Below are 288,358 nucleotides of genomic sequence, written 5' to 3'. Positions count from 1 at the left end.
TTTCGTACTTTTACTCAGGTAATTTTTACACTGTGGTATTACTACTTTTACTAGAAACATTCTGAATACTTCTTCCACCGCTGCATACACTACAAATGATCCTACCATCTTTCCCTAAGATGTGGCAGCAGAAACCACATGGATTTCAGGTGTCACCATTCCTTTCTACCACAACGCTTTTGACCCACTGGGTGGCACAATTTTCCTGACTCTCATGTAAAGATTTCCACTTGTGTCTGCATTGCTCAGGATCTGTTAAGAAAAGAAAAAATATAAACGTAGGTCTCTCTTTCGCAGATTCGTGGCATCAGGGGATTCCATGCATTCAAGGGCCTATGATTACCGAATGGGGGTCATATTTCTGTTATTGTTAAAGTTGTTATTGCTATGATTAGTCATATTTCAGTTATCATTATCATTGTTACTACGATTATTTGTCATATTTCTATTATTATTATAGTTGTTATTGCTATTACTGTTGCTGCTATGCATCTCTCTGTCTATCTGTCTGTCTGTGTCTGTGTCTCTATGTGTCTCTGTCTCTGTCTTTCCAACCCAACTGGTCAAGGCAAATGACTGCCTACCTAGAGTCTGGTTCTGCTCAAGGTTTTTCCTTGCTGCTGTCACCTAGTGCTTGCTCATGTTGGGTGTCTGTAAATAATATTATAAAGAGGGCAGTCTAGACCTGCTCTATATGTAAAGTGTAATGAGGTGACTTTTGTTGTGAAATTGAATTGAAAATTGAAATTGAATTGCCCTGTGAAGGGGGCTGGAGAAAAACACCCTCCACGCACCACTACCCCCAATACCCCTGCTAGACGCTGAGTTCCTAGGGATGTGTCCCGTGTCATAGTGGTTGACAAGGCATTTCCCCTAAAGCTATTTCTTCTGAAACCCTTTGGAGGACAAAACCTCTCTCTGGATAGAGCCACATGTAACTACAGGCTGTCAAGGGCTTGCATGACAGTGAAGAAGGCCTTTGGTATGCTGGCAGCAAGATGGAGAATCATCCTCCGTACAACACACGTCGGTGGAGGGTTAGGGTTAGCCTGCATTCAACACAATTTTCTCATGAGGCCTGGTAATGCAGAATGCAGGCTGCCGGGGGGGGGGGAACGTGCAGGCAGTGAACGACCATCTGAACCGCAGTGGTTATTAAAAAAAAAATTCCACAGCCCAGACTTGACACAGGGGATCAACGCTTGCACTGTTTTAGCTCCAACAGAGCAGCTGAGTCAGTGCCACACTTCAAAAAGCTTTTAAATACTCACTTGTATAGACCTTTTTATAATTTCTACTCTATGGTTTTATGTTAGTCCTTTTATATTTTGTTTTACTTCTCTTTGTTTGGCCAGTCCCTGAATTATTTTTGTATTTTCTGTGCACCTGTGAAGCACCTTGAAATATGCCATAGCTGGTGGAGCAGGGCAGCAAGGAACACAGGGAATTGGACCCAAATGTAGATACAGGCAGAACAGATGCAAATAAAAGGTTTTATTGCAAAAACTAGGGTAACAAAGACTGACAAGGTGGTGAGGCAGGAAGCGGTCAAAACTGGTAAAGCAGTCCAAACGGGCAAACAGATCAGGCAAGGAACAGGCAAGAATCAGAATCCATAAGCAGTGCAAAAGTCCAAAGCCCAATAATCCAAAGACACTGGGAAAACAGGGAATGCAGGGGAAACAAGGAGCCAAAACAGGTAACACACAGCAATGACATACAACGAACTGGCACTGGGGAGAGGGGAACACACAGACTAAATACAGAAGCCAGGTGGAGATAACAAGGGGCAGGTGAAGACAATCACACGGGTGAAAACACACAAAGACAGGAAGTGAAGTAGACCAAAACGAGAGGAGAGTAAATTAACAAAATAAAACAGGAAACACGAAAACCTCAATGACTGAACAAAACACACAGGAAGCACTGTGACAAAATATAGAAATAAAGTTAACTTACTTTGCTGTCAGTTTTTCTTTTCGCCCCAACTTCTGCTCAGGACGTAATCCCCAATTTTGTACATCAGTACCTCCAAACAATCATCAGCAATGGTCTGGTTGGCCTAGAACATTCTTGGCGAACATGAGCATCATTAGCGCTTTGGGTACATTGCGATTGTCGCCTAACTCCTGAGAATTGAAGTAACTGGAAACAAAACTTTTTTTTCTACTCCATGTAGATCATAAACCTTCGAATATGAAAACGTGTCTTTGTTGAGAAATGTAAACGTTGTAGTGCTTTTTATCCAGAAAAACCGCAGCTCCCTCGTTTACTTGTACTTATTTAAAGGCCAGTCTTGCCCGGTCTAATATGGCAGACGTGTTGACGTGTCCCAGCAATATGCTCTACTTATATCTATGTTGTGAATGGCTTGAATTGTAGCAAACATTCATATATATGTAAAAGTGCCACACTTGAGCTTTAAAGGACTACTTAAAGAATAATTGAATAGAACATGACTTTGAACATGGTATCTGCCGTAATAAATAAAATATTATACAACAAATGGATTGTATAAACTATTGTTTCCGTTCATTAGTGTAGATTGTTCCCTGTACTGCTAAAAATAAAGAAAATATTCACCCCACTCATATAGGCATATGGCCCATTTATATTGCCCTAGAAACACAATAATATGACTAGTTTGATAAGTAATTTTTGTAATAATACAATAAAATAATTGCTTCACACAAGGAGATGTTACTGCACATAAGACACCACCAGAAGTTGGAGTTGATACATGTTATAATAAATATATTTCAAGCACAAGAACTGCAGCAGTGTAATAATACACAGATTACACTCAAGATTACCCATTGACAACAACATACATCATTTGGTATTTTATAAGAGACATTTTGTAGTTATTTAAGGTTATCTGGCCATTCAAAGAGTGTGTCCAGCCAGCAGTGTGTGTCATCTGTTATTCAATGCCTTTATCCTTCAGTAGCTTTCTCACAATCTTCAGGTAGTCAGGGTCTGGGTAGCCATCACTGAAAGAACACAAATTACACAGAGACAACAGCTTTGTTACATGGAGCACAATGGTTTTCAGACTTTTTCTGTCATGCCGCCCTTTGGAAGAAGAAAAAGATAGTCATGCCCCCATCCCACTCAATTCTATGAAACATTATTGGGAAAATCAGCAGCAAAATGAAACATTATTTCATTGAAATATAGATAACTGTTACAAGATAGTTTAACTTTGCCCAATGTGCCAGAGTTAGAATGGTGAAGGGCTCTTTGCCTGAGGAACATCAGTTTTTATTTTCTCCCCTGTCAGAAATCTGTCGATACACATCATTTGGCTGTATGAATAAATCTTGCAAACCTGAATCTGGCCACAGCTTGTATGACATCCTCAGTAACACGAGAAGAGGGCGATGGTGGACCTGCAACTGAACCACTCTGTGCTTGTCTTTGAAACTGCTTCACTTATTAGCAAGCTAAGTAGTATAATATTAGCTAGCTACATACCAATATCATGTAAACCATACTGAAACACCACAGTCAACATCTGCTTTCCCTCTGATGTTTTTTCTTTTTTGCCCCTTTTCTCTGTTCTTAGGGTTAGTGGGGTTACAGTTGGGGGGGCTGAGAGGCTCTAATGTTATTTTAGATGCAAAAACATGCTCTTCAGATTGTCAGATATTAATACAATATTTGGCAGCTCCCATTGGCCAACAGAGGAACTGTAATATTTACTCACACTCTGTTCCCCCCGTCTGCTTGTGTTTTTAGGGGGATGGAAGCTGTGGTGACCATGTCCTCTCCATCTTTATTGGTGGCAACACAAAACAGGAGATGCTGGTCGAAGGCCTTGTCCAGCAGCTTCAGAACCTTCCTGCCCTCGCGGTTGTCAGGCAGGTAAGCACAGAGCCGCAGGCCTGCGTAAGGCTGGCCAGGGTGAGGGTGTTTCTCCTGCAGGAAAAGAAGTTAAGTTTCAACGGCACAATAAACAACACCGTCTCCTACCCGTTCTATTTACGTACAGTGATTAGGATTTGGCTAATACATTTGAAGGAAACAATAACATGTTTTGCTCCACTACAGGGTTTATGTCCAGTCTAATGCTTCGTTTCACACAATCCTTTAACTAACCCTAAGTGTTTTAGTTGCTTGAGCTTAACTACACTGTGCTTATTAAAACCATGCTTCTGTGACTGTAATTAAGTCCTTCGAGTTGCCCAAAAAGAACCATAAAATCCTCAGTCAAGTTTTCAGGAGCAAGTATTGTAGGGATCACCTCATGTTGATAAAATGTAATGCCTGGCAGCGATACAAATGCAAAGGCAAATCCCTGTACGTGGACATAATCCTAGTACGGTTTTGGTTTTGGTTGCAATAAACTTAAGAGACCTGTGAGGGTGGTTGTTAAAAGCACATCATTTTTTACTCAAGCCTCCGGGAAGCCCCTTGTTTGAGATTATGTGAGTGCACTTTGAACATCAACATGCAGAGATGAGGAGATTTGTTGTGATGGATGCTTCTTCTGTATTTTTTTTTGTTAACGTTATGTTTTTGTCACTTAGTAATGCAGTCATAAGCAGGTCTTTTTAATTGAATTTTATTGAACTTTCAACTTCCCTGTAACATTTTTATATCATATAACATTTAACATCGGTGCTTCCTCGCCTGTTATTTACTGCGGTAATGTAAATTTGACATCTAGATTGAGGCAATGTGCAAAAACCTCACACATGAAATCTGTGCTGCTTCAGTGTTTAGCAGTTTTGAGTTCCCATCCTCCTGCAGCTCTGCTAACCAGACTAACCAGATAATCAGCTTCTTTTGCAGAAAGAATGCTGCCAGGAACCCCACAGAAACCCGTGCTCTACTCTGAGCTTTTTCAGTTTCTTTCATTTGAATGAGATGATACTGTACTGTTTCTCTTCCTGTTGAAGTGATTTTCACCTCTTTCAAGACTGCATGTTAGGGTTGTGTGTGATTTTGTTCTGCTCTGGTCTCGGTGCAGTGTCCTCTGCTTAAGGCAGAATGGCGTGATGCACCAGAAGTGATTATACCATAAATCAAGCTGGTTACGGATCCTATATGTTGACTGTAAGGAAATAAAATATATTCATTCAAAAATTATGCTTTTGAATACATGTGATGTTCATGTCATGTTATGTTTGTTAAATTTTAACAAAATACACCAAACAAATAAACATACACTGTTTCTGGACATACACACGTACAAAGAAGGGTTCGATCCTAGCTGTAATAAACCAGTAAATAAATAATAAACTATAAATAATAATATTAAATAAATAGTAAACTAGTTTTCACACCAATCCATTGTTTTCTGTCATCCAAAAAAGTTTCACGTGCTACATTTTTTTCTATGAAATAATTATCATCTGGTCAGTTATTTACACAGATTTCCAGGGAATCTGCATATGCACACAAACCGCAAGCCAAACAAACATTACATAGATAGTTTAGAGTAGTTCCACTATAACTCAGCCTTTACATATATGTACAATGTGGTTTCATCCAATCTTACTGTCTGTATTCCATCTGGGAATATGTAGTTCATCTGAAGGGTGTTGTCATCAGGGAATCCTGGCAGGTCTCTGTGGAGGACCACCCAGGTCACCTGGCCCTCTGGCTGGCAGCCATTTAGTGCTCTGCGCATCCCATTCACCTCTCCAGTAGCTGCACAGACAGCAGGCCAGTTTTAGTTAAATTATCCAGAAGTGAGTAGAAGATAATTATGGAAAGCTTGACAGACACAGAGAATTAGGCGTGTATGTATGAAGGACCTTGTTGTACCAGTGATGGAGGACCCTGTCCGTTCAGATAGCGGTTACAGTGGAACTTGTCGCTGCTCTGGCTAGAGCCCATACTGGGATGCAGCAGACACAGAGAGGGATCACTGAGGATATCCACAAAAATTAACATTGTCAATGAGCACATCATCTTAAGTGGACAGCAGTGGGGCGGTTAATAATAATAATAATAATTATAGTAATAAGTAACATTATTCATGTAGCACTTATCTTAACAAGGTAGCGCTTTAAAGAAAAAAAAGAAAGAAAAAACTACATACAAATACAGAAAAACAAAGACAACATACAAATAATTAAAATACATTTTAAAATGTGAAATGGAAAGAGTGAAATTTTTAAATAAATATAATATATTCATAAATGCTTTTTTATAAAAGAAAGTTTTAAGGGATTTGTGGGTATTTAGACCATTGTCTATAAAAATGCTCTTATTTTAAAAGTGGAATTGCCTATATTTTGATATACTGTATAGCAGTAATTAGTTAAAGTCATGGTCTTGCTGAATAGTCTCAGAAAACTCAGATGGGAGGTCTGACTGCTTTGATATTGAGGTTTCGGTGATTCACACCCTGACCCTAAAGGTCACAGGAGAGTTGTCATGAAGTGTCATGAGAGTCTCGTGAATAAAGGTGTTAATTGTTGTGAAACTGCTTGTTGGATGTAAGTAGCTTTCAATCATTCTATAATTTATTTTTTCCTAATTCCTTCATGTTTAGTATACATTTCTACATTCCACCCATGGTCCATTCTTCCATCATGGATGGATGGTGACAAACCAAGACCAGATTGTTTCAGTTGCAATGTGCCACCCAATCACATCGGCACACAGAATACAGCTAAAGATTTATGTTCCTTCACTGGTGTGTTCAAGAGGTCAAACTGTAGACCTTTTGGGCACATGTGACTGAGATATCATTAAACAGTGACATACAACCCCAGACCAGAAGTGCATGGGGTCCACTTGTGTTAGATCAAATAGTGTATCTTGGTTACGAATGAAAATGATGGTTCCTTTATTTTGTTGCTTACTTGCCCCACCCCTTTTAATATGAGTTAAATAGTCTAACATAAAGAATTCTGACCTACCCTCGGCCTGCTGAAACACCTGAAGTGGATGTTTTCACTCTGTTGCTTGGACGCCTTCCAGTAATAGTGGAACAGAAATCAAGTTTGTCAACATGCTAGCACAGGGAGCCAGGGAGTCGGTATGTGGTTAGCTGCCATGCATTAGAAACATGGCTGATAAAATAAATCAAATCTGATGGTCTGACTTCCGAGGCCTTACTGGTATTCCAGTAAGGCCTCGGAACTCATCACTTTCTGATTTTTCTGCCAAACATTCTGCTGCTCCCGTTCTAAGAGAACAGGTCTGTTGTCATTTGGAATGAAAGTGCTGTAACTACATACATACTACATACAGGTGTGGCTGACATGACACAGGCAAAGAACTTGGTTAGAAATGAACAATCATTACAGTAAAGCTGATCAACTGTGTGCTGTTGTTACTGTCAGCAGTACCTGTCGAAATGCTGTTCTTTCTCTCCGCACCTTGGTGAAGTTTGCTCCTTGTCTTCTGTCTCTCTTCTGTGCTGTCCTCGAGTTTGTTCAGCTCGTGATGACATGAGAAAGAGGCAGAGACAGAGAGGGGGAGAGAGAGAGAGAGAGAGAGAGAGAGAGGTGGGCGTGTCGACTTGCTGGGTTGTGGTGTGCTGCTGAGTGATCTGTTCGACTGGTGTAGCAGCTTTGACAGGAACTGTAGTGTGTGCGAGTGTGTGTGTGTGTGTGACAGAAAGAGAGAGAGACAAAGATAGACAGAAACAGAAAGACACAGTAGTATCTAAGTATGTATGCAGGAGTTGCGAGTGAGCAAGAAAATAAAAACAAGAAAATTATGTTCACATTTATATTTATTACATTTAAATACAGAACAGATTGTGTGATAGCTGCTACATGTTAACTGTTGTCTTGATACATTTCAGTGACTGAAACAATTCAAACATTAAAATGTAAATTAAATGCATTCAGGAACATAAAGACAACAACCCACCTAACGATATGACGCAGGTAGATGGCTGCCAGCATTCATTTGGTCAGTTTTGGTTTCAGCAGAAAGTTTCAGGCTCTTTGACAGCGGACCTGGTGCGCCTTCAGGTGCTTGTCATCACCCGTCTGGACTGCAAATCCCTTCTTGCTGGAGCCCCTGCGTCTGCCACCAGGTCTCTGAAGCTGGTCCAGAATGCCGCTGGTGTCTTCAATCACATGTTCAACCTGCGAAGGAGTTCCCTCACCATTTCTGTCAGGAGTCTATCATCAGCCCAGGCCATTCTGGTCTGCGCCCAACCTCCATTTTTTCCTAGAAATTAGGAACCTGCTTCCTAGAAATTACATTGTTATATTACTAAATTGACACATAATTACGTTGTGATGACAAGCGTAATCGCAGCCTGGATTATGTTCAGGGACACCGTTTCTTTGAGGCAATGAAACACAACATTTATGCGTTTATTTCATTTATCTTAAAAAGACAGGAGCTAAAACAGCTTGTTTTAGACAGAGGACAGACTGAGGGGCAGCATGTAGGGCCACTTTAAGATGAATAAAGATATAGAGCTGGAAATTAGCATAACAGGTCCCCTTTTCCCCCTAGAGAATGTCTCAAGTCACTGTGAACCAGACCATAATCTTTCCCTGACCATAACCAAGTGCTGCCAGGGCCTAAACATAACCATAAACAAGTTGAATAATGCTGTGCCAAACACCTTTCCATCCTGAAACTAACGATTCTAATGACACGAATGAAACTGGATTAAACGTTCAAACGTTTACGTCTTACAGCTTCCAGAAGCAAAATATTCATTACACCCCACAACAAAATAGTGTTGGGGGTTTGCTGTTGTGTTGTGGGGCAGAAAAATTGTCCTGATTGTGGCACTTGAGGAAAGCCACAGAGTCATTAAAGAGCAACTTAACAAGCAGCTGAAAATCTTGTTCCTATTGTCCTCCAGTGGTTTAACTGCTCACCTTGCTGCAGTGATTCCATCACTCATTGGGCATATTAGTCGGGATGTGAAAATGCAGCTGCTGGTATTCTGATTATTAGTTTTTGTGCACTAACAAAGCCTCTGTTGTACAAATTGCATTTCCTCTAGATTTTTTTTTCTCTATCAGATCACCGTGCTAAGGACACATCCTGTGGACAAAGGAGCGATAAGCAAAAAGTCACATTCTTACGAAATGATTTCTGACTTAAAGATGAAATGTGTTCAGCACTCACTATCTTGATCCATCTGTGTTTGAAAAAGTTTGTTGGTTGCTGCAGAAGTGCTGAAAAGACTAAAAGCTGCAGAGTTACAGTATACTGGTAAAGTCAAGTTAGCTTGGCTGGATAAAGACAGGCGTTCTCTTGGGGTTTGTTCAGCTCAACATGGGGATCAATCAGACTCAGAGGAGACGCCCAGTGTATTTTCTAGATGTCTTATCTGTACTTTCCTGTATATTTCATTTTCCCTCTCAATCATGTTGTCTTTACAGTGTCTGTGTGATATCTAACAAGATGCTGTCAGGAGGTTCTCAACAGCACTCCATTTTGTCCCCATCAGTTTCAATTACGTTTAGTTTTCTATGACGCTCTAGGAAGGTAGACTAGAATGGAATATATTTTTATTGTCCAACAGGGTGGAAATTTGTCTTTGGCTCACCAACAACAACCTAACGTAGCCACTTTGATGTCACGCATTGGTTTGTGAACAACCGTTTTGAAGCCTCGAGCATTTTGGCCGTCACCATCTTGGTTTTTTGGAGCCAGAAGTGACTGAGTGGAGCTGGGGATCTGAGAACCCAAAAACAAAATGCACGCCTACCTATACTGGCAACCTGAATGCACCTGGCTCCTGGCTAACAAATGTATTTATGGGAAAATTTAACAGATGACTCCTTGAGTGTATTTTAGTACGGCATGGTGGTGCAATGGTTAGAACCGGCTCCCCCCGTCATGTCAAAGTGTTATCTAAGTTGCTCCTGATGCCATCACCTCGCATGGCAGCTCGGTCGCCATCGCTGCGTGAATGGGTAAATGAGACCTTAATTGTAAAGTGCTTTGGGAACCGTGAAGGTTGAAAAGCACTATATGAGTGAGACCATTTACCATTTACAACTGAACACCTCTATCCTGACTGACAGGTCACCTTGGTAGTGACTTGTCAATCACAAGTTAGCCCCGCACTAAAGCATCCCCTGCTTTATCATACATTTTGTAAATTATGGTCCCATTTAGGGTAAAATAAACATCATGCTGTATTGAAGAAGACTTGAAACTAGTGATTGAGACCATAAACTCATTAGGAAAATGTTTACTGAGGACATAAATCAAGTGAGAAGTAGGGTCATTGTTTCATAAACGTCTATACAATTTTTTTTGCAACCAGTGGATTTGCCCCCTGCTGTCCATTAGAAATAATGCAGGTTTGAGGCAAGAGTCAAGAATATTGATGGCACTTGGGATGAAGGAGTTCTTAAATAAATTTTTAGTGTACACACACATATAGATGGAGACTTGCTGGCATATGGAGTACAGTGATAATAGGGAGTACTAGTATAAAGTGGAAACACAAATAAAATCTGTGTTTCAGTTTGAAACATTCTGTTCAGCATCAACATCTTTAAGAGATACCATGTGATCACACTTGCAGGAGCTCTATTGTTCGTCTTATTGACATCATTTGAAACGAATGCTTTGCGTATTGGTAATCACCACGCAGTTTCATTGCTACAAGACTTTTGGAATAGTGCATTTCGTTCTTTTTTTACAGGTGACAATAGCATTTTCAGAGTTTTGGTACCCAACCAACAATACTTTAATTGGCTGAGTATAGCCTCAATAACCCAATAAGTCGGAAGATTATGATTTAAATCAGGACAGTTTGATCAGAGTTTTATCGTATTAGCTGCTGTTAATGACAATTAATTTAGATTTTTTTTATTCTTGTGCTGCTGATTTTGTCCTCACCTTCTCTTTCCTGCTTTTGTTCTTGTAGGTCGTTATTGCATGCCGTGTGAGCCTCTTGGACCGCATGCAGAATACGTTTATTTTGGGGCTGTATCGTCTTACCTTTCCTCTGCATCCATGTTGGATCCTTACCCATAATGCTACGGTTATGCCCCTCAAAATAAAACACATTTTACTCACTTTGCTGATTTAAAGAGCGCTACATTTTTAACATTTACATTACAAAGCATTATTTCAAAGTGGTGTATTTTAGACACATTTTCTTTATGTTACCCTTTTTAACATCTTATTTACATTACATTTTTAATCATTTTTAACGACAGTATGAACTCTATCATGTATTTATGTCAGAAACATATATTACAATAAACAACTCAATAAAACACGTCACAGTTACAAAGTATTACGGTCAGTGTACACGAGTCAAAAACTTCATAGCAACCTTTAGACTGCGACTTTAATCTGGGACACCACTAGCGTAGCTTTGCATGATTCACAGTTCAAAAAAGTCCTTATTCAGGCCCTTCATGCAGCCCCTCAGTTCACCCTCTGTCTGACAAGCCCAAGGCCCGCCTCCCTAAAAGCCCACTTTCTTCTGATTGGCCAACTCCCTGCAGCAGCATCGCTTCATACTCGAGCCGCTGTGGTCGACTGCATGACAGCAACAGTAGCTTGGAAAATAGCGATATGGGGCACTGAATTTGATGAACTTCCTATTTATCAAACCACAAATGAGACAAGAAGTAGGTTGGAGAAACGATAGGTGCTGCTGGAGCTGAGTAATTCTGGGCACTGGGCCTCACTGATTACTGTACAAAAACGCACAACTTTATTCACTGATTTTGGTGAAACTCGATCATTTTATGGAGAAAATGTTTTCTGGTTTTCCCTCTGATGTCCTCCGGCTGTTCTGCCTCAACTCTTGGTGATTTATGGAGTTTCCTGATGGACAGAAAGCTTTAGAAAGTAACTGCTAGCTGTAGCTGCTGTTAGCTCACTTCGCTCTGAGCACCAGGGGGAGTGTTGGTATTTACACCACCAGCACAGGAGCTTTGGACCACCGGGAGGAGGAGGTGTTCAGTCCCGGGCTCCGAGAGTCAGCTAACTAAGAGCATAGATATAGATATATATCTAAGGCTAAGAGGACTGCTAGATGCACAGCTAACTAGTTAATGGCAGCTACAGTTAGCAGTAGTTCACAACAGGAAAACTTTCTGTGAGACATACTGAACAACCTGAGTAATAGTAATCCTGAGCAGAGCCGCCGAATAACTCAGACAGACTGAGCCGTGGGCGTGCTGTCACTGTTGCGCCCTGAGCAGATGATCATCTGAGGAAATCGGGGATGTATTACGCAATACGTCTCCCGGAAGTAAGACACGAAAAGCGAAGGGAGCGTTCTAAGCAGTCTGAAGCCTGAGCTTTTGGCTCACAGGGATTACTTTTACATACGTTTTCCTCATTATTTGGCAACTTTGGTGACGTTTAATAGGAATATCCAACATTGTAACACTATGCATATGACAGAAAATAAGGAAAAGCTTAATAGGTCCTCTTTAAATAATTTTCCCGTATTCAAGGGTGGTGCACCAAGGTGAATTTAATGTGAGTTCAATGCTGTTATTTGAATATAAATACTCATTATTTCTGATAGCTGAAGTTGAGTGTCATGTTGTACCAATTTGTATTTAAGCCTATGCTACAGTAATTGGTAAAAAAAACGGTGTCCGTTTTCACGGGAGAACAAACTCTGAGCTCTAACACTTTCTTTTACAATTATCCCCCACATCTGTAAAGGTGACTTCATTGCAAAGTGAAAGAAGAAAACCTTTTTAATCACATCCTCTCAGGCTTGAAGATTGAGTTTACTTGCACCTAATAAGATTAGTGTTGTGGGTGCTTCTTTCAGAGAGAGCATAAGCTTAATACTCAATCATGGTGAATGGCACAATTAGCTTCAGCGTTGCTGTCAGGTATTACTGGCATCTGCAGTGAGAAATTAGGCTAAACTACAAAATAAATGGACAGGATCCATGTGCTCCCATACAGAACTCATTCCCACCCCCTCACCTTCCCTTGCCCTCCCTTCCTTCCTCATTGCTTCCATTTTCCCTCTCTCACCTCATCTTCTCCTCTCCCATACTTCCCTTCACCTCTCGCTTGCCTCCCCTTTACCCCCCTGCTGCCTCCCTATTATCTCCCATTTATTCTCCCTTTGCCTCCCCCCATTGCCCTCCCTCGCTTTGGCCTAACCAACCAGTGTCTGCTCCTCAGTTATTGGATAATTTGGCTTTCTCCCACGTGTCTCTGTGCTAATTAAATGTGGTGTACACTGTCTGGAGAATGTCACAATTGATTTTTCTTTCTACAAGGAAGTGGGGAGCAATTTAATTTTGAGAAATCCACCAGCCGCCCCCCCCCCCCCCCCCCCAAACACACACACACACACACACACACACTTACAGACGCACAGAAATTCTTATACAGGGTGTTCATGACAACTAACACTTCTACCGGACCAAACTAAATACCCCTGACTCATCTTCCCAAACCTGATACATTCATCCATTTAAAGAAATAAAATAAACATGTTTTTTAAAATAAAAAAAATACCAGGTCCATGTGTATATATGTGTTCCTGGGTCAAATTATCAGCCACCACTGCAGAGACCTAGGGTTTGATTAACCCTAGTGGTACCTCTTGGTCTTGTATTCCAACAAACATTTGACCGTGTATATTGGGAGGGAAGCCCACTGGTTGGTTGGGCCACTTGCACAGCGAAAAACTGAAAACAGTAATCTGTCTTTTACAATAAGATTTCTTTGGTAGAAAGTAGTTCCAAAGAAACCTGTTGACAGTGTTGTGGATTATCCTGAATAACTGGGGAGTTCTTCAAATGGGATCCTTTTTCTCCCTTCTTTACATTGTTTTGTGGTGGAGACAGAAGCTTCCGATATTCAGATATCAATATTTTGTTTCTCACGTATACCATGCTAAGGTTTTGAAGTATTTCCTTTCTAAAGTATTTATACTGACGGTGTCAGGGATTGTAAAGTCCTTTTCCAGGAGCTCCGGTGTTTTCAGTGGCAGATAGAAACACAGGCAGTGCATTGATTTCACTGTCACTAAAGAAACATCCATCAGCTCAGAGGCATCAGCTGAAAGGACACTTAGCCCCAACTAAGGCATGATGAACAACTCTCTGAGCCCTCACCTCAGATTTGTTTTATTCGGCTCAGCGCTACATTGACCTTGCTAATACCATAGACAATGTGTCATGCACCTTAACACACAGCTCCTTTGTTATTTTGATTTGATTTAATTTATTTTATTATTATGTGTTCATTGGAGATTTCACATTGTGGTATGATGGACTTCCTAATGATCTATTAAAACAAATGCATGTGAAAAACTGATTTACAACTTTAAAGATAGAGTGTGTTGTCACTGACACTGTTTTCTACTCTTTATTGACTATCTTCCAGCTATAAAAATATTCCACTCATATCTCATATGACTGTAATGGGGTCAAAGTGAATACTCAAAATTTTGTCAGTCAAATCGGATTTGGTTCAATACAAATTTTTGACTGTTCATTCCTTTTTTTTTTCATATAGACTATCAAGCAATGCTTTTTTGAACTGCATGATTTTTTTTTCAGCGGGACGTTCAGGGTGTCAGCGACTTTCAGTAATATAGTAAACAAGCCAAGTTAGGCCTCCAAGCTAACGACAGATCAGAAATATGCAACAACATTTTTTGACGAGACTAGATATCAAACAACAGCCAGAGGCTATATCGTATTAAGTTGCTGTGAGCTGTAAATGATCTCACTTATATACTTCAACCTTCACGGTTCCCAAAGCGCTTTACAGCTAAGTCTCATTCACCCATTCACACACCAATGGCGACCGAGCTGCCATGCAAGGTGCTGGTCTCCATCGGGAGCAGCTTAGTGTCTTGCTCAAGGACACTTCAACATGACGGGGGCAGCCGGGGATCGAACCCCCAACCCGCTCTAACCAGCTTTACCTCGCGTGCGACAGTGCTAACCACTGCGCCACCATGCAGCTATAAATTCACCACTTCTAAGGAGAACCGCCAGGCAGCTGCCCCCATCTCACTCAGACTCACCCTGGGTCCTGGTCCACAGCTGCCTGTACCCGTCATCTTCACCGAGCGGACGGGATGACCTGATGGAATGAATGATTTTACCCTCGAAAGCAGCTTGAAAGTAAGGAGCACTCACTCTGCAGCTACTTCTGAGGACCGAAATGTCCCCAGAAACACACTGTGTTCAGACACCCCTGTCGTTAGGGTTAGGGTTAGGGTTACATTGTTTTACAGTCAGCTTGCAAAGACCCTGTAAATGAGTGGTAATGAACAATGGAGAGTTAGTCTCAGCAGTAAGTCTCACCTGTGTCACCGCACATCTTGGCATCATATTGTTTTGCTCAGACCAAGTCTTACACACACAAATATAACGCAAATAGAAATCATAGATCCATCCATTATCACTCAAACACAGGTGGAGCCCGTGGAGCCCGTGGTGCTCCACCTCTTTACATCCTGGTTATGAGCTGGTCAACTTCTACCACATAATAAATTTTGACACGGAAGATTTCCTGTCATGCACTACATGCACTGAACTTCCTGGTACATGTTATAACACACCCTTTCCCACCTACGACGTATGTGCTGTACTAAAATATCACACTTCCTAGACTGGGAAGAACTGAGGTGAACAGTGAACATAATCCATGCAGAAAAATGTTTCCGTCAAAACAGATGTGGCAAAGCAAATTAATAGGACATAAAACTGTTAAAGCATTATTAAATAGCCATCTCTCATTTATGAAAATGAGGGTGAACAAAATCCCAAAGGCCTTTGATAGAATGCAATACCAATACTTTTTGATTTGTATGATTCAGAACACTGAACATTATACACTTCACGAACGGTACAATGAGCTGGAAAAGAGTGTGTGTGTGTGAGAGAGAGAGAGAGAGAGAGAGACTGTTACAAATGTGCTTTTGCTATCAGGATGAGTCTTTTTACACCCTGACAACAAATGGAGATATCAGTGATATTAAAACAGACAAGGGCCCCTTTAACCTACTTGGCACAATTTGTTTGGAGTTAATAGTCTGTTGTTGGAGATTTGATCAGCAGTGAGCCAAGTGGATCACATCCAGTCCAAACAGTCCACATTAGCTGTCACTTCTCATTAGATCAGCACCGCTGCTGTACCAGGCTAATTCAGAGAGAGGAAAAACTGCTGCTAAAGGAGGGGAGTGCAAGGGTGTGTGTCTGCATGTGTGTGTTTTTTTTCCTTCAGGTAAAACAACAAACATTTGGATCTTATGTTGGAGGGTGAAGAGTGTGTGTTTGTGCAAAGATATGCAAAGACATATAAAATACAATTCCAAAATCATATCTGTATTTATATGGTTATTTTGTAATCACCTATATTCTTATTCTCTGTTTAGGTGTCTCTGTAGGGTTTGACTGACGCTACAGTCCCTGATTAAATATTTCTAACTAACTCTAACATCTTCATTTATGAAAGGTACAATAGGTTTGGAAACAACAAAGGTAAATGAATATAGTACCACATTCTATGCTGCTTTTCTATCTTGGAACGTCCCCATCTGCCTGCTCCATCAAGCTACAAGTCCTGACTGCTTCTGCTACACCACACACCCTCCAAACTGCCTGTCCTCCAACCTTCCCCTTATACAGGTAACACCACGCGACAAATATAGTTGACACCTGAGATGGAACAGAATTTCACCTGCACACACAAACACAGAAAAAGCCTGATTGGCCATATTGGCTTATGTCATTTGTCCAATACGTACCTTCATTAGAGTCCTTCCACTGTTTTTCACTGACAGTAGGGACTCCGAAACAAACTATTTTCAGATCCCTACAAAATAGATAGCCCTGGGCATAAATAATAAATTGAATAATTAGATTTTAGAGTAAATTCCAGGGGACATTATTTATAACCAATAAACTTTCAAATGATGAGAAAATTCCTACCATCCATTGTGGTAAAGTGCTACATCTAAATTGGGTTAACAGAATTCCAACCATAAGATATAACCTTGTTTCATCAATATTAGCGACATTAAGTTCCATAAAATAAAACATTCCTAATGTGAGCTTTGTTTAGGGGTCGAATGTGTCACATAGTGTGTGACACATGTGTGTGAGTGTGTTATTTTGGATATGTGCACTCTATTTATTGTGTTTCATCTTATTTATCTCATGTAAACAACTTGATAACAGGGATTTAGCAGATTGGCATCAAACGTGTGTTTTCAAGGTGATGCACTGTGACAGCTCTATCACCTTCCTGCAGGGCCTGAACACATCTCAACCTGACCTTATCTCCTACAGTCATGTGCAGCTATTTTGAATTAGCAAAATATCTGTTGGGGGTAACATAATGATGTACCTGCAAACCATTTTTTGCCAAATGTTTTCAATTAGATATTCCTTCAGTACCAGTGTTGCTGCTAAAATGGTTATGGCATTGTATATTTGGTAAATTATTTATTGATTTCCAACAAAAATTAACTAGAATTTTTCATGAACACAGATTAACTGATGTGAGAATAAAGAGATTGTCCTCCCAAGAAGAACAACAGCATGAGCTGTTTCAACCAGTTCCTGAAAGCCCTCTAGTGGCCCCAGTAATTCTGATGGGAGCAGAGGGAGTCAGGTGATGTTGTTATACAGTGACAAAGTCTGCGTCGAGAGGAGGTCATGAATGAATAGATCACCAAAACATCAGACTGCTGTTTGTTTCCCGTTTCCAACCAACAGTTGTTTTTTTTAATAAATGATCGTTCTATAACCAACCATGTGTTTATCATTGTAACCATGACAACAAAGGTCCCCTTACCCCAACAAAGTAGACATTACTGTGATTTACAATCATATTTAAGATAAATTTTGGACCATTGGCTCAAATACTTTGGTGACACTAACTAGCTTGCAGTTTGCAAATTACTGTATCAGCTAACGCAACCAAAGCAACCAACGCCAGAACCTTGCCGCGTAGCTAAGTTACAGCTAGCTGGTTAACCTTACCCTAGTTTAGGTTACAATAAACTAATTGTCTACCCTTGCTTTTCAACGGTCTTGGCTAGTAAAAAGCAATCACTACTTATACACCTTTGCTTTGTACTGTTACGTCATTTATTGTTGGCTAAAATCAATATTTTTCAATTAGTATCATGGATCACAATAGCTGGTGAAGTAATTTGGCAAAACAGCCAAATATCAGATCCACTCAGATAGTATTTTGTTAGTGATACCGTTGGCGAGGAAGAAAGCTAAGGTTAGCCAGATAGCTGTAACTTAGCTACGTTGCATGGATCTGGCGTTGGTTACTTTGTAACATTAGCTGAATTAGCTGACGTTATCCACTCAAGACAGTATTTTGCTACGTTAGCTAACTAGCTAGTCTATTATCAAGCAAGCTACATGGACTTGTTGGATTCTGTGTTTTGGTGGGTGCCAGTCATCAACATTAGCTAGTGTTGTTTGCGCTATAGGGGAGCTGAACATGGAGCTGAAGAGAGGCTCAGACAAAGCACTCAGGAACGCACATAAACACCACATGCTTTGGATGAGTCACGAGTTACGAGTCCTTAGGGACAGAAACAATCCATTGGACATATACAACGACGAGGAGCTGATTGAGAGGTTTCGATTACGTCAGAGAGATCTATTTAAATTTACTGAAGAGCTGTCACCGGACTTGCACTTGGTGTCGGACCACAACACAGCATTGTGACCTGCATTGCAGCTGCTAATCGCACTTTGTTTTTACGCAAACCTTGCATTTCGTTGGAGACATCAACTCGGCATTCCTGGCATCTTGGGCTGCATCGACTCATGTCCCGATCCAGGTGCCATCTGAACATGAGTATCTTTAAGTCAACCGCAAGGGATACCATTCAATCAATGTTCAGATTGCTTGCAACGCCAATTACAAAATCTTTGATTTGGTGGCAAGATGGCCTGGATCTCTGCCCACAATGCATGCATCCTCAGGGAGAGTTTGTTATACCGGGACTTTGCAGCTGGAAGAATGAACGGGCTACTTCTGAGTGACAGTAGCTACCCACTGAAACGCTGGCTGATGACACCGATAATTGCTCCGAGGACTGAGCAAGGACGGTGGTATAACACCATCCACGCCACCACTAGGTCAGTTGTTAAGCGATACATCAGCATCTTGTGTCCCTGCACAGAAACTATAATTAGCCCATTTCTTCCATTACCCCCACCTAAATTTCAATAATTGGCTTTATGCTGTCTTTATTCTGAATCATTCATTTCATGCCTAAAATGTAAAAATGTATGCTGAGTACATACATAACTTGGAAAATGCAACACAGTACTCTGATCATTAACTTCTAGGTTTCACTGGCTTCATGGGGCGATGCGGAATGCACCCTGAAAGAGTCTGCACTCTAATAGTAGCCATGACCACCTAACGTTATTACACTCTTTATTGGTAGATTATATTATTATTTTATTTACCAATTATTAAACTAAATTAATAAATAAATTGGTAGTTTATGTGAAATACACACCTTCGCAATTCTCAGCAATGTTACTGCTCTCATCGCTCGTATGGTTGACGTGAACCACATCATTTTCTTCCAGCGGTTGGTGGATACCACCGCTTTCCACACTGACCAAACCGGCAAAAGCAGGGGATTCCTCTCCAAAAACATCAGCAATGATGTCACTGTATATTGACGTTGTCGGGGAAGGACCCATGCCGGTTGGATTTGTTTTTTTCTCACAGACACGTCTTTCTATGCCTTGCTCAGGAGGTCTTTCCCCTTCTTCCGCACATTGTTTTCTGAACAAAGGCTGCCCGAATCTGAACAATCATTTATGACATCCGTTATTCCTTATATATAAGTCGCCTGCTTCTTCTTATTTGTGATAATGTTGGACATCTTGGCAGTCAGTATGTTCTTGTTGAACAGCAAACATTGGGAGTGATATGACCCAGTTGGCTCTGTTGTTCAGTGATGTTAGATTCACAAATTAATGGTTACTTTTAAATGACTCGAGTTAACTCGATTCGCCAGCGGGAGTGAATCCAAAATCCTGTTATGCCGCATGCACAGTTGTGCATAACAGCATAATAAAGAACCAAAGGAGTCATTCATGAGTCAGTTCGCTGGTGGTGGGTGAATGAAACGAAACGGGTTACTTAAAAGAAGCGGTCCCGGTCCAGTCCCTGAGGCTGATGCAGCCAAATGTTTAGAAGTAACAAATTTGGTGCCGTTACCAGTCAGTCATCACTGGCAGCAGAGAGGAGAGAGAGCAGCCCTGTGAGTCAAAAAGTCCAGGGCTGTTTTTCATTCCCAGTCCATACCTGGGTAGAAAATGAACAGGTTTGGGAAAAGGGAATTTGGCTGGAGAGAGAGACAGAGGCATGTTTATCATATGTTGTACCTTTTCATATAAAATTCACCCGTAGACACCTGTGTTTTTCAGATCACCCTTTCACATGTGATATTTCTCAATCAGGCATGTGGTTTGTGGACATGTGAAATATCATATTTTACCTTGAGGTTTTTGTTAGGAGTCCTCAATTCGGTAGTACTACCTTTTAGTTAAATTTTAGTTAAATGCACTGGACAACTGTCTGTAGATTTTACACAATGACCCACTGAGGTATTCAGTGACCTCATTGCACAGACTCTTGAAGTCAACAATAAGGAGCTTCTGTTTGTTTCTCCTCCATGGATTCCCAGGTACACACACCTTTCGTTAACAATACACACAGAGGCAGGCCTATTGTTAGCAGCATGTCATCCATCACAGAAAAAAATCACTATGTGGACCACCACCACAAGCCCTTAGACCAGATTTATGTGCATTTTAGAAGTGTGTCTCAGGGGGTCAGAAAGGCCCTTCTTTTGTGGGGGCGAGGAAGTTCAGAAATACATATATTGCTCTTCATACTGAATCATCTCCACTTTCACAATACAATATGGCTTTTGTCTCATTATCAACCATTAACACACGTGCTGAGGAATTATGTGGCGTACACACCATTGTAAAAACCATTGGCCTTGCTGTTTCACATATTTTACCTGCCACAGGATATGCAGTTACCATAAAAGACTCAAAGCTTGCGCCCCTTTAGGTGAGGTGGACCTACAATATAGTGAGTTATCTGTGAGAAACACACACTACTCCTTTTGTGAGGTCTTGGCCATCTTCATCCGGGAAGGCCTACATTGCAACTGGCCTGTTTTCTCTGACTTATCTGATCTGCTTGAGTTTTATCCCACAGAAATAGCATATGTGCTTATTATTATATTTACTTAAATGCTGTTTAAACATGTATCTGACACATTGAAATGACAGCTGTAGCCTTTTAGATTCTAAATACTGAAGGTCATGATTCAAAACTATAGTGTTGTTAGGCTGGAATTATGGATATGATATGAATGACAGTTTAATGGGAAGAATGTGACTAGCAGTCAGCTAGAGAGACGACATCTCACTCTGTCGGAGTTGTCGGAAACTACAAAAACACTCACCACAGTTGTGTGGTGTTACAGAGCAATGCTTCTTGTACTTCATTAACAATCTTTGGTTGAGTACAGACACCTGCTCCAGAAAGCCCACATACCTGTCGACTGCCAAGTTTCATTTTTGGCCTGTTATCAAATTACTCAGTGAATTAACATTAATTAGCGACAGCTGATGCGACCCGCAGTCTGTGACAGCCACTGTTGAAGCTTAGCAAATCTATGTATTTCGCCAATGTTAGTGTCGCTCACCTCTAATTTTCACTTGCATGTGCAGCGAAATGCTCAGACTGTAGGCTGTCATTAAGGAGAGCAGCGCTACAACACTTGCAGGCTGACGTGGTCAAAACACAGTTGAATACAGTAAAGAAATGATCGGATTTTGACCGGCTTTATTATAGCTTGGGACATCTCTACCAAGTACACGTGGAGTCATATCAACTATATTTTTCAGCTAGTGGGGTTTCCATTGTCTAACTTCAGTAATGGCCGAGTGGTGAGCAGTGCCATCAATCACATTAAAATCAGACAGGCAGCACAACAGCCAATGGCAGAATTCAGCATGCAGATGAGGGGGCACTATGACAAAATACAGCAAATCACAATTCAAATTATTCTTTTCAGTTCAGTTCAGTTCAAAGACTCATAAACACTGACTATGTAGTTGATAACCTTTTTTCCTAAGCTAACCGGTCACATCACCATTTAAACAAACATCAGTGTGTGTACAACAGTAAGTGGTTGCATCTCGGTCCATACAGCCGCAACGTTCAGCACTGATTCTGATTCTCACTGACGAAACCTGGAATGGAGGTGGAATGGTGAGAGGTATAAGGAGAGAGAGGTGGCTGGAGAGAGAAGGAAAGGTTAAAAAGAAAAGGAAGTTCAGAACATAATTGGACTTTTCTCTGTGTTGTCTCTCCCTGTCTGGATTAGAGGAGGGAGTCAGGCAGGATTTGGGACACATGGTAATTATCCCATCTGAGATCCCATCTGCGACCCCCCCCCCCCGTCCCCAGCCTGTTTTCTAAACCCTCCCCAGCCCTCTCAGCTTAAGCAGGATTGTCTTTCTCTGCTCCACAGTCTCCGAGGTCACTAAAAACAAGCCGGGCTTGTGTGTCACAACAACAAAGGATTTCAAATGAAGAAGCAGATACCTTTTAACTCCCTATGAGAGGAGCCAGCACTTGTTTTGCAGCCTTCACAGTTTCAGGAATGCTTGACTTTTGTGTGGGTTGTGTCTCTGAGTGTATAATTTGATTTATCAGTTTTTGATTTCATCAGGGTTTGTTTTTTTTTTGGATATGAACACCATCATGCATTAACGCTTACTTACTACTGCTATGTAATATACACGCAGTATACAGTAAATACCCTTTTTATGCTCTCGAAAAATATCTATTATTAGTCAACTTAAATATTTAAATAAAACCAGAATTGACTTAAGTTGGTACCTCTTTTAATAAGACAGTTATAAGGACAGTTGTTCAGATCTTTTTCCCAGCTTTTTTTTTTAAACAGTGAATAGGGGGAATCTTCCTGATGGATTAACAAGATAGAAATTAAGACAACCCAAAACCTGTCCTAATTAATCTCACTGATCTATAAATTACTGACCATTCATAGTTGCAATGGTTAAATCATTCATTCATGTCCTCCCCTTAGGTGGCCCCATGGGATGAACTCCACCACCGACCCAATCAACCACAGAGAAACACCTTTAAAACAACCAAAACCATGGGATTTATTAACATAAAGACATACAAACAACCAACAAGACACTAAATCAAGACAACCGAAAGGCACACAAAATCCTAGGCTGAGAGGCAGCAAGAGCAACAGTCCCCTCCCTTCTGATGCTGGCATTGGATCTTTTAAGTACATCATACTCAGGCCAGGCGCACCTCATTGGGCAATCACAATGTAGAGCACCTGGGCAGAGCAAGAGAGGGCAGAAAAGGAAAAAGGGACAAATAGGGAATGCACAGGGAAATGCATACAGCCATAACACTGTAATGAGAGAAGCATTTTCACCATTTACATGTTTCTAACCATATAAAGGTAAATGCATTTCTTATACTATCTGAAGGGTTTGTTGTAATAATGAAACTTCTCTTTTATTTTTATCTTCAGAAAATATACGCCTGCTTTCTTGTTGTGTTTAGACAATATTCCAGATGGAGACAAACCTTGAACAGCATCAGAAAACATTTACTGTAGAAGATACCATATCTACATGGCTAGATAAAATTAGGTGAATATATTTGGTTTCTTTTCTTTAAAAGAGCAGGTTTACAGACTTTTTCCTTGGCCCCATTGGACTCAACTGTAAGCAACTATAACCTATAGGTAATGTATATTAGTCAAAACTACATCAATAATAACCATAATAAGGTTATAAAGTACCAATTATCAGTTTTCTGCTCTCCTAGCCTTTTGTGGTCCCTGGCCCACCCTTTACTGCATCACAAAGTGCATCACTTTCTTGTGTAACTGGACTGGGAGCATGAGTTGCCGTTGGACTCCTAGTCGCTTCTTGGCCGCGTGAACTAAACATAACAAAGTGTCAACATAATGGATGCCCCTCAGATAATAATAGCACTTACAGAAAAGCAAGGGATTGATTTTAGATCTCCTCTCCCCCAAATGTGGAGGCCCAACATCCCCCTGCCCCTGAGTAATGACACATAGGGGTCTCTTATCCTGACAGCTATGTCATATCTTTATCATCAATATATCAATTTAATAAAATTCTAAACTGAAGGGCAGATAGAGGCATCCAAACCCTCAAACTTATTAAGTATCTTCAACTGAATGTGTAATACGGGTTTAGCTAATACATAGGTCACTAACTGGCGGACCGCAGTCCGAGTCCAGACCCAGACACCGTCCTATACGGACGTGGACCTATAATCAATGAATTATTAAGGGATTTTAAATTTTGATGGGGCGCTTCTATCTTAACCGGCGCAGCTTTTCTAGTCTCTACGGCACTGGTTTAGCGGCTCAGGAAACTCACAGACCAATTGCATACGAGTTACACCAGCCCACGTGATACTACTCAGCCAATTAAATCTGTGCATTCCAGGTGATAAACATTGCGACTCTGAATACAGACAGACAAGAGAGGTGAGAGGTGAGTGACCGATGATAAGATGAGTTAACGATACAGGGAGAGAAGACAGAGATGAAATTGGTTGAGACTGATAAGTCAAGATGTGAAGCAGTTAACAAAGAAAAAGGGAAACTCAAGCTGCTGCTATACTTTATTTTATTTTTCTAAAATTAAGCACTTTATTTTAAGATGCACAATTTTTCAAAGCAATTTTATTTATTTTCTCTATTTTATTTTTAAATGCAGCCCTTCTTTTACTTAATGAAAGAAGGACATTATACATTTCTACAGTATTATATATCTGTATAGTTCAATGTTAAGTGACAATAAATATTGTCAAATTGAATTGTATTTTCTTTATTTGATTTGACAGTCAGTTGTTGATTACATGCAGACGTTGATACAACTACTAGGCTACTTCAATATATATCACACTAAATCACTACACAAGTTAGACATGATGTTCCGGACCTTTGCTTGAGGAAACTGGACCTCTTCGAATTTTGGTTGAATACCCCTGGGCTAATAAAACACTGCTGTTAACTCACTTACTGTAACTCTAACATTATAATTATTTTGCATGTGTCATTGAGTGCTTTTCCCTCCTCGTGCAATAGGGCAGTTACTTTCCCTGAATTGAATTACTGTCACTCTGGATGTCAACCTTCCAGTTAGGAAAAGTAAAATATTATTTTACATGTGGGAATCTGACCACATTCTTACCAACAACTTTGTATTAGTGTCGCTGTGTTCCCAGATCTTGGCATTTACTTTGATGAGTCCATTGTTATAGAAAAGATGGCCTAAAATGGGAACAAAGACCCAAGTTGTAAGAAACCAGAACTCTGTTTCTGCTCTCTCATGCTCACTCATTCGTGCTTGCCCACTCATGTCTTCCATTTGTGTACTCTGTTAAATGTTGTTTAAACACAAAATAATAATGTGGGGGAGGAAGATGTTATAGGTAGATGAAGTTGGGGCAAATTCAGAGCTCTGCAGCAAGCAAAAAAAAGGCAGCAAGAACATGGATTTTAGAGTTAGGTCAACTACAGGGGATGAGTAACCTGAACACAGAGAATGGTTGCAGAAGCTGAGAAGGTTGGAAATGAGTGGCATGCGTTTTGCTGTGAGAATGGGTTCCTGTTTTCACAAGCCTTTAATTAGCAAGGAACGTAGGAATGGGAGGTAGAAGGACACCGGTAGTTGATTTGAAGAAAAAGTCAATCCTTAATAAGTAGGTCAGGATGGTGGAGGAACAGATTTTCTGAATGGAATGGGCATGGTTGATGAAATTGCAGATAGACATGACATCTAGGCAGGGAAAAGGCAGCTGGAATGCAGTGACTTAAAACAATTCCAGCCACTTAGATTGGTTGAGAGAGTGCTTGCGGTGAGGCTGATGTTGTGGTTGAAAATGATGGGACCAGTATAGGATGGATGTCAGATTCTGGGGCCTTGAGTCCGAATTTCTGAAATGAGAAGTGGGACAGTGAATCAACTATGCTGTTTAGGAACATGAGCTGCACGGAGAATGAACTGGTGTTGTGCAGATATTAACTTGAGTCTGTGCAAGAACTGCATGATGGCTGGAGAACAAGACTGACCTGTCAGAGTGGATGAGTATGGACTCCCGAGACCTTTCGTGGCCCCAACGATTGGCGGCTATGATGAGAGTTCATGGAGCGCAGACGAAGGAGCGAAGGAATCCTACTCAAGAATTGAACTCTGAACACTGCGGGACAAGCGGAAGCGAACCATCTCCCTCCATAGTAGCCACCGAAACATAGTTGCTGAAGAAGAAGGAAATGCCGTTCCAAGACGAAAGGAAGTGTTGCCAAAGATGAATATCCATTTTGCATGAGTCATCCAGGACAGCTCTATCATGGAGTGATGGGATGGCTGCTGCTTTGGTTAAGAGGTTGGACAGGAAGGGGATTATGCATATGGTGTGATTGAGATGGCCGAGAGGGGCTAGAAGCTGGCGCTTGGTGCATCGTCTAGCAGACAGAAGCAGAGTGATGTGTTGTATTTTCTCTGTAAAGATGCCCGGAAAGAAGTGGAGTCTAGGGTGATGCCTAAAAACTCTATAGAGGTGCAAGTTTTCTTTTCGGAAAGGGGGACACCAAGTTCTGAGAAAACTTTGAGAAGTCGAAGAGTTGAGAAGATGGAGAAGGTAAGGGTGTTTGTAGTTGTTTGTAAGTCTGCCGGTGTGGTTGGGTTGTGAGATCACCTGTTCCTGGTTTGAGTGCCTCCTCAGAAGGAGCAGGTGTGCATGAAGTGGCAATTGGAAAGGTAGCAGCTGAGGTGGTAAAAATTGTTGCACACCATCTTGCCTCCCTGGTATAGAATAGGCCTTCCTAATTTGTTGACACCTTTTGGGATGAGAATGTTAACTGTAGGGCGTATGTTGATTGGGGGTGGGTGGATGTGTTTGCATGGGGATATTGTGAAGCCTGTCAACACAGGGATGAAAACAATGGGAGCAGGCATAGGGGGAGATACAACCTGGCACCCACTATGGGGGGCTGGTGATACTGGCTGTGGCCCTGGAGGGGGTGGCCGCACTGTGATGTTGCGTGTGACGAACCTGGAGGTGGATGGCTCTGGCAATGATGCCGGAAACGCAGGAGACATGCGCCGACGTGCATGCAGCCGGTTACAGTTGTACAATTTCCCCCCGGGGATCAATAAAGTATTTCTGATTCTGATTCTGATTCTGACTCTGTGTTTATAACGGCTCAAGCATTGATGGAGGCTGAGTAGTTCAAACAATCTTCTACCTGCGGTTGAAGTGAATGCCTTTTCACTTTTAGAGCGCCACCGTCCAGTCTCTTATGTTGGGTGCGTCTTGTGGGGGCATTGGGGAGGCAGTGGATGAGGAGAGGATTGGAGTTTGACACATACTATGGGCTAAAAGTCAGGATCTCAATCCCAATTTTATGGAGGTGAATCACAAAACTGCTAAATTAAATCAAATTAACCTGAACAGCATCAAATCCACATTCAACCCAGGTCAGGAGGAGGGTTTCACCAGTCATATTGATCGGGATATACTGGATGTTTTTAGAAGACTGTCGACAGAATGAAATGCCTCTGTTGAATGATTACTGCACCTTCCTTTAGTTATGCCCTCACCACATTCCATGATTTTTACATGTAACAATTTGTGTAAAATTATCTGCTTAAAAGGTGCATCCCTATAGCTCCGTCGTCAAGGTGGACAATCACCCTCTGGGCAGATTGTTCAGTGTCTCAGTATGCACCAACTGGAAAGAAGAAGCATTGATAACGTCTTTTTCCATGTTGCCGTTATTTATCCAGCTGACAAACCAGAGCCAGCAGGCTGTTTTCTGGGACATCGAAGCTGGAATCCAGGCTAGCGGAGTCTGCTGCAAGTATTCAGCTCATCTGGAGAAGTCATGCATCATACAGAGACACTAAAATAGAACCACTGTCAATACTGAGCTCCTCTTTTTCCACTTCACACACTGTAAAAAAACCCATCTGTCTACAAGTCATTTAGCCTCCAACACTTCAAACACAAAACTTCCCATGTTGACCACATGAGCACAGTATTCTGCTCAGGGTGTATTCATGAAACATGTTAGTGTGATTTAGTATAGCTCCTGACTGGTCCTGATGAATTTAAGATAAACTCCAAATAACAGTATCAGTTCTAATTTTAAAGACACTTAACTTTGATTAAGTTAACATTGATTCATGAAGTATATTAGCACTGAGACTGTGTGTTAAAGATTCACTGTGAAAAACGTCCCACAGTCTTTATTCCTGAGCACCATTGTAAAACTACTGACAGTCAATTGTAAACATCAGACTAGCATTTCCCTGCTGATTAACTGTCCAGAGGAAGTTGCAAGCTTCACCTGTGCTAGATGGCTCCTTTCATCACTTATACAGCCTTGTCCCGGGCTACCATAGAGGCACACATCCTGCGTGAGCGGCATGTGTGCGTCGTGGAACCTCTTGCTTTTTATTTCAGCGTCCATGTTAACAGCAGCCACACAGAGCAGCGTGTCTCAGGTGCGTCTGTGGCGCGTGTCATCTAGAGATAGATGCGTCTTTGCTAACACACATTATCCAAAGCTACAAGGTAAAGGTCTCATTGCTCAGTAAAAGTTGCTCTCAGTGTAACGACTGGTTTCACAGAGGAGAGGACCTAAAAGTCTTTACTGAAAACAGGCAGGGTTTGGTGCACGGTAGAGCAGTCAGACAATGCAGATAATCCAGGAGGGAATAGACGTAGTCAAAAAAGCCAAACAGGAGTTCAAAAAACCAGGTAGTCAAAACACTAGCAAAATCGCTGGAATGCTTAGCAAAAAAGGACAAAGACAAACTGGCGTAGAAGGAGGGGAGAACACAGGTAAAATACACACTGGTGAGTAACTAATGAGGGACAGGTGAAACTAATCAGGGCGGGGCAGGTAATCACGAAGGCGGGAAACACACAAGGGCAGGAAGTGAGGTGTCTGAAATGAGAGGAGAGGTAAACACTACAAAATAAAACGGGAAATGTGCAACACAAAATATAAAGCATGAACAAAATAAGACAAAACAGACTAACAAAAAGAACGAGACGTTACACTCAGTACCTTCTTGAATGGGTCTTCAGAGTTAAGTCTTAGCAAGGAACATTTGGATAAATACAGCACCAGCAGAGTAATTGGGAGTTTGGGAGGCACATTGGATAGTGTTGATCATTCTTACACCTGTTTTCTTTTAAAATTAAATTCTTTAGAACTGTTTCAGCCGTTAGAACTGTTTCAGCATCTGTCTGGGAGTCTGGGTGAGACCAGTTTAACTGACTGGTCCAACAATTATGAGAAACTTCCAGGAAGACAGTTCAGCTTTGGGGCCTTCAGATCAGGACGTGGCTGTAACCGTCTCCCACAGGTTACAGACGTAGACTAAATTACTTCCTAAAATCGAGTTGCCAGATAGTGTGCTGAGGTCAGTCTAGTGCACATTTGACTCGTCCTTTAATACCAAGCAATTTCCTTAACTATATTATCTTTTTCCGCGATGCTTTATATATGCCTTTGTGGGGGACACAAGTGTGAGTAGTCATATCGAACCTGTTTTCCAAACTAAGTAATAGAATTGTTAATTTTAAATTGTTCCTGTGTTAATTGTCTAGTCTGTCGGTATGATCCGGAGGGAGGAGCTAGACATACACGTCTTTGTGAAATCCTGGTGCTGAGCAGACTGTTGGTAAAAGTAGGTCCAGTGTTTCTTATGTGTTGTAAGTAATGCTGCAATGTGTTGTTTTTCCTCTTTTTTTTTACCACAAAAAATGAACCTTTACACTACTATACATTCTCTCATTGTCTGGTTTGCCATTCCTTAAGGCATTTCTTTAGCTTTCAAAGTGGCTTAAGAAGTCATTTTTACCTTACCTTAAAGCTGCATCTCACAATTTTCATTAGCTGACGGTTTGCTCAGCTGTCATAGAGATGGCTCTGTCTTTGTCCCATACTTAGGTCATGTGATGAAAACCGAGCCATCTCCATGACAACTGAGCAAACTCCAACCACAGAGGAAGACCAAAAGATGTGGTTTAAAGCATTGGAAAGAGCTAGTGGTGTAATGTAAGTCTTTTTAAATTGTATCTAAATGTATGTTATGAAATGTATGAAGACTTTGCCACCAAGTCTTTTAGAACTGTATGATCACAGTCAATTTAATTGGTTCCATACAGTCTTTCTCTGCTCTATCAGATACTAACAGTCCACCCAGGTGAAACATTTATTCACACATGCATACATGCGTGCATGCGTTGTTAGGTTTAAAGAATCATAAGCATGTAGGTTTGTGCACTGCGGTAATGTCATCGCTCAAATCTCAAGCACATATACATGTTTATACGTGTATATGCACTTGTACTGCTCTGAGAAAAGAGGCACATGTATGTGCACATGTCCGTAATCACTGCTTACAGGGTGTGTGTGAAGGACATAGAGCTGGAACAGGTGGCTCCAACACAGGACGGTGATGAATGACAGCAGGCAGGAGTCACAACTGCAACTCATTATTATTATTATTTTCACCAAAACCTCCTTCATCAGAGAGAGAGAGGTGTCTACCTTGTGTGTGTATGTGTGTGTGCAGAATGTGGTAGGTGTGAGTGATCTGATTGGTTCGGCCCCTGAATACACAACTTACTTACACATTTAAAGGTCTAATCAGTCATTTTTGACGACATACATTACGTTAATATTCACTTGACTTACACTTGACTTGCAAGTGGTTAGTGCAACATGGGGAGAGCTTAAAGGTAAGTGGCAGAGAGAGAGAGAAAGAGTGAGAGAACTGTCTTATGTGATAGTGACAGAGACAGACAGAGGGGTCGAAAGAGGGAGAGTGAGGTGAGCCTGTGAGTGAGAGAGATGGAGTGTTAGGTGATCTGTGTCTCTCAGGAAAGACAGTCTCAATAATATTGTATAGCACAGGGTGCTCTACTGTTCTCTATTCTTGTCACCTGAGTTTGGTCACAATTTGAGAGCAATAGTCAAAGTTCTCGTTATGAGTGTGATGAAACCCAATTTCAAAGTTGGTAAAAATCTTAGAAGTCCTGTGATCTGAGCCACTGGGCACTTAGAAAATAGTTTCATGCTATCAGCTATTGATGTTTAGTTAGGCTACATGTTGCCTAGCTATGCAGGGGGGCAGCAGTGGCATAAAGGTTAGGCTACTTAGAGAAGCAAGCTTGTGACCAGAGGGACACCAGTTTGATCCTGGAGCTGGAAAGAAAATAGTATAAAGGAAAACAACAGCGCGTTCTCCTACCCTTATGCCATCTTCATGCGTTACGCACTTATACTATAGAACTGGTACATAATAATACACTCATCTAAAGGCTTCATACTGTTCTCAGACTGGGCCTCGTTCCCGAATGTCTTCTTATTTTTTCCTCAAAAATCTGTTCAGAAAAACGTTTAAATTAAGAAAACGTCTCATTCATGAAACATGCGCATACCTCTGATTTGTTCTTACCCACATGAGAATGTTGGTGAATCAGAATTGAACGTAATTTGATGCATAGCATAAGTTAGCATAAGTAAGCCCCCAAACAATCCCATGTAAGGGCAGGAGTCTTCAGTGCCGTATGCAAATCAGCTATCTGCCTCAGCAAATACAACACAGAAAAATGCAACCCAAAGGCAAGTAGAAAGGAAAGAAATATTTTCTTCATCAGCAATAGAAACACTTCTGACTGAAATAGAAAATAAAAAGACACTCAAGACCAAATTGTGCGCCACAGGAAATCATTCCTGTCTGTGGCCATCAAACTGTTCAACTCCTCCCTCTGAGTGTCAGACACTCAGAAGAAACAGACTGGAAATCTTCTACATATACTACCTCAATATTACTTATTCTTGAATGACAGTGCAATACATACATATATATAAATATAGACATACATATACATTTCTGTTGTATATATTTTTTACTTAAATATTGTAAATGTGTATATTTTTATTCTCTAGGGATCAAACCCCCAACCCACTCTACCCTGCTGTACCTCCCGTGTGACAGTGCCAACCACTGCACCACCATTCAGCCCCACGGGTCAGAACGTCAACATGTTGACGGGCGTCTGGGCTGGTGTGATCCCACCGCAAAATGGTCTCTAGTTACATGAGTACTCAGTACTAAAATTATATTTACAAGCTGCATGTTGTTGCGGCTGGTAAATATTATTTTCCAAGATGAGCAGTGAATTGACAGCACCTGCAAAAAACAATGGTTTGACCTGAAACTATAGAAGCTGAGAAACGCTAGTATTTAGAGGTGTTCAGTACATGAATGAATGAATCTTTAACAATGAATCTTGTCAAGTAAGTACACTGGATCACAATTGTCACTGTACGAACGACAGCACAGACTACTGAACTGACAAGTAGGAATCACTGCTGAACGTGACGGCCGTATGAGCGAGCATGGAACTGGGAAAAGTATGACGAACAACAGAAAAGCCAGTGCAGGGAGCATGCATGTCCACAAGTGTCAAAGTATGCCTAACATGAAACAAGCACATAATTTTGTCTACATTTTCGCGATGGTATTTGTATTCACTTTTAATAAAATGACCATCACAGATCACCAGGTTTCCAAAAAAGAAACATGCATATATGTGTGTGTCCAATTTATATGTGTTGGTGTGTGAACAGTAAATGACAAGGCCAAGAGAACACAACCCACCACATGTTTTTTGGGTTTAGCACAGACTTGCCTTGCGTTGTTTCTCATCTGTGTTCTGGGGATGATGGGTGTTGGAGGGGTTGATGGGCTGCATTTCCAGCACAATGAGTTGTTCGACTTTTTGCAGGCCCCTGTGCTGCTGTGCTGTCAGCTGGGCCCCAGCCTCCATCTGGTGCAATACTAGAGGTGTGAACATTGTCTTCAGCAGTCTCCTTCACTGCCCTTCACCACTGGTTGCACCACTGTTACATTTGCTGGTCCATTTACAAATGCTATGTAGCTGTTATGGCAAGTTTTCATAAAGAGTTAGAAAGTTATCATGTGACTTTTAATGTGGGGATGCTTATATATTGTGTTATATTCTGTCCGACATAGCTCCAAATTAAACAACATGTTTCAGACCTGTCTAATTTATTCTTTTGTTAAACGCTTAAAGAAGAATGCAATGGTCATTAAACCTGTTTAAATTGTTGGACAAGACAAACAGTCTATTAGGACCATGTGACATGGTCAAAAGCTGTCAATACAGCATATTAGCGCATTACCTAGTACTCCAGTAACAATAAAAGGCTGAAGCAGAAGGCGTTTTCTGCCTCACCCACTACCATCTCAGTAGAGATACAACCACAAATGTATGATGTAAAACCACAAAAGTTAAATGAGGAGAGACTTAATTGAAATGGAGGCTTAAAGAGTAATTCAATTTGTTTATTTGACATAGTGTGCACAATAGGAAAAGTTGAAGAGATATGTGAGGTCTTTGGCGATGAGACATCATGATGTCATCATTTTACCAGGGTAGTTATGCCATGAGCTGTACAGGAATATTCCCTCAAAAGAAAAATATTGTTCCTCACCTCACCGAATAGGAGCAGATTTCTAGATAATATGAAAATATTATAGAGGAAATGCCAAGGTCAGTAGTGACCACAAATCAAACCAAAGGGGTAGTAATCAGCAACAAAGAGAATCCTTGACACGTCCTAGTGTTGTCACAGTGTGATGGAGCCAACTATCAGCCAGGACGGCCACAGGAAACCCCCACAGAAGAAGTTCTCAATATGAAATAGGCCTGCAGAATATGTAGATTACTGTAAAGTAGCAAGCTTGTGTGTTTGTGTAGTCGGTCCTCTTTCAGGTTCCATGCTGGAAAGGTGGTCGTATGCCCCAAGGTATCTGTTTGGTGACATCTGAAGTTGGTCAGCGGTATCCATTCTTCAACTTGACTAGTTTCTTGTCTTATTCTTACTCAAACCACCATAACCTGTAAAAGGTGGCTCCCATGTTGCTGTACTGGCATGTAGTGACACACAATTATTTCTTACAGTTAATCATTCATTATCCACCTGTTTTCATGTTTTCACACAGTTCTATTAAATAGCTCATCGCTTGGAGCCTTCTTGTTATTATCAGTAACTAGAGCCATCTCTTTCAGCTGTCTCACTTGCTCACTCTCAAAATTTGAACAATAAGCTATATTTTATGTTAGCTAATGCATAAACCGTTTCAGCTTCTATCATCACTGCTCCTCTTGGTGGATAGATAAAACACTGCAACTGGTTTCCAAATATGGTGTTTAGAGGCATTACGATGTGGTATGTGGTGGCGCTACATTCACTATGTCATCAAGGGAATCACATACCAACCCAGCTGAGATCAGCCACGCCCAGCCAGAATTTTAGATCGCTACTACTGTATGCACGTCTTACCAGAGAATCTGAGGTTTCAGAGATCTTTGATTTGCAAGGACGGTGTCAACATCAGGGCGAATATTATTTCACAAATTGTTGTTTTACATAATGTATTCATAGTATTATTTATTTAATAATGTCTTTTTCATTTGGATATTTTGGGGTTCCAGATTCAAAGGAGGCTTTCTTAGAAATAAGGAGACTCACCGTCAAAAACATGTTTGAACAAGAAGCAAATCAACCCAATACAAAGACACAAAGTTTCTTATGTCCATTTAATGGAGACATTGTTGAGGTAACTGTACACAGGTGTCGTAAGACAAAAGAAGAGTGCAAAGTTTTTATAGAATTGCACACACCTGACACTGTATCTACCATACATATGCCTTTCACACCAATACACTGGTGAGGCTATAACTTCAAGACAATCAGTGATTACTGAATTAATGAGTTGAAATTAAGAAAGTATTTCCTGTGCTCTTCCATCATTCTGTACATGGGATAGGCAGAAAAAATAAGAACAGTTTGGGACGCTACACTATTTACACATGATTCCAGTAACAGCATTTTCTATCTTTAAGATACATGACACCGTACATTGATACATTGTTATTCTCTACTTCTGCATAGTGCTTTCAGTTCACATTGTAATACTTAACACTGTTATTACAACTCCATATATATATATGTTATTATATATATATATATACATATATATATATATATATATATATATATATATATATATATATATATATATATATATATATATATATATGTATATATATAACATAATACATTTCCTTGGAAAACACCAAAATTGGTTTGTAAGCCCAATGTATAGCTTAATACTATAGATGCCAGGTTGCCAGGTTTGCGAGAAAAGCAATGCTTTTCATATGAAGAAACTCCCAAAATGTGGAAACGCAGCTTCTGGTTCGGGTTCCGCCAGTTTTTAATAACATTCACTATCATAGCACTGGTACCAGCTACTTTGTAGAATGTTATCTTCTGTTCCACCATGTTTTTGAACCAGACTTACTACTTATTGTGATACAAAATCATGTATGGTGATTTCATGTAACATCTTACTCATTGACATTTGTCCAGTCACTACACAATTCATGGGCTAAAAGAGAATGTGTGCTGCTCTGGCAGCCTCTGTGATTATGATGCTTTCCCGAAGGTCCAACGGGAACCATCCAAAGGGATGTGAGCTGTATGCCTTTTACGGCACAAATATTTGGGTTTTAATAACTCACCATTGAATTTCAGGAAGCACTGAGTTAAAGCAGCTAATATACTAACACCTTTCAGTGTACGGGAGTTCACAAATATTGAATGTGGTACGTGGTTAAAAAAGAACAATCTGACATTTTGGGAAATACACGTTTTACCCACGGTGGCATGTAAAGGTATCAATTCCATGATGTGTTTAGCACAAAGACTTCAAGCTCTAGAATCAGTCTAGCTGCATTAAAAAGGAAGAAATATCCTTGTAACAACTCCATAGATGTCTTATTAATTCACGTCGTATCTTCATCACCAGTTGTGGCTTTGTTCACAGTTAAAACAGTTCAAAAACTGGGAAACCTTTCCGATTCTGTGCACTGTCACTGTGGCCTAGCAGTTGTTGGTTCAGGAATAGCACCACTATGTGCCAAGATCAACCAACTATGGCTGCCGAAGATGTAAGTGCTGGAGGCAGAGAAACCAAACTGATTGACTTTGTGGAGACAGCAAATAAGCATGCTGTATTCAGGGTCATAGCCAAGATTTTAGAAATACCAACGTTATGAGTCAAAAGTCCTCCGGTGAAACCCACTCCTAATCCTCAAAATTTTATCTACCAACATAATGATCTAACTAACTGAGGAAAAATACTAAATTCCTCTGTTTTGATCAAAATGCTTTTATTATATTTGTTTATTTTATTGTATTTAAAAATATATATTGAGTCCAAAGAAATATAAATAACAACAAGGAAATAAGCTCCATGTCCTCAATGGAAGCTACTATGGCTGTAACGTAAAAATACTATTTGTGTCTGTACCCTGTATCTATTTATGTCATAAAAATATCTGTATTTGGTTTATACCAGGAGTGGGCCTTGCCAATATGAGTTGTCTAGACTGCTTCATTTCCTGCATTAAATTGTTTTCTACTCCCATTTATACTCGTCATACATATATCTATAAATCTTTAAGTGTAGCTGCCAACAAAACTCAACATAGTATTTTACCCATACACCTGAATAAATCAAATAATAAACCACAATTTGTATATGAATCCAGAAAAAGAAAAAAAATCAATAGTAGATCAAGAGGTTAGAGAAACTGCATTGAGCCATATTGCATGATTTTCTTAAAAAACTGGAGGTTGTGTATATAATGAGTATTTATGATATAAAAAAAAAACTAAAAAAACTGAGGAAGCTATGAACAAAAAATGGGCCATGATATGTTTGGACAACACAACCACACAGATTATTGGTGAGATACATTTGAATACTGCTTTGAGGTTGCTTTAGGAGACCTGCGCATCAAGTATGGGTTAGGTGGACTATGTGTTGGCATTTTTCCAACATGTGACATAGTTGTCTATTAACTGCGGTTGTGTGAACACTCATTTAAATGGGCCCTGTGGAGTTTTCTTGTAAACAATGTGTTTATATTAAATGTTACTACATTGAGTGTATCTTTGAGGTCTAACAGAAGTGCCAGGTGCATTTCCTTCCCTATAAAGCATTTGCAAAGGCAATGTTTTTTTTAAATCCACCTCTCCAAGAATCACCATCTGTCATGGTTGGAGGGGTTTGTAGGTCCCTTTGACCCTGGGAGCTGTGTTGTCTGGTGCAATAGCTCCTGGTAGGGTCTCCCAAAGCCAATTGGTCTCAGGGGAAGGGGCTTGACTAAGAGCGATTCACAGGCCCCATATAAATCGACCCATATGCACACCTCGCCGGAAAAAGGTGAGCCCCTCCTGCAGCCAGACCTGGGAGGGAAGCTTACCAGCTAGAGTCTGGTGGCCAGGACCCATTTGGGCACAGCCCGAAAGAACTACATGGAGGGGTACTGCGGGAGTGTGGGGTACTGGTGCCATTGCTGTGAGCCATGCAGCCCTCAAAAGACCAGATAAGAGAGCTGTGTCTGTGTTTTCGACAGGAAGTCAAACATGTTTTCAGTGGGTGTTGGGCTCCACCAAGGTTGTCTCTTGTCACCAATTCAGTTTGCGATGTGGGGGAGGAGAGAGTCCAGTTTGGGGAACTCAGAATTGCTTGCAAATGATGTGGTTCTGTTGGCTTCATCAGACCGTGACCTTCAGCACTCGGTGGTGCAGTTTGCAGACAAGTGTGAAGGGATCAGAGGTTCTCTGCTGGAAGAGTGGATTGCTCCCTTTAGGTTGGGAGTGAGCTGATGTCCCAAGTGAAGGAGTTCAAGTATCTCAAGGTCCCTACGAGTGAGGGTAAAATGGAGCGTGATGGAGCACGACAGGTGGATTGGTGCGGTGTCAGCAGCAGTGGGTGTTGTACCAAACTGTTGTGGTGTAGAAGGAACTGAAGAAGAAGAAGCTTTTGATTTACCAGTCGGTCTACAGTCCAACTCTCACCTGTGATCATTAGCTTTGATGATTGACCGAAAGAATGAGTTTGAGGATACAAGCGGTCAAAATGAGTCCTCCGTAGGATGGCTGGGCTCAGCCTTAGAGATAGGCCACTGCTCCAATGCGTTGAAAGGAGCCAATTGAGGTGGTCGGGAATCAGAACAGGATGCCTTGCTTTGTAGGTTTTCCACATACATCCAAACAGTAGGAGACCCTGCGATAGAAACAGAACATGCTGGAGAGATTATCTACGTTTCTCATCTGGCTGGGGAACACCTCAGGATCCCCCAGGAGGAGCTGGAAAATGGTGCTGAGGGGATTCTGGACTGCCTTGCTCTGCCTGCTGTCATGGCGAGAGATAAGCAGCAGAAAATGTCTCAATCGTTCAGTTGTTTACATCCATACTCACTCTTCTCCTTCCTTGACTTTGCTGGCGCATTGCATTATATCTTGACACCGTCACCCGTAGATCAATGGAGTAGTGTGTCATGGGCAGGCATGTGTTCTGCATCACTAGCATGTGTGTGTGCGTGAGATAAACAAAACAGGGACCCTCTCATAGAAAAACAGCTCCATAGCACTACTGGAGGTTTAAAACTCCACAGGGAACCTTAAAGTGCTCAAGAGTGCAAGTGTGGGTATTGGGACAGACTCACTTTCAACCCAATTCTTGCAACAGCAGTTGTGTGAAGTTCAACATCACCCTCACCCTCACCTCCTTCTTCGACTCTCTGTTTCCCTGAAAACCACCCAGCAGACATCAGAAAACGTTACAATCATGCTTTCAGATTTTCTTTCACCAAATATTCCCAGTCTGTAAAGTTTTTTGTTCATGCAAGTGAGGTATAAGCAACAGTGTTTGTGGACAGGCTTGAAACTTGTCAAATGCGTAAAATCCTTATATCTGCAGAAACTTTTATGAAAGCAATAACACTTAGTGGAAGTGTTGCTACAAACCGATGAGGAGGAATCGCTGTATTATTCGATAATAATAAATATTAAAAGAGAAAACACAGGGATTGCATTACAAGTGTACAGGCTCAAATAATAAAGGTAAGTGTTAATTGATTACATATAATTACAAATAATTATGATATTAATGATTCTGTTCTATGAAAAAAGGTAATTATGTTTATAATTGGAATTATAATCTGCTGTCAGTATATCATGATGCACTTCAAGTGTTACCATCTTTTCCATGTTATCATCACAGCACCTTATCAAAAAAGAAAAGAAAAACATTTACACAAACTGATTGACTTTCTGATTGATTATCACCAAGAATATAGTTTATTATACTAGGTATTGCACAAAATCATCCAGCATTTAATTACTTGACAGTAACTGACTTGACAGTTTTTTTTGGAACTACCTACTAGCTGCTGCACTTCCATTTGATTTCCTCTTTTCCACTTTCTCTTAGGTTTTCCTTTCTTGATTTAAATGTTGTTTGTTTTAAAGACAGCTTGATTTGTTTACAGGCAGCTCGTGGACCAATCAGATTTAAGAATGAAGGGGCCCTCACCCCGCAATGCAGGCAAACTCCTCCCTCTCCCCTCGCCACCAACACTCTGTGACACATTAGCATAAACACATCAGCTGTAAGTTCAAGTGAAGTAATGGTATACAGAATATGGTTTGATCCCACACTTTGACAATTCAATCATTTCATTGGTGTTGTTGTCCAAAGTCACTTGCACTTGAGGACAGTGATGATGGCAGAATATAGAAAATAAAATAATATGCAGGTTATGAATGAATGATTTATATTGGTTTTCCACAAGTTTAAAGGAGCAAGTCTGAGCATCTTATTTGTCGAGAGCAGATTTGTAGAAGTACTGGGCCACGAGGCCTGTGATAGCTGAGGGCACGAATGTGTTGTCTAGTCAGCGTAGATGATGAATCCAGAGAAGGTGCTGTACTTATTGTTGTTGCCTCCATGAGCTTTGCCTCCGTCCAGTTTAATGTAGACCTCGTCTCCTGGCTCCAAATGCAGCACAGCGCTATTACTGGCGTAGTCATAGTTCTGGTCCGCATCCTGGGCTATGGCACTGGCACGCACCTGCAGGAATGCACACACACACACACACACACACAGACACACCCATGCACAAATTATACACATTAAGTAAACATCACAAAAGCACAAGTCTGAAGCCCTGCTAATGGCCATTAGTTGTTGCAATATTCATGACATTCCACATTTAGGAAAGTGTTGCACCCTGTATACACCGTACCCTTTCATCCCCATTTTTCAGTCATCTGTCAGACGTATGCACGTAACTGAGAGATGAGCTAAGCATAAAGCTTCATTGACAGCAATATGTGGCTGAACAGATCCACGAGACACTGACAAGTACTCAACTTTTGACAAGGTATTCCAAAAATGGAAAAGGTTTATCCCCTGAGCAGCTTAAATTGGTTCAGTACCAATAGAGATATTAGAATTCCTTCTTAGGAGCTTCCAGGCGATGTGTTTTAGACACAGGAAACATGGGGAGAAAGAGGGACTCATATTGTAAAGGTCCCCAGACAGAAACTGGAGATGTTGCAGTTATATGTGTGTATCTCTACCGTCACCATCAATAAAGGCACCAAAAATATAAAATAAAAAAAATAGATTAACCTTTGGCAATCTTGTCAGTAGCTGTCAAAACATCTTGGTTGCGACCAAAGTGCTGGACAGGCCAACTGTCAGACTTTTCTGTGGACATATCATTTCGTGTGGAAGGTAGTGAATTCATAAAATTTTAAGACTTTTTCAAATATAGACACATTAACAGTTTCTCTACCTAAGTATTAAATCTTTGTCTAAGGTTAGGGTTAAGTTTCAGCAGCTAGAATGGGTGAAAACTATTTGGTTAGCCTTATGTTAAGGTAAACTTACACACACCCAAAAAAAAAAAAAACATTGGAACATTAGAGTTAGATCAAAATCAACAATACCAAAGCTTCAACATACGGGAAGGACGTTGAAGTGGTTGGGGTAGCTGCAGCAGTAGATGGTGTTAAGATAACTGTCATGGTATAAAAGGTGAATAAAATTTGGATGTCACTAGGCAGCTGATTTCCGGGGTCTACCTGAATGCAGTGCTATATGTGGCATCAGGTCGTGAACTACCCACAGATCGTAAAGCGGCCGTTTCCACCCTTTAGCAGAACAGAACCACTGCTGCGTTGGAACATTGTGACAGCTCAGAGCTCCTGTGGCTGCTGGTCTAACAAGAGTGAAATCAGATCAATGAAGAAGGTTCATACCACAGACAACGCTGAGGAAATTAGGTAAAAAACTAGTCAAAACAGGAAACAACAGTGAGGATGTAGCTTAGCAGTAGTGCACATGCTTTGCATGTACTGTATGAGGTCCTGGGTTCAATCCCTAAGCATCGCAATGTGTGTTTTGGGCTGGCCTGTCACTTCAAGGACCCTGTGGTTGCTCATGTCAATCAAGGTTCTTCTCTGCTCTGGAATGAACTCTCCACTGAAGTCAGCACAGCACTCACTGCACAGCTTCCACCACAGGATGAAAGCCACCTTTCAGTCTACACCTCCACACCCCATGCACGACCTAAAGAAAATCCTAAGCACTTGTGCTATAGCTCCCTGAACACACTTAGCTGTATATTTGGGAGGGTTGTGTCTTATGTTTGATGACATCTAGCTCTTGTTCAATCAAGTTTGAATGCATGTATCTTATTTAAGTAGCTTTTGACGAAGGTATTTGCCAAGTGAACCTAATGAAATGGATATGCAAGAGGTGGGAAATTGACTTTATCACATGTGACATGAAGTTGCTGTTGCAGACTGTGAACACACCACTGGTGTAATGATGTTACTGCCCACGTATCACATCACAGGATATGGCATCAAATCACTTAGAGTCAGGTCCCAAAATGAGTATTATAGGGATATAGGTATGCTATACAGGGTTTGAAGTCTGTCAAGAAAACACAAAATGATAGCACTGACTTAGATGAAATATATCCTATTATACATTTTGAAATTCTAAAAAATGATAATATCTGATTAATCTTCATTTTAACCCTTTTAAGATCTCCTACAGGCTGTACAGTTAATTTATCAGTGGAACTCATTCTTCATTATAGAATTGGACAATTAATTCAAGCTTAAAAGCAGTAGGCTATATGTACACCACATGGAATTTCACGTACATCTCAGGCTCCTTTGTTCAACTGTAATATGATTCACTGAAATTCATGACTTACAATTTCTTATGCACAAGAAAATGAAATTTGTTAAATAATAAGAAAAAAACAGGGTAAATGAGCCAGCAGGTAATCAGTCCGCTGTATTTATATGTATTTACTTATTTAAGACTTGTTACTTGTTATTCTACAAGAAATTACATTTATACACAAATACATTTTGAAAGTCCAGTTTATGTTGCCTATCAACATAATGAGAAAAACAATATTTATTGACTTATCTGCCAAGCTGCAAAAACGTGTGAGTGCATCAGTAAAATGTTCAGTGACGAAGTATTTCATTTTCCTACAATACAGCAACACAAGCATTATTAGTGACATGAAGTATTTGCTTTATTAAAATTTCACCAAAACCACAATTTTTTTCAAATGGTAACCAATGCTTTTGTTGCCGTTGTTGCGGTCAGGATGTGACCCCCATGGTGCGGTACATATACCTAGCACATCCTACACCAAAAATTTGCCCGGAGCATAATTCAGGCAGCGATTATGTTTCCCCTAAAACACAATTAGCAGTGTTTTTAGGAGACACGGTTGGTTATTTAGCGCTGATCACTTACCTATATCATGGTCACTTGAAATACCAGTCAGATACAGCTAAATACTTTTTTGTCAGCCTTGGGCTATTTACTATTAGCATAGTACAGCACTATATTCTGCCGCTGTATCTTTAACTTGTGAAATCACTGACTGCGTGGCTGCTGATGAAATAGAAAAGAATGGTATGATATTCAAACTTGAAGTTGACTACCTTCAACCTATCTACTGTCAAGCCTAAAAAACCACATCACTCAATGCCAGCTCTTGGGGTGTACTTTCAGTTTAACTTAAAGATTGTTTAAATTGCCTTTATTTGAAAGGCACAGTGTAGAGAGATGCAGGAGACATGGGGAGAGAGAGAGGGATATGACATGCAACAAAGGTCCCTGGCCAGAATCGTGGATGTTGCGGATATGTGGGCCACCACCCAAATCCCGAATTTTGACATGCACTCATTCAGCTCGGTCCCGGCTGCTGTTATTTCAGATTTGACAGCTTTCAGTTCTTTCTAGAACCTGAGCCCCTTGTGTAGACGTAATGCCACCTTCGCGGCGAGGACCTTGAGCTGAGCCTTCCCAGCTCACTGAAATTCACTCTTGTCGGCCATTGTGACTCCCCAGTAGTTCAACAGTACTTTATTTTACAATTTGAAGTGACAGAAGTGACTTACTTGGTTGTTGGAGAGGTGTGTTGGTCACATTTGGGTTTGCTTTCAGCACATAATAAAGCCACTGCGGGACACGAAAACTGAAAACTCCCCTTTCACGATAGAGAAAAAATGTGATCATCCATTTAAAATAAAAATGTCCTGACAGCTTTGATGGAGCTCCAGACCAAAAAGCACACATGCATTAGATTCACAAAAATCACTGCACACAGTGCCTGAAGTTGGAGACTGCAGAGGGAGCACATACAGGTATTTCACTGACTGAAAGGACAGGATCTGACATTCTACATTAGTCCTGACGGTCCTGCAGAACCCCAGATTATTCTCAGTGTCATTTGCTACACATTATTGGCAAGGATCATCCATTCATCTAAGCTGCTACAGTTGCATTTTGATGGAAACTTAAATCTGTAGAAGAAAAAGGCAAAACTCAACATACATGAAATTGATAGATAGATTTTATTGTCCCCCAAAGGGGAAATGTGTTTCCACAGAGCCCTGTGCATTATGTGAGACACATACAGCATACACATACAACATGACAAATAAACATAAAAACATTCGTACAGAAAAACATTCACATTCTTGTGATTAGCAAGCTGTAGAATTTAGCACCAATTTGGCAGCAGATTGTTGTTAAACGCCTTTTTTCGTGGGTTGACTACAAATAAGAGCAAGCCAATGCTTGGTAGTGTTGCCACTTTGCAGTTATATGATGTATAATGTACTTCTTAGGTTGTATTTCTACTATGTCGTATCTCCTCTGAACATGAAGCACCCGTAGCATGTCTGTCTATCCTGGAGGAGGAATCTCTCCTCGTTGCTCTTCCTGAAGTTTTCCCATTTTTTCCCGTTTAAAATCTTTTTTTATCTGGATTTTTTCCCCCTCATTAAGGGTGTTGTATATATTTTTGGCCGCCTGCTCCGCATCAACACAACACCAAACCCACCTCGGTGTAAACGGATTTGTTTGGGGGCAGGAAATGACCAAACAGATGCAAGAAGGGGAACTACTGCCTGATGAAACTGGCAGAGACTGTGTGCGACTGTGAGCACCCGAGCTCCACTTTACTCTTTCGTCAGACCTCTGCGTCCACTCCTTGCTCTTTCATTCATGTGCATTTTCACTCGTTCCCTTGCTATTACAGTTGTTGTGCACTGAGCTGCAAACTACAGCTTGCAATGTAATCATTTAGACACACTTCCAAAGTCAAGGCCCATACAGATGTAGGGCACCACCAGCTGGAGAGGCTTCAGAGAAGAGGAGGGTGTGACGTCCAATGTGTACATTACATTTATAAATAAACTCACTGTTTGTGCTGCTTCCTACACTGATGCAAGATTTATACAGAGAGATGACTAACCAGGTTATGTTAGTCAATGTGAAACCCAGAATTAGACCAAGGATAACTGGTATACTGGGTGCATGTAAATATTCATTGCGTGCCATGTGCAGAGATCGGTCCTCTACTTGAGTCACAATACGCAGTGAGTACATCAAAATGGAATAAAACTTAAAGAAAGTGAAAGTAGGGATGTCCTTGGAAGAACGATTCAGCTTTGATCACTCAATCGTTCAATCAACATTTGTTCAATCAATCTTCTTTAGGTTTTCCTGACAATGAATTATGACTGGTGGAAGTAGTGTGATGTTGCTATAGCACCACAAACCTACTAGGGATGTAAAAAATACATCCATTAGTTGCACATGAACAAATAATGATACAATAACATAGGTTTTGCAGTAAAATGTGCCCCTTTTTCAATATTTACACCCCTTTTTTTATGCACATTATGCAATTTGTCAATATCGTTCTTCATCATGGACACTTCAGACCAACTTTACATTCACCTGGGCCTCCTCCCTTTATACAAATCTGCAGTATTTCCCACTGTCCCCTTGTGTTCTCTGATTGTCTGAAAGTGGTTCAAATACAAATCATGCTTTATTACTTGATCAACTTAGGTTTATGGTTAAAATAATGTGTTACGTTTTATACTTTGTGCGCGGCTAAACTTATTTTGGACAGAATATAAATGGAGTGTGGAAAATGAAGCAGGCTAGAACAATTTCCAGTGTCAGGCCCACCCACTTCCACTGCTATAAAGCTGGATATAAATAAGAATACAAATAGTTTTGTAACATATAACAGGTACAGCTACATATAGTAGCTTTGTGTTTACACTCCCAATAGGAAGGAGGTCAGGGAGGGTAGTTGGTTTAACAAAAGGACTCAGACTGACAGCAGTTGTCTTCTGTGTCAGCGTTGGTTTCTTATAACCATGACCACGATTGTTCCCTAACCTGAACCAAGTAGGTTGAGATGCCCAAACAATTATTTGTAAAAGTTTTTGGACAAATGATGTCATCCTGCTTTTGGGTGTGTGCGCACAGTAATCTGTATTCTGTCGTAAAAAATGAAATTTCAATAGAATGAGCAATAGAATGAGCAACCCTGTCTCGTTACGTTTTATATGCAACTAATTTGCAACAGCAAATATGTTTCGAGAGAGGCGCAATGAGGATGAATTACGTTTTCTATTAACATGATGAGGAAATGTTGTTAATTAACGTAGAAGGCAAGTCGCAAAAACAAAACGCTGATAATGAACGCATCAGTAAAATGTTCACTGACAACATGTTTCATTTGTTTTCTTCCAAAACAGGCAATCTTGCAATACACTATCCACTCGTAGTGACAACAGCATCACTCAACTGGTTTATGGTTATGTTTAGGCCCTGGCAGCACTTGGTAAAGATCATGGTCTGGTTCAATACAAAGTCCACAGTGACATTTTCTTTATTAACATTTAACCGAAATCACAATCTGTCCCAAACCTTAACCAAAGTGCTTTTGTTGCCTAAACCTAACCACAGACAGGAGTCTGGACTTGAACCCTGGATTCTGGTGTCACAGTTCTGAACTTTGTATGTCCGTCCACCCCACGGTATATAAATGTAGTGTTTCGTTCACTGTCTCTGAACATAATCCAGGCAGTGATCATGTTGTCATCACAACATATGCATGTAAACCTAAGTAATATACAAGCGTAATTTCTAGGGTTGACAGGCTGATCAGTAATGGGAGTGTTTAAAGCTGAATGAATCAATAATATAGTGAAATGATTAGTCCTCAGGGACTCCTGTTCATAAACTAGGTGTCATGTTCACGCTGACAGAATATGCAGCTTCCTGAAAGGTTCGGCCACATTTTAACAGTGTGAGTGAAAATGTTTACCAGGAAGATAAGATGTTTTACAATGACTTGTTTTGTATTAGACATTTTGGTGCCCCAGGTGAGACTCCCGCTGGAGCCCCTGAGGGGACTGATCCTTTCATCACAATATTTTATTGTTTTAAATTCAACGTCCTGTTCTGAGTCATGTCATCGACGTCATCTGTCAATAAGCTACTTCACATGAACACCGGCCCCCTTCACGTCTTGCCCTGGTTTGGATCAGGATATGATCTGGAGCATAACCTGCTTTTTCATGTCTCTATGATTCTAACACTATCAGGTCACTGATCACATTTGATGCCAGACAGTGTCTGTCCTTTCTGTCTTGAGCAGCAGGTGTTACCAGAGAGACTTTCACTTACGGATGTCCTGACTACGTTACATGATCCAACATTTATTTCAGTTCTATGTTTGACCCTCATTAAACAGCTCAGTTCACATTTTAGGCCTGCATTGCTATTGATGAAGCAGGTTAGATGTGTCCTTTAGTTAAAGATTGTTTCCGATAATATTATTTATAATATCCGCAGAGAGAGTACAAAACGGCAGCTCTGCAGAGATGTGTTCACTTGCAGTGTTTTATGATGGAGCACAGTGTGGCGTTTGTGACAGCTGTCATTCCAAGAGCAAACATCTGGATTTATAGGCAGTACCTTTTAATCAAAAGGCTTGGATTGGTCCCAACCCTTTACTTTACTTTAAATTCAGGTTGTAGATAGTTCTCTATCATTACAGGCCATCATTTGTTTAACCTACTGACTTTCCGACAACTAGGTGACTGGAGTTGAGGAAGCACCTGTACAAATTATCTGTATCCCGGCTATCCCGGTATCCTGGTGTGGATCATATTATGATGTCTGCGCGGAACACGAATAGCCTGGTTATTCATACATGACTCTTACTCCCAGTCGAAAGTCCCTCTGCGGAATTCTCTCAGCATCAGGTGTTTAGTGCAATGTGAGCGGTGGGTTTATTTAATATGTAGGTAATGGACGCACTGGATGTTAGAGTGACAGACTTTTAAAAGGAAGCTGGGTGGCACCCAAGAACGCCTATGCCTAAAAAAAGGTCCCTCTCTTTTTTAAGGTTGCAAACGTTTGGATTGTTTGGAACACACTTCTATTCCTCCATTTTTTCAGTCTTGTACTTCGGTCTGATAGTAGGCCATTTTAGTCCTCTGGTTGTATAAAGCTGAAAAAGTATGTCATTATTAGATTCTACTTAATTTTGTAGAATCTATGTTATGTAGGTTTTACAGTTTTTTGCCTCTTTCCGTGGGGGAGGGGGATGGATTTTCCGTAACCAATCACTAGAAACCAACGCATCTGCCTGAATCTAACGTCATTATAAGTCGACACTGACCACTGACTGCTGGGGTTTTAGGTGTGGAGCAGAGAGGAGGAAACATGCCGTCTCTGTAAAATGCAGCTGTTAATCGAGGGGGTCATATCAAATTCACGAATATCATTCAGCAGCCCGAACGTAAAAGAGAGGCCATTAAGTGAACGTTTCCGAGATGTCGGGGCAATTCTACCGGAGCACAACTTGGCTGTATTCAAAACCGCCTACTATACTAGCAGTACATACTGATTTGGCCAAAATGTAGCATGTAGTATGAAGTATGCAAACAAAAGCAAAATATGCAGTATGTCCAAAAACACCCAGATGTCGTACTGATTCGAAAAAAATCTCTAGTATGCATCGGACCAGTCTACCTCGTGTACTGCGTCCCACGTAAACTTCCACTTATTTCACCTCAGCAGTCCACCAAAATCTGTTTCTGAACACATTTGAGGCGAGAAATAAGCGACCCAATTACTGAATCTTCACTCATATTAGATCTACAAGGCCTCATTTAAAAGTTTGTACCGATTTTCGTAAGGGAACGGAATAATACCTTCATGATTACTACTTCCGCTTTCCAAAACCAGAAACCGGCTAAGCCTGGTCGGGCATACTGCAAAATATATCGATTTGACATTTTCATACTGCATACTACTATGAAAAGCAGCGTCGGTAGTATGTAGTAGGTGGTTCCGAATACAGCCCTTGACAACGGCGTGGCGCTCATTGGATTGATCGCTTTTCAACTGAGAAGCCGCTGTCTCATGTCGCGATGCCAGACCAGAAGCAGCCAACTTGGTGGAGAGGTCTGGACCCAACATAACAAGTTAAGTGCTGCATAAAAAAAAAAAAAAATCTTACTTATCAGCAATATGTACAATTATCAAAAGTAAAGGTGGTCATTATGCAGCAGAATTTCCAGAGCTATGTTATTGCTATTATGTTACTGGAATATTATCATTAATGCATAAACATGTAATTTTAATATTGCAGCTGAGGTGATTATATGTTGTAAGGTTTCATCTACATAATAAGTAATACAGCAGTCAAATAAACTCCAAGTGAAGTGCAGGTACCTCAGTTCAGTACTTGAGAAGTAGAATTAGAATTCCACCACTACTGTGTCGTCACACTGTGAAAGCTTTTTTTTTTAATTATTATTTAGCTTTTTTCCTTTAAAGTTCCATCTGTCCATTTTCCATAACCACTTATCCCTTGTAGGGTCGCGGGAAGTGTGTGTGTGTGTGTGTGGGGGGGGGGGGGGGGGGGGGCACCATGCCCTCAGGATCTTCCTTTTCAACCTCAATCTGATGGTAGTTTTTATATTATTATTATTATCATTATTATTGGAGACTAATACACAATGAATGGATCTGAAGATGTCTCCAGATGTTATTAAGAACGGAGAATTTCCAATGCTTGCAAACATCTCCACCTGAATGCATCATTTTGGGTTTCCATGATTTACTTAACTTAAAACAAGTGAAAGAATATTCCAACGGGTGATTTACTTTTTCCTTTCTGATTAAAAACTGATCAGTATCTTGAAACAATACAGAATGTGGTCCATCGCTGCACTAGAAAGTGGTAAAATGATTGAAACGATTTCATTTGATAATAACAGACCAAATGATTTGGTAAGATGGAGACGAATTATTTCAATTCAGTCATTTTCCAAATGTTTTTAATAAATCAGTCCTATAAGGACCATAAATACGGGCAATGGGCAGTCTCAGCCTGCGTCAGTAGCAGTAGTCCTAATTGAAACATGTCTTTCAGCATCTGATTTGTCACGGTGTGCAAGCTCTGCTGCTTTAATCCCGGAGATGTTTGCTGTGTTGGGTCTGCAGCGGCAGGCTGACAGGCAGCAGGGATGTGCTCGGTGGAGCGACACTGCAACACTGGTTTGACCTGCGGATTAGATCTGCTGCTGACAGCCTGATCACTGCAGAGACACTGTGCTAGGACAGACACATTGCAGAGGCCCCTGGAGGTCCTCAGGCTTTATGATTATTATTGTTACTATTACCATTATTATTATCATTAATAGAAGTAAAAGTCGTCTTCAGTACTGTACTTTAAAGGTGCTGCCCATTTGTGCGTGTTTTTTTTACTTTTTGCATTATAATCCAGTATTCTACTTTCTATTTGCTGACTTTCCTGTAACTCACAGCAGGAACACTTTCCTCACATTGTGTCCATATTGCATTTACATAGCAATAATAGAATTTTATTTTTCAGACATTCAGGTGATATTACAAAAACTAATGACCTAAACTGGGATGGAGCTGAATGACACTGGAAACTGACCAGACAGGAACCTTCGGGGCATGCTACAGTAACATGAGGCATTACAGTGTGACGGCAAAATGTATATTTACATATTCATTTATTTTGATAATATGATGCATTTCTGCTGACAGTATATGAGGTAGTTGCACATCTTACGGCCGGAGCAGCTAAAATGGTATTATGCATCAATGCAACGCATTACCTGCACGGATAATGTACTGCTCTTTAAAATTAGAACTCTTTTATTTACTGAAGTACAATTATATATAAAGACCACTTCACTCTGGCTTACACTTTTGAATATTTCTATACGGTGATATTGCTAATTCACCTTCACCGTGATTTTTTTTTTTTGTATTTGGCATATAATTTTTACATTTATAATTTTTTTATATTCTTATAATTAACATGAATTTTAACACTTGAAATCTGATGCCTTAATACAAAGATATTTTTTTATCCCCCGTCCCCCGGGTGAGGAGAAAGAGATGGAAACATAAATTTAAACCTTTTGAGATCATGGAGGAATTCCCACTCTTGTTCTGATTTAATGGAATTTGAAAATAGCTACAGAGAAACCAGATTAAATGAAGACCATATATCAAATGTGAAAGCCCAGGGGGCTGCTGTGGAATCAGTTTAAAGGTTTACAGAGAGTTCAGGGGAATTCCATACTGTGCTCTATCCACACATCTTCACACTGTCTCCAAGGAAGACAGTAACGACCCAAATTCTGACCTCTGACCCTTTAAGTCCATCAGCTTTAACCTAGTCCATGACCAGGCTCTGCATCCTGTTGGACCCTCTTCTCAATCCCCCTTCTAGACTCCCTGCTGACTAACATGCTGATACTGATAGTATGCTATTACTGTATTAATAATAGGAGCTGCCGCCCCATGGCTCCACTGTAACAGTACTCCGGATCTAAAGGCTATGGGTGAGTTAAATGTGTGCTGACTCCGTGAACTTATAAGCTTGTCGTTGCGTTTGCTCCAACATGCACACTTTGTGTTACCTGGTTGTTTTTGCACAGATCGGCCCACATGCTCGTGCCGTCCCCTCCGCGCATCAGGACGTGGTAAGTGAAGAAGTAAATCCCGGGGATGGAGCACGTGAACTTCCCACTGGTCGGATCGTAGTGGTTTCCCAGGTTAGTCACCACGTCGTCGAACTTGAGCACCTCGTAACCCTCGTGTTGCTTTTTCAGCCCAGCGTAAAAGGCAATCTTGGGCACGGTGCTGTAAGTGGCCGCGCTTATTGCACCGGCTGCTGCGCTGGGTCCCGGAGGTCCTGGTAAACCAGGTCTGCCCGGTTCACCTCTATCTCCAGGTGGCCCCGCCGGACCGGGTGGCCCCGGCTCACCGGGAGGTCCCCTCGGACCTGCCTTACCTGGACGACCTGGCTCCCCTTTCGGACCTTGGATAAAAGTGGGTAAAGACTGCACGAGGCTGTTGTCTCGGACCGTGTCCGCCGAGACGGTGCTGGTCGGAGATTTGGTGCCGTACGGGTCGCACACCATCCTACAGGTACCGAGCATCTCGTAGTGCGCCGCCGTCCCCGCTGAGTTGACCAGAACCGGGATGAGGATGACCAAAACCAGAACCATAACGACCCCCAGGACCCCTGCCGCCACCAGCCGCTTCCTGCCGACCAGCCGCGTCAGCGCAGGACGATCCTGTGTTCTGCTTTTGGGCGGAATTTTGCTGGCTGGAGAGGTAACCCTTTAAAGAAAAAAAGGTAGCGGAGCTACACTTTGTTGGTAATGTTAATGAACTTTTTAAAGCAGAGCCCCCCTCCCCTCGGCGTCCCCGTTCCTCTCCTCTCCACACTTTTTCTGCTGATGCGCTGCTTATCCAAGTCCCTCTCAAAGTCCAGCCCTTCACTGCTCCGTGATGTCCAAAAGCACTGGATTCAGCATCTCTGAGAGGCTCTCAAATCCAGACATGGGGTCTGGCCCCTCTTTCATCCACACGTCCTGAGTCAAAGTATTTGTACAGCGGCTGAACACTTAAGGTGGATCAAGATCAGTTAGAACCGTCTGCCTCCAGAGCGCTCAAAGAGTCAAAAGAGGGGGGGGGGGAGAGAGAGAGAGAGAGAGAGAGAGAGAGAGATACGAGAGCGGGTCCTGATGTTCTGTCGTCCAATAGCAACAGGGCAGGTTTCCGAAACCCGGTACCGGGAGGGTTGACATGGCGTTTTATTTGATCAAATTCCTTATGCTATCTTTTAAGGCAGTTTCTTTTTTGGTAGTTGTTTGGTGCACACACACACACACACACACACAAACCCTCTACTTCATTCAATATGTATTTGCTTATATCACTACAACAGGACTGGTTTCATATGAATTTCATAAACATGGACGTATATGCATTTATTTATATAATAATATCAAAGAATAATAATATATATTAATTTAAATGTTAACAGTCTAATAATGGCATATGTGATAATCAGTCACTATGGCCCAACTAGTTTCACTTTGATCCTTGATAACTTCTGTACATTTTGCTAATGACAGCTACTTTTCTACTTTTACTTGAGGACACTTTTACTTGTAATGGCACATTTTTACATTGTTGTTGTGGTACATTTACTTCAGTAAAGGTTTTGAGAACTTCCTCCACCACTGATCACAGCTCAGCTGTGGGTTATTTACACTGTAAATGTAAAATAAAATAATGGCCTAGACAATTATAAGTCGACTCCTGATCCACCGGTGAAAAAGGAGAGGGGTTTGTATGCGTTAGTTCAATAAACATTAATCGCACTGGTCCTCCCTGTTCAGGCTCTACTACTTCTGACTGTGCTGCAGCTAGCCAACAATGCACAGTACAGTGGGCTACCAGATCATCAGATCAGGTATCCCCCCCATCTCTCACTCTTTCTCTCTTCATTAAAATAGCACACTTGTTTTTTGCAGAAAGCACACAAACTTGGCAACTCTGCATAGGCCTTGGACCAAGGACCAGACTGTTTGAGATCTGCAAAAATATCGGTAGGGACAATTCAGCAGTGCCTTGACATTACCGTCCATACCGAATCTACGCCTAAGAAGAAAGTCATTTGTCTTGTGGATCGGGAGAACACAGAGGCAGGGACGGTGTATTGATGCTGCTAAAATCAAACTAACCCCGTCTTCTCTGGCTTCATTAGGCCTCCAAACGTCCACTTATCGAGAGTCCCTGAAAATGAGCTGTGAAGGTAGCAGAGGATCATTGGATTGGCACTTCTCTCAATATCAGCACAGTGAATGATGAATTACTATGGAGGGCTTATAGGAAGGGAAAGGACTGAATAATAACAATAATCATAATAATTATAAACTTTATGTCTAGGGCACTTTTGAAGGCAAGGCAATAAAGGCAATAAAAGAGTAAAATAAAAGATAAAAGTAAAACACAATCAAATGAACTGTTGAACCAGAGCAGTGCCAAACAAACACAAGGCCAAAACATGAAAGTGGTAAAGGTGATAAAAACAAATATGGATATACATGCACACGCACATTTATATCTCCTTACACATGCTGCATCACACATATGCACATATACAGATACCCATAACATTGGGGCATGATAAAAATGGCGTCCTAAAAAAAAAAAAAAGGGTTAGTTGGCACAGAAGCAATTAATAAAAAAACGGATGTTCACTCTTCATATGCAGTCATGCATATAGCCTATAAAAATATTCCTATTTCCCTTCTACATGTACAAAAGTAGGTGACTGAAGCTTTACAATGAGCTACAACTGAGTGGTGCTGACATATATATACATATTTAATGTTGTATATATATTTTTTATATATATATATATATATATATATAATGTTATAATATCTGTACGAAATACTCATCTAGGTTGAGGATAGACAGATGTAGATTGAGCCAAAGCCAGGACAGTGACCTGGTTATAGATAAGAGACCTGCTGCAGAAATTGCTAATTTAATGAGGAAAAGAATATGAGTGTTTTTATTTTATTCTATGACTTGCCTACTCTCCTTTATTTTAGCAAGTCAACCTTTTTTTAATGTCCCGCCCCATGCTTGAATAGCTAGCCAGTCTTAAACCGTGCTCATCTTATCCCTGTTGTCTTCTGTCTTCCTGCTACTGTTGCAGAGCCTTGACCAGCTGTTGAACTGGTGTCACTGGGCTCACTGGGCTGCTCTCTATCCTCTCTGTGATGTGATGTGATGACTGACAAATGAATCATAGGGTTAGGGTTGTTATTTTAAAACATCTGCACCGCCTCTACTTTTTATCTCTTTTTGTTTGTCCATCTTGCTCCACTCCACTACTTATCCACAGATGGGAAGGGGCAAGCCCAGGTAAAGTTAGCATGGACTGGACCGGGGGGTGTAGGCCACTGGTATGGATGTAGTGCTGCCACGACACTTGGCCGCTTTTTCAAGTGAAAAAACAGAATAATACAGTTCACATAATCCGCTTGAGATTCATATACATTTTGTGAGTGCTTATAGATCCAATCATCACTAAAGCGTCATAGACGACGGTTGGGGGTTAATGTAATTAGCTCTATGCTATAACTTGAACGGGGATAAAATAATTCAATCGTGCGACTCTTCTGGACTTTCCAAATGATATCGGACTGAATTGATCAAATTCTTATGGTGAAACGAGTCCTTCAAAACTATTTATCCACCGTTTTACAGCCACAACAGTAGCGACGGAGTGATCTGCGGCGGAGCCTAGGACGTAAGCAAGGAGTTTAACTAGCTTGGTTGTGATTGGCCAGTGAGTGTGGCACTTGGTTATTTTTTTTTTGGGGGGGGGGGGGTTTATTTAAGCGGGCCGGGGATATTTAAAAATATGTATATTTTGCGTTGCATCAGCTCCAATTGTCAAGCAATGATCCTAATGGGTTGTTACGGTATATCTATTGTATATGGCCTGTTGGTGGTCTGTGTTAATCTGCGTGTGAAGACTTCCTGCACGACTTCATCAGAGTCAACATACAACACAATACAAAGAACATTTAAGTAAGACGGGTATGAAACAAAAAAAAGATATGAAAAGTTACAAATATATAATATACAACTAGTCATAAATATACACCTACTGTACGTATGAGCCAATGGGAAAGCCACACATAGATGTATATGGTCACGTGGCTTTAGGCCAATCACATTCCCAAACGGGAGAGAGAGGTAAGGGGTGTGCCCATGGGAGACACCATATTTGGTCATGTATATGGAACGTATATATGTTACATGCAGAAATAGAATGTTGAGATTTGAGAATATTCTAATAATTATAAAGACAGGCCCAGAAACAGGAGCTTGTGTAGAGCAGGTCTTTACCCAAAGGGTGCCTATTTAGTGTGGCATACCTCTTAAATCTGTCTAACATGGTGGTTAACATGTTTGTTGGCGAGGCATTGTTTCAGTATATATCAATGGTGCTGCTCTACAACAGTGCAAACCACTGCGCCACCATGCCGTGTTTTATTTGCTTTGTCATTTACTAATGTAACTGAATGATTGGTTTATCATAATGGCTTACTCACAGTACAGGACGTCACATCTGCAGGTGGAGGCTTTCTTCCACCTGAATGTGACCTGAACTCCATCACACTGCAGTGATCTGAGATGGACCATCTGGAGCGCAAGCACTCTGGGAAATGAAGCCAGCTCTCATCTGTCTGCAGTCAGACCTCAGATGTCAAAGCATCTGACCTCCGACCTCTGACACTCTGCAGAGAAAGGTGGGTGGTGTCGAAGGACGCATTAGTATCAAATCTATTATGTCCGTGTTTTCTCAGAGGGGGGTGTGTGTGACATGGAGCCTGGACACGCGCTGCAACTCACGTGTCTCTTTGTCTGAAAATAAGCAAAATAACTGTGACTGTGATTTCTTTTCTACTCGGCCATTTTCATTTGAGTCAGACGTCATTCTTGATTGACACATGACACATGAGTCTCTCTTTCACTCAGTATGGACCCTTGTTACATGCTGCTGGATGAACACGCCACGCTCTCTGCTGTCATTGGTCCTCTGTTAGTGCGGTTAGGGCTCTCCTGACTGTTCGCCAAAGAGCACACCGCTTTAGCAGCTGTTCATGAGGTTCAGGGGTTGTTGCATCAGTGCGACTCCTATCTGTTGGCCTCAATCGATTCGACTGGTAGAATTAAAGGACAGTTCTGTTTTGTCACAGAGCGGGTCTTTGTTGTTTCTTTGTTACTTCCTGTTTGAGCTTTGACTTACAGTACTTACAACCTGTCTGATCATCTGCTGCTTTGAGGTTTCTTGTGTTGGAGTGATATCACTGTGTTTTCATAGCTCAGCAGTTAAGTACACAATGATCATAACTGGTAGAAATGATGTGTGAAGTATCAATGCATCAAGCATTTTTACCAGTGCAGTAACCAGCCTCATACAATCTTCAAATATTGATTGTCAAAATTGAAAATATAACTTTTTAGCACATTTTTAAAGACAGATGTGTTTTTTTTGCAGTGCACGCTTTGTATTAATGCTTTGGTCATTAAGTATAGCAGCAGCTGTATATTAGCGGCTCATCCTGTGGTGGGCGGGGTGCTTGCTTCTCTGCCCTGTGTCACCACCCTCATTAAAGTGGCACAGTGCAGCCCCCCTTAGACAATCAAACCTGCCCTAGCACACACGCCACCTATAAATCACCTGGTGAAAATCAATGGGCTTTAGTTAGCCTGGGACTCATTGTGTCCTTGGAAAGGTGTGAGATGAATTGAGATGAAGTGAGAACAAAACGGTGACAACATCCACCAAAAGGGACGGAGGAGGAAAAACACCAGAGAGTGGAGCAGGACTGAGCCTGAGGGTGTAGGTGATAGTTGGTGGTGGGTCACTGACTCATCTTTAGTTTCTCAAAGCTGACCAATATTTTGCGTAACGAAGCCTTCGATGTCGCTGCTCATGTTTCAGCCTGAGCTTTCCCTTTCTAACAGAAGGCAGCAGAGGATGAGTCAGGCTGCCATTACTTTAGATTCACTCTGAGATGGATGGAGGTCTTAAACTAATGCTACCACATTGAATCTTCTTTGCTTTCAGAAACTTTCTACCCTCTGCTTCTCCACAACTTCCCTGAATATTCTTCCCACTCATGCCCCATCTCCAAATAGCATTTAAAAAAAAACCCATCTTACCCACCAGTGTGGTGCTAACTTCTTTAAAGATGCACCTGGAAATGATCACAGACAAACGTGAACCTCCTCATAGTAGGTGAAAGAAAATGAGTTGCAACAGGAACTACAATCTCTCTTACTGGTAAAATCAGTGTACACATGCATCACAATAATAATGATAGTGATGTTTAAATTCTCATAATCTGATATAAACTTAAACAAATAAAAATAGTCCCAACATTGAAGCATAGTCTCCACAGGCAGCCGTTCAAATCACAGTAAGGGATCAAGGGCTCCAGTGTGACTATGAGTCTTCACTGTGGCGTTTAGAGCCACATTGGATGGCGGACTGCAGTCTTCTCCCTATATACTCAACCAAGAGCCTACAGTGCCTGTATGGTGTTTTGTCTACTGAATTTCCAACACGAGTCAGCCTGGTGTCGTTTGTGTGGCTGCTCTGTGTTCCTGGCGGGACAGCTGGTCCTGAGGACTCTGGCAGCCATAAAGGAGGTCAGAGTCAGCGTGGCTTCAACGGATGGACACTTCCGTAGCACTTATGTGCCGCGGACGTCTCACATCCGGCGTTAATTTGGACAAATTTGTATTTTAACACAGAAGAATTAGTTTGCTCTTGGTTTGTTTTCCTTAACAGCTGGCCGTTTGATGTTGACGTTAGATGTTTTAAAATGTGGTTCTTAGTCTTTATGAACCATTCTGTACTAGTCTTACAGGGGATTAAAAAGCCATATTCCCAGGCGTCATATTGTTGTCCTTTGGTGTCTCTGGGTTGATGGAACTGTACTCAGTGTGACACTGTAACAAAGTGAAAATAAGAACAGCACTCTACAGTTCTAAATGATACTTAACAGCAAGTTCGATTCAAACCCCAAACATGACTGCAGCACAGGCTCGGCTTACACTTTGAATGCATATTTATCTGAAGTGGCCGATACAAGAGAGAGAAGACCATGTGATTGTTTTATTTGAAATGTTCAATACAGAGAGCCTGTAATAAAAGCATGAGGATTAAAAAAAAATGGATTACATTCATTCGTTGTTTTTTTTTGTTGCTTTTTTTGCGCAACAGGCTGAAATGTGATGGACACTTAGTAAAGCTTTGAAAAATAACTTAACAAAAAAAAAAAAATGTGGAAGTGAAGGTACAGCGAGGTTCACACGCTGGAGGGAGTCTGCTTACTCCCTCTTGGACTTAGTAGTAACAACTGAATTCGAAGCAGTCGCTCAGCGGCGCCTGCTTGAGACAATACGCTGCCATTCTAGCTAGCATGCCGATGACCAGAATATCTCACCTGCAGCTCATTTCTCAATAATTGTTTTCTTTTTGTAAGTAGAAACAGAGAGAGAGAGACAAAGTGAGACAGAGGGGGAGAGTAATATTCGCTATTCAGGAAATACAGATATGCCAGTTATTATACTGAGTGAAGTACAGCCACAAAGTATCTGTTGCCACATCTAGATGAGCTGCAAATGTGTTTTAAATATGCTTGTAAAACATGAAAAATAACTCTATGTTACTCTAAGTTATATACTAGAAATGTGACGAAGTGATGAAGATGTGTCGGAGCTGAGGGGCCACCGGAATGTGACAGAGCTGCATCGAGTGGACATCCAGGGGTTACTCATTAGGGGCTTATCAAAGTGGGGCAGCGACAGAGCAGTGAGACGCCGTCCATCTGAACTCTTTCAAAGGTGCCTCCTAAACATCCATGAGCGAGCGAGTTCTTTTCAAGACAAAGCTGGACTCACCCGTGTTCAGTGTTGGCCTTTGGTATCATAGCAGTTTAACAGAGTCGCCTTGCAGGACTCCCCGGGGGCCACCAGTCTTTTTATTTTCTAAAAGGACAACGTTATAATAAATACTGAACTTTCTCTGATCTGGTGGTTATGCAAGTGTAACCAATAGTCACCTCTATCTCACTGTAAGTAAGTAGCACCAACACCAAGACTCAAACAGACTCAAACAGAAACAAACATCCATCTGGACTCAGGCACAGTGGAATACAGTCCAGACAATGTTTAAAGCCACATATTTAAAAACATAATTGATACATTTCCACGTAATATAATTTTTTTTATGAACACAAAAGAAAAAAAAAAAACTGGAGAAAAAAGGCACATGCAGTGAGTTTGGCTGGCTGAGCGGATGCTGGTCTCCATCCTCGGTCTTCTCCTCACTTGTTCTTGGCGGCCAGCGGTTTGCGGCTGATCTTCTTGCTCTTATCGTTGCTCTTCTTCGGAGGTTCTGGGTTGGCCTGCATGTGTCTGCCATAGAGACTGAGGAGGAGAGGGGAGGAGAGGAGAGGGAGTGGAAGAGAAGAGAGAAGGGGGGGAGGAGAAACTTCTTTCAGTATGTGCAGACAACAACATGCACAGGAACATAGACTCCTCAAAGTCTCCCTGGCAGTCCCTGACACCTTACATGAAAATCCAGACCATCGGTATCGGGTCAGTAGGTGATTGTCTAGACCATGGGTCACTAACTGGCGGACCGCGGTCCGAGTCCGGACCCAGACGCCGTCCTATACGGACCCGGACCTATAACCAATAAATTATTAAGGGATTTTAAATTTTGACGGGGCGCTTCCATTGTAGCCGGCGCAGCTTTTCTTTTTCTTTGCGGCGCTGGTTTAGCGGCTCAAGATACTCACAGACCAATTGCAGTACGTGTTACGCCAGCCCACGTGACACTACTCAGCCAATCAAATCTGTGCATTCCAGGCGATAAACATTGCGACTCTGAATACAGACAGACAAGAGAGGTGAGAGGCGAGTGACAGATGACAAGACGAGTGAACGACACAGGGAGAGAGAAGATGGAGAGACGAGTGAGCGGGAGGGAGAGAAGGCACATTATTTATTGTGAAATTGGTTGAGACTGTTAAGTCAAGATGTGAAACAGTTAACAAAGAAAAAGGGAAACTCAAGCTGCTGCTACACTTTATTTTGTTTTTCTAAAATTAAGCACTTTATTTTAAGATGCACAATTTTTCAAAAGCTATTTTATTTATTTTCTCTATTTTATTTTTAAATGCAGCCCTTCTTTTAGTTAATGAGAGAAGGACATTATACATATCTACAGTATTATATATCTGTATAATTCAATGTTAAGTGGCAATAAATATGGTCAAAATGTTTTTGAACTGTACTTTCTTTATTTGATTTAACAGTCAGTTGTTGATTACTTGCAGACGTTGATACAACTACTAGACTACTTCAATTTATGTCACACTATATCACAACGCAAGTTAAGACATTATGATCCATTATGTTCCAGACCTTTGCTTGAGGAAATTTTCTCTAACTGGACCTCTTCGAACTTTAGTTGAATACCCCTGGTCTAGACGATCTAGTTCCGAAAAGGTTTTTTTAAGTGTGGACAGACCAAAGAACAGATCGTGTACAGTCATTAGACCTGCTGCTGTGATTGGATCGGTGACTTCCAGAGATCTGGTCTACTAAAAAAAATAAATAAATAAATAAAACCATCCATAGAAAATTCTCACACCACTCATAGAGCACAGTCCTCTTCTCTGCTGTTCATCCTTATGCTCAGTATGTTCCAAACACTCTGAACAGCTGAAGATGCTGCTTCTGTTTGAATTTTCATGGACAACTCTCTCAAGGCCGTCAGAGCAGGTCTGACCAATGGCAGGGCAGGAAGCCATGGCTCTTAAGTGCACAAACCAACCAACCAATAAACCAGATCGTTTGCTTGTGAGCTCAAGGGGCCCACACATGCCGTTTGTGAGGGAGGTAGTGTGTTTTGTAGTTCCAGTTTTCACTGGAACATCCATCCACATACCAATCCATCTGTCTAATGTATAAAAATAGACTGAGAGACTGATTTCTATGTAAAGGACTCTGAACGTTTTTTCTGGGACAATTCAAAGCATGTGACGTTTATGCACGTTCCCGAGTGCCTTGCCTTGTCTGAGCCTCTCCAGCCAACAACGCTAGATAACGTTGGCTTGGAAATGGAGTCCGCAAATGACAACAAATGACCGGCACCCACCAAAACACAGAATCCAAGTCCACGTAGCTTGCTTGCTCGTCTCGCATAGCCAGACCTATCTCCACAGATAGGTCTGGCTCATCCCATTACCATTATGGGATAGGGGGGAAAACACTCTGGCTTGTTTGTATTTCTTTAAAGGGGACCAATTATGCTCATTTCCAGCTCTATATTTTTATTTTCATCATATTTTGTGTTTCCATTCGTGTAGCTTTGCATGATTCATAGTTCAAAAAAGTCCTTATTCATCTTCTCCTGGCCCCCCATGCAGCCCCTCAGTTCACCCCCTGTCTGAAACAAGCCGTTTGAGCTCCTGTCTCTTTAAGACCCGCCTCCCTAAAAGCCCACTTTCTTCTGATTGGCCCGGCCAAGTTCCAGAAGTCTTTGGAAAAATTTCCAAAGGCAAACTGTAAACCTAACGTTACTAAGCAACGTTGACTTAAACATAAACGGTCTGTGCCTGGAGCAGAGATACCATATAAGGACATCCGTGCTATCTGACATCAGATAGACAAAAAAACTGAAATGGAGCGTTCAGAGCAGTCTGCAGCCTGAGCTTTTGGCTCACAGGGATTACTTTTACATACGTTGACCTCATTATTTGGCAACTTTGGCAACATGTAGCATGAATATCCAACATTATAACAATATATATGACAGAAAATAAGGAAAAGCATAATAGTTCCTCTTTAAACCAACCATAATCGTCTTGTGCAGTGCTAAGCCCAGGATGCAGCGGCGGTGCCCTTGCACAATGGTAACACACAGAAAACGGAAGGGGAGGAGAATTCCGACTGAAATAGTTGGCCAATGTCAGACTTATCCCAAAATCCTACATCCAATGAGTCAAACTTGCTTGCTAACACAAATTGATTGCTAGTTAGCTAATGTAGCAAAATACTGTCTTGAGTGGATAACGTCAGCTAATTCACCCAGACTCCCGGGGCTGATCTGGCTGATAAATTGGCTAGTTTGCAAATTACTCAATCAGCTAACGTTACGAAGCAACCAACGCCAGATACATGCTGCGCTGCTAAGTTACAGCTAGCAGGTTAGTCTAGTTAGTATCACAGAGCCAATGGTCCAAATAATACATAGGAACATTACAGATAGTAACGTTACTCTAAATGTCATTTTAAATCACAGTAAATCGGAGTGCGAGGGGAGTGCAACGGGATGCTGACTGCACCCTTTCGTGCACTGCCACATCGAGCTCAACAAGTGTGAGTCAACAACATTACTGGCGCACACAACCACTGTGATCCTCACCGGCACAATGGTGGCCGTCAGTTTCATTGGAACAAATACACAGACACCAAATATTCACACAGCGTACATATGGTCATCAGCAGTGGACACACACACACACACACACACAAACACACACACACAGCTGTGGAGTCTTGGTCTGTAATGATGGTCAACATTCGCTGAGGTTGACTTATTAGTCTCAATTACTGCGGAGCAGTGGGCAAGCGGACAAGTGTCCTTAGTCTACCCCCCCCCCAGCCCCACCCCCACACACCACCTCTGTCTGTCACTTTTTCTCTCCCATGGGTGTCTCTTGCTGGCAAAGAAGCAAGAGAGCTCATTGGAGTGGAAAAGACTTTCTTCAGCTCGGTCTCTCTCTGTCCTCCCGCCGGCAGCCTGTTTCACAGATAATTGTGCCTTCGTTTTGCCTCCTCTTACTGTATTCATGCTTAGCCCCCGGTTTGAAACCAGCTCACTTGAAACAGAGAAATGCTGGAGTGTATCAGTGACACGAATCACCAGGATCCACCAATCAGATCGTACAATTATACGCCAGCAGATTGTAGAGTATTTGTATCGATGATTGGTGGTAGGCCTATGTTGCTAAATTTTGTTCATCTGCCATTTTATAGTAACGATTAGATTAGATTTCAGGTTGTAGATTTTTAAGTCAATCCATTCTTTAACGTCTTTTTTTTTTTTCAATTCAGAGAAAGACAGCCCTGTCTCAACAGTTACAGCATAGACTGGATTAAATCAAATCATAATTCCATTTTACTATATATCTTTTTTTTTGTGGAACATAATTTAGTTACATTGTTTGCTTGTAGAATCTAATAAATGTGAATGTAAATGTACACACTGCTACAATATTTTACCTATTTCAACCGTGAACACCAGTCTACTAGTTATGAGGAGTCTGTAAAACAGATTTACAATGTCATCAGCGATGTCATCAGGGGTATCTCAGCTTGGGTATGGAGACTACACACTTTGAACACAGTCTGAAAGATGTGGGCGTTTACAAGGAAGACAGGGACGCTATCAAGTCGCATTCTGGGACGTTTGTGGAGCTTATAGTGACTAAAATCTCTTCAATTTTGAGCATTCTTTTTTAAATCTGTCTCTCATGTGCCATACCAGATTGCCCACTCAAGCAGTGCCAAGTTCACAGTCTCTTCACCTTGAGTGTAGACGTGGAAGGCTGCTTTAAAAACTTTGCATCTTGCTCCTTGGTGGAGTGGGGCAACTGTAATTGTAGCTTGGATTGGTGGTGGTCACAATGGATGCCCATTGTCACCCCATTTCACAGCTCATTAAAACTATCAAACGGTTCACATGCGTTTCTCAACCAACCACTCCAGCAGCAGTCCACCGACCGCCCAATGCTCAGTATACTGCTGAATGGGTAGTATATCTTCACAGTGTTCCAAAAAAGGAGATCTTAAAGTCTTGGTAAGTATAACTTGGGGCAAGCCGTCTTCATGGACAGGTATCTTAGTGTATCGCAGACAGCTGTGGAGGTTGCCACTTGCTTGTCCCACCTTAGCTTCGCCCAAACTTCTTTGACCAAATTCATATTTTCTAGTCTGCAGTAACTTATGATGCCACAAGAGGAAAACTAATATAAAAACTTCAAAACATCCCTTTCAGAACCTGTAAGTGATGTTACAGACACTATCTGCGTTCTTTTCTACAGTCTATGCGCGCGCATGCTCGCACACACACACACACACACACACACACACACACACACACACACACACACACACACTTGTCACTGTGTGATTGAAGTGTCTTGTATTCTCCTCCCCTCTTTCTGCCTCCATCCCGTGTCAACACTTTCAACTGGGAATTAAATGCTGCCAAACCCCCTAATATCTGCTGCCCATCAAAACCACAGCAGGCAGAGACAGAGAGAGAGACAGGGATAGCTACAGCCAGTGGAGGAACTGGTCTCCTGCAGGAGGCTACTACTCTCCATCTTAACACAAGTGCTCGCTTTACAGGTGGCTCTCCAACCCTGTGCCTGTGTGACATTACTGTTGGCCATCTTGGTTTATTTTCTAGATTCCTCCAACTTGTCTGCCTATTTGCCCCTACTTACCACCCCCCAAACCCCAACCCCGTCCCACCCCCATTTGGAGGTCTCCAGTCTGCAGGGATACATATTTGACAGGGACATAGGTTGAGATAAAGCAGGATCCTGGGACTTTGCAGAGCCTTTTACCCAGTGAGCTGGGCTGCTGGGTCCCAGAGGAGAGGGTGGGGCAGGGTGCCAGGAGCTGCAGAGTGTCTGGAAGACAGTTGACAGTTTTTAGCCATGCTAGCGGGATGGCCCTGGGGATGGCAATGTCTGTCTGTCTGTTGGCCGATGGGTCGAGACTGAAATACATTGTCGATGGGTTGGATTTTGACATTTGCAGTTGGCAGACGATGTATCCTACTGATTTTTGGTGGACACTTCCTTTAGTGTCACCAAGAGGTCAACATTTGTAGTTTTGAGTGATGGAATCTGATATACACATTCATGGATGAATTCTAATCCCTTTGGTGAACTTTTCATCTAGCGCCATCATTTGGTCAAAATTTCAATTTGTCTAATACATTAGTTTAAACCAATGGCATTCTCATCAGCCTCAGTTGTACTTTGTGTTCGGTGCTGCTTAGCTAATGTTAGCATGCTAACACATTAAACTAAGCTGGTGAACATGGTAAACATAACGAGGCCTGCAACTAACGCTTATTTTCATAATCGATTAATCTGCCGATTACAGTCACAATTAGTCGATGAATCTTTTAGTCTATAAAATGTCAAAAAGAAAATTGTGAAAAATGCTCGTCACAATTTCCCAGAGACCAAAGTGACGCCTTCAAATTGCTTCTTTTGTCCAACCAACAGTCCAAAACCCAAAGACACTTCTTTTTACTATCATAAACAACAAAGAAAAACAGCAAATCCTCACATTTAAGAAGGTGGAACCAGTAAACGTTTTACATTGTTGTTTGAAACATTTACGGAAACGGATTTATCGATTATCCAAATAGTTGGCAACTCATTTTCTTTCAATCAATTAATCGAGCAATCGTTGCAGCTCTAAACATAACCTGCTAAACATTAGCATGTTAGTGTTATCATGGTGAGCATGTTAGCATGGGCCGGGTAATGGTAGAAAATACCTCAACATGTTGTATGACCACGGTGGAAATCAAATGTGTTCATAGCTGTTCTGAGCGGCCACACTCTGGCCGAATGTGTTTCACTCGCACTAACCACAGAAATCACAGCAAAGTGTATCTTTAGGCTTCAAGTCCAAGTCATTTTCTTCCATCTTACGTGCGTGCTTGCAATGATTGTGTGTTGGGCTCCGAGCCGCCAAATCGCAGGTGACCTACACTCAACATTGAGCCTGAACCAGACACAGACAAATCACTGAAGCTGCTGCTGCTGCTGCTCTCCTAACATGCTGCTCGCACTGCGCCTTCTTAGTCTTGTTGACACTGTATCTGTCAGCACTGACACTCAACTCACCAACTGGACCCGAGGTACTACAACAGACCAGTCCTCAGTCTGGTTGCTTTATCATGTATTCTGTCCTTGTTCATGGATTACACTGACTTTCCGAAGTACAAACTGTTCAAATTCAACACAACCAGCCATAACATAAAATGTTCTATGAGCGGAGAGGAAGTGTAAAATAAACATAAATAACAAAAAACAAGAAGACCGCTCTTTGACCGCTTTTTATTATTAATAGTTGCCTAGGATTTACTATGATATAACCTGTTCACACATAAACACCAATCAGAACATTAAACAGAACACAGACATCAATATTGAAAATAACAGACGCAGAAGATTATTAAACCATTATTCAATCCATTATACTATCTACACTCTATTATGGAGATATCGTGTATGCTCATGTTGCTGCCACTGTACAGTACACCATTTACAACAGCGCCATTCCATTTCTGCAGCTAGCTGCTGCACTCACCCCTTAGAGATATATAAAAAGGTCAAAGGTCATCATTGACATCCAGAAGCCATTGGTCTACCTGTGTTTTCATTTATGAGACCTTTCAATCTAAGTTGCCGAGATATGTTTGAGTTCAGAGCTAATGTGACACCAGATCATAGCAAACAGAGAGAACAGCAGCAGATGGTATAATGACCCCAGAGAGCAGGACTGTGGTGACTGATTGTGTGCGCTCCTTTTAGGAAAAGCAAGACGATCCATTTAGTCAATAAGTGGCCAATGCAGCACACTTGGTGCTGTCATAACAAGCTAGTGTTAGCATAATTGTGGGTTCACAGCATTGACGGATGACTCGAGGAAAGAAGGATGTGGAGAGGGGAGTGGAGGAGTGGAGGAAGGGAATGATCAGTCAGTGTGTCATAAAGGAAAAAAAAGAAATCAATGTGAAGAGGGGAGAATAATGCAGCCTTATTGATGATGGAGTGTTCATTCCAAAAGTCCAAAACCATCAGGGAATCGATGTTTATTAATGGTTTTTAATTCCTTTTCACTACGAGTATGTATATGTATGTCAGTCCTCAGTCATACTCAGGACTACTGTGTCTTATTCCAATACTGAACAACACAAACAGAAAGAGACTTAAGCCGGGCTCAGACTTCAGGAGCTTTACAATCCTAACCGATTTTGAAATCGGGTTGCATCATGCACATAAAGAGAATTTTCAGAGACGTTCCTCTCTCCGATCTCAAACATGCAAGATCTTGAAAATGATGGCACACCGCACACGACAGGATATTATTAAGATTATCGTGCCAGAGGGAGCAATGCACCACCTCGCGTAAACTCGCGTGATCCCACGGGGAAGCAGATGTAAACAAAACGGAGACTGACATGGTGCAACAATTTGCTGTGGTAATGCTTTGCAGTGAGAAAAAAACATCAGTAGCAGAAGGCTAAACGAGTCCGGATTAGTTTTAATATCTGTCAACAGTAGTATGCTAGCTAACATTAGCCTCAAGGGCTACAATGTTTACCGTGGCTTGGCAACGCTGTATACTGCTCCGGGACTTGTCTCTCTCATTGGCTCTTGGGGTCCGCTCAGAAAGTACTGATCCAGATATTAACTTGTAAATATCGAACATGTTTGAAATGATCAGGGTGGCCCTGATGAGTCTGCAAGCAGGGAGGTCAGGGAGGTTTAAGACTTGATCTGTAAACCCCCCACATTACCAGACAATCTGGGCCAAACATCTCAACCAATGCTCGGGGATAAATCGTCCCAAAACTCCTGTAGCCTGTGCCCAGCTTAAACTAAACGGACTGTTTAATGGACCAGGCTGGCTTTACCTTGGACAGGCTGGTCTACATGGAGCAGTGTGGTCTACGACAGGCATACAGACTTTGGTGCTTGTACAGTGCATCTGGAAAGTATTCACAGCGCTTCACTTTTTCCACATTTTGTTATGTTGCAGCCTTATACAAAAATGGATTAAATTCATTTTTTTCCTCAAAATTCTACACACAACACCCCATAATGACAACGTGAAAAAAGTTTTTTTGAGATTTTTGCAAATTTATTAAAAATAAAAAACCTGAGAAATCACATGTACATAAGTATTCACAGCCTTTGCTCAATACTTTGTTGATGCACCTTTGGCAGCAATTACAGCCTCAAGTCTTTTTGAATATGATGCCACAAGCTTGGCACACCTATCTTTGGGCAGTTTCACCCATTCCTCTTTGCAGCACCTCTCAAGCTCCATCAGGTTGGATGGGAAGCGTCGGTGCACAGCCATTTTCAGATCTCTCCAGAGATGTTCAATCGGATTCAAGTCTGGGCTCTGGCTGGGCCACTCAAGGACATTCACAGAGTTGTCCTGAAGCCACTCCTTTGATATCTTGGCTGTGTGCTTAGGGTCGTTGTCCTGCTGAAAGATAAACCGTCGCCCCAGTCTGAGGTCAAGAGCGCTCTGGAGCAGGTTTTCATCCAGGATGTCTCTGTACTTTGCTGCATTCATCTTTCCCTCTATCCTGACTAGTCTCCCAGTTCCTGCCGCTGAAAAACATCCCCACAGCATGATGCTGCCACCACCATGCTTCACTGTAGGGATGGTATTGGCCTGGTGATGAGCGGTGCCTGGTTTCCTCCAAACGTGACGCCTGGCATTCACACCAAAGAGTTCAATCTTTGTCTCATCAGACCAGAGAATTTTGTTTCTCATGGTCTGAGAGTCCTTCAGGTGCCTTTTGGCAAACTCCAGGCGGGCTGCTATGTGCCTTTTACTAAGGAGTGGCTTCCGTCTGGCCACTCTACCATACAGGCCTGATTGGTGGATTGCTGCAGAGATGGTTGTCCTTCTGGAAGGTTCTCCTCTCTCCACAGAGGAACTCTGGAGCTCTGACAGAGTGACCATCGGGTTCTTGGTCACCTCCCTGACTAAGGCCCTTCTCCCCCGATTACTCAGTTTAGATGGCCGGCCAGCTCTAGGAAGAGTCCTGGTGGTTCTGAACTTCTTCCACTTACGGATGATGGAGGCCACTGTGCTCATTGGGACCTTCAAAGCAGCAGAAATTTTTCTGTAACCTTCCCCAGATTTGTGCCTCGAGACAATCCTGTCTCGGAGGTCTACAGACAATTCCTTTGACTTCATGCTTGGTTTGTGCTCTGACATGCACTGTCAACTGTGGGACCTTATATAGACAGGTGTGTGCCTTTCCAAATCATGTCCAATCAACTGAATTTACCACAGGTGGACTCCAATTAAGCTGCAGAAACATCTCAAGGATGATCAGTGGAAACAGGATGCACCTGAGCTCAATTTTGAGCTTCATGGCAAAGGCTGTGAATACTTATGTACATGTGATTTCTTAGTTTTTTATTTTTAATAAAGTTGCAAAAATTTCAAAAAAACTTTTTTCACATTGTCATTATGGGGTGTTGTGTGTAGAATTTTGAGGAAAAAAATTAATTTAATCCATTTTGGAATAAGGGTGTAACATAACAAAATGTGGAAAAAGTGAAGCGCCGTGAATACTTTCCGGATGCACTGTAACTAATCACCCCCTCTCTAAGACATACTGGAAGTCCACAATGTGTGTTTCAACAGTGTTACCACTAGAACGCAACGCAAACACAAGCCAAATGTCCAGGTGCTAACACACATGGGTGTGACCCTAGTGCCCAAAATTACATTTTTTACTCTCCGGTAGATGAAGAAAATCCACTGGCCAAGCATATTTTTTACCGGCCAAAATAATAAATTGCCTGTCAAACATAAAAGAAAATTTCAATCGGATGCTTGATCATTGTAATCAACATAACCCTCCTCATCACACTCCTCACTCTCTACCACTCTGTTTGAGTTTCAGTTTTGACCCTTTGAGGCTGCTGTACCTGGTCAATGTGATTGAGATTGAGCTAGCAATGTGAAGTCAACAGTTTCCACACAGCAAAAATAAAACAGCCTGAAGCCTTCGTCTCTCAACAGTTTACCTTTCTGCCAAACCAAACACCAACGTTGAGGGACGGCGGTATAACCCCCCCTAGATATCGCCACATCATAGCTATTCAATGAGCCTAACGGTAGCTAGCAGCAGACTGGCAGGAAGTGATAGTTTTAGCGGAGTAGCTTATATCCCGTACGGTAAGCAGTGCCGCGAAACTAGGAACGCTCAGGACGGTCAGCGCTGTTTAGATGCACATGAAAACATGCATGGTAAGGTTCTGTGTGTGTGTGCGTCAAACTCCGACACAGAGAAAGGCTGCGTACATTGTTGGTAGGAGGAGGGAGCCTTTATTGTAAAGGCAGTGCATTAACTCAACACAGCTAAAAACAGCTACATCCAAATAAGCCTTGTTTATTTCCATATATATCATATATCTTATTAAACTCTATGACAAGCTGATCAACTGTATATATACTCAAAATGATTATATATATATAATTTATATATTCGCACGCTGTGGTGTCCACACAGACAGTGCTGCTGCTGCTGGTCTTTGAAGAGTATGATTTTGTAACTCATGTATGTTGTGTCCTGTGCTGCTACATTCATTTGCTATGGTGTCTAACACCTGCGTACTCTTCTCGTATCACTGTGCACACAGTGTGAGACCTGGAAATAAGCAAGGGCTTCTTCCTCTCTTAAATCTTATCGAAAATCTATGATACTGTAAAGACAAACAGCAGACATTTAGTCCCTCTGGTTGCCTGCTCTCTTTTCTTTCTCTCTCTCTCTCTTTGTGTGCTGAAGAGGCCAGAACCCAGGAGAACATGGGATATCCAACCAGCCACAACCACTCAAAACACACACCCACACACACACAAGCATTTTCATTATGCTTTTATACGAGCAATACAGAGCGCTAACAGTTCTAGCTACAGATCAAAATAAAGATTTCCCATTTATCTAAGTGTGTGTGTGCCGCTCTGGTGATGAACTGTTAGGGCCAATTAAATGCAGAAGAGGAGAGGCGAATGGATTCAGATTCCTGATGATGTCTTTATGGAGCTCTGCTATTCCACACGGCTTAATTAATCATGGCAAAGTTGTGTGTGCGTGTGTGTGTGTGTGTCAAGAGATTGAAAGATGGTATTTGCTTTCCTTTACTTGTGTGTGTGTGTGTGTGTGTGTGTGTGTGTTACAAAGTTAAAAATATGTATGTGTGTGTGATAAATGCGCAGGGAGGCCAAAGGCCATTGATCTGATGGGGGCCTTCCTCTCGCAGCCACCTCATCTTCACCCAAGCTGCCAAGCAATTTAGTAGCTTCCTTTACAGGCCGAGAAACATTAGTAGGAGGGAGGAGGTGGAGGAGGAACGAAGGAGCAGCGAAGATAAGGAAGGGAGAGCGGCGAGAAGGGAGGAAAAGGCAGAGGAAAGGCACAGGAAGAGAGATGAAGGGAGTAGAAAAGATCCTAATTAAGATTCATGACAAACAACTGGGGCTTTAAGCCAATGGTGGCAAAGCTGTCTGCCCTCATCATTAGTTAGTTACACTTCCTGCTGACCCACCGGTACTCTGAGGGACGCGTGCGTGTATATGTGAGTACTATTTCATCTATAAATGAATGAGAACAATAACATCCTCTGCCTTTGTTAACCACAGACACACATGCGGAAGAAAACAGTCCAGGTTCAGATTAGTCTCAGTTAACCTGCCATTACATTTTGGAACTTACAAACCACCACGACTCAGATGGTCTGAAACTACCCACGACAACTGCAGGTACCTGTTTCAGAAGAGGATCTGAGACCCAAAGTTAACCCACCTATGCGGCAATATACTGTATAGCCATGACTTCCACTGACACACACACTAAAGCCACACACATTTCCAACTCTGGTTGAGTCTCAGCGGCTGTATCAACCACGCACTAGGCTTGTCTGCAGCTGGACGGTCAGACCAAACCTCTAGGAAACTATAACACGGCATACCTGTACATTATACAGCACATATGTTAGTGGAGATACACTGGAGACTCAAACAGCTGCTGCAACACTAACTTTACACAGACGGACAGGAGAACAGTGTCCATGAGCTGAGACAGCAGAAGACCACCACGCCCAACCAAGTGAGGAGGCAGTTATGGATGTGATAATCAATAGACCACAGTTCGTTATTTGCTGATGTTTGAAATATGTCTTTGGTGATTGGCTGACCATTATTCATTCTTTTGACAGTGACTGAATGTGGTCATGCTAATTATTCTTTAATAGTGAATGGATTGTTTGCATTAGTGGTTTATTGGGCGATTCATTTTGTTAGCGAGCAAAAAGGCCACATGAGGCTGTATCACTGCACAGTGTGATGAGCGAGCCTCATGAGGGTCACTTTCTCTCTCGGCCTATGTAAATAGAAATTGTACGTGTTCCATGTTCTCGTGCTCTCGAGCTAGTTGAATCACTTTGCAGATTAGAAATTAATTAAAGCTAATATCAGCAAGGAAAATAAACTCCCGTGTGTGTCTGCAAAGCTTAAAAATTAAAGCTAGAGGTGCAGCTAAAGACAAAGCTGGAACTGGCAGGGTGAACGCAGATATCCCTCTGATTTAGACGTTTAACGTTTCTCTGATGAGCTGAAACAAACCCCCGTCGGAGCTACTAACAGTACTGGATTGTGGATCACCTTTCCTAATGTGTATATTGTCTTCGGGCTGCATCTGATGTGTGCAACTGCTGAGGAGAATGGTCTTATTGCAAATGACAAGGATTAAAAACTACCAACTGAATTAGGGTCAGTACAAGAGTGACACAAAGACACTTTGTGGTGTAATCACATGTTTGTTTTATGCCCTGTTTTGGCTAAAAGCTGATCTGGAGCAATGGCTTCTCTTCACGCAAGGAGAGAAGAAAGTCGGTGGTTTGTGTAAGAACTGTTTTGACCCTTAAAAGAGACATTATGTAAGATGTCCAAACTGAAATGTGGTTCACACAATGTGGCAAAATAATCAACATGAGCAGCAAAGCACATGTGTGTGACTAACTGAGTGAGGGGGGGGGCTGGCAAATGTGGAGAAGAGGGGCCCTTAGTGTTACTACAGCTACAGTCCAAATGTGGTCCACGTGCACTTTTATAATGGCTGACGTGGTTGTTGGTGTGTTTTGTTCCTGCTTTGATGAGGCACTGCTGGTGGGTAGCAGGTAGTGCTGCGTATATATATTATTTCTTCAGTTTGAATCTTTTTATTTCAAAATGGAACGATGTTCACTGCCACACTAGCAAAAGTAAATAACGGCAGTGTTTTGTCTGATAGTCATTTTGAGAAAGTTATGCCATAGATGAAAGAATCTAGAGAGAGCATTTTTGCCCCTCATGGTGGCAGTGTTAAAAGACTGTGAACACATGGGTAATTAATAATAAGAGATAATAATTCTGTTTTAATCTAATGGGACTAATGTGTTTAGAAATAGCATTTTCAAACACAATAAGTAAAACACTGACAGCTATGTGCTTTACTCATGGCCCGATAATAGCCGTCATCATAACACAGCAGCAATAAGAACAGATGTAGGGGTTTAATCAGTTGAAATCAGTTAGTCTGCAGCCGCTCCTCTTCTCTGTTCCAGCAGAGTAGCTAGTGCAGATAGTTGGGGGGGGGGGGGGGGCAATATCAGCCCTCATACTGTAAGACCTTCTCGCTGCAGGGACCCCGGTACAGCACTCTGTTAATGCATGAATATAATTAGACAGCTACTGAGAGGCAGGGACTGCACGCCGCATCCAGCAGAACTAATCAGGCCTGGTCAAGCAGAAACGGCTGAGAGTGACATGAAGAAACATTAGCATGTTGCTGTGATGACGACGTAAACCGCGGAAAGATAGCGACCATTTTATAAACCGTGCCAGGCATTTCCAGAATGATTTCCTCCCCTCCAAGTGGCCGCTGGTTTGAGTCAATTTCAGGACACTGACGCTCATGTTGACCATATTTCCTTAAGGCAGCGCTGAGAGTTGGAGTTAGTAAAATGGGTGGTGCTAAAAACAGTGTTCCTGTGTAGGAGAGAAAAATATGGAAGGACAGAACTAACATTCATACACATTGCTGCTAACTGAGGGAATTACACTGAAAACTCTCTGGAACTGTTGAGGACTGTTTCCTCAGGCACAGGCAGATGAACAGCAAATTGATTGGACGTCTGTGGCCCCTTTTAATCGGCAACATGTAATAGTGATGGTTCATACAACGACAACACTTAGTAGAACCAGGCCAGTATATCAGCTAATATTAGCGTAATACAGATATTGCAGTATCAGTCAGCCGATGAGTAACAACATGACAGCAGAGAAATGTCAGAATATTTGAGATTATTCAAAAGTATTGTCTCCATTACGTACAGTAGTTTGTCCACCAGAGAACACTGCCTCTGACACTGCTCACTACATATCTTGGTCCAAATTCCTTGATGAGAAATGTAAAAAAAAGTGCATATCAGCCGACATATCCTTCGAAAGTTTTTAAACTCTGACATTCAGCCATTTAACTGATAATAGCATCTCATCGTCAACAATGTGATCAGCAGCAGAAAACACAGTTTGTGCTTGTCCATCGCTTTCCAAAGGTGTGCAAGATGTGCCTTGAACTTCCAGCATCATCTCTTATCAATGAATAATTGTGATTGTAATCTCGTTTGTTGTAACATTTGATGGAATGACGTCTGATCATGGGCCTCGGCATTTACACCTAGTGTCAACGAGCACTCTCACTCTGCCCGCATTGTGATCGGATCTCTGTGGCGAAATGAAGAAGGCGGAGCTGGCAGACCTGGTGTGTCTCAGGTCAGGGGAATCCTGTCATACCGTAAGTAGAAGGTAATCCGAGCCACAGGAGGACCCAGAGAAGCACTAGGTAGCCCTGCTGTCCACATCAGTAACGGGACACTGGTCTAAAGCTTGAGATAGCAGGAAGAGGCGGAGTTACACTTTACAGATGTCAGATCTGACCTGAGCTGACCTCCAGATGTGGTCTGGAAAATGCATTCTGATTCCAATGTGTCCTGCGTTCATTTACACCCGCATTAACATGCAGTGTTCTTTATCCAACTACAAATGAAAGGTTTGCACCAGGTGGAAATGTGGTCTTATTTTCAATTACGATCACTTGAAAAAGTTGTATGCCTCCACCAACCAGTCAAGTTGCAGTTTCCATCCATGTCTGTCCAGACTCATATATGTAGTGAATAAAAGCTATTATAGCGCTGGGCGATATGGCCAAAATATTCTATCACGGTATATGTAACTTCATTTCATGGTAACGGTATATATCACAATACAGTAATTATATAAACCATACCATACTTCATGCTCTGTATTTATAATTTCACTCTCCTCCTCCATGTTTTCTAGTCACTCTCTTCGTCTGCGGCGGTTGGCAAACCAGCTTCGAGGTGCATTACCACCACCAACTGCGGTAAGCAGTCCTGCTGCCCAAATCACCATCAATCATTACCTTGCGAGGCAGCTAGATTTGTGCGAGAATCTAGCCCTGAATGTATAGCAGAGACAGCTCCCGCGGTGGAAACGGTATTGCCAAATCTCTACTGATGGACAGATTTCTACTGTTGCTTGTTATATACCGTCATATCGCCCAACCCTAAGATGTAGTGGCTAATTCGTACACATGCACTTGATTACAGTACTGATTGAGTATAGCTACACCAAATGTGGTGCTTTTGTGTTCTCCTGGCATTTTTAGATGCAGGATTCCGATGACGCTCGAAATTCAGAACGAGGTGGGAAGTGAAAGGCAGAATGGACGATGATGGAGCAAAGCCCGTACAGTGCTAGTTATCATTTACTCATTGTGCTCACCCAGTCAACATGTGTGTGACACCTGCCCAATTCATTCCTAAAGTATGGCCGAAAACCTATTTTGAGGTCACAGTGACCTTTGACCTTTGAGTAAAAAGCGTCATCTAGTGTCCGACCAACTGTGAAATCTCCCCTTTTGTTCCTGAGTTATAGTGCTGAATAATGGACAAAAAGGTTTTTTTCCAGGACATTATGATGTCACACTGAAGTTGACCTTTGACCTTTCGGGTAAAAAATATCATCATTTCATTGATGTATCCCATCACATCTGTGTGAATTATTTTTTTTTTTTTAAGAACTACAGCGTCAATTCTTGAGTTATGGCCAAAAGGTCACAGTGACCTTTGACCTTTGAGTCAAAAGTGTCACCGATTCAGTGTCCGACCAACTGTGAAATACGCTCATCAATTCTTGACTCCTGGCCAAAGGCATGTTTTGTGAGGTCACAGTGACCTTGACCTTTCACCTCCAAATTCTAGATCAGTTCGTCCTTCAGTCCAAGTGGACATTTGCACTTGCGAGAATGGGACGAACGGATGGACAACCCGAAAACAAAAAAAGGTCATCAGAATGAATATGACTGTAGTCATAAAATACTGGCTGGTGTAATGAGTGTGCAGTTTTTTTTGTCCTGTAATTTCTTCCAGTGCATTTAATAGGCATATCATGTAAAACCATTACACTAAGTATTTAGTATTTCACTTTTCAGTTTCTTACACAATGTCTATGCAGCCCGCATAGTGAAACCAGCACGTTAGCAGAGCAGCAGCAGCTTCAGTCCTCCATCTGTGATGTGTCCACGCACTGTATTAAGTGTAGGTCAATATATAAATAATATTTACACTTGTATGTAGTGGGTCAATCGATTTGCTTGATGCGCAGGTCAACACAACATGCAGAGATTTGAGACCACCCCTCTCTGCGAAGGTTCACAGACATGTTCACGTTATCTTTGGAGTACAAGTGTAATTCCTGTATGAAACATGAGCCATTATGCAGCCTGTGCAGACAGCTGTATTGATTAAGATGGCTTTTCTCTTCCATCCGACGTGCATGCCATGAATGACACATTGGCTGAGATGCCTCCTGTGTAGAACAAGCCTTTCAGCACTGTAGCTGGAAGAGCATCAAATGTATGCTGTGAAAAAGCACCGAGCCGCTGACAGTCACCACTCCCTAATGGGAAGCTAATTGGCTGTTAATGATAAAGCTCCCTCATCTGTTCAAACAGTCGCTACATGTTTAGTAGAAAGCAGTCAATCTGGCACAGTAGAAGAAAACGTATCTGAACTGTTACTCACAGTAGGCCTGCTGGTATCCATTCCTTTCATTTTCTATAATATCTACAAGTATATTAAAGAGAGAGCTCAGATGTCTGTTATAGTGGCTGTAATATTAATGCAGGGACTTTAACTCAACAAGTGCACATTCAAGCCATTTCAAGAACACTATTCTTTAAGCAGAGGAGGATGAAAAGTCAACGTTTTTCCCCCAACAATCCTGAAATGCTACGACATGCAAGATGAGAGAGATGTGGAAAGGGAAAGGGAGACGGGGGGAATGAATAAAAGATAGAGAGAGAGGGTTTCTCTCTACAGTATGTTAATGTGTCATGAGCTACATAGTCTGGCAGCTCTCGCTGTCAGGATACCAGGACTGCTGATGAAACATGTATGACAGGTAACACATCCCTACTCTCTCGCTCTCTCTCTCTCTCTTTCTCTCATGCACACACACACACACACACACACACACACACACACACAAAATGATGAAGGAGGACGCTTGTATTTAGTCTTCAGTTAAATACATATTTAAGTCCCCACAACACAGCAGCATTAAAAGGGGCAACCCCACTCTAGAATCCCAGCAGAACTCTCTGTCCCAGCTGAAGGGACAGGAAGAAGAAAGACTGTTCGGTGTATAAAATGCTATCTTTATCTGGGAATGAAACTGGCTATATCAAAGCAAGATCCTCGTCATGCTGCGCAGACTGGTGGGTTAAACAGCCACTGGGCTGTTTACGGGTGATGCTGCAGTCAACCACATTATCTAAGTCCACGTGCAAAACAAGGTAAAAAGGTAAGCCCCACCACCAAAATCTAAACACAAGGATGTTCAATATGGTTGAAACAAAGTAGTTAGTATCATGTGTTATCAGACTACTTGTAAAGAGTACATGAGTTTTTCCTCATTCAAATCAAGGGTCTAAGGACAGAAGGTGTTGTATGCTGGTACAGATTGTAAAGCCCCATGAGGCAGATTGTGATTTGCTATATAAATAAAATTGACTTGACTTTTGTTTTCAAGTGTTGATCAAGGAAAATGTCCAAACTGATAGTGGCACTGGGCCAAAGGTCTCAGAGTCACCAAAACTGGGAGTCCATTCATAATGTCGTGAGAATCACAAATGTTGATACTAAACCTCATGGCAATACGGCGAGTGGCTGTATCGATGTGTTGCTCTGAACCAAAGTGTCGGGCAGCCCAACCGTCGCACTGACGTCACCGTGCCTTGACGTAAAATCTCAAACACTGAATGCAAACTGCAATAAAACTGCAGTAATATACATATATACAAATATACATGTAATAATGAAATATCCACAAATACTGACTGTATGTCCCATTAAGCAAGACAGCAGCTCCACTACAGGAGTAGTGCAGAAGATGACTACTGCTGTCATGCAGTAGAGCATGTACCCTCTCCACTAATATCCCCTTTTAATGGACATGTTACCGCTCCGAAGTAGTCTGCCTGTCTGTCCGTCTGTCTTTCTGTCCATCTGGCGCTGAGCTGTATAGTTGACCCTGACCTCTGACCTCCCTGTGGAGGGGGCATGAGAAAATACAATATCTCTACCAAGAAAAGTAGAAGAGCACAGTATTATTACTACTTTCACTCAGCCCGCTAAATTAGACAGAAACTGGAGGTGCAGCCAGATGTGTGTGTGTGTGTGTTGACAGAGTTGGAAGATGAAGGACATTTAGTCAGGTGTGAATGAAGCTGTGAAGACTCAAAGAAAATCTCTTTGGGAAATTGTTTAACACCTGTCTAAAGACAGGCTGCTGGCTAGCCGCTTGTGTGTGTGTATGTGTGTGTGTGTGTGTGTGTGTGTGTGTGTGTGTGTGTGTGTGTGCGCGCGCACGCCTGTGCGTTCTCTTTCACTGTTGCACTTTGTCACATGCACTCTTACGTCTTTCTCACTCTCACACGTCCTCACAGTCTGTTCATACACTGTCTCCCACAGACCGAGGGGGTACCTTCAATAAGCTGAAAATAGCTACAAGTAGCACACGCCCAAGTCCTTATTGTTCATCACTTCTAGAGTAACCGCAAGTGTAGACCTGGGCCCCTAACATCGCCGTTAGCTGTGGTTATGGGCGGCCTGGTGGCGCAGTGGTTAGCACTGTCGCGCAGGAGTTAAAGCTGGTTAGAGCGGATTTGGGGTTTGATCCCCGGCTGCCCCTGTCATGTCGAAGTGTCCTTGAGCAAGACACTGAACCCTAAGCTGCTCCCGATGGAGCACCAGCACCTTGCATGGCAGCTCGGTCACCATTGGTGTGTGAATGTGTGAGTGAATGGGTGAATGAGACTTAGCTATAAATTGCTTTGGGAACCGTGAAGGTTGAAAAGCGCTATATAAGTGAGATCATTTACCATTTATTTAAAGATTTAATAACAGAACACACTCACACACATCAGTGATGCTGGCCGTGGTCAGAGGTGAAACCGACTGAGAAACACCTGGTGTTACACTGCACTATCGTGGAAGACACCCATGCATGCGTGGAAACGCGGACAACGTAACACAATGTCTTGCTGCTATGTGCCAACAAAGGCCAAGAAGCCAGTGTGCCGAGAAGACTGCACGCTGGCAAACATGGATGTGAACAATATTGGATTTTTAAAAACCCTGCTTTGCAAATGTTTAATGAGGAGGAAGGAAATACATTCTACAAGATTATTAGACCTAGAGGGAAAAAAAAATACTGACTGTAAACATGACCTTTGTTTGTTTACAAAGAAAACTCCACAGGGAACCTTTAACTCAGCTACGTGAATCTTCTAAAGCAGTGCCCCCCCCACCCCCATCGTCCTTGTACCATGTTTTGGGATACTTGACTGAGAGGGTGGGCAGCAGGTGGATAGTTAAGATGCTTTCCACCATCTAGATCTCCTAGTTAGGTTACAGGTCCACAACCCTGAGGGAACAGCTGATCAGAAAGAGGTCTTTCTAACATGGCACATGGACTTGCCACGCTTTGCCCCTCTTAATGTAGGGTGGGCACATGTGCTCTATGGACAGCAGATGCCCATAGACAGCACAGACCATCAGCGCTGACTTGGTTAAACTAAGGCCTGTGGGTGACCTCTTCTCCAAGGCCATCCACTATAAAAAGGAGCAAGTGGCAGCCTTAGGGGGGGTGCAATCTAGACCACAGGCAGATCATTCTCTTTAAACTTACTATACTGGGTGACTGCAGAGGTGTTCGCACATGTTTGAGCATGCAGTCAAATACTTTTGGAACGTATGCCACACAAACCCTCATGGACGCATGGCGAAGTCTACATCACAGAGATCCGTGCGTGCTCGCGGCTGCGTAAAGTATAATTTGGGTTTTGTTTGCTTGACGACCGCCTTCAAGTTCCTGACTGTGAGCTACTTCTTTGACCAAATTTTCTCCACACCACCACCACACACACACACACACACACACACACACACACACACACACACACACACTTCTGTCCTTCTTCCTGACCCAGTGTGCTCATTTGTTACACTGTATGTTCTGTACATAGCTTCATTCACTGAGGGACTATTGTGGTGATTAGATCTAAAGTGGGAGTGCTGTCTTGCATCACAAAACACAAATTTGTCAAGTATTACTGAAAGGGAAATGTACAGGGCCTTTTTTTCAACATGCAATGTTGTCTTCACTGGCAACACCAGAACAAGCAACCCAAGAATGTCCAAATGTGTTCAAACTAAAATCTGCGCAGAACTCAAAAGTCAACTTGCACGCGCGGAACAGAAATGATAGAGCGCAAGTTTTACCTGGAATGTTTTGGCATGCTACAGTCTATCAGCTGCAGCATGCCAGTCGGTTTAGATATTTAGCATTACGGTTTCCCGGTTGGTTTCAGTGAAAATGGGCAACGATTAGAGTCAAACTGTATGCCGACATCGTTCAACTGGAATGCGAGTCCCCCTCTAGTGTTCAGGCAGCCTCTTACTCCAGATTCGGACCGTCTGCAAGTAATAACTCATGCTACAGGAGCGTTTATCGCTGCAGATATGCGACCGTACTCAGCCATAGAGAATACAGAATTGAAGCATGCGGTCCAAGTGCTTGAGCCGAGCTACAATGTGCCTTCACGAGTAAATTCTCAACCTGTGGCAGCTGTAAGGCTGCACCTCATGGGGATTGAGGTGAGGTTTGGAGCAAGGTTCCAACAGAGTGCTCACTGCACTTTTTGGGTTTGGGGTTTGGCTTATATATGTGGCTGGGAACAACCATAAGTCTTGAGGAGAGGGAGACGGATTCTGACCTCAAAGAAGACATACAAGTCATTTGAGCTTTTTTTGTTTTTTGTTTTTTAAGGATTCTTTTTTTAAATTTGTTTTCCTTTATTTGAGAGCAGACAGTGAAGAGAGAAACATGGGGAGAAAGAGGGGTATGACAAGCAACTCAGGGCCCCAGTCGAATCGAAGTGCGCTGCCATGGGCGGCCACCAGGCCATTTTATCTCTTTTGAAGAAGTTGATATCAGATGTGTGTGTGTCTGTGTGTGTGTGTGTGTGTGTGTGTTTGTTTGCAGCTGCATAGATGAGAGTGATAGATAAATTATGCATGCGTTGCTTTTATGAGTGCTGACTTTAACGGTGACAGTGACCGATCACAAAGATAGAGTGGCAGTCCATGACGCGGAGTAGCTAAGCTCTCCATCATCCAGCCTGACAGACGCAGGTGATGGGTCAATTTGATCTGCTTGTCACTAAATATAATGTATAGCCTTTTACTCCAAAGTGAAAGCCGGACGATCCCGGCTGGCGAGGCGGAATTACAACCCCATGGGTTCAAGTGGTCCAGCGGGGAAAAATATTCATAGATATAAAATGCCACGCTTGATGGCTAGTGCCATTTTCCTAACTGGTTGAAGTGACTGGATTCAACTGTGTTCTTTAAACCATATTTGCCTGTTTTCTCTTACGCTGCGTTCACGTGTACAAATATTAAGTAATAGGCAGTCTCTGCTCTCGTGAATCAGTGGCTTAATACAACAGTGACGCCTGACCTGGCAAGACTGATCGGCATTGCGGCCCTGTATCTGCGCTGGAGGTGACCCCCCCTCTACACAAGTGGAGCAGAGCGGTAAAATAACTCTACTTCTGTTTCTATGGGGATTAAAAAGGGTGCGATTGGCTGTCGGACCCCCCAAAAGTTTTGAGGTGAGTTGTCTTTTTTTCCCCACCAGAGGTCTTGGTCAGTCTCTCCATCAGTCCAACACTTTGGTCTGGAGAATGCAGACTGGAGTACTGGACTGGACACCAATGATCTCAGTGACCCCCTGACCTTCTTCTCCACATAATAAACCCTTTCGACGGCCTTTCCTCTTGCACTGACCTCAGGCCAAAACACAAGATGTGCATGTCAACAGGCAGATGCTATGAAATCTACATCCCTGTGTCTTATGAATTATGAACTGGAAATCAGGTACTTATTATTTCTTTCATGTTGATAGGTTGCAACATGGTATTATGATATCTATAATCATTTCAGGAATTCATAAGTTCCATGAGCTTAAAATGGCCCTGGTGCACTGTCAGCTGCTGTGTACTTTGTGTACAACTTGCAACTGTGTGTCTGAATAATTCTTATTGGTTCAACAGCACTGTTTGGAAAAGATGTGCGCACAGATAGAAGACTCACTGGCACACAATGCTCACACAAGTACGCGAGCATAATATGGAAGGGAATATGGTGGAGACACAGCCTTTTTGTCTCACTCGCACACAGTCACACAGTGCAGGGATCAGTTCCAGAGCATGCCTCAGAGCAGCAGTTTGAAGCATTCACACAGAGGATTTGCAGCATCTCCTTTTGCCTGGAACAAAGAACTAATAGCAGCCTTCTGCTTCACAGTGCAACCTCCAACACTTTCTTCTCCACCAGAGACAAGACTGCGTCGACTTACATTTCTGTGCTAACAATGTGAACAACCGGACGCAACACTATAAACTGAAAGTGTGTGCCGTTAAAAAGGTATCATGTCTCCCCGCTCTCTGTGACCGACTGCCTCTCATTCCGCCTTTGAGTGTGGCTGTTGGGAACAGATCCAAACACCGCTGTCTTTCGTCAGAGTCCAACAGACAACCAGCAGAGACTAGTCCAGCACATATTTCAGTTCAAGACTTGCAGTACAGCGTCAAGAACCTGTGTTGAGTGCGGAAAACCCACCAGTTTGTAGTGTGAGCAATGCAGGTGCTCCGCATAAAGACATCACTGTGCGTGTGTGTGCAGTTGTGTACTTATCTAACAGTGGACCTCAGCTTTGTTGCACATTCACTGGACTGGTGAGCTAACAAGGGACATTTTGAGGTCCACAGTTGGTCATGCTTTAATCATGCTAAAGTCATGTCTAAGACTGCTCTGGTGAAATTTTCAGCCGGGGGGGTCAAACTCAGAACTGCCCCTGCAGGCTGGAGATGGGATTTATTTCAAAATCTAACACATAAGAACCGCACTTAAAAGTGTGTAAGATATTAGCTTATTCAAATATTTTCTGAACATTTGTGTCACAGGGAGATGTTTAAACGTTGACCACAGACAGTCTCACTGCAGGCGGTGGAGGCAGACATCGGTTACAGGCGGGCTACACTGAACACATAACGTTTGTGGAGCATTTGCAAAGCGATTGCTGCAACACTACTCCTTCACTGTAATCTGTAATGAAACTGGCTGCACCAAGCATGAGAGCAGTACATAAGAGATCCTCTCTACAAGCGTAAAAATAGGCCAGTCTTCCATTTATATTTTTTACGCAAGGTGTGCGCAGTCCTTTTACACAGAAATGGGTCATTAAGTGTCTATATTTATAAGTAGTCATGCTGTATATCAGCTACTTTGTATTAAACAGGCTTCCACTTTGGGGTCTTGATGACCTTGCCAGCATTTATTTTGCCGGTACTAGTTGGCGGTTGCGGTCCCCTTACATGTAGTCTGTATATGTTAACTTACCACCGCCGTAAGGTATACTCCCACAGCCCCCGCAAGGCGCAGTCAAAACGGGCCCCACAATAACTTTGATAATGAAATCCTGTACTTTGGGACAAATGCGGAGTACCCTGGACAGCTCCCGCAATCATGGCCGTCGTTGTGACACTTATGTTAAAAAGCTTAAAATTTACTCAATACAATTACCTCCATAATCTGTGTCCAGTGTTCTACAGTAGTCTGTCAAATTTCGTTGTGCCTTTGAAGTGATATATATCCTCACTATGAAATATATTAAAATTGCTCTGACTGTGCTGCAGGAAAGGGGCCCACTCAGGGTTTGCTGCGGGGGGTGCCTTGCGTGTTACGGTGCTGTAACTTACCCATACTATACAAACTCTGCGGAAAAAGTTGAAGTTTCACAGCGCTGTGGTGAGTCCAGAAACTGAAGTCACGATGCCAAAAAGGAAAGCTCACCACCGTCTTTTGTTTTTGCCTGTGACTCACACAACACTACGCAACGCCGCTGCGGGTGTAGCCAACGAAAAGATTAATTCCGCTGCACGTCCGGTCCGCCAACGGCCCGCGTACGTTACGTGTTCAATGTAGCCAAAGCGTTAAATGGCATGAAAATTGTCCATTTTTAACCAGAGACAGAGGGCCACAATTGGTTGAGAGTCCACTGTTGATAATGTAGGAATGCGTGTGTGTGTGTGTGAGTGTTATTACTTACTACTTATAGGTCTCTGAGCGAACATACTCAAAAACATGGGAGACGCCCAGCTGGAATTGGTCTGCAATGGGAGTGACCCAGGGATTGTTCTCTGCTTTAAACACCTGTTTAGGACCAGTCAGATCCAGATTACCTGCACACACAGAGACATATCACCTGTTAACATATGTAATACCGCCCTGTTCACACTCACACCTGCAGCTGCTCAGCACAACCACAGTCTGATCTGTTGGCCACTGGGCAGTCGGGGGGGGGGTCATCCTGCTGGTACAGCCACTGAACTGTTGACCATCTCCATACAAGTGTGAGGAAATTGTCGTTTGTTTCTGATGCTCTTTTAGAAAGAAAATAAATGAGGCGAGTTAAGGTGTATGTTGTCGAAATAACGTCTAAGATGAGTCTGGATCCAGCCTTTTTCCTCAGATTCCTGTCAAGGAGGGAAACGCTCAGGTTGGTCCAGAGGTTAATATGATGGATCACAGTGGTAAAACTATGAAAAACACTATGTTGATCGGTGACAAGGCTCATGTGTCAGTAGTGGTCAGCAGTACAGATGTCAGCGTGTTGGGCAAAAGGTATAATACTTCATCTTTGAAATAATTCCAATAAAGTCATTTGAAATAATCATTTTTACACTTGAATTATCCTAAAAGCACATTCTCTATAGTAAGCCCCCCCCACCAATTTCACTGCACATATTGTCAAATGAAATCTTTGAACCTACGCAGTTCATTATTTTTAACCAGCACAGCCAGTAGCTGGTGGTATGCAGACACTGAAAACACAGATCCAGAGGGTTTGTTAGGGTTTAATAGATCTTAGGTTTCACGCTGTGACTGGACTCCTTGCGTGTGTGTGTTTGATTTAACATATACAGTCTGTGCGTGTGTTTGATTTAGCATATACAGTGGGTGTGCGAGATTTAGGTTATACAGTGCGAGTGTGTGTGTGTGATTTAGCATACGCCGTATATGTGTGTGTTTGTGCGTGTGTGTGTGGTCAGTACCAAGTTCAGGGGGCAGGACAGTCAGTCTGTTGCCCTGGATGTGAAGCTCTTTGAGTTGAGCCAGCTCCCCAATCTCTTTAGGCAACGAGATCAGATCATTATCTCTCAGACTCAACTGCACAGGAGGGAAAAAAAAGAGAGGAAACAGCTCAGCAGAACACACTCAAGTTTTCATTTCACGTACTTTCACTTGTTGAAACAAACGGTCCCTACGAAACCCGCTCTGAAGTGTCATGGCAAGGATATGAAGGCAGGGTAACTGGTCGGTCAGAGGCGCAGAGAATTGAAAGAAAGAGATTGAAACTTGATTTAACTACCTGGATTTGGTTGTCAAACCGAATCAAATATGACTCCAACAGGGGATAATATGCCAGGACGAGGAGATCATGGGGGTTAAAAGCTGTCGTCCAAACAGTGTGACTTCAGATTTATTCCCATTGACGTGGAGAAAGTTTATAGCTAAGTTATCGAGGTAAGTTAGTTTGCTGCGGGTGTGTCATCTGCATTGTGTTTTTGGCTAATGTGACTTAACGGGAGCGTACAGCATGAGAGCAGGAGGTTACCTGATTAGATAAAGGTAATACATATAGACACAGAAGAGAACTAAAATAAGTATAGATCGTAGGGGGACCACTGCATAATATGTTGAGCTTGGCAACTCTTCTTGTAGGCCCTGGATTACCAACAACAACGGCTCATTATGTCCGTTGCATTGACATTAACTTACTATTTGCAGCTTGGTCAGCTTCCCGATGTCAGCGGGCAGGACCTCGAAGTCGTTGTCACTCAGATAGAGAGCGCGAAGAGTGGCTGCAAAACAAGCATCTCTGTTAGTCTGTGAGTGTGTGTGTGTGGGGGGGTCCAAGCCTGATTAATAATACTGCCTCACAAACTGGACAGAATCACATCTACGCAAACCTTTTCAGCTCGGTTACAACATGGAGCATAAAGCCACTCTGCTGTGGAGTCCTATTCATCTTTTAATGTGCGATCCATATTTACACTGCACATGACTAATGTAGCATCGGATCATTATTGTGCTAATTTGCCAGCCTCAAGACTAGTGGGCAGCGTACCAACCAAAACATTATATATATATATAGTTTAAAACATCCTCTTTAGGACAAATGCTCTAGAAGTAACAGAGCCAATGACTGAAACTGTTCAAACGTATAATCAGCTGGAGGGAAGAGATTACCCTTAAAGACGAGTTATATTTCCTGCTGTGTTTTAAATCACGGCTATACAATCTCAGTTTCAAAATGTGGATTTGAGGTGGCGGGAGAGTCACATCTGTCAGTGCTGTGTTCCTCCTGACCTGCACTCTGAGAGCAGGCCACTTCTCCATCGCTGGCAGCGTGTGCACAGCCAGGCCTGTGGTATGGGTGAACAGTAAGCACCAACGGTGGGTAGGCAGAGAATGTGGAGAACATAGTGCAGCATAAACACTGGAAAAACAGTCTTGCTCTGCCCCCTCCTCGCACAGATTAGATGGAATAATGCCGATGTCCTAATCAGTATCAATTTGCTAGAGAGATCAGGTACCGAGGTAGATGTGACAGTGAGGTGCAATGTTTCAGGACTCAAAAGCTTAACTTAATATACAGTATCTGTATATAATCTGGTGGTGTAATAAGTCAACTACTGGCCTCAGGGCCAACAAGTGGCTGCAGCAGGTACCTACTCAGCCAGTCGTATACACATAATGAAAGATTTGAAACTAGGGATGTTAGTGATGATTAATCATTAAGCGATTAATTGCTGTTAAGAATTCAACCCATTCAACCGACCAACAAACATCATGTCGGTGTTCGCTAGAAGCAGCTATAGCAATGTGTGTGGAGAAGCAGTAACTGGAAAAAGACATGATGCCCGATACACGTGGTGGACCGTGAGCTACTGAACTACATCGAGCCAGGCTATCGCACCCCCCCACCCCCCAAGAGGTACAATTACTAGCCACATTGAGAAATAACGTTTCACATAACTAATGTGCCACTAGAATTGTTTAAATGAAACTTATACTGAGAAAAAGACATGCATTTTGTATCTTATTCATTATTGATATTATAATCGATTATTGATTGTTCACGTGTTCCACTATGGGTCAAGGAAAACTCACAAAATTTGCAACCCTAGTTTGAAACAGTAATTATCTGTCCTTTACGCTATGATAAACACAACTTTCAGAGCAGTGTGTGTGTGCGCGTGTGTGTGTGTGTGTGTGTGTGTGTGTGTGCGTGCGTCCGTGCGTGTGTGGACACTCACTGAGGTAGAAAAAGTTTCCGGGCAGGGAGTTCTGGTTCAGGTTGTTGTAGGTGAGGTCCAAGACTTCCAGAGCTGGCAACGAACCAAATCCTCTGGGCAAGCCGCTCAGACGGTTCATACTGTGCTCACAAAGCACACACATGCAAAACATTACATTACACACACACAAACCCACCACTGTAAAAATTAATTAATTTGAGCCCTTTGCTGCTTTCATTTCAAATTGAGACAAAGGGATGTTTTCTTCAGCTAAATGTAGTTCATCAGATATGATCCATCAGCTGTCATCATGTCGTCATTTTAAGCTCAAGGAGGGAAAAAGCAAAATAGCAAGAGTGCAATTTATGCAATGCGAGTGTTTGAAGGGCTGGCAGCAGCGTTGGAAACTCAAACCGGATTAAACACTTGCACTTTTACATACAGTTCAACCCTAGACATTACTTATGCAATCAGAAGTTTCCTTTCAAGTATTGATACACAGATATGCAATAACTTCCACAATTAATATGTCAAGCAGCACAATGAATGCAGAACATTCATACTTACACATTGGTTTTGGAATTCAGCATACTAGTTTGAGAAGGTTAAAGACCTGAAATCTTAACTTTCAAAATCCTAACGCTAACTTTCTATACTATTATGCCAACATTCAAAACCAGCAAGGGTACTGCCACATAAATACGGAAAAGTTTCCTGTCAATCAAATTGCACTGGTAGATCATCACTTCCACAACTGATATGTCAACCTTCACAATGAATGCAAAAGTTTCATATTGGTTTTGGAAGTGAAATAGCCTAATCGGTTTGTGGAAGTTAGACCCTCCACCTTAGGGGTTAAGACACTGACCATCCACCACAACTTCCACGATTCAAGTTCTCTCTCTCCCTGATTTCCCATCATCGCTCTCTACTGTCCACAATAAAGGCATAAAAATGCCTTTATTATACCCTTCAAAACCCATTTAAAAATCCTCTACAGTACTGTACTTCCAAAGCAAGACCAATCAAGAAGTTGTAATTGATATTCATGTGAAGCAGCATGTGAATACACACGTTACGCCTTTAACACCACCAAACAAATACATAAAATCGAACACTAACACTAGCCAAACACAAACCGCTTGGTTACAGTTCCATCCAAGTTACGTTTACATCAAGTATCTCTTAAAAGATAACTCACATTTCCATATGTACATTGAAAGCAGTTGGTCACTTATATTGTTCCTCCTGTGCATACTGGAGGCCAAAAGATCCCTTCTTAAAGCAAATTCCTGTTGTTTCCTCTGGACATTCATACTGCAGATGCTCCTCTCATCCTTAAAAATAATCCTGCTGAATTGTCTGAGTCATTCAGTCCTAATTGATAACCAAGTCCTGTCTAGTTCGGCTGCATTTCACTTCTGAAGCTGTGTCTGACTGGGTGTTGACTAACTGCAGCTTCTATAAGGTTCTAGAATGATGATGCAATAAAGGCATCAAAGGTCCTCCAGAATTCTGTGACCATCACAATTACACACACACTTCGTTGACTTACAGTCATTTCCTTGAGACTTACCCTACCCCTTACCCTAACGTTAACCGTATGGGACCAGTAGCTCACACGTAAGTGTACAAGACTTGAGCCGAATAACATACTGAAGAGGAGAGGTTGGGATCCTTGTTATATCCCCCTACCCCTGAAGCCTAAGTAGCATTGTTAGCATTTTAAGGTTGTTGTTGTTGTTAAGGATGTACTATATTTAATATTTTTAAAAATATTTTACCGGGATTCTCAACATTTTTAATTAGAGGAGCTGTATGAGCTCGTTTTCCTGGGGGTCCTCAGGCACAAAACACGAAAGTTACAAAAAAGAAAATTTTAAGCCTACTCTTGCCTCCCAGACCCAAACTGGGAGCCGATTCCACAGGAGAGGAGCTTGATAGCTTAAGGCTCTGGCTCCCATTCTACTTTTGGAGACTCTAGGAACCACAAGCAACCCTGCATTCTGGGAGTGCAGTGCTCCTGTGGGGTAATAGGGTACTATGAGCTCTTCAGGATATGACGGTGCCTGACCCGTAAGAGCTTTGTAGGTGAGGAAAAGACAAGCTAATATTGGAGAAATATGATCTCTCTTCCTGGTTCCTGTCAGTACATGCGTCGCAGCCTTTTGGATCAACTGGAGAGTCTTCAGGGACTTATTGGGGCAGCCTCATAATAAGGAAGGTGTTCGGGGCCAAGTACAATATCTTCATGAAGCAAACTTCCTAATTTCATGTGCGAACTTCCAAATTCAATTGGCTTCTGCCAATTAGGCAACAAGAAGTTAGCTTCCAAGTACTGATACACTGATATGCAATAACTTACACAATCACAATGAATGCCAAACTTCCATTCTAGTTTTCAAAGGTAGGTTATTGGTCTTGGAAGTTCGCATGCTGTTCTGGCATTAAGTGTGGGCCACTTAATGCCAGAAAAGAGCCACTTCATGGTGTCGGTTTGCTTCGTGGCTTGACGGCTGAGCAGCATCTGAAACGCCTCCCCCCACCTTTCCGCCGCTGGAATCGGTGGGCGACAACTTTTGTAACCAAAACCGACACCCCGACAATCTTGACACACTTGACGCTGTGATTGGCCAGAGTGCAGAGAGTGAAAAAGTAGGCGGTAGGTGTGAACAAGAGCAACACCATGAAGGCCTTGAAGGAGGGACAGTTCCTGTCCCTCGCCCCTGCTATGTCAAGCACTCACAGGCCTTTACACGTTGTTGGCCTTTTAGCTGACGATAAGACAAATAGAGCTACATGCCAGCTACAGGAAACACCTAAAATGTGCAAGCATGCTTTTAAATGTTGATCTCATGTTCCCAAACTCGTGCTCAGGTTTGTGTTGTTTGTCCTTGTGGATGAACCATCAGCCCCGTCACGGACCAAATAAGGAGGAAGCAGCTCAAAGGCCTGGACAGACAGATTAGCAGACGAGGGGATTTGATGATGTAAGAGGCGCCAGCGGACTTTATGCACATATATGCCTCTGTGTGTGTGTGTGTGTGTGTGCGACTGACAGGTCATGGGGACAACTATTCTATTTCAATTCTGTGTGTTTGACAAATGAGATTAACCACTTACAAGGTTCAAACAGACAGAAGCATGTCCACTGATAAATATACACACACACACAGCCAACAAAACAAAAATAAACAGACGATGAAAGTGAATGCACAGCCTGAATAGCAGTATGAGGCTTACACTATCCAGATGATGTTTGTCTGTGGATCAATACACACCCAGGCTCCCCTCCTAATCCGCCTGTCGCTGACACCCTGCCTGTGTGAGCCTGCACTCATCCAAGACAGCCAACAGGTGAGAAACTGAAGCTGCCTCACCGACATGGTACACGCGTGCACAAGCACACTTAGATTAGCGTTTATATTAGAATTCAAGAAAGAATGACAACTCTTAGCGTCAGTATATGTATGCACAGATTGTCATGTATGTCGTTGGTGAAACAGCACTATAAAAAAAAGGTGTTTTAGCCAAGGTTCAAGTCAAATCAAAGACCACTCTTCGAACTAGCTCTCTGGTCTATTCCTCTGGTCTCCGTCTTTGTCATACAGCCTTATGAACCAAACCAGGCAGGAAGGCTCAAAGGTTCAGAATAAACGCTGTAACAGAATCTGAGCTGGAGCAGCCTGAGGGGGCGATTAGGGTGAATGCAGAAGTGGAAAAGGAAATCTAGTGATCGAGGTAGGACGTGAAGTGCATGTGTGTTTAACGGGAGGATAATCAGACAGCAGGCAAGCCTGGCCTCGGGCAGCCGTAAATAAACAAGAGGCAACTTAACTATCTACTGTACTGCTCCAGCACAGATGCTCAGAGAAAGAGAAAGGGGTGGCGTGTGTGTGTGTGTGTGTGTGTGTGTAAAGAAGTGGAGAGTGGGACATACCCGAGGTTGAGGTGTTTCAGCTTCTGAAGACTGCTGATCTGAGTTGGCAGCTCCTCAATCTGGTTGTTGAAAATGTTGAGAACCTCCAGGTTCTTCAGCTCAGAGATGTTAGCAGGAACCGCTGGAAAACACAGCATATCAGACACATGAACACACTTCTCCAAGATGTTCATTAGCTTTTTTTTAAATGTATTTTTTCTCCAGCTAATGTGGTTAGCGAGTATGGTTAGCACTCATCAGCAGCCAGAAACCCCTGACATCATTAGCAGCGGGGCTCTGACAAACCTCATGTAATGAAGAACTCCATTAGCTGCTGTGTTGGCCCGGCCTCGCCTCTATATGTTCGACATTCGAACGGCACATACCGCAGTTTCTCTCTTCACTTCCATCTACAGTTTTATTCCCCCTGCGGCCACAGATCAATGGGCTGATAACAAGGAGCAGAAGTTTATGGGATTATCAGGCTGATCAATGGAGGCAGGGAGAGATGGAAGCAGGGGGAGGAAGAGGAGCGTAAACCTACCAGGTCCTGACGTGAATGCTGCCAGGAGACTGAGGTGAACTCTGGGCATACAAATACTTTATCAGTATACCTGTGCGTGTGTGTGTAGCGTCACAACACAGATGTTTTGACCTGCTACTTATGAAAGATGTAAAACACAAACTGTATGAATTGTAAGACACTGGCTGCCAAGTCTTTAGCTCTTCGTTAGGAATCATACATTTCAGAAAATGACATTGACAGCTAGGCTGTGTGCCAAGAGACCTTAGGTCAGTGGACACACACACACACACACACACACACACACACACACACACACACACACACACACACACACACACACACACACACACACACACACACACACACAAAATCTCAACCCTTCAAACTCCGGAATAATCTTGCACCTGAGGTGCTGTTGAGTGGAAGAGAAGGGGAGGGGTGAGGCCCAGGAGGGAGGGGAGTGATGATTCTACAAAGTTGACACAAAAAGTTTTTATTTTTTGTCCTTAGTAAGGCAAAACTACGGAAGCCTTGAGAGGCAAGTGAGAGTTTTTGTTTTAAAGTCGGATCTAAATTGTTTTCTTTCCTGTGTTTATGACTTAAGATCAGATTTTATCAAGTCAAGTCTGAAGCCCTTGCACAGGGCTAGTGGCGCAATGGATAACGCATCTGACTACGGATCAGAATATTCTAGGTTCGACTCCTGGCTAGCTCGTTCTGACCTTGGTATAATAAGACCACACCTCCGGTATGGAAACATTATCTTCAACCAACATTCAAAACTGCCTGGGAAATGGGAAAAACAACTCCCTGTTTTTTCATTTAATGACTTCAATGCTCCTTTTTCAGTTTACATTTACAAAAACTAAACAGAACTGGATGGAAATCCTGTTTTCCAATGACTACATATACAATTAGCTGCATTCAACCAGTCATGTCAATGATGTGAAATTGAATGCGAGAACCTGTCATATAGTATATGTTTACAACCCAGCAAAACACCAGGCTATAAAGTTTGCATATTAGAATGAGGACAAGGAGATGACCCTTGTTTCCCCTGCTATCATCCTAGTGGTAAAATGTGAAAGGTACACGGACCGTGGTGCTGTGTGTGTGTGTGTGTGTGTGTGTGTGTGTGTGTGAGAGAAAATAGGTTCCAGTGTCAACAGACTGCGGTAGGGATGTGTGACAGCCAGTTAAACTGTTGAGATGACACCGATGTTGATGTTGCAGTATACAGTATATGCGGGGAACCCGGGACACGGCAGCCCTGCAGCCCGGGTCACCGCGCCAGGGCATACAGTACAACCGCCAACAGATAGATGGTGTGTGGCGTGTGTCTGAGAGTCAGTAAAGAGCTGCTGGGTTTAGAGGTCCCGCTGGTTCACTGAGGATGTCAGAAATCAATTTCATTTAGCTGGCCCCTCTCTGTGGGCCACTGACCAGCTCAATCAATGGAACGCCACAAGCTCCGGTTCAGGTGGACAAACCTACAGTATTTATAATACAATATATGATATTGATTTCCATAAGGGCTCCTCTGTCCTGCTGCGCGTTGGTGTGACCTGGGGAGCTGCTGGATTATCAGTTGGTGTGTTTGAGGAAGAAAACTCCTGACATGACACGGTGACATTTAGTGTTGGTGAGTGATGGGCATGTTAGCAGTGGGCAGCAGCCAGCAGCCAGCAGCCAGCACCAGGGAGGGAGAGGGAGAGCTGGTGCTCTCCCGCTCTTCCCTCTAATGACAGACTTTGACAGCGACAATGCCTCCATCCTGTCTGACAGTCATGGCTGAGGGGGCTGTGGTACCCCCTAAAACCAGGCGTGATTAAAAAACAAAAAAAACATCAATTGATTGATTATAAAGTTTAAGCTAGGGAGGATTTGCTTTGTTTTTTTATCCATTCGTCATCACGTGCATTAGTCCATTGCTGGATTCCTTGTGATGCGGACTCACAGCAGGTCAGAGCTTTTCTATCGTGTGCAAACACATTGAGGTGATGTAGAGGTCCTTTTTTTTTTTAGTGTCCCACTGAATCAAAGTAACTAAAGACATCACGGCGCCGATCAGCCTGTCAGACAGACCCCTGGAGAGAGTTCAACACAGTCGGCCACAGCTACAGTACATGAAGTAACTAAGATTACTGGTGCTGTACAGTGACACTTGTAGGCAATTTGTACCATAGGACGGTTCTAGCTCTTGATTATAAAATAGATTTGGCAACTGGAGCTTACTCTAAAATGTGGAGGCATGGCAGATCATCAACATAATAAATGTTTAAACGTGCTGCAGCTCCCTGCTGGCGGTTTGGGACAGCTGAGAGTTACTTTACGAGGCTGGAGTTACTGAGCGTACGTTGAAGAGTGCCTGCAGGTGGGCAACTACGCCAATTATGTTATCCCCATTTCTGTCTGATCTGGGCTATAAATAACCTAGTGGAGCGTGATGTGTGTAATCTTTCATCTCCAGCAGCAGATTAGGAAACACACCAGAAAGTGAACATGTCACTGAGTCAGCGAGCACTGATCTGAAGGTGCATCTCAAAAAGTTTTTTTTTTTTTATCTGATGAAAATGAAATGGATATCAAATGTCCACCTTTTGATGTACAGTTGTGTCCAAAATAATAGCAGTGTGATTAAAAAGGTGAGTAAACATCAAAATCCCTCAAATAAATTGTATTTTAATGAACACAAATGCATTGGGGACACAGCACTTTCTATTTCAAAGCAAGAAAATTGGAAAAAGTAATTGAATTTGATAATATTTTACAGAAAGTCAAGAAATATAATGTTCAAAAAAATAGCAGTGCTGACATTTGTCTTTACAAACTCAAATGTACTGTATTAACTAAGAAATGCTTGAAGATTCAACTTTCCTGAGAATCATAAACTAATATTTAGTTGCATAACCACGGTTTCTGATAACTGCTTCACATCTGTGGTGCATGGAGTCGACCAACTTCTGGCACCGGTCAACAGGTATTGCAGCCCAGGACAATTGTACTACGTTCCACAATTCCTCTGAATTTCTTGGTTTTGCCTCATGAACAGCATTTTTCATGTCAGCCCACAAGTTTTCTATGGGATTAAGGTCCGGGGATTGTGCTGGCCACTCCATTACTTGAATGCGGTTTGTCTGGAACCATGATTTTGCTCGCTTGCTGGTGTGTTTGGGGTCATTGTCTTGTTGAAACACCCATTTCAAGGGCATATCCTCTTCAGCATACGGCAACATGACTTCTTCCAGTATTCTGATGTACTCAAACTGATCCATGATCCCTGGTATGCGATAAATAGGACCAACACCATAGTATGAGAAACATCCCCATATCATGATGCTTGCACCACCATGCTTCACCGTCTTCACTGTGTACTGTGGCTTGAATTCAGTGTTTGCAGGACGTCTGACAAACTGTCTGTGGCCCTTAGACCCAAAAAGAACAATCTTACTCTCATCAGTCCACAAAATATTACCCCATTTCTTTTTAGGCCAGTCAATGTGTTCTTTGGCAAATTGTAACCGCTTCAGCACGTCTTTTCTTTTTAACAATGGGACTTTGCGGGGGCTTCTTGCTGGTAGCTTGGCTTCACATAGACGTCGTCTGATTGTTACAGTACTCACAGGCAACCTTAGATCTTCTTTGATCCTCCTGGAGCTGATCATTGGCTGAGCCTTTGCCATTCTGGTTATTCTCCGATCCATTTGAATAGTCGTTTTTCTTTTTCTTCCTCGCCTTTCTGGTTTTGGCTGCCATTTTAAAGCGTTTGATATCATTTTAGCTGAACAGCCTATCATTTTCTGCACTTCTTTATAGGTTTTCCCTTCTTTGATTAATTCCTTAATCAAAGAACGCTCTTCTTCTGAACAGTGTCTTGAACGACCCATTTTACTCTGTTTTTCAAGGACAAATGCACAGCCAGCATATGCAGCGTCAGTTGCCTTGATCCTTAAATGAGGGCCACCTGTTTAACACCTGTTTTTTTCACATTATCAATGACCTCACTTATTGAACTCAGCACTGCTATTTTTTTGAACACGCCCCTTTCAGTTAATGATTCAGTTTCACAGAATCAGCAGCATGCACGCCATGCCTGTTGGGTCTGTTGGTTTTCTATACCTTTACTAAACCTTCTAGAAACTTACTTGCAGTGTAGAAGTTGAAATTTTAACAAAAACAGTGATTTATCTTGCTAGTGATGTGGGACTGCTATTATTTTGAACACAACTGTATTTGATCTAACAGTGTCCTTTATCTGAGTTTTTTGTTACCAGTGCAGATAGGAAACACTGATCCCGTAATAATAATGATAATAATCAAAATGTCTATGCTGTCAGGAAAATGTTTCCAACAACTGAATATAAAAGAAACTGATCTAAAAACAAGTCATGTTACTTAATTAGAGGACTTTTGTTGTCCATATAGACAAAAGAAGGAATTAAAGACTGAAGTCACAGTGGAGAGTGGAGAGGAAAAGGGGGATACTGGTTAGGTAGTTAACCTACGGTATCAGTATCAGTGGGTAATTAGGTTCACTGATGGTTCAGTTTCATACTTTACTACGAGCTCTGTGTTCACCGAAAATACGTGAAGCAGGAGAGGAAATAAATAACCACACTAAAACAACATATTCCCAACAGTATCGTTTTATAATAACATATCTTTCATAATTAGCCTTCACGTCCAATATTGAAATGACGCAAATTATATTAATACACAACCAAAACTTGATTTGGTTAATCAGTTGTTTAAAATGTTGTTGCACAACACAGTCGAAAAAGAGGTTAGTGTGAGTGTGGGTGTGTTGACGGGTCTCTGGTGACCTCTGCTGGTGCAAAACACCATTACATCACTCCAATCAGCTGTTACTGAGGGTGACCACCCAATACATACATACTCCCAGTTCCACAGGGAATATAAACACTGTGACCAGAAGTACGAGCTGCCATATTTACAACATAAGGAAACTGTGACTGTAGTTAAACACTGTGACTACATTGAGTCTCTTAATGGAGCTGGCTCAGGTGTAAAACAGCAGACGACCCTTCAGAACGGAGCCAACAACTCCAGGGTGGACTCTGATAAATCAATGGGGACCACATCAAGCAGCCCAATGGGAGTCCCTTATGTGGCTACACTGTCTAACTAACCTGATGTCAGCACTTACCAAAAGACATTTGTCACCATTAGACCTCTCTTGGTACACCCTAGGATCCAACACCACATGCATTGCCAAAGACAGGACTCTCCCCCATATACAACCGCCTGCTTTCACGTGACGAACGTGAGGACACCTGATATAATACCACTGCCCTAAATGGCTAATATCAGAATCAGAATCAGAATCAGAAATACTTTATTGATCCCCAGGGGGAAATTGTACAGTACCAGTGCTCCCATTCAAGAGTAGAAAGTAGCATAATTTAGAGCTAAAAGTATTCCAAAAGATCAAAGAGCACGGAAACCCGGAGAAGAAAACTGCCTGGAAACCCTAACAAAGGCCACTGTACAAAAACACAAAAAACAAACATTGTGATCATGAGTGTTTGATTCCAACTTGATTTTGCAAGTTCTGATTCTGATCACTGAAGACCATTCTAATAAATAAAAGTTAATTTTCCTTAATTTTTCTCCACACTGATTCAAATATGGCAGAGGTGTTTTCCAAGGCAAAGGCAGGGACCTAGGCATGCTGACCCCCTGTACCGCAGACTGGTTCTAGGGACATGGAGCGTCCAGAGCAACGGCGGGATGTGGAGCAGTATCAACTAGATATAGTTGGGGCTCACGTGGGCAACCATAGAGAAACCTGGAGGGGGTCAACTGGGAGGAATGACCTGCACGATCTAAACCTTAGTGAACATAGGGTGATTCATAAGTGAGGTGCCAGAACACCTTAGGCCAAAGGATTTGTGGTCGTATCATCAGATCTGTGCCCATATGTCTCGGACACTCAGGTGGAGAGAGGAGCAGAGCTGTCAACTGATCGCCACCTGGCGGGGGAGGCTGCCGGACAGACGTGGTAGACCTGAACGTATAGTGAGGGTGAATTGGAAAAATCTGGCCCCTGTCTGCAAGGTCTTGCTTGCGGGGGGGCGGGGGGTTGGGGATGTGGAATATGAGTGGGCCGTTTCAAAGCCTCAATTGTGGAAACGGCTGCTAGGAGCTGTGGTCAGAAGGTCGTCAGCGACCTAAGAATCCGCAGGTGTCCAACAGCGGTGAAGTAGGACGTCAAGCTGAAGAAGGAGGTCTTTTGGTCTTGGTGTTGTACCATACCGTTGTGCTGGATGGCAAAGCTTCTGATGTACCAGTCGATCTACGTTCCGACCCTCACCTATGGTCACTGGCTTTAGGTAGTGACCGAAAGAGTGAGATTGCAGATGGAAGCGAAGTGAGTTTCCACCACAGGGTGCCTGGGCTCAGCCTTAGAGACAGGGTGAGGAGCTCAGACATACGGAGGGAGCTCGGAGTAGAGCCACTGCTCCTTCACGTCAAAAGGTGCCTCCTGGGTACCTTCCTTTGAAGGTTTTTACAGGCACGTCCAACTGGTAGGAGACCCCAGACTAGACCCAGCCAGAACACACTGGAGAGATTATATATATATATATATATATATATATATATATATATATATATATATATATATATATATCATCTGGCTTGGCCCTCGCCTTTGGATCCCTGGTATGGTCCTTTAAGTTGCAGTGGTTCACATTCAGTCTCCACTTCTAGGTTTGCCTAGATATATTCTGAATTTACATTTCCCTCTCACCTTTTTGGAGAAAATAGCAACAGCCAAAGTGAGCAGGAGTTTTGGCGAACTCCTTCAACCTTCAACACACCGATAAGTAACATCTTTAACTGCGTAAAAACCATTCGCTCTATGTTGCAGCCCTGCCCACAGATACTGGCAGTATACACAGCACAGTGTATGAACATTTTGTTCCAGAAATGCATAAACCTTCGCACACTGGCAGTTAATTAATTACCTGTTCTATCTGTTTAAAAAAAAAGGTTAGCAGTAACATGAAGTGCACATGATTTGATGGGCCAAAGCAAGAAAAAACACTAGTATGGTCCTTTAATTTGCAGTGATTCACAATAGTCACCGAGTGAAATGATATACAGTTTGGGCTGTATTCTCGGCTTATATTCCCTCCAGTAGATGCCTAGTGAAACAGTAATGTGAGCTTAATAAACCAGCAGCACAAAAACAGGGTGACGGACAAATAAAACGGTCTGCAAGCTGAAAATATATCTATAAGGCCCATCTAGGGACAGGCATTGCAAATTAGCTTAGGCTATAAACGTTGTGGAGTGTGGCATGCTATATACCTGTCCCAATACAAGTAACAACCGCACAAACAAACATATGTCAAGCTGCAAAAGTGCAATGTAATTACTTGAATTCCAAAACTGTGGGAAATAGTTACTTAATTACACTTTACAAATAGTAATTAATAAATTGGTCTGACAATGTTTGGCTACAACTGGGTCTGACAGGTTGTGAAAAGGACTTCAATATTTCTGCTGATCCTAATCAGTCTTTTTTTTTCTTTTTTGCCTACCATTCTGAATGTTTTTTTTTATCAACCATTGTTATGTTCATTTAAAATAAGCATCAGGGTTTGAATGGCGACATTATTTCGCCCTCATCTAGACCCAAAACAATGGTTAAAAGCAACAGCGACATGTCACTGACTCATGTGACTGATATGTCTGCTGTCTGACAGTTTGAGCTGGCGCCTGTGGGAGAGCAGAGGACGGAGGGAGCAGCTTACCCGTGAGCTTGTTGTGGCTGAGGACCAGCTGAGTGATGTTAGACAGGGTGACTGAAACGACATGGAACATCAAGTCAATACAGCACGGCAACTAACTCTAACTAACTCTGCAGTTGGTTTAGAAATTGAATGTATGAAATGAGAGCAGGTGGCAGTTTCAAGTACTTTCAGAGACGGAATCTCATTTTTCTGGACTCAAGATGGATAATAATCTAATAATAATTTCAGCCGGATTCTTCATGCACAGCATGTTTCACGGCAATCATGCAAACAAAAACACTAAGGGTGGTTTCACATCAGGAGTCAAACTGGTGTGGTGTGATTGGAGGCAAAGTATTTATTCATGGAAACGTTTAAATTTTACCTATGGATTTATCTAACTAAAAACCTATTCAAATCAAAACGCAGTTATCTAAATAGAAAAGCGGAGGCACTTACAGGAACCATTTTTGTACATTTGGGCCATACAACTGAGCCAGTTCAGCAGAGAAAAGGATTTAAAACAGGAAGTAATTTCCTGCATTGTCCCTTCAAGGGAAGTTTGCTTTGCAGCAGTCACTGTACATTACAAAATATTACAAACAACAGCAGTGTGTCATCTACCAACTTTACATATTTAAGAATGCACGTGTGTTCCAGTTTTGCGTTACACCACATACACGTAGGCTATCATTTCAGACACAGTTATGGATGAACACGGGCCTATTTGAATAATGCAGTCGTATGTGATTGTGATTACGAACGGTTTTACTTTTTCCTAAACCGCAATGAGGCAAGGCTGCGGTGACGCCATCACCACTGCGGGTTAGGGATCGGGATGCATGTCAAACTACCATAAATGGGGGTGGGGGGGGCGTTATAATAATAGTAAGAATCATATTGTCTTACATAGTCCCGGGATATCCAACATGTTGGAAATGCCCCTGTCGCACATCTCCACCTCTGGGAGGTTCTTGTCTCGACTCTCCTCCACTATCTTCTTCAAAGACTTGGACATTATCACTTTTTTTTCTGAAAACACTGAAATCCGAAAAAGTACAGCGTTAGTTAGAGAAAAGTAGTTGTAGCGTCAAAATGAGAGCCACACGTTTAACGTTTAAACTTGAGCGGAGAGCGAAGGCAGCCGTGTTGGCTCGCGGAGAGGACCGAGGAGGCTTACCGTGTGGAAAAGACGAATGAAAAGGGGAAAATATGAGAGCTTTCTGGATTCCTGATGGAGAGTTCGCTTCAAGCTCACGCCCTGCCGGAAGTTTATGTGAGAGCCACCATTCTATAATAGGATACTTCCGGTCCACGATGCGTTCGGTCGATAGACCACACCTCCGCGTCCCATAGTCTTCTACACAGTCGAATGTGTCGCCCAGTCCACAACAATGATGTAATAATGTAGAATGAGTGGTGAAAACACAAACAAAGGAACACTATTAAAAAGGGCGCTACATAAAGCCAAGGGATGACTCCGTGTGCCCCTTTCACCTTTAACTACTTCATACTTGCAAACGTCAATGTTGTCCTGGACGAATTCATCGTTGGTTCCTTAATAACAAACCAGAGATTTTCAGAAAACCTTGTCGCCATCATATTCAGGCCCAATATACATTAATACTCACAATCATGTCATATTCTGTAGCATTACTAATGTTGATGCCTTACAAATACTAATGAACAGAGAATGTGCCCGTGTCAGTAAGCTTCGCCAAGTGTAGTGAGTATTCACATATTTACAAAACCTTTTCAACATACAGCAAAGTAGTGGATCGTTTAAGAATAAATTAGTAATTGGTGTTTTTTAAGTTTATTTTGTCCACCCCATTTATATCAACGAGGCTAGGCTAAACACCTCTCTGGTGTACTGCAATAGAACTAACCAGCAGCACAAACCGAACATTATAACTTAATTCAATCATAACAGTACCGTTGAATTAGACTGATTTAAAGTTAGTGTCAGTGAGATAGACCCACTGTCTAAGAGTGGACCTAATAATGGCCAGTACAGCCTTCACGCCAGATGGTGGCGGTAAGGTGCCCCCCCCCCCCCCATCATAACATGAAGAAGAAAAGGAAACGAAGAAGAAGAAGAAGAAGTAGAACCAGAACCAGCAGTGTGGCAGTAGTGTGCCATGGAGGGTCTGCGGGTGCTCGAGCTGTACAGCGGGATAGGAGGGATGCATTATGCGCTTAAGGGTAAGCTTATCGCTGGTAGATCCTGACTTTATTTCATGTTATAAATCACCACCGGAGATACACGAGTCTGTTAATGTAAGGGATTACCGGACGCAAAATTCTATTCAGGAGTCAGCCCGGCGTTCCCATGCCAACCGTACCACTGACTTCGGCTGTCAGTATGAAAAGCTGCAGTCAAGACGGGCAACGAGACGGGCAGGCTGAATGTCCGGCGTGCCGCTGGATTAATAGCTGGCGTGGGGCAGATTGGTCGTGGGCGTGGCTTTTGAGGACCCATCGTCGACTAACCAGGAAGTAAACATTTTGATAACTTCGCTTCTCCCTCGCGCTCGGCTGTCGGTGTCCTTTGAGACATTACGATAGTAAAGGTTTGCAGGAAGAAAAAAAAAATCATAATATTATCGGAATATTATGCGTCGTTATTACGAAGATATCTGGCAACATAACCATTACGTGTAGCTACGTGTAATTACTGGTGCCTGAAGTAACGTCTGTCTCGGAGACTTCGAGGAGACAGGAGACCCTGTCTCAGTGCTAACCTTGTGACAAACATTAGTAAACGCTTCACAATATTGTGAGAAAACTTTTGAATTATATATTGTTGCCATGTCATATAATGCTAGACAATGTAATATATAGCTTCACTATATATTCTAGCAATATGGCTGCCTTTTCTATTTTGCATCGTTTAGACCCACTGAAATCTAAATCACAGCAGCTCTGGCGTAAATAAAACAAATTCTGCTAATTTCATATGTTTATATTAATGCAATGCAACTTTGTGTCATGTTACATAGTAGCTAAATTTATTATTTTTTGATATCGATTAATCTGCTGAATGTTTTGTCAATTAATCAATCAAGTGTTTGGTCTATAACACATTAGAAAACTGCCCTTCAAAGTGTGTGATGACCTCATCAAATGTCGTGGTTTGTACGACCAGTAGTCCAAAACCCCAAATTGTTCAGTTTATTATTATGTTGTATAATCCCCCCCCCCCCCCCCCAGGGATCAATAAAGTATTTCTGATTCTGATTTTGACATAAGACCAAGAAAAGTGGCAAATGTCCACATTTGAGAAACTGGAATTTTTGTAATTTTTGCTTGAAAAATAAACGATTAGTTGATTATCAAAGTATGTTCCTCCCGGTGTCCACCGAAAGGGCAAAAACATGGAAGCTTAGGTGAATTAAACTATACTTTTAATAGCTGTGAGTGTTCACCCAGTGATGTCAAATTTCATATTAGATTTATTGGGAGATTTGCCAGAGCAGAAGTCCATATGGCATGCATCCTTACCCTTTATCCTGAAGGGGTCTGTTCTTCTATTAATGACGTATTTTTCTTTGCTGATTGACCCCTCTGATATCTAACTCCTACACCTTTCTATTCCACCTCAGTCTGTCTACTATACTTACCTTCACCTCTTCACACTCAAACAAACAAATAAATACAACAAAGACACACAAGCAAAATAACAAATGCACACAAACCAGACACAGCACACCTCAGAATCACACAGTGAAAAATGCACAATACCATCCTCTCTCAATTACACACCCACTATCACTCACAAGGACAGTCACTCTGTCACAATCAAGAAGTTTTAGTTGACGATTAGGCTAATTGTCATAGCAATAACAGTAGCAATTAACAATTTTAATTGTTTGTTTGTTTAAGGCTACATGGTGGTGCTGTTGTGTTCCATGTTCATTTAAATGGCTGCTCATTTCAAATGATGTGTGAATTAAACAAATAGTTTGAAACAATGTTTCACCTCTCGCTGTGCTGCACATAGATTTCATTTAGATAGGTCGTTCTAAAACTGTTGAGTTGGCCCACCTAATGTAAAAAGTGAATGTAGATTATGTCTTATGTAAATGATCTCCAGCAGAGAAATACAATACAGCTCTGTCCATATCCACAACTCATCAAGTCCACAAGGAGACTCAAGCAAACTTTTTGTGGACGTCCAGCGAGTCCCGTTTGGACTTCAACAGACTCAGAAAATCACCTGTAATCCATAGCGATATGTAAAACAATGATGATATAAATGATGAGAATAATAGTAATAATGATAATAATAAGCTAATTGGACAAAGGTTGGTCATCTACAGCGTCATGATCAGTTATAAGGTTGAGGGTTTAATGTTTAATTGCTTTAATTGCGTTTGACAGCTCGTGTAAAGGGAACATTTCACTGTACATTCTGACCACATATCGTGCATAAGGCTGCATTCAGACCAAATCAGGCCTTGCGGCGATCAGCGGGGCGGGGTTGTGTGGGCACCACCCGCTTCATTGATTTGTGCTTCGAGTGTCTGTATTGTTTTGGTGCGCACATTTTTTTTCTTACTATACTACTATTCTTCATATTATAGTCCTTTCTTATTACTTTTTTGTTTATTTAAAAGCATTTCAATTTTGTTTTAAGGTCAGGTATCTCTTTGCTATTTCTATCCAGTCCTAAACGCATAGCCACTGTTGTTTATCTTCATCTGTAGCTTAATAATCCAATTTTTTTTTTCCTCCAGAGAGTGGCATACCTGTCCAGGTGGTGGCTGCCATCGACATAAACACCACAGCCAATCAAATCTACAGGTACAATTTCCCTGACACACCCCTCTGGAACAAGACCATTGAGGTGCGTGACCATTGGGTGTGATCATTCACAGATTCAAATCAATTCTCTGGCCTTCATTTTTAACTTTGCAATGTTGTAACTTTAAAACTTGAATAGTTTTCTGTCTTGTTTTTTTATTCATTTATTTATTTATTTATTTTAGGGCATAACACTAGATGACTTCAATAAATTATCTTTTGATATGATTTTGATGAGCCCTCCTTGCCAGCCTTTCACCAGGTAGGTCTTACGTGTTTTTGATGCATTGTGATCCAATAGATCCTCAGGCAGTGTGAGATGATTTCTCTTTTGCTCTACTCCATCAGATGCTTCAATAAAACAAATAATAAAGCCAAATACCAGCTAAATCAGGGGTGGGCAACTATTTTTTTTCCCAGAGGGCCATACTTACTTGGATAAAGTAAGCGAAGGGCCACACATTGGATAATTGATTTGAAACATATGCTAAATTATGTTTAACTACATGAATTTGGTAGACATGACAGATTGCTTTAAGATAGGCGATATATATATATATATATATATATAAAGTTTTTACAGCTGTATGTGTCAATCTGGTAATGATAATGTAAATGTCAAATTTTAAATTAACCTACATCTTGCACCCTTGCATAGGTCACAGATTAAACACATTGTATTAAGTTATAAATATGGACTGAACTGTGTGATACTGTTTTTAGTTAGCTATGTCAGATTTTGTGGGCTGGTTAGCTCAGTTGGTCAGATCGTGGTGCTAATAACGCCAAGGTCACGGATTCGATCCCTGTACGTTTCACAACATTGTGTAATTTCCCCTTGGGGATTCTCAAACTTTAATACCACAGCAGCACAGACCTATATCACTGAATGAAGAATTGTTAATATTTACTATTAATGAACACTATTCAAGTATTAATTGTCTTATACATGAATACATTCCTCCATTTTCTGTTCTGTAAGTAAACTGTGAGAATAAATTATAATTTACAAATGACATTATATATGTCATGAAAAGCATTGCCAAGTGAGACGGCCACCTCTCTTCGCAAGACTATCAAAGTCTGGTGTCCTGTCTGATGTTGAAATACGCAGCACAGAGGACAGATGTTTGTCCGCCAGTCGTGATCTGTAACGTGCCTTGCTGTAGTTAATCACGGAAAAAAAGTTTGTTCACACACATACGTGGGGCCAGACAAAGCAAGCATCCTCTGTGCGTGCCTGGGCAGGTTCGGAAACTGCAGCGTTTCCTTCAGCGAGCCGTAGAAGTTGTCCAGTGAGGATGTAGTGAACTTCCAGCAGTACATTATCAACACATAGTGGGTCTGAGCAACTGGAGGGAAATATCTCTCATTGTGAGTTTTCTAACCAATACGTTGATTGTGATTAAAATCGCATTTATGTTTTCTAAATGAAACTACAGGCATGTGTTTGAGCTCCACACAGTATGAAACAAGATCATCTGCTGTGTCCTTCAAACCAGTCAATCAGAGAAGTTAATTTCTAAGTAAACTTGGCTACTTTTATAGAGAATTACAAACTAATTTTCCTCATGTATTATGAGTGTTAAACTTGACATTACTCGACAATATTCCACTATAATCATGATAACCGAGTCCAGCAGCACTGCACTCTTTTGCTTATAGTTCTCTTACTTAATATACCGTTTTACTCCTCACCTGTCTCACTGTCTCTGTGTTTGATCATCATAGTAACTTTCTTTTCTAAATCACTGTATTAAATGTCTATTTTTCTCAATTTAAAACAGTTTTGTTTTCTTTCTTTTTTTTTTTTACTGAAATCTTTGTTTTTTTCTCTGTGCAGGATAGGACTTCAGGGTGACATCGCTGACCCCAGAACCAAGAGCTTCCTCTACATCCTTGATCTTCTGCCAAGGTTTTTAATCTTCAGATTCAGTTTTTTATTCCCCTCTGCTCGGCCTGAAGGAAAAAAAAAACTAACCCTAACCCAAATCACAATTTGAGTTCAGTTTTTTTAGCCACAAGAGCTGCTTTTTTTAAATTATAACTTATAACAAAGTTTTAACTAGCAGTGTCATAAGGTGTTTTGCGTTGGCGTTTTTAATGGATTGTCGAAGCACTGCCTTACAAGTGGACCAAGGGTGGATATGTTAGCATGCTCTCTGTCAGTAAACCCTCTCATCCTTTCTTCCTAACTTGCATACGACGATGCGTGGCCAGGTTGTGCAGGCTGCCCCGCTTCATCCTGCTGGAGAATGTGAAAGGCTTTGAGAGCTCCTCTGCCAGGTAACGATGGAGGTGCCTCACAAGGCCTGAAAGGTCAGCATGTCAGTAGGCAGGTAGTATTGACATCTTGCCAATTATTTGTCATCATGTCTTATCAACAAATCATCAGAGAAGTGCAATGTCAGTCAATGTGTGTATGTGTATGTATGTATACTTATGTTTGTATAAATGTATATATGTATGTATATGTGTGTGTGTGTATATACAGTTTATGTATCAACTTTGCTCATGTGTAATTAATGACTGGGTTTTCTTTGTTGTTCGCCCATTTAAAGTATTTGTCGACTATGATTTGGAATCATTGCAATTTGAAGACAGTTGATTTGGGAGTTAATCTCTCATGTTATACTTTTCTTCTCCAGGGAGCGTTTGGTGAAAACACTGAGGGAATGTGGATACACTTTCCAGGAGATCATGGTCTCACCCACAAGTGTAAGAAAGACACACTGTGTGACTAATTTCATTCAATACATGTGTACTGTGGAAGTTTACATTTATGTCACTGTCGCTAAATCCAGGTTGGGATCCCAAATTCAAGACTGCGGTATTACCTGATTGCTAAGATGTCACCGGAAAACTTCAGCACCAAAACAAGTTCAGAGGTGAGGCTTGCTGACAGTAATCCTGGTTTCATGTTTTCAAAAAAAACTTTTTGTGCCAGTTTCCAGTGTCAACCAAAGCTAGATTTCAATACTTAATATTATTAGTAATATTGCATATTTTCCACATTCTTTACCCCTTTGGTAGAAAAACAAGTGAAAATCTGCCATGTCTGTAACTGCACAAATTGCTAATTGGATTTTGGTTAGGAAATGGTACATAAATCCCATATAAGAAACAACGAAGTTCAAGGCAGAAATCAACACAGAATGACTGGACACAGCTAGCTATGGGCATGTAAAGATTTGTACGCCCTCAGTTTCTTTTTACTATACACGCTTGGTTTTTCTATCAGGTAGATGTAAAGGTCTGGCCATTCTAGGTAATCCTGTCAGATTGTCCATCCACTGAGTGAACGTGTATGGGTTGGCCAATCTGGCTAACTTTAATCGAGTTAGTAACCCTACATATTGAGAGAAACTTGTATTGTCTTCAGCCATTGTTAAAAAAACAAGCCAACAAAACTTGCTAGCTAGCGTTAGCTAACGTGTTCAGGGAATTATTCTGCCTCCACCCACAAAAAAACATAGTGTTTACTGACAGAAAAGTGGTCTATACATGGTCCAGCCATATAGCAGGTTTCCACCTAGTCTTGTTTCACTTACCTCTATCAGTACCCAGCCACACAGAGAGTTGTGGCTCATTTGTCGAGGTTTTGAGATTTCTGCCTCTACGCTAATATTATAAAGGGGAACTGAGTTTCAGGTGTGCTGCTCATTTAAAAAATTCAAGCTGTCACTGCAACTCTGGATAATCATCAGACCTCACTATAAACTATTTCTACCAAAAGATGGTGTAATGTTTTTTGTAATTTAGGGGAACTGACCCTTGAGGAAACAGAGTTTGTGGTATTTGATTCTACATAATATTAGTCGTGTGTGTATATATTAGGCTTTTGACAAAGTATGTAATCTTAGATTTTAGATGCCTTCCCACATCCTGCTGAGAGTGGTTCCCCTGAGCAGCCCACAGTCGTCAGGCCTCCCCGCCCAGGTACCTGCCAGCCAGAAGAGGAAGTCCTGTATAAACTAGAGACAACACTGGATGCCCAGAGGAAGATGAATCAGAACAGCGATCTGTCCGTCAGGCAGATCCAAGACTTCTTGGAACCGCAGATGGAAGTAAGCATGGAGCACTATCTCCTGCCTCCCAAAACCCTGCTGCGATATGCTCTGCTCCTGGACATTGTTCGTCCCACATGCAGGAGGTCTGTCTGCTTTACCAAAGGGTGGGTACAGTGACAGTCTTCATCTTACTACTTCATCACCATCATCACTCGTCTCATTATTGCAAGAATAGTTTATTTACTGCTAAAATTCATTAACTCATTACAGTTTTACATTGAAACTTGCCAATAATACATTGAACACTCAATGATGAGATAACTAATCAGTTTGTCTTTATCAGATCATCACTTTTCTTTTTTTATGGTCCATCCTTCGTTATTTAGGCCTCATTTACGCTTGTCATTTCAAGTGTCGCGTATCTGGATAAACTATAGATTTAATATTTAGTACACTTTTATAGCACACATACACATCTAATTTTGTAATTCCATGATACAGTAACTTCCGCTGCCGTTACCACGGAGGACAGACCCTGTAGGTATCTCTGCAGACCACTTACTGACATGGTTACATTTGGGAGGAGATAGGTAGGATAGGACAGATAGATGGTCCACATAGACTCGAGTATAATTCTAACAGAAAGAGAGAGAGAGTGTCATTATGAGCTCAATTAACAAGCAGTCAAAGAGCAGCAATATAATAACGTTCTAAGAATTTTAATATTTTTTTTTATATACGTTTTTTTTTTTTTCCCTTTTTACTGATTTCCTAAAATATTTGATTATAAGAGCTGATCCACTGTCCTGTATTAGACAGAGTATAATTTGGTCAGGTCTCCCTCTTATCTGAGTGGCCCAAGAGGGGTACATGGGGTATTTGATAAACTGATCATGATTGATGGTGTAACTCATCCCTGCTGTTGAAATTGTCTCAAAGCAATGCTGTCATTTGATTGTGTTAATGTGTTTTGTCCATAGCTATGGGCGGTATGTGGAGGGGACTGGCTCAGTGCTGCAGTGCTGCACGGAAACAGAGGTACGTTCTGGCTTCAGTTACAGGCATCAACCAGAATAAAAAGCCAAGGACAATGTCTGAGGTGAATGTCCTCATTTGGAAATTGGCACATTGCCCATTATGTCGATTGTACACGGCATCGGCTGCGTCGTGTCTCCGTCGTTTCAATGTTACCTGGAAACGCTTCAGAGGCAAAACATCTGTTCTTCAGCAGCCACATTTATAATATGGTTTGGAGTTGTTTTCCATTGCCAGTAAATACAGACGGTTATGTACTGTGAATTTCACGCTTTTGAGACGAGAGTTTTGAGCCGTGCGCGAGAAGCTGTGGACACGGTAGACAAACCCAGCAGCTACAATGGCAGCGGATCATCACACATCAAGCCTTAATTCTCTTAATGCAGATTTGTCCAGAATTTGTAAATGAAATAGCTGTAAATAAATAACTACGCTTGACCTACTCGGAACAGACATCCAAGATTTCAACAATCACTTTGAAATGTGTTTATGCACTGAGGCTATCCTGCAGTAACATTCTGCTTTAATACAGTATTTGAAAGAATCATTAGTCACTACTGTGTCAAACCAGCTTGGCTTTGGCACTTGGATCAGATTAACATGTACCTGCTGGATTTATGTAGCTAGTCATCTCCTAAAACAGTGGAGTTAGACTGATTATAGCTGAGTGTGTTAACTGTTTCAATAATAATAATAATAACAGTATGTGTGAGCAGCAAGGCTTTGCCAGGGAAGTTGATCCTCAGTGTATGTTACCGCAAAATCAGCTAAACTCTAGTTCCTGCAATTACTTCACAATAAAAGCTGATTCACAGTGGAAACAGAGTAAAAGCATTACTGGACCATACGGCTGCTCGATTTATTTTTGTTCAATATTGAGATCACGATTATTTAACACGATTACTCATTGACTTTGGAAACATCATGCTTTTATTGAACTTTTAAAAAAAAAAAGTGTCTTTTTAAAACGGTGGATTTCCTTATACTTTAAGTGTTGCGGTGGAATAAGTCGAGAGGGCTTTACTTTCCTTTTATTGTTTGGTCATAGACCACTTTGTGACTGATTTTCAGACGATTAAACTCATTGCTCGTACTGCCTTGTGGTGCAAACACCACCGTGTAACAAATCTTGTACAATCTTGTTTGTTGTTGTTTCTCGTCGGTTGTTGTTTCTTGAGCTGAACTAAACCCGCCACAGCCTGGCGGACGGTGAGTTTGGGCCAAAATGGTAAAAGAAAAGAAAATGTGAGTAATCGTCCAGCCCTTCTTGACCATTGAGTCAGAGTTAATGAACATAGCAGTATTGATGGTAGGGTTTAATATTCTTACAGACTATAAATCTGCCCTGAACATGGATATGCAGTAACTCATTTTCAAAACAGTGTAAAAGGTGAATGAAATTAACCAACAAAGTGTGCTCTTCTGCTGTCATCCATTCATTAAGTAAATACATAACTACGATTAACATGTCCCAGCTCAGCTTAACCAATTCCTATTGGGCCACAACAATGACATTCATGTGTTTGAAGGCTTTTGCTTTGTGTGTGTTCTGCAGATGGAGAGCGTGTTTAGAGGTCTAGACCAGTACTCGGAAGAGGAGAGACTCCAGCGGCTGTCGAAACTGAAGCTCCGTTATTTTACTCCCAGAGAAGTTGCCAACCTCATGGGTTTCCCTCAAAGCTTCTGTAAGTCCAAATCCTGTCAAAGCCCTTAAGGCGAAATCAAGGTTTGTCTCCGGTAGACCTCTCTTTCAGATTCGACTGATCTCAAAATGTGTGCAGCCGCCCACGCATGTAAATGATCCTTGCCATTCAAATGACCGCAAAAACAGCTAACATTGTGCAGCATTTAGTATGACGCCATTGACTCTGAGCAACTTCCAGCGCCCACAAGCCAGTGCCTTATTTTCTCGAGGCAGTACGTTCATCAATGTCACTGCTCAAACATAGCATAGTAGAGTAGGCCGGAGATTAAAACTGGACAACTGCAGTGTTTCCAAAAGCAGAATTTTAAAAATGCTCCAATAACCTACTTTTTAGCTTTCTATTGCTTCGTCTTTTTTTTTTTTTTTTTTTCAAAATTCTAGTCTGGGATATGTGATCTTGAGCTTTTTTTTATAATACTATTGGATGGATTATGTACCCGAGTGTTCGCTAATTATTATTATTTTTTATTATTTTGCAGGCTTTCCGGAGCAGATTCCTCTCAAGCAGCAGTACAGAGTTCTAGGAAACAGCCTCAATGTTGTGGTGGTGGCCAGACTCCTTCAGCTGCTGGTCTCTTAGCACATGGGACACCGTGGAGGAGGAGGTTGTTGTTGTTGTTGTTGTGGAGGAACATATTGCAGAGTGCTCTCTGTCCTCTGGCTGTGTTTGAAAGTGTACAGTCTGGGTTTTGTTGGGTTGTTAACCCGTCAAATGCTGGTCAAAAGTACTTCATAGTGACATCACCACTAAACACTGTAAGTTACTTACTTTCTTACATGTCACTTCAAACTGTACATGTATTTTGACTGAACTTAAATGTTTTTTTATGAGTACAATAATAGATTTTCTATTAATCAAAATAAAAACCTAAAAAAGAACCTGTAAAGCGCATTTCTAAATCTTATTGATCATTATGCATATTCCCAGGTTTATTCTTATTCATCACCATTTATGTATTGAGCATTATCTAAAACTAGTATTTATTCACAAAGGCTCCTGTCGAAATGCGTAGATAGAACCCACACAAGAATAATTTTTGCATTCATAATTGGGACTGAGCATCTTGCAATTCCATTCATTCATTACTTCTGCATCGTGGGTTTACCTTTCTTTTGTTCCTCATGCTTGTGTTGTCTCCACACCCCAGAATAACACTATGCAACGGAAGTGTATATTTTCTTTAGCAGGGCAAAACTAAACAAATTTTTTGGCAACCTTTTGGCTTAACTCAATCTGTTACTGGTCCTACTCATATTCGGGGCCATACTTTTAACCTTGTCTTATCTTATGGTCTTACCCCAGACGATCCATCAACTAAAATGTAATTACTCAAAAGAACTGGTTAGTAGCTGTTTCCATATGGATCCTGATGCGGAATATCACAACCTACATGGAAAGGTCTTAAATTGGAACACCATTCACACAGGATGGAAAAGCACTTCACAGCTATTCCTTGTAAAGCTGCTACATTGTAGCCCAGAATCGTCAAAAAAAAAAGCCTTAACATGAAAGTCTATCAGAGCAATCTGGGCGATTTTCAACCAGACTGAAATCGCCCAAAAGGGTTGGTACACCATGGAACATGACACTGTGATATTCAGTAGGACAAATTGTTGAAAATGTTATAAATTATATTAAATTATAAATAATTTAAATAAATTATTAAAACAAAAACAGTGATAATAAATTAAATGTATTATTATTGTCATTATTTTTTTTTTCGACAGGGCTCCGCCCCTGCTTAAAGTTAAAGGAGAGTGTGCGTTTGCTGTCAGGGCCCCCAAACTCTGGAAAAGTCTTCTTGTCGAAATTGCATGAGATTTAATAGACACATCCAGTTTGAGTTGCTGATTTGGTGTAAATCAACTATAGGAATAACTCTAATCTGAGGGCTGGTATGGACTCTTCTACTAGAGGGCCTTGTAACTGTGACAATGGTATTCCCACCATAAAAACATCTCAGTTTCGCAAAGTTGTTAACTTTAATGGCTGTCTCACATGATTTTAGTATGACTAACTTGTGTGTGTGTGTGTGTGTGTGTGTGTGTGTGTGTGTGTGTGTGTGTGTGTGTGTGTGTGTGTGTGTTGAAAGATGTAATTTGGGTAAATAATATGCAGATGGTTATGTACGTTGTAAGTACATATAAAGCACCTTGTACACTGTGTAGTACTGGTCAGGACTACAAGCGGTCAAGCCTGAATGAGCCTGAACTCAACAAACCTGATACTCCTTATGTATCATGCTGGGTGTTCGTGGTATTTAGTGATACAACCATTAGAAGTTACCAAAGTAAGAACATTTTAAATCCTACACATAAGGGTTTTAATAATGCATAATAAAAAAATATTTGATAACTTGAATATTTAAACCAATTAATGTAAGTTTTAAAATTCAGAAGGTTGCTACAGTAGCACCACCAGGAAAACTTTTCCCACAGTGTAGTCAGAATCATTTGGATAAGATTGTACCGTCCCATTAAGTTTGTTGTTGATTTTCATTCTTGCTAAGGGAAAAATCATTTCACAAAGCAACACTTACAGTTAGCATTGATTGCAAGCTCATGATGTGACTACAATACATATCATTCTTATTATTCTTTTGATTTTTGTTCAAATCTTTTATGAGGATAATTTTAGCTTACGTTCCTCTGCACAGTGGTAAACCATTCTGACACCAGCAAAGCACATGCACACACAGTCACACCAAGCAGGTTACTCATCTCCTACAGTCATGTGAGGGACATTCTCACTAAATAATAAAGTTAACCTGCTTTGGTAAAATGAGATGAACTTTATGATTTTACTGTCAGGTCAAAGTCTTGGCAGTGAGCATTAGAGTGTGGCAGCAGTCAAACCCCAGTAAGTAGTTTGGAGTGTCCAGGCAACACATCTCTTTCCTATGGCTGGGACACTGCGGCTATCATGGCTGTACCTCATATTCATTGTCCTTGTGGTGGGACTGCAAGTAGAGCCGAGGGACACCACACAGAGACCAAACAAGAGGGACATCGGCAGTGACCAGTGAGTTGGGGATCAAACAGGGACATCTTATATCATGATGAATCAAAAATGATGGACTCCACCAGTACTATTCATCTAACGCATTGCTTTGTTATGTATAGACTTAAAATAGCGCTTCAGTTTATATGTAGCTTCACAGATATGAAATGAGTAATACTGATATTTCAGTAGATTTTCAATGTTTTTTTTCCATCTTTCTCAAATTATGCAGAGAAAAATAGTCACAATTAATATCTGTTAGTATCTCACCTGTCAAATTTTATACTGTGCAATGTTAGCTGTGTACATAGTGTATATACTGTACATATGCAGTATATATTTTAAATTGAGTATCATAAAATATTATTGGATTTTTGTTCCCTTAAAAAGTGATTATTGACGTTTAGGGAAAATGATCAATTCTCTGAATATTATATGAGGTTCATAGTGGGAAATCAAAAAAATATGTCAGCACAAAGTCTGTTGATGGAATTTTGGTGATTGGACCCCCGTAGGCCTCGTATGCTGTCAGATAACGGTCACCTTGTCTTCACAACTGGTGGCAATAAAGAGATCCGCTTACAGGCGTCAGCATCAGGCCGGGTTAAAGTGGGCGATGAAGACCTCACCCAACTTTTGAGTCAGGTAAGACTTTTCCATTACTAAGTAACGTTAATGTACAATAGTCCATTGCTTCATAAGATCTTCATACAGTGGAGGAACGGAAATCCACTGCAGATACAACTTTTCAATTTATGACTGACTTCATGGTTACAGCAACCAGGAAGCACATACTGTAAAAACTTTGGTGTTTCCAAACCTTTCCCCATCCCACCATCCCAGGAATAACCTCACAATGAAGAAGGGTTCATGTTCTCTGGTCATCTCGGCACGTTTAGTTATTTTGGTGCTCCTGGTCTCATCTGAGCTTTGGCTTTTCGCCTGCATCACAGCAGTAAACTAATTAGCTTATCCAAACAAGTCACTTAAATATTCACTACTGTGCTATGTGGCTGTCTCATTATGGCTTCTTATCAGCTTTTACACAAACTGAGCCTGCTGCTCCTCATATGAGACTGTGAATGATTAATCAAGTTAGGAAGCACACACAGCAGTTTGGAGAGGACCAAAGATCAGGAGCCAGGAGCATTAGAGTCAGCAGATCCATGTTCAAACTGTACAGCAGTAAAGCAGAAAGTCCCACACACAATCTTTCAACCCCATGCGTTAAGCCCTGTGTATGTATTTCTTTGATCTGAATAATTGCAAAAAGGCACACAGATGTGGGTATGAGCTCAAGCCGGGATGAACAAACAGCGGCTCAATTGAAGTGGTTGGTATACATTGGGCCAGCAGGTGGGGCAACTTCTGTGGGTATAAGTCGCCTCTATTCTTTTTTAGGAGGGAATGCAACGGGAGGACTGAAAAAGTTCACGACAAGATAAAACACAAACTGAAAGGTTCAATAAAAACCTCTGAAATGTCTGAAAACAGAAACACAGATGTCTTTAGTAGTCCTCTGCAGTAATTAGTGATGAGAAGACCGGTTCTTTGAAGCAACCCGGTTGGTTTCACTCACTTGCCACCAGTGAGCCAACTCATGGACGACCTCTTTGGTTCTTTGGCTCTTACGTCCTTCAGTCTAATAAATAAGCAGCTCTGTTAAACGCCACAATCACGTGAACACAAGCGAAGCAGTCATTTTATTTAAAAGATGTTGTTAATCGCGGGTCCTTGCCTTCCGTTGCATTGTCGTGAACGACTCGTCCTTCAGCTCGGTGGAGGGGGGGCTCATGCTGGGTAGCTCACTGAACATGAGTCTTTTGCTTAGATGTGGCTCTCACTCAAAAAAAAAAAACAGAAGCTAAACAGAAGTTAACCTGCCTGTTATTCCCATTGGCCCGCAGGACTTTTGATTCACGATTTGCAAAATCAAGTCAAGCGTTCCTTTGCGAACCTAACATCACTAGCAGTAATGCAACAGACTGACTCTCCTCAGTGCAGCACAGTTGACTTTCCCAAACTCTGGCTGTTACAACAGAGCCGCTCATTCTCTGTCCGTCCTGCTCATCGATCAGTACCACCGCCATGTGCTCTCCACTACTTCACTTGTTCAGCAAAAAAACACTGCTCACTGCCTGGGTTGGCTTCAGACGAGCAGTGAAAAACCTTCGATAAAATGAACACAGTGAACATGCAGAGGAAGATTTATGATAATGCACTGATTCCCACCAACAGCAACACGAAAGACTGAAAGTAATGATATGCATCCACAGTCCTTGATAGCCTCGCGTTACATCAATTTACCTTTTTAGAAATGTTGGCATGCTGGCCTCCATGATTTGGCGGCCGTTGCTGCGAATGAATGGCAGAGAACTTGACCATGAAATGTAAGATGCTGCTTATTAGTGCAACACAACAGACTGTTGCATGAGTCAGGAGGACTGTGTGTGGCTTCATGGAAGCATGCAGACCGTTGAGTGAGACTTTGCATTAAAACAAAAGTCACTAATTCATCAGTTATCGTTTTCATATGTTGATTGTGTAATACATTCCTCCATTGTTCTCGTTTTGAATAATTTTTATTTTCGTTTCAGCCTCGTTTTTCGTTTAAAAAAAAAAAAATGTTGTCAACAATAATTTCTAAATCATAGTTTTCATTGAAGAGATTCATTCTTTTGTCGTAATGTGCGAAACAGTTCATTCTTAAGTCCATGACCCTGGTGGTGCTGTATTTTGGATGGATGTCCAGGTATGGCCATGACAGTGTTGAGCTTCCCTGTGCTCATGACACAGATGGGGGCAGTGTGGGGCCGAATAACACACAGCCCGTCTCAGTGTGAAGAACTCTGGTGTCAGTGTCCTCAAACCATATCCAATGACTCTAAATTAGACATTTTTATAAATCGTTTTTACGATTTTATAAAGTGTTTAAACTGTCATTTAGTTGAATTAATACATTAATTGGATGTTTTGCAAATTAAGTAGTGATAAAGCATCAAAATTGTGTCCAAATTCAATATGAATATTACAAGATAAGGAAATCTTACATTTATGGGGATGGCGTTCTACAGAAATAATTTGCCTTTTGTTTTAAAGCGGTAAATCAGACCTCACCGAACTAATTGCTTCAGTGTATTTCTGCAGGAGCGATTGTGTCTTCAGCCTTTGTAAACGGAAGTTTCTGTATATGAACCGTCTGATTTCAGATCAAAACCAACAAAGCTGAAATTGATGACATTAAGTCTCACGGAGGTGGAGTCTCCCCTGATGTCACCAACAAACTAAACCAGCTGGATACCAGGGTAGGACATTTAAAGCTACTTCCTGTTGGATTCAGATGGAAACCACGTTTTTGACGAGACACAATAGCACAAACATGTTGCTTAATCATTTCTTGTTCCCTTACTTACTTGCTTGTTCATTTCTACCCATCCAGCTCACATTGTGTGTTTATAATAGCAGCTCTGTGCAGTCCACCTGTCCAGATAACGTTTTATTGTGAATGCCCTGCACCTCGCCAATGCCATAAAACATGTCCCATGCTTCTTTCCAGGTGTCAACGCTTGAGAATAAAGTGACCACTCTTGAACAGGTGAGTCATTTAAGAACTGCTTGTTGTCGTGGCTCAGACTGTATCACAAGCGTCATGCTTCTCTCCTCCTCTCTCCTCCAGACGGTCCAGCAGGTGTCTTGCAGCAGTAATCCGTGTCAGAACGGAGGAACATGTCTGAATTTACTCAACTCGTATCACTGTGTGTGTCCCACCAACTGGGCTGTGAGTTCCGCAACTGTTTGTTACATTATTGGGGGTGTTTATTACAGTTAGCTATGTTGTCATTGTAGGCATTAATCAATATCAATTGGTGTTAGTGGTACCGCTGCTGCTAAAATCCCAAATATATCCAGTAGAGTCCACAAAGCAGACTAAATTATATTTTATCAATGCTTTGGACTAGTCGCCCACTTTGCACAGTTGGTAATCCAGAGTTGAATGTCTATCTGTGCAGCATTTATGTTGATTTGTCTTGTTAATGGTAGCAAATATTTCCCTTAGGCTGATTCTGAACCAGGTATCTGTGTTTCTCCCATTTCTTCCTCTCTTGCTCTGTGTGTCTGTGTGTGTGTGTGTGTGTGTGTGTGTGTGTCAGGGTCCCAACTGTGCAACAGATGTGAATGAATGCCAGTTGTATGCAGGAACATTTCAGGGTTGTCAGAACGGAGCAACTTGTCTCAACACCCCTGGATCATTCACGTATGTCTTCCAATAATATTCTGCTGTCATGAAAGTCATGTAATGTCATTGTTCGCGGTTGTTTTAACCCACAGATGAATGCTGTTGAGGGAAGGAAAAGAGCACAAAGCACATGTCAGTGTATCTGTGCTGATATATCTGCCAAAATAAATCAAAATGTCTGAACGTTATTGTGTTTTAAAAATAATGACCTGCTCTTTCATTATTTCTTATCTACGGGATGTCTTCCGCGTTTCTCTGACTGAGTGTTTTGTCAGAGTGATTGATATCGGCTGGATAGGTTTGTGCGCCTTCCCTCCTGCCTGCTGGCGCATGGAGTGATACAGTCTTATAGAGTTTTGTTCCACCAGGTCAGCCAATCAGAGTAGTTAGATTCGCAGAGCTTTATGTTCCCTGATCAGCCAGTGAGATGTTAGGTGGTACATTTTACAGTGACAGATTGTCCCCAGCCATAGTGAGGTCATTCAAGTACATGAATGTCTCTACTGTCCAAATGATGTATTGCATATTGTAGATGAAATACAACATTTTTTAAGCCCATCATACATTACAACACATACATTATCTTACATGCACAGCGTGTACTGTGTTGTTTTCTGCCCACAGACATTTCTTCATTATTCCAAATGCTTTATGGTGTTGTCATAGAAGAAATAGCCTCTATGAGCTGATGGCAGTGAGATCTGTGGATTGTTCCAAAAAGAGAAAGAGAAGCTACTGAAAATTCTTTTAATGCAATTTTTCAATGCTGCAAACACCTCAGATGCAGTTGCATTGATGATCTATTTATGAACTATACTCTCTGTTTAATAACTTGCTCCTTGCTACAGCTACCGCTATCGTATTTCAGTATTTCTGTCTGTCTGTGCAGTTGCACCTGTTCTCCAGAATGGTCCGGGAGTCTCTGTACTGTGCGTTACGACGACTGCAGGAATGCAGGACAGGACCTGTGTGTACATGGCACATGTATAGATGCAGATCGAGTTACACCTGGACAGGTAACCGGTGTACTTAAAACATTCAACAAATAGACAGCAGTATCCACAGTATCAATTTATCCGAGAGAGCGTGAAAGTCCACACTGTTCATTTATACTGAAGGCAATTTACGATCTGCCTGGAGCACCTCTGACTTGACAAATTATTTCAACGTATTTCCGTAATGAGGAAAATACCACGACTTCCCCGGGTATGTGGGTGGAGACAAAACCAATCAATCTCAGGATCTTAGACCAAGACTATCTAGAAGATCACAGATCAACATTTTTACAGCTTATTGAAATCAAGTGAACAATGTAATATAAAACAACTTCTTTAACATTTTAACAATTTTAAACATGTTAACATTTTAACTATATATTACGCAATATTACTTTTTAGTCAATCCTCCTTCATGAATGTATGATCTTTTTAATGTTACAGATTTTAACATTATAGACCATGAACTAAATATGCTTTGAACCTATAAAACAGGCTATAAGTACTGTATTTATCATAGTTCCACTTTTCACACCTACATACATGAATTGGAAATACTAGTAAAAGACTAACCTTTTTCCATTTGGGCATGGCAGTGGGCCTCCATGGCATATAATTGCAAACAACTCTTAAATCACAATTCAGTATTATTTCATTGTGTTGTTGTGTTTCCATGATTCTTGTTTATTGTAGATGTGGTTTCGGTTGACAGAGTTTTCACACTGTGACATTTTCCCCCCCCCAATAAACAGCCTAAATACCAGTGTATTTGCGAGAGTGGATGGGAGGCTCCGGCTGGGAACGCGGCCTGCGTGGCTGATGTTAATGAGTGTAACCTTCCTAACAAACCTTGCTCCACCAACCCTGCTGTTCCCTGCTACAACACTCAGGGTTCCTTCTACTGTGGAGCCTGTCCTGCTGGTAACACTGGGGGGGGGGGGGGGGGGGGGGGGGGGCAAGAACAATCACAATTGATCGTGGATGCTATCAAAATCAGAGTTTTGGAACATTAACATTTGAAAGTCGACACACTGCTGTCCAGGGGCCGATATGCAGGGGGACAAGCTGCCACCGCTTTGTCCCTAACTACTACTTTTTTTAATTTGTATATTTGTGTTCTAATTACTTCTAATATGTCTCAGGTTGGCAAGGCAATGGCTACAGCTGTCAGGATGTGGACGAATGTTTGACCAATAATGGCGGCTGCTCCACCACTCCCATGGTGCAATGCCTGAACACCATGGGCTCCTTCCACTGTGGTCCCTGCCCTCCAGGTATGAGGGGAGAAAACGAGAGTTACAAATATAACCACAGTGGGTGACTGCCAGAGACGGTATGGATATCCATCATGTGCATGCGCAGGTGGTCGAGACCTTATACCAACAAAGTCACACAAGTGACCTGATAAAGGAGCCTCACTCCCAGCAGTCGTCTCTGTCTCTATCTTCTCGTCAAAATTCAGAATGACAATGAATTCATAGAATTCATAGTTACATTTGATACCGCCAGAGACAGTATGTAATACCAGGATGACTCATGCCAACAAGGTCACAGTTGCCACAGGATGAGGGGCAGCCACAGTAACCCTGTTGAAGTTGGTTGTGCAGGTGCAGGATGAAGCCCTACAGGTGTCACTCAGTGGAGCACCTTCTAGGAAAATAGGCAAGTCCCATGAAGGCACAAGCACAACATGCAGGGGTCTCAATTGCAGAGCCCCTTTCAGGAAACAACCCACCAGGGAATGAAACCCTGCAGTCTGATTGCCAACTAAAACCTACCGAGATGGCAGCAACATATACGGTACCTTAATGGCGGAGGCTGAGAACCCCTGATCCAGAAATATTTGCAAAACCCTGTGTATAACAGGCATGAAGCAACACTCTGGGTCCGCACGTTGACCTCTGCCCCAAACCTGAACCCCAAACTGATTGCAGGTACTCAAAAGTGAGTCTCAAACACACAGCCGAAGGCCATCCTTCGATGCCAAATGTGGCAGAAGATCCTGCTTCTGCGGGAGAGGCCAAGGCACTGCATCGGAAAGCAGACAGATCTTAGGGAACCAAAGCCAGTTTCGGAGCCACCAGCACCGCTGTGTGTTTGCATTTGTCTATCAGATGTCAGCATGAGTAGTGAGCCAAGAGGAAGGCATACAGGAGGCACTTTGACCAGGGATGTATCAGCGCATCCTGACCCAACGGACCGGTTGCTTCTGACAGTCTCCAATCGCTCGAACGCTATGATGGTCAGAGAATTAGTTTGTGACTTCAGCAAGATTTCAACCTCCTGCATATGCATGTGATGGATATCTAAGAACTGTACTAGAATTAATTTAACCTCTGCGTTACCCTCCTGCCCTATGTTTATTGTATGTTATGTGATGAATTGATCACCTGCTAATGAAACCTCCACTAGATCTAATTCATCTATCTTTCCTTAAGCCACATACCCCCAGGTTTCATCTCCTTCTTTTTGCCCTTTCTAAATAAAGCAGCCATAGTATCATTTATACTACCCTTTATTAAGGACTAGGGATTATTTGTTTGTGCTCATCAAATGGTTATGTTTTGAGAACCCATTATTTGAACACTGCCTTTTATTTAAGAATTTCCAGTAAATATGGAATCCTGGCGCTCTGCAATGGCCAATTTGCCTAGTTGGCACTGAAGATAAAAGTAACCTAGAGTTCACTCCTCAGCTGCAATGCTTCCAGCTTGGCAGTCTTCATTGGTCACTGTCTGTGCAGGGCAGTGGGAGGATGGTATTGGGAGACAAAGGGGAAAAATCATTATTATAAATTGAAGAGCAAAACTAATGAAAAAAAAAAACAAGGAAGCCCTCCCTGAGGTGTTAAACCTTTGGGTGACTGACTCATATGCGTGACTCTGAGACCCTGGGCCCTGAGCAGCAAAAGTAACCACCACAAAAAAGCAACAATCTGACCAGTTCAATGACAAATAAAAAAGAAATTGCTGTCATCTGCCTGATTTTAAAGACAATTCTTCTATTTGTGCAGGTTATGAGGGGAATGGGAAAACATGCACCCAGACCAATATCTGTGCCACCAACAATGGAGGCTGCTACCCATTAGCTACTTGCACTTCCAGCCCAGGTAAAGACAAACATATGCATGATTTTGTCTTCCATAGGGGGTAGGAAGTATTATTTGTGGTTAAACTGATCAAAAGTGACATTTGGGATTGTACGAAAATTGAGGAAAGTTATGTATTTTGTCGTTTTACTGAAAGGAAGGTAGTGTGACTTTTAAATTTTTATCTTCCTGGATTTAAATTTGATTTTTCTCTTATTCACTGTATAAAAAGAAGGCAAAAAAAACAAACAAACAAAGATGGTTTGCTTTTGTGTGTGCCACAGGTAATAAAAGCGAGCTTCATATTCAGAGGACAACAATCCTGTCTCTACATCAGGGCTTTATGTTTTTCATTTAAATCAAGTAGCAGAAGCAATATGTCACTTTTGGTCAGTTTAACCACTCCAACACAAGTATTTATGTCAAAATGTATAGTACGGAATATCCATATTTTTACAAATGCCATTTAAGAGTGAGATGTGCAGTGTGGGACATGACCATGTGCTGTTCTTCTTCTCACTCATCTACATCCACCAGGCGTAAGCCTCCCCATATGTACCTGCCCTTCAGGCTACATAGGCAATGGTTATGGACCGACTGGTTGCACCCAGACCAGCAACATCTGTCAGACTAACAACCCTTGTGTCAATGGACAATGTGTGGTGAGTGTGTGTGATTGTGTGTAAGTATGCCTGGTGGTGGGATGCTGTGTGGCCATTATGACAAAGATGTTTTCTCTAACTTTATTTGCAATCACTAATTTTAAAGGATAAGGCCGGTAATAACTTATATTTTCTGATAGTCAACAAATTCCATGAGAAGCCAAAACCAACAGTGAATGTATCTACTAAAAAGTATTGTGTGTGTGTGTGTGTATCACAGCCTGTTCATGCACTGTGCCATAGAGCTCCATTGTTGTTAAAAACACATCAGGGGGCCGCACTGTGTCACTGGGTGACATGTTCCTTCATCACAATGAACACACACACTGTAGTTTATTTTGCCTCAGTCCCACACACACCGTCCTGCTGCCCCAAATACTCACTAATGCACCAAATGTGGATTAATCCGCCGCTGAATATAGTCCCCAACAAATGCACTATTTCCTCCTGTTTGAGGGACATTTGTTAAAAACTCCTGTTTTAAGAAATTAATTCAATTCAATTCAATTCAATTTTATTTATATAGCACCAAATCACAACAAAGTCATCTCATGACACTTTACAAAATAGATCAGGTCTAGACCGACTCTTTATAATGTTATTACAGAGACCCAACAGTTCCCACCATGAGCAAGCATTTTGGCGACAGTGGCAAGGAAAAACTTCCTTTTAAGAGGCAGAAACCTTGAGCAGAACCAGACTCTAGGTGGGCGGTCATCTGCTTTGACTGGTTGGGTTTTAGGGAGAGAGAGAGAGAGAGAGAGAGAGAGACAGAGACAGAGAGATAGACATAGAGACACAGATAGACAGACAGACAGACAGACAGATAGGTAGGCAAAGATGTATGGCAGCACTAACAGTAGAAATAGCTGTAATATTAGCTGAGATTAATAATAGGAGCTGTAATAGTGACAGAACTACGACTAAACATAATAACTGTAGTGATGAGAGTCAGGCAGGCCCATGGCGGCAGCAGCACCCAGGCGTACCAGGACCACGATCCACAGTGACCTACGAGTCGACAAAGCACAAAGAAACTCCGGGGAAGAAATAAAGTTAGTAACATGCATTGGACTGTGATGAATGTGCAAAGATGAAGAGGGAGAGGAGGAAAGCTCAGTGCATCATGGGAAGTCCCCCGGCAGTGTAGGCCTATAGCAGCATAACTAGGGGGCTGGTCCAGGCAGGCCTGAGCCAGCCCTTAACTATAAGCGTTATCAAAAAGCAAATTTTTAAGCCTACTCTTAAAAGTAGAGAGTGTGTCTGCCTCCCGGACCCAAACTGGGAGCCGATTCCACAGGAGAGGAGCTTGATAGCTGAAGGCTCTGGCTCCTGTTCTGTTTTTGGAGACTCTAGGAACCACAAGCAGCCCTGCATTCTGGGAGCGGAGTGCTCTAGTGGGGTAATAAGGTACTATGAGCTCTTTAAGATATGATGGTGCCTGACCAGTAAGAGCTTTGTAGGTGAGGAGAAGGATTTTAAACTCTATTCTAGATTTTACAGGGAGCCAGTGCAGAGAAGCTAATACAGGAGAAATATGATCTCTTTTCCTGGTTCCTGTCAGTACACGTGCTGCAGCATTCTGGATCAGCTGGAGAGTCCTCAGGGACTTATTGGGACAGCCTGATAATAAGGAATTGCAATAATCCAGCCTAGACGTGACAAATGCATGGACTAATTTTTCTGCATCTGTTTGAGACAGGATCTTCCTGATTTTTGCAATATTACGGAGGTGAAAAAAGGCAGTCCGTGAAGTTTGTTTTTTACGTGGGAGTTAAAGGACATGTCCTGATCAAAGACAACTCCGAGATTCCTCACGGTGGCGCTGGAGGCCAGGGCAATGCCATCTAGGGTAACAATATCCTTAGATATTGTATTTCTGAGGTGTTCAGGGCCAAGAACAATAACTTCTGTCTTGTCTGAGTTCAACATCAGATAATTACAGGTCATCCAGGTCTTTATGTCCTTAAGGCATGCTTGGAGGTTGGCTAACTGATGAGGTTCTTCTGGCTTGATCGATAAATATAGCTGGGTATCATCTGCATAGCAATGAAAATGTATGGAGTGTTTTCTAATAATATCCCCTAAAGGAAGCATATATAAGGTGAATAGTATTGGTCCAAGCACAGAACCTTGTGGAACTCCATGACTGACTTTGGCGTACATGGAGGATTCATCGTTAACATGTACAAACTGAGATCGATCTGATAAATACGATTTAAACCAGCTTAGTGCGGTTCCTTTGATGCCAATTAAATGTTCCAGTCTCTGTAATAGGATATGATGGTCAATGGTGTCGAATGCAGCACTAAGATCTAACAAAACAAGTATAGAGACAAGTCCTTTGTCTGATGCAGTGAGAAGGTCATTTGTAACTTTCACCAGTGCCGTCTCTGTGCTATGATGAGCTCTGAAACCTGACTGAAAGTCCTCAAGCAATCTATTGTCATGTAGAAAGTCACACAGCTGGTTGGCGACTGCTTTCTCAAGGATCTTGGAGAGAAAGGGGAGGTTAGATATAGGTCTATAGTTGGCTAAAACCTCTGGATCAAGTGTGGTCTTTTTAAGAAGAGGTTTAATTACAGCAACTTTAAAGGACTGTGGTACGTAGCCTGTTAATAAAGACAGATTGATCATGTCTAGTAAAGAAGTGCTGACTAAAGGTAAAACCTCTTTGAGCAGCCAGGTTGGGATGGGGTCTAAGAGACAGGTTGATGGCTTAGATGAAGAGATAGTTTTAGTAATTTGGTGAAGGTCAATGGGAGAAAAGCAATTTACTGAGCCTTTTAAAAAAAAATGAAACTATATATTTGTGAGTTGTGCTTGAACTAACTCCAGCCTCAACCTTTAAATGTCAGTATAGCAAATCACACTGCAGAGATGTTGTCGTTCACCTGTAATTATTTTCATAGTGTGCGGTCAGATGAAAGCAAGCATGAAATGGAGATTGCACTTGTCTTGGAGAAGGGGTAGCATTATTGCCATGATCATTTGTGAGTTTGCTGTATAGAAGCACAATATAAAATACAATAGAGAGCAGGAGCTGTAAGAAACGGAGGCTTAACCCCCTGAGACCAAGTGGAGTAACTGTGCTGTCTATCCCACTCCTTGCCAAATGATGGTTGTAATGCACGTGCAATTGGGTTGTTTGTCGACTGAAAGAAGAGGACATGAGAACACTGGTGTGGACGCAAATCATTTTTGCACAACAAATAGTGTTTTCTGATTTATTCGCCACAGTGTGGCTGTAGTCTGGATGAATCCTAGCTTCAATTTTTGTTAATGATATTCTCAAGAATAGAAAATCCAGAATCAAATCCCTTTTTAACAACAAATCCATGAATGTCTGACTAGTGCACTACTGCTTGTCGCAGGCCACCACCGCGGCTCCTGGCTACATCTGCAATTGCAACTCTGGCTGGCAAGGAGTGAACTGCGACCAGAATATCGATGAATGCTTGAGCAACCCCTGTCAGAATGGAGGAACCTGCACCGACGCCAGTAGTGGCTTCACGTGTACTTGCACCGCCCAGTGGACTGGCCCCCTCTGCCAGACCCCACAGCAAGGTATTGGCAGGGCGAGGAGATATGGAGGGACTGGGAAGATGAAGGAGGGAAGAACTAGGGAGTGATGGGCAGATTAACAGACTTTGGGGACTGCGATAAGGGACTCTGGAGACAACTGTAGAACAATCTTTTTTTCTCTAGGCCCCGAGACTCCACAACCACAGAGAATTTCAGAAATGTATCGCTGTGAAACATTGACAATCCATGAGATCCATGATTTAGTTTAGTGCCTATGACATCTTTTGGGACGAAAAGACTAACATGCAAGAACAGAAGGAACACCCCATCCATTGCCCTTTGTGTTGGTTTTGCCCATTCTTTATGCAGAGTACAACAGGTCTAATATCTTCAAGTGCTACTGTAAGTGTGTATGTGTGTGTTCCAGAGTGTGGAGGTTACCTGACGGGTCCTGCTGGTTCCTTCAGTTATCCCAACAGCCCGGGTCATGATGACTACGGTCACCAGGTCAGCTGTGCCTGGGTGATCCGCACTGACCCAAACAAGGTGAGTTGCAGCCTCTCTTACTTTGCAGTCGGCTTGTTTGAGCTTCTCAGCTAACAAAATGCTCTTCTGTAGAGGTTCTCTCGATTGAACAAATGAATCCTCCTTCCATGTTATCTGTGTAGGTCTGATATCCAAGGAATGGTTGGGTTTTTTTTCCAATAAGACATTTACATTTAAATTCCTTCATTCAGTACAGTCATAGGGCCATGAAACAAGGTCCAGGAGGTCCTCTGCATGGATCGTGACGTTGCTGGGATCACATTACCCGTAACGGCACTGGAAGCACTACATTTGATTTTGTGAAATGACGTCACATATGGTGGCCTCGTGAAAGTTGTGTCAAGCAAGTGAATGCTCTGTCATGTAGCAATCAGGGTGCAACATCATCAGCCCGGGTCTTGTTGCTGGTCAAAATATGATACCGGCCTTTGAGTTCTGGTCTCCCTAGCCGCTGGATGTTTGCGAAACCTGGTGTGCTCGGCGGGAAGGGTACAGTCAAACAATCAAAGCTTGTTTGCAGAAAATGGTCGCTTGCTGCTGATGGATAAAGGGTTGCTGAGAGTGCTGGGTCCACACTGAACCACAGAGAGCAAATATTTTTGCTTGATTACCAAAACAACGAGCTAAAAGAGAGAGAGAGAGAGAGAGAGAGAGAGAGAGAGAGAGAGATGGGCATTGTCAGCATTCATGGATGTGATTATATTCCAAATGCAGCAGTTTGACAGAGATCCTTTGAATTCTGTCTTCTCTTCTTTAGATCCTGCGTATTACCTTTCCCTTCTTTCATCTGGAGAGCAGCGCCAATTGCAACTTTGACTTCCTTCAGATTCACGATGGGGACAGCGCCTCGGCTTACATGATCGGAAAATACTGCGGCCAGAATAACCCACAGGAGCTCTACAGCTCCCACAACTCCCTGTATTTCTGGTTTCGCTCCGACCACACTGTCAGTGGTGGTGGCTTCACAGTTGTTTGGCAGTCTCAGGACCCAGGTAGGGGTGTTACATCAGTTTTGGTTTAGTTAATGAGTAATCCTTAACAAGACGAAAATTAGATTTAAAAACTTTAAGGTCATAAAATGTGTTTTGAGAGGTCTTAAATTTTGCAGTGATGTTCAGACTGTACCTATATTTACCTTTTTGTGCTATATTGCTCTATGTCTTACGTCAACGTAAACCACATAGGGTGTGTCCCACATTCACACACACACACACACACATATATATATATATACATATTCACTGCCATTCACTGTCGCTTAATTACCAGAGAGCTCTCTGTGACCATGCGTGAGTGTATTGTGCATGTACATGTTACTGAGGAGTTGCAACGGCACGCACAAGGTACAGAATGCACCTGAATGTGGCAAAAAAGGAAAAAGCACAATGATATCAGAAGACCAAAGGAAAAATGGATAAAGGTGAACTTGAAGATAAATGGACGAAGCAAAAAAAACAACTATTGACAGCGTGTGCGAGACACTAGAAATAAATGCAGGCTTGCTTCGCTGTGGGGCTTACAGCAATCATATGCCAAAATATTTAAACACCAAAAAGCATTAAACCACTTCCCAGCATGCACTGCATCTGGATAGCCTGAACTAACTGCAGGGAGAGTGTGCATTAACGGGCCACCAGAACAATGGGCAATCCCCTCAGGGATTGTAACGTGGTAAAATGTATGATCAAATTGTGCAAACATGATGGTGCTGAACGGTGGAGTGTACAAGGTGAATGAACTCACACACAAGTGACATATAATATAATGAGGTATAATGTGATTAACAGGTGTCTGGTGTCATGCAAATAATGGAAAGGGGAGCTGGCCGCCACAGCCACTGTGAGACAAACAACAAACTGCAACACAAAATAAATCAAAAAAGTAAAAAAAAAAAAAAAATGTCAACAACACAATTTATAACCTACACCTGTCTGTCTAAAAAAAAAGAGAGGAGGACTTCAAGTAGTCAGGTATTACATTTCCACAATATTATTTACATACAACCACAGAGATGTGACACTCATCACTCTGCTGTTCAGAGATTCTTGTTCTCACTCACTATTTCATACCAAGGTTCCATTTTTTGGAAACTGAAATTTCAAATGGCATAGTCCCCCTTATTTTCCTGGCACAGTTTAAGTGTGAGCTGACAGCAGCTGTTTACTTTGACCTTAAACATCACAAATTGATAGTAAAGAATGAGTGGCACGTAGTGGTTGTAGTTCTTTGGCTTTAACCAATATATTCAATATTTGTACAACTACTGTCTCATTCTCATCTAAGTGTGTGGAGGCGAACTTACTGCCCCCTATGGCAACATTAACTCACCTGGTTACCCTGGAAACTACCCACCGAGCCGGGACTGCTACTGGACAGTGACAGTGGAGCCCAGCTTGCTCATTACCTTTGCGTTCGGGACTCTGAGTCTAGAGAATCACCCCGACTGCAACTATGACTTCCTAGAGGTGAGAAATACTGCTATATATACAGTATATTAGGTGAAATCCGCCAATAAATCACAGAGAACTAAACCAGATTGTGTGGGTCTAATAAAAATACCCATTTTACTTTAAAGGCATGTATATATATATATATATATATATTACCACTCCATGAGACAAGCCTACTATGTAGTGCAGCCTCAAAACGTCTTGCAGTAATTCTTCTATTTATTTATCATGTGTGGCTAAATGTCACAGATCCGGGATGGTCTTCTACCTGAAGACCCAATTCTGGGGAAGTACTGCAGCACTGCATCACCTCCCCCGCTGCAGTCCACTGGTCCAGCTGCATGGGTCCACTTCCACTCCGACTACAGTGTCTCTGACCGAGGCTTCCACATAACATACACAACATCACCAAGTAAGACACGGTGCATACACCACTTCAAAATACATGCCATGATGCTCATGCAACTGTCTCACATGACATTTATTATATTATATAATTCTTGACCTTGTGAGCAGTATAACAGGACAGGACAGCTATAGGCTTTCATTGTGTCTGTTAATCAACCCAGTGTTATTTTTAGACTTTTATTTTATCATCTTTATTTCCTGGTTCAGACACTGGGTTTTAAAAGAGTTCAGCAATGTTTTGGCAAGCAGAGAAAAAGGGTCCAAATAGGTAACACTGTTCTAAATTAGCAATCCAGTCATTCGTTTAATCAGTGTAGAGAGGACCGCTTCCCAACTTCTGTGAAGTGTTGTATAGTTTAGGGACTATTATATGGAAACATGTACATTTGGCAGATTTGTCACCATAACAAATTCAAGTGAAAGATTTCTGTGTGCAGAGCAAATCAGCAGAACTGGACACACAAGTTTCATCCAATCTGTTTGTTGGGGATTTGTTGCCCGTACTGTCCTTACTGTTCCAGATGTAGCTTTGGGTGGACACAGTTAACGGCTGTGAGATTCTGTTGTTACCTTTACTCTACGTGCCATGATTCTGTTTTGCCATAGATTTAAGTTGTGCGGGGGCTTTGAGGTCGTCCGCACTATTTCCGCGGTCTTCTTAATCAGGGTTCAAGAGAGCTTCTACACTCAGGCCACTAGGGTCCCAAATGATGTCACTGCATATGACTGCCCCCGCCCAATCATACTACACATATATTTTTACGATTCTTATTCTATTTGAACTCTTTTTAATTAAACTGGCAGGATTTCATTTCACTGTGATTGTACCCTATGATTACATGTGACAAATAAACTTGATTGATTGCTTGATTGTAGTACAGCCCATGTAAACCTACATAGTTAAGAAGTAGTTTACTGTACTTAGACACTTCAATTAAAGTTTCAGCGTCTTGCTCTTGCGAATGAAACCCATAACAGCAAGCAACTGACCTCCTATCCTTAGCAGTGTCGATGTCTTGCTTTACGTAATGAGCTGCAGAGGTAATGGACCTCCTCACCCTGGTGTGTGTTGTGTCTTAGGTGACCCTGGTTGTGGTGGTACCTTCACTGACAGCGAGGGCATCATCATCTCCCCCAACTGGCCCAACGACTATGCCCACAACCGCCAGTGTATCTATTTGATCAGGTTGCCGGTGGGTGAGAAGGTGGCCCTCAACTTCACTCACATGAACCTGGAGAGTCACAGCAGCTGCACTTTTGACTATGTGGAGGTAGGACTTGTTCATGACTCGCAAACATATGTCCTGATTAATATCTCAAAATGTGTTTTAATAACTTATGAATACTGCATCCCCTTCTCTTACAAAATACATTTACACAACACTTGGCAATGGTTTTTCCAGTCCAACCGGTTCTTGTCCAGTGGTCCAATGGTCCTATGTCCCACCTGTTGTTAGGTTTATGCCACTAAAACCAATGGTAAACGTTAGGGCAGATGTTGACTTTGGATACTAATACAAAACTAATACAAAACAAATACAAAGCTAATACAAAACGTATTAGCTAATGCAAATTAGTTGTGTAAGAGCATGTTTTTAAGGGACAGGGTTGGAAAACGGGGCCTGCCATTTAGCCCGGCACTTGGCACTTGATTTGGTTTTAGTCAAATTTTAGTCATTTGACTTTTAGTTAGTTTTAGTCAACAAAATCTACATTTTGGTCTAGTGTTTAAGGCGCCAGCTGGTGCCATCTTTGTTGTGTACAGTAACCATGGTTCCAGGTATTGTTCTCGTCTATCGAGTCTGCTCTGCGGGCAACAGACTGACTCTCCTCAGTAAATCCAGTTATCATGATAAATAACCCACCTGTCCTCTCCAGTGGAGAGCAGCTGATCATTCAGAAGCTGGATTCACTCACTCGTTCACTAAAATACTGTTCACTGTCTGGGTTTAGCCTGAGAGGAGAAGCTAAAACGATGGCTAACATAGTGATATTTCTTCAGCGAGCGCCTAGATGAAGATTTAGATGGATGACCGTCGACATTAATCCTGGAATGTACTCATCCCTTCTGGTAGAAACACATATGATAGCCGACTGAAAGCGGCGTTAACGTTCACATCCACAGCGCCTGATAATGTTTTTGGAATTTGTTCCAGCTGTTTTGTTGCCACTTCCTGTCCAATTCTCAGTGGACTGTAGATTCATTTGAATGCAAGAAGCTTTTTATTAATGGCAGTGCAACAGGTCAAGCAGCAAAAACATCTGAACTAGGTATATTTTGGGATGCAGAGGAAACTGATTTACTAATCAGGAGCTACATTGTGTGTGATTCTGCAGATGCACGCAGATTGTTGAATAAAACTTTGCATTTTTAGTTCCTTTCACCATGGTCCTGCTTTTCAAAGGTTATTCTTTATTTAGTTTTAGTCTTGTTTTCGTCGTAAAAATAGGTCATCCTCAAATATTTTGTCCTAGTTTTCATTGACTCTCACCTATTTCTCCTTCCTTCTTCTTCCATCCCTGTTCTTTCCAGGTTCGTGATGGCAGAATGGAAACTGATCCTCTGATAGGGAGGTACTGTGGGAGCACGCTGCCAGCTCCCATGTTCTCATCCACCAACTACCTGTGGATTCGCTTCAGGTCCGACAGCTCAGTCAGCCGGGCTGGTTTCAGGGCTGTCTACACCGTTGGTGAGATTCTACACATTTACACACATGACGAAATGTATTTTTTTGTATATGTATTATACTTCATTAGTTAAATTATGCCTGTTTAACAATGACTTATCATAGGGTTAGGGGGTTAGATGAGGGACCTATAGCCACAAAAACTGAAGGTTCCTGGCTGACCCATACATTAAGTTGTAGACTCACCGTGTTTTTGTATTGAGGGGCTCTCAAATTACTTAAATAATGCCCTGATATTGTTAGCATTAGATTACAGCTTCTATAGTATTTCTCCTCCCCCCTTAATCTATTCTTATGCTACACTGGATGTCGTTTCAGCACTCCTTTTTCATTCTTTGCTGGCTGCTTGTGCATACACGCTGGTGTGTAGTGCAGTGAAAGTTGTCAGGTCATGGATAATCTTAATGGACTTGACATTGGAATAGCAGATATTTTCACAGTAGAAAGAGTGGATATTCCACATGTTATGCAGTTCGTTATGGTTCTAAAAATGTTCATGCATACATTTGGATGCCCAATGAAAGCATGCGCGCCTGATCAAAAGTGAGGGGATGGTGAGGTTTGTGCAAGTTGTGTGAGAATGTGGGTTAAAACTGTCTTGAGAAGGATAGTGCCTTCAATGTTTGTTTCATTATCCAGTGGCAATGTTTGTTAGGACTACTTATCACAGATCTAGGCAAGTATTTGAATCCATAAGGTCTAAGCTATGTCCATTAGCCACTGACCAACCATTAACCCTCCCTCTCCCCAGCTTGTGGAGGTACTTTGTCTGGGACTGGGCAGTTACGCTCTCCCTACCACCCCAACCCCTATCCCCACAACAAGGTCTGCGAGTGGGTCATTAACCAGCCAGAGGGCTACGTGGTCACCCTCAACTTCCTGTCATTTGACGTTGAGGCAAACTCCTGCCGTTTTGACTATGTTGAGGTAAATGAATGTTAAACTAATCAATAAAATAACAAACTTTTTACTTTCAAATTGAATACAGAATAACAGCCACACCCTTCTTCTTCTTCCTCTTTTGTTTTAATTGGTGGGGATGGTTATGATGATAACACTAAAAGGAAAATTGAGATCAATAAAAATGCAATATTGGTACTCACACACACATACTGTACACAGTCCCCATGCACAAACATCCATACCGCAATGTCCTTAGTAATAATATAATATATTTAATAACCAGCGGTGGAAAGTAAGTAGTATTTACTATTTACTATTTACATTTACTACTTTTAAGTACTGTACTTGAGTACAAATTTACCTGTTGTACAGTACTTCAGTACAGTACAGTACTCCACTAAAATTTAGTAGGACCACCCAGGGTTTCAGTAAGGCCTACAGCATTGTCTTGTTTGATTGACAACCAGTGCATTTCTCGTATGTATGGCTGGTTAATAGCTGGTACAACCACATGGCTTAGTGATAATTAAATCCCCTCGACCTAAAAACACGGACACTCATCTAACCAGCATGCATTGTGCGGCGATCGCCGGATTCTGCACAGGCCTGGCTCGCCTCGAACGTGCCTACTTAATTATTTAAATATATATATTTTTGGGGCATCAGGAAATGGTTTGAGTTCCAGGCCTGAGAAAGAATGTTATAAGTAACATTGTTAACACTGTGCTACATGACAGAGAAATGCAAAACCGTTATAATAAGCCTATGAAATATACATTCTGCAAGCGCACGCACGAAGTGAGCCGCCTGTTAACGACAATGCTAACGACAAAAAAGCTAATGATTCTGAACGTCAGAACGTCCAGCAAGGAGACTGAACATTTTGTTAGAGAAGATTGTCTGTAATTGGGTGTTCTGCCACTAACCAACCAATGAAAACTTAGAGAGTCGTCTCATCGACTAATGGTTTGGTCGACTGTTAGAGGGCAGCCCTAGAAATATTGTAGTTTTAACTCCATTTATTTGACAGCTATAGTTAATTTTACAAAAAATGAAATAAAAGTAAATAACGTTTTAGAAAACGTATGAGGAGCTTATAAAATATGAAACATTCCACTACTCAAAATATAGCCTACAAACTACTCAAAGCATCTTTGTGCTGAACTGAGAACAGTCCGAATCTGCACTGAACGTTGCAGCGATAAGAACAGTGATGCGTTCACTCGCTATTGTACGTACTGAAGTGTATTTGAATGTTGATGCGTTCACTTACCAATGTAATTGCTGAAGTGAATTGAATGGAGATGAGATTACTTGCCGCTGACCAAGTAGTGTACACATTGTTCATCAGAGTTGCTGCTGCTGCAAACGAGAAAGTTGTGGGCCGTAAAACCAAAACGAGAAGCTGGAAGAATCTTAAACACTCAGTAGAGCTTAGGGAAACTGCAGAGTTGGTGATGGATAGATAGATATATACCTTTCACATGCAACTAATCATGTGATTGATTATACAAAAATATATAGCAGACTATAGCAGCTTGTACCAAAGTATTTACACTGTAATATTACTTATTTTACTCAAGGATCTGAATACATTTTCCACTACTCATAATGATATTAAAATAATTCATTAACAGTGAAACATCTGGGGATAGTTGTTTGTGGATTTGGTCCAATGGGCCAGCCCCCTCCTAAGGGTCTGTTATGGAGCACATCTATCCTCCCTCTTGTTTCTGGTTGGGAAATCAGTTGGTGCATGTTTCCTGCGTCTTCCAGGTCAGGGATGGCTCCACGTCCAGCTCTCCTCTGCTGGGGAGGTTTTGTGGTACTGCGATTCCCCCCAGGCTTCAGTCCACTCAGAGATCTATGTACATCAACTTCAAGACCGACTCTTCTGTCAACAACCATGGCTTTGAAGCCGCCTATGGCTCTGCCTTGGAGGGTAAGGGAAGTATCATTATTCATTGTCATAAATCAAAATCATAATTATTAGCAAATATTTTAAACTCTGACTGCCCTCCTAGGTTAGAAAACATCTCTTCGTGTCACCACAGATGACATTAATCAGCAAAAACTGTAACCCATACCTTTTTTAAACTTTTTTTTTAAAAGTTTTTCAGCTTTTGTCCGATTGAAGGGAAATTCTCGCTTCTCTGTACTTCTCTGGAGATGCCATGATGTTGTTACACATACGCTGGTATCACTTCTTCAGAAGTTCCTCAGGGCTTTGTTCTGGGACATGTTGTACTTGCCTAAGAATCTACAAAAACACTAACCTTTATTTACTGTCATGTAGTGCTTTTAAACTGAAACCTTTCACAAACGCTGCCTGCTGCTTTTAACATTACAAGCTCCAGAACTGAGTTCAGTATTCTTGTAAATCAGTGTCCTCTAAAGCTACTTTCAAACTTTTCCAACTCAACAAAAGTTGACCAGTTGTTCTTTTTTTTTTTTTCTTCCTGTACCAGGGTGTGGAGATACCCTGACCAATCCTTCAGGCACCATCACAAGCCCTGGCCACCCCACCAACTACCCCCATGGGGCCAACTGTACCTGGTACATCAGTGTTGCCCCCGGCAACCTGGTTCGGCTGTCATTTGACTCCTTCAACGTGGAGTACCACGTTAACTGTAACTTTGATTACCTGGAGGTGTACGACAACGGCACTGTGCAGACCGGAACCAAGCTTGGCAGGTACACGATACACATGTAGCACACACACATATATGCCTGTGTGTGTGCGTGTGTGTGTGTGTGTGTATAATAAAACCTTTTGAAAATATCAACATTATGCAGATGATTGGTGAGTAGAGATGTGGGTGCTTTGTATGTGCAGGTACTGTGGGCGTTCTGTGCCTCCATCCATCACCAGCACTGACAGCCTGCTGACCCTGCTGTTTGTGTCTGACTCCAGTTTAGTCTCCGAGGGATTCTCTGCCAGATACATCTCCTTAAATGCCACCACAGGTACACAATAGATTGGCCAGATAGTCTTCTTTTTCCGGTTTTAAGTCCGACTACTGATAAATTAGCTCAGGTTCCAATACGAGATTTAACTATGATCCCCTGAAAATGGATTCAGTTCAGTTGTGTGCCACAGTAGTCACTGACCGGTGGGGGGTGTTTAGATAAGGATGTAACCTGCGGCATAATAAAACTCCCAAGCCTTCTGTGCAACAATTTGAAGTGGGTATTAGGTTCTTTAGGCAGACATTAACTGCACGTTAAATGAGTTTCGACAGTAGAGCTTGAGATGTTCAGCAGGGTTGCTGTCAACAAGGTCGTGTCCACACCAGTGAAGATGACTGAGTCCTCAACGATGTTGACAAGAAGAGAGAAAGGCAGCGTGTCTTTGTGAAAATCTACTATGAACTGAAAATGGGAAGAAAATATGAAGTCTCAGATGGCTGAAAGATGCAGACAGTATGGCCTGTGTTCTGCAGCCAAGTTCAGTACAATACTGTGATAATAATATTAAAACTAGCTCACTATAGTGTTTAACAGAGCTTTTGGCAGCAACCATGTGGGAAATGGGAATGTAGAACTGCTCAAACCAAAACTTCTGACCTCCTGGAAATCCAGCGTTGTGACCCCCCCCCCCCCAAACCGATCTGACAGAAATTCAGCCCGATTCAAAAATTAGTTGGGGGTGACCAATTTGGGTTTCAAATATGGCTTCAATCTATACAGTGTCTGCCCAGTTTTAACTGCATAAACTTGTCATTCCAACCTGATAAATGAGATCTGATCATTTGCATAACTGTTGTCCCAGATTGCTAGGTAAGTATACCTGTTGTGCTCTGTTTGTGGACAAGCTTCAGTAAAAGGAAGAACTTTCCTAACATTTACTGACCAGCAGAAACTGCTGTGCCAATAAAATCTTAAGACCTAAAAGACCTCTTAAACTTAACTGGCATTACATTTATTTTAGTTGCATATTTTATTTTAGTTGATTTCTGTGTCATATCTAAACTTCAAACTCCACCTTAAAGAGAACTCATCTGATGAACCATTGAGAAAAGAAACTTTTCTTTAACTTTCGGGGTTTTGGGTTTTTTTACAATTTGATTATAAAACCAGATCTTTAAGCCACAGAAAAGTGGGCATAGGCATCATCCTACACTGTACTGTATGTATGCAAAAGTAATCCAGTCTTTGTTTTTGGGTGAAATCTTAAGATTGTTTGAGGGAACTCTGAGTATTTACATTGTATTTTGAGTTAGGACAAAATAAAACTCATAAATACGCAGATGATAAGGTGTGTATTTAAACCTTTCTCTCTCATCAGACTGTGGTGAGACCTTCACCTCCCCTATAGGGTCTTTCACTTCACCCAACTACCCCGACTACTACCCCAACAATAGAGACTGTATCTTCAAGATCATTGTGCAGGTCAACATGCAGATTATGTTGAACTTCACCAGCTTTGAGCTGGAAGGCTCCCCTCCTTCTTGCAGCTTGGACTTTGTGGAGATCAGGTAAGGAAAGCCACAGAATCAAGGACAAAGAGCCGATCCATTTAAACTGTTTTTCACCTGGATTTGTTTTGTGGGATTTGATGTCCCCACGCGTTTCCTGCTCCAAGATAATAATGTCAGCTGCAATTTATAGTACATGAAGTCACCTTGCAGCGAGGGCAGCCCATTTCCTCTGATAGAAAGAGAAAAGACAAAAAATGCCTCTCTGTCTGTCTTTATTCAGAACGACTGCTGACATTTTTCCGCCGTCTCTTGCAGGGATGGTGGCTACGAGACATCTCCCTTGATTGGTAAGTTCTGTGCCGATCAGAGGCCTTCAGTCCTGGTATCCCATAGCAACCGCCTTTGGGTGAGATTCCGCTCTGACGCCACCGTCACGCGTCGAGGATTCTCTGCCCACTGGGATGGCACACAGACTGGTGAGTTGTTCGTGTTTTTTCTTTGTTTGTTTAGGCTGAGGAAGTAAAGGGAACAGACTGGTGACCACCATCATTTGCTGTATTATATAAAAGCCACCAGAAATTCCATCCATCGGTTTTCTGTATCCTATATCCAACTGAATTCAAAATGCACATTTTGACCATGTTTAAATGTAAGAATCAGTTTGGTTTCGTTGCATGAAGTTTTGAAAATTGAATAATTTTGTATTATTACTAATTTATTCACAAATTTAATTATTACTAGGTTGACAACATCTACCAATTCTGATATAATGCCTAAAATGCCTCATTCCTCTGCATCTTCCAGACCCACACACACACACACACACACACACACACACACACACACACTTACCTTCTCACTTGATTTCATTCCTTTTCCCAAGGCTGTGGAGGGACGTTGACAACTGCATCCGGGGCACTTTCCTCCCCTAACTACCCCCTGCCCTACCACCCTAATGCTGAGTGCTACTGGAACATCAGGACCAGCCAGGGCAGCCAGCTCCTCCTCTCTTTCTCTGATTTCCACCTGGAGTCAAGCTCCACCTGCTCGTTCGATTACCTGGCTGTGAGTACTGCTCCTCGCAGCGTGTGGGAGTATTGTGCGGCAGTTTTAGGAGGATTTGTTTTACGGGCTGAACACTTTTGGAAAGGTTGAAAAACATTGAGAGAGCATTGGGATACATGTTGAAACCCCACAGGTACTCTGGCACTGCCGTGAGTACTTACAGTTTTGATTCAGGACAGCATGAAATTAGCTGCAGGTTTCAGCCTAAGGCTTAGTTTCCAAGTCACATCTCTTAACACCAACACATTCACTTATAGCCATCACTTGATAGTAAGTTATTATTATTATGACAAATAGGGACATATCAATATTGATTGGTTTATTATTAGTTGCTCTGTCTGCCTACAACACAGGGAGCCAATAGAATGAAGACATCTCTGCTCAGCAGCAAACACACAGTCATGAATCACTTCATAAATGCATGAAATCCAGCAAAGTGTTATTTACTATTGTGAATGATTTGTGTTATTTAATTGATCTTGTTACTTCACCATTTAATGACTGTGTGTGTGTGTGTGTGTGTGTGTGTGTGTGTGTGTGTGTTTTCAGGTGTATGATGGTAACAGCAGCAGTGCTACAGAGCTGGCCAAGTTGTGTGGCACTCAGTCGCCCGGCACTATCAACTCTTCCAGCAATCAGCTCTACGTCAAACTACGCACTGACAGCAGCGTCAGCACTGGAGGCTTCCTCGCATCATACACCTCCAGTGCGAAAACACACACTCACACACACGCTACTGTCTGACCATGCATTATTGTGTTATATTTTGGTAGCTTTGGAACATAAACGTCTGTGTTGCTGAATAAATTATTCAGGATGTTTAATCACCGTTTAGCAGATGTGAGGGAGGTGGGTCGAGTAGCCAAAACTGCATTTCATGTGAAAGTACTGTTACTCAAAAATACCACGCACTGAAGTACAGGTACACCTTATCTGCTTTTATGATAAAATGTTGTAGCTTTTAGTCGTTAGACATGGAATAGCTGTGTCCATCTTGATAAAGCTCAGTGGACTGTGAAAACACCAGGGACTCAAATAAATCCAGGATCTTATCAGTTCTATCTCTGACAAAGTCTGATGTGTTATATTCAATCAATTCAACATTAGAATGTTGTCAATAAACCAAAAGGAAGCCATGATGTATGTATTGATAATGTATGATCCTACAAATACTGATTTATGACATTTGTTTCACAGGTTCTCTATTATGTTGTGTTTGTTTTCAGAATGCCGCGGTTTGCTGATCTCAGGCCGACACAGAGGAGTGCTGGAGTCACTGAACTTTCCCAACAACTACCCTGCTAACTCCTATTGCAGCTGGACCATCCAGGCCACCAGCGGAAACACCATCAACTACACCTTTACTGCCTTCCAGTTGGAGGCCATCTCCAGCAGTTGTGACCATGACTACGTCAAGGTACACAAGTGAACACTATTCAACCCCCCCAACCCCCACAACCAGAGCTGCATTAGTACGCGTAGGTGGGCATCACCGGTGATATTATCATTATTAATCACACGTTACTCTCCTAACATTGATATTACTCAGTGAGGACAGTAATCTCTCAACTCACTGCTTCATACCACTCTCACCTGTCACTGGATTCTCGCTCGGCCGCATGCCACTCTCCTCTCCACGCAGCTGCAGCTGTCCTTCGAATCCACAGATCAAAACATCTTCCCTCCCTCATTTTCCCTCCTTCTCAATGTAACTTCATTTGGACGTCCGTATTCTCGCAAGTATCAACCTGTAATTAAACGTGCACTGTTGTGTGCTTTTCCTTTCCTTGGAGTACAGCAAGTCAAGCCTTTTACCATGAGATTTCTTTGGTAAATACAGCTGAAGAGAAAACCAGGTCTGTCGAGCTGACGGCCGAGGCAGATCAAGTTCACGTCGCGTCACCGTGTCAACTGTCAGGATACAAACTACAGTCATTGAAAAACTTTTATGGGTAGTCGTGGCACAATATCAAAAAGAAAAGTAGGGGCTGTGAGTAATTTTGTAACTTTCAAATTCAGCATATTCTCTTCTAACGCGTCCAGAAACTGAGACAGACCTGATGTTGAAAGCACAGAAAAAGTTAGACAAACATCTTCCCTTCAACAACAGCTCAACCCCAGAACACGGTCTCAGCTGCCAATCGCCTCAAAGCATGTGATCAAGCTTGTGGTCAAGCTCCTGTACTGCCTAATATTAGAATAGTTACCTGCTAGTTAAAAATAAACATTATAATTTCTCTTTAAAGGGGACCTATTATGCTCTTTTCTAGCCCCCCCCCCCCCCCCCCCCTACATCCGTGGGTTGCTAAGCAACGTTGACATAAACATAAACATCTGGTCTGTGCCTGGAGCAGAGATACTATATAAGTACATCCGTGCCTATCTGACATCAGATAGACCCGGCGGTTGAAAAAACTGAAACAGAGCGTTCAGAACAGTCTGCAGCCTGAGCTTTTGGCTCACAGGGATTACTGTTACATATGTTTACCTCATTATTTGGCAACTTTGGCAACGTGTAGTATGAATATCCAACATTGTAACAATATATATGACAGAAAATGAGGAAAACCATCATAGGTCCTCTTTGAATTGTTGTTTGGTAGGTCATACTGTACCCAGTGTTACTACAATAGGGACCTGTTAGTTAGATACCCAGTTCCCACATTGTTACCCCCTCATTCCCTAACTCCACATCTCGTTCCCTTGTGCCTACATGTGTGTATCAGTGCGTGCTGTCCTGGTGCGTTGTTACGCTGTACATAATCTAAAGAGTTACCAAATAAAGCAATCTTTCCACGATCTGCAGATCTGTCAATCCATTCAATCAAAACTTTTGCCCCCTGTGGAACAGTCCTTACTACCGTTCTCAAAAACTGCTTAACCTTGTGATTTCACCTTTGGCGCCATTACACTGTAGTCATTTACCTGGTTTTGACACGACATCATTTTTTACCCTGCTCTAGAGATGGAGGCTCAGTGACCCCTTGACTTCCACCAGACCACACAGGCCTACAGTTATCCATGTTAAGGATCACTGTTCGACCAAATAGTCTATATTTACTCATCCACTGTGACTGCATCCAACCTGACCATAACTCAGCACAAATGAGATTTCAGGTTCATGCTCCCAGAGCTGACAGAAGGTGGAGGGGTAGCAACTTATTACCAAGGGTCTTACTCCTTCCTGCATTATGGCTGATGATGTGGGTTATCAAATAATTTCAGTGCACAAATCCTGTCCATAAGCTTGTGAGAAGGCACTGTTACAATGACACCAGTGCGACAGCCTCCGCAGGGCACCTATAAAGGCTAAAATACTCTGTGGCAATGCTACAATGCTAATGCTATAGAAGCTTCTTCTTCCTCAAACTCTACTGGTAATAAATCTGACAATCCTGGCTTCCTTTTCTCTAAAGCCGACGGGTTGGTAAACCCCTCAACTGAAACGACTCCTGCTGTGTATTTTAATGACAAAATCCATTGCATCAGAGAAACACCGTCATCATTGTTATCTTGTAACCATGTCGCATTTTACTCCTGTCGATCGCAGTTTTTCAGGCCTTACATTGGTCAGATGTCACTGCTTGTATATGAATGAGTACTATGTGTACACTACGAGTGGATGAGCCTCCATCATCATGATCCTCTTCAATTGCTTCCCCAGTGAGACATTTAGTCAACCTATCATTTTAGCGTGCAATACTTGTTGACGTTGTCTTTTATAGATTCTCACCTGTAAACACCATTGTGGTAGCTTGATTCTAGTTTTTGGAGTGTCTAACGAGATCCAACATCATATTGTTATGATGTGTGTTGTGTGTTGTCCTTATTTAGTATGCACAGGGGGTAGATACACTGACAGAACACCTTCTTTCCTTAGTGTGCTTTAAAATCTGCAGATTATAAAAGTTTACAGTATCGTAGCACTATATTGTTAGGTGCTGTTGTTATTTTTGTTGACCCATAATGTGCACATGATATATTTCTACTAATCTACTACTTATACCACTTTCTCCAAATATCACTTTCCTAGCTCTATAATGGGGCTAACGCTCAAGCTCCTCTGATCGGTACATTCTGTGGATACACGCCCCCCCCGGCCAGCAACACCACAGGCTCTGCCCTCACTGTGGTGTTCAGGACAGACTCCTCGGTGTCCATGTCTGGCTTCCAGATGATGTGGTACCAGAATGGTAAGAGGGAAAGGGGGTCTTTTTTTGTTGTTGTTGTGGGCCAGGCCAGATCAACAGGATAACCACATATAGAGATGTGTACTCGCTAAGATTTTACAATTCAAAACATACAATGAGTGCTTAAAATATAATCAGTGAGGTTTATGTGGCGTGCCTTCAGGGTGCCTGTCCTCCGGCGAGTCTCCAAGACACCAAACAGATAATCTGTGGCTTCACTTCCCTAACACAGAGCTGCCCTCCTTGTCATGCACTGGCACAAAAGCAAATCCACCACTAGTTTGCCCCTGTTCCAAAATATGGTCACATTAACTGAATAACTAATGCCAGTTCTGGTTGGTGTCTGCTCGGTACTCCCTGTGATTGTTTGACCTCCTTGTAGCTTTGAACAGCAGTAATTCTTGAGCCTAGATTACATTTGGTGACATTTGTGCACACTTGGTTAGAACAGACTCTTTAGTCCCCTCTGACTTGGTGTGTGTCCCTGCAGGTTGTGGTGGGGAGCTCTCTGGACCCAGTGGCTCCTTCAACAGCCCAGACTACCCCAACAGGTATCCAGAAAACAGGGAGTGTATCTGGTATATCGTCACATCGGCTGGCAGCAGCATCACCCTCACGATCCATGAGTTTGATGTGGAGTTCCACCAAGACTGCAACTATGATGTGCTGGAAGTAAGATATGGGCCTCTCTCTGCTTGGTTCTGTACAGGGCATAGTTCATCTAGGTGGTTTAAACAGAGCAGGTGATTTCTGTAGTTCCTCATATTCAAGCCAGAGCTTCACATGCAGCACATGCAGCACATGCAGCGTAATGTTTGAAAAGGAATTCAATTAAGGAGAACGATTTCAAGTTTTAATTTTTACAATGTGACACTCAGAAGAGAAGCAGTTGATGACACCATGTGGTTTTAGCTGCTTAAGGAGGGGGTAAACAAGACTATTGTGTTGACATGATGTAGACATATTTCCTAATAAATGTATTAATGGCTCAGCAGTGTAACTGGTGACCTTTCAGTGTAGAATGGATTCTTTCTGAAACGGTGAACAGCATTGCAGTCGGCCTTTTGACAATTATGTTTAACTTCCCCACAGGTGTATGGAGGTCCAGACCTGTCGGCCCCTCAGCTGGCCAAGCTGTGCAGCACCACATCCAGCCCAATGCGTGTCTCCAGCACTGGCAACCTGCTCACAGTGCGCTTCAAGTCTGACGACTACGTCAGTGGTCGAGGTTTCAATGCAAGCTGGGCTGAAGTCCAAGGAGGTGGGTGGACTTGATTGAGTGCATGCTCTCATGCCATACCTCTGTGCCACTATACCATAGAATACCACCCAATATTAGGGATGAGTATCATCAGGGGGACAGCGTGGGGAACGTAGCTTGACATTTATCCATTCGTAGGGTAAGTCAGTAAAAGTGCCAAATTGTCACATGTCAGAAAAAAAAAACATTTAACACAACAAACTGTGACAGAGAAACAAGCAACACAGGCTTTTGAATGTAGAAACTTTTACAGCAACTGTGATTAACGTTAAAGAATAGGTTCACATTCTCTCAAGTCTGTCTTCAAACAATACTCACATGAACACTGAAAGAGTTTTTTCGTCAGTAATTGTTCCTCGTTTCCATTCTGGCCGTCAAGAGATACCTTCCTGACGGGGACAAAATCCACGGTCCTCGTTCTATGCTCAATGCAGTTCAGGTGAAGATACCATGGTATCTTTTAAAGTTAGAGTCGGGGAGGGGGGTAATATTCTGAGAAAGACATCTGAGAATTGCCAAGATTAAAATCGTAAATTTATATTCTCTGAGATTATAAAGTCCTAAATTTGCATGAAAAACCTTTTTTCATCCAAGGAACCTCATGGCTTCACTTCGGTGTGTTTACCAGGGAAACTACAGCTCACGACCCGCCGTATCAGCAACAACCAGAGCTACACATAATGCAGTCTCTATGACTCAAACTGTTAACTCATAGTCACTTAGAATGAACGTTTACCATTAATTCAATTCAGTTCAATTCAATTTTATCTATATAGCACCAGATCACAACAAAAGTCATCTCATGACACTTTACAAATAGAGCAGGTTTAGACCGATTCTTTATAATGTTATTACAGAGACCCAATAGTTCCCACCATGAGCAAGCACTTTGGCGACAGTGGCAAGGAAAAACTTCCTTTTAAGAGGCAGAAACCTCAAGCAGAACCAGACTCTAGGTGGGGGGCGGTCATCTGCTTTGACCGGTTGGGTTGGAGAGAGAGAGGGAGAGAGAGAGAGAGAGAGAGAGAGAGAGACATATAGAGAGAGGGAGGCAGAGGGAGGGGGAGAGACAGATAGACAGACAGGCAGACAAGCAGACAGGCAGACAGGCAGAGATGTATGGCAGCACTAGCAGTAGCCATAGCAGCTATAATTATAATAATAATAATTGACTGATAATAGTACAAAGCACAAAGAAACTCCAGGGAAGATATAGAGTTAGTAACATGCATTGGAGGGACATGAATGTGTAAAGATGGAGAGTGCATCATGGGAAGTCCCCCAGCAGTCTAGCCCTATAGCAGCATAACTAGGGGCTGGTCCAGGCAGGCCTGAGCCAGCCCTAACTATAAGCGTTATCAAACAGCCTCCTGTCTGCCTCCCGGACCCAAACTGGTAGCCGATTCCACAGGAGAGGAGCTTGATAGCTGAAGGCTCTGGCTCCTGTTCGGCTTTTGGAGACTCTAGGAACCACAAGCAACCCTGCATTCTGGGAGCGCAGTTACATTACAACACCAGACACCCTCTGAACACACAGTTAGGAAATAGCATGCTAGCTATATAATTCTTGTCCCATTTGTGGTCCAATAAACACTAAATTCAACAAATTCAGTACCTCATGTCCCTATTTTCCCAGCTACTGTAGCTGTCACATTTCGCTGGACCTGCGTGGGCGTGGTTTCCATGGGAACACAGCTGTCGAGGCTTTCGTCATACGGAAGTAAATCCAACATTGCAAAAGAGTGGATAGTGCGAGGCCTTACATAGTATAAGCCCTCCTGGTAATTACCAGTCTAAGCTGGACTGGTTATCACTGTTAGAAGTTAAGAACTGAAGTTAGAGCAGGGTAGAGCGGGTTGGCATTTCAATCCCCGTCCCCTGTCAAAGTGTCCTTGGGCAAAACACTGAACCCCAATTTGCTCCTGATGGAGGCCAGCACCTTGCATGGCAGCTCAGTCGCCATCTGTGTGTGAATGGGTGAATGAGACCAAGCTGTAAAGCACTTTTGAGAACCATTAAGGTTGAAAAGCGCTCTATAAGTGAAGTCCATTTACCACAGTTACAGTTACTAGCCTGAAGGCAACACCAAAGGACTTTTTACTCTCTCACATTTCAAACAATAAATGTATCTGTGACATGCCGTATCTTAGCCCATATGCTACTGTCAGGAGGTAAAGCTTTCATTCAAAAAAGGTATTCTGGTTGTAGGTGAAGGAGTCATTGCTCTCCTTTGAAGAATGTGTTTCAAAACATGACAATTGATGTTAATTCCTATATTCTAAACTAAGATCTGTTTTAAAAGCTCCAAAAGTCAAACGGGACCATGATCACATAGAATTTGTTAGATGATCCTCACCAGTACCCAAGCGAAAAAAGGTGTCTTTTATGTAAAGTAAACGTATATGATACAAAGGTATGTCTCAAATTTATAGACAGATAGATTGGGACGCAGTTTGGGCCAACACTGTGAGGACTTCGCGTCACCCAGACAAGAATAGACACCTGCACGGTTTTCCAGCAGCAAGAGCACCCTGAGGAACCCTTCATCTTCTCTCCTTCTTCCTGCAGGCTGCGGAGGTCCAGTCACAGCTCCATCGGGGGAGATCCATTCTCCTTTGTATCCCAGCAGCTATCCCAACAATGTGGACTGTTCCTGGGTCATCAGTGTAGATCCCAACCACCGTGTCTTCTTCAACTTCTCTGACCTGGACATTGAATACCACAGCAACTGCACCTGGGACTACGTGGAGGTGAGTGACTGATTTAGGAACATGGAATTTGTGGTTCTATATGATTGTGCCAAAGCAATTTTGTTTTGTCGCTGACCTATTAGAAGCCCTATTTTATTTGTTTTTTGTGTGCAAATGCGTGAGTAAGAGTCGTATATATAAATGTAGTCCATTAACCGTTAACCATTTATGCTTAACGTTTAGCTACGTAGCTTTACTGAAACATCTGCCTGTCCCTCTGTAGATCCATGATGGTCCGACCATATCTTCTCCCCTGCTCGCCCATGTGTGTGGCACCAGTCTTCCTCCCGTCATCACCTCCACCCAGAACACCATCTTTGTTCGCTTTAGGTCCGACTCCAGCCGCAGCCACCGTGGCTTCAGCGCTCGCTTCTCTGAGGGTGGGTCTCCTTTCACCCCTCTGTTTCAGTCACTAGAACATGGGCGGAATATCACGTCCCCAGTCCTTTTATGTACTCACTTGTGCTGACAAATGCTGTTCTATTTACACCACAACACGTCTCCGACTACTGTCATGTCAACGTAAGGCTGCACAAAGTACACAACTGATCTCGACGAGGTGTACTGATTATAGGATTATTCAATTTTCCATGACTGAAGAAATTGCGATGTAATTTTGTTTGTTTGTGTGGTTTTCAACAGCTTGTGGTGCAACCATCATAACAGACGATGTTGGCGGAGCCATTACATCGCCACGGTACCCAGCGATGTACCCACCCAACCAGAACTGCAGCTGGATCATCAAAGCACAGGAACCATGTGAGTCGAGGCCCCCAGACTAGAAAACCTTATTGTTGCATACGTGGTGTACTTTTAACCTTTGACTTTGTCATTCTGTGGCCAGTCAACCATGTGAGCCTGTCTTTCACTGACTTTGAGTTGGAGATGATCTACTCCAACTGCTCCCATGATGCTGTGAACATCCTGGATGGAGACAACTACCAGGCTCCTTCTATAGGTAGCTATACTGTGTGTGTGAGAGAGAGAGAGCAGACTGGGTTAGTATGCCTGTACTGTCCGACGTTTGCATAATACGTTAACAATGGTGCAATATGCCATGACATCACTGCACCGGTTGAATGTAGTGAAGCTGTGTGTGTTGAGATTGATTTAAAATGCAATGTCACTTTTTGTCAGGGCGCTACTGCGGCTTTGACGTACCTCACCCAGTGACATCCTTCAGTAACGCTTTGGTGGTCAACTTCATCTCCGACCACTCCGTCTCCGCAAAAGGGTTCCGAGCCACCTACTCAGCATCCACCTCCAGTAAGACACACCGGGACGTCCTCCTCACAGTTAGCTGGACACACTTAGAAGTGACCACACTGCACTTTCAAAATCATTCCCTTCTCACACACACACACACACACACACACACTGACACTGACAGGACCGCCAGGAAAACCCATTGTTGTCACCGCTTGTGCTTAGGTTGTGGAGGAGATCTGGTGATGGAGAGTGGCGCCTTTAACAGCCCCAACTATCCAGATGCTTATCCGCCCAATGTGGAGTGTGTGTGGACCATCAGGAGCTCACCAGGGAATCGTCTCCAGCTTTCATTTATGTGAGTCAAGTCGTTTCATTCTTGACCTTGGAACCTTCCTCAGCAAATGGAACTTGCTCAGATGTCATAACATGACCGAAGTTCTGTGCTTCTGGTCATAACAAGTGATTCTGTGCCCCTGCCTCTGTTCAAAGATGGTCTCTGCTGTCAGATGTGAAAGTTCTCCCTGATCTTTGTCCGCCCCGTCCGCTGACCCTTGAGCGATGACCCCCTCACCAGTGTGAGCAGCTTTGCTCTGGCTCCCTTTGTTTTAGGTTGTTGTCACGACTGAGCTACAGTGGTGTTGCCTTGTTCAGAGTGGGCTTACTGTAGCTTCGCTTGGACCAGCGACGTAGGCCACCTACTGAAAGCCGTGTTCTTTTTCTACGGGATGGAGTGATTTTTCTTGAGAAGCAAATTATTGTTGTGACTAATCGTTTGGTCTGTCAAATGTCAGTAGTGGATTTTCCAGAGCCAAAAGTCTTCAGATGACTCGTTTTGTTTGACCAACAGTCCAAAACCCAAAGATGTATTCAGTTTACAATGGTGTAAAACAGAGAAAACAGCGAATCTTGTGACTATGTTTTACACCTGAAAAAATGAATTAATCACCAATATCACACATTATAAAGAGTCGGTCTAGACCTGCTCTATTTTGTAAAGTGTCATGAGATGACTTTGTTGTGATTTGGCGCTATATAAATAAAATTGAATTGAAATTGAATTGAATTGAATTGAATTGAATATCACTGGCTATGGGTTTAGCCTATTCATTTTCTGTCGAAGGACTAATCAGAGTTTGGTTTCGTCACAGTTCAGATATAATGCTGAAATGGTTCTGTTTAGGTTATGGATAGAGTTGGGTGGGGTTAGATAAAGGTTTTGTGCTGTTAAGGTAACTACACAGGGATCCATAAGACAGTGTGTGTATACAGTGTAGAGCTCCAGTGATACCATGGCCACATTCATATTATATTATTATAAAAGTATTAGCTTTTCACAGATGTATTGGCATATATGTCGGCCAATATGTATTTGATTGTTACCAGGTTTTCTCTGTGTCTAACATACTGATACTGGTATTAGCTGCTATTTGCTATTGCTATTCACAAACAGAGTCAGCGGAGCCAAAAATCGCCCCCTTTTTTATCAGATAACTCATTAGCAGGAAGTTGACGGTGTGAGCTTAAGGTGACCTTGGAAGCCAGTCTCGATGTTTTTGACAGCGACGTGGCTTTATGAACCTGAACAGAGACAGTAAGAGCAAAGTAAAGCGGATAGTGAAGGTGCACGTTCCCTGTTTGAGTACTTTCCAGTTAAACGTTTCATACTTTGGCATTTAGCGAATACTTCATCGTGGATTGTCAGTAAGAGTCTTCTGGTGTTTTTGTTCAGTATCTTTCACCTGCAGGGAGACGCTGGCTGTCAGAATGACTACCTGGAAATCAGGGAGGGCAACTCCATTGGGCCTCTGGTTGGCCGCTTCTGTGGAAACTCGCTCCCGTCCAACTACACCTCTGTGACTGGCCACATCCTGTGGGTTAAGTTTGTCTCAGACGCGTCGGTCAGCGGAGCAGGATTCAGAGCCACCTTCTCACACTGTGAGTATCTTTTTTTTATTAACATCACCGTGTCACTATTTAGGCAGTTGTATATGTCATAAGTATTAAGACTTAGGTGTCACTAATAACCAATATTCAATGTTAACAACATGAGCATTCATTATAAACATCTCAGTCACAATACATATATTAAACATTAACAGCGTGTAGGAGCCTTTAAGTTAATAGTGGAAAATGGCGTCACCTCAGGAAAACTTTCGACAGACTTACTTTCTTTCGGTCTTTTATGCATGTCAAAATCATTACAAGCACTCTCAACCTTTAGCGGACAGACACATTAATTAACTCTGGCCTTAGAAGGTAGAAAATTACAGTTTATTTACGGTTTACCAACCTGTGTCAAGCAGGTAAAAGCAGGAGAATTGAGAACACGGTGTGTTTAGTTTGCTTCTAAACAAACCGCAAACACGAACAAATATTGCACTTTTTACCGCATTACACTCACTTGATAACTTTATTCTCAAATTACTTTGTGGATTGAGATTAGTGATACAAAATATAATCAACAAATAAATGATGATGTATTATTAAAGTTAATCAAATTATATTAAGTTATTAGAATTAGCCCCACCTTCACCAGCTGCAACATTAGGATATATTATATTGGTGGTACTTCAGTAAGATTAACATATTTTAGGTCAAGCTTTGAATGCAGGACTTTTACTTGTGACAGAGTATTTCTACATAGTGGCGTTGGTACTTTTCTGAAGTAAAAGATCTGAGCTTTTCTGTCATTGTTGCATGTGACTCTGTTGGTATTAGGTCTCGACCTCCTGTGCATGCACGTGATGGAAGTATTACAGTGTTGTGTCTCTAACGTCGACTTCCTCACTGTTTTTCAGTGTATGGTAATGATCTGGTGGGAGAGTTTGGCCAGATAGCATCCCCACTGTATCCCAGAACGTACCCCAATAATGCCCACTACCGCTGGACCATAACTGTGGACGGGGACAGCTACATCCAGATTCGCTTCTTGGACATGGACATAGAGGACCTGTATGACTGCTACTACGACCAGCTCAAAGTGAGACATTGTGTGCTGTGAAATCACATTGTATCCTTGATTTTTGCACCATTGTGTCTTATTTCACATAGGCTAGTGCTTCATTGCAACAGTAATCAACTGAGTCAATGTTGATCCATAGGCTGCTTTAAAATGGATCCATATGCATCAGATCATTGATTGCGCAGCAAGAATGCAAATCAAATGTTTTTCAGTTGATGAGATACACGACATTAGAAATGATGAGGCAGTCAGTCTGTCATCCACCCACCCATTTAAAAGCCGGCTTTCTCAAAGATGTTGCTAGATATTCTTACAGATCATGACTGTCAAAGGTCGCCAGGCATGAGGTGGTGCCACGTAAAATACACATTTAGTCCTAAAAAGGCTTCTTGTCACCAGTTCATAGAAGAATGAACACTGTGCAACAGGGTCACTTTAACTTTAACTTGATCAGTGTACATGATGTATGAGAGAAGGAGAGAGAACACAGCCCCGGTGAGAGCGGGGTGGTGGCGATGACTGCCCTCAATCCTTGTTTGTCTCCAGATATTTGATGGCCCCAGTGTTCACTACTACCCCATTGGGTCATTCTGTGGTGTGGCCCTGCCCCAACCCCTAAGAAGCTCTGGAAGCACCGTCACCCTGCAGTTCCAGTCGGATTCAGTGGTGGGAGGACGAGGCTTCCTCGTGGAATGGACCGCTGTCCAGGACTCTGGACCACCACCAACTGTTCTACCAGGTCAGACAAAACAGTCCCTTTTTGAGCCTTTTACATAAACAACACAGCAACATATAAGACTATGTATCATACTATGTGCTACTGCACAATCAAAAAGAGAAGTAGAGGAAAATTAGTACGGAGGTACTTCTACATTATCAACATCGGCCTAGTTCTTGCAGTTAAACATTCAGTGTTATTCAGCGTGTGTGCACTCTAAACACACATGATGTACAAGTATATTCAAAGTAAGCATTATTGGCAACAGGCACTATTTTAAGTATTTGTATTGTATATGCAAGAGAACTGACTGTCTGAAGCCATTCTGTGACGAGCTGCGACGCCCAGTGATAAAACAGCAAATCTAGTAGGGCTAATCCATCTTTTCTTATGGGGAGCTAAAGTTTTTGTAAGTTCATCCTTGGCTGCTTAGTGTTCCAGATAAAACTTCTAATTTATTGATTTGAATGATAATAATAGGGGCTTTTCAAGTAGACAGCGCTGTTTTATATCTCAAAACAAAAGGGAACGTGGTCAGTAGTGTATCTCCCTTTCGGTCCGCTGCAGTACATAGTCACAGCCAATGATGCTTCCTCCCAAATATATAATGTCCACCTCCAATGTTGTGTTGCAATGTGCGCAACGTGTGCAGGGGAGCAGCAAAAACACAAATCAGTACATGCAGACATGCGGTAATACACACGGTATGCCAGTTGCAAGTGAAACAAATTCAAATAAATGTAGCGCAAACACAAAAGCACAAGGCAAAATTCCTTCAAGTGTACAAGGAAACATCTGTTAAACAGCTGGACGCTATCGATCAGTCAATTACAGGGGTGGACACAGAGACCACTGAAGCTCACAGTCCCACTTGACCTGCATGTCTTTGGGCTGTGGGAGGAAACCGGAAACCATGCGCAATGCCCTGGTTCTCTGTTCAAACACTAACCGAGACCTTCTTTGGAATTGACATAGGAGATAGATAGACAACGCATTTGCATTCCTTGTCATGTTGTGCGCTGCACGCCTCTCAATCCTGCATGTTTGGCTGGAAGTATATGCACCGACTGAATGCAGGGTGTGGAATTTGGTTTTGTCTGTGTGTTTGCATGAGCAGCAATATAATCTGATTATATGTCTGCGTCTATACATATACACACACTTGCTTTCCTGGCTGAATAAGAGAAAGTGAAAGTGAAAATGACATTTAGTACATACATGTAGTTTGAAATACGGGTGGGTATCAATTCACTCTGAACCAAAGGTGCCGTTAATTAATAACTTGTGTGTGTATGAATTATTATCTTATGGATAGAAGTTCCTGAAATTATGATTACATGCTCATACTTTTTCTGTGTCTCATGCTTGATCGAACCTGTGTTTCAGGTGCCTGTGGTGGAGCGCTAATAACAGGGGAGACTCCCGGCTTCCTCTATTCTCCTGGCTGGCCTGAAAACTACCCTCCTAACCAGGAGTGCACCTGGTTGATACGTTCCCCAGACTCAACTGTGGAGTTCAACCTCTTGTATCTGGACATGGAGGACTACCCCACCTGCTACTTTGACAGCCTCGTCATCAGAGACGGTGAGCCGTGATAGGCGCAGGTCCTGAGTCTATTCACTCCAATGGGAGAAGTGAACGTGAGCACAGATTATGACCCATTCTTTTGTCCCGTAGTCACCAAAGTAAATATTGGACCAACTTTTCATAACTTTGATTAGAGTTTGGTGGTCAAAGGTCAAAGGTCACTGTGACGTCACAAAACACGTTTTGGGCCATAATTCAAGAATTGATGACCATATTTCACAGCTGATCGGCCACTGAATAGGTGACACTTTTGACTCAAAGGTCAAAAGTCACTGTGACCTCAAAATAGGATTTTAGCCATAATTTAACAATGCATCGGGCGATTCCAGATTTCGCACACATGTTGACTGGTGACGACACAATGCGTCAACAATAACTAGCACAGCACGGGTTTCCTCCATCATGGTCCATTCTGCCTTTCACTTCCTGCCTCGTTCGGAACTTCAAGCGCCATCAGAATCACATGACTACAAACAACGTATTGGAGCGCGCCTAGCTAATCGTGATCCTGCGAGCGAGTGAGGCTACGCATGTAAAAATGCCAGTAGAAAACAAAAGCACCACGTCTTGTTGTTTGTTTGTAGCTATACCCTATAAGAATCCATCTTTCCATGGTAATCAAGTACATGTGTATCTGTTTAGCCAATGCATCTATGATAACACTGGGGAACAATTTGAAAAACAATTTCTGCTGAGTTAGATTTTTATGCTGATTAAAACTAAAATTGGCATGCTGATTCCAAAATTGCAGTCAGTTTTTTTCTAGCACGTCAAGTTTTTTGGACTCATCTACAGCTACGTGGCAACTTGTTTGTGCAGTCACAATTGAGACAGTGCGGTGAGAGGTGTGTGCAGCTCCCAATAGGTCAGTACTATCACACACATATCTGTTAAGTACAGTATTTTTCATATTTTTTAAGAAAACGGGGATCCTATAGTTCAAAAACTTGACGTGATAGAGAAAAACTGAGATCAGTTTTGGATTCCGCACCCAAAAATTAGTTAAAAACAGCTGTCAGACCTAACTCAACAAAAATTGTGTTCCCCAGTGTAATCCTTCATTAATCAGTTCAACAATGTATATTCACTGGAATCATACATATGCATCATCAATATGGTGATAACTTCCATCTACTTCCACCTAACACTTAGGTTTTCGAACGGACTCACAAAATCTGCATGCAAGACCGCCTCAGTCTGCTTAGGGAGTCGAGTTACGTTCCTGGAATATCACGTCTTTAGGGCCTATATAGTCGACTATGTGCCCACGACAGGATATTAACAGGAATATCTGTGTGCAGTAGGTGTTTGGAAATTGGTGGTACTTCAGTAAGATCCTGAAGGAACAGACCAATACTGGAGGAGGTCCTCTCTGACAATTTAAGGACATTCGCCTGGTTTTACACTGGGCCTGCCTCAAGGCCCTAATCCCTAATTTATAATTTAGAGATACATTTAGGAAATCCCTCCCTATGTCCCCAATATTCAGAAAACTTTAACCTAAACACCAAACATAACACAACAGCAGCAAAACATCAGACAACTGAACTGAACCTATTCAACACGTCCTTCCATGTTGCACATTGCAATATAAGTACAGCAGCTTTTATTAGAATTCACCCATTAAAGTCAAATTATTATCTACTGTCGGCATATCTCAAGGGAGAGTAGTCTCTTTACCTGAGGGTGGCTACTTAGATGATCTCAGAGAGGAGCAACACAGGATTTTGGTTGGAATGTACAAAATACAACCCAGTTTTATTGGAGTTTTATCAAAAGAGTAAATTAATACAAAATGTATAAAAAGAAGAAAATATAAAACTTAAAGAAACAAAAGCAAATAAGCAAAAACCAAGTAACAAAGTCTTTCAAAGAACCAAAAGCCCCAAAGGACCTAAAAAAGAACAACAACCACCAAAAAGGACCAAAAAGGACCCCGAGCCTTTGTTCTGCTCTTCCTTTTATAACCCTTGCCCCCTGTTCTCGGGTGTCGGAGATCCATAAAAGGTCAACCTCTGAAGAACATCTTAGCTATAGGGTAACAACATTTTCCATACTTAACCTCAACAACACATATTACTACATCCATGTCTTGCGAGGCGCCTACAGGCACTGGAGTGGCAGAGCATACGTGGTATCTCACTGCAGGAGTAGGGTGTCTGGCAGGTGCCGAAACCACAGGCTTACTGTTGAACCACACGTTGTCACCTGAGAAGTTTCATAAAGGCGTAAAGCCTGGCCCCGTATTGGGGAGCACAGGTCATTTAAAGTACATTTTGTTGACAAGATACTTGAACTCAATTTAAACCGTTAAACTTAATTTGAACTGTTACTTTGAAGGGGGGGGGGGTATGACTCGGACACAACACAGGTGGATGGCTCAACAGAAGCACCACAGTAAGGATGAAGGTAGGGGCTTTTGATGTCCAGGTAAATAATGGGAGAACCACCCCCACCCCCCTTCCCCCCAGGGTGTAATGCGTGACAGATGAAGAGACAGGATCAAACCAATTACCATGAAAGAGTCGCTGGTATCTTTTTAGTGAATATACATACGCTACTGTGGTAGGTCTGTTTGTTCTTCAGGACATCTTATGATTCCCTTCTGTGTGTGTGTGTGTGTGTGTGTGTGTGTGTGTGTGTGTGTGTGTGTTCCCAGGTGCGAACAGTCTATCCCCCATACTGGCCAGTGTGTGTGGTCGGGATCCTCCAGGTTCTCTCCACTCAACAGGAGACTCCATGTTCATCCACTTCTCCTCAGACAACACCGTCAGTGGCCGAGGCTTCAATGCCTCCTTCTCCAGAGGTCATGCACCACAAGCACACAGCCATATTTTTGCTTTACTCTCTCGTGTCCAAAAACAAAGACCTCCAGAAATGCCATTAAGTGTCGGTTAAAAGCCGGGATAGCTCTCTGTGGTGTGCACCAGCAACCATTTTAACACTCCTTCAGTCAGAGAAGATGGATTCATATGGGAAAAATAAAGCCCTTCAGTGCAGCACAGTGTCCTCCAAGAGGCTTGTTATGACTGTTAGGCTGCCAGGCAACCAGCAGACAAATCAATGGCACTGAACTCAACTGTCTGTGAAAATCCAACTTGTTGTTTTTCCTCTTTGGTTTTTGTGCAAACAAACAAAGATGCAACGTGTTTATTAGTGGCACAGACCGGCAGTTTCCTCCTGCTTCCGGTCTTTCTGCCCGGGCTATCCAAACTTTTCATACCAGTCGAAAACAACATTTGCCGTGAGCAGTTGCCAAGCGACCAGCAACATTCCATACATTTCAAACAGATTCGATGCCATAAAGTGATTCTGTGAAATCTCATCATGTGTAAAGATCTTGGATTGGCCCGTATCTTTAAAATGTTGCTTGTGTAATAATTGGTGGTTTACTGAAACACCGCTGGGCCTGAATGGTTATGACAAAGTGGATATGTCATTCATTGTTTCATATGAAGTGAAATGAAATGTGTGACAAGGATCAGTATAAAATCGTGAGAAGTGGCGTAAGCATCTTTCAGCGGTTATAAGTGAGATCTCAGTGATCTCAGGGTATCAGTGAGGACAAGACTGCTGCAGATGCAGACTCCCTCATAGAAAAGTAATGAAGTTACAAGACGTGGAGATATAAAAGCATGTTAAACAGCCCCTAGCTTTCATTTTCACAGTACGTGATAACATGGGAACTACTAACAACAGCGTGTCTTTGTTTGCCAGACTTTAAGGAAGAATCAGAAATGACTCTCAGATTTCTTGCATGTGTGTGTGGACAAGAAAATAGTTTCCACCGCGAATGGAATTTACAGCGTCACAAACTGCCCCATGGAGTGTGACCGGGAGGGAGTCCTAGCAAGAGTTGAATTCAATTAAAACTCAAAAATAACCAGAATAAATAATAGGGTGTGGGGATCAGCAACGTCAGCAATCAAAGCAGTGCTGAGATGTGTTCTGTGGAGGTGCTGAATAGTGCGGAGGTCATTTTGTCATCACTGAGAGGTCCCAAGTCACACGTTTGTAATTTTAGCATCTCTATAACACATTGCAATGTGGGATTGTTAGCAGAAAGTATGTACTTGTACTATGTGTACTATATACATGTGGTAAATAGGAGGTCCCCTTCTCTTTCTTTTCCCACACATCTCCTGCCACAGTACACTACTGCCACTACTCTACAACGACAATAGTCATATTCATAATACTAATAATCATAATACTTGTCTCTGTCAGGTTGTGGTGGCCTCCTGCATGTAGACAGGGGCGTGCTGAGCAGTCCCCGCTACCCCCAGAACTACCTGCCTGGTCTGAGCTGCAACTGGCATGTGATGGTGACGCCTGGGTTCAGGGTTTCTGTCACCTTCCAGAACCCCTTCCAGATCCAAGGCTATGGAACAACATGCAGCTCGGGAGACTACCTAGAGGTAAACAACATTATGGAGAGCAAAATCGGTATATTATGAATAAAAGTTCAAAACCAGAGCCATGCTGGCTATAGTAAGCCACTCTGCACAGAGACTTCAGCAGGTCTACAGACTTGTGGGAGTAACAGGTTTTTCCAGTCACATGAGGGTCATTGAGGTAAATTATTATGTGTTGCGGTGAGGTCACAGAGTCACATGTTAACATGTTTGGCTCAGGTGCATTTCCCCATTTAGTTTAGTTTGTTTGGGCCGGTGTAGTCTGACTCACCGGATGTAGGCTGTTGGGAGTAGTCCGCCATTGGCCGACTATTTCAGTCGGCTTTCTCCTCCCCTTACCCCTTACCGTTGCTGCATCCAGGGCTTAGCGCCACCCAAGACGATTGTGATTGGTTTAAAGAAATACAAACAAGCCAGAGCGTTTTCTTCCCCCTGTCCCAGAATGATAATGGGTTGAGCTAGACCTTTCTCCGAAGTGTGAAAGCTGTCAAGCTGGCGCAGACTTAACAACTGGACTGAAGCTTAGCCGGTTTTTGTTTTGGAAAGCCGAAGTACTAATAATTCAGGTATTATACCGCCGCCTTATGGAAGTCAGACCAAACTTTCAAATGAGGCCATTTTTAGATTGAATACAAGTGAAGATTCAGTAACTGGGCTGCTTATTTCTTGCCTCAAATTTGTTCCGAAACAGATTTTGGTGGACTGCTGAGGTGAAGTAAGTGAAAGTTTACGTAACGTTAATGGCAATCCACCACCAGCGCTTTGCATTGTGGGACACAGTATGCGAGGTAGACTGGTCCGTACTGCATATTTTGCAGTAGTGGGGTTACAGTCGGCTTTCTTCGGTGGGCTGGTTTCTGTAATCGGGGTAGGGGATTAGCTATTTCCTGGTCATGTATATGTTTAACTGGGTTCCTAACCACCTTTTTACAAGAACCCATGTGCAGAACAAAGACTACAGTCAGTGGGAGAGTAACAGCGTCGCGATGCATTCTCACATTTAAAGTCATTCCATCCAAAGTCCGACTACAACTGAAGCCAACACAAAGTAGCCTCGAGAAGTTGAGAAGTCTACTTAAGTGCGTGTAAACACACTGTGTTGTGTGTCGCAAACTATCCGTGTCCCCCTTCATTCCTCTTTCAAACCACATGAGATAACCCATCTCCTCTCTCTGTCTGCTCTGGGGAGAGACCATCAGCCATCAGCTGACCTACCTGACACTGTCCTTACCTCAACTCAACATGGGAATGACCCAGAGAGATTGAAATGCCTGTTAGATGAGGGGACAAATGTCTTCAAGACTGAAAGAGCAAATTCACCTCCCTTTGACTTAGTACTGTATCTCTCACCATCCAATCGGTCCACCTTCTAAACAAAAACTCCACTCATGTATCTTGGTGTTTGAAACAGTGGATCATGACCGAGGAGTAAACCTTCCAGTTTTTATTGCATAGAATTCTCAGGTACAACAACTGTATTTCCCTCTGTCTGAGGTTCTGGATCCGCTATCGATTCGGTTTGTTATTCATTCAGTGCTCTCTCCACAGCTCAGGAATGGTCCGGATGGTTCATCTCCGCTACTGGGGGGACGTCTCTGCGGTTCAAGTCTGCCGTCGCTCCTCCAGACTAGTGACAACCACCTGTTTGTTCACTTTGTGTCTGATTCCAGTAATGAGGCCAGCGGCTTTAAGATGACCTTCGAAGCCCACAGTCAGGGTACAGCCGCAGCTCCTTTTGTTCCATTTCTTCTGTGTAAAGTGAAAAATACCTGTACAGGCTAATTCAATGCAAATGGAAGAGCAGTTATACCAGTTAAATTACTCCCAAATGTTCTCCTTCCGTTGATACTACTGCAGTCATCTGTGGGTTGACTGGTCATTTTTAGAATGTACTTTCTTGTGGTAGTGATGTAGTGGACTGAATAGACCATATTCACTCGGCGGCCATTTTCCTGTGACGTCAAGCTCAGGGTGGGAAGCTCAAATGCTGTCATCATATCATACTGCTGTGTTCCAGGTTGCAAGTTGTATTACCGTAGGGAATCTGACAAATCGTTATCATTTCAGCAAGACAGTTAGACGTGCATAGATGTTTTTACGCCTTCCCTATCGTATCGTGTAACACTATGAAACAGAAATGTTAACGTTAGCTGTTAGCTGTAACGGTAGCCAATGGGTTATTCGATATGTTGTTTCACCTTGAAATATGGTCCAATGTCCTTCAAGATTTTCACTATTTGTTGTCTTTTCAGTTGTTCATGGCAACTGTATACTTCCTGTCATACATCCCAAAACATCATGGGGGCTGTTAGTTATGGTAGTGCTTTTTTTAGTGCAGTGATGTGTCAGGTCATTATGATTATATCAAGTCACGGAGGATCTGCTTGGTGGACTTGATGCAATGAGTAATGCTGGTCCGATATAAAGTTATTGCTTCTCTGTTTCCGCAGCGTGTGGAGGCTTCATTGAGCTGAACGACAATGATCCTCCAGGGTACATCACTTCGCCTAATTATCCTCAGAACTACCCCCAGAACATTGATTGTATCTGGGTCATAACTGTGCCCAATGGAGAAGCTGTCCAAGTTGACTTTGAGGATGATTTCTACATTGAGCCCTCTAGCAGGTACACCTGCTACCTTCTCTTCCACTGTTGTTTGGTTATTTTTACATTTCTACTGGCTCATCACTGCTTACATGACGGGCCCTATCTTACACCCAGCGCAAACCCGCACAAGTGTCATTGCTAGTTTCCGACCGACGTCCTCGTTGTGTTCTACTCCCCTTCTGCTAACTGCGCATTGTCTGTTTTCAAAGACCATGGTTTTAACGGGTCCAGTGAGCCCCTCCAGAGCTAAAGTAAAGGTAGGCTTCACCTCTAGGACACAAATGGTCATGTTATGTTCGTCTTATTTAACAGTAAAAGTTGTAAAATCACATAGTTTACATACTTTGTTTACTATTTTACGTGGCGTTTTCTTAGGCGGCTCTCCATGCGCCGACAGGCAGGAGGGAGAGCGCATAAACCAATCAGCTGATGTCAATCACTCTGACAAAACACCCAGTGCAGAAGCTCTGATGTTCACAAGTTCTTACAGCACCTCATTTAGGCCTGTGCTCTCCACAGTTACGACGAAAACTGGTTTTATTGTTTGAATTTTTAAGACTGAGAAAACCTGAGACCTGAGCCCCAGACAGCCTCGGCACAATTTAACCACTGCTTGTTCACTCAGCGCTCCTCCTCCTCATCAGTTAAATATCGGTGTATTTGCAGGCGCACCTGGCTTTTAAAGGGAATGGGAGATGACACTCTGATTGGTTTAATTCATGTTACACCCAAAACACAATTAATTGAATAATTAAGAGACTAAATACAACCCTTTTGCGCCTTGCGCCTCACTTTGCGCCCAGATTATGCGCCGTTTAAATAGCAAAAGGGGAGTTCTACACGCCCTAAATGCACTTTAGACCATGCCATATATCGTTTAACTAGGGCCCTTAGTGTTTTTGCACTAAACAGTATTATTTCAACTGAACATGTTCTTTTTCTTTTTCTTTGCTTTTCCTTTTCGACAAGGGTCATATCATGGTTTATTGTATCATTTGTACAAAGGAGGCTAGCGTCATTTTGATATAAGCTCAACCTTTTATACGAACAAATAAAGTAGACTTCAAGTCACGTGACACTTGACAACTCTCTGGCTGGTGGGGTCATGAGAGCATGGAGGCCTGAAGTGGGGTCATCATGGCCTGACATTGTTGGAGGAACCCTGCCCTTACAGCTGAAATTTCCTTACCAAAATTTCTGTCATGAAAGTTCAGCAAAGTGTCACTTGTATATAGACATATCAGTTTATGATTATCTATCTGTGTCCAGCTTTGTCCTTGTTTTCAGCTGTATGTTTGTTTCTAAATTGTTCTGTGTGTAAATACATTTAGAGTCCTCTTCCTTGTGTGTGTCCACATACTGACAGTTAAGCTGATTATGATTCTGAAGACATGTTTCCAGGTATTCATTCTTGTATTTCTCAGCTGTCTGCACGACTACTTGGAGCTGCGCGATGGCTCGACTTCCAGCGCTGGCTTAGTTTCCCGGCTCTGTGGCAACACCCGGCCATCTACCCAGCATTCCACAGGTTCCTCCTTGCTGCTCAGGTTCCGGACTGACAACAGCGTCACACACAGGGGCTTCAAGGCAAAGTACTCGATCGGTAGGCATATCACGCATCATCACACACAACCTGAAGAGGGTTTTCCGAATCCAGGGCTAGGGTTTTGGATATGGATTCAGTTCTAATCATGACATAGTCGGCTCACGCCTAACAAGCAACAAACATATCCTACGTAAGTGCATTGAGCCATTCAACGTCAATTTCAGGCTTTGTTGTCTTTAAAAATATGTCACTTCCTGTTACTGTCACTGGATGGTGTCAAAGAAAGAGAAAACTTCTACATAGAGGGTTTGACAACAGGTTTCAGACAAACTTTGTAGTAGAGATGCAGTGAGAATGACTTTTAGTGTTGATATCAGGATTTAAAAAAAGAGCCCGCTCTCATCACAGCAACATGCGGAGGGACCTACATAGGTCAGAGGGGTACGATCCACAGCCCTGGCTTCCCAGGATCCAACTACCCTGACAGCTCCAGCTGCGAGTGGTACCTGGAGGGGCCCACAGGACACTACCTCACCCTCAGCTATGGAAACTTCAGCCTGCAGACCACTTCAGTATGCTCTTCTGACTATGTGGAGGTCAGAGAGTACAACGCCTCAGGTGAGGATAGGTTTGCGTGCTTATCCCAAAGCTACACGATTGCTTGAACATACACCGACACAAGGAAAAATGGAGGGGGAGGGACATAACAGCACAGCTGGAGTTTTGAAATAAGTCCCACACACACACCATCAGTTTGTGTTACTAGCTTGCTCACACCAGTGCAGTTGTAAATAAACAGGATCAAATCACAGACCCAGTATTAGATGGACTTCCTGTGTTGTTTTGTGTGTGTGTGTAGGGCGCCTACTGGGCCGACATTGTGGCAGTAACCTTCCGGCTGCCATGGACACGGCGGACAGTTTTGCCTATGTCAGGTTTGTCAGCGACGCCAGCGGAAATGCAGCCGGCTTCAGTCTGTCATTTGAAGCCAGCGTCGAAGGTAGGATAATTTTTCCTAAAAGATTGTTTGCTGCAGGATCACATTACATTTACATATTTACACATGCAGTCAAGATGCATATGTGAGTGTTGGTACAAGCTCTCACTGAGGGTATCTGTGAAAACCAATGTGGGGCGTGCTGTCCATATTGCGTGATAAATCAGCATCTAGTGCAGCACTTGATGTAAGAATTTGATGCATGATTTCAACAGGTGAACAGTGATTCATTTCAGGTTGAACTTATCCATGATTTAATGATCCTCATTTATAAAAATGTTCTTTGATTTAACCTTGAACTTAATCTAAAGATCATTTCAGGCGCTGTCCTTACGTTCGATTCATAAAACATACTGAGCTTAAAGAAACCTTGCTTACGCAGGGTCTAAGAAGCCCGTTTGCATCTTACGCACTTGTGATCTATAAATCTCAAATTAACTTAAAATTGACTGCATCTGCCTTACGGCGATTTCCCCTTTATGTCCCGAAGTGGACAGAACTTGGACAGATGCGGGTATTGCATGATTACAGCGTGTCTTCCTTTCCAGATGAGGAGCTAAATCCGAGCACAAATGTTCCAGAACATTTCTTGGGAGACGACAGCGACTTATAAGCCATGGATCATCATGCGCAAAAAAAGTCATTCCGGTCTCTCCCTTAAAAAAGGTTTTCAATGTCTTCCAATTACGCAAGGACAGCCACGGTTACTTCTCTCTAATTCGACACAGTATTTATAGTAGTATATATATATATACACCTTGCACCTGGCAATTAATTGATCACACCTGCAGTACCCCTACATAACCAGCAGGAGAATCACTTACATTAAGTCTGCTTAAGTTTTCTTAGAGATCAGACCATTTCCACGTCAAAGAAAGGTTTTATAAATATCGACTTATACGTGGTTTTCTGCTTAAGATCAAAATTGATCGTAAGTCTGTTTTATAAATGAGTCCCCTGGTCTGATGTCATCCACCCCCTGTATGTAGCTTGCCTCTCGACTGACCGTGCGGTCTGTCAAGCTGCTGACCCACCACAGTCTCTGACTGCGTTAACGCATAACGTTTGTTCAAGGCCGCCCAAGAAATGATTACATCTTTGAAAATGTCCCACCTGTCTTTGGACGAATGGAGTGAATTTGAATCGGGTTCCCTTACTTCTGGAACATTTCAACACACAACACTTTAGTTCTCCTTTCTCACAGTCACCACTTTCCTAGAGCATTTAAACCTGGCATTAACACGCATCTGGATTTCTTAACCTTAAAGCACATGCATGTTAACGCAGGTGTAAATAAGGTGAAAGTTACATCCTCACTCACAGTGACTATACCAGTGCCCAATAATCTAACTCTGTTATAAGCCAGCCATTATGGGCTAGATCTCCCATTGACTGTCATTCATTTTGCACTGACCGTACTGTCAGTGTGCTCTCTGCTGGCAGTATTAGACCTTCTGTAAGCCATAACCCTTTTTGTGTATTTCTATCCAGTAAAAGCGCTAAACATCTGCTGGTTGCAACCATGTCCACTGTAATGATTTGCTGCTTTGCTCCATTTCACATCATGTAACCTGGGTACCTTCGGATCGGAAGTGAAAATGCTCTGGTGGCTTGTGATGACGTTTTATATATATTTGATATGTTGGCACTTTTATAAGGAAGCTAAATATAACATTTCTACATGTTCAGTGTGTAACATTTCAAACATTTCATTTTAGAAAACGCCTCTTTGTTGTAATCTTCCTCTCCTCCTGATGCAGCCTGTGGAGGAGAGCTGAATGCCCCCTCAGGAACCATCTCCTCTCCCAATTACCCCAACTTGTACCCACACAGCCGGGTGTGTCGCTGGGAGCTGGTGGTGTCGCCAGGCCGCCGGGTCACGCTCACCATCAATGACTTGCGGCTGGAGGGTTCTGGTACTTCCTGTGCATTTGACTACGTTGATGTGAGTCCCCCTCAGCCCACATTTCCTTACGTTTCATCACTTTACCTTCTCCACTTTAGCTTGCTCCTCGTTCATGTTCTCTTATTTAACCAGGATGTAGTTGGTCACCACAATTTCAATTGCTCTCGTAATTTATTGAATTTCTTGTCATGGTTTTCACACCACAAAATGTATTCCATTCACCTCAAATGTATTTAAACGCCGGTCAGTGTCAGTGGGGAAATGTTTTCTGTTGAAATCTAAAGGCAACTAGGAATTCATAATGACCTAACAGTGGTGTATCATTGACCACAGAAATGTAAGTTATACCACTGGCTGTTTTAAAGGGATCAGAAGAGTGATGAAGATAAATGAAAAACACAAGGGCTCATCTCCATAATGACCTGATGAACGGCTCATGTTTTAGATGGAAGTGAAATTAAAATCGTTGGATTTTCACTGTTTCACTCATGGACAAAGATCTTTGTGTCATAACTCCAATGGAAGACCTGTTCCTCGAAGTACCGGTCCCTCTGTGTCTCCATGGTAACCTCTGTGTCTTCCAGGTACTGAACGGCTTGGCGGTCGATGCCCCTCGCCTGCAGCGATTCTGTGGCACAGTTCCAGAAGGCACCCAGGTGCGCTCCTCCGGCAATACCATGACCGTTGTGTTCCGCACTGACGCCTCTGTGTCCAACGGTGGCTTCATGGCTTCTTACTCCTCCGAGGAGCCTGCAGGTAAGATGCCCCCTTGGGCAAAACGCATACTGAACGACGGGCAGCTCCTTCAGCCACCGGATCATCCCACCAGAGTGCTTCTTGAATTTCCATTGTTTATGTTTCCAACTCTCACTATTCCTTGTCTTTCTTCAACATCACCTCAACTATGTCACTATTTAAGGAGCCTTTAGGATTAGTGTTTGATTAATTAGAGCCTCCTCGCTGCCTTACTGTTTGTTAAACCGGCCAGAGTAACTCCCATGGTGGCGGCTCTGCTTCGTTCTTTGAAGGTAAATACGTGTGGCCCATGAAGCCACATGACGAGCTTTGTCCTTGAAAATCACAGTCTCTTGAGTTTATTAGTCTGCAGACCCCCCTCCCAGTACACTCAGTTACCAGGCTAACGCAATCTAATACACCAGTCCTGCAATGCGTCCTTCCTCAAGGCTATAATGTTGAGTTTTTGTCAGTGTGGAGGATGCAGTTTGTGCTGCTGGTGAATTGCATTGTGTTAACTGTTAATTGTCGTGTTAATTGTGCCCTGTTAGAGTGCGGTGGAGTCCTGAACGACCCAGCCGGCGGGAACTTCACTTCCCCCGGGTACCTGGTGTCCAACTACAGCAACAACCTCAACTGTGAGTGGCTGATCCAGAACCAGCAGCACACCAATTCCTCTATTGTGGTGCTGATAGAAGACCTGCACCTGGAGAACCACCAGACCTGTGAGTCAGACTACCTCCAGTTCCGCTTAGGTGAGTGCCACACAGAGGGCTGATTCAAACTCCACTCTTTTCTTCACTGTACTCTTAAGTATGAGTGACAAGACTCAAAGTCTGGTCACATTTCAATGTCTACAGACCACTAACTGTCCAGTATGTTGGTTTCTGTTTGCATATGGGCTTTGGTATCATATATATCAATGATTTAAGTGCATACAGTGCTATTGTCTACTACACGTGTGTTGACAGAGCCAATCTTACTCCCAGAATTCAACTGTGCACACAAGATATCTCGAAATCGAACTATTTGTTGTTTGTTGTTTGGGAGGAGGGCCTATATTTTTATAGAGTAGTTAGAAAATGAACAACACAGGAAAAGTCTTGTTTTCTTTGTCTTTGTTTTCAGAAAGCCAAAGTTTTTGGTAGTTTACCATTATTGAGATGGTATGGACATGGCTGGGGTGGGGAGGGGGGCTTAATCTTCCAATCTATCTGAAAAAAAGCAAGACCCGTATTATTGATATATTCATTGGACCCTCTCATTGACTTTGAAAAGAACTGCAATATCCTTTATCTCAAAATGACATATTATTATATTATTAAACGTAATAAAATTGTAAGAAATAAAAACAAGACACCTGCTCCCTATTTTTGAATAACTGCCAAATGAACAGTCATTACAACAGGCGCCAGCTTTATGGCTGCTGATGGGACTTCCAAAGCGCAATTTTTCCCACCCCAGATTCCAAATAATAATAAAATGAATATGAGTTAGATCAGAAATCATGGCATGACATATATGATACAAGATATGTTGGAGATCAGGGCCCATATTTATCAAGTGTCTCAAAGTTGGAAATCACTCTTAAGTGACCATAAATTGACACAAGTGCAAGATTTTTGGTGCTACTTTTTAGGAGTAAAAGCAATTAAAGTGACTCCTATGCGTGCTGATGTTTCGGAGCGCTCCAGAGGTGTCCAGACCTGTGTCCTGGCAGAAACGCTCAATGGCGTTAAGCTTATGGAAAGACTGTTTTGAATAGGCTAATTTTTCTTAGACCGACTTTGTCTGTCTGATGATTCTGTCAGAACGGGCAACTTCGGAAGTCTTAAATCATAAAGACAATGCACACGACGAGGGTCCTCAGTGAGAGTACTAACTATGTCACCTGCATAAATAAAGATAGTTCAACGTTCAGTCTTTTATCTAATAGCTAATTATATATATATATATTTTTTTAAATAATAGCGGGCCTTTAATATTTGAGAGATATTGTTATGGTTGTTATGGTTATGGACAGGACTAAAACTGTTTCCTTGCATGTTCGGGACATAAAAAGAGTGTAGCTGGAAGGGGACGCTTTCAACATCATCGTATGTATGCATCATCTCCACATGTATGATCTGACTGTGGGTGGGGTCGTCTGTCCTGTGATTGACTGACAACATGTCCGGGGTGTGCCCCTGGACGTACCCCTCATGTACCCCTGCACATATTACTGTAGGTGTGCTTGGAGTGGTCTCTGCATGGAAAAACAGGTCTTGGAAAGATACAGGGTGCATGAATGGGTTATATACTGCCCACTTTCTATCCCCTCCCTCAGGTGACTCAGATGGGGACCTGTTGGCCAAGTTTTGTGGGCAGACTGTCCCCAGAATTCCCATTATGGTCTTTACCCCAGAGCTCTGGGTCCATTTCCGGACTGATGCCTCCCAGGGAGACCTGGGCTTCAAGGCCAAGTACTTGTTCTCCGGTAAGACTGACACTGACAGCTTCATTAACTCCACGTGTATATGAGATTAGTGTCTAACAGTCTAACAGTCTCAATGTTACCATTGCAGTCCTTATATGAATCATGCTCTCTTTGCAGAGTGTGGAGGCTGGCAGACCGGTGAGGGAGGGGTGCTATCCAGTCCTAACTACCCCAACATCTACCCCAGCCCCAGTCGCTGTGCTTGGCTACTAGAGGCTCCAGTGGGCCACACTATCACGGTGAGTCTACACCATGGCCTGGAGCAGTAAGTGAACTCAAAGAATCCAGGTGTGCAAAGACAGAGTCACACTGTGAGTTGTCCATTACAGTGACAGTTTTCTAATTGCGACCCCCCCCCCCCCCATCTTACTGCAGCTAACCTTCAGCTACTTCAACCTGGAGCCCCACTCTCAATGTGGCTGGGACTCTGTCACCATCTTTAACGGAGGGTCCCCTGGCTCCCCTGTTATTGGCCAGTACTGTGGGACCACCTCCCCAGGAACCATCCAGTCAGGATCCAACAAGCTTGCTGTAGTCTTCCTGGCTGACCACAGTGTGTCCAGAGGAGGCTTTATGGCCTCCTGGTCTGCTGATTCCTCAGGTGGGTTTTTACACTAGCTATGATAGAAGTGCATGTAGTAAGTACACACGTTTCGGTCAACACAGGGATCCAACAGCTGCCATATCATATCAAATCTTTACTGTAACTGCATCATGTGTGGAGGGATGGTTGGTTATAAAGTGCTTTGTCCTCTGTGACAGGGCCAGACAGTGCAGGTAAAGGGGCAGAAAGCATTGTGTCCCAGTACGTATGGGTTAATGTGGCAGGTGCTAGCTTGGAACATTCTCATGCCCAATCCACATCAGGTTTTATTTCAATTCAATTCAATTGTATTTATATAGCAACCAAATCACAACAAACGTTTTCTCATGGCACTTTACATATAGAGCACCGCACTCTATAATATTATTACAGAGACCCAACAGTTCCCACCATGAGCGAGCACTTTGGCGACAGTGGCAAGGAGAAAGAGGCAGAAACCTCGAGCAGAACCAGTGGCCATCTGCATTGTCACAATCTGGACCTGGTCCAGTGAAGAAGATGTACTATTTTATAGACGATGTATGAACTGAAAGGGCTGCAATAATTTGCTTACAATGTAATCAGTACAATTAGCGGCACGGTACAAGTCATTATACAATGCAATATGTACTTGCATGTATTTGATTGTTGTTGGATGACATTTGGTTGAGCAGTGAACAGTTGAGGATTACATTACATTGCTTTGTGGAGACCCATTCAATTCCCACTTAGACGTAGGGCTATACAGGCTGTTCTGAGAACAGTCCACACTATACTTCTCACCAGGGAGTTTTCACTCCCTAAGGATGAGACCAGCAACCCTGTGAGTGAAGCTCATTCGGTCCTTTTTATCAGTGTTCTCCATCTTTCCTTGGTGTGATCATTCTATACACGCGCTATTCAGTCACTTATTTTTGGGTTTGTTTGTTTTTTTGCCAGGCTGTGGAGGGGTGATCCATGCTGATACGGGAACAATCAAGTCTCCAAACTATCCCCAGAACTTCCCAGCCAATGTGGAGTGTTCCTGGCAGATCATTGCCCATGAGGGAAACCACCTGGAGATGAGCTTCAGCAGTGATTTCCAAATTCCAGACAGCACCGGGACCTGCCAGAGCAGCTACATCAAGGTACCAGCGCTGAGCTGCAGCAGAAAGATGTTCAAATAATGTGAAGAAATACAGACTGCAGTTTCTTTATGGTGGTCACACCAGCTAGAGAAACTAATGTTACTGTTAGCTTAAGTGCTAGCTTGCCCAGTTGTACGTTTTTTAAATGACTGAAATGACTTTGGCCATTGGTTCTATCGTTATGATAACTTTTTGTTTGGTAATTACCAGAGCTTGGAAAATAATGTAAGATGAAGCAGACAAGTTAAACTGACAAACATCTACAGTGCAGGACTATGTGTGTCTCACGGCATAGGTACAGTGGAGAAGTGATTTGATGTATTACATGTGTTAAAGTATCTGGGGCAATACCAAGCCTTGAGGCTATACCGGCTAGTTACAGGCCACAACATATGCTGAGTGCAACCGTGGGTCTTACCTAACGCATGGTTCCCTGCAGTGTCGCTTCATATCAACAGGACAAATAACAGCCATGTTACTGTGATATTCCCACCCCGATAAAAATATCATTTACATCATTTACACAAGAAGATCTTCCCAGGTAGAGTGAGATAAGGAAGGTATACCACTATGAGAGAATTCCAGGTTATGGTCAATATATGCAAGCTTCAACCTTGACCTAGAATTCTCTCAGCCCCCTGGATAGGACATTGACTACTACTCAAGCATTGGCATGATGGAGCTTGGCCAGGATCGTAAACCCCTACCTTGTCACCACTGTCGACACAAACCTGAAAGGCTCGGGCTTCTTTCTCAGTAGTTGAATATGCTCACTGATGTTTAGCTTCTTGGAAATAGTACGCAGCTGGTCTTTCAAGCACCGGGGTGCTGGACAAAATGGCCTTGACCTGAGCTAAAGCGACCTGACACAGTTTAGACCAGGTCCACTTCAAATCTCTACGACAGATCGGTCAAACCCGCACACACCCCAAAAACCTCATGAGCTTTGTTCTTTCTTGCACTTGTGTTTCATTCCTCCTGCTATCTCTCCCCTCTTTGGCATCTGCCCCTGACAAATTAGTATTAGATAAGACCCACATTCCTGATGTTCTGCAACCAGTCAATAGGACAAATGACATGTGACTGTGAGTGTGCCTACCTGCTACATCGCCAAACCCAGAACCCTTGTATACTTGTACAAAGGAACCATGATATGCAACCTCCCATTTTAAGGATCACAATATCAGTTCATGTCCAAGTAACAGGCAGTTAATCCACTAGTCGTAGTTTGAAACTCAGATGTGTACTCTGTATCTTTAAAACAATGTTCCATTTCTGAATCAGAGTGCATTTTCCTGCAGGTGTGGTCAGGTCAGACCCAAAATACTGAGGCTCTGCTGTCGACAGGCTGCGGCTCGGTGGCCCCGGGCCCCGTCGTCGCTCCATACAACATCATCACAAGCCGATTCCAGGCCACTGAAGCCCCTGGCAGGGGGTTCTTGGCCTTCTTCAGCACCAGTAAGAACCAGGCAGCCAAGACATGTTACCTAGTAAAGTTCTTTTGAGACTGGAAGCTTGTGATTCTGCGTGGATGATTTATTTGCATTTTAATCTCAGTAAGAAATAGCTTTCAGCCCCAGCTTTCATAAGACATGGCCCTGGCTGAGACGGCAGGCACGTTGGGTTGGGGTATGAGGGGGGGTCCAAACTAAAGTCAAAGACGGGAGTCTGAGTCTATGTCTTCTGTTCGTCAGGGTGCGGGGCAAACTTCACAGCTCCTAGCGGCCGTGTGGTTTCTCCAAATTATCCAGCCAACTACCCTGATCACTCCAACTGCAACTACACCATAGATGCCGGACAGCAGACTGTGGTTGTCCTCACCTTTCAGGTGTTCCAAGTAGAAGGCAAGTGTTTGCAATAGCAAACTTGTGGACAAAGACTCTTGGTATAATCACCAGAGTGGCACCTTTGGGAGGAAATGTTTTGTACTCTTTGAACAGCAGGAAGGTATTTGTTGAGTGAGTGGCCTGTCTCTCTGTCTGTCTAGCACACTCCACCTGTCTGTACGATGGGCTGAAGATCTACAACCTGGCTACTAGTGGCCCTGCTATTGGCACTCTGTGTGGTAGCAGCGTCCCGGGGCCCTTCTCCACCTTTGGCCCCATGTTACTCCACTTCTACTCTGACTCTGTGATCAGCGACAATGGCTTCATGGCAGAGTACAGAGCCATCCGTAAGTAAAGACGAGCTGTAAAACTTCATAAAACTGTAGCTGTAGTAAACAAAAATAAAACAATGTAAGACATTCAAATGAACGAAATGTGATGCTTCTTGAGCGCTCAGAGACTAGGGGACAGAGTACATTTCATCTTTTTGTTTGTTTTTTTTCTTTTTCTGTGCGTCTACAGCATGTGGTGGTTTCTTCAACAGCACTATGGGCTCAGTGAGCAGTCCGGCACTGTCCATGACCAACTACCACCACAACATCAACTGTACCTACCATATCATGGTCCAACCAAACAGAGTGGTGGATCTCAAGTAAGAGATGAACTGGACTGCAGGACTAGACTGGAGTGTCTTTTAGTTGGGTGAAATAAAGCTCTTAGAGGCCACAATGGTTTTCAAGCCTTAAAAATGGCTACTGGCATATTTTTGGTAAAAATGGAGGACATCATGAATCTGTAACACATCATTTCACACTATCATTCATAAACTACAAACTACACTGGTATTAATACATCTGTGAGCAATGTAAAGAGAGAACAGGAGGGCAGAAGTGTGGAATTAGTACTCATACATTTCACAGATTATCTAATATTATTTTATGTAACATAACCAAATTGAGGAAAACAAACCGCAGGCAACCAGGAAAATAATAGAAAATAATAGAGAATAATAGAAAATAACATGTTTGGTTTCAGTTTTAACAGATTTTTTTATGGGATTTTCTGACCACAAAATCTTTTAAACATTTTGGACAAAATCAAAGCGTTCCCTGTTGGTCCCCATTATGCTAAGTCTAGATCAGGGTTGCACAGGACAGGTTCCAGTAATCTTTGAGGACCTAAACCTTGAGGTCATGTTTCCCGTTATCTCTCCACAGGTTTAACACCTTCCACCTGGAAGCCTCTTCCTCCTGTCGCTATGACTACGTGGCAGTGTATGACGGACAGGACACCCTGGCGCCTTTGCTGGGGAGATTCTGTGGTGCAGCACTCCCACCCGATCTGCGCTCCTCCACCAACCAGCTGTACATGGTCTTCAGGACAGACGCCACAGTGAATGGGATTGGCTGGAGGGCTGTTTACAGTGAGACCCTGGGTAGGTCTCTGAGGAGAGCTCATGCATGCAATGAAGCACCTTTGTCACAGATGATGTTAGATGCCAGACAGGGTCTGCCATTTCTGTCCTGAGCTGCAGGTGTTATCGATTCAATTTTATTTTATCTATACAGCGCCAAATCATAGCAGACATTATTATTTTCCTGCTTGGAGAAGCCAGTCTGAGGAGGCCTTCTTATAACAACACATTCTAAGGTTAAAGAAGTGCTCAACAAGTCTTTTGTTTCTGAATTGCCTGCAGGTCCAGCACAGGGATGTGGTGGCTACCTGTCCATGCCCATGGGCATGTTTGGTTCTCCAGATATAGACCTGGATGGGCGCTATGAGCCCAGGATGGATTGCCTGTGGACCATCGAAATGCCGGTCAACAGGGTCATCAACCTGACCTTCAGCACCTTTGAGCTTGAGAGCTCCTCCACCTGCCACTATGACTACGTCAAAGTAAAGAGCCCCCAGACACTGTAATAGTATTTGTAATAGTATTGTACAGTTCTGCTTCAGTGGAACTTATGTCCAACTGCAAAATGATGATCCTAGATCCTAGCTATCAGACACACTTCATTTGGTCAGACATGTCCTTCTTGTAGGACAAGTCTACGTTGACAAATGATATATAGATTTGTTTTCTGTTAATGTCTTTAATGTATGTGTTTCTCCATCCAGGTGTATGACGGTGACAACACTAACTTCCCTCTGGTCGGGACATTTTGTGGAACCTCCATCCCGTCTTATTTTGTATCCAGTGGAAACTTCCTGACTGTTCACTTCGTCACGGACAGCTCAGTGCAGAGACGCGGCTTCAACGCCACCTACAGAGCCGAGCCATGTAAGACACTCTCTCTGCCGCAGACACAAGCCTCCATCTTCATCTGAAGGCTTTAGGCTGTAAGACGCCATCATTGGCCAGTCAGTCCTGTCAGTCAGCACCCATGTAGAACGTGGGTTCAGACACAAACAAAGCAAAGTGGACACAAGTGGACATTAATGATAACTAATAACTAATGATAACAACAGTAACAGCGACCTGCTGGCACCACAGGATCGAGGTCTCCTTAGTCAGGCTGTTTGGATCGCTCCATGGTGTTTTTGGGAGTTGGACTTGGGGCCTAAGGACTGAAATGAGCTGAACGGGTTGTTCGTTAATGCCGTTTGTCTTCCATAAAAATGTACTGAGATAAGTGTTGCCACTAGGATTTTGAAGAGTTACTGCTACCCTTCAGTCCATTTGAAATAACAGGTCATAGCCCTCTGAAAACACAGTGGCACTGTAAAGATGACACATAGAAAGGCGTCTGTCAGCGCTCATTACCTGGCTTAGCTTCAGGCCGCAGATACAGGTCACTCCCATCCAAGCTTTGTGCCTACTTTATCAGACTCCTGATGCCTGAGCGTGCTTGACCCAATTATTATTCTTCATTATTAAGGACAATAAATCCCACTGGTGGACATCTTTAATTTGCTGCTCTGTGTTTGTTGGCTGCCTGGTCATGTGGTACGTATGCACTGTTGTTTTAGTGAGCTGACCTCCGTGACGGAGTGAGATGATCCTTCATCCTTCTCATTCGCTTTTATATATTATTGAGTCCTACAGTTTCTGATCACTTTAAATTGTTTCACACACACCAACATGCACGATGTTCACACTGAACTTGGAGTCCTTAGAATCATGTGTAGCTCCTTTACATGTTCCAAAACTCTCGCTGTGTCTGCCTTCCCTCAGTGCTCTGCGGCGGGACTCTGAACTCCACGACCACCACCCAGACCCTGACCTCACCCTCCTTCCCCAATGCCTATCCGCCTTACACCTCCTGCCGCTGGATCCTGGATGCCCCGGCCCAGGAAACCATCAAAGTGTCAGTCCAGATCTTTGTCCTCCAGCCCAGCCAGAGCTGCTCCACAAACTACCTGGAGATTAAGGACTGGCCTGTGGTGAGTTCAGACAGGGACTGGACCCAAAGGTGCTGCATCATAGGCAACAAGACCAATGAGCAAAGGAGCAGTTTTGTAATTTGGTCAATAACTTATAAGCTAGATAGAGTTAAAATATCCACTCTGAATGTGTTTCCAGGGGGACTACGGGCAGTCACATAGGTTCTGTGCATCGGATGCTCATCTGGTGGACTTCTACAGCTACGGCAGAACCGTCCTCATGCACTTCAAATCTGACGCCTTCATGACAGGAAATGGACTGAGTTTCACCTATCAGACCACCAGTAGGTACCTGCCACAAGATGGCAACCAAAATATCCTGTGGAGCAGAGGCACACTTGCATATCCATTATTGATTTCATTAAATAACTTGGGACTTCAAAGCGTGTGCATCACTATCACGCATGCAAGCTTGGTTGAGAAAAAGATGGAAGCTTTGAACCTGCTGCGGGTACGAGTCCTAAAACCCCGAAATTAGTTAGCATTTTTTACACTTCCGGTTCCCTCGTCTCAAAGTCAATGGGTTTTTTGAAGGGGTTTTTGCCTGAAATGAGGTCTGTGGTTAACACTTTTGTTCTACAACATAAATATACGTCAGTAGATACCCCATTCGTGAATTTTGAAGCTTCTACGCGTCTTAAAAAAGGCAGTAGCTAACAAGCGGCTAAATGAGACTACAGAGGTTGTCGCGGACATTAAACGTCTTCGTGCCGAACACGGAAAGTCATCTACTCACTAGTCCGCCTTTACAGCCTCGTTGTGTTTATACTCTATATCTATCTGTCTATATATCTATATCTATCTATATTCTCTTAAAAGTTAAGCTTAGTGGTGGTAATGTTGAAGTAATGCGACCGCGGTGTAGTTTGTTTATAGCCTAACGTTAGCTCTTTACTTCTGCCGATTCCATTTAGGCATCAAAAATTATAAAAGTGGTGTTCGTTAGTGAAGATTATCTCGCTGAACAAAACGTGTAAGTATCTTAAAACTTTTGTTTCGCCACAGAGCTTATTTTCTGCAAAAATATGTCATCCCTGCAACACTCTATAGAGGGCACATTCACACCTTCCCACCAGACAGCACAGCGTCACTGACCGAGACTCCAACTACGTAAATACTGTGAAATCAGTGCAACCTGTTCTGAAACATGTCAGGATATTTTTTCCTTTTCCATCTATTGGTACCTATCCATGCAGATAGTTTAGGTTTAATGTTCCAGGTTTCATTTGTGCTGCTCACAGCATTTGACAAAATTCAACAGAATTGTTTCCTTTTCCCGGAGAAATAGTCCCAAAGAAAACTGCACAATAGGGTTTGAGGGAGCCTGATTTCCAGATAAGTGCTCTGACCGTGGTGGTGGTTTCCAGGCTGCAGCAGAACCTATGAACAGGAATACGGCTACCTAAAGAGTCCGGGCTGGCCTGACACCTACCCCTACAACATTGACTGCACCATCATCCTGAAGGCACCGCAGAACAGCTACATCTCCTTCTTCTTTAACAGTTTCGACATGGAGAGCCACAACCTCTGTGCATATGACTACCTGGAGGTAAAACGACCAGCAGCAACCCCCCCACCACACACACACACACACACACACACACGTTCACTGACTACCTGCATCATCTAGCTCCTCCATCTCACACCTCAAAAATAAGTGTACAAGAACACACACACTGTATGTCCTGAATGAGGCTAACTGGTCAACATGAATGACGTCAATAATCACAACATAAAATATGCATATTTGCCATATACATCATGCATTTGCCTTACGATACGGCAAATGTATCACCTGCTGTATAGTAAAGATTCCCCTTCATTAGCGCAAAGGGGGGCCCACACCAGGAAAAACAGCCCCAGGCCATGAAGTGTCTTTGCACATGAAAAGTTCTGATGTGTCAGGGACTCGGGGACTCACTGCGCTCTCTGTCTCCCAGATCCGTAATGGCAGCACGGCGGACTCACCGCTGATTGACCGGTTGTGCGGCAGCACCCTGCCCAGCCCCGTCTTCCCACAATCCAACCTGCTCTACTTACGCTTCAAGAGTGACTTCTCCCTCGCCCGAGATGGCTTCGAGGCCACATGGACGTCCTCCCCTCACGGTCAGACCTGAACTGTTTCTACAAATGATTTTAGTCAGGTGGACAGTAACCGAGGTTCTTGACCAGGTCTGGAGGCTTTATAGAACTATAGAACTAGAGACGCAAGTGTGTACTGGCCATGTTTTTCCTTTGACCTGGTTTTATTCTCCCAGGTTGTGTGTTGTGTGTCTTGCGGCAGATGTTTTTGGATATTGTCATATTACTGCTTGTAACAGTACTGCTTGCTTACCCTGCTTTTCTTTCATCTTAAGCCTCTGGGTTTGATACGTTTTTGTACCAGGTTGTGGAGGCACCCTGTACGGAGACCACGGCTCATTCTCAAGTCCAAACTACCCGGGCACCTATCCCAACGGCACCCGCTGTGAATGGGGCATCGTGGCACCCCGGGGTCGCGTGGTGACCGTCACTTTTGCCCAGATCAGCATCGACGACCCTGGAGATTGCCAGGACAACTTCTTGAAGTTGTATGACGGCCCAGACACCTCCTCACTGCCCGTGGGACCGTACTGCGGACTGGTATGTAGCAGACTCAGGGGGGTCGTTACTGAGCCTAATAGCTAGCAGGGGCCAAACCTTTTTTCTATTTAAATGGGGGTGTTTTAAGACTGCGTAACAGCGCTAAATAAAATCTGATGCAGGTCTGATTTAACGTGTGTTTTGCATGCCTAGAAAGAAAGAGTGCAAAAGAAAGTGTTGTACTGCTGCTGGTTCAGAATCAGAAATCAGAATCAGGGGGGGTCAACAGAGAGTGGCAAATTGTAAATCGTTTTAATTGGGTACATAGGCAGCAGACAGCCTGAGAGGTAGCCACTAGGCCACACAAACACACACACACACACACACAGCTGACGGGATGTTTCATGTGTTTGTATCAACACTTTTTTGGTTTCCAAAGTAAGAGATCCAGCATCCGTAGACACTACATAGATACTGTGTTTTTCCTGTGTCTTCCCCATCTATGTACAGGATGCATAGGCACCAATCAATAACGACTCTGATCGATGAGTTTGAATCTACAGGCGTGTCATTAGTTTCTCCTCTCTCTGCTATGTGTTCAGGAAACCAACATCGCTCCCTTCACAGCCTCCTCCCATCAAGTCTCCATCGTTTTCCAAGCCCAGTACGCCACCCTGCCCTCAGGGTTCAGACTCACCTGGAGCAGCTGAAAGAATGCCCTTCTGCACACACACAATCACTTTTTAAAGCCAAAAACCTGCTGTGCAGTTATTTTGTAATCAAACCAATGTAAATAATAAATCAATACTGTCCTAATAAATACATGATTAAAGAAGTGCACGGTGGTCAGTCGTTTGTCATGTCAGTTTTATTACATTCATTTGAAACCAGAGTGTATGAACACGACACAGGCTTTGACGAGCTCAAGTTCACACTCAGCTTTGCTTCTTACACTCACTTACACACTTCTGCAGAAGAAGAAAGAATAAAATACTACTGCTAATAAGACCATTTTAAGTATTTTACATAGTAGGTGAACACTGATGTGTGCGTGTGTACGTCTCTCCATGGGCTCCCCCTGAATGCACTTATTTTTAAATGCATGTGCAGGATGGGACCCTGTCCTGCACTTGTCCCTTTAACACAGAAAGAAACTGGTGTGTGCACTCACTGTCCATTGGTGCACATAAATAACTTTCCAACAAAACACACATGCTATTGATGCTATCGTGGATTGAAATGTATTTTGGGTGGGGGTGGTGAGGGACCCCACAGGTGCTGTAGCTAGGGGCCTCCTCCTCTAATCCGTGCGTGTCCATGTAAGCACACACAATGTGAACTGCACAATGAACAAACAAATGATCTTCCATTAATGGCGAAGCCAGACAAAACAAAGGTGTTTCAACAGATATGGACGTGGCAAAACACAACAACACAAACATTTAATAACTAATATGATTGTGTGTGAGCTGTCAGGTGGCCGGACTGGAACCTAGAGGGGGGGCCTTCTGTTTCTTTTCCCCCCAGCTGGAGAGGGTTGGCCAATTGGAGGTAGCATCTGGTTTCCCACATGCTGTAGAACAGTTCCCACAGACTTTTTTTTGTTGTTGTTGTTGTCCCTCCACCTGCTGTCATCCAGCCCGACATGTCCCACACTGCCACCAGGAGCCCAGCACCAGTGGCACCTGACCACCTGAGTGAGGAAGCCTTTGGGTCCAGACGAGTACAGCGTGAAATTCTTCCGCAAGTTCGGAGTAACTTCTTCCACTGTTGGATGAGGTAGGTGTATATTATGTCTTCATGCGTTGGGTCATGATCTGAGGTGAACTCCATTCATTTTATTTCTGTCTTTGGAGTCGTGGGTTGGTTCCCTGACGAGTCCTCGATAAGCTGCAATACTTGTTTTCCCGCATGACTGCGAGAGAAGCTCTGAAACATCTACGAAGTATCAAAATGAACTCAAATCAAACCTTCACATTCATTTCGTTTTTAATGTTCTCTCGATTAGAAAGTTTCTAAGAGCTTCTGGGAAGACACCAGAGCTCACCCCATCACAGTGGTGAACGTGACCTTGGGTCATCCAAAGAAGCTCAAGAGTGATATCTGCTGTCTGGAGACACACCTTTGCAAAATGTTAATGTTTCTCATGTACAAATGTGTTCATCATGTAAAACAAAGATTTTGAGATTCTGGGGGGGATTCTGTAGCTTATCTATTAGATATGCTACTAATGTTGTGAAACGGGACGGCCCGATTCCAACAGCAGTGCATTTGAGGGTGTGTTTCCTTTACAGATTGACATAAAATATCTCCACCTGACAGTCACTTTAAGCATTCACAAAAAAAACAAGTGTGTGTGCATAGATTTTAATTTAACTAATGCACTATCAGCAGGCCACGACATGTTCAATGGTATTTTATAATACGACACCTGTTCACTCCTTACGTTCTCATGTGGAACCCTTTAGTGTTCAATATTAAATAAATAGAGAGATCACTATAAAATAAACATTTGAATAAATTGTGTAAAACGTATACAACCCCCCCCCCCCAACACACACACACACACACAACACTTTTATTTCATGTCAAAGCAACTGAACCACTTTAGCGTTGATGCTTTGGCTCAAGCAGGCTGCTCATGTTTACCTAGCTAGCAAGCCAGCTAGGCCGGCTTGTGAGCTCGGTTTATTACGCAGCATCATAGCAGCGTTAGCTAGCTGCTGTCAGCTATAGCGACCACAGAGAAAGGCTGTCTTTTTGCCTTGCACAAAGTTGCGTAACTTCCTCTGAGTAGGATCTTAAGTCTTTAGTCAAAATGCAGCCGATGTCACTCAGCTTCTGCCATTACCATCGTCTCTTCACTTTTAATGTTGCAGCTAGGTAGGTAGCATGTGCAGCCATGTTAGGTTACAAAACATCAGAAGAAAGAGGTTAGTTTCTGTCTTTGTACTGTGTTTACTTAAAGCAGCGACTAGTTGGTTGACTCAGAATTACTTTAGCACTGCTGTCGCTCTAGCTAACGGGTGCTAACTACCTAAATGTGGTAGACATTGTTGAGCTTGCTAGCTTGAGAGAGGAAGGGGGTATGTGTTGAAGTAACATTACATATTCATGAGTTGAACTTAAAGCTACAGTAGGCAATATTATCTAATTATAGTTTTGGTTGAAATGACTAATTTTGACCATTGCACGCCACTAACGATAACTAATTCAAGGGCTCCTTTAAGAAAATGTGTGTCTGTGAGCACCCGCCCCCTTTGTATTTAGTTTTTAATAAAACTGGATCAGGTCTGAATCAAACAACCAATCAGTGATCAGGGGTCCTGTGTTTTGATTCCTCTCTTCCAACTCCAATCCAGAGGGTGGAGCCTTCTGTAGAGGCCCTTGGTACAGAATCGATGTGATTGGCCAGTTACGTGCTAGCTAACCCTGATTGGTTGCTTAAGTCAGACCCGGTCCAGTTTTAAAAAAAAGACTAAATATAAAGGGGACGGGTGCTCACATTTATTTGAGGGAGCCCTTCAACTAGATATTGTTAGTGACATGCTATGGTCAGAATTCGTTCTTTCAACCAAAATTATAATTCAATATTGTCTACTGTAGCTTTAAATAGATAAGCAATAATAACATGAAACAGTAGTTTTTGAAATGATTAAAGAAACTATTAATTTAATAATGTCCACTTTGGGGCTCCATATTCTCACTCCGTTTAATATTTCAAATGTTTCCCAAAATACTTTTCCAAACCCCTCAAAGTACGTCCAGGAGCTCGTTGCTTCAAGTGTAGGTAGTACAGTAGATGGCTTTGTGTGTATCCATAGACGGATCTCAGTTCACAACATGTAAATCTCATTCAAGTTATCAACAGTTTGGGGAAAAACAAAACAAACGAGAGCTATTTCAGATGTATTTATTGTATAAAAGTCAAGTTATTGCCCTCCTCAGTGTTTCAGCTTCAATGCACTGACATCCTGCTCCCTTATAGACGTAGGCTTAAAATGGAACCAGCTGTGAACAATTCACTCCTCAAGAGGTGATCTGACATACAAATACAGCTGCCAGATAAAACAAACTTTACATTGTATTAACATACCAATAAGGTAGGAAAGGAGAGTTTGTTATCTTGACTCAGAGCTTTATTTTATCTATAGAAATGTCTCGATGTCTCGTTCTTTATAATGTGAGGTTTGCTGTTCGTTCTGCCCGTTTTTGTTTGTCAGTCTCTCTCAACCCTTGATAAATGAATCCAGGAGAGAAGTTTGCCGCCGGCTCCATCCTCTGCAGAATGGTACCTTGTGCACTGGCAAAAGCAACAGCTGAAATTGCTGTACATTTAAAAAACAAAGTCTAAATCCTCTCTAGGCGCCTGTAAAGACAGCACCCAATAATACCAAACTGTTGGGGACTCTTTAAAGCGTCAGCATGCTTCAAACAGAGTGCTCAATGAATTGTCTACAATCGTTTCTGTCCGAACAAGTATTGTTAACTTTCCAAAACCAGTCATCACACAGCGATGGACCATGCCGTGTGGAGGTGCAAAGGCAGGCAGGGTCCGAATTTTCCCTTACGTATAATTCATTGTTTATACCAAGACAGTGATTCGAACCAGTCTGGTATTGTGCCCTGTCATTTTTTTTTTCAAACTGAGAGATATGAGTTGGTTAGGGCAAGACAAAATAAACCCCTCCAACCAACCAGAAACTGGCTAATATGAACAGGCTCGAATGAAGCAAGTGAAACAAAATTTGGTCGGATTTTCAACACGTCAAACTTGGAGAGAGATTGGGTATGAAAGCATTTGCCTTTCCACGTGTCGGACAACACATTGAGAGCTCTAGCTCGGTTTGAAGCCAACTGAGGCCTTTCGTTTAGTACCACCCAGTAGTGGTTAGGTTAAGAATCTTAAATCCTGTCTCGAGGGCGACAACATCTGGCAGCTGGTTGTCAAGATTATCTTGCTCTTGACCAAACAATGAGGGAAGTGGTCAGGTTCAGTTATTGACAGGTTCACTCAGCTGGGATCCTGGTTGGGAGATCTTCTCCTCTGCTCCTGCCTCGCTATAGTGCATTTCACAAGTAAAACAATTCTAAAAAAAATAACATTACAAAGCAGCAATTACCTTCCAACTAAACATATATCGAGTGGCAAAAATGCACGAGATCCATACGCTTTGATGCGGTCAGATTCCTTAAACGAGGTGTACATTCAAAAACCTTACAGCAAAATTAAAATGAAAACAAAACTAAAATCCACTTTGCTTACGTCGCTTCATGTTGATTCTTGTTCTAATCTTTGAAAACTGCTGTACAATTCTGTCAATAAAACCCTAGATGAACAGTAATAATGAGGGAAAGGGGGAGGGGGAGCATAAATACGCTGTTTCAGAAATATGTGTATAAGAACCTTTTTCAGTTGAGACTAGTTGAGACTCCACTTGAATGTAAAAACAAAAAAAAATCTTCCTAATAATTAAGTAATAAGTTAATCGTTTCCAACCCTCAGTGCAAAAATATCAATAACAAACTGAAAGGGAAGGGACTGTCGGTGTGCACGAGACAGTGGGAACAAGATTTCTCTCAGGCACAAGTACAAGGCTTTGTCCACTCAGCCCTTGGCAGGTCAACTCCTTTCTTTTTGAGAATGTTTTTTTTTTTTTTTCCTGAAGTACACAGAAGCCTGGGGAAGAACAGAGGACCGTCACTGTGGAAGCGAGACCAGAGGACCCCCCACCCCCCTTCATCCTTTCTTCTTCCTCTTCTTCTTCTTCAGTCGGCATTGTCAAGTGCTTCTGAAATGTGGGAGGCTGCGTACTTTAACCGGAAGCCACCTGCAATGCAAACACCAACACACAAGCAAACCACATGCACACATACAGAGATGCATCCAAACACACAGAGGATATACAATCAGTGGACAGTTGAAAAGACAAAAGTCTGAACATTACTAAAGGCCAGAGGGCCTTGAATGTTGTGGAATGATCTAAACATGTATTCCTCTTCTTAATTCAACTCATTCAGAGTATCTTACGCTATGAACGGAGCGTGTTGTGCCATCCCGGCAGTCACTGGTTTGCTTTAACTTCCTTTCTCAAAGACGCATCATGTCTGCTATTAATGCCGACTTTCATGGAAAGCGACTTTGTTGCGTGAGACGGTGTTTGCAGTGGAGGGATTACCGTTCTGCCTGTAAACGGAGTTTTCGTACGCTTCGAGCAGTGGCACCAGATTAGACCTGCAGACCCGCTATCGAGGTTACACACTGACACTGGGACTGTGTCACCCCCATAGAAAAGCTTAGGGAAGCGGCTCGTGGTCCACGTTCCTTTGGCTAGTCCGGGGTTGATTTCAAGCACTGCTGCCACTTGTGGCCAATGGAAGAAAATCCGCAAAAAAAAACCCAACCCCCCCCCCCCCCGCATGTTACCACTTGTACCACCTGCATGCACAGAGCGTTAACTGCTGTAGGGGTTTTCTTTAGTCTGATAAAAACCTCAAAAAAACACCCACGAAACTGCAGGTGGCACAATTGTTTAGCTATTCAAGTATTACCTGCGTGGCCTGTAGGAGGCGACACTGACATGTCTACAGCTGCAGATCTTCTCTAGGTGGTGCAGGTTGGCAGGGGTCGCTGCTGATGACGCGACAGCTCCCCCTTGAGAGAAATCTGCAGCCTGTTAATCGCGAATGAGCGAGCTCGCGATTCAGTTTATCGACGGAGCCGCAAGCCTTAAGTTTCATGGAGGGGCTTCACGTTTAAAGTTCAGCCTAAAACAAGCGCTCATGTTTTGCTTCTTCTTATAAACAGGCGGAAACCCATTAAGAGTGTGGTCACACCTACTGCCTGTTGTTTTTTTAGTGTGTTTGGTTAGTTTCACTCCTGTCTGCCTTGAATACATGCAAACCAGGGGCTGGCATCGGCACGGTACTCTCATGGGATAACCAATCACAGTGGAATTTGATGAAGCCAAAACAAAACTCTATTCTTGTCCCTGATGGCTGCGTATGACACATCTGTCTGCGTTTTGCCATGCTTTTCCTTCTCTGCCATTTATTCCAGGTAACACTCACATTCTGACTCTACCACACACTGCGATACAGGTGTCCCGGAAGTAAGGCGACGCTTGCATTTTCAAGCATTTTAGCGGGTTTATTGAATGTTCCGGTGGCACAGCTTCTCTTCTGGCCAAATAAACCAAACTGAAGGAGGTCACCCACCAGAGCTGAAACTAAACAGCTCAAAATATACGTGGTGAGGATGAGCCCTAACTTTTCTGGGCTGAATGTTGCTTGGGGTTCTGGGGGAGGAAAACTAAGGGTTCCTCTGTTTCTCCCTGTTCCGTGTAGCTGCACTACCTTGCTGTGTGGAGTCTATGGAGGGTTGGTTGCAGTCCTGAGCGTAGTGGCCGCTCACACCACAGTTATAACAGGACACATTGCCGTTCTTCTTATTGACTCCACCTCCCCCCAGAGTAGCGGCGGGCAGCATCCCCAGGGGATTTGGGTACACGTGCTGGTAGACGCGCTGGCAGAACGACGCTGCCGGCGCCATCTGCTGCTGGAGGTTGTAGTTCGCAGCTGCCACTGCGGCAGCCTGGGTGCCCAGCATATGCGACGGCACGTCTGCATGGCTGTGAGAGTGGGTGTGGAGGGGGCCGTAGGGAGGGGGGTGCGCAGGAGGCGGAGCGGTGGGGAAGAAGGGGGACAGGGTGGCAGCGCCATTGGCCTGGTGAGGGGACTGGGAATGGGTGAGGTAACTGTTACTGCACAGGCTTGTGAGCTGGAAGAGAGGCGGTGGGACGCTGAACACCTGCCGTGCCGCTGCTGCCATCTGGTGGGCAGGGAAGAATAAGGGTGCTTGGCAGCCGGAGGCACCGCTGACACCGTTGTTGTTACTGCTGCTGGCTCGGCCGCCGCAGTTGTTGTGACAACCGCAGGTCCCACAGCCCATTGGTTGCTGCTGCTGCTGCTGTTGTTGTGGCTGTGGTGGTGTTGGCTGCTGGGATTGCTGAAAACTAATAGGGTTGCCAGGGGCACTTCCGCAGGAAGCACTGCTGTTGCTGTAGGAAGTACAGTCGCTGTGCGCCGTGCTGTGAGTAAGTGCTGGGCTGGGGCTGGGGGCAGGTCCAGGGGTGTGGGTGGGCACAGCTGGGGGAACAGCTACTTGTACATGTCCAGGAGACGGAGCTATTCCGGTGGCTGCAGGGGTTCCTACAGTAGGCAGGACAGAGGTGGGGACAGGGGGCAGGGTGTAGGGAGAAGGCAGACCAGATGGTAAGGTTAAGCCGGGGTGCTTGGCATGTGAGGTCTCCACATGTGGCAGAGAGGACGCCAGGCCTGAGCTGACACTGGCCGGGTCTTGGCAGGGCAGAGACTGCTGAAGAGGAGAAGAGTAGGATGTGGGGCCAGGAGACATGACACTCATGGCTCTTAAAGCCTGGTGTGGAGCCTGTGGGGCAGCAGGAGTAGAGCCACTTCCTGAAGCTCCATCAGGGCCACCTTGGCTGTGAGACAAAGCTGTTTTGAACCTCTGCAGCAGAGGCTGCACAGCAGGACTTCCTGAAGGGTGGCCAATAGGTGGAATACCAAAGGTTGGGAGCATGTCCCTCTTCTCTGGGTCTCCCACAATTCCAGGGCCCGGGACAGCTGGAGGCACTAGGGGTATCTGCATCATCAGCGTCCCAGACGAGGGCTTCACATCGGGGACGATACTTTGGCTGGGAGGAGGGACCAGTGGAAGTGGAGAGTCAGCGGCCCCGTTGGGGAGCACATAGGGCAGGGAACGCATGAAGGAGAGAGGGGGGAAATCTGTGTTGGTCTCCGGGCAGAGCGGCTCCATGTGGGCCTGGAGGTCGTTGGGAGACAGAGGGTGGACAGAGGGGACCTCCGCCACAAGAGCTGGGTCAGTCTGGTGGGCGAAGAACATGTCAGGGCCCGGACCTTTGCAGGAGTCATCAGAGTGGCTGTCCGTATCTAACGGAGAAAACAAGATCAGGTAGGCACAGGTTCAGTCCACGTTACACCAACATCCTTGTGACACAGGACGGTAAAGAGAGGCGCGTAGCACACTACATGTGCATGCTTCATTCCAAAAACTTTACTTCGTGTAAAGTGTATTTTATACATAGCATGTGTCTGTTTTACCTTTGTTGTTGTCATCCTCACTATCCATGCTCTCTGGTCCTCTGTGTTGAGGGCTGGATGGAGAGCTGTAGCTTTCTGATGACGTCTCGCCAAAGGTATCTGGACCAGAACCTCCATCTGCAACAGCATCAGTGTGTTAAACTACAGGCTACCAAACTGTACCTGAACTGCCTCATGAGCCTTGTGTCACCGCCCCTGCTGCTCCAACTACTGACCGTATTGATGAGAGCCCAAATGAGCAGGTCGAACTACACTACTACTACTACTACTTCACTGTCTGAAAACCTCGGACTATAGTTCTGTCTAAATACATTTACATAATGAAAAAAAGGAGCAATTTAGGATAAAAAGGATTTTTCCAGTGAATAACAGGCTTCAGGATAATTTCATGGACATATCAGAGTTCTGCATGTCCTGAAATGGGGGGGGCATGCAATTCTGTGCATACCACACTGAATGTCACATGTGCAGTCAGCATGGCCTTGTGTTAGTAAGACAATAAATAATAAAAAAAGAAGGTTATTCTGAGATGCAGTCTTCAGGTGACTAATCCGGTTTCTGGGAGGCAGGATCACCTGGTTTGAAACTGTTTAACATAATGCAGATGATTCACGCTGACAGGCTTAGAGGCTCAACCGGGAGGATTATCATTTTAATTATATCGTCCAGCTACCATCACCCAGACACTCACCTTTCCTCCGAGGCACCAGCCTACCATTGGCTACAAAAGCAGCACCCTTCCCCTTCCCCTTGTCCCTGGAAAAAAAACAACAACAAAAAAAACAACGACGATGGGAGACCAGGGGACAGAGTGAGGTCAACAGAGAAACACAGTAACAAGGGATACAAAATGTATATATTTTACAGTTCCACCCTCCAGCATTGATAGCGGACCCACCTGTCTGTGGGCAGGCCTCTGCTCTTTGCTTTCGTGACTGCGTGGCTTCTCTTCTCGGCGTCCTGGTGCTGTGAGGAGGACAGTGAGTCAGAACCACTTCACTTCAAGTTTCGCTTTAAAAAACACAGCATTTGCACGTTCCAAGTTTGGGCCATTAACATTGCCTTCAATTTCTTTACAATATAATGGGATAATTAAAACCTACAGTATATTACTAAACACACTAAATACTAAATATCCTAGACTGGTGCATTAATGTAAGGAGGATAGAGGGGCACTGTATGTGCACTGTTCATGGGAATGTCCTACAATCAACGATTTCTATGTGTTACACATACTGCTGTAAATTAGAGTAAGAGATGGTATACTTTTGTTAAGTTAATTCCAAATATACCGTTGCTGCATTTTTCCTCACATTCTATGGAAAAATGTACATTCGCAATCATTTGCAAAATTTGCAAAAATGTGAGGTTGAACTCCCTAACGACACCTCTAATAAATACAATGGATACAGCATCATCCACTATAATTATTGCCATTACAAAGTCACGACATTTGGAACAACACACACACACAACGTGTAGCAGTGTCCAGCAGCACAGAAAGGCATTCACAGTGTGTTAAGCCTCTATTGTGACGGGGGAGGAGGGAGAGGATGTGCTTTGTCAGCAGCTGCCGTCTCACACACACACACACACACACACACACACACACACACACACACACACACACACACACACACACACACACACACACACACACACACACACACACACACACACACACGGTCGTGACATCTTATCGGTTGAGATTAGTGGCGAGCACTCGCGTCCAAGTGGCGGCGCGGGACACAGCCAGCCAGCCAGCGGGACTGGGAGAGCGGCTCCGTAACATGCTACATACATGTAACCGCAACCATTAATGATTAACCGGTGTCGATGGGATTACTGTGAACTGCGCCGCCAAGCTTTACAGTCGAGTTAATCATTAGAGCGAGTCTGCTTAATGCCTCTGCTGCTGTCTCGTGACAGAAACCCCCCCCCCCCCAAAAAAACTAATCAAGGCCCGCCATCGTCACCTACATAGCGGAGCCGAGCTTGTTCCTTTTTTTAATTGCCGTTTGTAAACTCCTGTTTACAGTAGTCCTACTCCTACGTTTGTGCCAGACCTTAGAGAACACCTGGACCAACAGATCCTCCTATCTATCATTTTCAGTGATTTCTGCCTTCACTTTGCCACTAACACTGATGTTTTGTTCTCCTCTACAAACAGCCCAACTGTTAATGCCTGGTACTGGAAGTGATACATTTGAAGAACAGCAAATGTTCCAAACACTTTTATGACAAGGATTATTGTGACAAGAATCTGTGAACAGAGTAGCCGATTAGCGATTGGATGGTATATCAACTGTAAAATCTGAGTGGATTTGAAAGCCAAAAACTTTGCTCTGCGCTCCATACGGGTAGTTAACGTTATGATTTGGTTTGTGATTTGTTTGAATAGAGGCGACATTGCTGTTAAATAGATTTTTTTTAGAACTATTTTAAATAAAATGTCCACACACAAATGTTTATTCACGCGACTTTAACTTGCAGAGAGCTTAAAGGTTAGATTATTCCAAAGCTCCGTCAGATGCTGAGCCACACTCAAGGTGATTATTCAGTGATTCAAATATGATTATCTTTAATCCAAATTCAATTCTAACGTCAATAATAATTAAAAAAAAAAAAGAAGAAGCTAAACAGAGAATACATTTTTGATTAAAAACAAATATACTACTGCTACTAGGCTACTACTAAATGTCATTATTAAGGTAATACAAATATTTTAACTGTAGAAATGTGTTTAATCACCCATAAATAGTACAATAATCAAATTTGGATATTAAGTAACTATATTGCTTATTCTGTTCGAGAAATCTAAAACATACTTAAACTTATGGGTAAAACCCATAATATCCCCAAATACAAGATATTGTGTTGTTCTTTGACACTAAGACTAAGGCCCTTTCAAAGCAGTCGCAGTGCAGCACAGGCCACTGGAAATGCCATGTCGAGTAACCACGATTGGACGATATGAACATAGAAACGATCGGCCAACCCTAGTACACGAGCGTGTAAATGTGTCGGCCGTTATTCCAGTTACAGCAGCTGTGGAAAGAGCCCTGCTGCCCAGCCCATGTCCATCCCCCCTCAACCCTCACCTGCTCAGCCTCCTGGCTGCTCCTCAGTGTACAGCTTTTCCTCCTCTCTGATGGACCATTGAGCTCTGCAGCGTGGCCCCCCCTCCAACCATCCCCCTGGGAGGCCTTGGCACTAGAGAGACTGGTGGAGAACAGGGGGAATACAAGTTGTAGTTGTCCTTTGAAGCGTGTATCAGGCCATTAAAAAAAAAAAAGGGCCTCCAAAAATGTAGCCTCAGCATGCTTCACTGCTGTTACGGAATTTAACGTGCATTCTCTTTTTTCATACTTTCATCAACACAACTCTATGTACCAAGTCCTGTTGGGGATGCAAGTAAACACAGTTTCATCACAGAGATGAAAACAGTTCAGACCACCGACAGTCTACTTACCCTTGACATGGACTCTTGGTCCCGTGCTTTTTCTTGTGCCCCTGAACGTACAACTCTAAATCTGAGACAAGAATCAATAAGACATCGTTACACCTACTGTTAATCAATATTCATGAATGCTTTTTTTTTTGATGATTTCCCACTGTGACAAGATATTTGAGGAATACAGAAAAACGGCCATCGCATCATCTCTCTTAAAAAGAGCTAGCTGTTATTGCTAAACCCATAATAGAACCCAAAGCCATACTACACCATACTCTATCCTGAAAACTCCAGCAAAAAGAAGATCAGCTGTATTTTAACAATACTGACATATATATTACATTTAACTACTAACAATTGCAACTCTTAGTAGTTGTAGTAGTAGTAGAAAATACTAGAGATATCCTTTCAAATTAAGTCAAAGACGTCCTCTTATTACTCCAATTATTTCTCAACGTTAAAGGAGACAAAAACAGGAAAAGACAAACATAAAAGTAGGAAAGAACAACTTAAATTGAACTCAAACAGTCTGTTACCACCAGCTGCTGCCAGAGAATGTTTATTCTGAAAGTGGCACATTGGGGAAATGTGACTGGACCGGTTAATCAATGAAGTACAGTGCTGGCATTTTTTTCACCATATGTCTGCATGTAAAGCATAGCTCCAGCCAGACTCTAGTACAGCACATTATATATACAGTAAGAATTGAGTGTCGTTGGGAGGCCTATTTAATTACTTTTAACGGTTCAGTCTCTTGTGCTAACCTCAGCTAAACATAGCCCGACCTCTCTCTGTACTGCAGCACACATTATGAAATCATTTCGTCCCGAAATCCCAGGAAGGAACATGACTACAGATGATATTTCCAACTATTAATGACAGCCCATCTCCTTTCATTTAAAGCTACGTCCTTCATTGTAACTCTCTATACCATGCCTCTTGCATTCACTCCGGCCGTTACATGCGGCCCTGTACACATCCAAACTCAGCGCAGCGTGGCAAATATAGCCGTGAAATATGAGAGATTTGAAACTTCGCCTTTCAAAAAACGGCCTCCAAAAATAGACGCTAGTTAGGCTTTTTTTTAATATGTAGCTCCAGCTACGACTGCGGCCCGGGTTAGAGGGCCTCACTCACTGGGTATACGTGCTCTTGAGCATTTCTTCTGCCACTATTACTCTCCACATTGGGGGAGGGGGGGGACAAAAAAAACATCACAGTGGGAAATGAGCTGAATAATTTCACTTCTTCTTCTCACCTTCCTCCTGACTGGAGGCATCAGAACAGTCTCCTTGGTAGGCCTTCCCCAGCTGGCAATTGCCTATAAAAAGAAAAAAAGACAACAGTGATCACACTTTGGACAAGGCTCAGTTTCATACAGCGCTCACCAGCTGGTCGGGCGTCGACAGGTATGCGAACTGTGGATTACGGCTTTGTAACATCCAGTTTGTGCGTGTGGATGAATAGTGAATACTGATGAACCATGTGTCTAATTAGTCTTGAGTCTGATGAATAATAGCCTAAGTCTGGTGTGCTGGAAGTCCAGACAGACACAGCAATATTATTGAATTATAATTTTGGTTGAAATAACTCATTTTGACCATTGCATATCACTAACAATATTTAATTGAAGGGCTCTTTTAAACAGCAGCTACTAGGCAGTTGATTCAGGATTACTTTAGCACTGCTGTCGCTCTATCTAATGGGTGCTAACTAGCTAAATGTGGTAGACTCTGTTGCGCTTGCTAGCTTGACATTAGTTGGCTGACAGTTTACACGTTCTCTGTGCTGTCCAGCTGTCTCTGGTGTTGTTGTGCAGCTAATGAGTCACTGTATCATGTATGAATATAAAATAGGCGGTGACCTCATAAAACAGCCATGTGAGTTCTGCCTTTGACCAACTGAGACTGTTTTATCTCTAACAATTAACTATGTTTGAATGGACCCAGGTACATATCAAGAAGTATTCAGATGATGATGATTTAATAATTGTGCAAAGAAAATACTTTGACACTGCTATTTCAAGAATACCAACGACGGTGGCTTCTTTCCATGTCTGATGGTCATAAATGGCTGCAGTAATGTTCTTGCTCCTTAAAACATTGCATTTTTACAGTATATATATTTACTAAACTAAAACTAAACGGATCAAAGAAATGCAGCGCTTGCTCGACTTGCAACATTTAAAGTTGGCCAAGCCCTCCCCAGCATCCTCTTGGATGCATGTTTACCATCTGGCACCTTTTCAGAGATATTCTATAAACAGAAGATGACGCATTACAAGCTGCGCCAATATTATGAAATGGTGCATGGTGGTCACCTTACGCTCCAAAAACAGTTAAATAATAACAATAATAGTGTTATTAAGCACAGAAACACACGTTTCATTTTGCTTTTAACTTTTAATTCACCGCCAGTTCAGCACCTGCAGCGAGAAGTGATATCTGTGATGCCAGATCTCGCGAGAGTGTGTTGCTGAGACAGAGACAGGTCTCCAACAAAGTTTCATTTTCTCCTGATTTGTCCGTCTGAAAAATGCCATATTAGTATCAGAATGTTCAGGAGATATGTGGCTTGTGAAAAATTGGTCCAATATTCACTTCGGTCACTACGGGACGAAAGAATCGGTCATAATCGCTCACTTCTCCCATTGTAGTGAACAGAGGACCTCGGGACCTGTCATTTGTCACACTGTAACTGTAACTTGTCTAATTTCCCCCTGGGGATCAATCAAGTATTTCTGATTCTGTTTCTGATGTAATCATATACTCAATACAATGACAGTGAAATGTAAAGGCACCATGTCAAACAGCCGCTGAATATCCATGAGAAAGGAGCACATGTTTGAAGAGGAAAACTCACATCGGCAGCAAGTGGGTTTTGTAGAGTAACTGGAGTCACAATTGAAGAAGCTGCAGACCTTTCTGGTCTGTCTGAAGACTGGAGGTGCGGACAGGAACCTTTCCCTAAAGGTGGACAGAGGGGAGGAGGCAGAGAACAGAGAACAGGGGGAAGCTGGCTGTTAGTGTTAGGTTCTCTCAGTGGATCTAATGCATGAGGCAGCAGAATAACTACAATGCATTAGTGGTAGGCAGCTCAGCAAAACTTAAGACATATTCTAATCCTACACACACGTGTGTGACATTACCATCCAAACATTTTCCCTTCCATTTTCTCCAAAAATATAAGTTATGTTCCTATACTATATACTTGTTTTTGGATCTATAAAGGAGGAAGGAATCCTATGAGAATCACTTTATAATAAGCCACAGTTTCATATCTCCTATGGCACCAGTTAAGCCTAGACCCGTAAAAAGATGAGGGGGGTTATAAGAGCAACGGCAAGCAGCGAAGATGACTGTGATGCAGCCGAGTTGTGGGCTGGACAGCTGACGAACAGCTTGAGTTCAGGCAGATAGGTTTCACTTTCAACAGTTTCACTTTCAACAGTTTCACTTCACACTAAATGAAACTGGTGTGCACCATGGTGTGTGTGTGTGTGTGTGTGTGTGTGTGTGTGTGTGTGTGTGTGTGTGTGTGTTAGTTGTGTATCACAAAAAGGGTGTAGTGGAAAATCAGCCTCACCCCTTGTCGGTGGTTGACTACCCATCCAACATTGACACACAGAGGACATTCCACTGACTTCCATTCATTTCCTGGAGACTATCCTAACCCTAACCTAAACCTAAGCCTAACCTTATTGTAACCATAACGTAATGGTGTACATTGTGGGGACTTTTGTTTCCACAATGCATGAATACATGAACATGAAAAATACATGTCCACACACACACACACACACACACACACAATATATATGGTCCCTTGTCTGGCATGCCTGACACAATGTTAGCATGAATAACACTCACTGGCTGCAAATCTTCTTCACTCACAATAAGTCATGTTGTGTAACAACCAATAGCTCATTCGCATCAAACATGCTGTAACCGCTGTTCTATGGGCCGTTTCCTGCTTTAATTTAGGTTCTTCTAGGTGAGAAAATTCTACTGACTGCTTCAAGATGGCAGAAAGTGTGGGTTTTGGTTCTCTCCTATGTGAACGGAGTTAGAATGTATTTCAGGATTATTACATACAGGGAATCACCACGAAAGAAAAAAAAGAGGGTTAAAAGGAGACAGATGTCGACGTCTTATCCTTGAAGAACCAAATGAAATGACCATAGTCAGGAGTGCGGTTTGACACAATCACACAATTATTTGACATAAGGGTAGACACATAAATGTAAAGTACCTGAGGTTCTTCTCCACCTCCCGGCTCTCTTTCTGGTCCCCCTGGTTCAGAAGTCTCAGGATGTTCTTCTCAAAAGACTCCGTACACTGATCCTTGGGAAGCTGCGCAGAGGAAGAGGGGAGGTAAACATCAGGCAGGACACAGTGAGAAACACTGCACCAACAAAGCTATCGTCATCTCTCTAAACAGCTACAGACGCAAGCTAGAGCTGCAGCGATGCATGTGTAAACTTGCACAAATCTGGTACATGGAATTCAGCCATCATTCATTGTATTATTACTTCCTACTGTGACATGTCAAAATGTGTTGCGTGAAAAAGGCCTAACAGGTCGGTGACATTGTTATGACACTGTCCATGGTGCTGATACACCAACAGGTGTCCCCTCACATAATGCAGACATGACCAGGAACTGAACTGGGAACTTAGCTAAGATTCCACATCTTTGCCTGCATTAATACACTCCCGTTTATTGCATTTCTTTTTTTTTTTTTTTACACAAGATTCAATTCAAAAGGAGCTGCGGGAGATGACTTATGAACATGACCTAGGCAAATAATGTGACTCCATGCCCAACAAGTCTGGAAAATCAGCGTGGATACAGCTACGTAGCTATGGAAACCCCAAAGTGTTCAATATGAAATAAGAAAATCACATGAACACACTGTGCAAAAAAAATGTATATCAATGAAACAATCAGTTGTGAAATAATTGAATAAATTATTAAAACTCAACTCATTACTTTGAGTCTACTTTACCATTTTCATCTTTTTCTGTTTAAGAGAGCTCAATTTAGACAAATTCTAATCAATTATGTTGATATGGCAAATAAAGTTTTAGTAATTGACTCTTACTATGAAATGTTATTTCACCATTCTTGTTTTCATAATAACAGAGGAGTTCATTGTTATGTAAGAGAATTTTTTTTATTTCAAAATGCCCTTTTTCAAAAGTCGGCATTTATTTTATAATGCCATTTCCCATTCAGTCCCCCCTCACCTTTTGTCCCCTGCCTCTAGCAGAGCTAGCAAGCTCAACAACTGCTACCAACCTTAGCCAGTTAGCAACATCTCCTTATTTATTTAGCCTTACAACGCTGCTCATGCTACACACCTAGTTGGCTAACTAGCCAGAAGAGGTTGTGAGCTTTATTAGCTAATGTTAGCTGGTAATTCAGAGTGCGAGAGTCTTTCACGGGAGCTAGCTAACACTGCTAACATTGGCTCTTCACTTTGATGCCGAGTAATAAACCGAGCTTACAAGCCGGCCTAGCCACTTAGCCGGCTAGGAATGTAGCATGAACAGCCTTGTTGCGCTAAGGCTACAGAGGTTTATTGTCTTTGTTTGTGTACTGTATGTTCAGCTGTCTACACAGGCCACATAACGTCTAGCGCTCACACTATACAGGCGTAAACGCAACCCAAAGTATTATGCTTTTTATGGGTGTAACTATAGTGATTTTGTGTATTTCACAAATTGTAGGTTTATTTATATATTTTAAACAATTTATTGTGTTTATTCATTTGATAATGTTCATTTTTATTCATGCAATGTTTAACACTTTGGAGTTGCATATGTAACACAACATAAATCCTGCATTTACTCCTTGTAAGGAGTGGTGTCCTTGACAAGGACCTGTGGTTTTTCTTGTCTGTGCGACTGGCAGGAGGACCTATAACTTGTCAGTGCACTGGATGGGTGAAAAAAAAAATATCAATAACTTCAACAAAAGTGGGTACCTTAAGAAGGAAATTCTCCAGTTCTAGATGGGTTTTGGTCACACTGCTGGAAGAAGAGTCTGACCACTTCACCTGAAACACAGGAGACAGGAGGATATTCTCCATCAAGACACACACTACAATGGAAAATATGCACCGTCAAAAGGGAAATGGCTGTGTGGCGCTGTGTAACGCCAAGTGAACATCCAAACAGACGGACCCTCCCTTGCTCGCTACATATTAGATAGCATCTTGTTCAGTTTTGCGTCACAAAACTAGTAGACTATGACTCAACACGCAACACCAGATAAATTTATAAAGACAATCACAAGTGAGCTGATGCAGGCTATATGTTCTTATTGCAAAGCTATGCTCAGTTAGGGCTTGTGTCCAGCAGGCTGCCGCCTAAAGAAAAGGCGCTGCACCCAGAGTCTTTTCTCAGAGCGCTCTGCCTTTCTTGTGCAGCCACTCCGAGCGTTTCGATTGGAAAATCTCTGAACTTTTCAGAAAGGCGCTGGAGAGACAGAAAAGCCCATTTGTGGGAAGCAGATCGGCCGGACACTGAATGCTGCTGGGAAGAGTTTGTTGTACTTTTATCACCCTACGCGTTGTAAGCTTGTTGTTAGCTGTGTAAGTAGTCTGATTCACCGGAGGTGGGCTGTTGGGGTGAGTCCGCCATTGGCCGACCATTTCAGTCTGAATTCTCCTCCCCTTCCGCTATCTGCGTGTTACCGTTTTGCGAAGGGCACAGTCGCTGCATGCGGGGCTTAGCGCCGCCCAATGCGATTGTGATTGGTTTAAAGAGATACAAAACAAGCCAGAACGTTTTTTCCCCCCTATCTCAAAATGATAATGGGTCGAACCAGACCTTTCATTGAGATATTGTTGTCATAGAAACAAAAACCGACGCACAGTGCCTTTTCTCTCACCGCACAAGCGCTTCACCCCGGTGCTCTGCTGCCAGAGAAAAACACTATGTGGACACAAGCCCTCAGGCTTTAGTAAGCACACTGTATCTTATCCAAACTGGATCGATTTTGATCATTTTAATGTGGGCCAACTATTCCAATTCACTTTAGTGACACACATCCACAACTACAGACTGAGTACTGTGTAATTCACTTATATAGGAAAACATGTACATCTGTTGGCAGACATTGGTGTTCCCAGTGAAACAGAACAATACTTGTACTAGTAGTACAGTAAATACATGTAGGAAATATCAATCATTTTGAGCTGCAATCCTGACTTGGAAAATAAGGGTAACACAGACATGAGGCAAAAGTGGAAGCTTTCGCAATGTCTCTCTTACAGAGGGGCTTTGTTGAATGTTCAAGAACAGGAAACCGTCAGTGTCAGCCTGGCCTGTTCTACTTGAATTAAGTTGGTGATCAGTATTGTTCCCAAAAAGCCTGACCTGAACGCCCCTATAGCTGTGTGAGCAGCAGGAAACACAGCACTTTGGAGCCATTCATGTACTTAATGGACACAAAAGGACCACAGACAGCCATTTGCTCCTTCCCAATAGCACCAGTGGCCTAATCTGGCTGCTAGAATCTTCATACTAATAAACAGTATTCATATCTATAGATCAAGTACATCAATTATGCTGCATGATGAACATGACACATGCCTATTTAGCTCATGCGTGGTCAGTCAAACAAACAAAAACTACAGTGACTCACTATGGAATCGGAGCCTGGGATTAGGTGAGTGCATTGGCCAACTGGGGCAAAAGAAAATACAGGAAATAAAGAAAATGTCCCCCAGATTTGCCCACCACAACTAACTAATATTACTTTACTTTACTTTTAAAATAAGGCAGGAGAAGGAGCAAGTACTGGTACTTGGATATAGAGCTCACTGTCCGTCTGTTTGTGCATGTGCTTGTTGTAAAGAAAGACTCTGTGTATAGTTGACCAGTGTGTGTCTGAACATGGTTTTTGGACAAAAAAAAAAAAAAAAAGAGACCATGTGGAAATACCACTGTCTCCCTGTGCCTCTGTGCCAGAGAGCCATGTTAAAGAAAAGCCGCTCATGGGAGTTGAAAATGTATTTTATTGGTTGCTCACCAAGCTAATACTGTTACATTCCACTATCAAGCTAACTGTCTGCAGCATCTCTGGCCACCCACCAAAAGGAAACACCAGACAAAACTACGCTAAATCAGGGACTGAGTGTTTGCAGTCTTGCAAACAGTATCATGCTAAGAGAACACTCCCACCAGACAGCTTAACCTGCGTGCAGTGTGGTCACCTACCTCAAAGTTGTATTCCTTGTCTATTCTGGTCCGAGAGATGCCCCTGAGCACGATTCCCTCTATATGCACCGCTGCAACAACAGAGAGCACTGATAAACTGTCACACTCACACAAAACACTTACTAGTATATGACTACTGAAAGCCTATACAATTATCAGGGTTATTGTAGCGCCTCCCATTAATCAATCAGTACGGTCTGTGTGTCCGGACAATTTACCTTTTTAATAAATTATTAATTAATGTAATGCAGAAAAATGTGAGGGGCTCTGCTGTATATGTCGCTGCGAAAACTGCAAACATAAAAACCATTACTGGGCCAAGAAAATGAGTAAATACAAAAAAAAAACAATAACAAAAAGAATTGTAGCTATGGCAACAACTGTTCCTGCTTTATGGAGGAAAGCTGTTAGTTTGGCAGGTCTTTGTCCCCTGCTCAGTGTTTTTTATTGGCGGAGTAAATGAAGCGGACTGATGAAATGCCCAGCTCCCTGCTGTACCAGCAGCAAATTAATGGTAATTACTATGTACAATAACTGCTTCCATTCACCTTCTCTTTGTGTTGCCCAGCGGCTGGAGCGTCGGCTCTGGCAAGGAGAATGGGGGGCTGTGCATTCCCCCAAACCCAGCGCTGGGGAGGGCAGGTAATCCGCCTTCTGACCCGTCAGCTCCTGAGGACCAAAAATACACCCAGTTAGTCACTTCATTGCAATTTTTGATTACTTTAATTACAGCATGACTGTGATGTGTTTCACAAGTGTCATCATACAACACACTGGGGCCATTTTGCAGAATCATATCAGCAGCATCTGAGATATAATGTTTTATGTTGAATTATTTATAGCTAGGTAGGTCAGTGCAAATTTATAATGCTTGAGCACAGCGCAAAGTTGGAACATCCATGTCAGGACTGGTTTGTTTAGAAACTACTATGGGAGGTCATTTTTAGGGATGGATACTATCCCAGTATTACTCAGAAACTGTGATAACATTTAGATCTGGCAAACATAAGGACTGGGATTAAATGGCCCAAAGTAAACATATTATTATCTGATGAATTACAATCTACACAAACTTTCCCAACACAGTGAACAGCAAACGTAATATGTAATACAAAAGAAAAAACTGACAGCAGCCGAGCTACATCATGTAAACATAGCCTGAGGCGTTTCAAAAAAAGGCAACTGAAGCACAACTGTCAAAAGGGAGGAAACGGACACAATGTAAACACACAAAAAGCAGGGGGAACCACTGTTCGTTTCCAACCATCCTCTCAGTCACTGTTCCTCTCTCCCTCTGTCTTTTTTACCACATTCGACGGCGCCACAGTCCAGAGACAGTACGGCACTCTAAAAATGGCATGTGTGATTTTATTAAGAGCAGCGCATCTCCACCAGGCCGTGCCCCGGCTCGCAATGATGTCAACCTCATGGTCCTCATCTCAAGCAGAGAGTTGGAGCAACTGGGTGTCTGAAAACGTGATCGATGTGATAAATCGGCATTAAACAAAAAAGGCCTAGCATCACTTTACTATTTTTAACCATTACCTAACATCACTTAGTTGCTTAGAGCCCCCCTAATGTAAACTTTAGACAGAAAGACCCCAAGGGGTGAGGGGGGGTTTTATGTGCGGGTGGGGAAGCTCTGACACTTGAGAGTCGGCTGCAAAACAGCTTTGCATTCCTAACGTGACTTCAGATTAGGGACATGACCCTCCCCCCCATTTTTATGTGTACATACATTTCGCAAAGGCCAATACAATCAGTCAGCTGACGGAAAACTCTTAGCACCTTTGTTAAAGGATTTTCTGGGAGAAATCCTGAGCTCTCTGTGTGGCTCAGCCAATAATCCATCCTCGCCTCAGAAACAGTAACTGTTTATGTTTATGATTTCAACCCTATGTTTCAACAGACTGGAGGGTTAAACTCCAAGCAAACATTGCAGGGCTTCTTTTCACTGAATGATATCCCCAACCTGAGGGGAGCAAGCAGCAGTTTGGAACTAGATGGAATAAAAAGCCTGCTGACACTTGGACCTCCATGGACAGAGGTTCAAGACTGGGAGAGGATCACAGATATTGACTGACAGAGACAAAGATAGGACAAGGGTTTGAGTGAGCAATCACCCCTATGTAGTTTCCTCAAAAGGCTACAAGATGCTAGCTTCAAGAAAGCTCAGACATTACTAAAGCGATTGCTTATTTCAGTTCTTCAAATGTGTGTCCTGGTGGCCATTTTGTAACATATAAGTACGTCTGGAATTATGTTTGCTTGATTGGCAGGTGCTACCCACTCAGCCGTTGGGTTTTGGTCTTCCCACGTGAGCTCCTCACACTTTGGCCAAATTTGGATTTTGTGGCTCCAGTAACTGACAGCATTGCTGCAAGCACTAAACCAAGACTCCATGGGGCCTGGTACGCAAAGAGGGTTTACGGTTATCTGGGTGTCATTGTAAAAGGCAGAGATCTGGAACAAAGTTTCAAAGTTCAGTGAGAAAATTCAGTTCAGATTTCCCCAAAAACCTGCTTTGTTAAAAAGGCAGTGTGCTTCCTAATTCCCCTCCTAATAAGCTACACCCACGTTTGTCTACAATTTCTGAGTTTTTTTTTGTCCTTACCGATCTATATGAGAAACAAATGCAGCTGTAATTGTTTTCTTTGGGGTGGCAACAGGTACTACAGCGACTACAGTACATCATTGTGTAACTAGGCTTGTACTTTGGTCGTCACATCCCTTCAGAAAACACGATACTAAGCCTGTATGCATGTCTTATTGAGAAAACCAGCTAGTTGAAGTGCAAGGTGAGGAAAAAGGTTTTGCAAACCAAAACACAAAGGCATGGCTACTATGTAAATAAAGTGTTCCTCACACGTCTGATCCACTTCTCAGGCACATCTTCATGTCATGAAGCTGTTGTTATCAAATGCTCTGATGGTAAATTGCAGATCAGGGGATGACATGAGAAACAGCTGTGTGAGAAGTAGGCAACAGCTCAGTCTGGCTATCAGCACTGCTAATGGTGACTTAGCAGTGCTGATAGCCTTGACAGTTACCTTTACTATCAAAAGAAACTGAAACGTAGCAGGTGCACGTTTTCACTCCAATTCACCAGGCACCACAGCCCGAGCTCTATCTGATTAACGAAACTTGTATGGCAAAGGAGGAATTAATTAGTATGATCAGCTGTCTGGTTGGGGGGGGGGGGCCTGCAGACACCATAAAGTCCTTTATCAAACCCCTGCTGCAGCAGTTTACAGGCCGTCTGATAATCACACTACATTATCAGACCAGCGCTTGGCACTCTACGGATGTAGCTTTAATATGGGCACCGCTTAACATCCAGTGATGTTAAGCCTGTTAATAACTTTCACTGCACAGGGCATTTGGGAAGATAATATTAATCCGCAGCATCAACAAACAATAGGACGTTACACAATGTGACCGAAGCAACGGAGGCATAGCAGTGTCCCATACATTTGAACTGGGCTTGTTTAACTGGTTGGAACCACTTAGCAAACTTCGGCTGCTGGCAGGTTAATGGCTGGCTGTGTATGTTAGCTAGCGTTAACTCTGTTAGCATTAGCTGTCCTGCCACGACAGCTCATTTTGGGAAAGTTACGTTTTCCTGCTACAGTACTTGGCGTAATCGGCCTATGTGTAATGCACAATTACGTCTTATTATTTCCTTAGCCACACATGTATAATTTAATTAGCTTAGCTAACTTATAACTTTAGCTAGCTATGCTAGAGACGTGAAGTACCAACTGAAGAACACAGGTTGAAGTCGAGCAAGTTTAGAGCTAGTTTAGCGTGTAATGGTACTAAGGTTACCGTTGTCTGGGCGTTTATTCCAAGCTGATTTTGACGTCTCTCTTCCTCTATGGCAAGCTCGATTTTATCAAGCTGCCCTCGGACCATCTCCCGCTGGTGGAAATGGAAAGCTGGGTGTAGAGAGGCCATGGTAAAAAGCAGCGCCAACTGCTCCAGAGGTCCTGCCGCTGTTTCGTTAGTGGAGAAGCCGCAGGTCTGCTCTGACCGCCGGTACACATTCCCGCCCTGACACGGTGGGTGGAACGAGTGGTGGTGAGGGTCCCTGAATGGAGGAAGGGAGTAGTCATAATTTTTGTAGAACAAGGCCGGATCTACATGGCTCAGTATCCGAAAGAGTATTCCAGCACATTCCCTGCTGTCAGACCCGAGGAGGGACAAGCAGACTAGGAGTTTGGACCTAACCACTGGGTCAACCACGTCCGTCAACACTCCCAAATCGCTCGGGCTATTTGCCCGAAACTCGAAGTCCCTTAAAACATGGTAATCCTTTCTAGCGAGATCCTCCAAGTAAGATCCCAAAAAACGGAGCTCCAGGGGTTGGCACATATGTAGCAGCCCGCACATGAACTCGACTCGCTTAGCGGGGTTTAGATGTAGGCCGAACCACTCAAAAACAGTCTCCTTGTCCAGCTGGGGTGGACACACATAAGGTCTCGGCGACTCATCCAGCCCGTCGGACACCGAAGAGGGAGGTACAGCCCGGGGAATATGCTGGTGGTCCGACTGATCCAATGAATCGTCCACGGCCGTCTCGTCGCCTCCTTCCTCGCCCGTTTTCATCGGTAGCTTCATTTTCAGCATTATCAGCACTGCGAGGGAGGCTTCAAAGTGTAAATAACGGACCAACAGACATTATTGACAACTAACACCGTTTCGTAATGCTGAAAATAGAGGCGACATTCGTTGTCATTCGGTTTACAGTGTTTTTACTATTAGCTAATCATCTGACGCTGCGATGGTACTGTAGCTTTTCTTTTCCCTACGTTACATTCTTCTTCTTCTACTTCTCATTTCCGGCAGAGTAACTACGTAGTTTAGCTCATTGCTGCCACCGTGCGACGGTTAGCGGACCTACTGTAACCCTCAGGAGGCTATACAAATACAACTGGCTGCTATTTATATAGACTTAGACTTTTTTAGACTTAGACTTTATTAATCCCACAGCGGGGAAATTTACAAGTCACAGCAGCAAAGACAGAAAGGTGCAGAAACACACAGCAGACAAGCACTGTGTCAATAAGAATTAGAAGTATTTTTTTAAAAAGAAAAACAATATACAAATAATAAATACAGATATAAAAAATATGGGGGACAAAAATAAATATATACACGGAAAATATAAAGTATGTACAAATTGTGCAGATTTATGTGCAGTTAAACAGTCTTATAGCCATAGGAATGAACGACCTGCAGTAGCGCTCCTTCTTACACCGTGGGTGTAACAGTCTGCTGCTAAAGGAGCTGCTCAGGGCCCCCACAGTCTCATGCAGGGGGTGAGAGGTGTTGTCCATGATGGATGTCAGCTTGGCTAACATCCTCCTCTCCCCCACCTCCTCAATGGAGTCCAGCGGGCAGTCCAGAACAGAGCCGGCTCGCCTAATCAGTCTATTGAGCCTCCTCCTGTCCCTGTCCGTGCTGACCCCCCCCCCCAGCAGACCACAGCATAAAAGATAGCCGAAGCTACTACAGTGTCATAAAAAGTCCGGAGCAGTTTCCTGCACACACCGAAGGACTTCAGCCTCCTCAGCAGGTGGAGGCGGCTTTGACCCTTCTTGTACAGGGCCTGAGTGTGGTCAGACCAGTCCAGTTTATTGTTCAGGAGAACACCCAGGAATTTGTAGTTCTCTACCACCTCAATGTCCAAACCCTGGATGTTCACCGGTGTGATGCTGGATGACTTCCTCCTGAAATCGATCATCATCTCCTTCGTCTTGCTGGCGTTGATGTGAAGCTGGTTGAGCTCACACCAGCTGACAAAGTCGCTGATGACCTCCCTGTATTCCAGGTCGTTCCCCTCAGACACACATCCAACGATGGCAGTGTCGTCAGAGAACTTCTGGATGTGGCAACTGACAGTGTTGTGTCTGAAGTCCGAGGTGTAGAGGGTTTTAAAAAAGTCTCTTGTTGTTGTTCAGCCAAATGAACCTGTTAGGGAGCTCCAAAGCTGTTGGGCCCCTCTTTTCCCCTACCGCCTCGGGTCCACACAGCAGTTCGCAAATGGCAGCCCCTTCCTTTATATGTCCATCGACCCAGAGACTCCTATGCTGGAATAGCACTACCCAGCTCCAGGTTTTCTGTGTGCCACTTCAGTTACTTGTGGTAATTTCTCCCTCCCTCTTCACCATCTACACCACGGACTTCAGCTACTGCACAGAGACCTGCCATCTTCAGAAGTTTTCTGATCACTCAGCAATAGTTGGATGTATCAGTAAGGGTGATGAGGACGAGTACAGGGCTGCTGTGGACAACTTCGTCACATGTGGGGGGGGGGACTGATGCTCAGTTTCATCAGGCACTTTGCCTTTAACTCCCAGTTATGCCACAACAAAATACACAAAATGAAGCTGATATTGCTTTACAATAAAAATGAAAAGAGTAAAGTAAAACAGAAATAATGAATATACAGTATGTATGTACATACATACAATAAGCACTTTCACCATCACCATCTTAATAACTGCAATCCTCTGAGACTGATCAGTAGTGTGGAGTAGTAATAAATTCGAAATAAAAGCAAGACTAAACATGTGAGTTTTAGCTGATGTGAGGCCGGGACCTGCACAGTTTGGGTCCAGAACTACAGGAAGCGTTGAATTGTACGAGTTCCTCCGAATTCTATGGATCTGAGTAGCCAGGGGGAAGTCCATGGACACATTTACAGGCAAGAACAAGAATCTTGAAATGGATCTCAAACCTCAATTTGGAAGTAAGCAGTGCAGAGACCTGAGAGCAGGAGTGATGTGATGCCTTTTCTTTGTGCCAGCAGTTCTGTGTGAACTGTGAATGTGATTTTTTTTACACTTTGTGTCATAAAAGCGCACATAAGCAAGCCATAATGTAGCATCTGGGTCATAAGGAAGATTATCCCTACAGTGTGTCTTTGTACAGAAAGGGTCATGGTGAAACACATTCAGTATTTTCTGTGGAATTTTAGAAGCACATCAATATTTTTGCCTCTTTAAGTAAATGAAAAAACGACGGAAAGAAAAAAAAAAGACTGTTGCAAACCAGTCTAAAATTGTTTTTTTCTTTTTTAAGTGACTTTCATTTAGGCAATACTGCCCTCTAAAGGAAACACGTGGCCATTACAAAGAAAAGGTTGCTATGTGCAGCTTTCCTTCCTCTGGCTGCTTGACTGTTTGCTTACTCTACTGGATCTGAATAGTCAAACGACTCCCCCCCCCCCCCCCCCCCCCCCCCCCCCCTTTCCCTGACTACATCTTCCACATGAGGTCAGGAGGTCAGATACAAGGAGATAAGAAAAGACAACCAGGGTGCCAAGAGAATCCCAGTGAGATGCAGATCCAAAGGCTGGAGGATCAGCTGCCTTTTTTAACTCTCTGGACTGAAATGTTTCGTCTGTCCTTGACATCTATGAGAGCATCAAGTTAAAAGAGCATGCTGTGTTGGTTCTACATAATTTCTCCTGGATGTTACACAAAAAAAGGATGAATGCGCTGCAGTGTGTTTAGTATGTCGACGTAGATACACACACAGCAGGTACATGCAGTGGAATTGTGAATCTATTCCAGTTGAATTCCTGCAAGAAAAGGGAAAACAACACTGTCCCTGCACCCCAAACTGAAATGTACTGACACTTCCCCCTCGCCTTCCTCTGCAATAAACACAGACTTGGAGCTCTGTGTCGTCCAGCCTCTCGTGTGGTCTGCTTGGAAAGGAAGTGGAGGCACATATTTTGACCTTTTTTTTTTATCATTTATTTATTTTTGGAGCTCAGAAAGTGCCCTGGCAACAGCAAAGCTTTAAACTAGTGCTGAGGGAACAGTAACAGGGATCATCATAAGGGTCTCTGAGAACAACTTCGCCGTGCCGCTCCAACAGGGGGCATCGGCAGTTCAGAGTCCCTGGTCCTTGTGTGAGCACAGTGCCAAGAGCTGCTGCATCTCTTTCAGTCAAATAAATGTTGCCCATGTCTTTTTAAAGCTGAAACTGTCTGGGCTCTTTGCTCTGCTTCTCATTGATGTGTTTCATAAACTGCTTTATTGTTTCTCTTGTAAAATATTTGACTTCATTTGGGTTCTTTTATTCTATAGTATTCTATTCTATTCTATTTGTTCACTATTTGTTAGTTGCTTTCTGGAGCTCTTCTTCAGTGCTGATCTCACTGATGAACACATTGAATGCATTTCCTGTGACCACTTCATAACAAAATAAAAAAAAGAAGTCAACTCGTGTTTCGCCTCGTCTTTTAAAGAAGAAGCTGCAGCAGTAGGAAATGTCCGGTTCGCATTAGCAGTAAGGCTCCTGGTTAGCCGTTGCTAGATTTGGTCTTTCCAGCGGTTCATACCATCAATATCTTCACTGCAGGACTTTTAATTAAGATCTGAGTACTGGTTCTTCAGGGATGAACTCATTGTTTTAAAACTGTGCGGTGCCGCCGGTCCTTTAGCTTGATTTGACTGATTTGAAACTAATCAGGATGCAAGACCAAAACCGTCCACTGGTTCCTTCTGAAGATGGAAATCTTTTAAAAATGGGTCACAGATTCATACTTTGAATCTTTAAGTTCAGTCATTTCCCAAACACCTGGGCACTGTAGTTCTTGGTAAATGTTACTCAAAAAGATTAGAATAAATAAATATTACATTCGTTGGGACTGTTTTCATTGGCGGATTAATCCACATTTGGTGCTCTAGTGAGTATTTGGGGCAGCAGGACGGCGTGTGTGGGACTGAGTCCAAATAAACTACAGTGTGTGTGTTCATGGTGATGAGAGAACATTTCACCCAGTGCAACAGTGTGGCTCATTGATGTGTTTTTAATAGTTTTTATGGCGCAGAGGATGAAGATATGTCAGACTGTGATACACACACACACAATACCTGTCTGTAGGAATACACTCACTGTTGGTTTGGGTCTTTCGTGGGATTTGTTGACAATAAGAAAAATATCAAAGCAATTATCATTCAAAGTTATCTGGATCATGACCGAACCCTTGTACTCCGTCCACAAACTCACTTTCAGATACAGCTGCTTCTTTCCTCAGAGGCACCAATAAAACAACGTTATTAACCAGAAGAGAACATGGGGGTGACTGAGAAATCAGAGAAAGATAAACCTTTAATAGAAAAAAAAGAAGAGAAATATTTTTACAAACAAATGTTAAAGGTGTCAGCTGGAGAAAAAACAGATTCAAGGCTGCTAAGAATGTTCTGCTATTTAACACGCAGCAAGAACCAGGAAACTCCAGATGCAACGGAACATGCAAATGATGTGAACACAATGCATTTCTATTTGCCCCATGTTATTTAATGGCTTTTGAGCGGGTAATGGCTGAATCATTGCTTACAGTGCACAGCGCAGCGCAGAGGTCCAACGTGTGCCACAGAGGCTGTTTCATCTCTTGCCACAGGGCTTCTTTAACCTGTAATTGAATGACATTCCTGCACAGCTGCAGTAAAAAAACAAAACATGCAGCCCTGCTCCAGTTTATCGTTTGACTACCGATCACACCTGATCCTGGGATTTCAAAATAAGAGCATGCCGCTGGGTTAGTTAGTCTCAAACCTGGTATTCTGACCTCTAAATGCATCTCTCAGTCTGTGTATGATATGAAACGACATGGCATATGTTAGCAGTGATTCAATATGATCCCTTACACACACAAACACTGATGCATTTTCACACTGTGGCCAGTCCACACATCTGTGTGTGTGTGTGTGTGTGTGTGTGTGTGTGTGTAAATCCACATTAGGTCCACACTGGTCTCTGTAGTGTCACATTCTGTGGCGAAGCTAGCCACGATTTATAAAGGCTGCCCTGACACTCCCACCACTCCCTCTGCCAACCAGAGGGAGGACTGTCACTACCAAGTCAGGGCTTCACTCTCTCCACTTTCTCCGGGAAACAAAGTGGCATTCATTATTGCTGCTTGCAGCTGGAAGAGAAAGGTAGGTAAGGCCCTGTCATCACGTCTCTGCTGCTCTGTGGAGGGACTTCTGTGGAGGGTGAGTCTGCCAACCGCTGGACACACATCTGTTCAGGCTGAGATCATGTTTTGCGATGTATATGTTTTACTAATCACTGTAAAGTGATGTTAGTCATGCAGAGACAGGGTTACAAACGTCTTTTTAAATTTTTTTTATTTTTAGAGAATATAAATGAACTCTATTGTCGTTGCTGGTTGTTTGTAGTGGTTGTTAATCTGCGGCTGTATATATGGTCCGCCTATGCATACATGTATCATTGCTGTTTTTAGTAGCCTTTTCCAAACTTGATGTTACCATGGCATGGGTTTGGTTTGGCCACAAGTGACCCGCCATCAGGACAATGAGAAGACAAGCTAAATATACAGTGTAACTGCATACATCGCCCTCTGTGATTATGGGTCAGCGAGGTCCTCTGCCTTAGTGCAAGGCACCAGTCTCTCTCTGTGTGTCTCTTGGCGTTTCAAAGTTATCCTGTTACTTAAGTCTGTAACCTGAAATAACCTGGTCCTTCCATCCTAATTGCTGCATGTACAACTCCTGAGCGAACTGGAAATGATGCAGAAGGTGTGTGTGTGTGTGTGTGATGGCACTCAAGGTAGTCAATGTAGTTTCATCATGTAAAGATCATTTCATTGCTGAACGTCAGAAAAGTATAGTCTGCAGAAGTAGTCACCTATTATCTGTCATCAAGAGGTTTTTATATGGCAGCTAAAATACTTTGGTCACTGGAGTTATTTTTGCCTTGGAATGGGAGTCATTCGTGCCATTGAATACCTTCAGGAGAGACTGACTATGTATGTAGAGTTTGAAAGAAGAAGTAACACCGCCTTCCTCCTCCAAAGGAAAAGTACAATTCATAAGGAATAAAACATACCCTTCAGACACAGTTGTAAACTTTAGGTAGATATTGCTGTGCAACCGGCATGACTGAGTCAGTTCTCGGACTTTGACTTTTCTCTATTTGGACTACCGTTGCATTTTAGAATGTTTTTGTTCCCCTATATGTGAACCCAGCACTGCCTACGTTATCCCGGTGATTTGGTCACATATTGTTCCCTCCACAAACCTTAGGAGAAAATTCTTTTCACCCGTCATCCAGCAGAGATCTGCTCTTTCGGCAATCATAACTTTGAAATGTTTCCCACTCCACTCTGCTCTGCCGCACTAGCTATGGCAGGCCGAGCGAGTCTGTAGAAATATTGGGTTTAACCCTGGGCAAACATTTAACTCTTCCGGGCGCGCAGTAGACATCTGTGAGATCACAAAAATACCTTTGAAAAAAACAACCTGCTGCTGGGTAACACAAATTATACATTTGACTTCACCCCTAAAACCTGCATAGATAAATGGTAAATGATCGCACTTATATAGCGCCTTTCAACCTTCACGGTTCCCAAAGCGCTTTACAGCTAAGTCTCATTCACCCATTCACACACCAATGGCGACGGAGCTGGTCTCCATCAGGAGCAACTTAGGGTTCAGTGTCTTGCTCAAGGACACTTCAACATGATGGACGCTTACATGACGTCACTACTCTAAATTCCATCTAAATGTAGTGTAAGTTTAAACAGAATTTAACAGAAACTACTCACTACAGTTGCCACTATAGAGTTGTTGCAGGGATGACATATTTTTGTTGGCAAACCCGGAAGTTAGCATCGCCCTGGTTCCCTCGACAAAAAGCCAATGGGATTTCTCCATGGGATTTTGGATTATTGCAGAAAATAAACTCAGTGGCAAAACAAAAGTTTATGATACTTACACGTTTTGCTCAGCAAGATAATCGTCACTAAAGAACACCATGATTTTTGAAGTGTAGTAAAAGTAAAAAGCTAACGTTAGGCTATAAACAAACTACATCACGGTCGCATTACTTCAACGTCACCACCGCTAAGCTTCACTTTTAAGAGAATATAGATAGATGTAGTATGAGTAGATGACTTTCCGTGTTCGGCATGAAGACGTTAATGTCCGTGAAAACTTCTATAGTCTCATTTAGCCACTTGTTAGCCACCGCCATTTTTAAGACACATAAAAGCTTCAAAATTCACGACTGGGGTATCTGATCTATTTCTTTTATGTCGTAGAACACGACATGAAAACCTCTTAAGCTTGTGTGTAACCACAGACCTTACTTAAGGCATCTAACCAAAAACCCATTCAAAAAAAGCCCATTGACTTCGAGACGAAGGAACCGGAAGTGTAAAAATGCTAACTCATTTCCGGGTTTTGGGACTCATTCCTGCAGCACTCTGTTAGAAGTTGGGCGCACTGGGAGCTAATTCTTAAGTCGAGTGCCACTAAACCATCGCAAAAGGAGACGGCGCAATGACGTACTTAAAAGAATGTCAAATGTCAAAAAAAAATGTAAAATTGTGTGGAAACTGTGACGGAAACATGATATTTCAGTTAGTTTCATGTATTAATGTGAGGAAGGTTACAGTCTCTTCATCGCTCCACACAGATCGGATGTCTTCGTCACTTCAGTGATGAGTGACGTTTCAGCCACATGCTTCATGCCATGATTTATTCACTAACTCTGTTTCCATTGCGTTTAGTTTCTGTTTTTTTTTTTTTTTTTAAATGCATCAAAAATGTGCATCAAAACAGGCGGATGGAAACATACTTATTGCCAACCATTTACCAAAGCATTCACTGCTGATTTCTTGTTGCATTTCGCTCATCTTTCAAACAGACATTGGGGTCACTTCATTTCACTCTTCTAGAGGCATAAAAATTCATCCCATTCATCACGTCTGCAGTTATAGAAGCATTGCATTATAAGTAACTGAAGGCCCTGTGAATCTGCGCTTTCAGCTGCACGACTATGCAATGATAATGAGCATAGTGTATGACAACAAAAATCACGTAATAATGGATTACTTAAACGCAGTGACTAGGACCAATGGAAAGCAATGACTAGTAAGTTGTAAAATCACATTCAAAATGTAAAAAGAAAAACAAAATACATAACATGCTTGGGAAAATGGTCAGTACGGTAGTTAAGTAAAATATATAACTTACAGGCTTCAACATGCACAAACACTGTAATCTATAATCTAAAATAATATCCTGCCAGACCTGTATCTCATTATTTATTGCTATGACCAAATGATATTCTATGTAAGGAATATATGGCAGGGCTGGAATTGCTCTCTACAGTAAACCAACCAAAGGCGCTGAGCAATCCCAGCAACATCTGTGCACAAGGAATGTTCTGTGATGCTGAGGCCAGTGGAGGCGGTTGATGTGGTCGGTGTGCTGCACTTCTGCCTCGCCAAATGTAGAGTGAGGTCTGGAGGAATTCATGCTCACTACCCACCTATCCACACAGTGTGCCTGTAATGACTAACGGGCTTTAAAATGAAAGAGCGAGGAACAGAGGAAAGGATGTAAAGACGGATCTGAGGAAGAGGGGGGGGGGGGGGGGGGGGGGTCCTTTTGAGGATCCTGGTGGAGACACTTTTAGAAATAGTGAACGGTTTGAAACGGTCCCCAGTGACGTGCTGTCTCAGTGTGACTCACTGTGGCCTCACAGCCAAAAGGCTTCAAATGGAAATCAAAGGAAAGAACTGTGAATGGCGTATACATATTGCGGAAATGATAAACTTATAAAGTTGTACCGTTTAGACCTGCTCTATATGTAAAGTGTCATTAGGTAACGTTTGTTGTCCTGGTCTTCGTCCGATACCTGAGGATACCTGTATTGGCACAGAGGTCTGGATGGATTGATTTACAACATCCACAGAATGTAGAGTATGTTTGGAGCCCACCATAAAGCCGACCATTGGAGAAAAAGTTTGTCTTACCATCATTAGTCAAATTTCCGATTCCCACGTTTTGGTGCAAATTTCCATAAAAATGAGAATGCAAGTGGGTGCTGCTGTGTGAATGTGAGCTCGCTGGTTGGTGACACAACGAGATGGCGTCACTAAAAGACCTCCGGTCGAAGCAAAAGACGATGGAAAACTCCTCTCTCTCTGGGCGAGAGGCCGAAGTACTTCCGCTGCGTTGACTGGATATGCAGCGTTATTCTGTTGCATTTTGTTTTCGGAGGTTTGTGTGTTTTTGGATTTGCACCGTTTCTGAAGCCGCAGCACATTCCTCCTAATGGAAATATTGTAGCTCCTTTGCCCTCGTTGGCCACCGTTAGGCATCCCTATTGGCAGGACAACACAATAAATTGAAAATCCTAACAATATCAGTTGCACCTATGTCTGAAAATGTAAGGTCCATTGTGACAGGACTTGCTGACTGCTTTGGGCTTCATCCCCTGCACACCCACACAGGTGTTCTCACCTGTTCTTGCTGATTAGCAACCTCTGCTCTGGAATTATATGAGGTCACCAAACTACATGAACCAATAAGGAAAGATAAAGGTGTAACCACTAACTCCCACTCTATCAGGTACAACCAAACTAAAAGAAAGTGACAGAGATGTTAATCAGGCATAGTCTTAGCATTTCTTTTTTTTTGGCAAATATGACCTAAATCTTATAGTCAGAATGTGAGAATGTGTTGCCATTCAGTCTTCAGACATTGTCAGTAATCACACCCATTGTTCATGCTGTTAGACAACACCACTAAAGAGGGTCCAGGGGTCCCTTCCGGATCTCTGTCACAGTAACTCATCTTATAGCTTGGTTTGGTGAAACTGGCCTAATTCATCAACCTGATTAAATTCACCAGCGATTAAGAAAGCTTCGCTCACTTTAAAGTAATGCCTATCAAAAGGGACCCTTTCATAAAATGTCCCCCCCCCCACATGAAACCCAGAAGAGGCCCAAACAGTCAACCCACAAGGGCTTGCCATGTTGGACCCATGTTACTGAACTCTCGTAGTCCATATTTAGGCCTTGCGGGGCCCACATGGTACCCACATGTAATTTATGTGGAGCGCACATGTGCATGTTGACTGGGACACTGTGATGCCTTTATTGTAGGCTGTAGGTATATAGCTAGTAAAGCAGATGCAAAGTAATGTAATGCAAAACATGTTAGCTATTAGCTATATCAGTTATATGATATTGATATTGTTAATGCACTTTCTATAAGCAGGAAACTGCACTGAAAAGATTTATTCATTACCAGTCGCGACAGCGTGCGACTGGTATTGTCCTCACCTTGTGAGTCCGTGTGTGTGTGTGTGTCACCATGGCAAAATGTGGTCCTGGGGGACACCAACTGTAGCTGAGCCACCAGAGAAGAGGTTTTCAGTGCTTTGCCAAGTGTTTATATGACTGTCTGTCTGTCTGTGGACACAACTGTGCAAGATGCGGTCACAAAACTTCACAGGTGTGTAGTTGAGATCAAAATGAAGGCGCCAGGAGTAGGTGGGTGGGTGGGGCATTGGTTCCATATCTCGATCAGCAAGTCAAACAAGAGAGAGAAAGAGAAAAAAGACATGGGGCTTACGGGAGCTGGGAGGAGACAAGGTTGTGGTAGCTGCACTCTCCTCAGCTGACTGATCCTCCCCTCTCTTTAAAGCCTCTGCCAGCACACTGCAGCCCTCTGCCATGTTTATATTTCTGTTTCCCCATCCTTCCAGCATAGTGCGCACGTTGTTATTTTCGCCGGCCCGGCCTTGCGGTCGGCAGGAACCATGTTTGCGCTGTGAAATGAACACAGGGTGAGCGCCGCAGAAAACACACTATTAGACCGTATGTCGCACGGCACAACATGAAGAGATTCGCAAAAGTGTTACACGGGGAAGGAAGGAAGGAAGGAAGGAAGGAAGGACGGAGGCACAGTGGAGAGGGAAAGGGAGTTGAGAGATGTGATTTCACAACGCAGTCTGCTGTCATGTGTCAACTCGATGTTGCAACACAGTCTGTTCATTGCCCTTTCAAAGAGTCCCTCTAATTCATTGTATTATGATGTGTGTGTATTTGTGTGTCACAAAGTCTTTGGTCTGGAGACAAGCTTTAGCACAAGCCTCTAATTGATAGTGCAACAGATAGTGAAACGTCTTCACTCACTGTCTCACTCATTTTACACACCCAGTCAAGTCAAACTGCATATCGTATTGTCCTATTGTCAATTCAGCATCAAAAGGAATGTCTCGCCCACGTTCCCAATGATGATTCACTTGACAGCCGCTGCAGGCTGCTTACTGTGTGAATGAATGAAGCAGAGCACAATTCGTCTTTGTTTGTCTAATCAGAACCGTCCTGCGTTGATAATAAAAATGTGAGTTACTAAAATGGTTCCTGGGGTGGAAACGGACTCCCTAGTGGCTCCTAGAGGACACAATGTGTATTATGCCCAGGAACATCAAAGTGTAGGGAGGACCAAGCAAATGCCCAGGATTTTTACTATTTGTAGAGCCTTACCGCTAGTGGCGCTACAATATGTCTCGTGGGAGGCACCACGGGTCAGTAGAATAAAAAGAGTTATGTCCTTGGAAGATTGAATGAGATATTTTCTGTGCAATGTGGACATTGCGGCTTGTGGGGACCATGATTAGATTGTAATGCTCTCCCTGTACAAGTGGGCATTTTTGCCAGACGAAAGGTCAAATACATAATCACAATCTGGGTGTCGCGAATATAACCACAGCAAATTGGTGCGGGCAAAGGATCGGGGGAGCTCACAGAAATCAGCTGTCACCGTTGTTGATTTCATCACTGATTTTGCCAGGTTGGACCGGACCGAGGTGGGCCGCTCTCCTACGGGAAGCCATGTTGCTGTGGTCATTATGGAATGCAATATTGCTGCTGACAACCCTGGAGGCTGCAGAGGAGGACGATGTCCGAGCAGGTAGGGCCCAACACCAGCAGGACTCTGTTGTTACGGCCTCACTTGGTTTGAGACAATATATTTACATCACATAGATTAGATAGTTTGTATGTTTAAGATATTTCTTTTTGATCACTGTGTGTGTGTGTGTGTGTGTGTGTGTGTGTAGGCTGCAGCACAGCTGTAAACGACCTGGTCTATATTGTTGACGGCTCATGGAGTGTTGGCTTCTCTGACTTCGACACGGCCAAGCAGTGGCTTATCAACATCACCAGCCAATTTGACATCAGTTCCCACTACACACAGGTAGTATAGACCACATTATACCGTGTGTGCGGAGCATGAACTGTCATCTCCATTCGCATTTTGCACCAATTTTCCGTTAAACCTATGGAGTCTGGAGTCATGTCAGTACCCACAGTAGCCAAAAAACATTCTGAGTGCCGCAGAGTATCAGCAAGTCTGCGCTCCACCTACATGAGTTTGCTTTGTGTCTGCTGTAGGTGGCCGTGATTCAGTACAGCGACACTCCTCGTCTGGAGATCCCTCTGGGGAAACACCAGGGTGGAGCAGAGCTCATCCAGGCCATACGGAGCATCACCTACCTGGGAGGAAACACACAGGCAGGACAGCATGTTTTTCTCTTTACAGCTGATCTTGAGATGCAGATTTAAGCGCATCCATTGTTTGGAGAGTTTTTAATTAAAATAGCTACTTGCAATTTAAGCATTTCTCTATTCCGCCGATTATTTAGTTTGCCGTTTGTCATCAACACAATCACCAAATTGGTTTTGCCGTGACTTTGCGCCAGAAAACAGGCACGGTTCTGAAACTTTTCGTCTATAAAATACCAGTCTGGCTCACCGGATGTAGGCTGTTGGGATAAGTCTGGCGACTATTTCAGACGCCATTCTCCTCCCCTTCTGCCAGCTGCACGTTACTGATTTCAAAGTCCGTGGTTTTAGCGGGTCCAGTGAGCTCCTCAAGAACTAAGATATAGGTAGGCTTCACCTCTAGGACACCGATGATCAAGGTATGCTTGTCTTTTTTTTTTCACAGTAAAAGTTGTAAAATCAACTTTAAAAAAGCAAAAAAGGTCAGAAAAACTCAATTCTGTTGCTTCTGCTGCTTGCCCTGGTGGAAAATAGGCCCCCTGCTCTTCACCCACCAAAGTTTATTATGGATGAATAAATCACATTCATTTCACTGTGGATATTTAAAATGTACGGAGACAATTGAGTTGTTTTTTGTTTTAAAGTTTGCCCTCTAAAACAGCTTGGCAGTGTTCATGGGTTGGAAGCTGATAAGGGTTTATGACCATGGAACCCCAAATGTCAGATTAAGTAAATAATTACGATTTAAATATCACATGGATAAATTAATAGCGTGACACGATTTAAGAAGTTATTCAAACTTAACTTAATGATTGTGACATGTTAGTTCATCCTTCTCATTTTCATAACAATAGACATTTTTGTGCCCTTTTTCAAGTCTGTTTTCATTTCAACACTTAATATATAATAACATTGGCAGTGGTGTTGTCACCACCCTCTCACCTTTCAGCCAATCACATAGCCCCTTCCTCTCATAAGCTAGCAAGCTCAATGCTACTAGATTTAGCTTGTTAGCGCGTGCTATTTAGGCCAACAACATGCATGCAGTAGGGTAGTGGAAGAATAAAACCATAAAATGTCCTATAAACATCTTCACTACTTCCAGTGCTCCATCAAAAAACAAGAAACTAATAAAGTGGCGATGGCTGAGGCTGCTTATGGAGAGGCAGACTACACTTAGGCAGGCCCAAGGGTGCCAACATGTAGCAACCCCACAAGCACAGAAATGGTCAATAAACACGCTTTGGTTTGCTGTACTTAAAAAAAATATATAAATACATATCCATCCCTATGAATTCTGAATTTTAGTTGATGGCTTGTCTGCGGTATCCTGTTGTAATCTGCTGCTATTTGCTTGTTTTTCCCCCACAGAGATTTAAAATTTTATAAGATTTTATAAGATTAAGATTTTATATGTTTGTACAATTTAATTTGCACTCGGATGTGATGGGAGCTGGTGAACATACTAGTCCCCTCACGGCATGGTGGCGTTTTTCACCACTCCACCAGGCCATCACTGTTTTCTGACTGTTTTGCAGACTGGCAGGGCCATCAAGTTCGCCGTGGACCACGTCTTCTCCTCCTCCCAAAGAGCCAGGCAGGTCAAGAACCGCATTGCTGTGGTGGTTACTGATGGCAAATCTCAGGATGACGTGGTAAATGGTCACTTTGCAATGTTCAAGTTTATTTGGATGGCCACTAAATCACAGTGGCAGTGTCAAGGAACTTGAGAATTATCAGTGTGGAGAAAAAAAGAATATAAGAAAGAAGAATATAACCTGAACAAGAAAACACCATCTGGCATTAGATAGCCACACTTTCTATGAAAGCTGTCATGTTTGTTGTATTTTTGTGGTTCTGTTCCTCTTGCATGAACCCTCTGTCAGAGGCCTAATTGGAAAGCCTCTTAACCATGAGAGGCACATATGTCTATGTTTCTTTAGGTGGACGCCAGTATGGAGGCACGAGCTCAGGGCATTACAGTGTTTGCTGTGGGAGTTGGCAGTGAGATCACCACCTCGGAGTTGGTATCCATCGCCAATAAACCATCATCCACCTATGTCCTGTATGCCGAAGATTACACCACCATTGACCGAATCCGAGACTCCATGGAGCAAAAGCTCTGTGAAGGTCAGTATATGTAGTTTATCTATCTCCTTGGCTTGTTTATTAAGTATTTTCTCAATTCTGCAGGCTGTGTGGTATAGAGTTGCGAAACGGGAGCGGCCGCTGGTTGTGGAAGTGTTTTCCCCCATTCTGTGTGTTCTCCTCTCAAACTGTTAACTTGATAACCTCAGTGTTACTTAACATAGAAACGCAGGACTCTCCCAGATGATATAACAATCATATAGGTTTATGTTACGGCCACTACTTTCATTATTTCAACTTTGTTTCTGAGAGGTCATGTTGTGTCTGTCAGTTTGACGCGAACTAGAGGGGTAGAGAATTCAAACCGCTTCGTCGTCGCAGTTGGGAACTAACAGGCGGTGGCATAGTTGTTAAAGTCACCTAAAACTTGACCCAAAAATTAAAAGTGACCTGGTTTGAGCTGGAGATTGTAAAAATCATTTTTTTTAATCTCACCCTCAGCCCGCCGCTAGCAGCGGATTATTAAATCTCAAAAAGCATCTCTATTGGATGCTTCTTGCCGAAATGCACATATGGGGTTGTGGGTAACTTTTACCCCAATGTTTTTATGTACCCAGGTTTGTACGCCTAAAATAGCTCATCCCACTTTGTAAACCTATTACTTTTATGATGTTGTGACTGACTGAGCTGTATTGGTAGCATTGGCAGGTGCAATTTTGTTAATGGAACCGAAATCTCTGGAATTGGCAGAAGTTTCTTCTCATTTAGCCTATTAGCTTCCATATTCACAATTTGCTACAGAAGGTAATGTGAAAGAGGTTGCAGTTAGCCACTTTTAGCTAATTGTTTTGGTTTTATTCCACAGCAAAAAAAAAACTCTGATAAACCCCTTTTTGCGAACTACACTTCACCAAACAGCAAATGGACAGTTAGCAGCTAATGCTATTGTAGCTGCTGAAGGAAGTCGAAAACATACCAGCTTCCATAGTCACAATTTGCTACAGAAGGTAATGTGAAAGAGGTCGCTGTTAGCTACTTTTAGCTAATTGTTTTGGTTTTATGGCACAGCAAAAATAAAAAAGCTCTGATAAACCCCTTTTTGCGAACTGAAAACGTACCAGCTGAAGCAAGAGCAGGATATTTTCCTGTGCGGAGTTGGCGCGGCTGAAAGGTGATGGAACATTTGACTCACCTTCAAAAGGTTAACAGTATTATAATAAATTGTCAAGGCTGTGTGTCAGACTGTTCTACTCGGCTAGTTATGCCTGACTCAGAGGTAAGAAACAACAGTGCCAGGAACAGGAATCAAGACCCGGAACCCATAGAATTTTTGTTCCCATTTTTGCACATTTTTGAGTCTCTGTGATTGGCTAGTTAGTGATGGGTCGTTTGATTCAGACGGCGTCCAGTTTAAAAAAAACAAAACAAAACTATACAGACTAAATAAGACACATTTTTAAAGGAACCCTTCAATTAAATATTGTTAGTGACATTTCAACCAAAATTGTAATGAAATAATATTGCCTACTCTAGCTTTACCCTCAACAACAAAAAAGTAAATTAAATTGCCTTGTGTTGTCAGATACAAAGATACAAATCAGTAAACCACTAAATAACATAGCTGACTCAAAAACGAAAGATTTATTTAGATTCATTTAGAAATTAGCTTAGCTGTCTGAATAAAGGATCCCTTTTCTTCCTAGAGTCTGTGTGCCCGACGCGAATCCCAGTGGCGTCTCGCGATGAGAAAGGCTTTGAGCTGATGGTGGGCATGAACATTCAGAAGAAGGCCAAGAAGGTCCCTGGCTCCTTGAGTTCCGAGACGGCCTACGCTCTGACTGCGTCCACGGACATTACTGAGAATACCAGGTAGAATAATGTCTAAAGATTGTCATGAAGTTCTTAAAAATCTAGTACTTTTAACATTTTGTGCCTTCCATTTAATCAACTATTGTTTATATTTTAGTTATTTTACTTCATCCTTACACTAGGGAGATTTTCCCAGAGGGCCTCCCTCCATCCTATGTCTTCGTAGCCACCCTGCGCCTTAAGGGGTCTTCAAGCAAGCTGACCTTTGACCTTTGGAGGGTGCTGTCTAAGGATAAGGACATCCAAGCCGCAGTGACGCTAAGTGGGAAGGACAAAACTGTCATCTTCACCACCACCGGTATAACAGAAAAGGAGCAGAGAGTCATCTTTAAAGCCGGCTTTCAGGTTGGTGTTGGGATTGCGTTTCCATGTCCATACCAGATCAATGTGGGACTCACTTGGCTACTCGGCTTTTGGCTAGGCTTTGATTTCCCAGTACTGAAAAGTAAAAAGGAGTAAACTTACTATTTATTTAATAACACTACTTTTCATTACAGTCCTTGTCTGTCAATCGTGGCAAACAGCCACTTTTGTGATTGGCTGTTGGCTCATTCAGACCAAAGTAATTGTTATCACTCAGTTTCATTTTTGACAGTTTTCCCGAATAAATTGGAACGCAGTGCTGTAAAGACAACACAACAAACCAACATTAATGACACACGTGCATATTGTAACTGCAAGTATGCCCTTGAGTCATGTTGCATCTCTCGTATCGACAAGCCAAAGACGTTTAGTTCGCTATCACTATCAAGTAACGGCAAAATAAAGATGTATATATATGTATTCAGGAGGAATACAGAATGAGTGAGCTGTGTGATTTGGGAAAAGTAGAAAGTGAATGCCATTTATTCTGTATTGCACATACTGGGATGACTTTAGGGTGTCGTTTTTCCTGCCCCTGAAAGAACATATTGTGTTATTAGAGTGTACTCCGTCTCTTCCAATCTCGGGTTTCCCCTCATGTCAGTTGCTGTGAATGAACCTGACTGGGATGACCTGCAGAGGGGCCAAACCAGCGGCTATTTAAACACCATCCCCTGCTCAGTTCAATACACAGCTGAACCGGTGAAGATGAAAAGTGGTGGAAGCCAGGAGGAGGCTCAAAGAAAACAGCTTCCTGCTCTAAATCACTGCATTTCCCCCGGTGGAAACTACTTGGTGGATGTGTAGCTCTTGGAGCGCTTGCCTCTATTTCCATGGCAGCACAAGGTAATAATACATCCTGTTGGACAACGCCAGGTTGTTTTTTCCTAAAGGCGCCCACCACCCTCCATCCCAGCACACGCCTAGCCTTTAGCGTAGAGCGTTGGACAGGGTTGTAATTATGTTCAATTTGTGTTTGCACATGTTTTGATTTGATTTGGTTTGATGTGGCACCAGGCAGAAGCCTGCGATTTGTCATTTGGGAAGGATGGCTGCGGCTCAGTCCCAATGAAACAATAGCAGCCCTGTTTGAGCTGTTGAGGAGAAGATTGTGATGGAAAAAGGAAGGAGTTCTTGGTCTTGAGACCTTGCTGGTCCTAACATTTGTGAAGCAACATGTTCGGCCTTACTGACAAACTCAGATTAGACGAAGCACTTAAAAGACATTAGCCAATAGAAACAGGAGGCTGAGCGAAAGAGAATTTGACAAGTTAATAATTGTTTTCACATCCAACTTTTCTCATGACTTGAAGCTCGAACAAAGACATACTTCAGTGTCATGAATGAACACACTCTGGGTAAATATTTCCTTAAATTTTAGATGACTTTGAAAAACAAATTTATGAAACTCATGTTTGTGCCTCTCTCAGACTCTGTATGATGGAAAGTGGCATCAGCTCAAACTCCTGGTGAGGCCACGCCAAGTCACCAGTTTCCTTGACGATCAACTGATCCGGGAAGTGATGCTGGAGCCAGCGGAGCCCATTTACATCAATGGGGAGACACAGGTGGCCAAGAGGCGAGGGGCCGACGTCGCTGTGCCTGTGAGTAACAAAGCAGCAACTGCGAGGTCCCAGTGCACAATAAAAACCAAGGACATTCCCGCAATGGATTTTAACACCAAGTGCAGCTGATCCTCGTGTCTGGCTCATGAGACTTGAGCAGATCCCGAAATGCTGTTGACACGTGTGACATTAAGTTCAGCATCTTTCAGCATGTTTGAATGAAACAATTTCATATGATCAAATAATGTAAAAAGGAAGGTACAACCTGAATACTGGCTAAAGAGATCACCTCCGGTGCGGGTGGGGTGGCTAGCCTGGTCACAAAGGATGCCATTTGTAGGACTAGTCACTAACACTAACACAGTGTTTTAAATAGCATAAATAGGCATAAACAGAAGCATAAAGCAAATTGTGATCACGTCTCATGGGAACACAAAACTGCGTCCGTATCAAACTGTCCATGAAATCTGGTCGATTTTCCTGACGGTGACAAATAGGGACATTCTATTCTTTTCTTTCTCACATAAATACTACTACTAATGATAATAATGATATTTATACAACACCTTTCATACACAAAAGTCATTTTGAAAAATAAAAGAGAAAAGAGTGCAGTACTGTCAAAATAATAAACAATTAAAGCTACAGTGGGCAATATTATTGAATTATAATTTTGGTTGAAATAACAAATTTTGACCATTGCATTTCACTAACAATATTTAATTGATGGGCTCCTTTAAAAAATAAAAGTGTTTTTGTCAACCAATCAGGGCTAGCTAGCACGTAACTGGCCTATCACATGGACTCTGTACAAACATACAAGGGCGTTCTACGGAAGGTTCCACCTTCTGGATTGGAGTGTGAGTCAGTTCCAACGGTTGGAAGAGAGGAATGAAAACACGGAACCCCCCTGCTTACCCTGATTGGTTGTTTGATTCAGACCGGGTCCAATTTAAAAAAAAAACAAAAGAAGGGGGCGGGTGCTCACAGACAGATATTTTTTTAAAGGAGCCCTAAATATTGTTAGTGACATGCAATGGTCAAAATTTGTTACTTCAACCGGAATTATAATTCAATAATATTGCCTACTGTAGCTTTAATATGTAAAGATAATGAAATATTACAGCATTCGTCCAAAACCTCACAAAACCAGATCCTCATCCTGATGTCCATTATGCAGGACAAACAGTGATATCTTTGCATTTCTTTTTTATTTCACTTGCAGACTACATTGTTAACATAAAATAAGTTGTAAGGAAATGGCACGATGGAGCCGGAAACTGAAAGAATGTGTAAAACTACACACAATCAATAAACAATACTAGCTTTAGTTTTAGTTACTGTTACTTTTCCTTTAACCTGCCATCAGTTGGGTCTTGGGCGCACGTTTAATCGTTTATCTATTACCTTTTTTCCCCCCTCTAAGCAACATTTTGTTTTTTCCTTTTCTTTTTATTCAGGTGGAGATTCAGAAGCTGCGTCTGTACTGTGATCCTCACCAGAGCGAGAGAGAAACAGCTTGTGAGATCTACTCTGTGGTAAGATCTCTGTATCTACTGTCGGCACATTTTCTCCTCGTTGGGGCTACGATGATAATAACCATGACTGTGTCTCTGTGTGTCCTCTCTCTCTTATGCGGCGCAGGATGATGGAAGGGTGAGTGGCAGCTTCCATCCTGCTTCTTCCACACTTTTAATCTGACTTTGTTTACAAGTATTTAGCCTCTGAGGTAATGCAAAGGTAGTGATGTCTTTTTATTCAAACTGTAACAAGACCTTAATGTAAGAATAACGTATTTAAATGCCTAACCCTCTATAAAAAGTCCTCTCTACCTCGTGAGGAGGCTTTGAGTGTGTTTTGAACTGCAGATGTCACTCTGTTTGTGTTGTCCTCAGTGTCCTCTGAATCGAACAGCCACAGTGGAGGAAGAAGACTGCAACTGTGTTGTCGGACCGCCAGGGCAGCGTGGCCTGCCAGGACGCATGGTAACACACACACACACACACACACACACACACACACACACTCACACACTCACATTGCTTTGTCCTATAAGACTCATAAGCACATTTGATGTATGACGTGTCTTTTTTGGACACCAGGATTGCATAGAATCAGTTTTTTTCTTTTTTAATAAAATAAACATTGTATTGACGTTACATCAGAAGCGGGCAAAGTGAAGACGTGATTTAATGTGTCTGATTGTCTGAGGCCTAGCACCGACTGCCTGTTTCATTGTGTGTTGTCGGACCTGTGAACTGTGTGGCCGCGGTGCCTTTTTGAGAGGCTTGAACTTGGACTTTAGGTAGCACTTGTTGAAACTGAAAGTATTGCACTGCACGACCATTGTATGCATGTATGATTACAAATATGATTACTGCATGCACAATATGCACTCATTCAGGCCTATTTGTCTATGAGAAGAAAATCGACCTCTGATGTCCGTATGCCCGTCAGTGAGTGAACTTGTTTGTCCCTCCATGATTTTCGACAGTGTGTGATGGAAGCTTTTTGCTCAGCTGCTTTAGATAAGTGCCCTGCAGATACAGTACAGGTGATGTCCGTGATTGTAGGTGTTTTTTTTTCCCGGTAACGAATGAATTCAAACATGTTGTTGAAGACTGAAATCAGCCTGCGTGTTTGGATCTTGGTACTTTGAAAATAAATGTGTCTATTTCGTGCCAAATTTGCCTTTTCTTTTGCTGTGTTTTGCATATAATTTAATGCATTTCTTTATTTGCTGTGAGGTTTGAACAAATGACTAATGATAGCGCTCTCTGTCCATGGTGCTAAAATATACGCCAAAATAGATATTGCATATTATTGTACAATAATATATATATTGTGAATGTGTGAGAGAGAGAGAGCTATATTGTCTGTCAAAACAGTTAAAATAGCACAGGTGGGGCCCCCGGTGGCTCACCTGGTAGAGTGGGAGTCTCATATACAAAAGGCTGAGTCCTTACTGATTCTGGCCCGGGCCCTTTGCTGCATGTCATCCCCTCTCTTTCTCCCACCTTTCCGGTCTGTCTCGTCTGTCACTGTTGATTAAAGGCAAAAAGCCCCAAAAAATAATCTCTTCAAAATAATAGCATGGGTCCTTGACGTCATGTCACATTGCCATACCTTGGCTTTTGCACGTTTTTATTATTTTAGGAGTTCAGAAACAATCTTGGATCTACAAATAAATAAATATAGAATGCACTGCTTGCTTACGCACACACATTTTCTTCTTCTTTGCTTTTTTTTTGTTGTTGCAGTAATACATCTGTTCTGATTGGATTCAACACTATATCATTATATCGGAGGTTATGAGACACGCTGGTAGTTATTGACGCACTGATCCACAGTGGTTTATGCTATATGGATACGGAGGAGAGACCACAACAGGCAAAATCAGGAACTAGAAAAGAAAATATACAATTCCAGACCTCAACTTCTGTCCTCTACTAATAACCTCTAATGACTTCTAGTTGTCATGACTCACTTCTTATGAGTTGCAGTAGTATTTGTTTACCAGGGAGGTTTTGGAATCTTCAAGTGTCCTTTTTGGAGAGCTGCCTAACCATGCAGTACTTTTTGAAAAAAAGGGGGTAGACTTCTAAAACTCTGGTATTTTTTTGTTTGGCCTTTTTCTGCAGGACACCACACACAGTTATCCAGACTAAAAGATATTTCAATTAAATTTCAAACCTCTGTTGCTATGCTTCAGTAACACAGTAAACAGACCTCCCGTGGGCAGCCCAGAAGTGGCCACAGGAGGTCGTTGTTTGCGTAATCCTGTTTAGATTGATCTAAAGTAAAAAAAAAACATAATAGCTAGCGCATGTGCAGCTAAAAGCTAAGGCTCCTTTCACGCCATCACGTTGTACACCCGTGCCGCAAGTTGATGACGTCAATACGTTACGTGCGGTCCAAACCGGGGTGACACCACACCGTGGCGCCATTTGTCATGTCATTCTGGTTTATTGACTTGCACTTACCTTTTAGCTTATGTTGTTTTTAGGGACATGAAGCAGTTTAAGATAATCTAGGAAATGACATCACAATAAGCAAAAAAAAACAAAAAAAAACCTGGCGGACCATTTCTATTGCAGAGTTCAAAGGGTTAACTATGTCTGAGATTTTCACAAAACACCTGGAAAGGTTATTCCATTACATAGTCAGTGTTGATCAGAGGCTACAACCGTTTGATTTTGGGTATGTCATCTTACAGGTTTTGTTAAAAATAGCTTGGAGTGGAAAAGGTTCAAGCGGGAATATGTTGCTCTTGAAAGACGATATACATACTTCCTATTACAATTAAAAAGTTGAACCTATAAGAAATAAAATGCAACAGTGCTAAATCCAACACACTGGCTAACGTTAGCTAACGTTAGCAAACTTTAGAGAGGTATTCAACTGACTTTCAACCTACTGCCTTGATGATGGTACTCCTAACATATCAGCATCTAGAATGAAGACTCCATCTGAACTTTTATTTTTCCATATGCTATATTGAGTGATAGTAGATAGAGCTACATGCTAACATTAGCATGGCAACATGCTCACACTTCTGATGTTTAGCACATATGATGTTTACCATGTTCACCCTCTTAGTTTAGCTCATTCGCATGCTAACATTTGTTAAGTAGCAGTAACCAGAAAGTTTACCTGAGGCTGACATAAGTGCTTTATGCACTTTAGCTTTTCAGATATTTGGTCATAAACCAACGTATTTGGCAAATTAGATGGCGCTAGAGGAAAAGTCACCAAGTTATTAAAATTCACTGCGAATCGGACATGAATGTTGTTACCAAATGTTATGGCAACCCATCTAATAGTTGTCAAGATAACCTCATGGTGGTGCTAAAGTCAGCGGATCACTAAACCATTCTGATATATCATCTGGAAACCATGACTGGCAATTCATCCAACAGGTGCTGAGATATTTCAGTCTGAACCAAAATGGTGGACAGATAGACAGACTATCATTGCCATCCATACAGCCACACTGCTAGCATGACTAAAAAATATACATATTTATTAAAGCCTGTGTCCAGAAGTACAATACACTACATCACAGGAATATGTTGTACATGTGTGTGTCGTGATGGGATGTTTTAATCCTGCAGGGTTTCCGAGGGGAGAAAGGGAGGGAAGGACCACCAGGACCTGATGGTAAGCATGTAAGTGCTAATCAGTTTCTACATCACTTTCTTTGGTTTCACCACTTCATAATGTTGTCACCAGTCTTTAGGATACATGTTAAAATGTGTCTCTGTCCCCAGGGTAAAGATGGGCAACCTGGGGAATCCGGCCCTCCTGGATTACCAGGGTTGAAGGTAAAAAAATCTGTGATTTTACTACACTGCTGCTGCACCAAAGATGGGAATAAATGGCAAAATCAATTTAATTAAACTCGTGTCAACTCCAGTCTTGCTGTATAATATAAACAAGCATTCAGAAAAATGCCAGATGATAATACCTGTTGTTGCTTCTGTGTCCTAAACTACTACTCTAAGGTTGCTTCTATTCAACCTCTTCTGGGGAAAAAAAACAATTGATCTTGCTCAACATCTTGCAACCAACCTTTGGAATTTTTAGTATAGTACTTAAATGGTTTTCTCTAGGTTGTACTCTGTTCCAAGTTGGAGACCTGTATGAGGTCACTGAGCTTTTGCTGACCTGGGTCCCAAGTTATAGGGTCTATAGTTAAAGGTCTCCCTCTTGGACTTTGGTCAACAAATTAAAATGATCTAAAGATTTTGGCCAGCTTGGCCAGCATTTCTGAGATTTAAAATTCCACAGACATGTATTATAAGCCATGTACTGTTCTTTTTAGTGAAATGAGTCTGACTTTGATTGAATGCTCTTACCTACTGTCTTCCCTTGGCTTGCCAGGGTGAAAGTGGCCCAGCAGGGCCAACAGGGGAGCCTGGTCTAAAAGGTAGCAAGGTAAGTCTTCAAAGAAGCAGTTGGATCAATGTTGTGGCAGTACTGCCAGTACTGATAGTACCTGATTCTGCTGACACTGCTCAGGGAGACAGAGGGGAACCAGGCTTAACAGGAGAACCAGGACCCACAGGACCCAAGGTGAGACCAATAACCTACAGATATTCTTTTCTGTTATGGTCTTGATATATATATATGTATGTCACTACAATGTATTAGTATCTTTTTTTGTATACAGGGTCTTCCTGGTGCGAGAGGCGAGCCGGGACCTCCAGGAGAAGCTGGACCAATGGTAAGATCCAGTTCTGTCACGTGAAAAAATAATTCTACTATAAATAGACGTAAAGAGAACAGTCGCTTACTTCTAATAACTTCTGGAGGTTTGGCTTCCTCTGTGCATGTGTGGGATTTCCTCCTGTCACAGCAGTCTCTGCAGTCATAGCAGTGCAGTGTTTGAAGTGGGACAGACAATTACTGTAATAGTGTTGAATTTGGCTGCTGCTGCTGCTGCTCCACCTTGCCTCTCAGAGTGTGTTTATTGTCCAACCAGGGGGAGCCAGGACTACCGGGCACCGGCGGACTGGTTGGGCCACCAGGACCAAAGGTCAGTAACTACTGGGAGATCCGGCGGGAGACACACTACATGGCCCAAAATATGTGGACAATACACTCCTTGCTTGTAGAACAATAAGAATTAATACTGTATGCTGCTGTAACAGCCTCCGTTCTACTCGGAAAACCTTCCACCACATGTTGGAACCTTCCAGTCAGACACACAAGAGCATTCTTGAGGTCCAACGTTGATGTTTGGTGATAAGGCCTGGCTGTAAAATAGTTGGAGGCGCATTGTCTAAAGGTGTGTCTGGTGGAAAAGCTCATGAAACAACCGTACAGGGGTGTGGCATGTGTGTGGTAATGTGTCCACATACTTGTGGCTGAATCGTGTACTTGTTGTTTTCCGTCCTCCAAGGCAACCATTGATTTCTATTCATTTTACCACAATATGAAATTCTAGGTGAAGCATGCCTGAGATTACTTTACTAAAATAACATGATTTCGATAAAACTCAAAGCATACACAATTCTTACTTATCACTATTCAATTAAAGAACCGTTTAGCTACTAGAAATTAATTAATCTGTATGAAAAAAAGAAAACTAGTCAGCAGTAAATGGACTACAACGTGCAGAAACCCTGGTGTGGGTCTTCAAAACTTAAGCTGTTTGTCATGTGACATGCCTGCTAGAATCTAAATTTGTGCGCCAATTAAATGCCACAAACGGATCAAAATGAGTTCTACAGTTGCACTTTACTGTTTAATGTAGCCTTTTTTTTTTCTGTAGCCACACTGGGGGATTACAAAGCCATGATTGTGCCAAGTACAAACTATGGCGTGTTGAGTCATCGCAATAGCCAACTTTGTTTTCACACTGGTAACACAAAAGGGAAACTGAGTAGCTTCCTGTGTGAAAGTGAAACACACAGTCTCCCAGCCTTTCCCATGTTTGGTTTCAAAGAACAGAGAGATTGTTATTGTTCTAAACAGACTTAGATGTAAAGTCGTACAGTAAATCTGACAACGCTCCTGCCAGTTAGTGAAATTAACACCACACCGGGAGCGCAGCCGCACATACAGATGTGGGATGTTCCCTTGTGGTAACTTGAAAGGAGTAAGTGGCTAAATGAGAGAGCACATGCACACATCTGCAAGCCTGCAAGCACGCCCAGCAGCTACAAGTGTGCACTGCTATTTTGAGTCTTCTCTGAACTCCCTGGCGCGTTGTACCGTTTCGACTCGCGGCCACCCTTGCTCAGTCGTTTGGGACTCTTCCTGTTATCACAATAAACTGCCTTTTCCCAAGAATCTGGAAGCACTCTGCACCAGCTGGAGGCTGGTGGTACACACAGGGAGCTGAAACAGCCCACAGTTAGTGTCCATGTGTGGCAGTGGTGGGGGTGTGTGGTCAGTGTGTTGTGAAAAGATGGTAAGCAGCTCACTGACACCAAATACTAACCGGTGTGTTCCCTGCTGAGGTTTACAGGTCCAACCAATCCAAGAATTACTTCACATTTAGGGTGGGGGTGGGGGGGCAGTCAGTGGGTCAAAATGCCACATTACACATGACCTTTTGACCCACTGTTTGTATAAAAATGCTGGTGAGGCTTAATTTGATTCAAAAAGGCGCCATCTTCACTCCGTCTCCTCATCTACTACCACCTGACGGTCTAGTGTTGATCAGTATCTAGGCTGTTTCCAGACCATTGCTGCCGGCAGCACCTTCCTTTGTGAATGCGTTATGTTAAGGTTCAATGTACAGACAAAAAGTATACATATAAGACTGGCTAGACCGCCAGATGGATGACTTATCACGAATTCCTGGAACAATCCGGCGTTGATGGGAGTTGCATCACAGATGCCACAAGACCAACAAGCAGACAGAATTTCTTCCTGGAACGTCAGGGAACACTGAGCGCCCTAATGACTAACAGGAAACGGCCGGGCTCCAGTTGCGCACAGCAACGCGTGCTGTAAGAAGGGCGAATTGCTTGGGGTTAAAAGGGCAGCGTTTACATGCATGACTTTTGCCCACATTGTCCTCGGACTGAAGGCTTCAACCTGTCAGATGAGATGAGTGTTGTTATATGACATACATTTAGTGTAGATTCACAGTGGACACTTCATACCATGTCGGATGAGACATTTATTTATTCACCCAATGAGCTCTCTCGCATGCTTCTCCTGTTATGACACAAGGCCAATCATATGGCATGAGATCCAACATGTTTGTCATGAATCAAATGCGAGTGTTTTTTCAGGTTGTTCAGATGTAACCTAACTTCAGAGTCACCCTCGTCCCACCCCATATCCCTCTCCCCCTGTCAATAATCTTCACACAGTTACCAAAAAATAAAGTACATAACAACAGCAATAATATCAGACATTATTTAGTAAACCAAGTAAATAAATAGCCTGAGCTAAAAAAAAATCTTTAATGGCAAAAAATACATACATCAATGAAAATCAATTAAATGGATATAAGAGTGGCATCAAAAGGTTATTGAGTCTTATCAGTGAGTTTCAAAGCTGGCATATCTCACAAAGAAGCTTCACATTATCCGGTCACATCTTCCATACTAACTCGTCAGGGTCACACATAGTTGTTTTCCAAAAAAAAAAAAAAATGTAGGAACCCCCCCCCCATATTTTATAACATTTGGAAATTTCTGAAAGGCAAGACTTTGAGAGAGGTTTTCAACCACTGATCCATAGAGGGGTTTTTCTGCATTTTTTTTCTTCCAAAAGGCAGATATTGTATGTTTAGCTTGATGTTATTAAACCTTGGAATCTCAGAGAACAGACTAAGAATACACAGTTTTGGACATTCTGGTAGTTTGGCTGAAACAATATATGATAATGTGTCTTTCTTGTACATCTTTCCAAAAATTCCTGCTAATACTTTAAAAAAAAAAAAGCAGCAGGGTGCGGTCAGGCGTGTTCTGTCTTCTGTTAATTGTCCATAGAATGATTCAAGCCCGCGATAGTCCTGAGTGACTTCCTTGGTGAATGTGAGGTTGTTTTGTGTCGCAAACCAATCATACCTCGAGTTTTCTCCCCTCAAATCAGCCTTTTCTTATGAACTTCTCAGTATAAATCCAATAGAGTGCAGCAGGAATGAGTCCTAAAACCCGGAAATGAGTCAGCATTTTTTACACTTCCTGTTCCTTCGTCTCGAAGTCAACAAATGGGTTTTTGGTCAGTTGCCTGAAACAGCAGTATAACAGCGGTTGTCGCGGACATTAAACGTCTTCACGCCAAACACGGAAAGTCATCTACTCACTAGTCCGCCTTTACAGCCTCGTTGTGTTTCTACTCTATATCTGTCTGTCTATATATCTATATTCTCTTCAAAGTGAAGCACAGCGGTGGTGACGTCGAAGTAATGCGACCGTGGTGTAGTTCGTTTATAGCCTAACGTTAGCTTTTTACTTTTGGCGATTCCATTTATGCTTCAAAAATTATAAAAGTGGTGTTCGTCAGTGAATATTATCTTGCTGAACAAAACGTGTGAGTATCATAAACCTTTGTTTTGCCACAGAGCTTACTTTCTGCAATAATTCAAAATCCCGTGGAAAAATCCCACTGGCTTTTTGTCAAAATGAATAGATAATGACTGCACATCCAAAGCCTTCATTTATTGAATCTGTCATATTTTATTGATCAATTAACTGTTCAATTTCTGTAAAACTTTTTAAAAATGCATGACAAGTGATTTGAACTCAAATGTCCAGTCACTTGAACCACCGTCATCACCACCACCATGAAGTATGTCATTTGTTGTCATGTGACGTTTCACGCATAGGTCACCTCACAGCAACGGTGCTCATATATGCAGCTTTTACCTACGTAGGCTTCATTTAACCTCCCCGTGCCCTGTAATGGTTGACTCTTTTGATAACATGATTGGCACAGAGCGGTCCAAAGCCTCACGTCTCCTGTGTTACTTCACAACATTCAGGTCTAAATGCTGTTTCAAGGAGTAAAGTTACGGTGTTTATTTATTTGTTTTGTTGGCTGAAAAGAACTCATGTAGTCCGTATTGTTTCTGGGAAATGGGGCTTTAATGACCTGAGAAGGAGTTTTCATTCTACAGTTACCACATGGTGGATTTCTTTAAGGCTCATTCTTTGGAACAGCAATGCAGGGAGGTCCCGTTGACAGACAGTATTACTGGAAAATTCTATGGATTCTGAGAAACGTTTTTTGTGTCTCGTCAAACATTTTCAGGGAGATGGCGTTCACTAGGAAGCTTTGGACTTGCTGTCAGCGTTCTTTTTAAATAATCACAGATTAGTCCTGCGACAGCGTCGTCTCATCGGACTGCAGCCTGTGAGTGCTGCTGCTGTGTGAGCCCAAGCATTATACAACTGGCAGGGAGGGAACACCCAGTGATAGTAAAGCAGGAGAAAAGAAAATCCAGATGCAATCTGTGCAGAACCAAATTAGCAGCCAGTGTGGTCGCCGCCTGAGGAGACGTCCTCCGTCAGCTGTAGAGGATTTCTGTCCAACCGTCCATGACAGCTCCATCGAATGTTAATGAGGCCTAAACTTGGATATACTCTGCAAGGCTTAAGGCTGTCGGTGTGGTCTTTAATTACACTCTCCCACACACATACACATGAAACTGCTCTCTTCCAGCTCCGTACTATACATCAACTTTCAAACAGTTTTTTTTCCCTCCGGATTTGATGTTTCACACTCAAGTGAAGCAAGCTGAAAATGATCCACTTGGCGGTGGCCACAGGTCTCTTATCACCAGGGGGAGTTTTCTACACCCAAAATTATGGATTTTTTTTCAAACGCAGCTGTGTGAGGTTTTCATGTCACAGAGAGATAAAGATGCTGCATGTCACACACCCCTTCCCTATAATTAGAAATAGTATATCTGTTATCAGTAAGGAGACATTCTTGCAGATAATAGATGTCTAGTGTGTTTTAAAATGGGAATTTCCTGTCATGTGTTCTTTTGAGAAATCAAGACAAAAAAAAAAATCTGTGGTTCCCAACCTGGGGGTACCGAATCCTCAAAGCTCCATGGGGGGTCGCGAAGCCCTCCTGATTTGAAAGGGTGTAAGAATTCTTATGCATATACAAACTATAATATAAACGCATTTAATTAATTTTAAAGAAGGACAACTAAATTTAAGGGTTATTTTGGAAGTTTATATCTTTTATGTATTTATTATAAAGCCAGGCTGCTTGGACTATTAAAACTTATGTATGACAGTGAAATGGAAAGGAAATCATAATACATACAACACATTGCTAGTTTTACACAAACTTCCTGCAGGTATTAAGGTCTCTATTTAGGTTCATTGCACTGTTAATTGTTCTGGGCTGTTATTGTCTTTTTATGCAGTGAATATAATGAAATATACAGAAAGATGTTTCAGAAGAAGTAGGCCCTCTTTCGGGTGGGGGTCTTCAGTAAAATATGGGTCCCTTGAGAGAAAGGTTGGGAACCACTGCTTTAAATGATGTTGCTTAGATAAGCAACCATATGACAATAGAGGCCTACACGAGTCAGAGGAAGCCACGGGGTTTATTTTGGTCAGCCTGTGCTTGTAATTTAGTTTGCGAGTTCAGATGGCTCCTAACTGTGCATGGGAGTCACAGCTTCTCAAAGATCTCCAAATCCTCAGCTGCTCGCCACAAGTACAGATGTGCTAAGTCCCCGCGATCGTGAAGAAGAACCTCATGCTGTGGTAATAAACTCAACGCTCGCTTTAGATGGGAAAGCTGTGAGGTTTTTGTTTTTTTTAATGTTGTATTTGTACGGTATTTTGTAGTATATTTGTAGCATTCGTCTAGAGCTGGAATGTCCAAAGCCATTTATAACAGGCAGCAGTGTGCGGGTACTGTCTCCAAACTGTCGAAATAGGCGCACGCCGTGTTTGCTGCGCACTTAGTCATTAAAATGTGATCGCCTCTGCAACAGAGCTAGCCTGGAAAACCAATGTCTGTGGAATCGGAATCATTTGAAAGATGCTGTACTCAGGGGCTGTAAATCAGGCGGTGAGCTTGTTGCATTACAGGACATCGGAGTCTGGATGCTTCTGTTGCATTACGTGCGTCTTTTACATGTGTGTTTGTGAGGAATATTCTTATGAGTAGGGAGTCGCCAAGTGCTTGCTCATGGTGGAAACTGTTGGGTCTTGTAAATAACATTATAAAGAGAGCACGATCTAGGCCTGCCCTATATGGATAACTAACTGTTATGATTTGGCGCCACATAAACAAAACCGAACAGGATTGAACGGATGCAAAGTGGGAGAAGTCGCTACTGTTAGTTTCCCATTTTGACGTTTTATTTTAGTGATTAGAGTGGTTGGAGCACGCTGCACAGCACCAAGAGCCGCATTAGCTTCACGCCGGCGTGCTCCCTCTCAGCTAGCATACTCTCCCCCCTACCACCAGCAACACAGCTGCTGCCTACCACGACGCGTAGGCTACCGTTCCCCTCTCTCATCCCCCTACGGTGCTGCTGTCAATCAAAGGCAGGCAGCCACACGCCCCCTCCAGCCAGCTGGGACAGAAAAGAACAAAATGTGACTTCAGTTGGACTTTAACTGCCAATCAACCGAGATTGTCTGTGCAGAAAATAAGCAGGCCTTTTACTTTAAGAACCCACTTCTCACGTCGCTACTAAATATCTCCAATAAAGCAATAAATGGTACTGAAGACATGTAATAGCTGCACCATCACACAATAAGTTATTTAATGAGGTGATTAATCATGGTGATTATGTAGGTAGATTAGGTGCTGTTTTATACCTCGACCCCGACGCCCCCCCCCCCCACCCCAAACACACACACGCACACACACACACAGGATACTCTAAACTGTTTATGATGGCAGAGTGCACCGACATACAATCTGTGCAGCACACGACACGACACCCTCTTTCCTTAGCCCCCTGATTCAGATGTGAAAAAAAACAAAACCCTTGTTAGAAAGCTCAGGAGGAGCAACAGAGGACTGATTCACAACAGAAAACCATAGTACGTGCAATTAAACAGGGAGCCAAACAGCTACAGTAACGGATGCGCCACTGGTGCTGCAGCATGAATGAAGCAGCTGTTGCTATGAGTCTCTCTAGATAAGCGCATCTGTCTCAGTTCTCACTCCGGCTGGGGGACCCTTGTTACCAGCTCTCTCTCCATGTTTCCTGACTGTCTCTGTTATCTCTCCCCCTATGCTCTGCCAACACTGCATCGATCCGGATGTTCCCCTGACATGCGGTACTTGAGCTCCTTCACTCGGGGCAGCAGCTCCCTCCCAACCCTGACTGAGCAATATGCTGTTTAGTTTGAACAGCGTATTGCCCCCCGCCCCCCCTGACCAGAGTTGACTGACATGCTTGTCTCTTCGGTCTTTAACAGTATGTGGCAGGGCGGAGGAGCACATTAGTCAATGTTAGACTGGTCTCTGTGCACTTGTCTATTTTCTCTTGTTCTAGACATCCAGAGATTTATGTCATCTCGCCGTTTATTGGGCCATGGTGGGCGTCTTGGCTGTGTAATTATGAGGTCTGCCGCTTATATGGGCTCATGTGCGTAGTGCGGCGAGACACTTCAAAGGAAAACAGACGCAGTGGGGAGCTAATTCGGTTGTTTCCTCGCTGCCACCACGCAGAGCTCTGCCCTTAAAATACGTGCCGGTGGGACCTGGTAACCTCTGTGTCTGTGTGGTCAGTCACCAATCATAGATGAATCCAGGAAGCTCAGGTTCAAGGTGAACCCCATGTCAAGAGCCAGCCCTCTTGTGTTACTTCTCAGGTTTTTGTTTTAGATTAACCGACTAAAAGTCATTTTAGGACCATACACACAGGCCTTATGTTATGTTCCATACTTGCTTTTATCCACATTGAGACTTGAGACTTCACAGAAAGCTCTTAAAGACTCTATGAGGCTGTGAGAGGCTGCATGAATCGAAAGCTTTATTTGATGAAGACTTTAGTCAGTTGTATAGACCCTTTTAGTGCAGATTACGTCATGATGTTAGCTGGAGGCGAAACACTGGAGGGCAAACACCGATCACCCCAGAGTAGCAGGCTACGTCTACCTCCCGAAAATACCGTCTTGCTGTGTCGTTGGTGGCCCCCACCGATGTCGCGTTTCCCGCCACTGAGATGAAGTCCTTTTTATAAGCTGAAGACCTTGAAAAGGTCGTTCATGCTTGAATTTGCTCTAGGCTTGATTGCTGCGGTCCCCTTTATTCTGGGCTCGCTGGGAGGGATTTCTCCTGCTGCGAGGCCAGAGCAAACCCCTAAGAGGTGCAATCACAGCACACTAATCCTTGCTGCCCGTCATTGTTTGCCTTTTTTAGAATTGATTTGAAGATTTTATCCATGATTTTTTGAATTATATCTTTAATCGTAATTCTCTTGTCTGAGGAGCTCAGGCTTGCAAGGTTAAAGCTATGAGTTATTTTGTTCCGAGGAGTGCTCCATACATAAAGGGAACTGATGCTGTGGTTATTATACACAACAGCTGCCATGTTTCACCAGGGAAAATGACTGGAGGCATACTGACAGCTGTTCTAATTATTCATCACATGTATACGACAGGCAAAGAAAAGAGAGCTAGCACATGACCTTCGGTCTTTTATGTTTTTCAAGAAAAATCACATACTCATGTTGAGTTTGGGGGGCACAGTGAACATTGTAGGTATAAACTGAAATTATTTCCTTCTTGTCAACCAATCTTATGCACTCATGACTCAAACCAACAGTGAATGTATCCACTTACAAGCATTGTGTGTGTGTGTGTGTGTGTGTGTGTGTGTGTGTGTGTGTGTCAAAGCCTGGTTTATGTTCTTCCTCCGTGCCATAGAGCTCCATTGGTGTTAAAAACACATCAGTGTTTCTCCATTACGATGAACACACACACACACACACGCGGTAGTTTATTTTGACTCTATCACACACACACAGTCCTGCTGCCCCAAAGACGCACGAGGGCACCAAATGTGGATTCATCCACCGCTGAAAATAGTCCCCAACAAATGCACTATTTCCTCCTGTTTGTTTGATGAAAACTACAGTGAGCAGCTGCTTTAAGAAATGACTTCTTTTTTAAAAGTAAAAGTTATATTTGCAACCCATTCATAAAGAGAGCCGCAGACAAAGTAGGGTAGCTGACAAGTATTGCAGACAAACAAACGCCGTCCGTCCAAATCGTCCGTTTTCCTGACATAAGGAAAAATATCGTGGCCTTTAACCACGCGGCCACCGGACACCCCAGGATTTTAGTTTTCGATGTTTGATGTACGCTGAATCCAAGAGACGACATATTAAAGTGAGAGAACTTAACCTCTAACATGATCCCAAGATGCAACATGGCCGCAAAACATGTAAAGTGAGGAGCGCGGCACAAAGAAGCTCAGGTATACTTTCAAGTAAAGTTGATGTGGGTGACAGTACAACATAAAGTTTTGATATATCTTTTATGCGGAAAACAACAGATTCTTTTTTCCATACGTCTGTGTAACAAGCAGACGTGTATCAGAGCTCGGCAGGGAATGAATATCATGTAACTTTACAAATGAATGGCTTGCAGTACCACAATGTATTTTACAGCTTGTTTCACATGTTCATTGCCAGTGTCAGCGTGTCACAGCAGCGCTGTTCACGTACCACTTGCGTCGTAATGCATCCGACAAACACGGTTAAACGCTGTGGAGAGGTCTGAGGGCAAAAACCAAGCAGTGGATTTGTGGCGTCTTGCGGCTGGTTAAAACTTTATTTGCATGTTGTGTTGTGGCTCAAAATGTGTTTGTTTGTCGCTGTTCCTTCTTGCTTTCACAAGCTGCCGGCTCACTGCGAAATCTCTGACCACGGGACTGGCCACGCTGGTGCGTCAGCATCACTGCCCACAGATACACTCACAACACGCCAAATCCAAATGACTCCCTTGAAGGTCCCATGTTGTGCTAATTTCAGCTCTATATTTTTATTCTGGGACTCCACGAGAGCAGCTTTGCATGATTCACAGTTCATAAAAAGTCCTTATGCATCTTCTCCTGGCCCTTTCTGCAGCCCCTCAGTTCACCCCTCCAACAACCTCCAAAAATGTTGAATAAGCGGTCGAATAAGTCTGAGCAGGTGGATGAGCCTACAGAAGTATATGTAGCTGTGCCATGTTTTACATGTGTATTCTATTCTATTGCTGGGCGTATCTTCTATTCAGCTGTGTTGCCTTTCACAGGAATATGCGAGTGAGTGATAACGATCATGTCCTGTGAATGATAATGACATGTCCTGTTGTGCCCTCAGGGAGAAACTGGGCCGAACGGTGGCGCTGGAGCTCAAGGTGCCCCGGTGAGTAGATACCGATTGTATGTAGCTGCCGTATGTATGTATCACAGAAGGCTACATGAGGTGATTTTTACATGTCTGTTGTCTGTTTGAAGCTAGAAGATCAGTGTATTAATGCAAGTTACTCAAGCTGAGTTCACAAAGCGCTCGGTGTTACAGCTGCCGATGAATGCAGAGACAAAGCAGAGCTCCTCTTAACTCAGCATTCTGTGGATATAACTGGCAACTAGTATTTAAATGGTCCCATAAAGGTCTGAAGGAAGGAGTCATCAGGACATAAACATGAGAGCTCGGATTCACTGCCGCTTTTACACACTGCTGTGTGCTAATTAAACTCACTGCCCACACACACACACACACACACACACTCACACACACACACACTCGAGCAGTCAGGCTCCATCAACTGCTGACAATGTCGGTTTAGTACAGGTTTCTTTTCATGGAAAATATTACAGTAATACAAACCAGGAAAACAAAATATAAAACAAAAACTAAATATAGGTGTCCAATTTACCAATAACTTAACGTTGGCCGTGCTGATTCTCATGTCTGATATGTTGACGCATCAGACATGATGCAGCTCGCAGCAGATGTAGATTTGGAGCAGCGCAGGTACCGAAGTGGGTTGAGCAGAATGCATACTAGGTATATATATTCATTAAGATGAAATATCCATACAGTATTATGTGGATGAATGCAGGTCAGAAAACACCAGTGTTCTTTAACTTTTATGTCAGGCGGGGGAACAAGACTAGAATGAAACAGGTTTATTCACAAAGTCCTCCAGCTAAAAGGCTGCTGTTGCAATGTTATGTTCCATGTTTGTGTACTCTAAATGCTCACACTTTTACATCCTGTGTCTGAGAGTGTCAAACCGGCAAACTCATCACTGTCACACCCCACAACCACACACACACACACACACACTTTATAGGAGGCAGTGTGTAAAGCAAAGCACACACACAGACACACACATAAACTGGGGGTATGTTTTTCCCTGTCTTTGCTGATTACGCAGCCTTCAGCGCTGATATCCACACACCCAGTAATACTGTATTTAAATACAGTGGACACACAGACCCGCATAGGGCCACACGAGCAGACAGCATTGCGTGCAGAGCAGCTCCCCACTGCATCCTAAAGCCAAACCCTCCTTCTTAATCAAGATGATGTTGACATGGAATGCTGGGGAAACAAAACAAAAAAGGTTTTATTATTGCAAATCCTTTTACTGGCCTACATTATCCCACTGGTTATTGCCTTGTAACAGAGGCTGCGTTAAACTGCCTCCGTGTTCAGGAGGATGGATGGAGCGAAGCTAAAAATATCTGAGAAAACATTAGGATTTGTTTTGCCTCTCTACCAGCTGGGTCAGACCTGATGTCCTTTAGTGTCAGAGGGGCGTCCAGAGAGTAAGAAGCACCTGTATACCCATAAAATGTACATGCGGCAATACAGGCTGATACGTTGACACGGGATGCTCCTCAGACGTTCTAAGCAACAAACGCCAATCGTAAGAATCAAAACAGATCACTGATTGGTTCTTGCACTTGAACATTTTTTAAAAATTTTTATGAAGAGACGCAATATGTTAACAAAGGAGGAGCTGAGCTAGGAGTTTTTTTTCGCGTGCTTCTACTCTTTGTGCTAAGCTAGGCTAAACACGTTCTGGCCCTATCTTTGTCCTGACTGCACGGAGGTGACGGACCGATGGACGAGTCACCCTCCAGGGTGCCAGGCTGAGGGAGGGACAATGCAGAAACATAGGCACAAGAGGTCCAGATCGACTCTGAGTCTGCATTCTAGCCAGAAAGTGTTGATGCCATGGATTGGACTTCTTGTTCCAGTTTGTGGGTTTTTTTTCAGGACACTCTGTAGTGTATAATTCAGAAACTCAAATAAAATGGCGTACACCAAAGGCCATGCGCTATATAGTAAATACAGTGCATCCGGAAAGTATTCACAGCGCTTCACTTTTTCCACATTTTGTTATGTTGCAGCCTTATACCAAAATGGATTAAATTCATTTTTTTCCTCAAAATTCTACACACAACACCCCATAATGACAACGTGAAAAAAGTTTTTGAGATTTTTGCAAATTTATTAAAAATAAAAAACCTGAGAAATCACATGTACATAAGTATTCACAGCCTTTGCTCAATACTTTGTTGATGCACCTTTGGCAGCAATTACAGCCTCAAGTCTTTTTGAATATGATGCCACAAGCTTGGCACACCTATCTTTGGGCAGTTTCACCCATTCCTCTTTGCAGCACCTCTCAAGCTCCATCAGGTTGGATGGGAAGCGTCGGTGCACAGCCATTTTCAGATCTCTCCAGAGATGTTCAATCGGATTCAAGTCTGGGCTCTGGCTGGGCCACTCAAGAACATTCACCGAGTTGTCCTGAAGCCACTCCTTTGATATCTTGGCTGTGTGCTTAGGGTCGTTGTCCTGCTGAAAGATAAACCGTCGCCCCAGTCTGAGGTCAAGAGCGCTCTGGAGCAGGTTTTCATCCAGGATGTCTCTGTACTTTGCTGCATTCATCTTTCCCTCTATCCTGACTAGTCTCCCAGTTCCTGCCGCTGAAAAACATCCCCACAGCATGATGCTGCCACCACCATGCTTCACTGTAGGGATGGTATTGGCCTGGTGATGAGCGGTGCCTGGTTTCCTCCAAACGTGACGCCTGGCATTCACACCAAAGAGTTCAATCTTTGTCTCATCAGACCAGAGAATTTTGTTTCTCATGGTCTGAGAGTCCTTCAGGTGCCTTTTGGCAAACTCCAGGCGGGCTGCTATGTGCCTTTTACTAAGGAGTGGCTTCCATCTGGCCACTCTACCATACAGGCCTGATTGGTGGATTGCTGCAGAGATGGTTGTCCTTCTGGAAGGTTCTCCTCTCTCCACAGAGGAACTCTGGAGCTCTGACAGAGTGACCATCGGGTTCTTGGTCACCTCCCTGACTAAGGCCCTTCTCCCCCGATTACTCAGTTTAGATGGCCGGCCAGCTCTAGGAAGAGTCCTGGTGGTTCCGAACTTCTTCCACTTACGGATGATGGAGGCCACTGTGCTCATTGGGACCTTCAAAGCAGCAGAAATTTTTCTGTAACCATCCCCAGATTTGTGCCTCGAGACAATCCTGTCTCGGAGGTCTACAGACAATTCCTTTGACTTCATGCTTGGTTTGTGCTCTGACATGCACTGTCAACTGTGGGACCTTATATAGACAGGTGTGTGCCTTTCCAAATCATGTCCAATCAACTGAATTTACCACAGGTGGACTCCAATTAAGCTGCAGAAACATCTCAAGGATGATCAGTGGAAACAGGATGCACCTGAGCTCAATTTTGAGCTTCATGGCAAAGGCTGTGAATACTTATGTACATGTGATTTCTTAGTTTTTTATTTTTAATAAATTTGCAAAAATTTCAAAAAAACTTTTTTCACATTGTCATTATGGGGTGTTGTGTGTAGAATTTTGAGGAAAAAAATTAATTTAATCCATTTTGGAATAAGGGTGTAACATAACAAAATGTGGAAAAAGTGAAGCGCCGTGAATACTTTCCGGATGCACTGTAGAGAGTGGCTTCATCCGCTTTTAGTGAAATTTGACTTGACACAATCTGGATCCCCTTATCCAGAATAGAAGGCAGCTGTCACATTACACCATCCAGTTTTACACTATGTAACCCAACACTTGATACAAATACGACCCTGAAATGAACATACTATTTGCTTAGCAACTGAGCTAGCTAGCCACATAAGTAGTAACTAACATGACCAAGCTTCCAGGACCACCTTTGTGGTATGACCAGAGACCGGGATCTGTATAAGCTCCGGTTCTCACATGAGATATTACTCGTGAATAACATTTTAGCAACAAATAGCAATTTTGATCTATCACAGTGGGGTGCCCAATGGAATGTTATTTGAAACTGGAATTGAAGAAGCAGAGAATGATAAGCATGAAAAGCTTGTTAGATTGACTTTACGGCACGTTGGACTAAACGCCTTGGGTTAGACGTTTTAAACTCCGTGGCATTTGGTATCACTGCACTGTCCTGTAGTTTCTTACGACACGAGGCCTGAACTGATTCACAACCGTGGTTCTGTCCAAAAGCTCGGTCTTCCTTGTTATTTTTACTCCCCCTGCCTCCTCTGGCTTCCCAAGTTTGTCTGTCGTCCTACCCTTCCCCTCTGCTCACCTCGGGGTGAAGGTATGATGGTGGTTCGATAACCAGGATCTGCTAAAGGCGGATCATATATCCTCATCATCCACAGACTTGCGGGTGCGCTGATGAGAGATGGATGAGCAAAGACGGATGTTACGATGCAGGGCCCTGCTTCACTCCACAGACATTTTATTATCGCCCTGATCAGTGCTCATGTTTTCACCAGAAAAAAAACCGATGCATCTCATATTTCAAGTATCACCTGGAGACCCTCCCATTGGTGCCTAAAAAGCCAAAGAACTTGAACTGGCTTTAATGAGGGAGTCAAGTGAATCAAGACTGAATTCTGACATTAATTCCACATCACCTTCCTCTCTGAACTCACAAACTCAAAATTATGATTAAATTAGAATTGTCTATTTGACTGTTCGGACATTAAAATGTGACGTTGGCTAACGTCTTTTAGAGACGGACAGATTTGGAGGGGAAGACAGAGAGTTGATGTTAGCCGAGGATGAAGCCCAGATGTTGTTACTGCAGTGAAGTCACCGTGTCAGACACCCGCTGATATCTGGACCTATCACACTTATTTAAACCCCAAAGATTACACTTAGATCACTTTATCACACATGCACACACACACACACACACAGCAAACGTATCTGCAGTGGAATCATCAGTACGGGCTCGCACAGTCTGATCCACGCCACTTTGATCCTTCAGTATGATCCATTTGTATTTGCATGACGGGCAGGAAGCCTTTAACCATCCCTAGATCATAGGCTAACATCTGACAGATGATGCATGGCATGACAGGCCATGGCATAATGTGACCCCTATTCATATTCACTAAAGGAAGTTCTATCAGTGCCATCTCCTGAGTTTACAAGACACTTTCCAAATGGTGGGGATGTACTTGTCAAGACACAAAAATAGAAACACACACAGGCTTTTTTTCCTCTCACGTTGGTGCACATAATTCGATTGACATTTCCATCAGTCAATTTGAAAAATGCAAATGCAAGCAGTGTTGTGTCGTTCACCAGCCTTGTTTACTGCCCACTCAGAAGTTTACTTTCAGTGTGAAACCTCTGAAAGCAAGAAACGTCATGATTGACAGCTGCGATTGACTGTGGTGTTCTCGCAACTGGGTCGGGCGGGTGTATGGGCGGGACCTCGATACCACGGCTCCACTCCCCCAAATCGCCATCTTTACATACAGTCTATGCGATGTTAGATTTAGACTTGGACTTAGACTTTTATTAATCCCACAGTGGGGAAATTTACACGTCACAGCAGCAAAGACAGAAAGGTGCAGAAAGACACAGCAGACAAGCACTGTGTCAATAAGAATTGACCAAGAATGGACCTTAAACTTGCATTAATTGATTGATTGATTGATTGATTACCGTGTTATCAGTAGTGACATTCTTTGTCTATAGATTTTAAATGAAGCATTTGGGCACACAAGTGGGAAATGGGTCACAGTTAGACAGCTGCACTGGTCCAAATGGAGCCATGTCTGAGCTTGACTGCTTATTCTTTAACTTGGAAACAGCAGTTTTAGAAAACAATCTCACTTCAAGGTCCACTTGCGCACTTGTTCTGCAGCTTTCGCTCATATCACACGGTCTTCATTGACAAAAGGAAGCGGGCGAGTGGACCTCAGCATAATGGAAAAGTTCCTCGGACCTGTTCCTTTACACAGATGACAGTCATGAGTATCAGTGAGGCCAAGGCATGAACACATGCCATTGAATATTTATATATTCATTTTAGTATCTGAGTGACAAAAGTTGCATATTACAGAATAAAGATAATACACACCAAAGAAATCCCACTGAAGCTTGACATTACGTAATCTTGTCAATCCGTCACCGTGTCGTCAACAGGGTGTCCAGGGGTCTCCTGGCGAAGCGGGCCCGGACGGACCTCAGGTAAAATGTGACTTGAAAGTTACTTTTGGTTACTGTTGGTGACTTAAAGTCGTTCCCGCCAGTCATTTATTTTTCGGTGTCCTTGAATGTCTTTTAGGGAGAGAGAGGGTTGCCCGGACCTCAAGGACCACCGGGAATAAACGGAACACTGGTTGGTGGCACATCAGCGCTCTTTCACTTTTCCTCAACAGGCTGAGAGGACTCATCTCAAGTCAATATTCTGCATGACGATACTAACTTGCAAGTGAAAGGTTTACATGTGAGGGACATTCATGTGGCCCCTACAGTGTGGAAGCTAACAATCATTTACCAAAGTTTACCTTGCCCAAAAGAAACTTAAAAATGAGCCCACGCAGTCAGCCCACGTGGACTTGCCGTGAGGGATCCTGTTATTGGTCCAAGTTCCAGTCCGTGCCCACATTCAAGCATTATGGGATCCACACATTTAAAGCATATTCCCAACCGTTACCTATGTAACAAGTGGGTAACAGGGTCCACCTGTTTTCAAATGTGTCTTCGAGCAATGCATGCTTATCTCCCAGACTACAATTCCACACATAAAACTGCTCACATTACCGTCTCTACAGTGGGCTCGTAATGACATCGTTAATTTAGCCCAGGCACCATGTGAGTCCATTCGGTTTATTTAGCAATGCCATTAAGGCGGTGAGCGGTTGTTAATTTGGAACCAAAGTCAGATGAGTGTGTGTGTGTGTGTGTGTGTGTGTGTGTGGGGGGGGGGGTCACGGCTGCGCTCACAGTAAGGGCACCCCCCTCTGGTAAACAAGATTACACACGGCCAGATGCAATTACAGCAGAGCATTGTGAACACACCCACACACACAGGTTCTCCACGGGGACAGTTGGACAGCATGTTTATAGCTCTGCCGCCCCCCTGTGGTCAAAGTGAGACAGTACGGTTATCTGGAATGAAGACAAAGTAAGGTGTTCAACACACATCAGTAAGGACACATTTGCAAACTGTTCAGATGAGTTGTTGGATGCTCATGGATCAACATATAAAACGGAGAATGACTCAGTACTTTTTCTGTATCCTGATCCAACATCAGTGCAAATAAATTGGGTTGAATACAAATGCAGAATGGATTTGCTTCAATTCAAATTTTGTCTTTTGTAGACTGCTCAAAAGCTCGAAGCTGGTATGGCCCCCTGCAAAAGATCCACGTGCACAGAGGTCACCTTTCCTCATCCCCAAGCTCCACCTTTTAGCCTTCGTCCCCTCTTTCCATTCCCATCAGTAGAACAGAACACAGCTGTGGCGCGAGGCCTGCACTGAGTCACGCGCGCACACATACACACACACATAGGAGTCAGGAGGTGGAGGTAGGATGAGCCACCCCTTGTGTCTAGGCAACCACATATGATCCTGTGATAATACACATATATAAATCGAACCAGTGATCAGATTTCACATGTGCACACTCCTGATTTGGCTCCTCATTAATCGATGGGCATTCAGCATTTCTTATGGCTGTTCTAAAAGGCCGCCTCACTCTCTTCGTGCTTTACCCAGAACCCTGCTCGCATGCCCGGGGGGTGTTCAATCAGGCAGTATCAGCAGATAATGCTCCATCTGCAATCTTCAATCGCTAACATACAAGAAATAGTTTTATCATCATTGCTGTCATTGTTTAAGTCCGGTGTCTAGTGTCTCACTCAAAACACTCAACGCCTCTGTTTCTTTTCAAAAATATAAAAATGAAAAGGGTGCCGGAGACAGCCGACACATGAAGCTAATGTTGGTGGTAAACCAGTTGTTTCGAAAAAGAATTTAGCGAGGTAAATTTGCAAAAGTGTGCAAGAGTTTGTGTGTGTGTGTGTGTGTGTGTGTGTGTGTGTGTGAGTGGACCTGAGCCATCTCATTTTTCCCCCAGTGCCTCCTGACTAAGCCGTCACACACTCTGTCACATTCAGCCCAAAGCTCTGTGTCTGTCTCTTTCATCTCATTCTCTCTCTCTCTCGTTCCCTTACTCCCGTGTCCCTTCCCTTCCCCTCCCCTCCCTCTCTCCTCCAATATCTCTCTCCGTCCAGGGAGTCCAGGGAGCCCAGGGGCCCCGGGGGCCGCCCGGAGAGATCGGCCGAGATGGTCCCAAGGTCTGTGCGCTGAACGTTATAATTAGCCATTATGCTAATGGCCTGCTGCTCCCCTGCCGCCCGGCTATTCTCAGCCTGTTCTAATGTGGTTCCTCCCTCCCCGTTCTCTTGATGTTCCCGTAGAGAAAAGTGCATTTTGCTGAGAGGGAGTCAACTTGTTTTTGGGCATCAAATTGTAGGTGGTTCCGAATATGTGATTAATGCCGTCCTGCCAAGGGGGGGTCATATTTGGACTGTTGCTGTTTGTATGCTTGCTCTCCTTCAAAGAACTACTTTCAGACGCTGATGAACAAATAACAGTGTTTTACAGATGAAAGGGGTACTCCACTGATTTGTTATTGCAGGGTTTGTGAAGTCGGGGGATTTGCAAGAGACACATTAAAAGTCTGCCTTTAAGCTCCACAAAGCAGCAGAGATGACTGATGAGGTAAACTGGCCCGCTATCTGTAAAATGGGTGGAGTGCCCTGTTTCTCTTTGCAGAGAGGGGGCACGAGGACATGTTCATGTTTCCCTGACCATGCACATTCATAACGGCGGTGAACAGTGGCTCTTTGTGCAGAGAGCCAGTTACTTAGCAAGCGCACATAAATGAATAAACATTGCTAATGCACACTGTAACTTTCAGATTATTAGAATTTAGACAGTTTGAATTTAAATGGTTAAATGGCTGAGCTGAAGATTCTTGGATGATTCTCACCAATCTGTTTTATCGACCTCCTGCTTTTTTACACCTGCACGGAAACCTCCCCATCAGCTGATGAAATACCCACACAAGTCTGAAGTCTTGGAGACTAAAGGAAACTAAGCAACCTTTGCTGAACAGTGGCCACCAGTGGCAACTACACTACACAGGATGGCACCGTCTGTTTTTGCTCCTTTTTTCTGTGATTAAACCACTGAAGTGTTTATCTGTGACATGACATAATGTAGTGTAACAGTAGAGTCATAATGTCACACAGCGACCTCTCTCTAACATTAGCTGTCATTAGCCACCATGAGCTACTAGCAGCAACACTGCTATGTGTATTGAGTTGAGTGTTTAATTGCTTATAAATTGAACTTTTCACATGTAAAAGAGAGAGTGTGCTGTCTTTTTCATTCCTGTAACATTTTTTGTTTTGTTTTAATGACTTGTAACTAAACCTATTTAAATTCAACCTTATCAATCCCTGTCAAAAGTAAAGGCAGCCAGCACAGAAACGATTGGCAGAAAGCAACAAAGTACTAAAGTACTCAAATGCTGGCAGGCACCTCTGTACTGCGCTACTTTATGCTGCTACCCCCTATGCATCTGTAGTACAAGTTTCTTATAAAATATGACACATTATTATAGATACATTTACCCAATCCAACAATGCAATGAATTCTTCTTCCACCACTATCAACCCTGGTTGATGGTACTAATATCGTCATAGCCTACAACAGACTCACTAACTGGACGTTGCGACTACTGCGTGCATCACTCAATTGCAAAATAAAAAAACAGCACGTTACGCTCAGAAAAAAAACACGACAGAAGCGGACTCCATCAATGCAAATTGTGCTTTTGGCAGCACAGTGTTTGCTCTGCTGTGAATATGCATGTTGCCCCTCTGAACCCCCCCCATAAACACACACACAGCACAGCACTGTTCGTACTTAGAAAATCTGTCTCTTCCCCCGATGCACCACTCGCACACTGTGTGGTTGCCACAGCTGTTTAATGGAGGAAGAGACCAGTAATGGCACTGGCTGAGAGGATAATGACTAATCTCCAGATACTGTGATTTATATTCCACTTCATGCCAGCCTCTTTGTGCATGCTCTGCTGCACCTATATGAATGGAAATAGCACCAACACTCCTGATATGCCCTCGCTGACCCGTGTGCTGGCCTTTATGATGGTTAAATGTTTGGGTTTAGATTAGGATTAGATTCCGCAATGAGTACGTCAGACAAATGTAGTGTGTGTTTGTGTGTGTGTGTGTGTTTCATTTAGGGAAAGTGTGGAGATCCAGGGGTTGCTGGTCCTCATGGTCCACCAGGCCAGAAGGTGAGCAGAGCAGCAGATTATGGACCAGATTACATTGTTGTTCTTTAACAGCACTGCATCTTCCTTTCCCTCTGTCTGTTTTGCTTTCTGCTGCCGTGTATTTCCTGTAACGCCTATTTTATTCATTTCTACCTGTGATAACTACAGGTATTGACATCATAGGCCTACCTAGTGTCGCTAGTGATGATTGTTGTTTTTTTTTGACCAGAGTGACCAGAGAGGGGACAAAGCCTCGCTCAGGGGGAAACAGCTGGCTTGGCTCCGTCCGACACCTCGAGAACTCACTAATTAACACGCATCTCATTTGTTTAATCCACGCACGCAAACTCAATTTGTGGTGCCAGCCGTTGAGTTATGTGCCGGAAGTGTTTCTTGAGGAACAACAGTGCATCCACCCCCCCAGCACCTCTGTGCAGCATCTTCGGCTGTGGTGCCGGCTGCCAGATACAGTTGGTGAACACACGTTTTGTGCAGACACGATGGCTCCAAACCTGGCAACCTCACGTGACGACAAGATTTTTAAGACTTCAGGAATAGTAACTCCAAAACAGGGCTTAAGGTGTAGAAACCATTCGCAGATCGCTCATGTGACTCTCCGCCACGATTGTCTGTCCATTAGTCTTCACTTGCAGAGAGCATGTAAGCTATTTGCACCTTTATTCCCCGTTCCCAGTTAGTCGACACTGATGGCCACATAACAGTGAACATTTGAGAATTCTACACGATGGTCGGATTAGTGAGGGCACTGCTTATGCCCCCACCCCCCCCAACCCGAGGGATCAGGGTGCGATCAGGGTGACAGCTTCTGCCTTTTTTCTTTTCTAAACCTCATTCTTAGTCTGTTTGCTCTCATCCCTCCAGCCACTTCTTATTTCTCCAGCCTGCAGTTTGGATCCTGCCGGATGAGTGACAGCTACACTTTTAATGCCACTTGTTTAAGTGACGTGTTTCTGTGAGCCCAATTCTGCCCATAAATGTCAACCATGGTGGTTTTAAAAAAAACAAAAAAAACAAGGTCATATCTGTTGTGCTGCTTAACTGTAGGTAACCTTCGTTGTTTTGAAGGTGCCATCCTTCAAAGCAGAAATGACTTCAGCTTTTTGGAAATGATGACTTTATGAGTAAAACATCTTTATAACCCATATTTACCCAGCCTTGATTACTGGCTAAGAACATTTTCATTTTCAGCAGCCTGGGAAATTGTCACAGGGGATAGAATAGGCAAACACACACACACACACACACACACACATACACACACACACACACCTGGAAACTGCTCAAGTTTTATGTTTTTGACCATTTGTTAATATTTTCTCTTATTTTCCGTGGTCCCTTGCTGGATTTCAAACAAAGACAGTTACAACGATTTTCCCGTCTAGTGCAAAATAAATGATCAGGTTGAGGAATACCACATCATATGAGCCGCTTCTTTTCTTCAGTGCCATCCGTTGATTTCCAAACATTGATACTACTTTTACCTCTGCAGGGCTCAACGGGGGAGCCAGGTTCTCCAGGGCTGCCGGCTGCCACAGGGCTGCCGGGGTTCAAAGGTCACAAGGTGAGAGGCAATTCATATAATAACATGCATGATCAAAATAAGATAGAAGATAAGAAGACCTGCACGGTTTGGTTTGGACTCTGTGAAGTCTACTGGCAACAGAGGCGACACTTTATGAATGATTTATAGCTTTGTTTGTCATTTACATGTTTTACTGTAGAAGTGTTGAGAACTTAACATAATACATACTTGTTAATGTATTATTCATGTTTTGCTTAGATGACATGATTAATTCTAATAGTGCTGAAGGTCGTCCTTCACACTTCAAAAGCAGTACGCCAGGCATATTAATACGGTATAAACAATCTTAATCCGGATCAGCCTGTTAACATGCTGTATTTTGTTTTCTGTACAGTATGTTGTCAGCAGGACATTGATGGACATTGCTGTTTTACTGTTACAATTCTGCATTCAGCCTTTCATTATTTAGATGTTACACTGTCAGTATCAAAAGAAACACCTGAAACACCTGTAAGGTGGACACTTTCTAATGTTCTGCATTGTATCTTTAGGGGGAGAGAGGAGAGGCAGGCCCTAATGGATACCAGGTACTTTTTCTTGAATCCAATACTATATAATGCCATATGTAGTGTATAACACTATACAATGGCCCTGATTAAAGGGGACCTATTATGCTCATTTCCAGCTCCATACTTTCATTTTGGGATTCCACTAGAGTAGCTTTGCATGATTTGCATGCCCCCCCCCCAAAGGCCCACTTTCTTCTGATTGGCGGGCCAAGTTCCACAAGTCTTAGAAGTTACCAGGCAACGTTGACATAAACATAAACCTCCGGTCTGTGCCTGGAGCAGAGATACCGTATAAGGACATCTGTGCCTATCTGACATCAGATAGACACGACGGTTGAAAAAACTGAAACGGAGCGTTCAGAGCAGTCTGAAGCCTGAGCTTTTGGCTCACAGAAATTACTTTTAAATATGTTTACCTCATTATTTGGCAACTTTGGCAACGTTTAGTATGAATATCCGACATTGTAACATTATATATATATGACAGAAAATAAGGAAAAGCATAATAGGTCCTCTTTAAACACTGTGGCTCCAGGTTAAAGAAAGTGGTGTCATTGAAATGCAAGATAATTTGGGAAAATATATGCAGTCCGCGTGTTCATTGAACTCAGAGTCCCTGGGTTGGATCAGCATGGGAGGGGGGGGGGGTGCTACCACTAGGAGGCGTCAAATGAAGAAGTTTTCAGGTCTTTGACCTGGTGGCCTTCAACGAGTCCTGTGGATTGTATTTTAAACAAACACGTTTATGTTCAGTGTTTCTCACCAACATACACTGTGTGTGTCCTTGAGGTCGAACAAACCTGTTAAATGCATTTCCTACCTTGTATCATCAAGGAAGCTGACTTTGTGGATTTCGTGGAGCCAAAATTGTTTACATCGGTTAGCAGTCTTCCTCTACCCTGTCTTTTACCGCCTCATTGCTTTCATAGCATATAACTGTCAGCAGGAATGTGCACCTCATTCTCCCCTGAGCTTGTGCAATGAGTCCTTTTGTCCTGCCATGACATACAAACAAAATCTACTGAGTATATATAAATGTCTTTTAAAACACATACATTTATTTGTGTACATATACAGTATATATAAATAAAACCAAATAATACCTAATTTCATGAGGAAATGTGGAAGACAGCACATGATGACACTTGACTTGTTGTAACAATTATCTTTTGTGGTCCTGTTACAGCTGTATTGACCTGTGTGTTTCCACTGCATTTCTCTCTGGTTGGACAGAGTTCCTGTTAAAGGGGGTAGCCAGGGTTTTGGAAACGCTGACGTCATGAATTCCTCCACCTGCAAAAGAACTGACTAGACACCAGAAAAAGAAAAAAAACAAAAAACAAAGAACCTGCTATTTTTTTTCACATGATATTTATTCATTTAACTGTTTGCTCCCTGAGTAATGGTCTAAATGGCTTCAAACAGTCCACGGTGCCAGGAATGGAATATGATCATCTAAAGATATTGACTCTAAAGAATATCAGATGCAGCCATATAAATCCCACCACGTGTAATGTGTAATTGTAGAATGTAAAGTCCCAGTAACAACACAGAGGGCATGTGCTTAGTGTCATTAACAATAGCTATGGCCCAGCTCCAGATTGTCATTTGCTATGAGTAGCTGGTCCAGCCAATGTTACTTGTTCAGGAGTTGGAAACATCCGTCTCTAAACTCTCAGCAGCTCAAGTTGTAGGCAGCAACTGTTTTAGTGATTCAGCAGTATTGCTTTTATTTTATGGGGTTACGTTGCAATTATTTGCCTCAGCCTCTTAGTGGTAATCATGATGTGTGGGATGTTTAACTGGGCTCCAATATCTTCTACTAAGCATAAGAAACCAATCTAAACTGATGGAATCATTTCATTCACTGTGAATACAGTCACACCTGTACGTGAACATTGTGCATTGAGTGTGCTGCAGTTAAAAAAGAGCCCAGAGCAGCAGTGTGTTACAGTGTGAGAGCCCAGAGCAGCAGAGTGTTACAGTGTGAGAGCCCAGAGCAACAGTGTGTTACAGTGTGAGTGCCCAGAGCAGCAGAGTGTTACAGTGTGAGAGCCCAGAGCAGCAGTGTGTTACAGTGTGAGAGCAGCAGTATGTTACAGTGTGAGAGCCTAGTGCAGCAGTGTGTTACAGTGTGAGAGCCTAGTGCAGCAGTGTGTTACAGTGTGAGAGCAGCAGTGTGAGAGCAGCAGAGTGTTACAGTGTGAGAGCCTAGTGCAGCAGTGTGTTACAGTGTGAGAGCAGCAGTATGTTACAGTGTGAGAGCAGCAGAGTGTTACAGTGTGAGAGCAGCATTGTGTTACAGTGTGAGTGCAGCAGTGTGTTACAATGTGAGAGCAGCAGTGTATTATAGTGTGAGCGCAGCAGTGTGTTACAATGTGAGAGCAGCAGTGTATTATAGTGTGAGCGCAGCAGTGTGTTACAATGTGAAAGCCCAGAGCAGCAGTGTGTTACCAGTGCTGCAGGATGTGTTTGGAAAGCCACACACGAGATAAAAAGTCAGGTTTGTTAAAGGTCACCACTCGCCAATTCCTATCCCCTCTCTCCCTGGGTTTCTCTTATTGGCTGCTAGTGGTAATCATGACCTTTTCTCCACTCACACACACACACGCACAGACAGAATGAAGACATGGACCAGCACACACTTAAATCGACACACCCGTTATTGCACACATTCACCCTCACTCTTGCACACGCACACCACAAGAAGCCATACCAGCACATATTCTTGTAAACAAAGTTATACAAACCTTCAGTTAATCATGATGTGTCTCTTTGCAGGGGGAGCAAGGCAGAGATGGAGATTCTGGGACTCCTGGTGTACCTGTGAGTGTACAGTCATTCTGCTTCCACTGGGTGGCAGCGGAGCTTATGTTTCTGTAGGTTTAGCAGGGAGACTGGGTTTTAAATATGTGTGTTTGTGTGAGCGTGCAGTTATGTCCCCACAAGGACATGAGGATGAGGAAGAATATCTTGGCCAGGCCTCGTTCACAAGGAGCTAATTTGGGGTTGGAACTTGGAGTTGGAGTTTTATTTTTTTTAAGTCTGTCTTTAGTTAATATCATAAATCCCCTCATACAAGTCACCATAAAAGCTTCATCACAAAATAAATATGATAATAATAAACTCTACTAATATAACACCTCTCTGAATGTGACTTTACAATGTGCTTTACAAGATTAAAATCAGACAGCATATGAAAACACAAAAAAGTGCAATAAAAGACTAAACAGAAAACAGCAGTAGGATGAAATTAAAGGGAAAAACAGACTAAATGAGAAGAGACAAAATAAAAATGAGAGAATAAAACAGCACGGAAGCTCCAGACAATAATATAAAATCTTAAAATCAAATAAAATGTGGTCAGAAAAAGTAAACTTTCAGCAGGGACACAGAGCGAGGTAACTCACTTAGCCTAGCTAATCTGTTTAAGAGAGTTGTTCCGGAGCCTCAGGGCCCTCATGGCAAAGCCATGGCCCCCTTTTAGTGTTTAGGCTCAACCTCAGAACAACCACATGAGGGTTGCAGTGTCATGGTTCAGAATCTTGCCAACAGTGAAGAGGACCCTCTGAATTACATCCATCTAACAGACTTACAGTTGGCAACTTGAAAGGATTCTGAACAGGCAAACAAATCTGACAATGAATGCTGGTCAGAGACAGGCAGGTGGTCCCACCATCATTCCCTGTATTTCACACACTTTGTTGTATTCAAGTGTCCCAGTAAGCCACAACAGTGACAGTGAGCCAGCACGCACGACACCAGGACCCTGAAACTGAAGCAGCTACATCAAATTCAGCCATCATTCGTTTGATTATTCACTCCTGTGCTTTTCCTAGCGTCACACGTCAAAGTGTCTTCTGACTTACTGACGCTTGCATGTTCCCAGCTAGCTTTATTAACTATTAGCTCGCCATCTAACGTGTAAATTAGTTAATTAGGTGTTGGTATGCAGATGTTGTTATCAAGCATCAACCTCCAGATCAAAGAAGTGAAGCCAATACGGAAGTGCCTTAAACCTGCATTCTTTCTAATGGCCAGCTGGGGGCGACTTCACTGGTTGCAAAAAGAAGCAGTCAGGTTGCAGGTATGCATATTGTCTTTGGATTCTCAGATCCCTAGCTCCACCCTCTCGTCCAAATATGGTCACTTCTGGTTCCAAAAAAACAAAATGCCAAACTGGAGGCTTCAAAACGGTACTCCACAAACCGATGGGTGACGTCACGGTGGCTACATCCACTTCTTTTATACATTCTATGGTTGTTACCTTCGGGCCGAGCCAGGCCAGCTGTGCTAAGCTAAGCTAACCAACTACCGTATCTTCTCATTAACCTCTCGGCAAGGAAGCGAACAAACAATTATATATTTTTTCTCAAAATGTCGAGCTGCTCCTCAAATGAGGGAACAAATGAAGGAGCAGGAAACTCAAAGAAAATTCTTCATAAATAATTATTATTAATATAAGATTCATGAGAAGATACTATAAACAGAATCCCTAACCCAACCGAAATTAAGAAGAAATCAGTAAAGTTTTAGATATAATTGTGAAACACTGCGGCCAAAAGAACGAGGTTCAGCGTCATATATTCTCTGTTCATAAAGCTCTTGCAGCTTGTATCAGTTGCAGTTGCAAGGTAAAGATTTTTACTATAATAATAATAATAGCAAATATTCTAATAATAAATGGGAAATATTTTCAAATTGTTGGCAGTGAGGAATAATTTGATCTTGGCAACAAGGTTTCATGAGGTGAGAGAGGCAGATTGGCATAATTGATTTAAGGTGTTTATGCATGTTGAGCTCATCACCCTCATCAATAATTGTTAATGCACAAACATAATGATATGAACTGCTGTGTGATCTGCAATTTCCAGCTTTCGGGCCAAGCTTTGATATTGATGCCTTTTAATGGGAACAATACCAAATGAGTAGCATTTAAGGATTGATCAGTGAGTATCGATTACTGAGGCATCGATCTTCACATCCCTAGATGGGATCATTTAGACAATGAATCCAGTCAGACGTGTGTGTGTATGTGTGTGCACAGCTTAGCTACATTGCATCATGTGGAGACAGAGTCGTGTAGTCCTGTCTGTGACACTTGAGACAGAGAAAACGATTGCATTTCTCAGTGTGCAGCTTAATGCTCACACTCTGTAGTTCCATAGTGTTGAGAGCAGCCCAGCCTCCGTGTGCCACGCTCTCAAGGCTAAATGCATCAGCCGTGAATCACAAGTGTGTCACTGCTGAAAAGAATATGACATATTTTTGTCTTCAGACAAAGTTCCCAATTCCTACTGGGTAAAATAAATATGACTCTGCACTGCAGTTGAGGAGGGGTTGTGTTCTGTTTTCCTGGTTTCCTTCCTCATTACCACTACATCTTCTGCTGGGCAGTAATGCAGCGTTCAGGGCGAATTGCATTGCACAGCGCAGCATCCGAAGGCCCACATTTCATTTTCCCATATGTTTTTTCTTTAGTTGACGAAACAATCTCGTCTCAAGGTCACGCAGTCATCATCAGCAGACTGAGTTTGCTCGGGATATTAATATTCAAACGTTTTGTGATTCTGAGCACCTCTATGTTGAAGGCTGACAGTTGATTTTAATGATATACGTATACTATGACATGGAAGGAAATTGATCTTTGAAGTTGTGGCACTTAGCAGATCACATACATTAGCACAGGACCGTGGCCAGAAACAAAAAAAATTCAACTACATACACAATAGAGCGCTGCAGGAATGAGCCCTAAAACCCGGAAATTTTTTACACTTCCTGTTCCCTCATCTCGAAGTCACTGGGTTTTTTGAATGGGCTTTTGGTTAGATACTTACCAGATGCTTAGTTGTTTACAGTGAGTTTACATGTGACACAAAGAGGCAGGTGGGCTCATCCCTCAAGAGCCTGCAGCTTGCGAGCGTGTTCATGTTGAGCATGTGGTTTCCATACTGAGCTCCAAATGGCCAGTTATTGGTTGTTGCTGATGCTTTGTTGCACGACTGAGCGTCTTTTGAGTCTCTGAGCAGTGGTCATCATTGGAGCAGGGTCACCAAAAGGCCTTAAAAAGTACTTCTGATGACAGCACTTCCTCAAAGCAGACTGAGGAACACACTGCTTTATTCATATTCTACAGCACTAGGATGGAAATCATGAAATCACTTACTAGAAAAGGAGAACATATGGATGGAAAAAAGGAAACAGAACACACCCAGCGCCTCGGATATTTACTTCTACAAAAAGCCTTACACAATTGGTGTTAACACTGGATGGTGTTTTTAAAGGACTAACAGATCCGCAGATGCATTTTTCATCCCATTACAACAAGGAGCAACAAAGAAAAAGCTTTAGAGAATGCATTACAATAACCAATCTAAGATGTTTTGTAAGCCACCGGTTTTGACAGAAAAGACCTGCTTGCGTCTCTGCATCAGCAATGCAGAGCAGCGAGCAGAGCTCCTCTGACATACTAACTCAGCCTTTGATATGTAAGCAGAAGTTTCTAACTGTCTCTCTCTATTTCTCCCTCTTCTCTTTCTCTCCACACCCTTCCCGCTGTCTTTTCTTTCTTCCATCAGGGCGAAGTGGGACCCAGGGGAAGGAAAGGAGAGGTTTGTCGAATTAGACTTTGCGGTATTAGATATAATCCATTCTGTCTTATTCTGCACCGCAGTGAGAAGCCCTGTCAAGCCTGCACGGCTGCTATAGAAGACGTACGGAGCCAATACCTCCAGGCCTGGGGAAATCTGGCCCCCTGGGCAAAAATATACATCACAAAAGCCCTCTTTTCAAAAGGCGCACACATCTGAAATATCAAACACTTACTGTACTGTCTACAGAATCACAATTTATGGAGATATAGCCTCCCTCAGTTGTGCAAGTGCTGTACTATTTGTAGGATATCATTTAATACAGGTCCACACTGTATTAGCATGCTTTTTGATCACTTACAAAAAACTGTGAAAGAGTAGAACACTTTAAAGCTGTGTATAATTGACTATTTCCTAATCCTGCCCCCTTAGTTACTGTTGCTATGCCATTCTGGCATATTTTTTGTGTCATTTTTGAAGCAATGGGTGCTTGTTTTAAGACAGAGGTACATAAAAGCGGCTTCTCATTTCTAGCTGGAGATTTTTGCCGGCTGAAATGACAACTTTGACGCTGGCAGATTCTACCAGCTGTTGCCATCTAGCTCTTTAAGCTAACTTAGCTCCATGAGTTGGCTTGAAGTGCTGTCTTTTAGTTTATGACTGGTTTTAAAGGTCCCATATTGTAGAACGTGAGATCTCCATGTCTTGTTTGGTTATAAAGCAGGTCTAGGTGCTGTATAAATACTGTGAAAGTATCAAAACGCTCAGTCCACGGAGAAATGAAACACAGCCCGTATTCAGAAACTGTGCTTTTAAACGAGCCTTCAGGACTTCCGTAAGGTTGTGATGTCGCAACTATACAGTCAACGCACTCAGCCACACCCCCCAGCAGGTCATCTGATCCAGGCACAGCACCACCCATGAAGTAGATGGACACGCTCATCCACCCGCTCAGTCTGTCTAAGTTACAGGACCAGTCTACTATTACTGCTAGACTACTCTTCAAGTTTTTGTCTCAAACGGCTTGTTTCAGACAGAGGGTGAACTGAGGGGCTGCATAAAGGGCCAGGAGAAGATAAATAAGGACTTTTTTTAAGCTGTGAATAATGCAAAGCTACTCTAGTGGAGTCCCAGAATAAAAAATATAGAGCTGGAAATGAGCATAATATGGGACCTCTAAAACGAGACCCCTGTAAAATGAGTCTTGAATATGCACTTGGCTACATGGTTAGTCCTCGCATTACAAATATTATGAGTATAAGATATAAGATCAGACCGTTATTTTGTTCTCGAGCAGTTAGCCTAAACCCTAAACTGTTAGCGTCCAGGACCAGCTCCCACACAGTGAAAGCACTCACTGTACCCTCACAAAACGAATGTAACCTAGTTAGTTAATGATATCCTCCTTGGCCTTGGTAGTAACACAGAACACAACTTTAGTAGCTAGTGAGCTAGTTAGCCAGACATGTCAATGTACATTGGAGCAGACAAACACACTGTTCATCCATTTCTTACATTTTTGCTCTTGTATTTTTGGTTTTGGAAAGACAACAGAATCAGAATCAGAAACTGTTTATTGCCAAGTAACATACATTCAAGGAATTTGCCGGAATTTGCCGTGGTCTGAAGGTGCTATTGTATAAAACAACCCGCAACACTCAAATACTGAGCATCTCTCACTACAGCGAAGCTTGACCAACCTGCCGTGCCTAGTTACGGTTGTTAAGCAATGTTTAGGGGTTTAGCGAATGGTCTATTGATCCTTATGTATGCAATTATTTAGTCATTTAATGCAAAATGAGCCTCAGTTTCACCTTTCATTTCTTGTGTAATGTGAGATTTTCTGTTGTCCCTCCTGCTTTCCCAGAAAGGAGTGACAGGTGACGTAGGCTCCAGGGGGCCTGAAGGAAAGAAAGGGGACGTGGGCCACATGGGTTCTGTTGGTCCCAGGGGATTTCCTGGCCAGGACGGGTTGCCGGGCCAACCAGGCCAACCAGGATATCCTGGGAAACCTGTGAGTGAACCTCCTCCTGACAATGTCCTCTGAGCAGATTAGGAAAAAAAAAAGGAAAAAGAAAAAAGGGCAGGCGATTTCCTGCCTTGGTTGGGGGAGCTGTGCTTGGGAGTAATGGGGGTGCAGCTGTCAGTGTGTGTGTGGGCGATGTGAAGACAGAACGCAAATCTGCAAGCCTACTCAATCACAAATTGAGCGTGTTTTCCCAGTCCCAGAGTTGATTCAGCTGAGGTGTAATAATGTGTTGCAGGGCAAGCCTCCCTCAGAAGAACATCTTCTAAAGCTCTGCACTGATGTTCTGCGCAGTAAGTATCTGATTGCATGTCACTTTGCTGAGAGCCAGAGTATGAAAGTCCCTCCCAACACACACAAAATGCTGCTAACAGTTGTTTCACAGTTAGAGTTGCACATTGATTATAACAAACTAGGGAATCTGGTGACCAGTGTAGGTGATGTTAAATAACCCAACATATAATGGAGAGTTTCAGTATTATATTATATTGTAATTTAGAATCTGTAATAAGAATCTGACTGTTTTAGTCTTTGACATTTTGGGCCTTTATCCTAAAGCAAATCAAGCAAAATGCCTCATACCTTATGAATCTTTACAGATTCAACAGACACAGAGAAACTGTAGACTTGGTGATAATGGTATCTGCAAGAAACCTCTTTCACATGACAAGTAGTCATTTTGTTCCATTACAGTATAGTGATATATGCAGATTTAAAGAAAAACACCTGATGCTTGATGCACATTGATTCTGCCTGTTGCTCCACAACTGATTAGAACTGTTGCCAGCATCGATGACTGTGACTGAACACCAGTAGGCAATCAAAATCTATAACTGGTTTGTGGATGGCTACAGGTACAACAAGTGACCCGTTTTAACTAAGGCTGGATATTATGAGACTATGCTGCCGTGGATGACAAAGATGAACATGGTAAAGTAAAATAAAGGCCTTTGTCTGAATTTCCATTCTGATTAATCTAATCATTTTTACTTGCTTGAAAACAAATCAAACAACACATTGTCAACACAAGAATGACATTGCAGTTGGTACTGTTATTCCTGTCCCTCCAGGTAGTTTGCACAATTTGCAGTGATGCTACAAATAGAGTGTTGCAGGGTTGACGTATTTTTGTAGGCAAACCCGGAAGTTAGCATCACCCCTGGTTCCCTCGACAAAAAGCCAATGGGATTTTTCCATGGGATTTTGGATTATTGCAGAAAATAAGCTCTGTGGCAAAACAAAAGTTTATGATGCTCACACGTTTTGTTCAGCAAGACAATCTTCACTAATGAACACCACTTTTAGGATTTTTGAAGCGTAAATGGAATCGTTAGGCTATAAACAAAGTACACCACTTCAGCGTCACCACCACTAGGCTTAACTTTATATATATATAGAATATATGGAAGATATAGATATATAGACAGATAGACGTTAATGTCCGCGGCAACCACTGTAGTCTCATTTAGCCACTTGTTAGCAACCGCCTTTTTTACGCCTTATATCAGGCATCTAACCAAAAAACCCATTCAACAAACCCATTGACTTCAAGACGAGGGAACCGGAAGTGTAAAAATGCTAAATCTGGGATTTAGGACTCATTCCTGCTCCACTCCATTTCAGTTTATACTGTATATTGGCCAATTTATGGCTGTAGCTCTAATTGGAACATCCTCCATGATGTTCAACCTTCATCAATTTCAAGGTCATGGGCTGGAGGAAAGGAAAGAATGGGAGGGAGCATAATTAGCTGAATGGAAAGCACCCAATATCTCTGGAGCAAACAGGCTCCTGATTGGCTACCGCTTCAATTCAGTGACATGGCACCTACTGTAACAGCAGAAATCCTGAGAATCTTACAAAAAGATACAAAGATACATATATGTAAAGATACATATATATGGGGATTTGTGCTAGGCTTACAGTATTATGTGGTCTGACTCTGTTATGAAAGCAGACATAATATTTATTATATATATAATATTTAATTTATTCAATATACGACTGGATTACTCAGCACCTTCTGGCTGTGCCCGCAGATCAACTTCCAGCACTGCTCCAGACCCTGGCCCCCCCAGCTAGATGTGAATCCTGCCAGAGCGTGAAGGGAGCCCCAGGCGAGCCAGGAGCACCAGGACCCAAAGGCTCTATGGGAACTCCAGGCTACCCTGGCAGGAGTGGTTCTCCCGGTTACCCAGGACCTCCTGGACTGCATGGTCCTGTAGGCCTTAAAGGTGATATGACCCATAATGTAGGAATTGTTAAGGGAATAATCACCACCCTAGGACAGGTTTATGCTAGTTGTATTTAATGCTCCCTTTTAAGCCAGTGGTGTCTGATCTACTGTCTGCAAGTGTGACAAAAATCTTTCGACCAGTCTCTTTACTCTGATGAAAATAAGACAGTAAATAACAACACAACTTCTTGAACAAGAGCTGGGACAAAATTTATCGCTGCTTTCATCAGCGATTAAAATGAAAACAGTGTCAACGACCAACAAATTGTATGTGTTGATGTTCACTGTACCCCATAAAACAAGATCATTAAACAAGTGAACATCAGTGAAAGTCAGCAGAGCAACAGACAACAAATGCTGAATGCAAACCCATCTCAGTGAGCTGTCTTAAATTTATCACCACTTCAAGACAGGGAGCGGCTAATCAGCTGTGAAAGATGCCAAACTGTACCACTCCACTGCTGTGTACAATTTAGGTCAGGAGAGGAGCGACTTTAGAGGTGTCAGGCTTGGTTGAAAACACTGAAGGAAGAGACTGAACGCTGGACTTGGAGACTAGAGTTTTTTCAGGAAGCCTGCGTGGGAGGGTTGGTGGCCTTAACCCCATGTGTCGAAGTGTCCTTGAGCAAGACACTGAACTTTGCATAGCAGCTCGACCATCCATTTAGGCGGAAATTTACCAGTCAGAAAGAAACCACCAAGTTGGACTGTCCGAAGTGTGGGATCCAGCATTTTGAAGCTTCTGTAGGGACACTAGAGACTGAAGGTGAGGACATCCCGGCCTCTGCTGCATTGATTCTATCCACTTAATCACTCGAGTACTCTTTAAGCTTTTCAGTTCCCAATTCTTACGCCACGGTCAGGTCGTATCGTTCAAACCGTAATTACGAGTAGTGGGAGTGGGAAAAAACGAACACGTCAGCCTCCGACTTGTAATTCTGAGTTGGAGATATTGGAAACACCGACGATATCTCCCACTTGGTGAAAAGCACTACAGACATGTCAACAAACGTTTGGCAGAATGACTGCAAATGCACCACCAATCGATTCGGCTAATAAAGCTATTTTTGTTTGTATCTGGTGTCGCTTGGTAACGAACCGCTACGAATGCGCAACCTAACAAAAGGCTAGCACTGTGACTACAAAGTTAGCACTAGGGCTAACCACCTTGAAATAATGCATGAATTAGGGGTGTTTTTCTTCTCGTTCTGGTGACATAGCGTGAATGCAGCATTAGCATTTATTTCACATGGAGAGTAAAGATCAAGAATTAGAGCCGAGGTTGCCACAACATGATTCTTGGTCACTGAAAGCCAGCCTGCGAATACACTTTCAGTTGCCAATTATGTAATGGATGCGAACTGTGTAGAGTCAATCTGTAAAGTTATGTTTAGGAGGAGTCGTTTTCAGCGATATTAGTTATGGTTATGGTTACTCATTACATCTGGACAGAGGGACGGATGTTTCCTCCTTCAGATCCTGGGAGGTGGCGCTATGCAAACAGTATCCTGTCTGCATACAGAAGCTGTTTAGCCACGCTAGCGGCATGGCTGTAGGGATGGCCATGGTGATTGGTAGGTCACACATATTCATGGCACCCAGAGCATGACTCTTACTGACTTTGTTTAATCCCCTGTCTTTTCACCAAGTGCCACCAGCAGGTCAAGGTTTCCACTTATCCGGTTCATTTATGTCAACATCTCTGACACAAAAGTATGCATGGTTCCCAGATGATGAACCCTAATCACTTTGGTGACCCTCAATACTTACTGGTTTATGACCAAATACCAGCAAAAGTTAGCTACGTTCCAAGAAGCCTCAGCTGTACTTTGTTTGTAGTGCTAATCAGCAAATATTAGCATGCTAAGATGATGATCATTGTAAAGATCATACCCGCTAAACATCAACATATGTGATCATTGTGAGCATGTTAGCATTCTGACTTTAGTTTTTAGCTCAAAGCACCACTGAGCCAAAGTACAGTCTCACTGAGCCACTAGCACGGCTGTAGACTCTTAGTCTTGTTACTATGTGTCCTACTTACAATTTTGCCATCTGTGGTTTCACACTCTCAAAACCGAACTTTCATATAAATGTGTGCAACCCTGAAGCTGCCCATAAGGGACATAAATTAGCCAAAACCCCAAATAAGTGCTTTACTTAATTGGGTTAAATAAGATCCAGGTTGTAAAACAACTCAGCTCTCAATCTGACAGCTCACTTATAGACGCTCTAATGCTATTTTTTTGAAAGCAGACGTATTATGTCCCCAGGTGACATGGGACCAAGAGGGCTCAAAGGCAGCAAAGGAGAAGGTTACCATGGACCTCCGGGACCACCTGGACATCCCGGTACGTAAAAAGCTCACCTATCGGCCCGTTTTATGAAATGTCTTCACCCATTAAGCCCTTTTGCAGAGCTGCAGCTATTTCAGCAACCTAACCACGGTGCTCTGAGTCTGAGCTTTCAGAGCTGTGCATGAGTGCACTTTTAACAAAAATACATCAAGGTTGTTTGTAGTCTTACATTTTTAATAAATATGTGGGTGGACCCTGTTTGTACTTAATTTTCAAGGGGTGCTTTTAGTACAGCTTGGTCGGTGGGGTGAGGGAGACATGAGGGCAAGTTACGGTGACAGTGAGTGCTGTTTTTCTCCGTGGAAGCTATAATAGCTCATTAACTCGTCACACATAGTACGAGTCGATGTAATTTATGATCCAGCATGTGCTACTTTTAGTTCATAGAAATCAAATTTAATGCAACCGTTAACGTTCTCCTCTATAAATGAGGCAGGAATACCAGTAACCGCTGTGTTTGTCCTTCTATTTTGTCTTTCCTCATCACTGCAGGGATTCAGGGTCCCCGTGGCTTCGATGGAACGGGCCATCCAGGCAACCAGGGAATGCCCGGAAAACCAGGACCACCAGGAGATCCTGGGAAACGGGGCAGCCCAGGGTTTCCAGGGGTTTGTGACGTTTCCATGTGTTATCAGACCTACAACCTCAGGGAACATTACAGCAAAGGACCCAATGTCTGAGGACATCAGACAGCAGCGTGGGAGAGGCTGCTATTGACTTAAAAAGCGACTTACTGTATCACTGACTTACAGAGATTTGTGTGACTGTTGACTCCTTTAGGACGGAGTGTGTGGAGAGCAGCTGCACTAGAGGCAGAAATAACCTCATTAGTTGAGTTGAACTGAAATGGGCAGGGCATTGATTCATGATGATGGAATTCATGATCAAAGGCGGTCAGCAGGCTAGCAACCTAGTGTACTGAGATACCAGGCTAACATGGCTTCTTTACACGACAAAGTTTGAATAGCAGGATTAAATAGTGAGGTCTGGTCCCAAGTAAATCAGATGAGCTAATGTAATAGGTACTCGCTTGAATCTGAGATCTCCTACTGACAACCAAGCAAAACTCAAGTAGACCATTCTTTAATAATTAGTCATTGATTCCCTTCACCACATGAGGTTTATGTCAACCAGTGAGATTATTTCTACCTTCGGTGCAGCCCTGCCTCAGAGAAACGATTGTATCTACAAATTATGTGAAAAGCACAGTGCATATCCTTGACAATGAATTGGGATACATCGCGATGAAAGAACGGGACGCACCATTGTCACGCGATTATCCTGTGAATATGGATGGCTGAGCAGTTAGGCGTGGCGGGTTTGGTCAAAGGAACGTTTAATGTCACCCCAACCACGACGTTCTTAGTTTGCGGTGCATTCTTTCACTGTCAGCCTGCTTCTAGTGCGTCCCACATGTTGGAAAAACACATTTTGTATCACCTATTGTGTGCGGAGCACCTGGGGCTGTGCTAATCCATCACTGTGACACACGGGGTTGTAAGAATCATATTTGTTTTCTTGTTTACCAATATGATACAGACCTTTTGTTTGCATTGCTTTTCTCTATGTGTGGATTACCGTCAATTCTCAAATAGTGGCCTTTATTTACCTCAACTGCAGATTTATGCAGGCTTATATTATTGACAGGCCTTCATTTCTAACCTCTCCACATTTTCTAAGTATATCTTATCTTATTTAAGTAAGACGCCTCTCTGTTTTTTGATATGCTCCAATTCCCATTTGCTGTTGATGCTGTTTGCTGTTTCAAATTCGAAATTTCATCCATGTCTACTCTGCCTGCCTTGATAAATTCAGTGTCATTTAATTCCCACAGCACTCATTCCATCAGTACAACAACAGAGTCGCGTCACACTCACCACTCCGCTGCTCAAAGTCTCTCTTCTCTGACAAAAAAATACTGCTTTCATGCACCAGTCGCTTCCATTTTGCTGTGTTTTGATCGCTGTTACGGTACCGTCAATGAAACTATAAACTTCCTGCACTGTTTTACATCATAAGCCTCCCAGTGGCTCACAGGGTATAATCCATCCTATTCCTGGTAGGCTTTTAATTTGAAACATCTGCAGGAAGTGTTGAGTTTCATTGACAGTAACCTGACTACTCTCGGAAAAATTGGATTTTCGGATTTTTGAGAGAACTGAAAACAACATTTCACTTAAAAAGAGAAACTCAGAGCTGCGGAGTGGGGAGTTTGGTGACCATGGTTATTATTTGGTTATCTTAAATACCGGATTTGATTTGATAATTTATGGTATGTCATCCGTAATGATAGAGCCAAAGTAGGCTCTTTTAAGAAAACTGTGCTCCCTGTTAAGATATTGAAAAATTCAAGCAAGGTACTGTATAGCAAAGATGCTTGTATTACTGCTGTGTTGGATCAGACACAGCAGCTTTGTTGCTATAGTCCCTCTGTGCACTGTGCTAGCGTTTGATTGGCTGCCTGGGTTGTTGCGCAGTTCCACGCTCCAAAAAGCAACAAGACCGAACAGTTCATATTTCTTAGATTACTTTAAGTTGTACAGTTGCACTGTCTTCATTATACAATTATCCGGCAATGCTTTTAAAATTCGGTATATGACAATGACAATGATATGACTGAATAATTAAAACCACGGCCTCCATTCTATAGTCCATCTACAGTCAATTTAGTCAAGGAATTCAGATGCGTGTGTTCAGGCCCATCAGCTATGTGGAGAAATGACAAATCAGTGGGAACTGGTCCATGGAGCCAAATAGAGCAGCTGTTTCAGATCCAGGTTCAGTAGAGGGATTTAGCGACGGTAAGCTGCTACAGGCATCATCTTAGCTGTGACAGACAAAAAAAGCATTCAAGTACAGGAATAAGCAGTGAAACAATGCTTGTGCAAGGAGCAAGTCGAGATATGTTTGGGTTGTTTTTACTGCATTTCCATGGCCATATTTAGAGGAAGTATTGGTTGGTTTATGGGAAACGGCCCTGGTCCCAGTTCACCAAGAAGAGAGATGTATGATAAGACTGATAAGAGCATGCTGTTGTAACACATGGAACCCTTCCAAATGCGTTGTGGAGTAACAGAGGTTAGCTGTAGGATGCCACTTTCCAAACTGTTGGTTCCCCCCCCCCCCCCCCCCCCCCCCAATTTTGACTTGTCAAATAAAGTATCACAGCTGTAAAAGTAGTGAGCCGCGGTGCGTGGATGTCTTTCGAGTCTTCGTGAGAGGGAAGAATTCATGGTTCATTCATCAATGATGTTCGAGTGACAGTCCTGCTGTTGTTCATTTTGTAGTGCATTCTTTTCCTAAGTTTTGATTTTCAAAAATTATGATTTTGTGCTGTATGTCGCCAAATTGTGCCTTTAGCTCCCAGCTTTTTGGTTTCTTAGTTTGCGACCGTTACATTATTTAAATTTAACTGAGGGTGGTGCGGGAGGAAACTTCACAGAGGATGGAACCCTCGGAGGAGTCTGAAATCTGTGACAGTCTGCCAGTTAGATTTTGATTAGATCTTTGGTTAGGTCTTTATGTAAAAATGGAGATTCTGGCCTAATGGGAATGTCAGGAGGCAACGCTGTCCCTTTTCACATATGGCTGATTTGCATTGCTAAATATAGTAGGCTCAAAACTCAATGCTAGAGGTTTTTTGTTTCCACATATTGATGAAAGGGGGAGGATTTGTTTTCCCTGGTATTGCTGAGGCATGATTAATGTAGGCAAGCTCAAAGCACCTGTGTAAGGTTAGGGAGATGTGTTTCAATATTAACAGTGAAAAAGCCACAACTTGAAAACACAGTTTTGAATTTTTTTCCTTGCTTTGAGGATTAATACGCCAATTTTACACAGGAGGTTCACTTCACTCATCACGAAGAGTGCCAACAAAACTCACAAAAAAAAAATCACTCTCTTGAGTTCCCCAGCTGAAATGAAAATGCAATATTAAATCGCTGGAGTACCCGGCAGTAGTGTTTTACAAGCCTAAACCTAACAACACGTGGGACACATTAATGTGAACCATGGTCTCTGGTGTTAAAAGGTTTGTGCTTTGTACACACAACCATCCACTGGAACTACCTCCCGTATTCCCATATTTGGATAAAAGCAAATCGGTAGTACGGAGACAGGGCTGTAGTAGATATATATATATATATATATATACATAAAAACTAAGATTATTTTATGAGGTAGTATATTCACACCAAAGCCTCGCCCTCAACAGTTTTGTGTATGGACCAACACGTCGGATCAAAGTCACCCTACTTCCGCTTTTGCTACTGAGCAAGCTTGTGTTTTTCTGTTGAGTGCAGTCTCACATTTAATGCTGTGACTGAGTCTGAAAGGTGTAGCTGTGGTTGGTTTTTTGTTGTTGTTGTTGTAGCTATTCCATGTATGATCTGTAATTTCTGAGAACTGGCACCTGATATAAATATGTGTCAGCCTATCAGTAACCATCTTCACTGCAGAAACAGTCCAAGCTGATTTTCCTGTGCAGATGGTGACATGATCTGTCACCTTTTTGAGCTGACTTTTTGCTACGTAGTCGTGTTATTATTTAAGATTACAGTTTAGCAAAGAAAACTTCATGAAAGCACACTAACTAGGTCCTTGTCTAGGATTTGCCTGCATTCCGTTGTCTATCCTCTGTATTTGTGATATTCCAAGATGCATCCATTTATAACCTTTTCAAAGTTAATCTTATCTCTAATATCCATAACTGCTGGAAGAATGCTTGCGATGATATTTTTATACATATTTTGTACAATATGCGATACATTGCATTATTACTTTGGTTGTAAAATTATTTTATATTAAAAGCCGTAATTATGTTACATTGACTTTTCACTGACTTCTTGATTGCAATGTAATATTTGCCTGTACAGGTTTCGGATAAATCAGACAGCTGTATTCAAAGGGGGCTTTTGTTCAAATCCAGGAATATGTAGTTCTCAAATGCAAAGGTCAGATCCGTGCCGATTGGTTATCCCATTTGCCTGTTTAGCACGCCTCGTTTGGATTGCTGTGCAACCCTGGTGCGGACCAAACCTGCCGGCCAACAGCGGCCTCGGCCTGCTTCGAAGCAGACTCTGGCGCAATTTTATAGTAGTAGATTTGTGATTTTAGCATGCATTCAAATCCTTGAACCCCCTCCCCCTTTAGCTATACACAATTGTTTTTGCATGTTTGGAGCTTGACCAGTATTGAGGACTAAAAGTCACTATCCGAGCCTCTGCTGCTTCAATTTTATTTGATCTTATTGTATTGCTCAGTTTCTATGGTAAGACACCTCTGCTTTGTACTGGGTTACAGCCTGTGCACGATACCTTATAGGAAATGTTGAAAGAGTTTGACTCAGTCCCACATGCACCATCCTGCTGCCCCAAATACTCACTAGAGCGCCAAATGTGGATTAATCCGCCGCTGAAAATAGTCCCCAACAAATTATTACATTATTTCCTCCCGTCTGAGTGTCATTTGTTAAGTAAAAGAGTGAGCAGCTGTTTTAGGAAATCACTCAGCCTTTTTAAATATGAAGCTATGTATTTGTGAGGTGTTTTTAAAGATTTAGTAGTAAAGTAGAGACGTCTGGTTTTGATGTTTTTATGGGAATTGTTGACAACATGGCAATATATAGAAAAGCCCCCATCTTTTCCTTTAAGTTTTTCTGTCTGTGCTGCTCTCAGCGTCTGTAATTTGCTGTAGCCAGTGGCAGTAAAGTATGAACATGCACTTCTTTGAGTAATTCCATCACGTGCAAGCTAGTGTTCAAAGAATGGAAGGGAAGGGTTGTTTGTCCAAATCCCCTGACAGAGATGTGAGTGGGGTTTAGTGAAGGAGCACTGATCTCCTTCCTCCCTCATTTAAGATAGTTAGCATGCCTTTAGAACGACATTTAATGTGCAAATCTCCCACCAGCTCAGTTCATGCATCTGAACTCACTGAACCTCCCACACACACACACACATAACCACATACGACCACTGGCTACTGATATCAGTGTGTTCTCAATAAACCTGAATAGAATATTAATGATACTGACTGGGCATGCTTTCAAGTTTAATCTTCTTTGCTTCTGAACATGATTGCTCCCTCTGTGTGAACAAATCATATGATAATGATGTCTGCTGCTTTTGACAAAAAGTTAGACTCTTAGACATAATGAACATTCATTTCCCTTTCCCATGATCATTTTTGGAGCTTCCCTGTTGAGGCACAAGCAGGGACTGTGTATGACCTACCTATGCCAAAAACTACGACGAGGAGAAGACGCCACCACAATAGCTGCAGAGGGTTTACCACGAGATGCAAACCACTGATAAAACTGAAGAACCGAGAGGCCAGGTTACAACGAAAGAAACCCAGCAGGGCTCAGAGCAAGATCTTGTGGACTGATGAGACTCCGATGAACCTCTGCCAGAGTAGTGGAGAGTGTGGAGGAGAAAAGGAACAGCACATTATCCATCGCATACTACCTCGTCTGTAAGACATGGTAGAGGTGATGTTATGGCATGGCCATGCAAGGCGTACAGAGCATAATTCTGTCTGCTCAGTTTCAACCCAGTGCCTCAAATCTAATTGGACGGCCCTTCACACTGAAAAATACTGCCAAAATACTTCAAGTGGAGTGTTCTTGAATGGCCGAGTCAGTCACCTGGCCTGAATCCCATAAAGAATGCATTTCTTCATTACTTGAAGGCAAAAGGCCCCTGAGACGAGCAAGAAGTGAAGACAGCTGCAACAGAGGCCTGGTAGACCATCATCAGGGAAGAAACCCGGCATCTGGTGATGTCTGTGGGTTCTAGACTTCAAGCAGTCATTGACTGCAAAGGCTTTGCAATCAAGTATTAAATATCAGGACTTTATTTAATATTATGTTAATTTGTCTAATTACTTTATGTGCCCTGAAAAGTGTGGCTAATGTATAAAAATGGTTGTAATTGCTGCACGGTTCCAAGTCCCCTCTGCACTGAAAGCACCTACTAATAGTTCAATTTCAAATCCACTGCGGCGGTGTTCAGAGCCAAAATAACAAAAGATGTTCTTTGTCATTATGCATGTGGTATATTGTGCAATAACTGTCAATAAAACTGTTTCTACAGGCTTTTTTCACAGAAGTGTGAACGCCTAGCCTGGGAACCAGACGAATCTGTGACCTCATGTTTTATTTGGCTCTGGCAGATACGTCTGCCCCCCCCACCGAATCAGGCTAGATGGCAGATTTCCATCTAGCCTGATTCAGGTCGGGCCAATCAAAAAATAAGACAACCAAGATGGCTGACGTGGAACGTTATGAATCCGCCATCGCGCCAGTATTAAACGAACCAGTCGGTAGTTCGCGTGACGTACAAATGGCAAGTGTTGGCTTCTGAATCATGCCACGGCAAACGTCCTTGTAATCTGTTGAACTAGACGCCGTGTGAATTGGACGTCGGGACTAGCCACCTAGCCTAGCAGCCCACAGGTACGTTTCACAAGTTTCGTCGCTCTGATTGCTTGAAGCTCGAAGGCGTTTTGGTCCGCGCCCGTCAATAACGCCCCTTGGAAAGATGAACTGAGCAGTTCCAGACTAGTTTGCATTTCCAAATTGGTCGCGCCCGGCTAACAACACATCTGAGAGATGACACTGATTTTTCCTCACCTGCACCAAATGGGGTCGAACACAACAAACCCATGAATGGCACATACTTTTATAGACTTTTATTTGTGGTGCTCACAGCATTGAAATACTATATGCAAAAAAAAATTTTTTTAATTCAACAGCAACATTGGTCCAGAAACAGTGCCCACACTCTGAACAGTTTTCATTGGAACCACTTTCTACCAAATGTTCCTGGTTTCCTGCTTTGTATTGAGGTCACTGAGTCCGCCACCCTAAATGTCAAAGGAGGGTGTTTGTCATAGCCTTCTAAAATTACCCATATAGGGCTGCTACCAATTGCTTGCATTACGAATGAATCTGTTTGTTGTGTAAACGCTTGGCAGAGATTAATACAGTTTAAAGTTCTACATAAAGTTCCGATTTGATCCCTCTGCATTTTCGTTTTTTGTCACAGATCCAGTTACATTTTTTTTTTTGGAAGGGGGGTGGGTTGTCCAATGCTAGATTTATTTAATATCTTCAACCTGTTTTTCCAATTTATATAAACAAACTATCCTTCCCCGCAGAAATGATTTTCGGATCCACGGAGGACACTAATCACTTCCCTCTGACACACAGTCAGCTTTGATGATGGGAACACTGCTCGCCAAAAAGACGGATTCTCAAAGACCGGAAGACAACAATTCCACCTTGTTTCCAAAGATGGTTACAAGAACCGATTTCTGTTACGCATTTGGGAAAAAACTTTGTTTGGACAACTCGAAATGTCTGTCCATGAGTCATTGTGATCTGACGTGGCAAGTGGCCGGATGACAAAAACAGCAATAACAAAATAAAGCTTCAGCGTTTTCATTCTTGTCAACATATCCCGTGAAAAGACTCAACCCGGCAGTGAATGAAGCTACTGACAAGCATTGTGTGTGTGCATCACAGCCTGATGTATCTTTCTTCCTCTTTCTTGTTGTTAAACACATCAGTGAGCCGCACTGTTTGCGCTGGGTGAAATGTTCCTTGATTACCACAAACACACACACTGCATTTTGACTCAGCCCCACACACACACCGTCCTGCTGCGCCAAATACTCACCAGAGCACCAAATGTGGATTAATACGCCTCTGAAAATAGTCCCCAACAAACTGACTATTTCTGCTAAAAGGAAAAACAGGTCAACAGGTGATGAGAAAGACTATGAAAACTATGTATATTATGCTGAATTTGTAATGGAAAGAATCATAGTACAAGTAATTTAATTTATTTCCACAGCCTTTATTAGAGATTTAATGTACTTGATTTTCAGTTTTTTTCTGGTGTGCCATAGTAAGTTCAACATACAGGAAAGACACTCATGAATTTCTTGAATTTTTTTCTAAAGAAAAAGATGGCTTCCTGCGACTCTCTTATGCAAGTTCCTGAAGAAGACAAACACTGCTATGTGAAAGTCATTGGAATCAGATCTGTATTTATTGTCCCACTGGGTGAAATTTGGTGGCAGCCATGAATTAGTAAGCAGTAAGTAAAAATACGTAAAATGCAGGCACATCCCATGTTTTTGCTGTCGCCCACCGTACTGACTGGAGCATGTCATAGACCTGTGCAGCCCTGTTGTGTGCTGCCCAATTTACAGCATTCAACGTTTAGCCAGCTTCCACTTTTCAAGTCATTTCAACACCTGCCAAGTCATCAGCATCTCCTGCACACTTACTGCTGTGTTCATCCCGCATTCTAGAGCGAAGGGGGCGGGGGGTCTAAGCTAGCGTTGGCTATCTCTATATATGTTGTGGTTATGGAAAAAAAAAACAGTCAAAACTCACAGCGACCGTTAGTGGAATTGACAGACAATGTTGATACTGTCATTTACTTGGAACAATATCTGTGTCTACAGGACTGTCTTTCACTGTCAGGTTTGGTTTTGACTTTCTTAGCAAGTCCCCCCCCCCCCCCACACACACACACTTTTTATTCGAAAAGGATTGTCTTCAGCATCACAAAAGTATTCACTTTAGGCCCATGACCTGCCTGCCCTCCCTTCTGTAAAGTGACTATGACTGACTCATTAGCACATTTAACTGCAGAATGCTCTGTGTCTCATTTCTTCCAGTAACTCTATTTTAGTAGAAGGGGGATGTGAGCTAGTGAACAAGTGAGGCTAAAGGATATCATTATACCATCATACACAAGCTATCATACATTTATTTTTTATTTTTTAAAAGACACAGTGCAGATGCGGACATGATATGACATAAAACCATCCCACAGGGGAAAACCTGAGTGCAAGAGTGCAGCGTGGGTCTAACCAAATACCCACGTGGTATAATGTCACTGTGGGTGTGACATTTACCGACCTGGGTGTTTTTAGTGGTTTATCACCAGTGACATCATCCGTGGAAAAGTGTCTGACTGCAATAAATCAAACATTCCCCACGATATCATACTGATACCATATAAAGAGTAAACCATATTCAGTGAGGATGCCAAAAAAAAGTATAAATTACTAAAAGTGTAACAAAAGATATTGTTAAGAAAAGAGGTTCAAGTTTAATGCAGTGAATACTTAACATGTATAATGTGTTTGTGTTTTAATACATTTTACATACAGGATACATACAGGATTATATTGGGGACACCAGTATTATACAGAGCAGTACTTTTCTTTCTATAGACCGTACTATACCACATACAAACAGGCTTTTAGTTCAAGCTAAAACCTCTTTAATATTTGTCTCTCATGAATGCAGCTTGAGACCTAGAGAGAGTATCATCCATCCAGTATGTAGTCTGTGATGAATTTCATGCTTCAGCAAAAAATAAATACATGTCACAAATGCACACAGACTTTAACATGGATTAAAATACTGCAAATAAGTGTATTTGACATTGTATTAATGTATATATAATGTATATTCATATAATATTTCTAGGCTACCACTATCTATAGCCTTTCTTGCCCTGTATCCCCATGATTTATGTCCATGTTTCGCTCTTCACCTTATGTCTGCTTCCAATGTTTAGTACCAATGCAGGAAGTAATGTGCCCTTTATTTTATTTCTTACACCTTTAACTGTTTTATGGGACATTCTGGTCAAAGGTGCTCTCACCTTTGCAGCTCTACGTCGACGTAGAGGGAAACGTGCCGGTGCGCTCGTGCGTCTTCGCCGGCGAGGACAACGCACATCGCTACCCGGAATATTTCTCTCTAACGTGCGCTCACTGGGGAATAAGATGGACGAACTCCAGCTGCTGATGAGGAGAAACAAGGACTTTTATTCATCTGCTGTTTTGTGCTTCACGGAGACATGGCTGGGGGAAAGAACTCCCGACGCGGCGCTGCAGCTGGACGGATTCCAGCTTCTCCGAGCGGTCCGCGACGCGCACCTCTCCGGCAAAACAAAGGGTGGAGGTATTTGTTTCTACATCAACAGCAGCTGGTGTAACGACGTGACAGTGATGCGACGGCATTGCTCTCCTTCCCTGGAAACTTTTTTCATAAACTGTAAACCTTACTACTCCCCCCGTGAGTTCGCTTCATTCATTCTGGTCGGTGTTTACATTCCACCGGAGGCCAACGTGCAGGACGCACAGCGCGCACTCGCCGATCAGATACTGGAAACGGAGCGGACCAACCCGGACTCCTTAGTTATTGTCCTCGGCGACTTTAACAAAGGTAATCTCAGACACGAACTCCCAAAATACAAACAGTTTATTAAATGCCCCACCAGGGAGGGGAACACTCTGGATCACTGTTACACCACAGTCAGTAACGCTTTTCACGCCGTCACCCGCGCTGCACTGGGACACTCTGACCACGACATGGTCCACCTGATTCCTGCATACAGGCAGAAATTAAAACTTTCTAAGCCTGTTGTGAGAACTTCGAAGAAGTGGACCAGTGAAGCTGCAGAGGACCTGAAGGCGTGTTTGGACTGTACTGACTGGGATGTTTTCAGGACTGCTACCAACAGTCTGGATGAGTACACAGAGGCTGTGACTTCATATATCAGCTTCTGTGAGGACTGCTGCGTACCAACTCGGACCAGGGTGAGTTACAACAACGACAAACCCTGGTTCACAGCAAGACTGCGACAGCTGAGGTTGGAAAAGGAAGAGGTGTTTAAGAGTGGCAACAGAGCAGAGTTTAAGGAAGCCAAGTACAAGTTTAGCAAGGCGGTGAGGGAAGCTAAACGACTGTACTCAGAGAGACTACAAGACCAGTTCTCCTCCAACGACTCTGCTTCTGTGTGGAGGGGGCTCAGGCAGATCACCATCTACAAGCCAAGAGCCCTCAACTCTGCTAACGACCGACGCCTCGCCAACAGCCTCAACGACTTCTACTGTCGCTTTGAAAGACAATGGGACAGTCCTGACACCATCCCCCACACCATCACCCACCAGCTCCAGCCCAACAGCCCCAACCCCCTCATCACACCTGGGGCTGAACTCTCACACCTCCTACCACCACAGCTGCCCCCCACAGCGCCCCCCACTCCTCCAGCATCGACACCTCTGTCTGTCCTTGAAAGAGATGTGAACAGAGTCTTCAAGAGACAAAACCCGCGTAAAGCTGCTGGACCAGACTCCATCTCCCCATCCTGCCTGAAGCGCTGCGCCGATCAGCTGTCTCCGGTGTTCACGGACATCTTCAACACCTCACTGGAGACATGCCACGTGCCAGCCTGCTTCAAGGCCTCCACCATCATCCCCGTCCCCAAAAAACCAGGGCCCACAGGATTAAATGACTACAGACCCGTCGCCCTGACCTCTGTGGTCATGAAATCATTTGAACGCCTGGTCCTGTCCCACCTCAAATCCATCACAGACTCTCTGCTGGACCCCCTGCAGTTCGCCTACAGAGCCAACAGGTCTGTAGACGACGCCGTCAACCTGGCTCTACACTTCATCCTCCAGCACCTGGACTCTGCAGGATCCTATGCCAGGATCCTGTTTGTGGACTTCAGCTCTGCCTTCAACACCATCGTCCCGGCTCTTCTTCAGGACAAGCTCTCCCAGCTGAACGTGCCTGACCCCACCTGCAGGTGGATCACAGATTTCCTGTCTGACAGGAAGCAGCACGTGAAGCTGGGGAAACACGTCTCAGACTCGCGGACGATCAGCACCGGCTCCCCTCAAGGCTGCGTTCTTTCTCCTCTACTCTTCTCCCTGTACACCAACAGCTGCACCTCCAGTCACTAGTCCGTCAAGCTCCTGAAGTTCGCGGACGACACCACCCTCATCGGACTCATCTCTGGAGAGGATGAGTCTGCCTACAGGTGGGAGATTGACCACCTGGTGACCTGGTGCAACAGCAACAACCTAGAGCTTAACGCTTCAAAGACAGTGGAGATGGTTGTTGACTTTAGGAAGAGCGCAGCCCCACCCGCCCCCATCACCCTGTGTGACTCTCCAGTGGACACTGTGGAGTCCTTCCGTTTCCTGGGCTCCATCATCAGCCAGGACCTCCGGTGGGAGCTGAACATCAGCTCCCTCATCAAGAAAGCCCAACAGAGGATGTACTTCCTGAGGCAGCTGAGGAAGTTTAACCTGCCACAAAAAATGCTGGTTCACTTCTACACCGCCATCATAGAGTCCATCCTCACCTCCTCCATCACCGTCTGGTACGCTGCTGCCTCCACCAAGGACAGACACAGACTGCAGCGTATCATCCGCTCTGCAGAGAGGGTGATCGGCTGCAACCTCCCATATCTTCAGGACCTGTACTCCTCCAGGACCCTGAGGAGAGCAGGGAAGATCGCTGCCGACCCCTCCCACCCCGGACACCATCTGTTCGACCCCCTCCCCTCTGGCAGGAGGCTGCGGTCCATCAGGACCAAAACCTCCCGCACAAAAACAGTTTCTTCCCCTCTGTAGTCAACCTGACAAACTCTCACTGACCCCCCCCCCCCCCAGAACACAAACACAAGCTATACGTTATATTAACGTACATCACCCCTGTCCCCACTGCGTTACATTAACGCACTCACCCCCTACTGGACACTTTATCTGGACACTTTACTTTATTCTGGTCACTGCACTGTTGTTATTTATCTTATCTTATTTTTATTTTTATTCTTATTCTTATTTTAGCTTTTATATTCTACTTATTTGTTATCAAAACAATAGCACCTTCAGACCGCAGCAAATTCCTTGTAATGTATGTTACTTGGCAATAAACAGTTTCTGATTCTGATTCTGATTTATGTAGCAAAGCAGAAAGTAAGACTGTGGAGGTGTGGATGGTCCCGTCACGGACTTGCAACTTTAACTTTAACCAAGCCATAACTACAATCTTTCCCGACCTTAAAGGGGACCTATTATGCTCATTTCCAGCTCTATATTTTCATGTTGTGATTCCACTAGATTAACTTTGCGTGATTCACAGCTCAAAAAAGTCCTGGTTCATCTTCGACTGGCCCTTCATGCAGCCCCTCGGTTCACCCTCTGTGTGAAACAAGCCATTTGAGGTCCTCCCTCCCTAAAAGCCCACTTTCTTCTGATTGGCCAGCAAAGTTCTGGCAGGCAAACTGTAAACCTAAACATCTGGTCTGTGCCTGGAGCAGAGATACCATATAAGGACATCGGTGCCCATCTGACATCAGATAGACCCGGCGGTTGAAAAAACTGAAAAGGAGCGTTCAGAGCAGTCTGAAGCCTGAGCTTTTGGCTCACAGGGATTACTTTTACATACGTTCACCTCATTATTTGGCAACTTTGGCAACATTTAGTATGAATATCCAACATTGCAACATTATATATATATATGACAGAAAATAAGGAAAAAAATAATAGGTTGTCATTGTCATTGCACATTGTTTGGGGTTCTGCAGAATTGTCCAATATTGATGATTTTTGTCAGGTGACAGCGTGGAGCCCTTGCTACGTGGCTGCTACACTACAGTTAAATAACCTCAACCTTTTAGGCTGTTATGTTGTTTTCAGGCTGACATTATAAATGTATGTTAAAAAAAATCAGCTCCCTGCTTCATTTCTAATGATGTGTCGGTCGCGAACGAGCCGGTTCAAAGAGCCGGCTCTTTTAAGTGAACGATGGGAGCCGGCTCCCGTCCGCGACCGAGCCGTTTTTTTTTTTTGTAAAGTAATACAAGGCAGAATTATACAACGATCTCCGCGCCACGGGTTCTCCATGCAGTCAATGACTGAATGTCACATGCATGGCAGATAATAACGGCGAGAAGAAACTGGATCAGCCCCTCTAAACTGAGGCACTTGGTCTTCCTCAATGCCAATCTGAACTGAAAAAAATTATAACAGTTAGTTAGATAGTTGATGGTGGTTAGTTCATAGAGACACCTAAAACTGTTGGATGCTGCTGTTTTGCAATTTGCACATTGCAATATATTTATTTTTATTATTTATTTATATTTATTTATGATTATTTTTTACTTCACTTTACTTTTTCAGTACTTTACTTATATATATATACACATATACAGTATATTGTACTTGTTATTTTTAGGCTCAGCAAAGTTTTAAAGTCAGCTGTTGCTGTTTTTTTTTTCTTTTGTTAATACTAAAATAAAGCCCTGCTATTTTGTTAGGGATGTGTGTTTAAATAAAAATTGAAAATGTCAATAGCTGTCCTTTATTTTTAATTTCTAAGTTTTTATAGGTGTTTCTATCTGCTTTGTGTAGCAGAGTGGTTCTACAAGCATTCATTGGGTGGTTTCAGAGTTACAAGGGTCTGTAAATGCAATGAAAACAATTTTCTAATATCAATAAAATGTAATTTTTACTTTTGAATAATTTAAGTGATATATGTGTACACATACAAATCATAAGTCAAAACAGCGTTAAATTTGGCTGGATTATAAAAGGTATAAGTGGTAAAATGAAGAGCCGTTTGGGAGTCGAAAGAGCCGGCTCTTCTTGGTGAGCTGAGCCAAATGATCCGGCTCACTAAAAAGAACCGGAATTCCCATCACTATTCATTTCAATGAGACCACTGCATGACCAGCAGGCCTCTGCAGATGTCGCATGAGCTTTGAGATTGTATATGCTTAACCGGCAATCCGTTGCAGTATTCTCCAAAACAAGTAAAAAACAAGTGGAAGAGCGTCATAAACCAAAATGGCTGCACAAATTGCACTACAGCCTGTTGTTTCTGAGCAAGAATGTATCTGTTTTTATCTATTAAATGTGGTGGCGGTCTCTCTCCATGAGTTCAGAATCACGTGGCTGTCCCTGTGGTCTCTCATGGAAGGCGTCGTAGAGGCGTTTGAAGTGATGCACCGGCTCGTCTAGTTCCACAGGCATCCATGTTGAAATGTGACGTCACGTAGTTACAAAGAAGTTACAACGCAGCCCCTGGCATTGCTTTCTAAACGCCATTTTCGGTCTGAACGCCTGATTACGGCAAGCGCAAACTATATGAAGAAACTAATTCCAGGTGCACTGCAGAGCTTTTATGATACTCATGTTAGCAGAGTCTCTTCAGCAGTCTACAGAGTTCCCACAGGTCACACAACTTTGTCTGGGACCCACTTGGTCTTGTCTTTATCAAACCTTGCTCGATCATTTGTAGTCTGTAGTTGCTTACTTCACGGCCTCGACTTCTCTATTTCTCAGCTATATATTATTACTATTCCAATATCAGATGTGATTTCAATGTCATGTTAACATGTGATGAACACACACGCTTTAGAATCTCAACTGAACAGTCCAGGGAGGAGACCATAATTCAGAGGGTGTGTTGCTACAGTATGTTGTGCTCTCAGCTAATCCCTCCCCCTAATACTCACTCACTCACACACACATACACACGCACACACACTTCTGTGGTACTTCCCTCCCCTGGCTGGCTGACTTGAACTCACTGTAAGTCAGACAGCTGTGGCCTTCAGAGTCAGACAACAGGCAGAAACTTCTCAGCTGGCCAGGCGGTAAGACAGCTCAGCTTAGCATGATCCTCATTCCCACAAACATCTGCCTTTATTTCCTACGCCCCTCTGAGGGTCTCATTTAAAGGCACTGTTGTCCGGCTCTCTCTTCCTTATTTGCATGCAGGAGCTCACGTGCGGAACTAATAGCTCCTCTACACCTTAAAGCATTTCTGAAGGATTGGTCCCTCCATTATTTCAAATTCATACTGATTAGCTGGGAAAGTTATGTTTCATGGCTGCATTTCTGTTTCTGGCAGATTTTCCTGCAAACATTTGAGAAGAAGATGGAAGTTACATATGATTATGACTACAGTAATTACAGTGAAGAGTTCACATCGGCCACGCCATGCTATAGGGACGATGACAACAATCTGGGAGCCCAGCTATCCACCCTCTATTACTTTATGTTTGTCTTCAGTGTCTTTGGCAACGGACTGGTCCTGGTCATCATCCATCGGTGAGTGGAGCCACAAAAACTTTAAGCCTGGATGAAAACACTGGGTATATACTGCAGAGGTCATCTAAAAAGAATACATTTTTGGCTTTGCATGGCCCTCATTTGTTCTTACGGTGGGTCAATTTTAAGCCATTTAGTGATTTACCTTCTAGAATACATACATTTACTATAACCTGTGAACCACAGTATAAATTATTTATTTTACTAGTTCTAATCCTTAATGTAACAAGTGCAGCTACTTTGTCAGAAATGCAACAAGAAAGGCTTGCAATTGAGTACGTACGGGAAGTGTGTCGAGAGCAGGTACATCAGCAGCAGCCCGGTTGAGTCGGGCTTGCAGTACTGAACGGTCTCAGCAGTTAGCGCATACAGCGACGTCATGTATCAGTCAGTCGCCACCTGCGCCGCTCAAAGCTTGCTTTTAATGTGACACATCATCAGTAGGAAATGTTTGGTTTACGTTAGCAGTAACTTAATGACATGGTTGTGGGGAACAGTGAAGCATCATATTACAAGCAGTAACATTTCTTCATATTGCCTCACCATATCTGCCGTCACACGTAATGAATAGGGTGGACAAAATATCAGAAAACACCCCTCAGTATAATGTAATACAATTCAACAGCACCATAAATAACCATGCAATGTAATCAACGCCTTTTCAACATAGCTGAACACTATAACCTCATTGCAGGACATTAGTGGCTAAAACTGAGTATAAAATTAAATACATATATGGAAGATTTCATTTGTATTTTATCCATATTGTCCACAAAAAAAAACCTAAAGAGAGATTTTAGTCCACTTGCCTGGTTTGATTCTGACATTTGGGAGGCGGCTCTATGACAGGCTTTCAGTTCTAGACCATTTGGGGCACCGGTGGATTTGACTGGAGATGTCACCAGGTTGTCAGAAAAAAAAAAGAAGAAAAAAAAGGCACACAGGGAGTATAGAGAGTATAAGATGAAGTGTCTTATTCTTGCACCCATAGAGGGAGGAACACAGTGGCTGTTCAGTAGGTAAAGTTTGTCTCTCTAAATCCCTAAGAGTTACCTCCACTCTGTCACTGTCTACCAACTCTCCTTTCTCTACCCTTGTCTCCACCGCTGCTCTCTCCCTTTGTGAGCAAGCAAATGTGAAAATATTTCTGGCGTTCATGGAAACACAAATGACAATGTCAGAGATGAACTCAGCAAACTCTCCCTGGGCCTGAAAGAAGTGTTTATAATGCAATATATTATGGGGGGGGGGGGGTGCTACATCAGCTGCATGCTGACAGGGTGAAAGCTCAAGGAAAGCGAAGACCAATTTCTATGGTATCATTCGTAGCTCTAAACTGGCCTCATTTTCTTTATTCTCAAAGCGTGCCCCCCCCTTTAAAAAGCCAATCAACAAAAATCAAAACTGCTTCCATGCTGCTTTTTGAACCATTATTTTTCCTCGATGCATTAACCTCTGAGAATGGAGTTTATGATTCACTAAAGCTGGGAATGTTTCCTTCCTGTTTGTCGGCATTGCAGACCTTAAATTTGCAGTATGAAGTATATGTGATTATCTTCCTTATGGGAAAAAAAAAACAAAACCATTTCTCAATTACAGTAATGCATAAAAATGATACCCTCCAGGAGTCATAAGGCATTTTAAAGCATTTTTGCATTTGTGACTTTGGGGACTCCTTGTGGTAGTATCAAAAAAGATCTATTGGTTGAAGATGAAAAAAAATCTGCACACTGTTATCTCATTCCCAATTCTTCTTTGTGACAAATCTCATCTATGTATACAGATGTTCTCACGTCGTCAGCCACACATAATGTCCATGTATATTAAAAGAACTGGGAACCAAATTGCAGTGTGCAGGTATTTTAATTCATTTGCCTCATTGTTTTCTAGCCAACTGTAGCTTTAGCAGGTTTTTAACGTATAGAGACATTCCTGTCCCAAAAATAACTTATTGAAATTGTATTATGATTCATCATTTGAAAAAGGGATGGGATATACTGTAGCATTAAAAAAAAGTCCTCCAAATCAAATGACATTAGTTTGCAGTGTCAGTGACAACAAGCTAGCTTGCTTTCCACGGCCACTACAACAAAACGGGACAGAAAGGTCTGCTTTTTGTGGACAGACAATTATGCCACACTTTACTAAGCTAAAGAACGGCACATTTACTCACTGCCACCAACCAATCAGAGATGCAGGGATTCCACTAAAAGCGCCACAAGTTAGCGTGAAACAGCGGTGTCAAAAATGCTTGCGTGACCCATAAGCATTTCTGTTTTCTCTCCATCTACAACTGTTTACTATCCGCTAGGTTTGAGAAGCTCACCACTGTGACCAACATCTTGTTGCTGAACCTGGTGGTGTCCTCCCTAATCTTCATGAGCAGCCTTCCCTTCATGGGAATCTACATGCAGCTCTCCAACTGGATCTTCGGCAAGGTCATGTGCAAGATTGTTGGCAGCGTCTACTACCTGGGCTTCTACAGTTCTGTCCTCTTTCTGACTCTTTTGACCTTCGACCGACACATTGCAGTTGTGTACTCCTTGAGCGCGTCACGATTGAGGAATCAAAGCTATGCGGTAATCTCCTGCGCTGTGGTGTGGCTGGTCAGCGGCCTGGCGTGCATCAAGCAGATGATTCTCCACACCTCTTTTATTGATTTTATTGACAACAAAACGTACTGTCAGGAGTATCCTGGTGACTTACCGAATGTTAATGTGGAGCAGCTGAGAACATCTGGATTTTACCTTCAGCTTTTGCTTTTCTTGATCTTTCCTCTGGCTGTTATTATCTACTGCTACGTTAGGATCGCTATCACTGTCATATCTTCCAAGATAGTCACCAAGTTCAAGACAGTCAGGTTAATATTCATCATTGTCCTGTTATTTTTTATGTGCTGGACCCCGTTCAACATTGCACTGCTGATGCATGATGAAGCCACTACCTGCGAGGAAGCGCGCAAAAGGAGCTATGCTCTCCATGTCACTCGTAACATTGCTTACATTTACTTTTGCATCAGTCCCATCTTCTACACATTCGTTGGGAAAAAGTTCCAGAACTATTTCAGACAGCTGCTGGTGAAACATTTCCCAGGGTTAAAGAAGCATATTTCTGTCAGTAGAAACAGCAGAACCAATATGTCCACAAAAAGTACACCAAATGAGTTTTAGGAATGGGAGGCCTTTTGTCTCTCAGGACTGCCGTGTGTTCATCAAACCATGGGTTTGTATTCTTCTTGGATTGTCGAGGTGGAGAGCAATGAAATACAAATAGGAATGGATACAGTTTCACCTATAGCGGGATTAAACCAAACCAAGAAACAAATATGTGCTGAGACATACCGGTTAGCTATGTTGCTAATGCCACAGTTCACAAAGCGTTGAGAACATGTTTTTAAAGTTAGCTGTCAACGTACAGTCCAAATTGAAGCATCTTTCACCTCTTTATTTGCCATCATGGCACATGTAATTGTACACTGAAGAGCTAAGTTTAGCTGAGCTACTGGAAAAGATGGTTCCCTACAGAAACACACGCCACTCCTGCTCTGTACGTGCAAAACTTTTTTTTTTGCCTTTCAAAGACTTGGGGAAATGTCTTCCCCTGAACTGTTTGATCTTGTTTGGCTTTCCTATTTAAGTAGTTCATTTACAAATTGGTTTTGGTGACTTTCTGCCCTCTGGTGGTCAGAGGTTGATAAAGGAAGTTTAAAAAGTGGAGCAACTGATGGAATTTAGATGTTTGGGCTGTAAGACAAAATTCATTTGATAAAGAAATGTAACCAGGAAAGGGTCCATGGTCAAGTATTTAAAACCCAGGTCCTACATGTAAAGGGCTTTGAATGTTCTACAGAAAGTGATTTGCTCTACATAGTTACATCCAGCATTAATGGTCATCTGTGACACAAGAACCTTTACTGGTTACATTTAATTTGGACCTTTCACCTTACTGAAGTGTCACTATAATTTGTAAAAAAAAAAAAAGGAAAAAAAAGAAAACGTCTTGTTCGCCTGGCTCGGGTTAGCGCAAGAACTTGGGTTGCAATACAAACAGGATGGTGTTAGCTGGCCCTGTTGAACGCCTGACTGTAGATCATCTGCAGACTATCCTAATATAGTGTGCTTCTCCAAAACAATGACTCATTGTCATTTTCCACTTAAGCCTGCCTCTCTGACTGTATTTGTTCTGACTTTGTCCATGTTTTAATCTCATGTTATTCCTTTTTAAAGATGTGTTTATACTGAATCAGGTCCGTTGCAAAATCGCTTTTAAATGTTGTAAAAAGTCTGTTGATTGTAACGTAATGGGATGATTCATTTATCGTCCAGTTCGTCAAGTTTTATATGATGCGCATTTTACATGGAAAGAAAACAGTGAGGCGTTTCATGTTTTTATTTTTTTTTGTTTTTTTGTTTCTTTGTTTGATTTGGCTCTTGCAAGTGCTTGCGTGAATCTATCGCTATTTGATTAAATCCAAGCTTTTCAATAGCAGGCTACGTGTTTCTGTGTAACATCCATTTTAGATGGATAAGGGCTTGAGTAGAAGTTCAAATACATGTTTTTGCGACCTCCTGATTGTAATACTGATCTGGACACTTTCCCCCTACATAACCAGGAATATGTTCTGTATATTGGATCTGCTCTTTATTTTAAGATTACAAATTACATGAAACATGAAAATAATGAGACCAATCATAAGTTAGCTTACCATTTCACCACCCATGGTTGTAAAGACCACCGTTCATCATTTATCATCATTTACATTGATCCCCGTTTGGTGCTCAGATCACCTGCCAAACTACCCTCCTGCCTCAGCACCTAATTCTTCCTTCTCTTGTCACTGCTAAATCTCACCCTTCGTATGCTGCTCGGTGATAAATTGTAACCCAGGCTTAAATTTCTGCCATTCTTTCCACTGGAGGGGGAAAAAAAATCAAGCTGTCGAGAATGAATAGGGGCTTCGGCAGAGAGTAATGCATTCAGATAAGAGGTCTTGCACGCCATTTTTCTCAGCTATGTCATGAGTAAATGTCAGGGCCCGCGAAAAAGTTATAAGAGTCTGACATTATTGCACTGAAGATTCTCCGATTAAACTGTTCGGCAAACGGGAGGAAAGAGGAAGTGGAGTTTTGTGCAACAGAAATTCAGACCAGGCTGGGGGGAGTTGAGTCACATTGTTAAGTGAATAAGAACACAGTGACACAAACACCCATGTAGTGTTAGCCTGTTAACTTGCAGAATAATCCAATGCATCCACAGTGAAAAGAGGGGCCAGCAGTGTGAGTTATTGAAAATAACTACCAGTCTGTGTAACCTGCATGTTAACAACAAGCTACCATGCCAGGTCACTGTTACAGCAGCTTCTCACGAGCAGCTAGACTGGTATGATTAATGATATAAAACACACACACACACACACACTCACCCAGGACGGTCAGAGCGTGCTAGCTACAGCAGCTGCAGCGTAAGTAATAGGGACAATATCTTGTAGTAAGTAAAACTGCAAAAGCATTATCTGGGAAATGTACATAAAGTATCAAAAATAGAAGTACTCACTGCCTCCAAACCCCCCAGAGCTCCGAGATCACCAGACACTGGTTCTCCAAATGGCACCCATGATCAGAGGTAAATCTGGTGAAGGTGCATTATGTTGATGGGTGGGCGGGGGTGAATAATCTTTATGATTTTGTTTTTTTATGTGTGATTATGTTTTATTTTATTTAGTTCATATATGTTGCTGTTGTAGCTCACATTGTATGAACCGTGCTATATAAATACATTTGACTCAATGCAGTATCCCTGGGAGTGTTACACACTATTATACGTTATATGATTAGATTATTATTCCTCATGCACTTTGACTTGTGTGACTGGTTAAGGTGGAGCTAGTTTTTAACTATTTTATACAGGACTGCAACTAATGATTATTTTCATTATTATTGATTGTTTTCTTGATGGATACATTCATTGTTTGGTTTGGAAGACAACAGTGAGAAATGCCCGTCATCACACTTCTGCCGCCGCTCAAAGTGGCATTTTCAAAAGGTGTAATTTGGTCTGACTGACGGTCCAAAGCGTCACATTTCAGAAGCTTAAACCAGGAAATGTTTCAGGCAGTTTTGTATATAAAAAAAATGACTTTACTAAACAATTAATCAGTTATCAAAACAGAT

General features: G+C 42.7%; 8 protein-coding genes and 1 non-coding gene across 12 annotated transcripts; 5 read left to right on the top strand and 4 right to left on the bottom strand.

Annotated features, from left to right (window-relative positions):
• Positions 1-2,727: 2,727 nt before the first annotated feature.
• Positions 2,728-7,417, bottom strand: dtx3la (deltex E3 ubiquitin ligase 3L a). Its single transcript, XM_070928264.1, has 6 exons — positions 7,341-7,417; positions 6,879-6,932; positions 5,766-5,878; positions 5,507-5,658; positions 3,710-3,921; positions 2,728-2,993 (listed from the first exon to the last, which is right to left on the bottom strand). Exons 1-6 carry the CDS (start codon positions 7,412-7,414, stop codon positions 2,924-2,926), a joined length of 675 nt encoding a protein of 224 aa, XP_070784365.1. The 5' UTR covers positions 7,415-7,417; the 3' UTR covers positions 2,728-2,923.
• A 32,476-nt stretch (positions 7,418-39,893) lies between these two features.
• On the bottom strand, positions 39,894-51,949 carry c1ql3a (complement component 1, q subcomponent-like 3a). Its single transcript, XM_070928034.1, has 2 exons — positions 51,335-51,949; positions 39,894-40,073 (listed from the first exon to the last, which is right to left on the bottom strand). Exons 1-2 carry the CDS (start codon positions 51,923-51,925, stop codon positions 39,894-39,896), a joined length of 771 nt encoding a protein of 256 aa, XP_070784135.1. The 5' UTR covers positions 51,926-51,949.
• Positions 51,950-58,407: 6,458 nt separating this feature from the next.
• On the bottom strand, positions 58,408-101,709 carry rsu1 (Ras suppressor protein 1). 2 transcript variants are annotated; one of them, XM_070928062.1, is made up of 10 exons: positions 101,613-101,709; positions 101,342-101,473; positions 100,454-100,504; positions 92,168-92,288; positions 88,249-88,367; positions 86,708-86,790; positions 85,981-86,095; positions 84,975-85,107; positions 59,640-59,738; positions 58,408-59,297 (listed from the first exon to the last, which is right to left on the bottom strand). In XM_070928062.1, exons 2-10 carry the CDS (start codon positions 101,448-101,450, stop codon positions 59,291-59,293), a joined length of 837 nt encoding a protein of 278 aa, XP_070784163.1. In that variant the 5' UTR covers positions 101,451-101,473; positions 101,613-101,709; the 3' UTR covers positions 58,408-59,290. The 2 variants fall into 2 exon arrangements, with proteins under 2 accessions (XP_070784163.1, XP_070784164.1); XM_070928063.1 differs by having other exon boundaries at positions 58,408-59,738.
• On the top strand, positions 93,315-93,387 carry trnar-acg (transfer RNA arginine (anticodon ACG)). Its single transcript has one exon. It is a non-coding gene; the product is annotated as a tRNA-Arg (tRNA).
• An 858-nt stretch (positions 101,710-102,567) lies between the features above and the next one.
• Positions 102,568-112,814, top strand: trdmt1 (tRNA aspartic acid methyltransferase 1). Of its 3 annotated transcripts, none has more exons than XM_070928172.1 (11): positions 102,568-102,637; positions 105,172-105,281; positions 105,424-105,500; positions 107,082-107,153; positions 107,459-107,524; positions 107,887-107,956; positions 108,043-108,126; positions 109,102-109,391; positions 110,229-110,286; positions 111,839-111,968; positions 112,468-112,814. In XM_070928172.1, the coding sequence occupies exons 1-11, from the start codon at positions 102,574-102,576 to the stop codon at positions 112,566-112,568; spliced, it is 1,122 nt and encodes a 373-aa protein (XP_070784273.1). In that variant the 5' UTR covers positions 102,568-102,573; the 3' UTR covers positions 112,569-112,814. The 3 variants fall into 3 exon arrangements, with proteins under 3 accessions (XP_070784273.1, XP_070784272.1, XP_070784274.1); XM_070928171.1 differs by having other exon boundaries at positions 109,102-109,412; XM_070928173.1 differs by lacking the exon at positions 102,568-102,637 and adding an exon at positions 103,185-103,211 and having other exon boundaries at positions 109,102-109,412.
• A 2,074-nt stretch (positions 112,815-114,888) lies between these two features.
• On the top strand, positions 114,889-179,527 carry cubn (cubilin (intrinsic factor-cobalamin receptor)). Its single transcript, XM_070927946.1, has 67 exons — positions 114,889-115,010; positions 115,505-115,634; positions 118,199-118,294; positions 118,546-118,584; positions 118,666-118,767; positions 119,141-119,244; positions 120,116-120,242; positions 120,974-121,142; positions 121,364-121,495; positions 123,235-123,330; positions 123,847-123,971; positions 127,346-127,538; positions 127,924-128,042; positions 128,800-129,034; positions 130,326-130,507; positions 130,742-130,904; positions 131,981-132,171; positions 133,434-133,590; positions 134,339-134,514; positions 136,267-136,432; positions 136,959-137,184; positions 137,327-137,457; positions 138,779-138,968; positions 139,227-139,387; positions 139,795-139,976; positions 140,526-140,682; positions 141,203-141,393; positions 144,010-144,169; positions 144,657-144,838; positions 145,259-145,427; positions 147,996-148,177; positions 148,401-148,557; positions 148,820-148,936; positions 149,022-149,135; positions 149,315-149,443; positions 149,609-149,741; positions 151,116-151,321; positions 152,185-152,366; positions 152,895-153,087; positions 154,453-154,650; positions 157,313-157,459; positions 158,881-159,071; positions 160,617-160,785; positions 161,519-161,693; positions 163,100-163,278; positions 163,630-163,839; positions 164,081-164,221; positions 165,979-166,163; positions 166,709-166,880; positions 167,411-167,614; positions 169,186-169,335; positions 169,453-169,574; positions 169,711-169,936; positions 170,858-171,045; positions 172,347-172,503; positions 172,740-172,889; positions 173,033-173,218; positions 173,394-173,523; positions 174,089-174,306; positions 174,568-174,767; positions 174,990-175,152; positions 176,047-176,255; positions 176,395-176,539; positions 177,623-177,804; positions 178,196-178,361; positions 178,642-178,877; positions 179,420-179,527. Exons 1-67 carry the CDS (start codon positions 114,889-114,891, stop codon positions 179,525-179,527), a joined length of 10,893 nt encoding a protein of 3,630 aa, XP_070784047.1.
• Positions 179,528-184,435: 4,908 nt separating this feature from the next.
• On the bottom strand, positions 184,436-204,271 carry zcchc2 (zinc finger, CCHC domain containing 2). The gene is made up of 14 exons (XM_070928359.1): positions 203,471-204,271; positions 200,191-200,311; positions 199,643-199,713; positions 197,404-197,475; positions 195,667-195,767; positions 194,278-194,381; positions 192,674-192,736; positions 191,434-191,494; positions 191,063-191,183; positions 188,860-188,927; positions 188,653-188,717; positions 187,962-188,078; positions 186,174-187,790; positions 184,436-184,648 (listed from the first exon to the last, which is right to left on the bottom strand). The coding sequence occupies exons 1-14, from the start codon at positions 204,269-204,271 to the stop codon at positions 184,587-184,589; spliced, it is 3,444 nt and encodes a 1,147-aa protein (XP_070784460.1). The 3' UTR covers positions 184,436-184,586.
• A 5,344-nt stretch (positions 204,272-209,615) lies between these two features.
• Positions 209,616-265,927, top strand: LOC139304376 (collagen alpha-1(XXI) chain). The gene is made up of 32 exons (XM_070928304.1): positions 209,616-209,658; positions 216,280-216,399; positions 216,548-216,684; positions 216,882-217,001; positions 218,531-218,647; positions 218,936-219,122; positions 220,784-220,949; positions 221,072-221,294; positions 222,743-222,916; positions 224,338-224,415; positions 224,522-224,533; positions 224,773-224,862; positions 227,992-228,045; positions 228,148-228,201; positions 228,761-228,814; positions 228,899-228,952; positions 229,050-229,103; positions 229,362-229,415; positions 239,646-239,690; positions 245,755-245,799; positions 245,897-245,950; positions 247,861-247,914; positions 249,894-249,947; positions 251,437-251,508; positions 252,021-252,056; positions 254,820-254,864; positions 258,617-258,649; positions 260,496-260,642; positions 260,893-260,947; positions 262,694-262,888; positions 265,164-265,241; positions 265,740-265,927. Exons 2-32 carry the CDS (start codon positions 216,321-216,323, stop codon positions 265,925-265,927), a joined length of 2,808 nt encoding a protein of 935 aa, XP_070784405.1. The 5' UTR covers positions 209,616-209,658; positions 216,280-216,320.
• A 16,088-nt stretch (positions 265,928-282,015) lies between these two features.
• On the top strand, positions 282,016-285,358 carry LOC139304656 (C-C chemokine receptor type 3-like). The gene is made up of 2 exons (XM_070928576.1): positions 282,016-282,188; positions 284,500-285,358. Exons 1-2 carry the CDS (start codon positions 282,016-282,018, stop codon positions 285,356-285,358), a joined length of 1,032 nt encoding a protein of 343 aa, XP_070784677.1.
• The last annotated feature ends 3,000 nt before the right edge of the window (positions 285,359-288,358 follow it).

This window comes from Enoplosus armatus, chromosome 21 (assembly GCF_043641665.1).
Source record: "Enoplosus armatus isolate fEnoArm2 chromosome 21, fEnoArm2.hap1, whole genome shotgun sequence".
In the NCBI taxonomy this organism is placed as follows: domain Eukaryota; kingdom Metazoa; phylum Chordata; class Actinopteri; order Centrarchiformes; family Enoplosidae; genus Enoplosus; species Enoplosus armatus.
The sequence above is the reverse complement of the archived record's forward strand: the minus strand, read 5'-3'. Positions and strand labels throughout refer to the sequence as shown.

Bases quoted from the DNA above. Each gene is read 5' to 3' on its own strand.
- cubn (XM_070927946.1), top strand. From the start codon at position 114,889: ATGGCTGGGACACTGCGGCTATCATGGCTGTACCTCATATTCATTGTC. The intron at 128,043-128,799 runs GTGAGTTGCAGC...TCTCTTCTTTAG, and splicing joins TCCGCACTGACCCAAACAAG to ATCCTGCGTATTACCTTTCC. The intron at 139,977-140,525 runs GTGAGTACTGCT...GTGTGTTTTCAG, and splicing joins GCTCGTTCGATTACCTGGCT to GTGTATGATGGTAACAGCAG.
- trdmt1 (XM_070928171.1), top strand. From the start codon at position 102,574: ATGGAGGGTCTGCGGGTGCTCGAGCTGTACAGCGGGATAGGAGGGATG. The intron at 105,501-107,081 runs GTAGGTCTTACG...TTCTCTGTGCAG, and splicing joins CCTTGCCAGCCTTTCACCAG to GATAGGACTTCAGGGTGACA. The intron at 110,287-111,838 runs GTACGTTCTGGC...TGTGTTCTGCAG, and splicing joins AGTGCTGCACGGAAACAGAG to ATGGAGAGCGTGTTTAGAGG.
- zcchc2 (XM_070928359.1), bottom strand. From the start codon at position 204,271: ATGCTGAAAATGAAGCTACCGATGAAAACGGGCGAGGAAGGAGGCGAC. The intron at 200,312-203,470 runs GTAACCTTAGTA...TTTGGTCCTCAG, and splicing joins GAATAAACGCCCAGACAACG to GAGCTGACGGGTCAGAAGGC. The intron at 191,184-191,433 runs GTAAGTAGACTG...GTTCTCCACCAG, and splicing joins ACCAAGAGTCCATGTCAAGG to TCTCTCTAGTGCCAAGGCCT.
- LOC139304376 (XM_070928304.1), top strand. From the start codon at position 216,321: ATGTTGCTGTGGTCATTATGGAATGCAATATTGCTGCTGACAACCCTG. The intron at 219,123-220,783 runs GTCAGTATATGT...TTTTCTTCCTAG, and splicing joins GGAGCAAAAGCTCTGTGAAG to AGTCTGTGTGCCCGACGCGA. The intron at 229,416-239,645 runs GTCAGTAACTAC...TTGTGCCCTCAG, and splicing joins TTGGGCCACCAGGACCAAAG to GGAGAAACTGGGCCGAACGG.
- dtx3la (XM_070928264.1), bottom strand. From the start codon at position 7,414: ATGTCATCACGAGCTGAACAAACTCGAGGACAGCACAGAAGAGAGACA. The intron at 5,659-5,765 runs GTCCTTCATACA...CTGTCTGTGCAG, and splicing joins TCCATCACTGGTACAACAAG to CTACTGGAGAGGTGAATGGG. The intron at 2,994-3,709 runs GTGAGTAAATAT...GTGTTCTTTCAG, and splicing joins GCAGACGGGGGGAACAGAGT to TGATGGCTACCCAGACCCTG.
- c1ql3a (XM_070928034.1), bottom strand. From the start codon at position 51,925: ATGGTTCTGGTTTTGGTCATCCTCATCCCGGTTCTGGTCAACTCAGCG. The intron at 40,074-51,334 runs GTAACACAAAGT...GCATTCCTGCAG, and splicing joins ATCTGTGCAAAAACAACCAG to GTGCGTGCCAGTGCCATAGC.
- LOC139304656 (XM_070928576.1), top strand. From the start codon at position 282,016: ATGGAAGTTACATATGATTATGACTACAGTAATTACAGTGAAGAGTTC. The intron at 282,189-284,499 runs GTGAGTGGAGCC...ACTATCCGCTAG, and splicing joins GTCCTGGTCATCATCCATCG to GTTTGAGAAGCTCACCACTG.
- rsu1 (XM_070928062.1), bottom strand. From the start codon at position 101,450: ATGTCCAAGTCTTTGAAGAAGATAGTGGAGGAGAGTCGAGACAAGAAC. The intron at 100,505-101,341 runs GTAAGACAATAT...ATGTCGTTTCAG, and splicing joins GTTGGATATCCCGGGACTAT to TCACCCTGTCTAACATCACT. The intron at 86,791-88,248 runs GTGAGTGTCCAC...CTTGTTTTGCAG, and splicing joins CGGAAACTTTTTCTACCTCA to CCACTCTTCGCGCTCTCTAT.